Source organism: Simochromis diagramma, unplaced genomic scaffold (genome assembly GCF_900408965.1).
Source record: "Simochromis diagramma unplaced genomic scaffold, fSimDia1.1 OVJJ01000413.1, whole genome shotgun sequence".
In the NCBI taxonomy this organism is placed as follows: domain Eukaryota; kingdom Metazoa; phylum Chordata; class Actinopteri; order Cichliformes; family Cichlidae; genus Simochromis; species Simochromis diagramma.
The window spans coordinates 2645991-2883900 of NW_024386948.1; the positions used below are offsets into that span (position 1 = coordinate 2645991).

The following is a 237910-nucleotide window of genomic DNA, read 5'->3' on the forward strand; positions in this document are numbered from 1 at the left end:
ACTCTTCATTTTATCAGAAACAGTTATCACAGCTTGTACATTTTCTTTTTATAAATATATGTAAGCAATGAGCCAAATTTAGTAATGCCAACATACTGAAGGAACAACATTTGTCTCCTATATATGATACACCTATATATGCACTGTCAAAGATACTTGTCTTTGAGTGAAGATTTAAGGTGATAAGACATATAAATAACTGCAACTTGAATCTGTACTGAGGCTCAGTATTTGACACAGAGTTCATGTTCACTGCTGTAATAGCTAATAATGATTAATATAACTATAATATTGGCCATATTATATTTACATTACCAAAGTGATATGACTTTAGTCTCATGAACAACATTAGCTAATTGTTATTTACTAACTAATCTTAAATGACTGTTCAGTACAGAAATGAAGCCCAAAAATCATGTTTTACTGTCCTGTGGTCTCAGCCTCAGATACTTATCAAATCACACAAAGCTCTTGTAGAAACAAACAAACAAATGAACAAAATATGTTCTCCTTCATTTCTGTCAAGTTGTATGACACGTTTCCAGCGGTTAGTATCATGGTTGCTAGGCAACCTGGGAAGCGCGACGGAGACTAGACCGTCCCATTTCACAAGCCTCTCGCTTCCGCACTTCTCGTACTTATAGTACGCACCGTACGTAGTACGCGTAGTGCGCGTACTTCAAGCGTGCAGACCCTGCCACAGCCTGAGAACCATCACAGACAACGGGGGCGGGGCTTAAGCTCGGACAGATCAAAGGCCTTTGCAACGTCACAACAAAGGTGCTTCGAAGGAGCTTCCAAATAGCATAAATAGAGCCTTGGCGACACTCTGCACCAGTGAACTCCAAAGCTGGTCCGTGTAAAGCGTCTAAAATACTGCTGAAAGTCAACCTTTATTAAATATGTCTCACGTTTATGCTAGAGCTAACGATCACGTTTCCCGTGCAAAGGTTGGCACAACTGAAGAGTTGCGGGCTGTAAAAGAAGCCACAAAAAAGGAGAAAAAACGCGTCAGGTTTGCAACGCTCCCGTCACTCCACGGGAGTGGCAGGGAGCACACAATCCGACCAACGACAGAGAGAGTGCGGGACGAACAAAGGGTAAGTTGGGAGTGGGGTGAGGCTGGCAGTACTTATCGGGTTGGTTTCTTCCGTTGTCAGCAACGGAGCAGCTCAGAACAAACAGCACCTAAAACGGAATGCCTGTTTGTTAATAAATCAAATAGGATGGTGTCTGTAGCTAAAGACTCACCAGCTAAGAATTTAATCCCACCCCCACCTCCTCTTCCTATTAAACCGCAGAAAACACAGCGTGCCCCCATTATTAAAAATCAACACAAGGCTGTTGCACCTTACGCACCACGCACGTTAGAGACGTGGGACATAAACACAAATAAAAATTTACTTCCACCCCCCCCTCCTCTTCCTATTAAACCGCAGAAAACACAGCGTGCCCCCATTATTAAAAATCAACACAAGGTTGTTGCACCTTATGCACCACGCACGTTAGAGACGTGGGACATAAACACAAATAAAAATTTACTTCCACCCCCCCCTCCTCTTCCTATTAAACCGCAGAAAACACAGCGTGCCCCCATTATTAAAATCAACACAAGGTTGTTGCACCTTATGCACCACGCACGTTAGAGACGTGGGACATAAACACAAATAAAATTTACTTCCACCCCCCCCTCCTCTTCCTATTAAACCGCAGAAAACACAGCGTGCCCCCATTATTAAAAATCAACACAAGGTTGTTGCACCTTATGCACCACGCACGTTAGAGACGGTGGGACATAAACACAAATAAAAATTTACTTCCACCCCCCCCTCCTCTTCCTATTAAACCGCAGAAAACACAGCGTGCCCCCATTATTAAAAAACAACACAAGGTTGTGGCACCTTGGGCACCACGCTTAGAGCGGTGGGACATAAATACAAATAAGAATTTAATCCCACCCCTGCCTCCTCTTCCTATTAAACCACAGAAAACACTGTGTGCCCCCATTATTAAAAAACAACACAAGGTTGTTGCACCTTGGGCACCACGCTTATACGAGACATGGAAATATTAACAGCAGTAAAATATAAATAACACCCCCCAACCGGTTGCAGCAGATAGCCGCCCCTCCCTGAGCCTGGATCTGCTGGAGGTTTCTTCCTGTTAAAAGGGAGTTTTTCCTTCCCACTGTCGCCATGTGCTTGCTCATAGGGGATCATTTGATTGTTGGGTTGTTGTTTTTTTTCACAACAACAGTTGTGAAAATATTCACAACTGTTGTTGTGAAAATGTAACTGTTGTTGTGAAAATATTCACAACAACAGTTATATTGCAAAGTCTTCACCATCCATCAGCCATTACAATACAAATAATAAAAATCTTGATATACATAAAAATGTTGATGTTTGATTTTGTTTACTTTAGTTTTGTTTACTACTACGTGTCTGATAGTGATTGTCTGAGTAGATAAAACAGTGGTCCTGTACCACCAACATCATTATGGAGATGTGTGAGAATGACTGGGAGACAGACTGGAGGACTACTGTGAAATCAGAAAAAGCAGAGTGGGGAGGTACTTCCTGTACATTGCTTCTCCAGCTGTGTAAATTACATTTTTTCAGCAGCAACAGCTTTGGGGTTAGGAGAATACCAGGACCAGTCAGTGCACAATTACCAATTCATCAGCTGCATAACAGCAGCTGGAGCCTCACAGCTGGAGCGCACTGTACTGAGTGAAACATTTTCACACTTCGGCGGCTCCGCTCCTTGTGTTTGTCTTTTTGTGCTAGATTCTGAAGCTGCAGGTTTGATCTATCTTCAGACAACATTGACTGAACCAGCAGCAAAAGAAGATCCAAACTAGCTTCACGTTTCGCTTCACATAAACATTAAATAAACACCTTAAATTTCCTCTTACTTTTGCTGTTTTAAACTCCACCACGATAAAAATCACACGTCATGCAGAGCTCTCCATCTCTCTCTCTCAGGAATAGATTCCCATAAAAAAAAGTCTGTTTTCTGCGTTATTCGCTTGCTTATTACCCCACCAGGCTACCGTTGTTTACAGCGCTGTCTGCCACTGGTTTTTGTTTTTTAAATTTCCAACACGTAAGCCTAATTTCTTCACTTCAATACTGAACAAATGTATCTACTGCAGAATATTTTAAGGTTATCTGCTATAAAATCCCAGGCCAGGAAAATCTCCTTCATGTTTTTCTGTTTTATCCTCAGTTACTTTGACACAAATGCATCTGCTGAGATGCTTACACCTTTGATCAAGTCTCACAAGTGTCAGCTTTGTTTTTATAGATGTAAAAACAAGGATATGTACTGATAAGTGATCAGAAATACAATATTTCTGACTGTATGGGGCAAAATTTCCCTGATTCAAATATAATCACCGAAATTCAAAAATTGCGGTTTTAATTTTCGCAAATGGCGCTCAATGACTCATTAACTGACGCTACTTATCAGCCAATCGGTGGCATGTAGTCTGACGACGTCACAGTGTAGTACCTGATCAGAATGCTTGGAATCCCGGGCTGTGAACTACTATGACCTAATGGAGAACCCAGAAAAGCATTCAGGATTTTCAGACAGAGCAGAATCATGGTTCCATCAATTGTTTGATGTTCATTTTATGAAATACTGTGTTAGCTTTATGATCTCACTACCACAAATAACAGAATTCAAGCTATCCACAAACTGTCTCATGACTCCACAGAATATTTTCCCTAAGTACTTGAGGATCATCTATCTGTTTCTTTTTTGGAAAACTTAAGGGGAGGTGTTATGACCCGGCTCGAGGCTGCAACATAAAAAAGGAGACGAATATCAGAGTGTAAGTGAGAAGAGGTTTTAGCTTAAAATGACATCCCAGGTTGGCTCAAATGGCTGTTGCCACAAAGGCAAAGACTAGTGAGCTTCCTGAATAGCCTGCCACAGGTATGCGTTTATTTATACCTTACTAGGTGTGGCCAATTAGCAACAGCTGAACACACTGAGGAGATTAGGGGCGCAGAGGGGCGTAACACCAGCTCACTCAAAAGGGTTCCTCTAGGACCCCTAAATTTATTAAGCCAAAGCCAAAACTTGAGCAGTTTATTACCTGCTCTCCTGACACAAAACTAAATACTCGCATTTCTTAAGTTGGCATCTTTAAGCAAGGATGCCCCTGCATTAGGATTTAAAGTTGCCACACTGAATGCACAAAGACTAACATGTGACCAACATAAAGGGGTACAAAGGTCAAATCCAAAACGATTATTCAACCTGCTACAAACACAAATCAGAGCAGCCACAAATAATCCCATTCACAAGTGATCTGTGGTTCCCCCACACAAACGGTCACATACAAGTGGCCTCATACCAAAACAAGTTGCTGTAATATACAAAAAATTCATTAAAGCAACGCTAAAAAACAATAATACCCTAACTTTACATACCTACATGCCGGCAAAGTTTATGTGCCATTAGCGATGTTAGTAATAACTGGGTTTTAAAACCTTTAAAATATACGCCGCTATATTATACCTGACATTAATCTTACAGAAAATGTGATACTTTTATGGATAATTAAAGTCAGTCATATATCCACAAAACACAACAAGCCTGAAAGTCAGTGAATGCTGCCAAATATCACGACACAAGCAGGATCCACTGCACTGTTAATGTTAGCTATGTTATATTGCTGCCTCTGTTCGGTTGGTGTGAGACCAAACGGACTTTAACGTAGTGTTTGAACGAGCTGACGGTTCACTCATTAAGCTGAAAGAAAGAGGCTTAATCACAGCAGTCACACATGTGTCCACTGTAAATCATCTGGAACTCTCTTGTTGAGCACTCGTAATAACACACAACACTAAATCCTCCTTCTCTTGTGCTGTTTTGTAGCAGTGTGTACACCCTGAGGACTGCACACCTGCCTTCTGTCCTGCACTCTCTTCTCTCTGATTGTGGAATAAAAAGTATGAACATGTATTTATAAGTTACAACTTGTGTTTGACTCCTGCAGCTTTATCACACATTTGATTTCCATGTGTGACAACTGCAAGTGTCCAGAAGTGAGGACAGACTGAGGGACCCACTGCTGCACATCATCTGTGAGGCTTTGCACCCCTGATGATCCACCAGGACAACTCAGCAGTGTGTGAGGAAGAAGAGGAGGAAGAGCCAGCAGCAGCTGACAGATGGAGAGAATAGACAGACTGTTCCCTGTTTGTGAAGGACTGCTAGAAAAGTTTAAAATAAACTAATTGCCTGTCCTGAATCAGTCTCATTAGGTAATGTTCAAAATATTTTATCATCCCAGTGTTTCAGTGTGGGAGAAAGTACTCAGGGCCTTCAAGTTACACACTATGAAAGGCAGAAAACAAGTTTAATATTCAGAAACCTAAAGTACAAACCGGATTCCAAAAAGTTGGGACACTAAACAAATTGTGAATAAAAACTGAATGCAACGACGTGGAGATGGCAAATGTCAATATTTTATTCAGAATAGAACTTAAATCACGAACAAAAGTTGAAACTGAGAAAATTTATCATTTTAAGGGAAAATATGGTGAGACAAAATGTCATGGTGTCAACAAATCCCAAAAAAGTTGGACAAGGCCATTTTCACCACTGTTGTGGCATCTCCCTTCTTCTTACAACACTCAACAGACGTCTGGGGACCGAGGAGACCAGTTTCTCAAGCTTAGAAATAGGAATGCTCTCCCATTCTTGTCTAATACAGGCCTCTAACTTTTCAATCGTCTTGGGCCTTCTTGTCGCACCTTCCTCTTTATGATGCGCCAAATGTTCTCTTATAGGTGAAAGATCTGGACTGCAGACTGGCCATTTCATTACCGGATCCTTCTCCTACGCAGCCATGATGTTGTGATTGATGCAGAATGTGGTCTGGCATTATCTTGTTGAAAAATACAGGGTCTTCCCTGAAAGAGATGACGTCTGGATGGAGCATATGTTGTTCTAGAACCTGAATATATTTTTCTGCATTGATGGTGCCTTTCCAGACATGCAAGCTGCCCATGCCACACGCACTCATGCAACCCCATACCATCAGAGATGCAGGCTTCTGAACTGAGCGTTGATAACAACTTGGGTTGTCCTTGTCCTCTTTGGTCCGGATGACATGGCATCCCACATTTCCAAAAAGAACTTTGAATCGTGACTCGTCTGACCACAGAACAGTCTTCCATTTTGCCACACTCCATTTTAAATGATCCCTGGCCCAGTGAAAACGCCTGAGCTTGTGGATCTTGCTTAGAAATGGCTTCTTCTTAGGAAGAGGGATTCGGAAATATTCGACCGGAGAAAGCCGTGGCTGAATTGTTGAAGGAAGCGCTCGCCCTCGACTATACGCCGACGCTCGATCGGGCGCATAGGAGCCTGCAGCCGAGGCCAAAGGATGGAGATGCCCCGAGACCGATAATCGTCAAGTTCCACTATTTTCAGGAGAAAGTGGATGTTCTTCGAAAGGCCATGGGGGCAGGTCCCATTACCCGTAATGGGAAGCGTTTCTACATCTACCCAGATTACTCGGCCACCGTTAGAAAGAAGAGATCGGCCTTTACCGAGGTGAGAAGATTGCTTCGCCGGTGTACGGGAGTGAAATATGGTCTCCTGTATCCAGCTACATTGAAAATCACGACCCCGGCTGGCGAACAGATGTCTTTCGAAGACCCGATCAAGGCAAGGCACTACGTCGAGACCAATCTGCGCCCACGGGAGACGGAGGGAGAGTGACAGTTAATTCACGGACCACAACAGGTATCACACGCTGCGTGCTACCATTGAGGTAGTCTGCACAGGCTGTGCATTGACTGGTGAACGTCGCCACGCTACGGTTGGATGCCCTTTATGATTGGACAAGGTATAGCTATAAGATGTTGAGGATTTCTGTGGATGTCATGTGGCCTGGGGAATATTTTATTTCAGAATATCTTCGGTATCCTCATTGGTCCTAGTTCCAGCCCGACACCATAACCCCAACAGTGCTTTTATTTTGCTTTTTGATGTATTCTGATTAATTAATCCCCTTTTTCTTATCACCAGTGTCATTATTTTTATTGGGTTTTACCCCTTTCTTGTGGGATTATTTTCCAACCGTGAGTGTTCAGAGCCGTACCGGCCTGTAAGTGGATGGGTGCCGACATGCATGCGGCAATAATGATGCTGAGTCAAGGGTCTTGTTATACTTTGTTCTGTCTTTGCTGAGTTCATGTAAGAGTTTAAGCTAGTGTAAACGTGTTATATGCCTAGGAGAGAGAGGAGTGTTTTCAGGGCAGTCTCAGGTTTGTGGAAGACCAGCCCAGGGGTCCAGGATGGTGAGAGGTTTGTCTATGTTTATCTGTTTGTTTTTGTTAGTTTTGCTTTGGGTTTATCTGTGGTTTATGTTGTGACTCATACAGGTACTGAAACACTGAGATATAACCAACGTGCAGGACCAGTCTATTATAGATTATGGCACTATGACTCTGGATAATGTGAATAATCAACAGAAATCGGTCTCATTCATTAGCTGGAACGTCAAAGGGCTGAATAATTTGGTTAAAAGAAGCAAGGTATTTAGTCATTTGAAATCGCTCAAACCTGACGTGATGTTTCTACAGGAGACACACTTAAATACTAACTCCCAAAAAAGATTAGGCTGTAAGTGGATTGGACAAATATATCATTCACGTTTTAACTACAAAGCCAGGGGAACAGCAATCTTAATTAGGAAGGGGGTTCCATTTGAACACTCTGAAGTGATATCAGATCCTAATGGCAGATATGTTGTTGTAGTGGGCAAGCTGTTTAACACACCACTAATACTGGCTAATATTTATGGACCCAACTGGGACAACGCACAGTTCTTTCTTAATTTTTTTTCGACTCTCCCAGACCTTGTCTCCTATAAACTAATTCTAGGTGGAGACTTTAATTGTGTCCTTTCTCCCCAGCTGGACCGATCAAGCGTAAGGTCGAGCAACACCCTCTCGTCAGCAGCAGTGGCTATCAATTCCCTACTTCGTTCTTACGGCTTATCAGACCCTTGGCGTGCAACAAACCCAACTACGAAGCAATTTTCCTTTTTTTCCCCTGTACATCATAGTTACTCCAGGATTGATTACTTCATTGTCGATAACCAGCTACTTCCCTTAATTTCCAGCACCAAATACCACAGTATAGTGTTGTCAGATCATAGCCCTGTGCAGATGGGTCTGGTTTTTCCAGGTAATGTAGCGCCCCAACGAACGTGGCGGCTAGACCCCCTATTACTTTTATGTGAACGCTTTAAAACGTTTCTCAGCAATCAGATTGACTTCTTTCTAGAAATTAATGACACTCAGGATGTGTCGAGGGGAGTCTTGTGGGAGTCTATGAAAGCCTATATTAGGGGCCAAGTTATTTCTTATGTGGCACACAGAGACAAGGAGCGCTCTAAACAACTTAAAGAACTGGCTGACAAGATTGCGGATATGGATAGGCGTTACGCTCTTTCACCTACGCCAGATCTTTTTAAGGAGAAGTTACTGTTGCAAACTGAATTTGACACGCTTATGACATGGAGAGCCGAAAGAAATATTTTTAAATCCAGGCAGGTATATTATGAGCATGGAGATAAAGCGGGGAGGCTCCTTGCACTTCAGCTCAAACAGCGGTCAGCTGAACGCGTGATTTCGGGAATTGAAATAGGTGCTGATTCGATATCTCACGACCCCCGAGTCATTAATGACCAGTTCAAATATTTCTACTCTACCCTATATCAATCAGAGGTGGGCAGTAATTCATCCGAGATCTACTCGTTTCTTGACTCGCTGGATCTTCCCAAGCTCTCTCCGGACGCTCAGTCGCCTTTGGAACAGCCGTTGTCGATTGAAGAGATAACGAACGCTATTAAATTATCTCAGACTGGAAGGGCGCCAGGTCCGGACGGTTTCCCCATGGAGTTTTACAAGGAATTCTCTTCGAAGCTCACACCTATTTTAGAATCAGTTTATGCTGAATCTTTTGCTACTGGCAATCTGCCGCAGACGCTTACCCAGGCCACGATCTCAGTCTTACTAAAGAAAGATAAAGATCCTGTACAGTGTAGCTCATACAGGCCAATAAGTCTTTTGTGCTGTGACTATAAGATTTTAACCAAAACTCTTGCACTACGGTTGGACCCTGTTATTTCCACCATTATTAATGAGGACCAAACGGGCTTCATTCCCGGACGGCAGTCATTTTTTAATGTGAGACGACTGTTTAATGTGGTATTCTCCCCCCATTCGACAATACAACCGGAAGTTATTCTGAGCCTTGACGCTGAAAAGGCGTTTGATAGAATCGAATGGTCCTACCTTTTCACAGTTCTGGAGAAATTCGGCATGGGACCTACTTTTTGTAGATGGATTAAAGTCCTATATTCAACGCCTATGGCTGCAGTCAGGACAAATGGTCTGATTTCGGAATATTTTTCGCTCTACAGGGGGACGAGGCAGGGCTGTTGCCTGTCACCCTTCCTGTTTGACATTGCGATCGAACCGCTGGCAATTGCTATCAGATCTGATGAGAGGATTAAAGGTATATCCAGGGGTGAGGTAACTCATAAAACTCTGCTTTATGCTGATGATCTCCTTTTGCAGATATCAGACCCAATTGGGAGTATGCCCCACCTTTTCCGCTGGCTGCGGGAGTTCAGCAACATATCGGGGTATAAGGTTAATTTATCAAAATCTTTACTGTTTCCATTGAACAATCTGGCAAAACAGACCACTTATGACGATTTGCCTTTTAAAATTGAAAATGACAAATTCACATATTTGGGACTGGAAATAGCTGGCTCGATTAAGACTATTTTCCAGTATAACTACAGGTCTATTCTGGACAGTACTAAATCTGATCTGGATAGGTGGTCAAAACTTCCACTTTCGCTGGCAGGACGGATAAATGTGGTGAAGATGACTGTAATGCCCAGGTTTCTTTATCTATTCCAAATGATCCCCATCTTTCTCCCCAAATCCTATTTTGCCCAGCTGGATCGCTTTGTCTCTTTGTTCATATGGAACAAAAAACCTGCACGCATAAGGAGAGCAAGCCTGGAGAGAGCTAAAGCTGATGGTGGTTTGGGCTTACCTAATTTCTTATTCTATTATTGGGCTGCTAACATTGTCAAGCTGACATATTGGATAACCATGTTTGCGGATGGGGAGGGTCCAGTCTGGGCAGATATGGAACTGAGAGCTACACTCCCAATCTCCCCGATTTCGATCTTAACTGCCCCTCTCCCACTGAATGTCAAAGCATCTGGACTGAACTCCAATTTGGTGGTTCAAAATTCAATTAAGATCTGGGGTCAATTCAGGAAACATTTTAACTTGACAAATACTTGTGGCTTTTCTCCGATAATGTTTAACCATCTTTTTACACCATCTCAAATAGATCATTCATTTGCAATCTGGCACAGAAACGGTCTGGTTTTCTTTCAAGATCTCTTCACTGAGGATGGCTTTGTCTCATTTAAATATTTGTGTGAAGACCATAACTTACCAAAGTCTCACTACTTCAGATACCTTCAGGCTCGGAGTTTTGCCTCTAAATTTCTCCCAGGGTACCCGTCTCTGCCCTCTAAGGACCTACTGTATCTAGTTCTTAATGTGAGTCAGCCCACTAAAAGAGCAATATCGAAGATTTATGCATTGATTCTTGAAAGCTGCCCTCATACATGGGACAAACCTAAGGCGGCGTGGGAAGGGGAGGTTGGAGAACTCATGTCAGAAGACATCTGGAAGAAAGCCATACAGCGTATACATACGTCTTCTCTCTGTATTAGACATGGCCTGATTCAATTTAAGGTCGTCCACAGGCTCCATTACTCTAATGACAGACTGTCTAAACTGTACCCTGATGTTGCACCGAATTGTCCTAGATGTGATTACTCTCCTGTTTCTTTGGGGCACATGTTTTGGTCATGTCCCTCTCTGTATGGTTTCTGGGCATCAATTTTTCAATCACTGTCAGCTATATCGGGTGAAACACTGCGGCCCGACTCTTTGATAGCTATCTTCGGTGTACCGCGGGAAGAGCTGAGACTCTCTCCCCTCCACAAAAACGCAATAGCCTTTGCCTCGTTGCATGCCCGCCGTCTGATACTGCTGAGCTGGAAGGCGTCGAACCCTCCTTCCTACGTCCATTGGATTAGAGAGGTGATGTTGGGATTAGCTCTGGAGAAAATTAGGTATACCGTGCGCGGCTTGGAGAGTAAATATGACAAAACCTGGTCACGATTCATAACTCATGTCAAGAGTCTGTCTTTTGCCTGATTTATTGTTCTTTACTTGTTGGTAATTTATGCTCTTGCTCTCTTCTCGGCCTGCTGTCCACAGTCTCCTCAATGCCCGTACTTTGACTGTTGGGATTTCTTTATTCCCTTTTTCTTCTTTGTTTCTTCTCTCATGTGCCGGGGTCCGGCTGTTGGTGCTATAATGACTGTCACAGATTGGTTTGAGTGTTTCTCCCCCTTTTTTTTTTTTTTTTTTGTGTTGTGTGTATTGTGCTTCCTGGTTGTGGGGATGCCACCTGGATGGGGGTGGGGGGTAGGGTTCGCAACTTTTGTAAGAAATTCTGGACTGTTTTGTTGGAAAACTATAAATAAAGTTGTAAAAAAAAAAAAAAAAAAAGAAATGGCTTCTTCTTTGCACTGTAGAGTTTCAGCTGGCAACGGCAGATGGCACGGTGGATTGTGTTCACTGACAATGGTTTCTGGAAGTATTCCTGAGCCCATTCTGTGATTTCCTTTACAGTAGCATTCCTGTTTGTGGTGCAGTGTCGTTTAAGGGCCCAGAGATCACGGGCATCCAGTAAGGGTCAAGGTGTAAACCCATACTGGATGCCCGTGCATCCAGTATGGGTTTACGCCCTTGACCCTTCGCACAGAGATTGTTCCAGATTCTCTGAATCTTCGGATGATGTTATGCACAGTTGATGTTGATAACTGCAAAGTCTTTGCAATTTTTCGCTGGGTAACACCTTTCTGATATTGCTCCACTATCTTTCTGCGCAACATTGTGGGAATTGGTGATCCTCTACCATCTTTGCTTCTGAGAGACACTGCCACTCTGAGAGCTCTCTTTTTTATACCCAATCATGTTGCCAATTAACCTAATCAGTGTTTAACTGGTCTTCCAGCTTATTCGTATGCTCAAATTTACTTTTTCCAGCCTCTTATTGCTACTTGTCCCAACTTTTTTTGGGATTTGTTGACCACCGTGTAATTTTAAATCAACATTTTTCCTTTGAAATGATACATTTTCTCGGATTAAACTTTGATCTGTGATTTACGTTCTATCTGAATAAAATATTGACATTTGCCGTCTCCACATCCATTGCATTCAGTTTTTATTCACAATTTGTTTAGTGTCCCAACTTTTTTGCAATCTGGTTTGTATGTATCAGCAGCAGAATGGACCTAAACATAAATGTACTTCTGCCCAGTTTGACCCATTTAGCAGAAGCCAGCCTGTTTAAGGCTCTGATATCTATTCTGTATGACTTAAAGCAGTTATGACATGGTCTGATTTTCTCACCCAATAAAGGAATATTTAATATATCAGTCTACTCTTCATTTTATCAGAAACAGTTATCACAGCTTGTACATTTTCTTTTTATAAATGTATGTAAGCAATGAGCCAAATTTAGTAATGCCAACATACTGAAGGAACAACATTTGTCTCCTATATATGATACACCTATATATGCACTGTCAAAAGATACTTGTCTTTGAGTGAAGATTTAAGGTGATAAGACATATAAATAACTGCAACTTGAATCTGTACTGAGGCTCAGTATTTGACACAGAGTTCATGTTCACTGCTGTAATAGCTAATAATGATTAATATAACTATAATATTGGCCATATTATATTTACATTACCAAAGTGATATGACTTTACTCTCATGAACAACATTAGCTAATTGTTATTTACTAACTAATCTTTACATAACTGTTCAGTACAGAAATGAAGCCCAACAATCATGTTTTTACTGTCCTGTGGTCTCAGCCTCAGATAGTTATCAAATTAATCAAAGCTCATGTAAAAACAAACAAACAAATGGACAAAAGATTTTGTCCTTCATTTCTGTCAAGTTGTATGACACGTTTCCAGCGGTTAGTATCATGGTTGCTAGGCAACCTGGGAAGCGCGACGGAGACTAGACCGTCCCATTTCACAAGCCTCTCGCTTCCGCACTTCTCGTACTTATAGTACGCACCGTACGTAGTACGCGTAGTGCGCGTACTTCAAGCGTGCAGACCCTGCCACAGCCTGAGAACCATCACAGACAACGGGGGCGGGGCTTAAGCTCGGACAGATCAAAGGCCTTTGCAACGTCACAACAAAGGTGCTTCGAAGGAGCTTCCAAATAGCATAAATAGAGCCTTGGCGACACTCTGCACCAGTGAACTCCAAAGTTGGTCCGTGTAAAGCGTCTAAAATACTGCTGAAAGTCAACCTTTATTAAATATGTCTCACGTTTATGCTAGAGCTAACGATCACGTTTCCCGTGCAAAGGTTGGCACAACTGAAGAGTTGCGGGCTGTAAAAGAAGCCACAAAAAAGGAGAAAAAACGCGTCAGGTTTGCAACGCTCCCGTCACTCCACGGGAGTGGCTGGGAGCACACAATCCGACCAACGACAGAGAGAGTGCGGGACGAACAAAGGGTAAGTCGGGAGTGGGGTGAGGCTGGCAGTACTTATCGGGTTGGTTTCTTCCGTTGTCAGCAACGGAGCAGCTCAGAACAAACAGCACCTAAAACGGAATGCCTGTTTGTTAATAAATCAAATAGGATGGTGTCTGTAGCTAAAGACTCACCAGCTAAGAATTTAATCCCACCCCCACCTCCTCTTCCTATTAAACCGCAGAAAACACAGCGTGCCCCCATTATTAAAAAGCAACACAAGGTTGTGGCACCTTGGGCACCACGCTTAGAGCGGTGGAACATAAATACAAATAAGAATTTAATCCCACCCCTGCCTCCTCTTCCTATTAAACCACAGAAAACACTGTGTGCCCCCATTATTAAAAAACAACACAAGGTTGTGGCACCTTGGGCACCACGCTTAGAGCGGTGGGACATAAATACAAATAAGAATTTAATCCCACCCCTGCCTCCTCTTCCTATTAAACCACAGAAAACACTGTGTGCCCCCATTATTAAAAAACAACACAAGGTTGTTGCACCTTGGGCACCACGCTTATACGAGACATGGAAATATTAACAGCAGTAAAATATAAATAACACCCCCCAACCGGTTGCAGCAGATAGCCGCCCCTCCCTGAGCCTGGATCTGCTGGAGGTTTCTTCCTGTTAAAAGGGAGTTTTTCCTTCCCACTGTCGCCATGTGCTTGCTCATAGGGGATCATTTGATTGTTGGGTTGTTGTTTTTTTTTCACAACAACAGTTGTGAAAATATTCACAACTGTTGTTGTGAAAATGTAACTGTTGTTGTGAAAATATTCACAACAACAGTTATATTGCAAAGTCTTCACCATCCATCAGCCATTACAATACAAATAATAAAAATCTTGATATACATAAAAATGTTGATGTTTGATTTTGTTTACTTTAGTTTTGTTTACTACTACGTGTCTGATAGTGATTGTCTGAGTAGATAAAACAGTGGTCCTGTACCACCAACATCATTATGGAGATGTGTGAGAATGACTGGGAGACAGACTGGAGGACTACTGTGAAATCAGAAAAAGCAGAGTGGGGAGGTACTTCCTGTACATTGCTTCTCCAGCTGTGTAAATTACATTTTTTCAGCAGCAACAGCTTTGGGGTTAGGAGAATACCAGGACCAGTCAGTGCACAATTACCAATTCATCAGCTGCATAACAGCAGCTGGAGCCTCACAGCTGGAGCGCACTGTACTGAGTGAAACATTTTCACACTTCGGCGGCTCCGCTCTTTGTGTTTGTCTTTTTTGTGCTAGATTCTGAAGCTGCAGGTTTGATCTATCTTCAGACAACATTGACTGAACCAGCAGCAAAAGAAGATCCAAACTAGCTTCACGTTTCGCTTCACATAAACATTAAATAAACACCTTAAATTTCCTCTTACTTTTGCTGTTTTAACTCCACCACGATAAAAATCACACGTCATGCAGAGCTCTCCATCTCTCTCTCTCAGGAATAGATTCCCATAAAAAAAAGTCTGTTTTCTGCGTTATTCGCTTGCTTATTACCCACCAGGCTACCGTTGTTTACAGCGCTGTCTGCCACTGGTTTTTGTTTTTTAAATTTCCAACACGTAAGCCTAATTTCTTCACTTCAATACTGAACAAATGTATCTACTGCAGAATATTTTTAAGGTTATCTGCTATAAAATCCCAGGCCAGGAAAATCTCCTTCATGTTTTTCTGTTTTATCCTCAGTTACTTTGACACAAAGGCATCTGCTGAGATGCTTACACCTTTGATCAAGTCTCACAAGTGTCAGCTTTGTTTTTATAGATGTAAAAACAAGGATATGTACTGATAAGTGATCAGAAATACAATATTTCTGACTGTATGGGGCAAAATTTCCCTGATTCAAATATAATCACAGAAATTCAAAAATTGCGGTTTTAATTTTCGCAAATGGCGCTCAATGACTCATTAACTGACACTACTTATCAGCCAATCGGTGGCATGTAGTCTGACGACGTCACAGTGTAGTACCTGATCAGAATGCTTGGAATCCCGGGCTGTGAACTACTATGACCTAATGGAGAACCCAGAAAAGCATTCAGGATTTTCAGACAGAGCAGAATCATGGTTCCATCAATTGTTTGATGTTCATTTTATGAAATACTGTGTGTTGCATCTTCAAAAAATAAAAATACAATAATTGAGCCTTACACCAGAGTATCGTTGCACTGGTTTACTGAACCTTTCTTTCAGGGCATGTACAGAACATGAGCATCCATTTTCTACTGCCTCCTACAGGACACACACTTCTTCCACTTCCTTACACATTAATGTAACACAGAACTAATACTGCCTCTCCTGGCATTACCATTGTAACAACACACTCATTCTGTTTCTTTCAGAAGAATAACAGGAACTTAGGATGTAGGTATCTATGAACAATAACTATTATGTATACTCATATATTTATATAACCACTTATTTCTTGCGATACCACATCTCCTCCCCCCTTAAGTCAACAACTCCCTTGACTTACAAAATAACTGTTTATCTAAAGAATGCTTAACAAGCAATCAACATGTAATTAAGGTAACCATACAACCATACAACTGTACATAGGTTTCCATGTTTCTCTTTTTTTTTTTTCTAACTAGGAAGGTACGTCCTTCCTGTGAGATCAGAGCGCATTGTTGCTCTATTTCTGGAAGATCTCACACTACCTAACAAAGTCCTTTAAAGTCTCTGGTGGACGCCTCTCTCTCTGGGAACGTCGCAACACGGGTGTCACTGAGGAGTCTCCGGGAGCTGGAGTCTCCGGAGCATAAGGCAACTCCATTGCCGAAGGTTGTGGCGATGTGTCCAACTCCAATGGCAAGCAGCACTCAGGCACTGATTCTTTGTCAAGCAATGGCTCCACCTCCCTGTCTGGTGTACTGGGAACAGTGTCAGCCACTCTTGCTCTCACCTGATCCACGTGCCGCTTCACAGTTTGACCTGATCCAATGGTAACAATGTAAGACACTGGACCCGATGCTCTCACAATGACTGCGGGAATCCACTTCGGGCCATAGGAGTAGTTTCTGATGAAGACCTTGTCTCCTGGTGTGAAACTTCTCAGTCTTTTCTTGGTGTCATGATTTTCTTTCTGTTTCAATTGTTTGTGCTGCACTTTTGTTTTCACATCAGGCATGAGCAAGTCCAAAACTGATTTGAGTCTCCGTGACATCATCAACTCTGCAGGTGATAAACCAGTAGTGGCATGCGGTGTGATGCGATAACTGAACAGAAATCGGGACAGTCTGGTTTGCAAGGTATCACCTTTGACTTTCTTCATCCCCTCCTTAAAGGTCTGGACCGCCCTCTCAGCCAGCCCATTTGAAGAAGGGTGGAAAGGTGCTGATCTTACATGGTCAATTCCATTCTGCTTCATGAATGACTCAAATTCAGCACTTGTGAAACATGTTCTGTTGTCTGAAACTAACATTTTAGGTAGTCCAAACACACTGAAACTCTGGCGCAGTTTCTCTATAGTTACCTGTGATGTAGAGGATTTCACAGGGTAAATGTCCATCCACTTGGAATGAGCATCCACAATGATTAGAAACATCTCCCCGAGGAAAGGCCCTGCATAGTCCACATGGATTCTGGACCATGGTGACTCCGGCCACTCCCAAGGGTGTAATGGTGCAGTAGGTGGTGACTTGGAGTGTTTCTGACACTCCTCACATGCCTGCACTTCTCTTTCAATGTTCTCATCCATCCCTGGCCACCATACATACGACCTTGCCAAGCCTTTCATCTTCGACATGCCTGTAAGAGTCTGGTGCAGGAGTTTCAATATTTTGTCTCGGCCTTTGGTGGGAATAATTACTCGGGCTCCCCAGAGCACGCAACCATCCCTCACACTCAGTTCCAGCTTTCTCTGTCGATACGGCTTTAAACAGGTGTCGGTCTCAGTTGGCCAGCCTTTTAAGGTGTACTCGTGGACTTGCGACAACAAGACATCCTTAGCTGTCCATCGTTTGATCTGTGCAGTGTCCACTAATGTGTCATCCAGTACATCCATCATCAAAACCTGCTCAGCCATCTCTTGCTCAGGTGCTGAGTCTGGGACCGGCAACCGGCTGAGCGCATCCGCGTTTTCATGATGTTTTCCTGGCTTGTACCTGATGTTGTACTCGTAAGCACTCAATGTCACGGCCCATCTTTGTACTCTTGGTGAGCCCATCTGAGGTATAGGCTTCTTTTCATTGAACAGTGAGATTAGGGGTTTATGATCTGTGTAAATCGTGAAAACTCGGCCATACAAGTATTTGTGAAATTTCTTGATGCCAAATATCACAGCAAGACCTTCTTTGTCAAGCTGAGAATACTTTTTCTCAGCAGGAGAGAGTGTGCGTGACATGAACCCCAAAGGTCTCTCGCTTCCATCCTCCATCTTATGTGACAATACGGCGCCTACGCCATATGGGGATGCATCACATGAGAGAACCAACTCACGGTCAGCAGAATAATGAACTAACACCTCTGCTGAGTTCAACAGGTTCTTAGATTTCTGGAATGTTTCCTCTTGTCTCTTTTTCCATGTCCACCGTACCTTGTGTCTCAAAAGTTCATGTAAGGGTGCCAACAGGGTTGCCAGGTTTGGAAGGAATTTGTTGTAGTAATTTAGCAAACCTAAGTATGCTTTCAGTTCAGTGACATTTGTGGGGGTAGGTGCGTCCATGATTGCTTTAACTTTCTTTTCCACTGGGTGGAGCCCCTGGCCGTCCACTATGTGCCCCAAGTACTCCACTTTCTCTTGCATGAAGGCACACTTGCACCTCTTTAACCTCAACCCAGCTTCCTCCAACCGGGTCAACACCTCATCCAGGTTCTGTAGATGGCTTACTTCATCCACTCCAGTCACTAAGATGTCATCTAAATACACCGCTACATGAGGTATCCCCTTCAAAAGACTTTCCATTGTCCTCTGGAATATTGCTGGAGCAGAGGCCACTCCAAAAGGCAATCTGTTATACGTGAACAGCCCCCGAGATGTGTTTACTGTCACGTACTTTTTCGATTCGTCATCCAAGAGGATTTGCTGGTAAGCGTGGCTCATGTCTAATTTTGAGAACTGCTTACCCCCGGACAGTGTGGCAAACAAGTCCTCCATTCTGGGTATGGGGTACTGCTCCAGTGAAGCCACGGTATTTACAGTAAGCTTGTAATCCCCACACAGTCTTATTGTCCCTGTGGGCTTCAGGAGTGGCACTACTGGTGCCGCCCATTCAGCATATTTCTCTGGCGAGATGATGCCTTCTTTCAACAGTCGGTCTATTTCCTCGTCGACTTTTGCTCGCATAGCAAAGGGGACAGAACGCGGACGGAAGAAGCATGGGGTGGCATCACTTTTCACATGAATAGCAGCTTTCATTCCTTTCAGGGTGCCCAACTCCTCTTTGAACACATTCTCATGTTTACTTAACACTTGCTGAAGTGTTTTTTCTGTTGTTTTGACTTGGTGCAGCTTTCTCTTGTTAGGACTGTTTTTCACTTCACCCCAGTCCAATTTAATTTCCTCGAGCCAAGCTCGACCTAGCAAGCTGGGGCCGTCGCCTTCGACCACCACCAGGGGCAGACGTTTTTTCTGCTGCTTGTATTTGACGCTGACTCGTGTTGCACCAATCACCTTAACAGGATCCCCTGTATAAGTTTCGAGCTTGATTTTGATGGGCTGCAGGCTGGGGGGCTTGCTGTCTTTCCCTGTTTCTCTGAATGTTGCTTCGTTCATGACTATTAGGCAACATCCAGTTGCATATCCACAGTGTAGGGGTCTACTCTTCTTAAGTGTACCGCACTGCCATGCCCTAACTTGAACAGTTTTCTGTTGTGCCCTTGACTGCACTTGACACAGTTCAACATGAAAGAGTCATCTTCAGAGCTATCAGTTTTGTTGTTATCTGCTTTCTCGCCCACATTGTGAGTACTGTAGTGTGAACTCTGCTTTTTTTCTTTCTTTACATATGTCGATCCATACTTTTTCTGGTTCAGTTTAGTCTTGCTTTTACAAGCTCTAGCTATGTGTCCCACTTTACCACAAGCATGACATTTTTCTTGTTTGTACTTATAGTCTGCTGCTGTGTGCTTGGTTCCTTTGCAACGATAACACTCTTTATTTTCTGCTTTAAAGGTACGACTCTCCTGTTGTCCTCTAGTGAGACTGAAACATTTTGCTGATGCCCCTGAGGTCTGCAGGTCCTGTGCATTTTTATTTGCAGTCTCCATGGCTACTGCAATTGACAGAGCCTTGTCAAAAGTGAGATCTATTTCTGACAAGAGACGTCTCTGAATTCGGTCATCCTTAATTCCGCAGACGATCCTATCTCTCAACATCTGTTGTAACGTGTTGCCATAGTTACAATCCTATGCCAGGCGACGCAGCTCCGCTACATATTCCATGACGGTTTCATTCGGCTTGCGGGAGCGAGAGTCGAACTTATACCTTTGCACAATTTCACTGGGCTTTGGATCGAAGTGATTTTTCATCAGAAGCACCAGCTCTTGGAAGGTTTTGTCTTTGGGCTTGGCCGGGCTGAGAAGGTTTCGCATCAAGCTGTACGTCGCTGCTCCGACGACACTTATTAATATCGCTCTTTGTTTCTCTGCATCGTCCATCCCGTTAGCTGCGAAAAACTGCTCGAGTATTTCCGTATACTCATCCCAAGTCTGATTCTTTGGATCGAACGCTACTAGCGTGCCAATTGTAGCCATTTCCACTTCGAGGTCACTGCCTTCTATTTCCAGCCGAAAACTTTTGCATTCTTTGAAAAGCTAGCCAAACCTGTAGCCGACTCCATCACTTTATTTTCTTCTCTTTTCTTTCAGTCCGATCGCCCAAACTCCTTCCCCCTAAACGTCCTCGACGCCAAAAAGATGTTGCATCTTCAAAAAATAAAAATACAATAATTGAGCCTTACACCGGAGTATCGTTGCACTGGTTTACTGAACCTTTCTTTCAGGGCATGTACAGAACATGAGCATCCATTTTCTACTGCCTCCTACAGGACACACACTTCTTCCACTTCCTTACACATTAATGTAACACAGAACTAATACTGCCTCTCCTGGCATTACCATTGTAACAACACACTCATTCTGTTTCTTTCAGAAGAATAACAGGAACTTAGGATGTAGGTATCTATGAATAGTAACTATTATGTATACTCATATATTTATATAACCACTTATTTCTTGCGATACCACACTGTGTTAGCTTTATGATCTCACTACCACAAATAACAGAATTCAAACTATCCACAAACTGTCTCATGACTCCACAGAATATTTTCCCTAAGTACTTGAGGATCATCTATCTGTTTCTTTTTTTGGAAAACTTAAGGGGAGGTGTTATGACCCGGCTCGAGGCTGCAACATAAAAAAGGAGACGAATATCAGAGTGTAAGTGAGAAGAGGTTTTAGCTTAAAATGACATCCCAGGTTGGCTCAAATGGCTGTTGCCACAAAGGCAAAGACTAGTGAGCTTCCTGAATAGCCTGCCACAGGTATGCGTTTATTTATACCCTACTAGGTGTGGCCAATTAGCAACAGCTGAACACACTGAGGAGATTAGGGGCTGCAGAGTGGCGTAACACCAGCTCACTCAAAAGGGTTCCTCTAGGACCCCTAAATTTATTAAGCCAAAGCCAAAACTTGAGCAGTTTATTACCTGCTCTCCTGACACAAAACTAAATACTCGCATTTCTTAAGTTGGCATCTTTAAGCAAGGATGCCCCTGCATTAGGATTTAAAGTTGCCACACTGAATGCACAAAGACTAACATGTGACCAACATAAAGGGGTACAAAGGTCAAATCCAAAACGATTATTCAACCTGCTACAACACAAAATCAGAGCAGCCACGAATAATCCCATTCACAAGTGATCTGTGGTTCCACCACACAAACGGTCACATACAAGTGGCCTCATACCACAACAAGTTGCTGTAATATACAAAATTCATTAAAGCAACGCTAAAAACAATAATACCCTAACTTTACATACCTACATGCCGGCAAAGTTATGTGCCATTAGCGATGTTAGTACTAACTGGGTTTTAAAACCTTTAAAATATACGCCGCTATATATATACCTGACATTAATCTTACAGAAAATGTGATACTTTTATGGATAATTAAAGTCAGTCATATATCCACAAACACAACAAGCTGAAAGTCAGTGAATGCTGCCAAATATCACGACACAAGCAGGATCCACTGCACTGTTAATGTTAGCTATGTTATATTGCTGCCTCTGTTCGGTGGTGTCGAGCCAAACGGACTTTAACGTGTGTTTGAACGAGCTGACGGTTCACTCATTAAGCTGAAAGAAAGAGGCTTTAATCACAGCAGTCACACATGTGTCCACTGTAACATCTGGAACTCTTCTTGTTGAGCACTCGTAATAACACAAACACTAAATCCTCCTTCTCTTGTGCTGTTTTGTAGCAGTGTATACACCCGAGACTGTCACCTGTCTGTCTGTCCTGCACTCTCTTTCTCTCTGATTGTGTAATAAAAGTATGAACATGTATTTATAAGTTACACTTGTGTTTGAATCCTGCAGCTTGTCACACATTTGATTTCCATGTGTGACAACTGCAAGTGTCCAGAGTGAGGACAGACTGAGGGACCCACTGCTGCACATCACCTGTGAGGCTTTGCACCCCTGATGATCCACCAGGACAAACTCAGCAGTGTGTGAGGAAGAGGAGGAGGAAGAGCCAGCAGCAGCTGACAGATGGAGAGAATAGACAGAATGTTCCCTGTTTGTGAAGGACTGCTAGAAAGTTTAAATCACTAACTGTCTGTGCTGAATCAGTCTTATTAGGTAATGTTCAAATAATGTTATCATTTCAGTGTTTTCAGTGTGGGAGAAAGTACTCAGGGCCTTCAAGTTACACACTATGAAAGGCAGCAACAAGTTTAATATTCAGAAATCTAAAGTATGTATCAGCAGCAGAATGGAGCTAAAAATAAATGTTTGTTTCAGTTCTATGAAGCTTTGAGTATTTTGGATTAGTAGCATTGCTGTGTTTGTTGCATCATATTGCTGTAATTGTTTATATGCTTTATATATTCTGAGGTAAGTTGATCTATAGTGTTACATCATATTCTATAAGGATGTAACAGGACGATCTATTCTGCTAAATGGGTCAAACTGGGCAGAAAGTTTGACCCATTTAGCAGTCTGTATTTGTATAGCGCTTTACTTGGTCCTAAGGACCCCAAAGCGCTTTACACTATACACAATCATCCACCCATTCACGCACACATTTACATACTGGTGATGGCAGCTACAGTGTAGCCACAGCCGCCCTGGGGCGCACTGACAGAAGTGAGGCTGCCGGACACTGGCGCCACCGGGCTCTCTGACCACCACCAGTAGGCAACGGGTCTTGCCCAAGGACACAACAACCGAGACTGTCGGAGCCGGGGCTCGAACCAGCGACCTTCCGATTACAAGACGAACGCCCAACTCTTGAGCCACGATCACCCCGTTTAAGGCTCTGATATCTATTCTGTATGACTTAAAGCAGTTATGACATGGTAGGATTTTCTCACCCAATACAGGAACATTTAATATATCAGTCTACTCTTTATTCTGTCAGAAATAGTTATCAGAGCTCGTACACTTTCTTTTTACACATATACGTAAGCATTGAGCCAAATTTAGTAATGCCAACATATTAAAAGAACAATATTTGTCTCTTATGTCTCAGCTATCTTTTACGGTGTGGTCTGCTGGGGCGGCAACATCTCTGCCGGGGACAGGAAGAAACTGAACAGGCTGATTCGAAGGGCCAGCTCTGTTGTAGGATGCCCTCTGGACCCAGTGGAGGTGGTGAGTGACAGGAGAATGTTTAAATGGTTAAGCTTTCATCCCTGTTGGACAACATCTCCCACTCCATGCAGGAGAATCTGACAGCTCCTTCAGTGGCAGGCTGCGGCACCCACGGAGAGGTTTCGCAGGTCTTTCCTCCCCACTGCTATCAGACTCTACAACAAAGACTTTTGCAGCTGATCAAACCCACACATGTGCAATAAGACTGCTATAAGTGCAATTCTTTTTCTGACAAAGTTGTACTTTTGTATTTTCTTACTCAGCCGTATATAGCATTTGTATTCTATTTTGTTCTATTGTATATATTATTCTATTTCATTATTTTGTTATAGTTTTATCTTATCTTATTGTATATAGTATTTTATTTTATTTTATTCCATTCCAGTGTTTTCTAATTTCTGCTACATAACTTTGCACTTTTGCTGTAACGAAACAAATGGGACTAATAAAGGTCATCTTATCTTATGTATAATACATCTATATATACACTGTCAAAGATACTGGTCTTTGAGTGAAGATTTAAGTTGATAGGAAATATAAATAACTTCAACTTGAATCTTTACTGAATCTCAGTATTTGTCAGAGTTCATGTTCACTGCTGTAATAACTAATAATGATATAATTGATTAAATATAATAATAACTTTAATATTGGCCAATAAAAAATATACTACTATATTGGAACATAGTGAAGACCAATTATTTAAGAGAATAAAGAGAGGTTAGTTTATTTTAGAGATAAGCTCCACTTATTAAGAAACTTTTAAAAAGGCAGGAACGCTCTTTAGAGGTTTGTGGGTGGCTCTTAAAAGAGCCGTTGTGGGGAAGTCACTGGGACTTCAAATAGGCTATTCTTTTGGCTGCCAAGACACTGCTCCCTCCGCCGAGAAGTGGGCCATGAACTTCTCCCTCACTGGGACAACCTCTGTGGAGAAAATGTTGGCTGATACACGACCCAGGCCTTGCAACGGCCAGAATTAAACCAGGTCTAAATAAAACAAAAAAAAAGGACTTTATAAGATAGACCTTAGAGTTAAGGCTGGGCGATATGGCCTAAAATCCATATCACGGTATAATTTGAAGCATGTGCGGTAACGATATATATCGCAATATATTCTTTTTTCTGTATAATGTATTTTGCACACTATAAGGCACACTTACAATCCTTTAATTTTCTCAAACATCGACAGTGTGCTTTATGTATGAATTCTGGGTGTGCTTACTGACGTCGAACCGATTTTATGTGGTACACGGCGCGCAGAAATCTGTCAAAAATGTTTTAGTACGACTTTGGTAAACTATGAAGGCGCACCACTTGATGGATTATTGGAGCATTACGGCTGCCGTAGTCAGGAGCCTCGCGGAGTAATCTGGGTCCTAAACTCCGTTAACAGCAGGTCCCAAAGTCAAAGGAACACTGCAGCATCACTGAGAGTTAAAACTGTCTAAATTCTTTCATCTTTAATAAAAATGATCGGCGTTGCTGCTTTACCAGGTGTAACAATTAAATGTAACATCCAGACATCCATGAAATCAGAACTTATTAAATTCAACGGAGTTAGAAGTTAGCAGGAAGTTAGCTCGTTAGTTTCCACCTAAACAGATATACCATGTTCTAACAGATTTCTGTGTGAATGTGTGCGTGAATGGGTGGATGACTGGATGTGTAAAGCGCTTTGGGGTTCTTAGGGACTAGTAAAGCGCTATACAAATACAGGCCATTTACCATTTTTGAAAAATTGAAAACGTACAGCTCTGCTAATGATGTGCTACGTAACCACTAGCAAAACAGCTACGTTAGCATAACATTAGCTCATTGAAGCTGAAGGATGAACGCTAACTTCTTACAACTCGATAAAAGTTAACGTGAGGAGTTCTGGTGGTTAGGGACAAATGCAGTTCCATGGCAGAATGCTATAAACAGACCAAACTTCAGTCAGGAGAACAACTGAGATGATCCATCCACAATATGAGGTTAGTGATTAATATACTGCAACAACATGGGAATAGAGCAGCTGCGAGAGAATTCAGCACTAATGAATCAATGGTAGGGAAGTGGAGGAAGCGCATTTTTTGGCTTTCCCCATATTCCAAAAGTGCTTGTCTCTCTGCTATTACTGTCGCCCGGCATAATTGGCTGATGATGTTGTTTGCAGCCGCTGCAATGCTTTCGACCAAAACCAAAGGGAAGAAATTGAAAAAATAAGAACTGATTATATCACCTTCCCTATCCCTCCTAATGGGAAAGAAGTCCAATTTAAAATCTTGAATAAAATTTACCCGACAAATAGACTCCTTAGTGATAGATTCAAAATAGAAACGGGTAATTGTGTATTTTGTGAAACAGAAGAGGAGGATTTGGACCATCTATTCTTTTTGTGCAATTTTATACAAATATTTTGGTTGGATTTTCATACCTGGCTTTATTCCAGTGGGATTCAAATTACCCCATTTACCTTAAATATGATAATGTTTGGAGTGTTTTTGAAAGAAAAGAAAGCTAATTATGGTGTTAATGTGTTATTAATCTTGTGCAAGTATTTTATACATAAATGTCGCTTTTTTAAGATTAAACCAACACCTGTTGGTTAAATCTTTGACTTTAGTTAAAAAGAAAAAGGCTGCTTTTTTTGTTTCCTTTGTGGAAGATTTTGATTTAGTGAGTTAATAATCTGTTAATTTATGTGACCCCATCTTTATATTTTATTTTCACTATGTATGAAAGTTGCTAATATGTAAGAAATGTCTATTCTCTGAATCTGTAATATATGGTGCATTTTGTTTGTATGTTTATATTACTAATAAAAAAAAAATAAAAAAAAATAAAAAGCTTTCGACCAAAACAGGCGCAGCTTGATGACATCATCAACAAGCGCTATCGCGGTCTTCTTCTTCTTCTTCTTCTTTGTGTTTAACGGCGTTTGGCAAAAAACGTAAAGGAGCATTACCGCCTCCTACTGTTCCGGAGTATGGGTCAGACAGTGACTTTACAAGCTGTATAAAAAACAACAACAACAAAAAAAAAAACCCTACACTCTTTCATAAACACCTATAGCCTTCAGAAACCCCACCAGTTCCCTCACCTGTGCCCTACTACCCTCCAACACACTCATCAGATTAAATTCCCCAATTCCCCGCTCCTTCAACCTATTCTGCAGAACTGTCCTCTCGACATCATAACCCTTGCACCGCAGTATTACATGCTCTACTGTCTCCACCTCCTCCTGGCACACTCCACAAAGCCCTGTCTCATGTTCTCCTATCATCTGTAGTGTTTTATTTAAGGCACAATGTCCCAGTCTAAGCCTGGTAATGACCACCTCATCTCTCCTATTACCCCTATACAACCTACTCACTGCCACCTCCTTCTTAAGATGATACAATTGCCTGCCCGTACTCCCTGAATCCCACCGCTTCTGCCACTCCTGAACAACCTGCCTCCAAACAATACCTTTCGCTTCAGATCCACTGCTTGTAATTTCCATCTCAGTCCTATTTTTAGTCAACGCTCTTTTCGCCAACTTATCCACCTTTTCATTTCCACTGACCCCTACATGAGCTGGCACCCAAAGAAAGTGAATATTGCCACCACAACACCGTATTCTGCTGATAGTCTCCAGAATAGCATACAGCATGCCCTGCCTTGTCTTCGAACAAAATGATTGCGCTATCGCGGTCTCTACCGTTGGCCAAATTTATATCGTTTCTACTGTATATACCGCCCACCCCTAATTCAAACCTCATGCCAAGTTTGGTGCCACTGGTTTACTGTGAGCAACTCCCAGCCTAAAACGCTAAAAACAATAAAACCCTAACCTTACTTACTCTAAAATCTCTACCGTTGGCCAAATTTATATCGTTTCTACCCTATTCCGTTTATACCGCCCACCCCTAATACAGAGTATACAAAAGGGATAAATAGAATGAATTGGAATAAGAATACGAATACAAAGGAACAGGGGTTATGCTAAAAATCCAGTATTATTCCAATATTAATCCTAAATCTAAACATGCAGATATGACCTTCATGTTTGACTCACTCCCAAAAGCAGCACCTTTATAATAGATCTGAGAGTAAAGTATAATTGGTACAAATTGTCTTCTTTAAAAGGCACTTCAGAATTTGAATTTATCTCCTCTGTCTTGTTTCAAAGCTTCCATTCTAAGAAATTCAGAAAAACTTTTTTATTGCAATACAATGTACAGGTCCTGTGGTGATAATACAATATTATAAAGGCAACACATGCAATGAAAATGCATTCCTATATCGTAGCTTTAGAGGTCTCAGTGGCATCATTCATCACTGTATGCTCCAAAGGTAAAACTGTGTGTTGTGAAATATTTATTCACACTATACAGCTTGTAGTCTGCAGAGGTTATGTCTGACCAATAATTCAGACAAAATAATTACAACGATCTGTTAGTTTATACTTAAACCACAAAGGAGCTCATTTCAGTATTCCAGTCAAAGACTCTTGGTTATAGAAAACTTTAGCAATTTTCTTTAGCAGCTGAATTGAATTCAAAACAAATATCACACACAATGGCCTTCGCTCAGTGTTTTACAGTGTTTCAACCACTTTTTTTTAACAGTACACAACATCATTAAATCTCACAGTTTACAAAAAGACTTGTAAAACCTGCTCATTTTCTTGCCAAAGACTTCATAAGAAAATAGATATCTCGAAGCCATAAAACCAGGGCGTATATTAATATAGGGTGTGTCCTTTTAGTTTTATTTTCCTCATAGTTTCCAGAGAAATTTGTTTTAGGATGAACTTTGTTTTTTCTGACAAAGTGTGTTAATCACATTTTTTTTAATGTGAGAACTTTTTTTGGTCAAAATGACTACAATAATAAAACACGTTTGTACAAGCCTCACTGTTCAAATCATACTTAAGTGGTGTGGTCATAGCTTGAATGCCAGGTTATGTAATCGTGTCTGTGTAAACTCTAAATCTCCGGAGCAAAGTCAATGATAACGAATGTTCCAGAAAAATCACCCCGAGGCAGTCTAAGCACCTTCCTCTGCCCTTCCCTCAAACAAATGAACTGATTTAGCATCTGTCCGGGACTTTTGAGACTGAATTAAATGTCTGGAAAGGTCTCTTGTGATTCAAGTTTATTTTCTAATGTCCTCCCAAATGTCCGCACCTGTATCTCTACCAACTTCCATTGCAGTTTCTGTGCACTCCAGCCTCTTCTTCAGTCTGTTCCATGTTAGAGGATTTTCTCTAAGGCAGGAGAAATTATCTCCAAGAAAAGAAACAGACTCGACCATCGCACAGTGGAACAAATTCTCTTTCTAAATAAAAACCAAACAGGACAACCTTAAGTGCATCATGTTTTTACTTTACAAGTTTATAAACATTTTCCCTTTCCAGTTCACAATCAATTCTACTCCCAGGTCAAAAGTATGTATAAGAAAAATATAATAATAATAATAATAATATTTAGAAACCTACCTGGCCAGCTGTCCAGTGATAAATTGCATAAGTACATGGAGGCAGGACCTCACAGCAGAAGCATACTCCTTAATATGTTATACATTATTATATGTATATTATATTTATTTTTCATCTATTGTATTTACAAACAGCAAGAAGTTACAAGCAAAGAAAGACCACACCATGGCACATGCTTAAATGTGGAAAGTTTATTGATCAAATTTATTTATTAAAAAAATAGACATCATTTTTTCACCCCAAAAAATACATGTTCAAAGCAACACGAGGTGGACCAATATCAGACAGTCATAATGAAGCAGTACACTTTAATTTGTAAATTCAAGCTGTTCTTCATATTTTTGGCCACCAGATGTCACCAGAGATGACTGTGTTGAAAAGCTTCGGCATCAATAAGCCAGTATTGAAATATAATGTTTTTTCTGCTACATTTACAAAACAAGTTTTCCCGGCAGCCGAGTTCTAACCTTAGCTAGCTAGGTCTCAATGGGCCATCTTTCAAGATTTATATCTTGTGTGTGTGTGTAAGCCACCGGAGATGAACTGGGGAAAAATATAATTAAAAGCTGTACACATGAACAGGCGGTGGCGGTAAATGCATCGCCGCGGAGGTCGAGTTCCTCATTCACAAACCACAAAAGAAGAAGGACCTATGACGCGCACTCTCCGCCAATATGAAGGCACCCAGGGCAGTTTCTGCCTTTGCTTTTAAAGAATAAGCCTTGTAATTTTTTTTACAAGTGCTAAATCCGTCAGCCTGATTAAAGTAGGTGTGACACCGAAAAAATATCTTGGGTGAGACCGTGTTTTCATTTACAGATTAGCATGCAGGCTACTGGAGCAGGCTAAGATAGGCCCCGCGCTGAGATAAAACATGACACAGTTAACTTTAGCATTAGCCTGCATTCGCTTGTTTTATTCTAGTATGAGATATGCAGAATAATTACTGTTAATCTACGACGCTTTTTGAATTTCAGAAGCATCCTGGTTAGTTAAAGATGGCAAACAGAACTCAGTTCTTGTAGTTAACGGGGAACTTCAGCTTACTTAAAGGTAGCATGCGTTGTTGCTTGCTATAAGTTAGCGCAGAGCAGCTGCACTGACGGCAGATATTTGCATGTGTTTATGTTTTGGATGCTCCATTATGCACAGGAGTACTAAAGCATCCGGGAAGGCCATGTGATTATCAAACGGTTGCAACAGTAACAGTGAGAAATGGGTTTTCGGTTGCAGTTTAAGATCGGTTGTAGGGAATGAATTAATTCAGGGAGTTTGAGGGAATCGCACTGCAAAGAAAGTTTCCTGCCAGACTTGCTTTGTTTTTTTGTTTTGTTTTCTTTTTAAGTCATTTTTTTTTCCTAAAGTGCCAAGTTGTAAACATGCAGATGATTAAAGAGAGTTCACTGAGCGTTGTTTGTCACATTTGCAGTCCTGCAGAATGTCCAAGATCAGGCGGAAGGTAACAGTGGAAAATTCAAAAACCATATCTGACAGCAGCAGCAGCAGCAGCACCACAACCAGCAGCAGCACCAACCCCGCTGCTCCGTCCCGCAGGCCAAGTGTGTTTGAAAGGCTTGGACCCAGCACTGGGAGTAATGCTGCTGATGTATGTATAACCCAGAGGTCAGAGAGGGTTTTCCCCCTCCAGGGGGAAATCTCCAAGTCTCTGTGTCTTTGAATGAATATGGCACAGTGCTCTGTTTCTTCTTTGGCCTGGCTCATCTGTATTTTGTTTTTTTGTTGTTGTTTTTCTTTTTTTTTTAGAGTCACTGTAGAAATTGGCTGAAGACTGGGAATTGCAGTTACGGCAACACTTGTCGCTACACACATGGAACTCAGCCACGAGGCAAAGGATTTAGCTTTAGCCGGTAAGATGGCTGCGGTTATTGAATTTGTATTGAGTGTTGCTTTTAAAATCAAATCGACCTTTGTGCATGTGTTTTTCTAATCTCTGCGTTAATGAAACAGGTCAACCGAGAGGCCCACAGGTGATCTGCGGGAGAGGATGAAAAATAAAAGACAGGATGTTGAAGCAGAAAACCTGAAACGAGACCTAGATGAGCCCTCGTCCCCCACAGTAAGAGTGAGTCCTCTGCTCTTTTGGTCTTTGATAATAACGCATTTCTGAATGAAGAATCTAGTTTAGATTTGAAATCACTTTGGAAATTTTAGTACATTGTGCAAAACGGTTTGTTTGTGTGTGCTACTGTAGCAGAGAGAGTCCTCCAGAGGCCGACACAGAGAGAAGGAGGATATAAAGATAACAAAGGAGCGTACCCCAGGCAGTGAAGAAGAACCCACAGAGTGGGAAACCAATCGTGAAGGTTCGGTGTTTTGTTTTGATGACGTTTAAAGGGAAATTGACACATTTATTTGTAAATACCATTTTGATGTTGTGGATTGAAACGCTCTTCTCCATTACAATTTTACTGTTTTGTTTTGGGTTTTTTCCATTAATTTTCAGACTCTGATATCGGTGATTACGACTATGAGCTATCCCTAGAGATGAAGCGTCAAAAGATTCAGCGTGAACTAATGAAGTTAGAGCAGGAAAACTTGGAGAAGAGAGAAGAAATTGTCATCAAGAAAGACGAAACTCCGACGAAAGCCAGAACCACAGCCTTGCCAAAGGTAAGCGATGAGATGCTTTGATTATTTCAATACGTGACCTCTGGATTTCAAAAGTATTAGCACAGCTCACTTCCTCCGTTGAAGTAGCTGTCTGCAAGGGTGGTTGTCATCTGAATTTTAGCTCGATCTGTCACATTTGTCCTTCAGGCTTCCCCTGAGCAGTTAAGCTCCAAAGATTCACCCTCATCCAGAAAGTCCAGTGGCTCGCCAAAACATAAACGGGGAAACAAAGGGCTGGGCTCGGGGAAGAAAGAAAAGAAGGCATCAATATCCTCACCTGTTTTAGAAACTACCAGGTAGGGAAGAAAAACAAAATATGAGACCTACAGATTTGATGAGGTTCTGATAAATATCTTCCATCATTCTTTAACCAGGTCTTCGAAAGGAAGCCACAGCAAGAAGAAAGGGCCCCGTACCCCCAGTCCCCCTCCACCGGTCCCTCTGGACCTGCCCGTGGTCGGGAAAAAACACAAAGGCAAGCACAAAAATAAGGAGAAGTCTGACGAGAAGCAGAAGGAGGGTAAAGATCGTGGACGAGATGCAGAAAAACACAAAGAGAAGAAGGAAAAACGCAGGTAAAGTGGGGATTTAGTGCATCCTGCAGCGTGTATATGTTTTTAATTCGTTGAGTCATATTCACAGTTATCCTGAGTTATCCTTTTCAACTTCCAGTGCTCGCTCTTTATAATGTCACCTTTTTGTTTGAAGGGACAGATCTGACAGTTCCCACAAGGCCAAGAGGTCTGTGACATCAGAGGAGCGTTCTGGTAGCGTGTCATCTCCCTCCAGGGGTGCGTCGCCCTCAGCCAGGAAGAAATCTACCTCTCCTAAAGCTTCCTCCCATAAGGCTTCTATCTTGGCATCCCCTCCTCACAGGTGAGCACACAGAAACCTTTTTTTCCAGGGCTGTAGACATTGCAGGATCACTCACCTGTACTTCTTTCTTCACAGTTGGGTAAATATTTGATCATGACAGCCAAGAGGAAATAACCTTTTGTCACTGCAGGTCTCCTTCTCCTCCACGCCACCAACGCAGCCCCACTCCTCCCCGTCACCGCTCGCCTTCGTCCCACTCCGGTTCCTCTGCCCAGCGGCACTCTCCCTCTCCTCGACGCCGTCGTTCTTCTTCCCCCATCTACCACAGAAGCGCCACCGCTCAGGCCTCCGCCTCCTCACCTCAGAGCTCCCGGCGCTCTCGTTCGCCTCCTGCTTCTCATGACACCTCGTCACCCCATCGGCGGTCTGACAGGTTGAGCCCCAGCCGGCGCCACTCCAGGGGCCGCGAGAGGAGTCGTGGCGACAGAGAGAGGAGTCCTCCCATCCAGGACCGCAGACATGAGCGCAGAGATGGTATCGTCATCTTCCATTACTGGATTTCTTTTTCTCAGTCTGTTGGCTGGAGCCTTGCTTTAAAATATAGGCTGTCAATTAAAAAAAATGTACATTTATCTGCTATTAAGCTATTTGTCTTTTCTCCACACAGATAGTCACAGCAAACGAGAGAAGGACAGCATCCGTGACGACCGGGACTATGACTCTGAACAGATCTCCCGGGATGCCCGTGACGACCGGGACGCCCGAGATGCTCGTGACCGACGGGACGCTCGTGACCGAGGAAGGGAACCAACTCGAGATTCTCGTGATAGCAGGGATGTGAAGGACTTGAGAGAGAGCAGGGTGGAGACCTGCTCCAGTCGAGACCGCGAACGGGAGCGAGAGAAGGACCGGGAAAAGGAGAGGGAGCGAGAAAAGGAAAGAGACAGAGAGAGGGAGAGGATTGATGCACACAGGAAGGAGGACCTGACTCAGGATGACAGGAGCTACGGGAGAGGGCATGGACGTGACGATGGAGGCAGAGGAGAAGCAAGGACTGAGAGCAGGACGGACAGAGCTGATAGGAATGGCCGAGGTAGAGGACGCGCTAATGACATACCTGAGAAAGGCAAGTAAATAAAAGCAAAGTGATTATTTTCAGTCTTTTTAAAGTATGAATTTGAAATACTGCTGTGAGTTTTGAGAGTGTGTGTGCGGCAACAAAAGACGAGACATTTTGATAATAAGCTGCTGGAACATCTCATATCTAATGAGGGAAATTAACAAAATAATTGAGAGTGAAAAGATGACTGGAGATTTCTGCGTCCCATGATCAATAAAAGATTGAAAGGATCTGCAGAAATCTTTTTTACGCAAAGGAAAAGCAGAAATGCTAGCTAAAATCTTCACTGTATCCCAAATTTGATGGCAATTGTTTTCCCTTTTAGTCTTTTTGGGTGACTGTCTTGAAATATATGTCAACCCATTTTCTCATCATTCCTTCTGTTAGGCTCCAACAGAAACTCTCGGGGTTCCCAACTGGAAAGCAGCCACGACAACTGGGAATCGCGGAGCAGTGCCGTTCGTGAACGGAGTGTGGAGAGGAGCACAGATCGCAGTGCCAATGAAAGAAGCTCTGACAGGGTGTCAGACCGAGATCGCTACGAGTGTGAGAGAAGAGGGGAGCAGACCAGAGACCCCTCGTATGACAGGAGAGGAGGACATGGAGAGCGGGATCGCAGAGACAACCGCGAAAGAGGTGAAGATTAGAAGCCCGCACATGATTTCCTTCGTTAAAGTGAGTGTGTAGTTATTCATGGCTGGTTTCTCTGTTTAACAGACCAAAGGGCAGCTTCTCCAAGCAGACACCAGGGGAGGCTGGAGGAGTCTGAGAGGGACGAGAGGAGGGACGAGCGCAGGACTGAGAGAGCTGAAGACAGGAGAGACGACAGGACTCGCGAACGGGAGAGGGAGCGAGAGAGGGAGCGGGAGAGAGAGAAAGAGAAGGAGAGAGAGCGGGAGAGAGAGAGGGAAAAGGAGCGGGAGAAGGAGAGGGAGGCGGAGAGGGAGCGGGAGCGAGCCAGGGAGAGAGAACGAGAGCGAGAAAGGGAGAGGGAGCGAGAGCGAGAGAGGGAAAGGGAGCGCGAGGAGCGGGAGAGAGAGAGGGAGAGGAAAGAGAGAGAACGGGAGAGAGAACAGCGCGAGCGGGAGAGACTGCGGGAATGGGAGGCCCGAGAGAGGGGAAGGGAGGAGAGGCGGGAGAGGAGAGACGACGCCAGGGATGAACGGCCGGTTCGAGACAGCCGGGACGATCGCAAGTTGAGGCATGTGTCAGTTTTTAATCCGTGTATTTGTGCGACTTTCCACATGAAATAGTCATCCGCACATAATCCAGCAATTATTTACAAAGTAAAGTTTCCTGAATGTTCAGATTTAGTTTTATTTAGCCATTATCGTGCTAATCTCCAAATACTGATCTGCGCTTATTATAATGTCCTCTCCTTCTAGTCGTAAGAGGCCCAGGATGGATAGCAGCCAGAGTCCCCGATCCTCTCCTAAGCGAACGACACTGGACCTCAGTCCAGCAGACAGCGACGACTACAATAGTGCCGAAGATAAAAGTGAGCGCCCGATTGGCCGAGGGCAGGCCAAGCTCCACCCTCAGCCCCTCCTCCCCAGCCCAGTGTGTCTGCCTCCATCTGACAGTAGGGAAATTCTTTTTGAAAGGACACACTTATATTTTAATGGGGGGTTGCACTTTTATACACATCCTTCTGTAAACGTGTGTGCTCTGTGTAAACACTTTGAAGTTTCATTTCTCTTTGTAAAATGTGCTGGTGCTTTGGAGTCATTGGCTGTCAAGTGAAAAGAAAATGAAAGAGCTTTCATGTCAAAGTTCTCCTTTAGGTTAGATTTTCCTTTCACTGCATTTTCAGCCGATACCTCCAAGGAAAAACTTCTGTACTTGACTCCAATGCTTTAAAAGTGCTGAACGTGTTTATGTGACACACAGATGGGGACAAGCATCGTCTGCTGAGCCAGGTGGTACGGCCCCAGGAGCCGCTGTTACGATCGCCGCCGAGAACTGCCGCATCCGATGACAAGCCCACTCACTGGAAGGATGAGGAGCGCAGGGTAGTCGGGGACAAAAGGGAAGCACGCGGTCGCCATGAGGACCTGGAGCCTCGTGGGGAACGAAGCAGAGGGGCAGACAGGCGTGGAGAGCACCTCTCAGACGCGCCTTCTGACTTGCGTACCAGAGGCAGAGATCCTACACCACCTCCGCATCTACCCCTTGCCGCTGCCACTGAAGACAGAGAGACCAGTGGTTCCCAGTTGCATGAGGAGGGGAAAAAGAAGACAAAGTCACAGAGGAAGGGCTTGAAGAAGGGTCGCAAAGACGAAGAGACTGTCGCTGGCAGCGCCCTGGCTGCTGCAGGGGACAGATTCAACCCCGAGCCCCCATCTGGGGCTTCTGCAGACGTGCCTCCACCCTTACATTCTCCCAGGAAAGGGGCAAAGAAGAAAGCTCTAGAGCGAAAGAGGAAGCGATCGCGAGGGGCGGAGTCTGAAGCATCCGAGGAGGAAACTTCAACCTACCTGCCACACAGTAAGAGGAAGAGGGGTCCTCGGACACCGCCGCCCTCAATGAGACCTGATCAGCGAGGCGCTGGAGGGAATGCAGAGCGCTCTCCTCTCTCCAAAATGGACAATTTCAGTGACTGGTCAGATGAGGAGGTGACAGACCGGGGAGGCTCGCTGGAAACACTTGCTCCTTTGGTTTCTGCTGATAGGGCTCCTGCTGAACCTCTCAGGAGAGGTGGAGGCCCCAGGATGGGCCGGGGTAATCCACCACCCATTGCACCTCTGCTCTCCCAGGATCCTCCAATGCTGCTGCAGACTTTGCCTCCGCAGCCTCTGATGTCCCAACCGCTGCTCCGCAAACCCCCACCAGAGCAGACGCGCAGCAGCAGCATGGGGAGCAACCAGAGTCGGACATCGTCTCGACGCCTGCGTTCACCCTCTAACGAGTCAGCCCACAGAGAAGATCCCCAGGGCCCACGATCGCGCCGGGGCATACTTCAAGGCACCAACTCTCGGGACCGGGAAAGAGAGCGGGAGCGAGAGAGGGAACGGGAGAGGGAGCGAGACCGCGAGAGGCCGGCGGCGAATGACCCTCCATGCTCTGAGAGGAAGTCCCGGATTGATCAGCTGAGGAGAGGAGAGCCCAGCCGTAGCACCTCATCAGGTAAAAGCCTCACCTGAATCCTGAACGTGACACAGAATTGCACACATCCTGTACTACCAGGATCACTCTGAATTTGACCTATGTTGATTTATTTATTGATTTATTTTTTAATTTAGACCGGCAGGATTCTCGCAGCCACAGCTCCCGACGCAGCTCTCCTGATTCTGAGAGGCAGGCCAGGTCCAGGTCCCGTGCCGGCTCCTACGACAGTCGAGAAAGGGAAAGGGAGCCGTTTGAACGGGAGAGGGAAAGAGAGAGGGAGAGAGAACGCAAGGACCTCCGACCTCAGCAGCAACAGCAGCAGCCTCTGCTTCTTCAACAGCAACTACAACAACCACCATCAAGAGAATGGGAGCCTGAATGGCCAAGCCGGGGGCGGGAGCCCCTGCTGATGCGTCCTGGTCGCGAACCTCTCCTTAGGGAGCGGGACATCCGGGACAGGGAACGCTTACTCCCCGAAGGACTCATCCAGCAGCATGAACGGGAAAGGGAGAGAGAACGGGAGAGAGACAGTCGAGGTGACCGAGGTGTTGACCGAGAGAGGGAAAGGTTGATGATGATGGATATCACGCCCCACGGGGACCCCAGGGCTCCAGTACGAGGGGACATCAGAGGAGACTTGCGAGGAGACATGATGAGACAAGACAGGATGGATTACGAGCCTATGCTGCCCAGAGAAGCTTTCAGTCCTCCAGAGCCCGAGAAACCAAGCAACAGTCCCCATCTAACTGGAGATCAACGGGAGGTGGAGAAGGCAGACAGCATCGATGGTAAGAAGATAAAAACGTGCATAAATGTTTGTCTTTTCCATTTCTTGTTTTTCCTACAAGGATTTTAAGAAAACTGTGTGTGGTGGTTTTAGGAGACGATGATGGGAAGGAAGACGATGTCCAGTCTATGGCATCTGTTGGCGAGGAGTACGAACCGATCAGCGATGATGAGCTGGATGAAATTCTGGCTGACAGCCAGAAAAAAGAAGATCAGCAAGAAGAAGAGAAAATCACAGGTACAATAAAGACATTCTGTGGATAATACATACACACATGAAAGTGTGTCGTCAGTTTCTCTCCCCTCTTTATTTCTTTATTTTTATTTGATTGTCTTGAATTCTGACAGGCCTGAAGTTCATCAACTCTACAATTAATAACAATTGAGAAAATGCAAAGTATTCAGTTGGAATTTTCTCTGGTGATCTTTAACAAATGAAGCCTCTGCCTTTGTCGTGTGCCGACAGGTCCTCTGGATGTGATAGATGTGGACTGGTCCAGCCTGATGCCCAAACAGAAACAGGAACCGCGGGCAGCGGGGGCAGCCTTGCTCCGCTTCACCCCAGGGGCGGTGCTTCTTAGGGCAGGCATATCCAAGAGACTTGCTGGCCCAGAACTCCTGGAACAAGTCAAAGAAGTGTGCAAGTCTGAGCTGGACGATCCCAAAGGTGAGTTAGGGACATAAAAACTGGATGTATTGAGTCAACAGTCAAATCTCATTAAAGGAAAAAAACTATTTTCTGCAGAATACGTATGTGGTTGGAGGTCAGCCAGAGAAGAAAAGTCGTAGGCTTTTGGATACTGTGGAGGGGATGTTTAAATTCATGTCTGTACCTCTAGACTGAAAATATGAAGTGGCATGCCTGTTTATCATTAAGAGAAGGGGTTCCCGTCACCAAATAAACCAAAACGAAGAGGAAATGGATAACACCACCGGCAACTTAATAAACTGCCATTCCCTTCCTCCTCTCCTCAAGCGTCATCTCCCGAACTGAAGCCGGGGATCCAACACATGACAACGTGATTAAATGTGCATATGTGTTCCAGATATTGTTGCAGTTATTGTCAGCAGATTAGACATGGGACCCTCTCCGTCTCTGGACAGCTGATATAAGCTGGTTAACTGGACAAGAACATTGTGGCAGCTAATGTTAGGTTCGAGTGGCCTAAAATTCACACCTCACAGTTTGGTTACATTTTCACTTTGTATGAGAGTTTATTCACTAACTGTAACAGAGTTACATGCACTTCAAAGACAGTTTCACTCATGCTGGCTAACAGCAGCGCTTGTCTGACTCCTTGACGTGGATCAGGCTCCTTTTACAAAGTTTCACAACCTCTTCCAGAAGAAATAAAGCTGAACGCTTCTTTTTTAAAAATTCCTGTTGATCCATCAAATTAAACCTCTGTTGTCGTCACCTTGGTAGATGCTGACAAGCTCTTTGAGCATGACCTGGGAGCCTTGAATATGGCAGCTCTGAACAGGCGGGTGGAGAGGGCAGGTTTATTGAGGAATCTGGGGCCGTGCTGCAAGGCCCTGTGTGCTCGCAGGGACTTCGCCATCCGCCGGCAACTGTTGAAAAACGAAAAGGTATGTGCTCTCCAGTTACAGACCTAAATTGAGATCAACATATTGTTTATTAATCTTAAATGAATGTGCTTAAATCTCTTAACTCTTAGCTCTTAACTATTTTTTTCTCAGGGTCTATCCAAGCATGACCCCACCACACCTGTGGTGGACAATGAACTCCTGCAGATGAGCATGCGTCTCTTCAGAAGGACCGTGGCTGGCCAGGCATCGGCCCCGGAAAGGTCGGACAGTGGGTCGGCACCAGCAGCTGAAATTACTGAAGCTGGTAGTGGTAGTAGTAGTAAGCTCAGCACAGCACAGCCTGAGGTCTGTGTGTCCTGAGAGTAAAACACATCAGAGGTGAATGCTTCTAGGCCTTTACTTCCTCTCACTCCTAACTCTGTTTCTCGCTGTCTCATTTCGTTACATACGTAGCCTTTTTAGTCACGAGAGGGAAAAAGGCAATGTTATGACTCTTTCAGTTATTTGTTTTTCATGATGTGTTCCATAGACTGATAACTAGCCTATGGAGGGGTGCAACTATCCATGTATGAGAAATCTAAAACGCCTAAAATGACTTCATGTTTTTGTGGATTTACAGTGTTTTAGAGCAGATTTTTAACGATCAGTCTCACCTGCCTGACAAAGATTTGTTTCCCATGTTGTGCATTGGTTAGTACAACTGTGCATTAAAATGGTTAGATGTTGATTATTTTTTAATTTTTTTTTTGTAACTGGTCTTTTGGTTTGTATGAAACGACTGTTCAGCCATGACATAATGGGACACTTAATATTGTTCTGGTTTTTTTTTGTTTGTTTGTTTACACCATAATACATGAATCCGAGTCTATAGCATTGGCTGCAGATTTTATCGACTCACAACAGTGAAACATCCTGCAGGAACTTGAAAGAACATTTCTCACTAAAAAGCACTGCCAAGCTATTCCTTCACTGAATGTAATTAGTTAAAGCTTTTAGTTTGTGGAAACACGCTTTATTTTTTGTGTTTCTTTTAAATGGTTTGGCAGTGTCTTTCTTACAGGAACTGAAGGGAGTGCAGATCACCAGGTCACGAACATGAACGAATGGAATTCCTCTTCTCACGAGCCCACATCATCCATGATGGAGCCAAAGCGCTCCCAGTAGGAAAAGACAGTGTACTGCTTAGGAAATAATGACTGAAAACAAGCCATTAATCTGAACTTTCAATCTGTCATGGAGGCGGCTAAACAAGGTCACGGTAGTCTTGCACAGATGGATAAGATGCACCTTTACAATGTGGTTGTATCAGGAGACAGTTGTTTAACAAAAAACGCAAGATTTGCATTATGTGTGTGCTGGGATAATTTTAAAGGACTGAAAAGATTAGGAAGGGGCAAAGTACTTTTGTCCTAAAGCTTTGGATTCAACACGATCCACCACCCAATCCAGCTCCATGACAGGAAATCTGATTCCTCTTCTCCACCCATTCGGGGTCAGCGCCTGTCCTACACCCAGTTTTCACATTTTGACTTCCACTGAAAATTTCTGCCAAAACGAAATTGGCAATAACACAATACCGAAAATAAATACAAATTTTCCAAAATTGGGACCACTTACTAAGGAAAGGACTACCTCATGAAATCCTGTCCCACTGAGGAAACAATTCACCATCTGCTACATAATGTGTGGCTCACGGTGTGGGTCTGTTTCGAGAACTAACAGGAGTGGCCGAAAAGCAGTATCGGTAATTTTATCGACACAGAGACATCGAACTCAGTTTCCCATTATTTTTCAGTTTGACCATGACTCTGGTTTTACAGAAAACATTTTTACAAACTTTTTTTGTCCTTGTCTCTAATATTCGAGTAATGATATCTGGTTCAATGCTGTAATTTTTTTTTACTGTAAAATAAATATTGACATTTTCACAAATAAGGACAAACGTGATGAAATCTTCAAGCAAACAAATTTTTGAGGTAAGTTCTGGAGTTTAGCATAGAATTACCACCACTTCATGGGTGATAGGTTTATGAGTTTGTCTCCATATGTGTCTACAGAGGAAGTCTTATGACTACTCAGTGTCATACTAAAAAGTAGATAAGCCTTAATATCGGGAAAATATGAAAAAAATTAAAAAACAAAACTGTCTTCGAAAAAACATACACTACTCAGGACTTAATTACCTGAAAAGATTTTTATACTACAGTGTATGATACTATTAAAGTTTATTTGCCTTCTGGTTACGATTGTCCTGTTTACAAGGACAACATTGTAGTTGATGTTCACAGAGGTATGATATGGCTTTTAAAAATATAATCGGCATGAATGAGTAGTAGTGATTTTGTAGAAATTCGTGTAAAAATTTGATTGTGTTAAATTACATATTCTTACTTGTAGACATGACATTTTGTGTGATTACACACATCTTTAAATTATAAGCACAGCAATTCCTTTAGTAGAAAAAAATAATGATTACAACCATTCTTAATTTAATTATGTGGAAAAATGTGTTTAATTTCACATTTCTTTACATGTACAAAATAACACTATGTTTGATATAGTTATATGTTTTTTTTTTAAAGTTATTTAAATATATTTGCCACCATCTGTGATTTTAATAATTAATTTTACCTTTCTAGTATATCTGAGATTCTTAGAAGTAGACATATCAGTAGAATTTGGATGTTAACTAAAGTTTCAATTAGGATGCCTGAAATGTTAGAAGAGTTGTAAGTATCTACAGCAGTTCAACTGCCGATAGTAATTATTAATAACAATCGAACTTTGACTAATAAAAACTGGATTCTAGATGCTAAAATTGCATTTTAGCTTTTTCAACGTGGAGTTCTAAGATGAGCCATAAAATCTTTGTTCATACAGAGGAAAATTCTGATGCCACTCTGCTTGGTGCAATGAAAACAGCAACTGGGTGTAGAGTCACAAACATCAAAAATTATATAAAAGGTATACACTTAAAACAATTATCAACATACAAGGGATATATACAGAAAGAAACATTTGGAGTATGATTACAAACAAATATTAATGGTAAAGCGACTGATACTTGCACGTTTCTACTAAACACTGAAAGGACTTAACGCAGTGTGTCATAGTTATCCACGTACATATTTTCTACACATGTGCTTTCAGTGTTAAATTCACACTTCAATTTTGAAGAACCCGTAATTCAATGCCCAAGCGCACTTAAGCATGCAGACTGGAGCAGCCAGGGATCAACCCTCCAACCTTCTGATTGGGCAATGACCGGTCACCGGCTCTACTTCCTGAGCCACCTCGGGAATACTATATGGTAGCTAATACATATGTGAACAGTAGTGCAAATAGGAGTGAAATAATAATTTACCGGCAAAAGTGATGACAGAAAAGTATTAGAGATAATGTGGTAAGGAACAGTTAGAATATTATAAGAACACCGCGTTGTGCGTTTGTTTTCAAATGTATTGAAAAACATAACATGTATTAAAATTTTCTTAAAATGCTCTCAAAACACGACCGATTGAAATGTAGAAACGTTCTAATAGAAACGTATTGTAATAATAGCTGACAAAGTTACAGGACTCTTACAATGGAGTTTCCAGTGATAAGTAAGGAGCTATTCATATCAATGATTAATACTTTTGCTAATATGATGCGAATCGTAGATATCTTTAATAAGAACTGTTAGTCATTACTCGACAGAAGACAAATGTTACAGCCAACAATTTCCATAAAAGCTACTTCTTTAAAGTTATACGGATTTTTCATGCTAGGAACCATTAGCTCTACGTTTGTTGTTAACGGGCCTCATTCGAAACGGACCGGCTTCCTTTACCCACAACCCTCCACCTTAGCTCAGTCCTTCCGACTTCCGCCTCAGCTAAGAGCCGAGGTGAGTAATTTTTTCAGAAACTATAATTCTACAATCCAGCACCATCCTGAGCTATTAAAGCCACAGAAACTTTCATCCATCGTGTAATAATGTTTATTAGTATTGTATCTGCTGTTATGTGACCATTTTGATGTTGCTGAATGTTTGTAAAGACACTTTAAAGCGACGGAGGAGAAGCACCGGAGCGGTTTCTAGCTGCATGGCTGTCCATGTTCTCCACACACTGCTGGAGTGTTTGTCACTCAGAGCTCAAACATAATACCAGCACTACAGTTAATCTTGTAACGTTTATGTCATTTATTTTCTTATTTAAGCTACATGTTGGCTTGAGTAAGTAACGCTAGCGCGAGCTGTATGCTAGCGTCAGGCTTTTCTTCGGGTGTCGAGCTTAAGTTGTGTTGAAAGCGGACTCAAACTTAAGTATGCGTGTCTTTTTTCCCTTTCTTTCTAGATGGCCCCAACAAAGAAAGGAGAGAAAAAGAAGGGGCGTTCAGCCATCAACGAGGTGGTGACCAGAGAGTACACCATCAATGTCCACAAGCGCATCCATGGAGTGTAAGTACTGCTGGTGTTATGCCAAAAAACGATTTCCGATATATCTGTTTGTATGTTTAAAATATTTGCTTATGGTGGTAGGCTGTATAAAGCTGCATTAAAGAAGGGGGTCATACAATAAATAAAGAAATTACCTTACTCTTTTATGAAGCCAGGCCTTTTGGGCCACTGAAAACAACTTTATAGATCTGTTATGTTGTATTTGTTGCAGTTTCTGCAGTCCTCTTGGTCACATCTGTTGAAAAAGACACTTTTAATCTCAATGAGAGTTTTTACCCAGATCAACAACGGATACCTAAAAATCACTTTGCCAAAAAGCTGATTTGCTTCTATCTTGTGACAGGAATATTGTTCCTGGCTCAAAATGACTTTTATCGTTAATGATATAATGTTTGAAAGGTCAGTAAGTTATTAACAACAGTTTAAATACCGATTGAAGATTAGATTAAAATATATTAAAGCGACTGCAGTGTGGCTTTGTTGTGTGAGACGGCTGTGCACATGAGCACATTTTGTTTGGATGCACTAAAAGCAATCAGTCCTTTAACTTATTTTACATAAATCTGAGCATTTTAGTAATTCATGAAATGTATTATATAAGAGAAGACAGAAGGATCAACGTTAGAAATTCAAATTATATTGGGTCCCCTTGTTTTCCTGAGCACACAATAAAGCAGCGCACATAAAAACTAATAATGCCTCTCTATTAAAAAACAAAATGACATAAAAGCTAGAGACAAAGGTAGTTCAGTGAATAGACAGTGCTTCTGAGTGCTAATCTACAGTGAAAGGGAGAAAATGATCGATGAAAGAATTTCATTTTTGAAAAAAAAACTTCCACAAACCAAAATACCCTTTACCTGTTAATCTTGTCTGAGAAATGACAGATCCTTCAGCCACAAAGAAAAAGGGGACATGAGGATTGGGTGAATTTGAGTATTTTGTGCTGTACAGAAGATAACATCAGGGGAACGGACGGATCTTCAAATTCTGATTTGTTTGATGAAAATCATTAAAAAAATAATAATAATCACACTAACACTTGGACAGTCTGGGTCATTTTTAAATTATTTTACCTAGAATAGGTCTAATAGGAATAAGTCACATACATTTAATTTGTCAGTGACTGTTATCTGTCGCCATGTGCTGCTGTTCACCCAGTGTTGGCATGCTGAGAAATACTAATCAGGCTCTTTTCTGTTGTATTCATATTAAAGTTGTCCCTTTTTCATTTGCAGGAGCTTCAAGAAGCGTGCTCCCCGCGCCATCAAGGAGATCCGCAAGTTCGCAGTGAAGGAAATGGGAACTCCTGATGTCCGCATTGACACTCGTCTCAACAAGGCAGTGTGGAGTAAGGGTGTGAGGTGAGCTGGTGCCCTCTTCAGATTTCAGCAGCTTCACCCTATTTGCTTTTATGGGTGGTTTGCACTGCGTCCGTGTTTATTCTTACCTTAAAGTCATTTTTTACTTTCCTGCGTATTTATATGAAGGGTTAAAGTGTGCAGTACTGGCTGTCAGTAAGCTCCTGTCACCACAGTGACTTTAGGAACTGCTATATGTCAGCGTGTGCTTTAACAAGTTAGGTTTGTACAAAAAAGAACAAGAAGAAAAAGAAAGCTGTAAGAAACATTCAATTAAAATTCTATGCTCAGGTGTGCTGTTGCCATTTTTCAGTCATTCTTTTTTTTTTTTTTTTTTTTTTTTTTTACTGGTTAGTTGAACTAGTGGAGGTGTTGGTCAGCCTTCTGTGTGCACACAACTGAGATTTATTGGACATAGAGCAAAAGTTGTGCTTAGAAATACAAGATTGTCGGGGAACTTGTTGATGGCTCCATTGCTTTCAGCTATTTGTGATTCACTTACGTCTATGTGGGAAAAATCGAATTTACCATATTTCTGTCTGTGCTGAAAGTAGGATATCTGAAGGTTTTCTAGTCTGTTTCTCAGCATATGAACAGAAGAAGAGAGGGGAGGTGTTTTTCACTGTTGTGGTTTGCTGTCATTTAATATCTCGATGCATCGCTTAAGATTACACAGGAATTAAAACTGCATGAAATAAGAGTGGCAACATCCTGTGACTGTAGCAGTTAGTAATGTCCCAGCTAATCATTTAGCTTCCTGGTGTTCTTATGTGTGCGTGTGTGTGTGTCACAGGAACGTCCCGTACAGGATACGCGTACGGCTGTCCAGGAAGCGTAACGAGGACGAGGATTCCCCCAACAAACTGTACACCCTGGTCACATACGTTCCTGTCACCACATGCAAAGGTAAGCATGTTTCTCACTCACTCTCAGGTACCCGTGGAAGTAATGATGACATTTTCTTAATCGTGTCCTCTTTTCCCCACAGGTCTGCAGACAGTCAATGTTGATGAAAACTAAAAGTTGTCTCCAAGTCGAATAAATGGAAATAAAAGGACATCTTGTGTTTCCTCTTGCATTTCTTTCTTTTGTTGTTGTTTTTTTTTGCTCATAACTGAAGGTTTGATTTGAGATTTGTTATGGATTAACGATGATAATTTTAGGCTAGCAAAACAGTCAAAGTTTGTAAAAATTAAATTAATCTTTACCCTGTTAAAATAACTATTTATAATTAGATGTTTTTAACCTCCTAGGACCTGGTGTCCACATAGGTGGACGTCACATTTTGGGTTGTCTAGACCAGAATACTAAATTTTGCTCTACGAGGGCCTGATATCCACTTACGAGGACATTATACATATGTGCATCTCATTTTTGTCACAAACAAAAATCAGGGGAAAAAAAAAAAAAAAAATCTGTCAATTCTTTGTTTTTTTTACACTCATCAGTGTCCCAATATGCCACCAAATCAAAGAGAAATTAAAAATGCATGCCATGAAATAGTTTGGGTTTTAGGAGATTAAGTATAAGTAAGAACTGTCTTTGGGATTTGATGCCCTCTGTTTTCAAGCAAAGCAAAATTACTTTACTATTATTTGGTTTTTTAGATAGTAAAGCTCCTGATTGGTCATTGAACGCTACCACTATGACAATACAGTGCTGATAGTTTATAGGGGGAAAAAACGGCTGGATTTATTGGAGCGTGCTGGGTGGTGTTTATTAAGAATATTGTTATGATATTTAATGGAAAATGAATTAGGTGTTCAATTTCTCTGAATAATGGAGTCCACCTGCTTGATGGAGTGGAATATATTTGATTTAATTCGAATGTAGAGATATCAACAAAGTAAACCAAGTCGTCTCTTGAGGACGGTTCTTTTGACAGCTCCCTTTGGAGTTCACAACAGCAGATTATCTGCCTCCATCTCACCTTATCTTCATGTCCTTCATTACATCCCTGAACCTCTGTGCACTTTCTCTTTTCCTCCTGCGTGGCAGCTCCACATTCAACATCCTTTGTTTGGACAGGCGCACAGAAGGGATCGTGGATATGTGGAACAATCTCAGTCTTGTCTCTCTTTGTCTCCAAACTGCTCAGTCTGAGCTTTGCCTCTGATGTAATCACTAGGGGTGGGTTTTGATTATGGATTAAAACTGATTCTGGCTTGGATAACATAATATCGATTCATTAAAATCCTGAATCGATTTTAAATATAAATTTATTTTGCCCAAAACGCCAGAATTTCTACAACCACCAAACAGCTAAAACAGTAAATGAGAGCACAAAACGCGGACCCGACGCATCCGAATCGGTGAGAATCCGCGGCCTTTCTCACCCGACGGCACATACGCGGACACGGACACGCCGCATAAGAATGACCGTCGGGGCTCACTGATTTCGAAGCGTCGGCGGGCGCTTTGTGTTTACGCCCTTTTTGCGCTAGATTCTGAAGCTGCAGGTTTTATCTCTCTGCAAACAATATTGACTGAACCAGCAGCCAAAGACGATCCAAACTATGCTTCATGTAAACATTATCACGAATTTCCTCTTACTTTTGCTGTTTTGCTTCCACCAGATAAAATCACACTTCATGTAGAGCTCTCCCTCTCTCTAAATCGATAATCAAAACCCACCCCTACTTATTACTTCCAACAAGAAAGCCTCATTTCTGCTGTTCAATACTGAACAAATGTAAACTTTTTAAAATTATGCAAAATTGCAAAATGCTTAGCTGTGTCTTTAATAAACCTCTGTAACTTTACTCTGCTTCACTTCGTTTTTGACTACACAATATTTTTAAGGTCATCTGCTATAAAAACCCAGACCAGGAAAACCGCCTTCATGTTTTTCTGTATTTTATCCTCAGTTACTTTGACACAAAGGAATCTGCTGTGATGCTTACACCTTTGATAAAGTCTCACAAGTGTCAGCTTTCTTTTTATAGATATAAAAATATAGATATGTACTGATAAGGGATCAGAATTATAATATTTCTGACTGTCTGAGGCAAAATTTCCCCGATTCGAATCGATTCGATCCACGATTCGATTCGGGACCTTGTGAATCGGAATTGAATCGATTCTAGAAATCAGTGACGATGCCCAGCCCTAGTAATCACTTCTGATTCTGGTCATTACCAATGTAAACTGTAGCCTCTTCATCTCTGCTACCTCCAGGGACCTGTTCCTCTATATTTGATATAACAGGTGGTTCTGAAACTATGGAGCATGGACAACCTGGGGAAAAATAATGTAATTAACCTAAATATATATATATATATATTAATAAGAGTTTGTTTATGCTCTCGCGTCATTATATAAATTAAAATGTGGTGTTTCCGGTGTGCTCACGTCAGATCATCATGGCAGCGCTGCCATGCTGCCGCTAAGGGGAGCTCCATTATTTTGTCAGCAGTTGGACGTTGAGAGGACTGGACGCATCAGCGGAGACGTTTCTATGGGATCGTCTAACGGGTTCTCTGGAGTTTGTGCAGCTGCGAAGTAGAACTACAACTTATCAAAAAGGTAAAGCTACGAGGCTGATTTCGATTTTGGGCCGAGTGTGTCTGTGCGGTGAGATTTAAACTGGTCTAGCCGAGAAAACAAACGAGCACGATTTAAGTTGTCTGCTTCATGTCTGGGAGGGACAGATGTGGCTAGCTAGCTGACCAGTTAGCTAGCTGCCTGAAAGCACCACTAGTTAGATGAGCTGACACAGAGGCTGAGAGCATTGCCGTTAGTTTTTCTCCGTACACGGTCGCTAGCCCTGAGCTGTGTAGTTATCACTTGTCTTGAATCGTTATGTAGGACAGCTCACCGTTAAGACATATGATTTAACAGGTTAGTTTTAGCGCCAGTCAAGTCCTATCTCCATTACCTGTGTGTGTGTGTGTGTGTGTGTGTGTGTGTGTGTGTGTGTGTGTGCTCAGGTGGGAGCGTCGCTCGCTGTTTCCATGGCCGTCGGCTGATGTGCGAAGCGATGCGGCACTACTGGCTGCTCATCGGGGCTTGCGGCTGGGTGCTGCTAATCCTGATGTTTCTCAGCAAATTCATCAGCTTCAGAGCTGTTGATGGTAGGCCACTGGACCTGTTACGGTGATAGCTACAGGCGGGAAATCCCAGGAGGGGGGATTGTGATCAGTCCCATTTGATTTATGTGTTGTTGTTTTTTTAGATTACGGAGAGAGAGCTGGAAGTCAGAGTGGGACAGTACCAGGCACTAAGGTGGTGGTCAAACCCATTGGGATGTCCAGCCCTGAAAAGCAATCTCCAAAGTCATCAGATCAGGTGACTATTTACTGATTGCTAATTATAACTAATCCCTGCCATTGGCCTTTTCTCTCCTCTACATAACTCTAAGTTGTGTATGTTTCTCAGCCTACGGCAGTACCCGCAGTGGCAGATTGGCAGTCAGTTGCCCAGAAGCGAATCGAGCTGCTCTCGACAGTGTGTAAGAACAGCAGCCTGAGAAATCTGACACACGTCTCCATCAGCAAATTTGTCCTCGACCGGATCTTTGTCTGTGACAAACACAAGATCCTGTTTTGCCAGACGCCTAAAGTGGGTAATACACAGTGGAAGAAGGTCCTCATTGTACTCAATGGTAAGTATGGACAGGACGGAGGTAAAAGCAGTGCTGTTCTTTTTAATTTCATGCCTATTTGTTGAAGTAGTTAATTTAGATGAGTTATTATTATTATTATTGTTGTTGTTTGCAGGGGCTTTCCAGACTGTGGAGGAGATCCCAGAAAACCTTGTTCATGACCATGAGAAAAATGGCCTCCCCCGCTTGTCGTCCCTCACTCAGCAGGAAATAAATCACAGGTGTGCTCATAGTTACATTGATAAATGTGGACTTATCTGGTTGAAGTAGTCAAACATACTTCCTTAAATCAAAAAGCAAAAATGAAGCAGCGCTGCTTCTTCTGAAAGATGCTGGCACATAGATTTCAATAACTTTCTGTCTTGAATGTAAGGAATGCAAGTTCAAGTGTTTGTGGCTTACGCTAACGTTTATCTGCCTCGTACCTCAACAGATTAGACACCTATTTCAAGTTCTTCATTGTGAGGGATCCCTTCGAGCGCCTGATCTCTGCATTCAAGGACAAGTTTGTGAAGAACCCCCGCTTCGAGCCGTGGTACAAGCACGACATAGCTCCGGCCATTATATGGAAATATCGCAAGATTCACCGCAACAACGACCTCGTCGCCTCCGGTCTCCACTTCGAAGACTTTGTTCGCTACCTCGGCGATATGGAAGGCCACCGGCGTATGGACCGGCAGTTTGGCGAGCACATCATCCACTGGGTGACGTACGCAGAGCTGTGTGCGCCGTGCAAAATAAACTACAGCGTGGTCGGCCACCACGAGACGCTGGAACAGGATGCCCCGTACATCCTCAAAGCGGCAGGCATCGACACACTGGTGACCTACCCTGCCATTCCTCCAGGCATCACACGCTATAACAGAACCAAGGTGGAGCACTACTTCTCAGGCATCAGCAAGCGAGACGTCAAGCGCCTCTACGCACGCTATCAGGGCGATTTCCATCTGTTCGGCTACCCAAGCCCAGACTTTCTACTGAACTAAGGCAATTAACACCGACTAAAAGACATGTTTGTTTTTTAAATATATAAACCAGCTTTGATTTGCTGGGAGTGAGTTGGACTGTAATTAACAGAGTCAGTTCTTTCTCATGAATGCAAACTGCTGCCTAATATTAAGACGTTTAACAGCGTGTTTGTGCAGATAGAAAATGTAACCGATGAGCAAACGTAGGTGCAGGATGGGGTGTGAGAAGTCGCCATAATGACACTGAGCAGTGAATAACCACAGATTCTATTAGGTTTTTGTTGGTGATGCTGAGGGGGAGCGTCAGCATTAAGGTCAAATGTATGGTACACATCAAGTGGAGAACACGTTTGTAATATTTATGATTAATTTGTTCTCTGTAATTTTTTTTTATATGTAATGCCAGGGATGCAGGACGGTAAACCCTGTAATGTAGCTGTTATGTATGGATCGCCTGTTTCATTAATGGATGTTGCCATATGCTTCAGACAGCGTCCTTTTCAGTACCTCTTCCTGTAATGCCAGATACAGGCGCAGTAGACCGCGTGTGTCCGGGAGCACAAAGATGTGAATATAAATCAAATGATGAGACAGTCGTGTTCTCGTGGATTTCAGAATTTGCTTTTTTACATTTTGAAAGCTTTTTTGTTTAAATGCTTGGTTTTTCACATATCATAATGTGGAATCAAAATGAAGCCCTGGACTGTGTTGTGCCAACTACTCCAGTTTTTCAGCCTTTACACTACACCTGATGTATATTTAGCTGTTAATGCTTTCGGGTCGTTGAAGGAAACTGGCACTGGATTTTTAAAAAGGCTATTTTTTTCAATTAGAAATGTACTATGTAAATGTCCTTGTCTTTGGAATTCAACATTTCTATTACGTGTTGCTATTTATAATATTATTAACCCTGCCGAGTAGTGGCACAAGAGGTGTCCCAGTTGTAAAAAAACAAACAAACACTGCTGCGTCTCCGCAACCTCTGGGGGACCTTTTGGACAGGTGGTTGTGTTACAAAGACGACATGGCTTGTAATAAACTTGCTGGTCAGTTGTGTGTTTCTGTGTTTCTTTTCTTAAATATTGCTCAGGTGTGCATTTTACTGTTATAATAGCTGATTATTTTGGGGGGGGTCACCACAAGCTGATCCACTCCCTCCATCTCACCAACCCTGTTCATGTCCTCCTTCGCTGCATCCCTGAATCTTCTCTCCTGCTCTGAAGCTGATGTCGCTGCAATAATGTCAAACATCCACAGGGGGGGGGCAGCAGTGTATTTAAAAGTGAGTGCTTGGTGAAAGAAGCCACAAACCTCCTTGAACCCTTTGAACTTAAATGTCAGCACACCAGTCTGTTGAATTGACATTTAAGCAGAGGGCTTTAAGGGCAAAACAAATACTTCATAGCTGTATGCAAGCATCAAAGAGGCTCAGGGCAAGGACAGGAGTTTGCATCGTCAGTGTCAAATATCCAAGCTCATACTGTGCAAGGTGGATTTAAGTTGATTTACACAGAGCATAAGCTTCAGTTAAGTGTATTAACCCCGAGTGCCTCAAAGCTTTGTGGCTCGCGTGTTTGTTATACGTTCGTCTGCCAGGTTATCTCTCCCTCGTGCTGTCCGACTGGTTGGTCCTGTCGTTCCACCATGGAGATAAAGTTTGTTTGAGCAACAGATGAACGCTCCATTGTGCAGCTGTGACAAGTAACAGCAGCTGCTGGGGTTCACGCAGAGATCCAGGGTTGTAAAAGTCCTCAGGAGTGTCGGTGTGTGTATGTGGTTTTTTTTTAAATATGATCTGTTTATTTAGCACTGCTGCAGTTTAAGTGTGGACCATATGAATCACATTCGTTCATATGGACAGCAGAGGTTAACCTAAATCAGTGAAGTGACTGCAGGTTTGCTTACACTCCTTTGACCAATGAGTAGCCTGTTGGTTGATCTTCATTATTTGGCTGTACAGTATATCATTATTTCACCTTAGAAGCCAGTGTTGTGCATGCAGGCTCCAGTCATGGTGAAATTAAGCTGTTTTATTACAGGCTGCTCCCTGGAGTACACTTAGGTGCTGCACACGCACACAGCAGTAGCATCACTCCCGAGATTGCTCACTTGCCACACCCATGATTACCAATATTGACACTGAAGTCTCAGGCGCGCATGTCCATATGGATGCTGTGGTGGGGGCTCTGCTCCCCTGCCTGTCTCTGTTTATACCACCTGTCCTTCTGCTCATGCGGCAGAGCTGCATAAACACCGGGCCTGCAGGCTGATGGCGGTTAGCTGGGGGGGGAGTTCATTTAATATCACCTCGGTGGTCACGCTTGATGCACCGAGAGCCCAGCCCTGTTTGTCTATGTGCAGCCGACCGGCTTCCTGTGTCTGTGCGGCTCTCCGGCAAAGCTGGGAGAGCAGCGAGCAGGAGAGCAGCGGAAGTGTGGGTGACTGACTTTCAAGTTAAAGTGTAGCATTACACCCTTGGAAAGCAGGTCGATATGTGATCATTCATCACGTGTTTACTTCCAGGAACCAGTTTAAGAGGTTTTATAATGAGCATTGCCTTAGCAAACATTACACAGCTGTGTGAAAGTCTTGAGCCAGCTCTCGTTTCCTCATGTTTTGCTAGAAAAATTAAAAACTTGATGCAGTTATCTATTGAAACATGCGCAAGCATACTGGTAAAACTGTTACAACTCCAATTTCTGCAAGTGCAAACGTTTAACTATGCGTTTGATCAATGAAATACCTTATTATAAGACAAAGAAGAGCAACTTTAACACTATTTCTCAGTTTTTTACAGCATGACTCTTTGTGTAAATTGAGACAAGAAATGTGTAAAATTATAGAAATTTGTCACTTAATGAAGTTAGTAGATTGTGAATGGCAATGAGGGAGGTTTTTACATGTAGGAAAAGCAGCAAAAGTCCTAAATGCTCACCCTTTTCAAAAGAAATCCAGTGGGCCAAATTGGGGTCTTTGCCTGGCTGATTCTGGCCCCTGGGCTTTATGTTTGAAATCCCTGCAATAGATGGATCAAGGAGGGCCACATGCATCCAGTGTCAGGTCTTTGTTGAATTTTCTCCCCCATTTTTTAATGAAACAACTTTCAGATACTGATCATCTTCTGCAGATATATAAATATATATATATTTTAACCCTGCCATGTTCTCTGCTGCCATCCACTTTGTCCAGTTTCCTCCAAGTTTTAATAACACACTTCACACTATGCAGAGATATGCCAACTTTTTGGCTGATAGCTCATACTCTGCTATCTATCATTGGTATTTTGTCATGATTCAACAAAAAAAATGTGAATAAATGATGTGTTTTTGTGACAGGCTGTTAGCAACAAAGTGCCCTGAAGATACAATTTAAAATGTGTGTTTTGCCATTTGTCTGTTGTGTGTAGGCACAACGCTGGTTCATTTCCGGAGTTAGGTCAGTGTTAAGTTGCTAACATAACAACAAACATATTCTTCCTCTGAAAATGTTTCAGTACAAGGACTGGGTTGAAAGTGAGTGAGTGAGAAAAGCAGCCAATGTCCAAAGAAACACATTGAAGTTCTCTGAAACCCAGAGAACTGTTGCTTAACACCACTTTAAAAAATTATAAGATCTCTTTGGAAGCACAATGTTCTTAAAATAAGTGATGAGTCAAGACTTTTGCACAGTACTCGATAAAGTAAAAAGGCTTAGCAAGTTAAAAGGGCCATAAAAGAAGGGGTTAATACCCTTTTTTTCTAACTCTAAAATAAAATGAAAGTTTTTAATGAACAAAAATATACAAACAAAATATAACAATAAAAAATAAAATACTAAATAAACGAAAAATACAGATGTCTCAAATTAAAAACAAATGAGTTATGAACCATTATCGTAGATCATGCTATTAATTCTCTCAGTTGAAAAAATGAAACCATGAAACCATAATTACGTGATGACGAGGCTCTGCTCACTCAGCACTTTTTCCTTTGATACTGTGCACTCATGTTTTTACACAGTGTGTTTACACTGTGGTATCACTGTGTCCACCTACACTAAAATCCTCAATATTTCCTCCTCCAGTGGTTAAGGTCTTATGAGAATGCATAAGCCATAAGGTCATGTGAAAGAAGAAAAATATCAATTTGCTTCCTTTCTCACTGTAATGTGTGGTTTCCTGTCTTTATCTAAGCCACTGTGTTTTGAATTATTATAGTTTTGGTTTTTAGCTAACACAGATGCTCTCAGTGGCACCTACAAAGTAAGCTAAGTAAGGGTTAAGGATTATTTGGCTGTTTATTTACACTTTCTGATCATGCACGTTATTTTCTTTCAATCAAAGAGCGTTTTTTTCTTCTGAATTTATTTTTTTCAGAAATATATACTACAGCATAATGTAATATTTGTATGTGCGTTCCAAATTTTATTTTAAATATTTTTCAAAAAAGAAAAAAAAGTAGAATTTTCAAAACGATTTTAAAAGTTGTTTTATTTTTGAAAGCGCTCGCCGGAAGTAAGAGTTACCAGTCACGTTTGACTCCAGTGGCAGTAACTGAGAGAGGCGAGCGAGCAGGAGTCCGCTGCTGCCACCTCAACATGGAGTAACGAGAGCTCAGCGCTTACTGCTAAGGAGCGGATCCCAGAGAGAGGAGACCCCGGCGGCCTCTGCTGTAATTTATCCCCCGAAGTCCCCGCAAATGATTCAGCGGACACTTTTTGCGAAGGCGAAGGAAAGCTCGGCTTTTATTTGAAAGATGGCGAACGACTCTCCAGCTAAAAGTCTAGTAGACATAGACTTGGCTTCATTGCGGGTGAGTGCTGCTGAACCGAGCCGTTTTTTAATAAAATTTATATATATATATTTTTCCTTTTCAGTTTGCTTTCATTTTTATTCAACCAAGTTCAGTGTGACTTGTAGTAGCAGCAAGTTTGAGCCTGCTCTCCTTGTTAGAGATGAAGTATTGAAAATGACCGCTGAGCCATAGCGAGGTGTTGCCAGTGTCTGCTTTTCCTTTGTTCGAGATGCGTTTGGCATGTAGGGGAGACCAGGACGCAACAGCTGGCTCACAGTGCACAATGTTGCTTAGACGATTTTTTTTTTTAAAATGACATTACTTTAAATTGAAACACCTTTCTGCCTTTTTCCCCTCTTTCCAGGATCCAGCTGGGATATTCGAGCTGGTGGAGGTAGTTGGAAATGGCACCTATGGACAAGTATACAAGGTTGGTTGGAGGCGCAGTGCATGGCCTGTCCTGTTTTCACAGTGGAGGCTCGGCACTATGCTCTTTTTTCCTCCCCCCCCCCTTCTTATCAAACCAGGGAACAAAGAAAGTGGCATTAAGCACGCATGGGTTCTAGATGCTATTGCACCACATTGTGGACAGTTAATATGGTAGAAAGTCTTTCTAGTTCATTGGTGTGATTAGAGTCTGGTGTTATTGTTAACTGTTCAGCTGGGAAGTAGGGGTGCGAGTGAGTCAATCTGCTCTGATGCATCACCTGCCTTTCTAAAATGTAGGTGGGGGAGAGGCAAGCGTGGAGAGTGTCACAATCCTCATGGCCTCACTCTAGTCTGCAGCACCTTCATTTTTTCCCCCTTCTTCTAATTAACAAAACCAAATAACATATCCCGTTCAAATCCGGACTTTCTTCCAGTTCAGTGGATGGGAATCCCTCTCTGTGGACCATCTGCTCTGGTGTCGCATTTCCCTGCTGAAAATTAACATTGCTGCTGTTGACAGACATCTCCAAGGAGGGACAGCGAGACTCAGAAGACACAGATGTGTGTTTTTTAGTGGCCCGTGCTGCAGCACAGCACCCTTCATGTGCTGTTGTAGTTGCAGCTGGTTAATCAGATCCATTAGCATTACGCAGACTACCAAAAAAAAATCACTTTCCTCATGCACTAAGCTGAGTATTTCATTCTGACAGCCCACAGTGCTCCACTGACCTGCATTCAATCTCCTAGCACGCTCCACTCCCAGGATCGCCCCCGCCTCAGCTCGCAGAGCAGATCCATCTGTGTGCATGTGAAGCCACACCTGAAAGCACCCCTGTGCAGTGTAAAAGGAAGTGTGATGCATGTGTGCTGTCTTCCCACCAGACTGCTTCGAGCTTGACCTATGAGATGGAGAATTTGTGCGTCTCCCTCTTCTTTTATTATTATTATTTTTTGGGTCCTCTTTAATCTCTTGCTCCATTCAGTGTCCAGTACTAATTCTATTTGCGAGAGCTGCTCTGTAGGGGAATGGAGAGCGTGTACAAGAGAGGGCTGTCAGATTAGCTCGCGGTCGACACACAGACGCAGGGGCCTGCACAAGATAAGCCAAACTGCCTATTAGCGAAAGCATGGCTAATGCTGGAGCTCTACTGCTGCAGCTTCCTGTTGATCAGCTGTCGATCAGCAGCCTGGCTGTCATGTTAAAACGGCACGAGCATGTGGCCTGTGAGCATGTGCAGTGGGACTGAGGCGCTAGAGGAGGAGGAGGGTGTAACTGGTAGAAGAGCAGCTGTCCAATTCCAGACAGAACCTGCTCACCGCTCTCACAAAGCTTAGCTTGTCCCCTCGCTCTTTTTGGGTCTCCCAGTCAGTGAGATCCACAGAAAGGAGGTGTTTGTCTGTAGGGTTTCAAAGTCGGACCTACTGAATAATCACAGCAGCCCCCAAGTGAAAACGGGGTGGAGATTCTTCTCCCTCTGAGGCCTTTGCTGCTTTGTCCAGCACTTGGTCACAGTGTGCAAGCGCCCCCCCCCCCCCCCCTTTTTTTTTTCTTTGTGTTATCTTATGAAAAAAAAAAAAGTGACTAAGCTTCTTTACTCTGATTTTGTGGTGACTTTTAATTCCTTTGAGAGCTTTGCTTTTGTGGTTTTTGTTCCTTTTTAGGCAGATTATTGGGAGTAGAATGTCTGCTCTCCATTAAAAGTTGGTGTCAAGCGTATCCATGCATATTTTGCATTCATATCAGTCTTCTGACAACCTTACAATAAAGTGATCGTGACAGTATCCACTCTAATCACAGAGTCCTGTCTGATATTGATATCTGATATGTCATTTCAGAGCACAGAAAGGAGGAGGAGGAGGGACTAAAATGATTTGTTTTAGTTTTTGCCAGATTTTGTGGTTTTCTAGTCCTCATTTTACCAATTTTACATTTTTTTTGACATTTTTCAGGCTGGTGCTTGTGTTAAACGAGAAATTTGTTTGGAGTAATGTAGAAAGATTTTCATCACTGGAAGGCATAAAATAAGCTATATGAGTGTGATACTGACACAAAGTCTTGTTTTGACCAATAGCATTTAAAATGTATGCATGGCACTTGTGCTGTGTCCTCCTACTTTCAGCTTTACGCTTTATCCTCAAAGATTAATGGAGGACGCTTTTTCTCTAAGACCCAAATTGCCATGTCAAGGTTCGTGTGGCCATGCTGCGATGCAGTGCTCTTTGCCAAGAGGGCATCCGTTGCCATTGGAGAGATGCCAGATTACAGTTGCTTCTGAAAACACAGCACAGCAGTTTTTGACTGAAAGCCATAATGAAAATGACTTTATAGCTAAAAGGAAAAAAAATAGAAACCTCTTTAATATTGCTTTGACCAACAAGCTGATTGGAATGAAAGCCTGGACCTCCAAACAGATTGAATGCACTTAATCTAACTTGATTCATAAATTTTATAAATAATATGGTTGTGTACTTTAGCTGAAAGGCCAGCATATAAATTATAAATATAAATATTAGTCCAACCGGTTTGGTTTTATTTGGAGTTTAGAAGTTACAGAAAAATAAACTGTATAAAAAGATGGACCGTCTGTTACATGCTATCAGCTGCTAGTAAGCTTGGCTAGCGAGAAATAGAAATTGAGGGGGGGGGGTCTCCCTTTTTCTGTGGACATTTTATACAATCAACTGCACAGTGTTGTTGTTTTTTTGTCAGACTATAGCACTACAAACACATACAAAATAAAGAAATTTATATATATTATTTTGCTGTACTGTATGCATGAATAAAGCATGTAAAATGCATGTTTGCTAGTCTGCTGAAACCAAGGCGCTGCTCCGATTTCACTGTATGATGCCCAAGTATGGCGCCAATAAAGGAATCTTCATGTTATCTTATATCAGATAAAAAAAAGCCCCAAAAGGCACCGACTCTACAGATAAACTAACTTAACTTCTTCATACAATTCAAATGGTGAGTTGAAGTTAAATGTCTATGTAGCTTTTGTTTGTTTAAATAAGAAAGCTGCTAATGTGTTGAGTTTCATGATGGGCATTTGTTAAGTAGTTTTTTTCCCCTATGAGGAACTTTGGTCTTTTAGAGACAGCCTCAAGTGGTCATTTAAGGTACTGCAGTTTTGTCACTTGAGTGCTGGATGTTGTAGCTTGTTCAGAAACTTTAAAATGAAGTCCTTGCTTTTGTTTAAATTCCCAACACAAATTAGCTTAAAACTGTGCTATTAGCCAGTTCTGGCATGTCTAAAGAGTGCTGTCGGTCATGACCCATCGTATAAAGTTTGTAGTGAATATCCAGTCATTGTGAAGGCAGTGTAGGTCTGTCGCACCCAATTTATCATTAGTTATGTTAAAGCAATACACACTGCTTTTTGCAGTGCATGACGAGAGTCTCACTGAGCTTCTCTCCCTCTTTATCAGTTGGCCCTGGACCAGCTGGCTTAGCAGACCTGCTTCTGGATATAAGTATTTAAAAAAGGGAGAGATAGTAGAGAAACTCAGAAAAAGACATGATTCTTCATATTGTGCATGGTATGTGGGGAAGATTCTCTCTGCTCTACAGAATGGCCATATATAGTAAGGTCTGAGGCAAGGGGCTCCTGCTGACTTGCCTGATGTGCATCCATGGGATATGCCAAGGCTGTGCCACCAGTATTTTCACACCATGTTTCATGTGGGCAAAATCCATGTTGGATGTGGTGCAGCAACATCACTTGGTGACATCACCGTGATGGTCACGTGGCTGAATACTGGGGGGGGGGAATCAAAGAATTGCAGGGATGATTTCATACTTGCATATGCACTGCATGAAACAGTCATTTCTAGTCCCTCACGTTTCATTTAAGGGTATCATATACCGAGGGCTGATTTTTGTTCAGGAAGCTAATAAAAGACGTTAAGATTTTTGAGCCTCAGTAGTGCTGTCCTTTGTTTTCTCCCCTGACCTCTGGGGCAGCCTCACCCCCTTCCCTCAGAATAAGAATAAGAAGCAGTCCTCAGGGGGCTAGCTATGTGTGAAGGGTTGGAGCTGCTGCTGAGGAAGGAGGAGAACCTCTCATGGAGTCTTTCATTGCCTACCAGCCACAGGGGGAGACTGATGTTTACCTCGGGGCTAACCTGACTGGTTGTTGGTAATTAGTTTAAAGAAATGATGAAGTGAAAGATTGGATTTTGTTACACTTGAGATGATTGAAGCAGCGACTATCAGGTCACCGTAGATGGATCACCCTGAAGTTAAACGGGAGCTCATCTGGCTTCAGGGTAATCTTCATCAACCCCTGTGCTGCTGCCTTTAGGGTAACCAGATTCACTAAGAGAGCAAGGCAGTTTGTCCAGCCTTATCATGACGAGTTCCCAGTGGTAATCCAGTATTAGTCCACCCAGTATCAGCAATATCAGTTTAATCTTTAAGACCTGGAAATTTGAATAAAAATGGTTTATTTGGCAAGATGTTACACAATTCTAAGTCAAATTCCAAGGGTTTGGAAAAGCTATAAAATTTGAATATTATCTATTGAGCAGCTTGTAAATTTTTGTGAAAAATTGAAATTGCTTATGAAGAGAGAAATTATAAGACTGGTTAGCCCTTAAGTCCCGATTGTCATTTCCAGAAAATCCTTGTGATTATAATTTAATATGTAGGAATGCGGGCCTGCGGCTATTCTGCCAGTCACATTGAGTTAATGAATGTAGGACAAGTGATGGCTGGTTTTCTTGCAGGCCTGTGGGTTCGATGCCATAGCTGGGCCTTGTGACAGTGTCTAACTGATAAGTGCCATATAGGGCTCTGTGGTAAAGGTCCCGGGAGCTCGGCTGCTGATTGGCCGTGCAGCTGTTAGGTCAGAATCGGTGGGCGTTGAAGGCCCTGCGTGATGAGTGAAACATTTCAAACCCGTATTAAATTGGTGAATATGAGATCCAACACACTCCTCTACTCTGCATCCTCTCTATCTGACGCTGTGTATCCCTTATTGTCCCCATCTCCCCCACAGTGACCCTCTCTCTAATGGGTGTCACAAGACTTACAGTGTCCCCTGACTCGCCACACTGCCCGAACAAAACTTTCAGTGTCTGTCTGTGTGTATGCGCGTACGTGAGTGTGTGTTGCTGTCTGTGTGCAGCTCATTGAGCCGCCTCATTACTTGAGTGGTGTTGAGATGAGACACAAAGGCGCAGGCAGACGAGACAGCCTCTTGCCTGTCTTCCTCCAGCGCCTTTACATGATAGCTCTTTCTCTTCAAGATCTCTTGTTTTAATGCTCTAAATCTTTCTTTTTTTTTTTTTTTTTCTTTTTCTTTTAACTTCTTAATGGCTCCCAGTCATCCCACATTCAGTTGACGCTTATATAAAACCTTCACTAGGACACTTCACTGTGTGAAAACTGCATATTGGCAGGTGAAGAGAAACAGAGCTGTCATTTGCAGCCTTAGTCTTCGGTGCTTTCACATCTTTAGTGTTGTTGAAACGTACAGGCAATGCGTTTTTAAGCCTTTGCTGCAGCAGTGATCAATACTTGTCCTGTCACATCAACTGGCCTCTTGTTTCAGACCATTACTCAGCTTTCTGTGTTTTTGCTCCTCTTCTCTGCGCATTCCTTTCCACCTTTTCCATCTCCCGGCTTTCCCTCCTCATCCCTTCGCTCGCTCACTCCCCTCTCTGCTTTCTCATCTCTTTCTGTGCCACTTCCATCCGTGCTTCTCTGGGGAGAGCCGGGCTCGGAGGCAGCAGGGCCGAGGCTTTGTGTGTCTCTGTGTGAGAATTGGGTCAGTGTGCTGGTATGCAGCAGCAGAGCCCGGAGAAGCACAGGCAGCTCACAGCCTTACATGTCATGTGCTGCTTCTAACGGCTGATGGATCATTTCTTTTCCCTGGAATTTATCTGCAGGCAGAAGTCTTAATATATATGTGAAAGGTACATGGAGGCTCTGACTTTTGTCTGCCCACCTGCTCACTCTGCTGGTTCAGATGTCACCTTAGAGCTTCTCATGACTTGAGCAAAGACTGAGGTCATCCATCTCCTCGGTCTTAACATGGGTAACCTTTTAAAAGCACTAAACTACCACTGCAAGCAGTTCTCTCTCTTCCCTCACTGTGTGAACTAATAATGTGAAACCAAGTTTGTTTTGCACCCGCATGGCTAATTAGAGAGCATGTCGCTCAATTTCAGCACTAGGTTGTGCAATGGAAGGTGGAGCCATTTTTATCTTTTTGGCAAGTAGCAGAAGTTTGACCTGGTTATAAAGCCAGCCTGTGTGAAACTAATTGCTTTTCTTGATCAGAATAAACAGATTCTAGATATGAATATGCAGGATTTGTAGGAAAGATGCACTATTTTTGGCAGCAGAAGCTTTCTGGCTTCCATTTGTAGTCTAATAACGATCAGCCAGGGCATCAACGAGCAGGCTGTGGCTACATTCAAGTACCAGCGATGTTGTTTGCTGAAATGCATCAGACAACCAATGACTGCTCACAATTTAAAAATGGATCTGCATTCGTAAACAATTACTGGCAGAAGAGGAAATCTGAGAACAGGCAGCTTCTAATGGAAGGCCTGGAAATTGGCTGGTACTCCCAGTGCAAGTGGACAATCCAGGCGGACGCCGTACCGATCTGTTCTGGTGAAGAGGGAGCTGAGCGTAAAAGCGACGCTGTAGAGTTACCATTCAAACTATGATCATGGGCTCCGGGTAGTGACTGAAAGAATGAGGTTGTGGATACATGCACTGGAAATGAGTTTCCTACAAAGTGCGGCTGAGCTTTACCTTAGAGGTAGGATGAGGAGGTGGGTCAAGGACTCGGAGTAGACCTGCTGCTCCTCCACATTGAAAGGAGCCGGTTGAGGTAGTTCGGGCATCTGACTATGACGGTTCCTGGGTGAGGTGTTTGCGGGTATCTCATACCAGGAGGATGCACCGGGGCAAACCATTTCTCAGCCGGCTTTGGACTTGGTGTGCCCTCCTGGATGAGCTGAAAGATGTGGCTGGGGAGAGGGAAGTCTGAGCTTCTACCTGTGTGACCCGAACCTGGATAAGCAGTAGAAATGGATGAATGGCCATTCAAAGCTTTGGATTCAAAAGGAGCCCCCTAACCCCCCTTCAAGGTACTACCAATGGGAATAGGGAATACTGTTAGTATACATAGGTCTGGGTGAGAAAGGCAGTACTGTCCAAAAATTTTGAGTTGACAGAGAGGACCTCAAGAGAGAGGTACAACAGTGAGTGTCTGCCGCCATCTTGACAGAGACCAGAACAAAAGACAAAATAAGTAATGCTTTTACCACCCCATCATATACAAATTAACTTACTCTCATTGGTAGTCACTTGAATTGCTTACTTCAATGTTAATTTTAACTTGAGACCCGCCTACTTTGCATCGCTAATGGTTATTTTCTGTCGTCGCTGGATCTCTCAAGGTCTGGTCAGCAGGCTAGCTGATGGGTTCCCAGGTCGATCCTACTTTAATGCGAAATATGCAGGGAGGCAGAGGTTCAGGTCAGTCTTGTGGAAACCAGTACTCCCCCTTTGTCCGCACTGGCTCTGTAGGCGGACCGCTAACAACACTGCTGAGCATTGCCGCTCATTTCTGTCAAGTGAAAATCCACCCAAAAAAACATGAATCACTGCTTTCCCAACACTGATCTTCAGCTGGATTTATTAGTCTCCAAAACAAACGGAGCCGTACCTGTAATTGTGAAACATCGCAGACACTATGACAGCGGGTGAAGTGTGTGTGTGTTCTTCACATGGCTTGTGAAATAACGGGAAAGCCCATTATGGCAGCTCTAAAGCAGCTTTCCTTATCAGGTTTCTTGTGTTGAGTGAGATTTCTCCACAGCGTTGTTAATGGAAGCCCTTATAGTGGAGCATATTTAGTTTTAGGGTAGATTTTTAAGTTAATGTCTTTGGCTCTGAAGGCAGTAAGTCATTCAGTGGTTTTAGTGCTGAGCTGGAGGGTTGCCAGGAACACATCTGGCCATGGTTAAGAGGAGCTGTGATGGAGGAGTAGAGATGGAGGCCAGGGAGGGCTGAGTGATAGCTGAGTGCCTCAGATAACCCCTCCACAGCCACACCTAGCTGACTACTTCAATGGGCCCTGCAGTGCCTAGCTGCAGGCCTCCTCTGATCAACCCAAGTCTATTCCCATCCCCAGCTTTGTACCATGGGCTCTACTGCATGACTGATTGGAACCGATCAGCTGAATATTGATTTATTCAATAAAATAAAAAACTTGAGCCTCACCGGCTGTCTGATTAGTTAGGAATTACTTAATATATTTATTTACTATAAATTTATAAACAAGACATGTTTAAAGACTAGTTTCAAGCCTATGTAGGAGCTTTGGGATATTAAAAAATAGTGGAAGTTGTCGTGTGGTCAGTGAGTTCTGACGTGAAGACATGAGGCAAACTGTCACAGAGCGCATTAGAGACCAGAAAGCATGTAACAGTTTATGAGGTCTGTTGCTAAAATTGGGTTTAACTTAAGCAGAAGTGTCTCTGTTGCCCTCTTTTTTGGAACCCCGTGACAAATTTTTAAAGGGAGTGATACTTGTATACATATCAGATGATTGTGCATTTGCACAAGTTTGTAAAACTTACTCACTCCCAACTCATCCCATACTCAATGGTTTACCCCTTGAAAGACTGCTGGGAGTAACCTTTTGAAGCGCTTTTCTGTACAGAGTGGTTTCTGTCATATTTCAGGCTTGCTTATAGACCAAAATGACTGGGTATGGATCAGAAGTTGGTGAGGGTGGTCTCTGCCTATGCAGCTACCCTTGGGAATACCCAGAAATGGTTCTAATGGTCTTCAAACCACGTCTTTGATATACGCCGAGGTGTCAAAACTTGTCTTTAAGGGTACAGGCGACGTCATCAGATGTCGTCTTTATGAGGGAAAAGTTAAAAAAAACAAACAAACTTTCATTGCCAAGTAAGTCTAAATAACAGCGGATCAAAGTCGGCGTTAACAGTTAGGACACTCGCTGATGACGTTAATCGCTCACCTCGAAACAAAAAGATGTCCCGCCTGGTAATTATTTTTAATCTTTGTGGGATATCTTTCACTCTTTCACAGTAGAAAAATACTCTTCAGACTTCTGGCAAAATCTCATATGTAGCAAGCCTGCAGGATTTTCTTTGCTCCATCCACTGAAAGTGACAGTACCCCGGCAGACCTTATTTACTGCTGCATTTAGGGACCTATTAACGTCAAATGGACTAACCTGCATGTTGAAAATGGTGCTGAAAGGGTACCCAGTGCTTTAAATCTTGACACGTAAGAATCCTGACGAAGTGTCGCCATGTGATGAGTTGACTCAGAACAGGTTGGAGTTTGAACATGTCTACAAGCTGCACTTGGTATGGCTAAGTGCCTGCTAAGCTCTTGCTAGACCAGTTCTTAGAGCTTATTTTTTGACAGTGCTTGTAAGAATACCCCAGATTAAGAAGAGTAGTTTTAGGATCTGTTGCATAGATTTGGTGACATCCTTTTTTTTCTTTTTCTGAAAGCCTGTTTATTTTCATATGTGCTGATTCATTTCTGTTTACTTGTGCAACATAATGTTTAACCCCAAAGTGTTTTCACAATAAGTGCATGTTGTAAGAGGATAAAGTCAAAACTTGGAACTTGACTGTAAACCAGGCACTCCTCTCATTGCTCATGTGCTAATGATGTGTAACCCAGTTGTGTTGTGGTATCAAAATGCAATAACCTTGTGGCTTAGATAACCCTCCCAGAAGCTGGAAAAAAAACTTGGATTTATACGACTAGGAAGACTTTTAGGTTAACAGAAAGGGAATTGTGGGGGGGGGGTTGGCACCTCTGCTATCTACTCCAAACTACATGACTTTAAATCATCCATGTAAGCAGACATTTTAGCTTGGCTGTCATAGTTTTGTACACATTCATCAAGGCACTGTCAACTGTAAAACTGTACGAATTAACAGCTTTAATTTATTAACAGCCAACGAGGGAGATTAACTGCGTTGTTATTGAGTTGAATGTATCCCGCAATTATGCGGATGGTCTTTGTGGAAAATCCAAATAGCATCAGATTTATTATTATTATTATTATTATTATTTATTTTTTCCTCCCCTGGATGAAAGCGTCACAGCGTTGGATCCAACAAATTTTCTTTGAGAGTGAGCTCTAATGCTAATGGGAGAGGGGCTGCAGAAGAGCCAAAACACAAAGACGGTCTTGATTATTTTTCTCCTTTCTGCTCCTTTTCAATGTTGGTCTTGTTTGTGGTCGGTAGTTAGAAACAAAGTTCGTGACTCACGCAGTGAAATCTTCCCGTAGACATCCAGGGACCCAGTGCATGTTTGGCTCATTTCTCAATTAGCTGACTAATATGTTACTGAAGTCACAGGATGGATAAATTTTTATTGTTTCCATTATAATAAGGCGGTAACTATCACAATAGTACACTGATTAATCTCCCAGTCATTTCTCAATGAACCAATTAGTCATTTGGTCTGAAAATGGAGAAAAATGCCCGTCAGGTTTTCCCAGAAACTCTTTGTTTTTGTTTTTAAGAAGCTTTAAACAAGTATTAACTACTTAAAGATTTAACAGTAATGCAATCTAAGATTCAGTTAATTATGTTTGACTCAAAAATCATAATCATTTAATGTCGACTTTTTCAGTGCACATGAGGCATGAGGATGACTGCGGAGTTCCTCGGCTGCACCTGTAAACTAGCAAAACAGACTGCATGTGCACGAGGAGGTGACGGCTACAATGTCAGCCTCTGTTGTTTTTGCAGAGGCAACCCCTGGGATCAAAGTGGAGAGGATTAAAGTCATTGTAAAGTGTCCCTCTCATCGCCCCCACCTCTCCTGCCCAGTGAAAACAGAGGGCCCCAAAGCCTGCATAGCTTTTATTGTCATAATCCATACAGTTTCAATTGACTATGGAATGCACTGGCTAAGATGACGACGGTGGTGTCGGCAGGGAGGCTGTACATATGTGTGTCTGAAGCAGTTTTCTCTGTAGCCATGCACAAAGACTGTACAGTGAATTGACACGTGTGTCCGGTACATTGCAGCAGTGGTAGGCAGAGAGACAGAGTATCACTGCAGTGGAGAAGGGGAATACCCATGTGGGTCAGCTTCCAAAAATGTCCCATGTTTTATCTCGTCTCAGGGTTGAGGGGAGGGAGGGGGATGTAGGGAGGCCACTATTTTGGTCCCTTTGTTTATGTAAGGAGTGGCAGTAGGGTGTTAGGAGAGCAGAGAAGTCTGGGAATGTCAGGGCTTCATGGCTTGGGAATTGCATGTTTCTGTTTGGTGCTGTGTATATCATAGTTTTACATGGGCTGTGGGATACAAAAGACTTGAAACTGCTTTCTTTGATAGGAACAATCCAACTCTTGATCTCAGTTCCCGCGTGAAATATATGGTAAAAATGGCGGTCAAACATGTAATTTAATTAGATACAGTAATTGAAGTGCTTGTATTGGGGTTGCAACTCAGGAATTTTTTTTATTTTCTATATTTTTTTTTTTTAAATAAGTCATTGTGTTATGTATGAAAATAGCAAAGACTGTATAACGGAGGACATGCAGTGAGTTGTGGACTACTCGTTTAATGGCTTTAAAGTTACAGTGTGTAAAATATCTCCACTAGATGTCAGACTGCAGATTGCAGTTAACTTCGTTACTTTTTGCCCTCCCAATTCAAGCGCATAGTCCTGGCTATGGTATCTGTTAGGGGTGGGGGAAAAAATCAATACTGTGTAGTATCATGATATTTTGTTTGCTAATGATGTATCAATACAGGGACAGCAGAAATTGATATTTTGTTACAAAAAAGGTTTTTGTGTTCTGACTTCAGAGCATGTTGATCCTTTTTCTGAGCAAGAGTCCTGACATTCCTTCACTGTCCAAATGTGTTTAACTTGTTTTTTGGCAGCAATAAACATGACAGTTTACTTATTTTAATTTAAGACATGTTTTATTTTAATTAAGTTTAAAACTTTTTTATTTAATGTAAAATTATATTTTGTTTTAATTTACTTTCAAATTCTTCAGTTGCTGAATGGGCTGCATAGTTTTCACAAATTGCATAGTTCAGAATAGCTATAATTGTACCAGATGGTTGCATTCAGTTAAGTTGGACTAGACTGTAATACAAACCGTTCAGTTTGTCAACAATACAACTGACTGAAATGAGAGAGACTGAGTGCGAGACTTTGATATTAGATAAAATGAATATTGATAAAGTTTACCTTTATGTACAGAATCTGAATATCGCAAAATATTTTTAAAAATTGCAATAATATCGTATCGTGCGTTAAGTATTGCAATAATATCGTATCGTGGGATGTATGGTGATTCCCACCTCTAGTATTTGTAGTGAGTGTAGGCTGTCAGGCTGCTGTTTACCTCGTGTCTGTTTGTTTACTCTGGAGGAACCTGTAAAACTTAACAAAACAAGTCTGATACAAGTCAAACAAGCTCTCTTCTGACAGCGATCCTGAGGTGAGTTGTTGAGGATATCCTGTCAGTAAGACCCGCTGTTGTTTATGCTGTTGGCTGGCGTTAGTGTTTATTAGAGATAAACTGATATTTTTAGGATACTTGAACCTAACATTAGCTAGCATAATGTTAACTTATAACCAGCTGCTGCTGACTTCAGTTCAGGAGATGATGTCTGAGGATGGCATTTTATCCAGAGCCAGTGATATTCTCTTTTCTATTCATTTTTGCTTCTTTGGTGAAGGAGACCTCTTCTTGAATGATAAAACTAAGTTATGATTGTTCATACATTGAGTTTGGAGATGCAAATGTGAATTAAAATTTGCCTCCATGGTACACAAATGCCAAGAAGCTCTCTTCACTTCCACCTTTGGCGCGCTGCTGTCTCTAGCCACATAACTAAATTGAGATTATGTGCAACAATGTCCATCTCGGCCTCTGTATTCAAGATGGCATTACAACACGGTGACTTCCATAAACTGATGCCTGCTCCAATATATTTTTAACACATTGGAGCAGGCAAATGTTTTGTTGATTGATGCATTATGAGAATGCATCAGTTCGTTCAGTTACACACTTATACCATTAGTATGTTTATCTGTTTTTTTTCCTCTATTAAATAACCTAATAAATGGACTGACTTTACCTTTTTAATCTTGTTAAGGCCTCAAACGAGTAGTCTTTGTATCCCTTGCGTTTTGGAAAATGGATGTGACCATATTTGGACAACCAAAGAGCCACCTGTCACCAAATGTGGTTACACCAGTTAATTTATAAACCAGTTCACCACCTGTTTTGAATGAGTATATTGGCTATAACTAAAGCTTTTTTTTTCTTCCTTTTTAAAAAAAAAATTTAAATAGCAATGTACAGCATACTTGATAAGACCACAGTGACCTTTGCCATGTGCTTGAATGCTCATATGCTTTTGTTTGTTGTCTTTGCAGGGACGACATGTCAAGACTGGACAGCTGGCTGCCATCAAGGTCATGGATGTCACAGAGGTAAGCCTTAAATGTCACCCTACATATACTTTTAAATCAAAAAGATAGATTTGGCGCAACATAATAGATTATCATTGGTGTGCTAAAAATGTTCTTGTGGTGAAATGTAATTATACTCGAGTCTGGTTAACATAAAAATCTGCACACATTCCTCTGGAACTTACGTCTGAATATTTAGAGGTTGCAGAGGAGAAAAAGCCCTGCTCTGTAATGAGTTGTCTTCACTAATAAACAGCAGCAGGGAAGGAGTAGAGGCAACAGGATACTGCTTAATTTTAATTAGATTTTTTTTGAGGTAGCTTTGTCATTTAGCAGCAAGCGTGCTGCCCTCAGCTGTGGGAGGTCCCATCTGCAGATGAGAAACAACCACATATGCACACATGCAGAAACGCAAGGCAGAAGGTTTGAGGGGAGCAGCGAAGACCAGCAGGGCTAACCACCCACACTGTGTTGGTTATGATGAAAGCAACATGGGCGTAAAATGCCGGACCCATCCTGGAGCCCAGTTTGAACGTGTCGCGCGCAACAACCTAGTGTTCATCATCTTCCTCAGAGGGGATCACAGCCGACAGCCACGAGCTGAATTTTCACCGGTGTCAGGACACGTTTACTGCTTTGTGGATGCAACATGTTTCTATCCTACCGTCACACAGTCCTCATCAGAAGCTCAACAGGAACTGGTGATGCAGCTCGTGTGCCCTGACATGCCTTTTTGCCACCCCTCACGCGCGCTTACGTCACAATGAGTCAGAGTTACACTCTCGACTGACTTGTTATCGTGTGGGAGAGAATGGACCAGCTGTTTCCTGATGTGTGTGTGAAACACTAGGTGTGCCTTTTCAGACGTCTAGTCACTCACTGAGAACAGGGAGTCACTCGTCACGAGAAGCAGGTGTCCACTTCACCTAAAACCTGCTTGGCTGTATTTTTGTGTTTTGTTTTTCACTGGTGGCCCTTTTTAACGTCTGTCTTCAGTCTGTTTATGTGAGACTTTGGCTGTATTTAGTGCATTACAGTGACTGTTATTAGGTTTAGCCTGCTCTGCTATCTTCCCTTGCTTCTATCATGACATAAATCATTCTGAGATTAAGCCGGGTTTTTATTACCTGCACACAAACGAATGACTGTGCACTCCCATTGCTATTAAAGTGCCAAAGCTCACTAACTGGTGGACCTCACACAGTGATTTTTAAGTCAGTTTGACTGAGTTAATTAGTAGGCTTCAAACGGTGCTCAAATAATGACTCACAGTTTGATCTGTTATGACCGTACGCCTGAAATATTCAATTACGGAGCTTCAGTTAGATCTGTGAGCTATTTTTCTGCTTGTTATGTTTCAGCTGGCCCGTGTCGCGCTTGTCGTCCTGGCTGTTGAGCTCATCTGCAGGCACAGAGGTTCTGTGCAGGGTCACTGTGACCCACATTCTCAAATCCAAACAAGTCCTCTTTTCTGCAGCTATACAGGCCGCGAACTTAAAAAACGGATGCTTTTTCCATTTTGACGTGCTGTTTTCTGTTAAATTAAAAGGATTTCTACTCCTTGAATGTGCAGCGCTTCTTGACATAAGGCTAAGGATGTTTCTGCAATTTGGGATCCAGCAGTTACACTTTAGCAAACGCTGTACTGGATTTTAATTTGTGAAAATGTATTACCAGGCTATCAAAGACAAAGAACATGGCTAACTGTTTTGTCTTGGGGGGGGGGTTTCACCCCTGGAGATTTAAAGATGTTTTAAGACATGAGAGGAAACTCGGCTGGAGTTTCCTCTTTGTTAAATCTTTGAGTTACTCTTTCTAAAGATCTTATCTTCAAGCATAAATTAGGAATACTGGGTGTGGCCTAGTGCCACAGATTAATGGCATCTTATGTGTGTGCGTCGTGCGCTGACGTATTGCTCGCCTTTGCCTCTCTCTCTCCGACACGCATCACCATATGATTGTCTCTCCCACTCAGTCGCCATGTGACTCGTGGCAGAGAGGCTTTCACAGTCGGGAGTGTGATAATCCAGCAGCTGCGTAGCAGAGAGGGGGTACACGGGGAAGGGAGGGTCAGAGGAGGATGGGGTGGTGGAGGGGGATGCGCACAACAGAAAGGCTTACGTCAACTCAAACGAGTCATGCAGCAGCAGCGTGGCTGCCTGTAAAGACAGCCAACTGCCATTTTGCTGTGTGCGATGCACTCACACCATCCAGCGTAGTAACATGCACACACAGCATCACCTTTAAATCGGCTGTAACACATTTTGGTGCAGAATGCTAATAATGGAAATGACAGGATATACAAATATCTGAAGCGTGCACACACTGCATTATGCAGTGGTAATTTTGTGCAACCACCCCCACCTTTGTACTCTTGTCCCCCCACTCCTCTCACTGTACTTTGTAAATAATAGGCCATGTAACCATAAAGCAAACCACTTGCAGGCTGATCTATGCATGTGTTCAATTAGTGCATCACTGTTAATCTGTGTCAAGTTGCTACAGCGTGCAAGTGGGGAGTTTGCACTGCAGCTAGTTCTGACCTTTTTGTGAAGAAGCGATGGCGGGCAGGTTTGCTCCCGCTATCTGCAACTAAAGGTCGTTTGCAGCAGAGATTAAACGCTGCGTGATCACTACATCTGCTAGTTTGATTTAGCTCTTTCGCGTTAATCCCTCAGAGTTCCCTTTAGGTTACGTTTAAATTTTAAAGGCGCCCATTTCCTGTTCCTGCTCTTCCCTTAAGTAATCCTACACCCATTAAGTAGTAATTTATTTATTTTTTCTCCAGGTGAAGGTTCATGGCAGAGCTTTCTTTCCAGCTCTGTGGATAATAGCCGCTGGTTGTTGTTGTAGGTTTATCTGATGTGTCTAACGTACAATGCAAATCATTCATGCAACAGTAATCCATAAACAAAGGACTCATTCCTCGCTCGTGCTGCATGAAAAGGCCGGGCTGCAGCGATGTTGCACCAGGAGCTGTCACGCGTCTCGACACTTGCTGTGACACAAAGTGTGGAAGTGAATTGATTTATTTGTGAAATGAAACGTTACTTGAGGTCAGGTTATGATTAAAAGGAGCCTACATGCCACATCATAAAGATTTTTTGGGGCAAGGCCAAACGCCCTCTTTTAATGTGCACCTGTGTTTGTTTGCTTGTCTAGGATGAAGAAGAGGAAATTAAACTGGAGATCAATATGCTGAAGAAGTATTCCCACCACAGAAACATAGCCACCTACTATGGTGCTTTCATTAAGAAGAGCCCTCCGGGACACGATGACCAGCTATGGGTAAGCCCCTCAAATCCAGTGAAGACATTTAAAAAAATGTAAAGACTGTAGCGCTGATGCTCACTTCTTTTACTAGCTTTCCTTTTTTATTAACTTTCCAGAACTAGGCGTATTTTAATTTTAATATTTATTTTTTTTCATTGACTTTGTTTGTTTTGCAGTTGGTGATGGAGTTCTGTGGTGCTGGTTCCATCACAGACCTAGTGAAGAACACAAAGGGGAACCAGCTGAAGGAAGACTGGATTGCCTACATCTCCAGAGAGATCCTCAGAGTGAGCACATCCCCCCCCCTCTCTTTTTTCCCTCTCTTCTCCTCATTTCTCTTCTCTACCTTTTTTCACTAATATTGCATCTCCTCTACCCTCCTCAGGGTCTCGCCCACTTGCACGCCCACCACGTCATCCACCGTGACATCAAAGGCCAGAACGTCTTATTGACGGAGAATGCTGAAGTTAAACTAGGTGAGTGACTGAGTTTTCATGTCTTTGATACCTTTTGATCCAATAAATGTCAGTGTCAACTTTAACTTAGAGATTCTCACTTGTTCTTGCCATGAAACACAAGACTCTAAAACATCTATAAAGTGCCCACCTCCACAGTTTCGGACGAACTGTAGTTTCTCAGGTGGCCACTTGAGGCAGGCAAAAGAATCAATTTTTATAAACGGGCATGTTAAAATACCAAACTTTATAGTAGTTATAAACATGTGTACTGAACGGTGCCAAAGACAATTTTAACCAGTGGTGTAGATTTTAATATAGCTCAATATCATGAATTCCAGTAAGATTTAAATGTATCTATAGTTAATGGTTCCCATTCAGTGGTGCTTAAAACAGTTTAAGTTGTCAAGTTTACGCATTTTGTTTTAAGTCTAGATTTTGCCAGCTACGGTGAATTACAGATGCAGCTTGCTAACCAAGCTAGCCAGTAATGGCTACATCTACCATTGAAAAGATTATGCTTGTGTGTAAGAAGGCTGAAAGCTATTTTCCAGCGGCCCGTTTCTTTCTTGAAATCGAGTCTTTGAAGATGATCGTACAGCGTTTAACTGACTGTCTCTGCTTCTTATCTCTCCAGTGGATTTTGGCGTGAGTGCTCAGCTGGATCGGACAGTTGGAAGGAGAAACACCTTCATTGGGACACCTTACTGGATGGCCCCAGAAGTCATCGCTTGTGACGAGAACCCAGATGCAACATATGATTACCGAGTAAGATTCCCCAGCGTGTCGAGCGTTCAAAACCTGACTTCCTGTAACCGTGGAGGCGCATTATTCTTGTGAATAGCTTTCTTATTGGGCGTTTTCTTCTCTCGCAGAGTGATCTGTGGTCCTGCGGTATCACGGCTATTGAAATGGCTGAAGGAGCGCCCCGTGAGTGCCTGTTTCTCTTATCATTTGTTTTTTCTTGATCTTTTAATCCTCTTGAATCTTTAACTTTTTTGCACCGCTTCTTTCAGCTCTTTGCGACATGCACCCCATGCGTGCACTCTTCCTCATTCCAAGAAATCCTCCTCCTCGGCTGAAATCTAAAAAATGGTGAGCACCACCCGGAAAGGACGTTTTTACTGTTTACATATATGTCCTATATAATCGCCTCGCTACCCTGCAAAATCCTGACACATTTACTCTGAGATATTTTATGCACAGATTTCCTTCTGTCCTTTTTATGTGCATTTTGTTTTATGTCAGACCTTAGCCCAGGCAGCTACAGAGACTTAAATCTAAGAGCTCAGCTTTCCCTTAGTGCTCTGCTGCTGACTCGAACATCTGTGGTACACCTGCTCTGGCAGGCTCAGGCTCTCCTGGCACTCGCACAAACACACTGGATCGCTGCTCTGGACTGCACTGCAGAAACATCTCAGAGCTCGAACGCTCTAATGAACTGGCTCTCGTTTTACATTTGTCTTCAAACAGAAATCGCTGTTTTATTTTATACTCCACCCCTGTTTCATAAAATATCGGTTTGATTTGCTGCTGCTGTCGCAAGTGAATCTGACGGTGCTCGGCAGCAGGTGCAGTTGTGATAATAATTTCACTCCAACGTGTCCCGTTTTTCAGTTTTCGTGGAGTATATGTAATGAAAGGTTCGACGCTGCTCGTCTGTGTGCATAAACCTCAGTTTTTGTTGCGCTGGCGAGTGTCTGGTGAAGGGGAGGGAGCGCTGTTAGGAGTCGTGGGGCGTTTGCAAAAATGTCTGTTTCACTTTCTCGTTGCATGGCTGAAATACTTCTGTTTCTGATTCGCTCTCTCAGCCTTGTGTTGTTTGTCTCCCCCAACTCGCTCACAGGTCCAAAAAGTTCTTCAGTTTCATCGAGAGCTGCCTCGTGAAGAATTACACGCAGCGCCCACCAACAGAGCAGCTGCTGAAGCACCCCTTCATCCGAGACCAGCCCAACGAGCGGCAGGTCCGCATACAGCTCAAAGACCACATCGACCGGACGAAGAAAAAGAGGGGCGAGAAAGGTGCGTGTGCTTCTCGTTTATCATGAAAGGCTGGAAAAGTGTAGGATGCGTAAGCTGTGAGTGACTGGTTTTTGTCCTTGTGCAGATGAGACGGAATATGAGTACAGTGGCAGTGAGGAGGAGGAAGAGGATCCTCCTGAGCAAGAAGGAGAGCCCAGGTATGTTCTACACCTGTAGCATTTCCCTGAAAGGAAACGAGTGCACCTGCTCAGGTGGAGGTGTTTCACAAAGCTCCAACCTTTTGTCTCTTTCTTACACCGATACAGCTCAATTGTCAACGTGCCAGGTGAATCTACTCTACGGCGTGACTTCATCCGCCTGCAGCAGGAGAACAAGGAGAGGTCGGAGGCGCTCCGTCACCAGCAGCTCCTCCAGGAGCAGCAACTCCGGGAGCAAGAGGAGTACAAGCGCCAACTACTGGCAGAGAGGCAGAAACGTATCGAGCAACAGAAGGAGCAGAGAAGGCGGTTAGAGGAGGTAGGGTTTTGTTTGGACTCGTTGTGTCGTTTGTTGTGCTGTTTTTCGGGCAGTTTTTACCCTGTTTTTAATTTATTTGCCCCCCACAAATACCCCCACAGCAACAGCGACGCGAACGGGAGATGAGGAGGCAACAGGAGCGCGAGCAGCGTCGTCGCGAGCAAGAAGAAAAGAGGCGTATGGAGGAGATGGATCGTAGACGTAAAGAGGAGGAGGAACGCCGGCAGGACGAGAAGAGAAGGAACGATCGTGAGCAGGTCTGTTTCTGAAATTACTTTTACTGCAATTAAAGCCAGCGAAACACAAAGTGAACTGGTGTGTTGGTTCTGTAAAATGAAGACATGAAGCTCAGGGGTTACTTGATGTATTTATCGTAGCGCAGCAAAGCCAAAACATCCCTCTATCTGTTTTAAGATGGATTTTTAGGGTTGTGCTTGGTGCTTATTTAAAGAGACATGCGCAGCCTTGATGGGTTTTCTTTCCTGCTGACAGGAGTACATCAGGCGCCAGCTGGAAGAGGAGCAGAGACACCTCGAGATGCTCCAGGAGCAGCTGCTCCGTGAACAGGCCATGCTGCTGGTCAGTCGCACACAAACACTCAGCCTTCTTATTATAGCACGATGTCCTTTCACCTCCATAACCTCCAAGATATGAAAATGACTTATAAATCTATTTATATCTCCAGGATTACAGCTTTTGATTTAATGCGTTTTACTGACTTTTTTTTTTTTTAAATGCATGAAATTCTCAGGAATTAGGCATTGAGTTGCTTGGATATTATATGTACTGAAGTTTGACCAGGACAGTAAGGCGGAGCCAAAGGTGAATAGGGTCCGGGTTTTTGTTTTCCTCTCCTTTCTTCCTTTCATTTAAAGGTGCTGTTGAGTCATTGTAGCCCACTTACACCAGGAATCAACCCTGATCCCTTTCATATTTAGTGATGGTGATGTCTTGGACTGTAATGTTTGCAGATGCGATGATGTAGTGAGAGTAGGGACCAGGTGGAGGTATGCATTGGAGATGGGTGAAACTTAGGCAGATGATCCACTGTGTGTGACCTGGAAAGAGAGCAGCTGAAGGAAGTTCAGTTATTCTAGCCCATTATGATAAAAAAGGTTAAAAAACAAACAAAAACAGGAAAAATATTTTAGATTTTAACTTTTACAATATTTGTATATGATTGTTTATCATTTATCAATAACAAATGTGACTTTTTAACTTTATAAGGATATTTTGTTTTAAATTGGAAGACATTCTAAGCTTTTTGCAAGTCTGTCCTCTGCACATTGTGAATGGGTGATGTAAAAACTGTAAGGAATGGCCGTGGATCAGTGATATAGCTAAATATGTCAAAGCGTATGAGTGTCTCCAGGTAGGGAGTGGGGTTTTGCTCTTTTGCCCCACCCACCCCGCCCTTCTCCACCCTTGAAACACACAGATGCATGATGGACGGACATGTGGATGTCATCAGGAAATGCTCCACAGCGCGGCTTTATTTTTAAATAGGTGTTTGAGTCGTTTACACTGCAGAGAAATGTGAAGAAATTGTTCTTTCACGTGTTTAATAGTAATTATGATTCGGAGAGACAAGTTTGTTTTGTGTGCACAGCACAAGTCAAACATGACTAAGAGTCAAAAGAAAGATTAAAGAGACGACGATCACCATCATAGTCTGCCTCTGTAAAGACTTGTTGGGCCAAACATGGCCGCTGCCTCTTCTCTCCACCCTGAACCAACCCTACGCTCTGCGACAGGAGTTCAAGTGGCGGGAGCTCGAGGAGCAGCGCAAAGCCGAGCGTCTCCACAAGCGCCTGCAGCAGGAGCAGGCGTACCTGCTGTCCCTGCAGCACGACTCCAAGCAGCAACCTGGCGACAAAACAAAACTCCCATCAGACCATAGTAAGCCGCCACAGGCTGCCACTCTGCCCCCTGACAGAGCCCTCGCCACACTCCCACAAGCTCAGGTCCTCAACTCTGCCGTCTCTGTAGCGAGGGGCGCCTGTGAATCCTCCAGAGCCCCTCAGACGATCCCTGCAGACAGCAGTAAATCCCAGGCAACAGGGCAGGAGAGGACTGATGAGAGTTTGAGCCGGGTCTCAAACTCCCCCAGCTCCCTTCAGACTGAAACCCCCTCTGACTCTAACCCTCCTCAGACAGAAAGCTCGGAGCCCGACAGCGAGCCTGTCAGTCAACCTCCTCAGCCTATCAGAGAGGTGAACCTCCTCCTCGGCTCTGCCTGTTCTTTCCACCTTCCTCTTCTTGCTTGCTTTCACACAGCCTCAGTGGTTATGATGATAAAGGATTGTTTTCCTCCCCACGTACTTGCCTGTTGTGGGTGTTCTGGTCCAAAGCAATAACTAACATGTTACAGTGCCGGCGCTCTCAGACAGTCATCCTTTTGAAGGAAAGAAGTAGGGGGTCCAGGGAGAACCACGGGCTCACAACCGACCTTTTTGTGTCCTGAATAAAACAACCTGCTCTCCTCCGCTGTCTCTTTGCTCTTCCTCTCACTTGCACTGTTGCTCGTCATCCATCAGGACATTGTCATCTTAATTTAAATTTCGAGCTGGCTGAACGAGAGAGAAATATATTTAAGGTCTAGGAGAGTTAGAATAAAGAAGCTTTCAGGGATTCCTCTTTGTCTTTTGACATCCAGTCTGATAAATTCTTCAGTGTGGCTGTGTCGACTCTGTGTGTGGACTGGGCCACTGCATGTGGATGACTGAGGCCCAAACTAACACGCAGGGGCACCGAAGCAGTGTCTCCGGCCTGCGTCATTAACTGCGATCTTTTCCCCCCACTGCATACTTAAATCCTGGGATGTTTGAAAGAGTCCCTCTCCTCCTACGTCTGCACATGTATCTGTCTGTATGGCTGCCCACAGTTGGCTTCAAGCATGTTTAATATCGTTGTCACCAGCTGTATGTTGCTGATCGTTGTTGGTTAAATGTAAAAGTTTCCCAAGAGACCACAAGATCAATTTTTCCCTGATACTCATCCCTTTTCCCCCCCCACCCTCTACAATTCCTTCATCTCAGGCCGACGAGCGCTACCGTAAGAACATTCAGGGCTCCCCTCAGGCCGCCCCTCCTCCCAAGCAGCCCCCTCTGCCTCCCCGCTCCTCTGAACCGTTCTCCAACGGCGGCTCTTCGTCCGACGCATCTGCCATGCACCGACCCATGGAGCCTCAGGTAACTCCTTCCTCCGCTGCTCCCTAGCCCTTTCCTCCTCCTCCTTCATTCTGTCGCTGCACTGGATTTGTGTCAGTTTTCTCAGACATTTAGCCCACTTCGAATAAAGAAAAAAATAAAATAAAAAATAGGAGAAGGCGAGGCTGGGCAGAATGTGTGTGTTTGAGTGAACTGTGGCTTTAGACTGTTCACCTTTTTTGATTTCCCTGGGTATTATTTTTGTCCTACTGTTGAGACTCACAATAAGTCATAAGCACTTCAGTCAGCAGTCTGAGTAGTTTTAAAAAAACATGACAGGCTCCTGATATAATGAATGAGTTCATCAATCACTGCCTCCGCCAGTGCTAAAAAGCCAATAATTTTATTTCTCGCCTTTGTTTTATGTTTTTCTTTCAAATGAGCAAATAGAGCTATAAATTTACCCTCCTCAAATCCTTTTTGCACGCTCAGCGCAGCCTTTTTGCTGAATATACTGAACATATTCATGATTTCTCTTGGGCCGCTCTGTGGCGTCATCTTTTTCCTACAAGAATGCCCATACAGAGATGGGTGTAGTGGTATTTGTGGGAAAATATGTACCTTTTACAGACTAAGCTCTCAATCACAGAACAATTCAAGAACAGATCAACAGAGAAATGGGACAGTTTTGCCACTTAACCTCCTGAACTCTTTGATATTTCCACTTGAGAAGAGTGGGGGGGAAAAAACTGAACTCCAATTTATCATAACGGCTGCAAAACTGCATGACCAACCTTGGACTCTGTGGCTAAGACACTTGGGAGTGAGACACTTAGCCTCATCACCTTTTCAGTGAGGGTTTAAAAAACTCCAGCACACGCTGACAGTTCAATTTCTGTCGAATCAACACTAAATTAGAGGAGAATAACAGCCGTATAGCAGCCGTAACCTCTTCAGTAAATCTGCTGCACTTTGCAATCTTTGGGGGGGAGACATGGCACCAGATTTGTGGGTTTTTTGTTTGTAAGATGAGCTAAGCAGAATTCAGCTTAACTTTGCTTAAACTCATGTTTGTGTGTCTGAGGAGTAAAAATCTGTTACATTTGTTTTTTTATTTTTAATAAATTTGAAAGAAGCTTTTCTTCACTTTGAGGATTTTTGTGAAGAAAAGTGTTTTGTTTTTTCATTTTTCTCTTCCTCAGTAAAGACTCTTTGCAGTCTTTGCACATAAAAAAATCTAATTGTGGGTTCACAACATGAATATAAAACAAGTACTGATGACAGTGGCTTATTGCAAAAGCAATTAGATGCCCTGCTCGCAGCAGACTTCTGCAAAATGCACTACTTGTGTATGTTACTCAGCAGAAAAGCTGGGATAGGCTGATTGCAACATAATCTGCCTTTGAACCTTTTTTAAAGCTCAGAAATTGTAATGTGTAATTTGGAATGACACTTTTGAAACAGAGGCTTCATATTTATCACACCGACACAGGCTCCTCTTTCTTCAAATGGTTGATTCCTGTAAAAAAACAAAACGCAGACTGTAAGAGTGAAAAAGTCATTGTTTCGTGTTGTGCTGTCTGCCGTGTGCATGTGTACATTATGTAAAAAGCCACACGCATCTTCCCTCATGTCTCACTGTGTTGTCTGCTTGTTTCACCCCCTCCCCCCTGCTCTTCCTCTTCCTGACTCCCAAAAAGGTCCAGTGGTCTCACCTGGCTGCTCTAAAGAGCAGCAACAGCGCTGCCCCCTCTCCTCCTCCTCCGCCCGTGGTTGCCCGCTCTCAGTCCTTCAGCGAGTCCGGCGGTGTGGCCTCTAGCTTTGCACAACTCCACCTGCGCTCCCAGGACCCCCACCATCACCACCACCACCACCCATCGCCTGCACGCACAGATCCCCAACCCCAACCTCCCCTCCACCACCCTCAGGCTAGGCTTGAACATCAGGCCAGCAGCGAGGAGGTCCCTCCCAAGGTAAGGTGCCGGGGGACGGCTGCCTTTCCCCCCCTCCTCCCACACCCAGCCTTCAAATCTCTCCTCCATCGCTCACTTCCTCTCATCCACTTTTACGTAGCATGCTGTTCAGCCTCCTCCTGGCTGTGTGCGTCTGCCTTGCTGCGTCTAGTCTCACTTGTTAACACTTAAAACTGCTGTGAGGGCGTATTCAAATGAATCAGAGCAACTTTGAATTTCTGGGCCGACAGATTACCCCGTCGCTCATATTCAAAATCATGAATGAGAAATAAAACCGCACATTCCTCTAATCTAAATCGCTCTCAGTGTGTTGTGGGGGTGTTCTCTGTTCTCTGCTCCGCTGTGTTCAGCTACGCCCTAAGATTATCTCTGTTTCAGTGGTCAAACTGGGACAGTTTTTAAATTCTTGGCTGATTTCCACTTCAGCTTCAAATCCCAATGTATGCTCACTGAATTAGCATGAGCCTGAACCAGAGGATAAGCTCCCTTGTTTGATGACACTGTTTTCCTGTTAGGTGATTGTTTTTAGGAACATATTGATTTGTGATGATCATCAAATACTTGTCTCCCAGGTACCAGTGAGGACAACATCCAGGTCTCCTGTACTGTCACGTAGAGAGTCCCCTCTGCCTTCACAGCCCAGCAATCAGGGCGGACAGAGGAACGCAGGCAGGTGGGTAAAGAGACCTCAGGCGTGTCTCACTTTTGGATTATGTGGATGTGGTCTAAGAGAGCTGCTCACATGGATGCTGTTAAAAGTTGTAAAAGCCAAAACAGTAACCCCCTCCCCTACATAGGGGTGCCTCCCAGAATAGAGAGTTTCAGAAAATAAAAAGAAATGGTAGAAAAGACAGATTATTAAGACATAATATTATGACTGCTTATAATATTGCAGATTAATATTTATAAGTTGTTTATGTTTGAATATAAAATGCAAAAAAATGTGCTTTGATTTTGCGGTGATGTAAACTCCCACTAATCCAAGTTTGGCTTGAATTAGTACGATCAAAATCACAAAAATATATGTAGCGTATCCTGAAAAGCGCAGGGAGGGTAGGGACTAAATGTTAACATATCACACGATAAACTGACAGAGTTGGGTTTGTTTCCATGTGCTTGTTCTTCCTCGTCACAGTAACGTGGAGCAGCGTCCGCTGTGGGATCGAGTGGAGAAGCTGCAGTCCCGGCCAGGCAGCGGCAGCTCGTCCGGCTCCTCCAACTCCAGCTCCCAGGCCAGTCCTGGGGACCGTTTCAGGCCACGCTGTGAGTCCCCTGGTACTGTACTCGGCTACATATCACTAACCCTACCGACTGCTTATTAGCGGATTAGGATTATTACCATAATTATACAAATCTGGCTCAAATGCCATCCTCTGAGCTGGTGCTCAAATAAGTTTGTTTTTTTTTTTGTTTTTTTGCCAATTAAAGCGCCTTTGCACATCCAGCTCTCTTCGGTCTCCCCTCACTAACGCCATTTCCTTTCATTTCCACAAAGCTTCCTCCAAATCTGAAGGATCGCCTCTCCAGCGGCCTGAAAACGTTTCCAAGAAACAGGATGAAAAGAACGTCGCCAGGCCCACTCGACCAGCTGTAAGTCCACTGTTACTCGAGTGCTGTTAAACTTAAATGAATAGGTGAAAACAGTTTTTCCCACTTTGCTCTATTTTCCACTGCTCCAATTATCCAACCACCTGGTGTGGGAACCTTACGTGAATCCAATGCTTCCTGATTGTTTGGGTGGGGTGCCTTGCTTAGGGTGATGTGGTAAGCCTATTAACTGAGATTACATAATCTCACCTCTGCTATGCCTGCACCACTGCTCATGCATTGCTCATGGCATTACACGATAAAGATTTCAGATAAAAGGCATTTGCTCCTTTTGTGGAGATTGGTTCACTATTTTATTTCTGCCTTTACCGTCCCCTGGCACCTTTCCATACGCCTCCACTTTTTTTTTTTGCGCTTGCTCTCAAGAAAAATGCACAAGACAAAAGGAGGGTTAACCCTGCGCCGCAGCTTCCTGCTCCTAGATTTGAATGAAACCACATTTGAATGCAAACACGCCCCTCCTGTGTTCCCTTGTACTTGTCAGAATGGCTCGCGATCACCTGTTTGTGGATAAACTGTGGCTTGGAAGCACGGAAGTATCCCCCCCTTCTTTTTCTTGCTCTTTTTAGAAGCTTATGCGACTATATTATGACAAAGGGGCGAGGGAAAATGAAGAGGACAAACATGTTAAGGAGGATGAGGTGAAACACTAATTTAGGCCACAGAAAGAGGCTCTTCAGTAATCTGACATTCCCCTATACAACATGCTGCTTACTTCACTGTTTCCTAGAGGTCAGACTAAATGAAGGTTGTTTAAAAGATGGAAAAAGACGGTACAGGTTTGTACCCACAAGTGAAAGAGACGAAGTAGAAACATAAACAGTTCCTTGAACCAAGGAGGGATTCAGATTTCAGACTTTCTACAGTGCGATTTCCTGTTGTGCCTTTTTATTTAAAGTGGACCTAGTCTGCTCATTTCAGACTCAATATTTGTAGTCTTGAAGTCTGCCAGTGTAGCTTTGTACTTTTTAGCTGTTCTCCCTTTTAAAGCCAGCTTTCTTCTGATTGGCTGCTCCTCCCTAAGCAGGATGTTTGAACAGTAGGTGGGTGGAGCTTCTGTGTGCCTTAGATGAAGATAATGGGTGGGGGGGAGGGTATCTGTGCACCCTATGACATCATTCAGCCAAAAGGCACAATGGGTCCACTTTGTGTGCTCAGTCTATCATATTGATGCGTTGTCTGGGCAACCTCTGTTATGGAGGGAGTTTTTAAACTTGGAGTGTTTGTCCTCTTTGGTGCAGTTTCTTTTTGTGCTGAAAAATCTAAGCCAACTAAAAATTCATTAGTATGAACCAAACAGGACCACCCAGAAATGGGACCGCCTTAGTGGTCTTAGCGCCGTTGCTTCAGGCCGAATGCAACTTGCACCAAAGCGGAGAAATGGACCTGAACTCGCAGGTTGACCTGTCAGCACGTCTAAAACCTTCGCTGCTGCTTTCAGGACCTGACAGCGCTCGCCAAGGAGCTGCGCGCAGTCGACGATGTGCGACCTCCTCACAAGGTCACAGACTACTCCTCCTCCAGTGACGAGTCGGGCACGACCGACGAGGAGGACGAGGAAGAGGTGGACCAGGAGGCAGGAGAAGAGTCCACCTCAGGGGCCGAGGACTCCAAAGCCGGGTAATACACCTGATGCCTCTTTTATTAATCAGTGCTGCATGGCTTATCTGCATGACTGCTGGTTTAACTCTGGTCTGGTTATGGGACATCAGATATCCCCATGGCTTCCGCAGGAGAGTGAGTAACGGCGAGACGGAGTCTGCTAAAACCATGCTGGTCGAAGACTCGGAAAGCGAACAGGCAACCACACCCTCCAAGGATGGCACACTGGTCATCAGACAGGTAAGAAGGATGGGCCGGTGGTGCCTGATTTTGGTGGTAACAAATCAAGTTTGATTGGTGGTGCTGATTAGGAATGTAGTTTAGAATTTTCTCTGTCCAGCGTCAGTGTTGTTTTAACTACTCATTCTCCACAATTTCTTCGTTGTTCCTGCATATGATCATGCCATTTCATAGGCTTTCACATTTGAAGATGAATAATCTTAATATGTCAGGTTGCTACACCAAGCAGCAGGCTAGCAGCCAGACACACAGCTCCACCTTCTTTCCCACCTGCTTGCTTGAGCCCAAGTGTGCCTGTTCTTGCTTCCAGAGCACAGCTGACATAAAGCGGTTGGTCACTCTCTCATCTTCCTCCCCTTCCTCGGCTGGCCACGGCCAACCCCAGCCCCCTGGTCGCGGCCCGCTAGAGAAAAACGGCTTTCCGGGCCGCATACACCACCTACCAGACCTTATCCAGCAGAGCCATCATTCCACTTCCTCTTCCACAACCATCCCTTCCTTCTCCTCCTCCTCCTCCTCTTCCACCACCACTACCTCTTCCTCCTTACCCTCATCATCTAGCCATGCCAGTCCTGCAGTATCCCCACAGATCTCTTTGGACGAGCTCACTGCCATAGAGGTATGTCGCCATCACACAACTAAGGGCAAACAGCTGAGGAGTGGGCAGTAGAAAAAATGTGCAGACTTTTTGTATAGCTTAAAAAAATGGTATCAGGTTTATTGTGACGGCTATAAAATGCAAACCTCCATCTCGGTCTGTACACGTCAGCTGTCCATTCCTGGGTTGCCTGCCCTGCATCCTCTCCTCCTCCATGTCCTGCTGGCTTCACACTTCCTCTTCTCTGCTCACTCTTTGCTCGGCTGGTTTGAATCTTCTGAGCTGCTGCAACCTCCTTTCCCCTCCCGCACCTCACTGCATTACACTGTGCTAACACTGGCGCCTCCTTGTGGCGCAACGTGCTCATAACATGCAGGAAACTAAAGCCCGAGCTTCTTGGGATTTGTATGAATATTTCTAAGATAAATGTCCCTTTTATAGAGCAGCACTACCTTGCAAACAACATGCGTCTTGGGTGGTGGAGTATCCTTGTGTGTCTGTGCTTCATTAAGAGCAGCTTTTTTTCTTCTCCTCTCTAACAGTTCACAGCAGCCTGTGTTTGGATCACTTAATGTTTCCTTCAACACATTTTTTTTTTTTCTTCTTGTTGCACATGTTGTTTGTCCTCTGACATATTTTGTGCCTTCACTAACCTCAAAACAATTAACATAACTGCACTTAATCTTTTTCGTTTGCTTTTTTTTCCCGGGGTGGGTGGTGGGGGGACTTTGTTCCCAGTTGTGCTGTAAAAATGTGGTTTTGAAGGCATTTAAGCTGGATGTTGTTTAACGAGACCCCAGAGGTAGAGCTATAACTCATAAGCTCAAACCTGAGGGGCCTCTGCTGCCGTTTAAATAAACAGTCGTTCTTAGGAATTACAAATCACTGTAACAAATCAAGTTTGATTCATGTTTCAGCTCGGTGCATTTTAAGTTATTTTATTGGGAATGTTTTGAGCTCTAGGTTTTCTAAATATCCGATATCTCCACCAGTCGCAGTCGGAGAGCAACTCCATGTCCAAACACAAGTCTTCCTCCTCGTTCACTCCCTTCATCGACCCGCGTCTGCTGCAGATATCTCCATCCAGCGGGAGCTCCCTCAACAACATGGGTAAGTCTGGATATACAGCCCACTGCAAAAATGCATCTTCAACACGAATTCCTCTCTGCTATCTGCAAAGTTAATGTGCGCTGCCTCTGCTTTCCCTTTCCAGCTGGATTTGGGCAAGACGGGCGCCTGTCAGATCAGCTGCGGTCCGACCCATCCCGTAAAGGCTCAGTGGTTAATGTCAACCCGGTCAACACTCGTCCACCGAGCGACACCCCGGAGATTCGCAAGTACAAGAAGAGGTTCAACTCTGAGATCCTGTGTGCGGCACTCTGGGGTGAGTCAACTTCAAAAATATGGAGTTACTGTGATGCCCCACAGATGGATGAAAACCTATCAGCAGTGACGTATGTTTGTGCCTGTTGCTCTTCCAGGAGTAAATCTGCTGGTGGGAACAGAGAGCGGTCTGATGCTGCTGGACCGAAGCGGTCAGGGTAAGGTCTACCCTCTGATCAACCGTCGACGCATCCAGCAGATGGACGTCCTAGAGGGACTCAACGTCCTGGTGACCATATCAGGTAGAGCACACGTGCCAACCAGAAAGTCTCGATTCAGATTCATTTTTAATCAGTAAAGTTTTGGATAGATGGATTTTGTTTTTGTTTCCTCCCTCCTGCAGGCAAAAAGAACAAGCTGCGAGTGTATTACCTGTCATGGCTTCGAAACAAGATTTTGCACAATGACCCTGAGGTGGAGAAGAAGCAGGGGTGGGTCAATGTGGGCGACCTGGAGGGCTGTGTCCACTACAAAGTTGGTACGTTTCCTAAAGCTCAGATGTAAAGGAAAAAGGAAATGGTGACTTGAAGGGAGAGGGGGCATAAAAGGGCTTAAAGCTGAACAGCTTAGAGCTCAGAGGTTGCTCTGAGGCCCAGTATAAGATAAATGAGGCTTATTTTGAATTTTGAATCATGCAAAGCTGCTCTAGCAGAGTCCAAGAATTAAAAAAAAAAAAAAAAAAAATCCACATAGATCACCATAGGAGCCATCACCCATGATTAACTCGCCACCTACTTGTTATTCCAGTGAAGTACGAGAGAATTAAATTCTTGGTGCTGGCTTTGAAGAACTCTGTGGAGGTCTACGCGTGGGCGCCCAAACCTTATCACAAGTTCATGGCCTTTAAGGTAAGCATGTTCTCTAACAGGAGTCATTCTACCTGCAGGTGGCTGACTGCTTTCAGGCTGACTTTCTTCTGACTTTTTTCTTTAGTCTTTTGGTGACCTGGTGCACAAACCTCTGCTGGTTGACTTGACGGTGGAGGAAGGTCAGAGGTTAAAGGTCATCTACGGTTCCTGTTCAGGCTTCCACGCTGTGGATGTGGACTCTGGTGCCGTCTACGACATCTACCTGCCCACACATGTATGTGCGAACTGATGCAGACTGATTAAGTCTTGTGTTTTGCATTTTCTATATTTGAATTTAGTTTTATTTCTACAATGCCAAATCATAACAGTCGCCTCAACTTTATATTATAAGGTAAAGACCTACAATAATGGAGAGAGAACTCCACAATTAAACGACCCCCTATGAGCAAGCCCTTAGTGACCGTGCAAAGGACAAACTCCAGCAGAGCCAGGCTCAGTGAGGGGCGGCTATCTGCTGCGACTGGCGGTGAAGGGACTTTTTAAAATCTCTTACCTTTTTCCTCCATTTCATCCTCAGATCCAAACCAATATTCAGTGCCACGCCATCATCATCTTGCCCAACACTGATGGGATTGAGCTGCTGGTGTGTTACGAGGACGAGGGCGTCTACGTCAACACCTACGGACGCATCACCAAAGATGTGGTGCTGCAGTGGGGAGAAATGCCAACTTCAGTGGGTAAGTGAAAAGCAGATATTTCTCATCATGATGCCAGAGGTCAGAAAAATCTGAATCGCACTCTGGTATGCACAAAAACAACCGCACCGAGACCCTTTGCAGGAGGTGGTCTCAGTGTGGTTCCAAACAAACTGTATTTATGGTGTGAACGTGATACGAGCCCACTCAGAACATGTTACAAGGGCTAAAAAAATATCCCATAGCAACTTATGCTTTGTATTCTCAGTGCAGGTAGCTACTATAGATGCGCAAAGGTCTATACGGGCTAGCAACTAACCAAGAAATGAGTGTAAACTCTGTTTTCTCCCACAGCACCTTCTTCCTGTATTTACTTTTCTTGCTCCCACCCCAGATACGTCTGGCCAGTGAGCGGACAGAACATTCTCATGTGGCTTGCAGTGAAACATTTTGGTTTGCTTGGATTTTTCTGTGTGAAAACAAACCAAACCACAGGGAAAAGCTACAAGTTTACAAACTTATCAGCGGATTTGGACCAGAGTTAAAAAATATCTGGAGGTGTGAAAATGCCCTTAGTGAAGAGGGCTGAAAAGTCCTGTGTTCAGAGACTTCTGATTATTTTACTGGGAGAAGTGATCTCCCAACTCTAAAAGCAATGGTGCAAATGATGCTGGCAACTTCAGTGTGCAGCAGAGTGAAGGTTCAACCTTCAGAATAAAACAATCAGATGTGAAAAGCCCAGCAGCAGCTTCACTTGATGCATTCGATTACACTCCAACAGCAGTCGAGGTTTCACTTGATTTTAGACACTTTAGTTTAATAGCTTCTTTTTTTATCAATATGTAAAAGTATTACATTTATCATTAGAAGTATTCACAAGTAAAATGACACGTTGTTTGAATTTTTACAGCTTTTTTAAACAGCTACTTACCCTCCTTTCCCCCTTCCTGTGCTTGTGCAGCCTACATTAGGTCAAACCAGATCATGGGCTGGGGTGAGAAGGCTATAGAGATCCGCTCAGTGGAGACGGGCCACCTTGACGGAGTCTTCATGCACAAGAGAGCCCAGAGACTCAAGTTCCTTTGTGAGAGGAATGACAAGGTGAAAACATCCTTCCTTTCTTCATCCCTCCCGTTTCTCTCTATACAGTGGAGATAAATGTGAGCACACCCCTAATAATATGTCAGGTTTTTGTTGTTGAAAACACAATACTGCAATAAATCATTTCAAAACTTTTCCACCTTTAATGTCACCAATAACCTGTAAAATCCAACTGAAAAACAAATCAGTTTTGCTGGTTACATAAGTGCACATCCTTTAACTGATACTGCTGAAGAACCTTTAATCACAGCATTCAGTCTTGGTAATATTTGCCCTCTCTCCCATGCAAAAGTGCTCGACACTCAAGGCGCTTAATATTGTGAGGTAATAGCCCTGCAATAATGCAGAGAAACCCCAACAATCAGGTGATCTCCTATGAGCAAACACTTGGTGACAGTGGGAGGGAAAAACACTCTTAACAGTTGCAGTCTCAGGGAGGGGGGCCATCTGCCATGACCAGTTGGAGATGAGGGGAGGGAAACGGTGAGGGAATATCTTGTTCATCGCCCTCTTCAGGTCACCTCATAGATTTCTTTAACATTTTATTTTAACATCTACTCTACTATTACTATTCTACGGTTGGTAGCCTGGCACGACCACCAAACACCATTTCACTCAGTGTATTCTTTCAATTTCAGGTCTTCTTTGCCTCTGTGCGTCCCGGAGGTGCCAGCCAAGTATATTTCATGACCCTGGGACGCACATCCCTCATGAGCTGGTAGAGACGTGCCGTCAGCCGATATGACAACCGTTACCTAAGCAGCGACCAACAGATGACTATTGCGACTACGACCGACGAAGACGTTTTAAAGCCCAAGCTGGAGAAGCATTTTCTGAGGCGGCGGCTTCCATTTCTCATGTCCTCGGGCAGCCAAACAACGGATTAGACTGTAATCATGAACAGAAGCTAGGGGTGGATATGTATTTAGAGGCGCCTGCAGGTTTTTCTTCCCCCCCGCCAACCCCGGCCTTGTTGCCTGACCTTCGAGCCGATCCCCATTCTCCTCCTCTCCCTCTGAGGAAGCGGGATCTGTTGCCTGTTGACGGTATATCTTTATGTCATAGTAAAACTTTGCATCTTGTAAGTGTATGACAAAATGTGTTTGTCCAGGGGGAGGGGGCAGAACGCTAAACACAGCCGTCACCGTATCAGAGAAGACTGTGTGTTTGTGTGTGTGTGTCGCCACAGCTTGAATGTGTAGCTGTGTTTAATCCCGGTCCTGTCAGGTCAGGTGTGTGACTACAACACTACGACTACACTTAGTTCCACAGATTGAACGGTGCTTGACATGTAAATCTTCTTCGTCTTCACTTTGTTTTCTCTTCCTTAACCTCCTGAAAGTGAAGATTTTTTTTTAAGGGACCTCCTCGACGCATCCATTAAATACAGGGTACTGGATATGTTGGAGTTGGTGCATACTAACGTCGGACTCGCGCAGGTTTTTCAAGAACAGCTTTATCACGCCTCCTCTTGTGCTGTAGCTCATGTTGGACAAAAGTAGCCCTTTTTATGACGGCATGTTGCTTTGGTGTTATTAACTAAGGTAGTCCCAGTTTTTGTTTTTTAAACACACTGTATATTTTATATGTGACTTGCTGCGCATAAATAAGGAATGCAGAAATACACACAAATGAGTTTTAAAGGAAGAATCCACTATTTATCATCAAGAGCCTGACCTTTTTTTTTTGTTTTGTTTTTTTCTTCAGGGGCTTTTATTTTGTAATGAAATCCTGGCTTTTCCTTTTAATCTGTGTCTCCTTTGCAGAACCTGTCGTTCTACTGGAAATATAGAAACACACACCGACAAAATAGACCCAGAAATGTGAGGTTTTAATACAAATAGTTGTTTTGTGTTTTTAAGGTGGATTTTTCCTTTAAGATCAGTTGTAAGTAGGGCTAGCATAAACTGTGAATTAGCAGGTTGCCATTAAGGTAGCATGGAGGCCAGTGGGCAGAATGAGGGCAGCATGTATAGATCTCACTTAGAGGAAAGGAGGGAGGGTCAGCTGATTGTCCTCCACCTGCACTGTTGTGACATTTTCACATCTACAATCATCTGCGTTCTGAAGGAGACTTCAACTTAATGTTGCCTTAGAGGAGTTTCCAGCAATTTAAACAAAAAAAAAACTTAAAAAAAAAACTAAAATCCACTACTTCAAAAGTGAAGACGTTTAGATTTTAGGGTAGGAACACTTTAGTCTGAAGCAGCCGTGTGACTCAATGTTGGACCTCATTTATTTTTATGTTCCTTCTGTTTTTTTCTTGACGCCTTCAGGCATGCCACATCCAATCTGGATTGAAGAGACGCGCTACTTTAACCGAGCTCCCATAAAATAATTTTTATTTCGTGCTCTTTCTTCCCATCTCACCGTCGGAAACCCGAACGACAAGGCGAGACTCGTTTGTCACTTCACATGAGACAGTCTCATCCCGCCGCTGAGTGTAGAGCCCATCCTGCAGCTGTGCTTCTGTGTGAATGACAGAGCTTCATAATAGGACTCTTTAAAGGGCGGTGCCTTCGCTGTCTTTAGGGGGAGACCCGCTGTGAGGTGCAGAAGTCGCTTTCAGTCTTGTCGTTTGTGTAGAAAGAAAGAAGGCAAAAACATAAATGAATGAATCACATGTTCTGATAGTGTGAAAAACAGCTCCAGACAGCCAAAACCATGTGGCATACTTTTGTGTTTTTAAACTCTGGCTTAGTTTTTATTAGTGTTGTTTCCAATCATGTGTAACCCTTCAGATAAATATGCGACTGCAGTGGTTTTATTTTAAATGCACACCTTTTATGTTCAAAATGTTTACAGAAGCAGTTGTTTTGTTAAACCGATGTGCATCGATATGAATATTTATGGTTTCTCCCGCTCCACTGCTCCTCTTTTGTATTTTGTATTATCCCTTTTTTTTGTACTTTCATTTAGATGTTTGTGTACAGGATTAATCAACTTTTGCTCACTTTATGAATAACCCAAGCCCAGAGTGTCAATTTCACTGATTTCCTTTACATCCTCCTTAGTGCACTGTGTGCGTGAGTGTGTGCGCTCCTGGCTGTGTGGCAGCACGGATCTAATGTTTTCTACCTGCCAGGTGACACGTCCCCCCCCGGATGTCTCTCTACATGCCTCTAATTTATGTCCTCTCTGTGTGTACTATGGGAATTACTGTATTTTCTTGAAGGTTTTTTTTTTTCTTTCATTGAATAAAATCAAAAGGAATTTACAGTGCTGCGTCATTCTTTGTAACATAATCTGTAAATATTATTTACTGCTGCATCAACAAATTGAAAATAAAGTAAAAAGGAGACAAGTTTAAGAAATGCTGCTGCTCTTTTTGGGCCTGCGCTTGTTTAAGGTGGGACTAAATGGGGGGGGGAATTAGAAATGACACTACATTTCAAGCTACAGAGGCGGCTTGCCTGGCTTATCTGCATCAGTTGATTTTTAAAGTGGTGCACGTGTGACTGTCAGAAGCCACATAACTGAATGATATATGAAGCTTCATATGCAATAACTTTTTTTTTTTTTTTTGTGGGACGTCATCAGACTCTCATGTTGTTGTGGATGAATTTTGACGGCCTCTCACTGAGGTTTTAAGGTCCTGCTACAGCTGTTCAGTCAGGTTGAGGTCTGGACTTTGGACCACTGCAATAGCTTGATTCTCTTGTTTTTCTGCCGTTCTGTTGTAGCATTACTGCTGTGCTTGGGGATCATTGTCCTGTTGCATGGCTACATTTTGGACATGCTCTTAGCTGTCAGATAAATGCCCACAGTTTGGTACACAGAGAAGTTCATAGTCAACTCGGTGACTGCAAGGTGCCCCGGTCGTGTGGCTGTAAAACAAGCCCAAATGATCACCCCTCCACCACCGTGCCTGAGGAACTTATGCTGTTTTGTTTTGTTTTAATAGCCAAATATCTCCACTTTGGTTTCTCCTCACAACCCTTCCAAAAACCCTCTCTTTTTAAATGATGTATGCTTAGAACAGTCAAGCAAATATACACTAAAACAAATTATGCTAAAGTTGATTTTCAGCTTTTTCCTTACACATAGAGGTTTCTTCAGCTTCTGTGAATCATCTGATGATATGTATTGTGGATAGTGAGATATTCAAAATCATTACAATTTTACATTGACAAACATTCTGAAACGGTTCCAGAATTTGAAAAATGTTTTGTATAATGAACATCTGCCCATTTTTACTTGTGAGAAACTGCCTCTCTAAGAAGCTCTTTTTACACCTCATGGTGCTTCTCTTCAGTACCACTTACTATTCCAGCTTTTTGTTGCCTCATTCTAACTTTTTACAGATGTTGTGCTGCCACCAAATGCAAAATATTTCTCATTTCAAACATTTGATGTTTTCTATGTTCCATTGTGAATAAAATACGGACTCGTGGGGTTTCCAAATAGGTGCATTTTCTTTTTATCCACATTTCACACAGCCTGATAGCTTTTTGGAACTGGGGTTCCAGATTTACTCGAGTACTTTACTAAAGTACTCGCACCTTATTATTTTCTACTTAAAACGCTGCATTTTGCACTTCGCAGAATTTAAAAAAAAAAAAGTACATGTTATCAAGCAGATTTTAAACGCATATTAATGTTTAAAGGGAGGAAAATAGGACTTGCTAATAATACACGTTCACCGCAAGATGGCGCCGGTGCACACCTCACCACCCATCGATGATCGCGCCGCACACAGGTACCACAAGCGCAATAATTTTAGTAAAGCGAGCCTCAACACTTTTGGTACAGTTTCCTGTTTAGCCTAAAATTATCATAATTATTGTTTTTATTAATTGTATGATTTTATTTTACGTTAAGAGAGGTTAAAATCTTCAAACGCGGCTGGTTTTCAGTTTGAAATGTATGCTATGTTGAGGGTCTTGAGGTAAGTTAGTTGCTAACAAACCGTAGGGTTTGTTGTTATATCTTATACCAGACAAACATAAGACAGAAGAAAAGTACACAAGTGTTGGTATAAGAAATTCTGCTTGTCTTTCTTCCCCTTGAACAGGCGGTTGGTTGGGTTGCTTTTATTTTGAAAGAGCGGCAGAGCGGAAGGCGCGTCGTTGTTCTCTTCAGCCTGACGCAGTTTGGCTGGGTCACGCTGCAGTCCGGCCGGATGTTTTGCGTCGCCAGTATGTGATGAAGATGGGCGCGTTTTAACGCCAAGCTTGTCGTGCGGCTCCAGCGGCGGCTCTGACCAGGTGAGAACCCGCCAACAGCGTCCTCAGGGCGGACTCGTTAGCCGGAGCAGCCGCAGGTTGGTGTGGGTGAGAGCTGCAGGGAGGTCGTGACGGTGTTGGTTTGCGGTGACCGTGCACGCCCCATGCGCGCTCCCAAACATCCATAATATAGTTTGTTGACTGTATCCTCTTCAACAGGCAGACAACGGGATGGGTGCTGCTGTGGGGTTTCGCGCCTTTTAGGCTGAAAATGGAGCTGATGCGTGTTTTTGAAATGAGCATTAAGGCAGTTTTGGGGTGAAGAAGGCCTGAGTGAAGCACAAGTCTGCTCTCTGGGGAATTCAGGAGGGAGAAGAGGCGCTCTTGTCTCTCCCTCCCACCTGTCTCCGCAAACTGACAGCTGTGCTGAACACTGGTTATAGTGGTTCAGCGAAGGGGTCGGACCAGTAGCAGTCCAGGCTTTGAGCCTTTGGATGGGGGTGGGGGGCGTGGTATAGGCACGAGCCCAACAGCTGTCTGTCCACACCCCGTGGGGCTTTTATTTAGTGAGCCCACTTTGCTTTCTTCTGACCAGCACCCCTGTTTCCAAACTCAAAGTGTGTCCCTGTCACGTTTAAAGGCTATTCTGTATCAAATAACATCCTCTTGCATGCGTGCTACACATGTCACAGTTTAAGAGGAAAGGTAATTAGCTGCTTTTTGGAAAATACTGCAGCTTCAGCAGTGATGTTTGGCCCTCTGACTCCACATAGACTTCCTCTGTTCACTTTTCTGTGGTATTCATTTGAATCACACACACACACAGAGGTGATGACTTTTGCCATGATATCCTGAACTTACTCTGTACTGCTGGTGGTGCTGGCAGTGCTGAGTGGATGTGCAGAGGTCAGAAAGAGGTTACAAGGAGCAAAAGGTCTCCTTCTGTTGCCTGAACCTCGGTTGGATAGGAAAAGTGGACCACAGTGATGCACTGCACCTTCTTTCTCCCCATTTGTCATTTTTCCAAACGGAATAGAAGATTAATCGCTAACTTTTTATTGTTTTTAAGTGACAGTGAATTGAACATCGCTGGATTTCTGCTTGTTTTGAGAACTTTGTTTATTGCACCTCAGTCAAATGTGTGATGTGTCTCATCAAATTTGACATGCAAAGCCAGAGGCATTTTACTTTTTCATGACTAAAGTGGTTATTAAAATAGTCCCTGACTCGTCGCCTGATAGTTTGCAAGTCTTATCAATAAGGAAGTAAGACTAGAGCAGGTTGGACCAAACCCGGCAAGAATTAATTTCAGGCACAGGAAGAAGCCTCCCGCTGCAGCTCAGCTCTGTTGTGCTGGGTTCTCAGCGTTCGTCCTGCTGCTGCTGCAGTTGTTGGGAGCAGTGCACACCTGTTTGTAAGGACAGATGGCCCCCACAGAGAGCTCCTCCTGTCTCTGTTAGAGCATTTGGGAGCTGTGCAGTCGGTCAGCTGTTGTATGCATCTCTCCTCAGCACCCTCGTCTGACTCTGAGAGCTGACTAGGAGCATATTCTTATTTAATCAGGCATTTGTTTTCTTGTTGAGCCCACTAAAGCTGGGGGAACACTTATTTTAGTTGGCAAATTGGCTGAGCACACACACCGACACCACACCGCTTTCTGTTGCCTCTAAATACATGCTGCTACTTGTTGCTGCCAAGATAAATGCAGCTGGATATTTCAGCCTTATCTCTCTAAATTAATTTTTCCGTTGGCAGATGCGTTGTCCTCTGGATCGTACTCAGTTTCCACGGGTGTGGCTGCTGCAGCTTGGCTGCTCATTAGCCAGAGTGCTGTGTTGGCCCCTACGAAGAATCCAAAGTGAACACTGCAAATAATTCAATTAAACCTGCAATGATTACGTATTAATTTTATACCAGCGTACCAATTATAGTCAATTATACAACTACTTTGATTGTAAAGTGCAGTTGATTTTGTTATTTTTGATGCAAAAGTGTGAAATATTTGCTGTTTTGGAGCACAGATCTTGAATAAAACCAGGCAGGCTTTATGTAAGTTCCCATTAAGCTAGCAAAACAATTCTTAACCACTGCGACCTATAAAGGTGTCCTGTCAGGAGGCAACATGTGAGTAGCACATCCTTTAAGTCCTGGAAGTTGTTTTTGCAGCACACCCAAGTGACGGATTTCTCATGAATGCTAGAATTCCTGCTTTCCCATAAACGATCCTGGTTCACTGTTCTGACTCTTCCTATCTTATTCAAAAACCAGTGCTGCAGTAGCTTTTCAGATGGCAGGGATCACCCACGTCCCTCAGGTTTCCTGGGTCAGTCTTTCCTTGCATATTGGGAACACCCCACTACACCTGCTGCTAAACTGAATTTGGATAATGAATGTTCACCTGCTCCCTAATTTATCCCCCCAAGTGCTGTTTTAACATTTTTTTTTTTTTTTTTTTTTTAAACATTGGCCCTCTTCTTAATCACTAATATGAGTCGAGTCATTAGTGTCACATAAATTTTGTGCTGCAGAATATCAGTATTTTTTTTCTTTCGGTCACATAAATCACAACCGTATTTTCATTTCATATTTAACATTTGTCTCGTGGAGTAATTTATTTAATCATTTATGCTCGGTCTTGGCCGTTGTAAGTCGTTTTAAGAAAAATACTTAAAAGTTTCTATGAAACCCAAACCACTGGCTGTCTCTATTAGGTTGACATGACTAGTGGACATGCCCCGGCCTTGTCACCTCCCACAGTATTACATATCGACAGTGTTATTTCTTTATTTATTTTGCTGTCAGTACTCTGTGTTGGTGACCAGAGGGGACAAAAAAAAAAAAAAGATCAATAGTGACACTGAGACGTTTGATTTGTTTTTTTCCCCTGGCTTGCTTTGGTGCCATGCAGCACTCATGTTACAGCAGTACCTGATTATGTGCAGTTAGACAATGTCAGAGTCCCTGAGGAGCAACAAAAACATGCAGTTGCTATAGAGTCTGCAGAAAATGGAGACAAAAGCTTCGGATTTGGAGGTGAAGGAGCAACTGTGTGTGTCCACCTTACTTTTATTTCATCATTTTAATACACAGGGATCAGCTGTGGGATTTGAGTTGCGCTACTTGGCTCGGATGAAGAGTCATTTGTTTCAATTTTTAAAAAAAAGTGTCCTAGATAAACAGCTCACATATTAAGCTGCACCATGTTCATCTTTGGCATATTTGGCATATTAATTTACACTGTTGTTATAAGCATCTGCTACTTTCACCTCTGTCCAGTCTGTGTGTCACTTTGGTCAGCTGGGTATCCATATTCAAGTAGTCTGCATGGTACTAGACTACAGTGTATTGTTCTCTGCTCTTCATTCTGCCTGTTTGATAGAGGTGGGACTCATCAGACACTGATACAATATTATTGGGATTTTTTGCGATATTGATAAGCTTTATTGCGATTTATCACTTTTTCTCAACTGCAAATTTTGTCCTCAAAGTTAAACTTTGTCAATATTTCCTTTTTTAAAAATTTAAAACAATTAAAGGTAGCCATTGATTTGGTTTAAAAAAAAAAAAAAAAATTAATTCGTTAATTTAAGATTTGTAGATACATGGAGGTTTCTGTCTTATTTACTACTACTAGTGTGTATTAAGTAGCAGCTTTTTCAAGTTAAGTGTATCCAGCGTTGGATGGTTTTTCGGTTGAGATGAGTTTGTTTGGCTAACGTTATTTCGGGATGGGCGTGTACGAGATAAGCTTTTTTTGTTGTTCAGTATTTAAATGTAGGGTCTTTACCTTACAATATAAAGTGGCTTGAAGCAACTGTTGATTGAATTGTTGAATTTGATGCTATATAACTGAAATACATTTATACCAGTGTACAAGAAAACGTAGGCAAGTTCTTGTGTCATTTTGGGTATTGAAGTATGTTGCTTTTCTTTAACAAATGGGATCCTCTACACGTGCTACATAATCATATAAAAGACAAAAAGGCAAAGATTTGTGCTTCTGAGTCATCGGCCTTAAGTGTGCCACAACAATGCTGAGCAGGTCCCCTCCTCATACTCACTGGGACATAAAACTTTTTGATGTCTCTCGCCCCCCACACACTTGTCTTTTTTTCTCTTTCAGCGCAGCCACACTCTTCTCTTTCCTCTTGCACTCTCTTAAAGGCCACAGCAGTCTTTCAGCCAGCCTTCAGCTTTTCTTTCAGTTGAAACCCCTCCTGTCACCACCACCGCCACCCTCCCCACAGCTCGAGACAAAGAGAGGAGAGTGACTGTGGCGCTCTGTAGCCAGGTGTTCTCCATTGCTGCCCGGGGCCGTAATAGCACCAGGCCTCACACTGCAGCTGCCCTCCCCAGCCTCCCATTGTGTAGCTCCATTGTTCAGCCTCCCACCCCTCGTTGATTCATCGGCCACACAGGGGAAGCCCTTTCAGGCCGTGGAGTGTGTGAGTTAGCGTGCGTGTGTGTGTGTGCCGGTGCACGTCGAGTACGCGTGCCTTGGGGAAACTGGGTGTTGCAGACATCTGCCCACAGCCACTCCCCTCCTCCCCCGCCTCTTGCCTCTGCACCTCATTGTAGGGCTGCTGCTCCTCCGATTGGTTAGAAGCAGCCACTCTAAACGAGGGAATGGCTGACATTGTTGGGTCCATCTGTTCTGCCACTCATTGTCCAACTTGCCTGCTTCTGCAGAGGGGGGAAAAAGACACACACACAGCTCTGGAAGACAGTCGGACAGTGAGGACAGAGGCGTGAGGCTGGAGCTGGATGCTCTAGAAGAAAGAAGAAATCGATCTTGGATGTTGTTGCTGTTCGAACTTTGGGATTGGTTCTTTCTCAGTTTCACCTGCAGCGTTTTTTAATCGGCTTTTCAAGGATTTAAAGATGTTGAAATGAGCTAATCACATTTCCTCTCTTCATTGTTTGTTGCACTTTATTGGTCTGGTGAGTGTGATGGAGTTCCCTCCTCTATTATAACCTGACTTTTATACTGAAATTTATCTTCTGCTTGCTATAAAATAGAAATATTGACTTTTGCATGACAGGTTGCTCCTCTCGAGCCTCACTAGGCTTCCGCTGCGCTGCAGGATCATCAAAAAAACTGATGCTGGCATACAGGGAGTAACCTAGACTCCTTTAAGTTTTCAGAAAGGTTCGAGTCATTTATAATTCACAAGGGCAAATTCAGATTAAAGAGGAAAAGATGGAGCCCACTTTCTTTGTTGCTTGTGAAATGTCGCTGAAAATGGATGCAACTTGCAGAACCCATTAGTGACTTTTAACCACAAGAGTATTTTTAAAAAGATTCTTGGTGTGCAGGATAAGAATTTATAGTGCTGTAGCACCTGCCTAAACTTTGCTCACGTCTGCCGTCACTGCAGTTGTTCAGATTTGTGTGATATGTGTTGATATGAAACTTGATGCAGGAGGGATGGGCTTCCTGTGATGCTGGTTAAAAATATATATTAGTGTCACATTAGTGGATAAAACAAAAGTTTTCAGAAAGTTTTCTATAAGGTGCTGCCCTTAGAGAGAGAAAGAGAGAGAGTGTGTGTGTGTGTGTGTGTGTGTGTGTGTGTGTGTGTGTGTGTCTGTTTTGTGCAATGGGTGGGGGATACCCATTGCAGATACCGCGCTCAGCAGACATCTGTTGCCTTGTTGCTGGTGGGTAAAGTCTAGTGCGCCACCTAGATGCACTAATGCATGCACACACTTTTTACAGTAACTTTTGCACTGTGCTGCAGACACAGGGGTCTACCCCCCCACCCCCCGTAGTCCTGTGCCCCCTCCCAGACCGCCTTTCAAAATGGAACACCCCCCCCCAATCCGCTGCACGCACTTGCACAAAGCGCTGCAAGGACTGTGTTACATATTCATTACTGGTTCCATCAAAGCCAGCAGTGGTGTGTGTGTGTGTGTGTGTGTGTGTGTGTGTGTGTGTGTGTGTGTGTGTGTGTGTAAGCTGATGTTTGAAAGATGCACCCGCTCACCCTGGAGGTTTGGAGATGCCACGATGTCTTTGGGCCGTTAAAGCTGGACCCGATTTCACATGCATTCGTCTGCAGAGCTCTGCCACACAAGAAGACTTTTAAAACCCTTAGCTATGAAAAGACTTACAGGCTTTCATCGTGACTGTTCAGGTTTTTGATGTTAAGCAGCTCAAACTACGGGATTATGATTAGATTTATCCAGATTGTGAAAAAGATCAAATGAGGGTAAAGAGGTTGTGAAAGCAAAGAAACTTAACAGAACTAAAAGAGCCAGAGTCTGCCACATTTTTACAGTCACCCCCAGTGTTTTATGTAAATATGTGCTTACTTTAAGTTATCTCAGCAGTTTATATCTTTGGGCCTTGGACTGATTTTTCATACAAAATGTTTTAAATATGTAATCTTGGACTGTGACAAAGCAGTTTATTTCAGACCTTATTCGCCATGGTTTTCTCTCAACCTGTAGGCAAATTGCTCAATTGATTAATCATAGATATAATCACAGTAACTACTAATAAAGATTATTAGCAGATCCAAACCAACATGTCAGTCAATTGATATTAACAGGCAGTTTTGACTGGCCTCAGATGTATCAGCATTCAATTACATGTTCTACTTAATTTTATTTATATGGTGTCAAACCTCAACAACAGTTGCCTTAAGGCGCTACAGTTATAAAGAGAAAACACCAGCAGTCAAATGACTGCCTATGAGCAAGCACTCGGCGACAGTGGGAAGGAAGAACTCCCTTTTAACAGGAAGAAACCTCCATCAAAACCAGGCTCAAGTAGGAAGACAAGAAAGTGTTATCCACTATGCACTGATATATATATTTTTTTCCTGAAATATAATTTTGAAATAGTTGAGAAATTCTGTCATCACATAGTTTGTCCAACAGAGCGGCGCTGTCTCTACCTCAGATCTGTCTGCAGCGCATGTAGCAGAATATCATGACCACTGAGTAAATCTCCTGAGTTACTGGCTTTTCTGCAAAATTAATATCCAATAATGCCATAATTTTTCCTTTTTACGTGTAATTACTGCATCTATGTATATTAAAAAATATCAGCAGATAGATCTGTATTGACCTGATATCGGTCAGCAAACCCATCACAAGCTAGTGTACTGGTAGTGTGCCGGTCCCAAGCCCGGATAGGTGCAAGGGCATCCGCTGTAAAATCAAACACGTGGATCCACCCATTCGGTGTGATGACAGCTTGGTAAATAAGGGAGCAGCTGAAACTACCGGGTGGAGCTTTATTTATTAGCTGTCGCACTATATGCAGTGTGGGAGCCCATCAGCTGACCTGCTGGCTTATCCTCTGGGGAGCCAGTGATTCAGGGCTACTGGTGTAGGTGGTGGATATCTGTGTTCTGATCACTGGTCGTTGTTTCCAAATGGCCACAAGAACTACCAGATGTGATTGTTTAGTAGAACTTGGATTACAGTCGAGCAGTAACCAGAAAGCTTTCAGTACGGAGAACATTGTCTGATACCTGAAAACTGTATGAAATAGGATGGTATTTATCTGTTGTGTCATATCAATTTTACACTGAGGCAAACACTACTTTGCACAATAATATGACGAAGACCAGGAGACCTTTTAAAGCTGTTCAGTTGTTTATTAGAACCAAGAATTATTTGTTTGTCTGATCCAGAAGGGTGAAAGAAATTAAACTGCAACAACAAAACGAACAAATGTAAAATATCAGCTATCCACTAAACTGTTATTATCTGTATGGGCTGAGGATTTCCTAACCTCTACAGATATCTGTAGATAGACTATTAAATATATTGATTGCTCTTGATTACCCTCTTTAAGGCTATGAATTATTTGTCAGCTTTTGATTCATATGGAGATATAATAGTGGTAAATAATGAAAAAAAGAGACTTCAACAGTAAAAACTTAGGTGGACTGCTAAAGCCCAAGCCCGATAAATCTATTCCAAATGCCTTTATCGACTCCAAACTGTCCGCTGTGAGATCTTTTTAGAGTACTCATATTTTTCTTGTAGCGACACAGTCAAATGTTGAATATTTTCTAATATTGTTGTTATTCTGCTGCTGTCATTCACAGTTTCGCTTTAGCTGGATCTGTTAGTGTTGGCGTGGCTGACCAGACTGTCTGAAGTTATGCAGTGCTGATGTGATGCTCGCGCTTTAGATTAGCTGATTGTTAAGCCTGAGAGAAGATCATCAGTCTAGCTGATGAGCTGCAAACTCAGTCCCACTCTCTCCACAGCATTATGAGTCACCTTGGGTCGTTAGTGTGTTTGTGTGTGCATCACAGGGCACCATCAACACCCACAGCAGCTAATGCCAAGGTCCCAGTCCTAATCAGTGCTGCGGGTCTATTGTTGTCTTGGTGGGTTACCAGTGAGGCACACTTAAGCCCCTCTGCCCCCTCCTGCTGCAGACCTTTTTGTAACATGTGTGAATTAAGGCGGGTCGCCGGCTGAACGCTGCAGCCTCTGTCTTGGCATTTGGATGGGAGAATGCTTTCAACAGCTGTAGCTTAGCAACAGTAGCTCAGCCACGTTGCTAGGCAGCCCTTTTTCATAAAATGCACACTCACTCCACCCCTTGTCTAACCGATCCTCCCCGTTCTACCAACAGCTTTAAGTCACTTCCCCATTTTCATCATTTGCTCTGCCCCGCTTGTCGTCAGGATTGTGTTCTGGCTTGGAAAAATTTTCAATTTTGTAGGTGCGAAGATTTTAAACTTCAAAGTAGAGTCCAGTCAGAATACATCAAGCTGCATATTTAGGGTCAAATCTAATAAAATAAATAAATAAAAAGCCAACTTTGTCCCAAATAAGACTTTAAAAAGTTCATTTTTCACTTCTAAAAGCATTTTTGCCATTGTGGAATTTCCCCACAGATTTCACCTCAGGATTAGTCGAAACTTTTCCTTTATTACAAACCTCTAAACCTTTATTAAACCTTTATTACAGATCAGACTAGTCTAACCTCAGACCTGATGCTCGAATACAACGCCCCGATTGACTTCATAGCCTTCAATGTTTTAACGAGTGACCCCAGTGGGAAGAAGCATATGGGCCTTAATTACCAGGTAGAATGAGGAGGGAGAATAGTCCAACCGCCCTAGTTCACCCTCTGCCCCCCCAATAGATTAATGTGCTGTGGCGTGGTGCTATTAAAAAACACACACACACTGGGCCAGACATGAAAAAACGCGGGAGTCCATTAATTAGGGATAGAGGCCCCATCAGCTCTTTGTGTCTGCCAGCCTGTGCCTGACCGCGCAGCCAGTCAGATTGTTTTTTTTCTTTTTTTGTTTTTGGGCAGAACAGATGGATCCAACACTGTTAGCCGCAAATTCTAGGTGTAAAATCAGATTTCCATAAAATGACAGTCAGTGTGGACTTTAGATTATCATTATCACACAGCCTGGATGCAAATTCTCTTTTTTGCAAATGATTTCTCCCTGGAATTTCAGAGGAACTGCTGTAGTAGCAAATGCTACACTTTTCAGCCAGGGTTTTCACCCATGTATACGTTTAAGTAGGGATTTACCCAATTTCCCTGTTGGCCCTGTGCCATCGCGTCGAGTTATTAGACGTTAGTATTATTATTATTATTTTATTTACTTTGTCTTCATTTTTTTAATTCCCTTAGTTTCAGTCAGCTTCCAAAGTGGGTTTGCTTATGTTAGTTTATCTTAGCTACATGGAGTCGTCTGACAATCATGCAGACTATAAAATAAAAAATATGAACCAACGCCAGTCAAATGTAGTCAAATCCTGGAGCCAGGATTTGACTACATTGGGCACGGTTTGACAGCTAAATCCATCTTTTATCTACAGTTTACTCACTCGCTCCACCTTTCTTCCTTTAGGCACCAATGAGTCAAGTTTTGTGAGTGGGCAGCAGTCAGCCCAGTGTGCTGGATGTCTGTGACAGACCCATGGGTCAGAAGGACCATGTGGAGGCAGGTTCAGGCCATATCCTCGACCTGGGGCTGGATTTGGAGTATCTACACGTAGCGGGGGGTGACCGGCAGGCTGGCGGCGCTGACGGGCCCCCTGCTATGGAGGAGCAGGGGGAGAGCACCGCTGGCTCCCCTCCACTGACCGTCCTAGAGGAAAACAGTGGGTTCGACGCAGAGGGCGAGTCAGCGTTGACCTCCAGCTCCACCCTCGCTCCAGGTACCGACTCGGACGGAGGAGACGGAGGGTCGACTCACAGTAAGAACACCCACCAGCCCCTCTGCCGGACCCAGTGTGTGGACTTAGGCACCGAAGGCCCTCCCGAGCCCCCATCTGAACTTCTAGCAGAGCTTGAATGTGACGCCCATGCCCACTCCACACTCGGCTCCCCATCCGAGCACCTGCCTGAACCTCCACCCAGTCTGTCTGCTTCAGAGCCTGGCTATGAGGCTGGTGGGAAAGAGTACCAGGCTAAGCTCGAGTTTGCCCTCAAACTCGGCTACTCCGAGGAGACGGTGCGACTGGTGCTGTCTAAGCTCGGCCCTGACACCCTAATCAATGACATACTGGGAGAGCTGGTCAAGCTGGGCACCAAGTCAGACAGTGAGCAGCCGGCTGGATTATTAGCCTCTACCTCATCCTCTTCATCTTCCTCATCCTCCTGTGGATGTTCTGATTTGCTGGAAGGCCAGAGGCCAGACTCACCCTGTCATTCAGACTCTTTGTGTGACCAGGACAACCTGCGGCCAGTCGTGATAGATGGCAGCAATGTAGCCATGAGGTGAGCTCTATTATTATATATGTGTCTATGTTTGTCAGTGGAAACTGCTGTAAAGAAACACATTAAAATCATAAATGTTTATTTACGCTGTCTTTTACCTTTTCACCGTTTTCACAGCCATGGCAACAAGGAAGTGTTTTCCTGTCAGGGCATCCAGCTGGCTGTAGATTGGTTCCTCGAGCGCGGCCATCAAGACATCACAGTTTTTGTGCCTGCGTGGCGGAAAGAGCAGTCCCGACCCGATGCCCCTATAACAGGTCAGTAGAAGACGCGGTTTAACTAACATCCATTTTCTTAACTGCTTATCCACCTTAAGGTCGTGGGGTGACAGGCCCCGAACACATCAGCAGGAACTCACAGGGCTAAAGATCCAAAATAGGTAATAATGGTTTTCTAGCACTGCATTTCCCCCCAGCCTTACTATAATCCTTTCCTTCACAGATCAGGACATCTTACGTCGCCTAGAGAAGGAAAAAATCCTGGTGTTCACGCCTTCACGGCGTGTCCAAGGTCGACGCGTGGTCTGCTATGACGACCGCTTCATTGTCAAGCTGGCCTATGAGTCAGACGGCATTATCGTCTCCAACGACAACTACAGAGACCTGGCTAACGAGAAGCCCGAGTGGAAGAAGTTCATAGATGAGCGGCTTCTCATGTATTCCTTTGTCAATGATAAGTGAGTAGGGGAGGATGTTATGAGGACATTCATAACTCTTATCTTTGAATCAGAGTGATGTTTAAATAAATAAAGTTTATTTGCAAAGCTGTAAAGAAGGCATTTTTCACTTTGCTATATGTGGGGAATCAATTATATTCTGTGTGCCTCCTTTAAAGCTTCCACACTTGAAGCTGGTGAAGCAGTTTTAAAGAATGTGGATGGACACCATCGTATTTCCTCTAATAGCGAATTAATGCTCTCATCCTTTCTAATCTCGCAGATTCATGCCGCCAGATGACCCTCTTGGTCGTCACGGCCCGAGCTTAGACAACTTCCTGAGAAAAAGGCCCGTCATGCCTGAGCAGAAGAAGCAGCCTTGTCCATACGGTGAGAAGAAAGTCACGAAATACACGTCGAAATAACGCACATGAAACATTTTGTGCTTTTTAAGAACAACGTAATAATTTATATTGGATTAGAATCTCTCTCACATGTGTGGTGACATTGGACCTCATTTGCAAATGCGTTAGTGGAGACTTTCTTATCCTGCAGAAAGTTATCGTCAGATTTATGACGTGTGCACCAGCCCATTTGTTTCTCACCTCTGTGCGTATGCTGCTAAATCAGACTCATTCTAAATCAGTTGGCATACTGCCACACCCCCATTTCTCTATATTTCTCTGGATCTGTATATTTACCAGGAGGTGAAGTGGACAGAGCGGTGATGATGTCGTGCAGTTAGTTAGTAAATGAGCTCCCCTTTCTCTGCCCACTCTGTGTGTTTACTTGTTTACTGAAGCGCACGTTGTGTCTCTTTGCTTCAGGAAAGAAGTGTACTTACGGTCACAAATGTAAGTACTACCACCCGGAGCGAGGCGCCCAACCACAGCGTGCCGTGGCTGATGAGCTGCGTGCCAGCGCCAAGACTTGCGTCGTCTCAAAGAACCAGGGCGACGCCGGGCTGGTGAAGAGCCACAGCGTGCCAGCTGGCAGCATCGACGCCAAGAAAGGCGCCCCGAAAAGGCAGTCGGACCCCAGCATCCGAGCTCTGTCATATAGCGACGCCGAAGAAAAGCTGCTGGCCAAAGGGAGGCTGGAGGTGCAGAAGAATACTGTGTGTGGCAGCAGCAGTAGCAGCTCCACTAGCGGTAGCTGCGGTGGGAGTGTAAGCATGTCCCCGGCCCCAGGAGGCCCACCATCCACTCTTGGCCTCCCACAAGAGCAGCAAGCGAGACAAGTGATGCCTCATGGTCACTTACCAGCCCCCAGCCATGACCTTTACCCTCACTGTGAGTCTCCAGACTTAAGCTACTATTCAGTAACACGTGCTTACACTGGCCTGAGTCTCTCCTCCAGACGGAGCCCAGACTGTCGCTTCCCCAATGACACAGACCTGCGGCTGGGCTCAGCTGGCTCCGAGTGCAGCAGCGAAAGCAGCGTCAGTTGCGGCAGCAGCTGCGACTTGTACAGCGAGAGGCAGTGTCCCGGATGCCCCCCGGACCCCTTACTGGAAGACGCTGTCCATTTTCCTAATCCCCACAGCCGACTGTACTCCCATCATGCCACATCTAGCCATGAACTTTGTGGCCTGCATCCTGCCGAATACACAAACATTCAGCACAGCCACACGCCGAGCACAGGACTACACCCTTACCACCTGAGCGCCGCACGCGGGCAGAGCTGCGCTCATGATCCGCCTCCACTAGAGGCTCCCCCAAAGCGGCCCCTCTACCCCCTGCCCCCTCATCTCCAGCACCAACCGCTGACCGCACGGTCCAGCTGCCCAGGCGACTACCACTCTCTGCCGCAGTCCAACCCCGCACCCCCTGGCTCACCCCTTGGCCGCTGCCTGGCCCCAACGCGAGCAGAAAGTGTGTCCGACTCACACCTGTACGAACACCTCTCCACATCACACCATCGCCACCGACCAAAAGCCCTGCCCAGCTGGGACAAGTACTACAGGCAGCCACCGCTGCCGCCGTCCAGATACGAGCCGCCTACCTACCAAAGCCTGCCAGACACACGCCAGTCGTCCTGGCACACTCCTCCATGGACACAAGACGGCTACGGCCAGCATCACTCCTCTCACCCAGCTCTCCACCCATCCCCAACTCATTACCTCAGCCACCCACCGCCCCCAGCCCACTCTCCTTGCCCGCCTCATCCATCCAGCACCCCTCTCCCGCCGTACCCACCTCACAGCTCTCACCTTACCGTGCCGTCTCATGCCCCTCCCTCCTACATGTCACAGCACCCAGAATCCCCTTCGCACAGTCGCTACGGCGATGCGAGGGAGAAAGTGTACATAAACCTGTGCAACATCTTCCCCTCAGAGCTGGTAAGCCGGGTTATGGCCAGAAGCCCCCACATCACAGACCCCCAGCAGCTGGCAGCTGCCATCCTTGCAGAAAAAGCCCAAACAGGCTACTGAGGAGGGAAGGTAAAGACGAGCTAAGTAACTGCTTCGCATAGCAACACTGGTAAATGGACTGGTACTTGCAGCGCGCCTTTCTACTCAATTTAAGCACTCAAAGTGCTTTCTCACTCCCTCAGACTTCTGATTGGTAGACGACCTGCTCTACCACCTGAAACACAGCCGCCCTCACACTGCCGGGATTACGCTTTCAGATTGTCTGTGAGGAGAGCTGTTTCATTTCTTATATTAATAATTGAACAATGCAAAAGTCTCCAGGACATAAAAAGCTGAAGATAATCCAAATCCAGGTCTGGTCACTGTGCAGCAACAACTTTTACCAGGTGTGGAAAGAGAGCGAGACACTGGACGAAGTCTGTGATTTTGACTTAACCTGCGACAAATGGAGATTTGTTCTAGACCCCACCCCCCAGCTGTTGTTTTTATTTGTACTGTAGCTTTGCATACAGGACGTTTATAAAAGGGCACCTTTGGTTTTACACCCAAACCATAATCTGGTGAGTTGGTTTCACAAAAATACATCGAAAATGTGATTGAATTTAAGAGTTATTTATACATAAACACACATTATGTGTATTGTACACGGAGTCAAACGGAGCCACCACACAGACCAGGTCTTGTCCTGTGTCAACGGTCATCGGGTACTCAGTTATCACTCAGTGGTTTCAAACTTCTGTTTGTCCAAGGTCTGTTCCATAAATGTGTGTGTGTGTGCGTGTGTGTGTGGGGTGTTTGTGGATTTTTTTTCCCATGTTGGTAAACACGGGAAGATGGTCATCTTATTTGAGATGACGTCAGTTTTTTGGTCAGAGTTGTAGCTGCAGAGATGGGTGACCCTGTCGTGTGTACCTTAGTTTTAGTAAGGGACATCTCTCTCGCTCTTTCTCTCTGGCCCTTTCTTTTGGGTCAACTCTGGTATCTGCTACAGACAGAACATCCGGCCACCGGTAAATAAACCATGTACATATTGTGAATATATTTATCAGATCCCTCTGCTGTGCTTTTGGCTAACAGCGTGTACTGTCGTCTGTAGCAGATCCCAGCTGAATCCATGCTTGACAGAGAAAACCTTGTTTGATACAAATTGTATCATTAACTAAGTCGCTGATGTTATATACAGTACATGGACTCGATGATCCGTATCTATCAAACACTCTTGATGTATTGCTGTATGATGAAAGTGCAGTGACAAAACTTTTGTTCCAATCAAAATGTTCCAACTTTTAATCTTGTGGAAATAGCTTTGAGACAATTATTTCAAATATATTTTAATCAAAAGGAGTTGGGTGCCTACTATGTTTAGGCGTCGCAGCTTCATTACCTTTTGGGTTTAAAGCTGGCTTATTGTTTTGTTTTGTTGTTTTTTTTATACAGGAGCTCTGGGTAACAAATACTTGCTGGGTACTCATCGGAAAATAAGAAAAGGTTTAGGTTTCAGCGTGAGGTTTGGGCCAGTTCATGTTAGGATTTTTTAGCCTCTTCTTTAAGTCAGGATATAATGTTAAATTATGCTTTAAATAACATAAAATTGGGGCAAGGACAATTTATTGTCTCTATTAAAAGGGACCTTTTATGCGGATTTCCAGTAATGTATTTTTATTCTGGGAGTCTACTAGAGTAGCTTTGCATGATTTGTAGTTCTTAAAAAACAACAATAAAATAAAATAAAAAAAACTATCCATACAGTTCATTCTGGATCTTAGACATTTTTGCTCCCAGCTCTTTGAGGCTCCTCCTCCCTAAAAGGCTACTTTGTTCTGATTGGCTAGCTCTCATCAGACTTTGGGAAACAGAACCCAGTGCTTGACCATATTAGGACATCTTCCAGAGTTGATGTCAGCTCAGCAGAAAAGTAAAAAAATTTTTTATTTTTTTTTTTAAAAATCAATCATCGGGAGCAGCCCGAGGCCTGGAGTTTATGCTAGCAGACAAGTGTATACAGTGACCTCAGTAAAAACTTTGATCATGTTTAATTGCAGTCAACATTGTAGCAGTGTTTATGTATGGCAGAATATAAGGAAAAGCATAAAAAGGTCGCCTTTTTTCCCCTGAGTTGAGTGCACAGACCCCAGCCTTGTTTTAAAGGGGACTTTTATATTTAGGTCTATATAAAAATCCTATGGCGGCCATTTTGAATGTATCCAAAGTTCTACTGAAGCTCTACTCAGTGTCTGCCATAGCAAACAGGTGTGGTCTTCATGTAACAATAATTCATCACCTCACTAGTGAATTATTTGAAATAACGACAATATAAAACAAATTTAGCAAAGGTTAGCGAGCTAAGCTGCTAGCTGCTTTCTAGTAGTCAAATGTTGAAAACTTCTGTCTGATATTTTAATACAAAATATTAAAACTCCTTTAGCCTCAGTGCATTACTGCCTGGTAGCTCAACAAATGAAGACAATATTTCAATTTTAGCATTTGGAGGTTAAATTACACCTGCCTTGGCAACTCGAGCACTTCCTTAGCTAATGCTAACACTTTTTTCTATGCGTTCAAGATGCTACCTACCTGTGGGACTATTGAGGAAGACATACTTCTAATAGTAGGATGCAGCATTAAGTAAAATGTTCACCGACTTTATATTTTTTATTTTCCTTTCAATGTTAATGTTGCTGGAGTTCTTCAGAACACAAGTTTGGTTGTTTTCTGTCGACTGGAGGCCCTAAACTGTAAAGTTCAAAATGGCCTCCGAGGAAATAAAAGTTTAGCACTTGAGCTCATCGTACCATTAATCACAAGCCAGCTACATATAGCCCACTGGTTTCTTTCCTGTCCAACACATGCTGTTGATGAGAGAGAACCTCTGTGTGTATTGAAGAAGCGCCTTCTCTCTGGCCTCCTGGCACTGTGTGTCAGCGTGGCACCTGAGGGTGGGCCCAAAGTAATGCCTCTTCGTGGCATTGTGCTTATGACACATCCAATAATCTGAACTATGTTCAGCAAACTTTTATGCATGTTTTTGATTTGTTTAGTTCCTGCATGTGTTCTTGTTTAATTTATGTACATATCCGTTTTCCTGAGAGGCATGTCTTGCCGTTGTGATGTAATGCTAGTTGTTGTTTAAGTGTTGTTTTTAGGTTTAACTGTACACATAACAAGCTTTTTTTCTTTTTGGTGTGTGAATTTTTCACTTATTGTCCGGTCTTGATTTCTACAACACTGGATATTTACTTGTTGGGATGAAGAAGCCTGTGATGGATGACGTCCCATTTTTCTCCAACTGTTGTTTCCTTTGGAAGTGCACTCAGCCATATATAGCAATATGCTGACTTGCGGATATCATAACTCTTACTGGATAAAAACCTATTTCACATAGTATTCTACTGGCACAATGTAAATACTAAGTACTTCAATATTATAACACTTTCTGCTGTAACTGTGATTATTCATTAAAGAGAGTACTGCTATAAAAGATGGTGAGTCACAGAGGGTCGTTTTAAGTGTTTTATAGCACCACTGTTGGGTCGTTACTCAGAAAAAGTATTGTATTACACAGTAGTCTGAACTTTTTTTTTTTAAAGTAACGAGTACATTACTTTCTCTAGGGAGTAATTAAGTAATTATAGTACTTTGTATTTCAAATCATGTTAATGAATGTCACATAATTACCATTGCAACTAAAAATAATTGATCTGATCCAAGTGTGCCACTGTATATAATCACAAGTATGCAAAGTGACCAAAACACATGCTGAAAATTTAAAACTTTTATTTGTGAACCAATGAAATAGACCAAAATCCATTTGTGCCTTCTATCTTACGGAGTACTAACATGAACATAAGGATGAGGAAGGATGAGGAGGAGGGGGGGACTCCAAAACAAAAGCAAAGCAAAACATGACAGCTGGTGCCAGAGCAGGCGTCATCACAGACACCGGCTTCATTGAAGGGGACAGATGCACCAATAACTGCTGCTGTGAAGAAAAACAGTCAAACTGAAGCCTTGTAGCATCGATGTGGAGGGGGGGGGGGGGAGATATGTCAGCAAGAGTTTTCCCCTCCAGTGAAGCTGGCCAATACACGATGCGTGCTGCTGCTTTACGGTCTTTGAACACATTACAAGAAGAAAAAAAAAAAATGGGCTGGAAGCGCAGGATCATTTCTTTCACCTGCTATGGCAAACACAATAGTAACAACGGACACTGAAGTTAAACACAAGACAGGCTTATGTCATACAAATGTGTTACCGTCAAAACCCCCCCTCCCGAAAAACTACCTACACCAGCTGTCAAGTATAGCAATAACATACTATAAACATATTCATCATATTGTTAATATAAAAAAACAAAAAAAAACAAAATAAAATTAATGTTTACTCATTTCAAAAAATGCACCCTGGAACATGTTTCCCACACCACAAAAGGTGGACTCCATTTGTTGTCTTATGTTGGATATGAATTGAAAGATTTCAGGGAATTTTTGACCTACCCTCTACTTGATTTCCATGAGTCATGATAGCGAGGTCTGTTTGCATTAAGAGCTTCCAGTAAATCATCTCAGTCCCATTATTCTGCTGCACATCCTGAAACTGTCTCCTTGAAGTCAACATTTTGGGCTTCTTTAACTCACGAGAGCCTTTTAAAACCTCTGGAGTTCAGAGTGGTTCTGTGGACCGAGCCCACCATCGCTCGCCGCTTCTAAGAAGACCCTGAATGCTTCAATGGACCCTGGCAGACTGACCTACGCTCTGCACAGAGCACACCTTTATCAGCAGCATTTGTTCACTCATCTTCCTCATTTTTTGGGAGTTTTTTTTTTGGGGGGGGAAACAAAAAGCAATAAAAAAAACAAAAAAACAAAACAAAAACCAAACAAACATCTGAGCAAGGCCAGGAGAAACTGCTGTGTAAAACTAGCTTGATATGTAAAAATAACACTTTTCTAACCAGATTTCACAGGAATCCTCAATATTTTCAAGCAATCGTAACCAAAATACAGCCAGAAAGTAACTGACAACACGTAGCCTGCCCGGGAGCAATGCCGCAAAATGTAACAGTAACCAAGTAAAATTATTTTTGTTCATTTTTTTCTAATTTTATTTTGGGAGGGAGGGAGCATCCTAAGTGTTTGACTGTCAGTCACCAATGTTATTATTACTGAGGTAGAGATTTGTCCCAAACTGAGACCGATGTTTTCATAAGCTCCCCAGCCAGAGAGGTGCCAGGCCTCAGCTTCCATAGCTGAACGAACACACACACACACACACACACACACACACACACACACACACACACACACACACACACACACAGGACAGACGGAGAAAAGGCTCTGATGTAGTGCGGTTCCTCTGCCTGTCCTTATTTTCGGTCCCTGGGATCCTCTGTGAGCTGGCAGGCAGAGAAAACCATCTATGGTGACTGGGAATGAAACACTGGGACGCAACACCTACACTACCAATTAGCTTATCTTCACAATACTTTTAAGCTTGAGGGCGAGAGCTCAAAGTGGCACACGTTGATATCCTATGACTTCTGTAAATTTAAAGAAAAACATTTTGTTTTTCCCTTTGTTACCTTTGCTACATTCGTTCGTCAAAACCTGCCATGTGACAAGTTGGGTGGCTCTTTCCCCTACGAGGGTCAGTTCAATTTTATTCACAGAAATATCTTATATCAAAAATTGCAATTATTGATTTTAGCCTGTAATGACACTATTAAAATACTGCAGTGTTATCTTTTTTTGTATAAATCTATAAATGTCATGTTTAAACTATAGTTTGACTTTAGTAAGTAGAGTTAAATTCTCTCTAACGACTTAGAGATGGTGAGAGTGTTAGAACATCTACCAGGTGATATGCTTTGACATGCTAATATAGAAGTGCTTTGACACAGAATGAAAACAATGACCTAATTTGTCCCTAAACTCCAGTCCTTATTTGGAAACCTGAGGTTAAACCCGGCCTCAACAGACAACTAAAAAGATGGGCATCATCAATAAAACGAGTCAAACAAAAGCAGAAGGAAGAAACGTAAAAACAAGAAGAGGACAGAAAATCTTTTAACTGGAAACATAGAATCATACTAAAGCTTTGCATACAAAGTTTTCAAGCGAAAGAAGAAAAAACAACAACAAAATCACTCTATGGCCACGTTTACCCAAAATTTAAAAAAAAAAAAAAAAAAAAATTCCGACTGCTTCCATTTTTGGTTTTTACAGTTTCACTTCCCCCATTCGAGTAAGAGGTACAGATGATCTCTCCAACACGATAATTTGCTTGTTCAGAGTGGCGTGTATGCAGCTCCACATCAGGGAGAAATCCAAACTCAGATAAGGAAGTGGAGCAGGACTTTGGCAAAATTGGATAAGAAGATTTCTTGAGACAGCCTGGGTGTTGGGGGGGTGTTGAGGGAGACTCGATAGGCTTACGAGGACGGAAGCGTCAGTTGTCCATGAAGAAAAAAAATCCAAAATTAAAAAAAAAAAAAAAAAAATCAATCAAGCAGCCGTTAAGGAGAGCGGGGTAACCCTGAGGTGCTGTTCTCACATACACTCGAACTCGTCGATGCGCTGCTTCGTGTTGCCCTGTCGGATCTGCCGCAGAGTTTTGTATTTGTCTCGGCCTGCTTTCACGTTCTCGGCGTGCAGCACGTCGTTCTGGGTCTTCTTGGTGTCGTCTCTGGCTTCGGCCAACTCTGAACTCAATGTCTATGAGAAGAGAAGAGAGGATAACAGGTTGAGGAGGGCGAAAGAACAGGAGGAGAAGACGCGACCAAAAAAATAATAATTAAAGCCAAGAGGAGAGAAAACTGTCTGATGATCAGGGCGGCACAGACGTTGCAGACAAGACAAACGAAACAGGACGTGTGCGGAAGAGAAAACGGGATCACGCTCCATTTCAAAACTAAACATCTGATTGACGCAAAGCCACTTATCTTTAGCTTTTGGTTCTCTGTGTGCGATCTTTAGTCTTCACTGACAACTAAATCAAAAGTGTGTTTGTCTCTGCTGTATTGAAAACAACACACAAGCAGGGATCAGCAATGGTTGGACCAAAGTCTGTTCCTTCAGCAGTCGTCTTTGGAGGAAGCCGATACAAAGTGCAGGCCTGGGTGTGAGGTTCCTGCCTTTCTTTATGTAAAACTATTCTAACTCTTCTTGCATTAGCTTCAGTATTAGTCCTGGCCTATGCAGTAGCCAGGCTTCATAGCAGTCTTTGGAATTTACTTAACAATATAAAAACTATGATTAGGTTGGACATTATCCATCTGATTACTTCATTTCTAGAAAGTCTGTTTTAAAGCCAGGCTGCAGTATAAGCCAGCACATCTCCTGTGACAAGCAGGAGTTTAAAGAAGAACGGACACAGACGTATGCCTCATCTTACCCTTATCTGCCATTTCTTGGCCCGTGTTTCTTCTTTGCAACAAAACTGCTGTTATAAATAACAATGAGATGATATTATTTTTTGTTTGTGTATCGCAAACTTCCTTTAGTTACATGAAACTAAAGCTTATTTTGTGTATATATATAAGTTTGCTCTAAAATTAATCTGGCAATTTTTGGCTTTAGACTTCATTTCAGCGCAAGATGCACACCACAGTGGTGGAATTTCTTTATATAGGACTAGTTTTGATAAAGAGTAATATCAGGCTTCTTATGGAGGCTAAATCTGAACAACGGGTTGTCATTTTAACCCTGCCCTAAAGGTTTTCACTTCTTGCTCCTACCTGCAGCTGCTGCTTAACCCTCTCATTCTTCTGTGCTTCAGTGACGCGAGCCTCTTCGCTGCGGAGGTCAACATGGCTGACGCCCTCATTGGAGAGCTCGGCGCTGGCCTCTGCGTGGTTCTCATCGTGTTCATCGTGCTCGTTCTCAGCATGACCACCCGGAGGCGCTGGCACCACCGTCATGGCGGTCTTCAGCTCCTCCTTGGTTTTCTCCAGGTCCTGCTGGGCTGACAGAGCCTGCAGGTGGAGGCACGAGGAAGGAGAGATTAGGACAGACAGCTCACGGAGTCACGCTAGACAGGTGAGAGCAAAGGATGCCACACAGAACAGCTGTGGTTAAAGATCTAGGCCATCAGACCAAAAATAATCACAGTGGCATTAAGCCTAATCTGCATCCATCATGACCTGACCCATCTATGCAAAACTGCATGATCATTTGTAAAAGAAACTCATTACAGGAAGGAGTTGGGGAAAGATTTAGATTATTTAGATTAATTAAAAACACGCTTTTTAAAATGTGTAAATATTAACAAATGTTTAGTGAAGCCAATCAAAATGTAGACACCATCTGATTATGAGTGATGTGGAAGACAAGCGATGGGTATGCTGTATGGATCCATGTAACACAGGATTCCCGATCACTCTAATCCTCCATCACAGTGGGTGTAGTAGTCCATACCATTTGATTTACAAATATTATGATGAGAAATATTAAAAATTAACCAATTTAATTGTTTCAGTGTCCACTGCTGGACAAAATTCAGTCACATCATGCACAAGTTGGAAAGTTTTCCACATGTTTATCTCATCTGGTGCATGAAGTCATCAATGAAGTCTGCGTTACCTTGTGCTGCCACTCTGTGGCCTCATCCTCTTTCTTCCTCTTGGCGTCTTCTAGGAGAGAGATCTTTGCTGTGAATTCAGCCAGTTCAGAAGCCTGCAATGAAAGCAGTCCCTGCTGTTACTCATACAGAAGAATCTATGACTTCAAACAATCCGAAATAATCAGACACCAGAGCCTTGTAAGTGCAGGAGCATAAAGCATATACACATATGACAGTCTGGCACTGCTCCCAGCATCAGTCAAACAACACACACCAGTTGCTCTTGAGTCTTCTGCTGGTCTGCAGCCTGTCTGGCCAGCTCCGCCTTGGCCTCCTCGGCTGCTTGCCTGTCTCGCTCCAGCCGCTCAGCCTCCTCCCTCGCTTTCTTTCTTTCTTGCTCGAGCTCCATGGCGCGGCGAGTCTGTTCCTCGAGCTCTGTGGAAGAGCAGACGCGAACATGTCATAAATAAGCTCCGATTTATGTTGTAAACATTCAGAGTCCAACCTCAGAATGAACTCTGGTGATGGCAACTGAAGACTTTAATGTAAAACAGAAGCCGCAAGAACGCAACTTATTGTGTTTTGAAAGTTTCCTCTTATTTCAACTATTGAAAAATGGGTTTCTAAATAAGTTTGTATTTTTAATTTGAAAGAAAAGAAAAATGAAAGCACAAAAGCTTTGCTCAATCTTTATATATTCTGGTCACACAAACATAATGAAATATGTAATTGGTCTTGATCTAAAGCCCTAGAGAGATTCTCCAGTTTGACATACAGGAGGGAAGGAGGAAGTAAGAGCTACAGTAAGAAAACGGATGAGAGAATGAAAAAGAAAACGGGATACCTCTCTGAGCTTTCATCGTCTGCTCTTCAATCTGTTTCAGCCTCTCCATGAGCTCTTCTTTCTCACGCTCTATCCTTTCTTTCTCTTTCTCTGCATGCTCTCGCTTCTTCTTTTCATTCTCCAGCTGGGCCCTGAGAAGGTTGCAGATTACATGTTTCAGATCACTTTGTGTGTATATTTTAACTATGAAACATCTATTTTAATACTGTATATATACATAGATGAAGTACTCTCACCATGATCTGAATAAAGTTAAATGAAGCTTCAGAATGAATACATGAACATGCCTCATTTTTGTGTAGCAGAGGAGACACTGCCCTCTAATGGAAATGCTCTGCTGTAGCAGTGACTCGTCATCAGTGTAAGCCTTGGTCTGATACAATTTTGTGCATTTGTTTTAATGGGAAAGTGATAATCAAATGTCATCAAGTCCTAGCACACTCACCATGCATAGCTTTGTATAATGACATGGAACAAAAAAAATAAAATAAAAAAAAATGTATGTGTATGTGGCCAAGTCATCCCTCTGCAGTACCTCTCCATCTGTTTGTGGTGCTTCTCCTCCCGGGCTTGAGCTTTCATCTGCTGCACCTCGATGGTGTCGGGCTTTCTTCTCCTCATGTACAACTCGTGGTTACCCATACACAATGCCAAAATGCGCTTGTTGATGCGCAGACGTGGGGCATAAAACACAAAGTCCTAAAGGCATGGATAAAAGAGAACAAAACAGAAGCGTGTGAAGCATTTATATAAAGCTGAAGGATGAATATTTGTGGACTGAGTGCGACACTCACAGGTGCTTTCTTGTCGATGGGTTTGATGACAAACTTCTTGTCATTGAAAGAGATGTTTCGAATCTCACTCCAGGGGAATCCAATCTTTGGTGTCAATCTGGATGAAATAGCAAAAAACTGGTTAATTGTGCAGACTTTTAACAGCCTGTTAAAAGTAACCCAATACCACGTGGTATAAAATTCAGCCAGCAGATGGTGCCCAGTATAAACAGACCAGCTTACAGGAAATGATGACACTGAAGCGTCTTTCAGGTCTGTGTGAGAATAGCGGCAGTATCAGGTGTCACGCTCACTGGCTGACACTAATTCGAGTAGTAGTAGATGCTTTGTGAACAAGAGGTAATAATAAAGAAAAAAAGAAAACAAACAGAGAAAGTGAAGGACAGTGAGGAAGCTGCAGCCAACAGAGAGAAAAAACTATGCTGTTATCTCGCAATCATCTTTTTTTTTTTTTCCCCTTCACCTGTCACCTGGACGAGAGAAGAAGGAAGGCAGCTGTCCTCAGGTAACATAAACAAAGGTGATGCAGAGAGTGAGAGGAAATGCTACAGGAGTAGTGATTAAATCTGTCCTTCACAAAGAGGGGAAATAAATCTGACCAGAAGGGAACAGCAAAGACTACTACAATGGAGAGACAGAGACTTTCTCCACCTCTCACTTATTGAAAATATCTTTGCTTCCTCAAAGCTTTTTGGACATTGTGCATGTCCTATTACCATTTATGTCACACAGCTAGATACACTTGTGATGTATTTTCCCCCATAAAATACATCACAACTCTAACAACATCAGATCTAAACAACCACTTGTTTAGAGGGGTCTGTCTGATTAAATCAAATTGATTTGAGTTTAACAGTATGTGCTCCGTGGGCCCATGAACCAAAATCCACTGAGTATATGAACCCTTTGTCAGTGAGTTTGGATTATTAAAGTTGTTGAAAATCTCTTAAATATATTAAATGCCACACTCAAGATTCAAACATTATAAATATTATAATAATAAATATAAATATTTTTATTTTTTTTAAAAGCACCCCACTAAATGTTTCCAGAGTGGGTTGCACAGTTGTTCCTGTCAGCTAAGCTTCTAGAAAATCTGACGTTTTTTTTCCATTTCATATTTAATTCAATACGAGTTTTGATCTTGTGATGAGGCTGTGTAACACAGCAGGTATACCAGGCGCATCGAAACACATCTATCAGTTGTTATGATTGTGACACACTGTGTAGTAACGCCTCCAACTGCTCACTGTTCAAGGCTGTTGCTGTTTAGCAACCAACTGCAAACCGCAGCTCTGAGGCTCTTTGTCTGTGTGAGGAGATTCATGCAAAAACTTCCACTTGGTAACGTCAAAATGCTGGCCTCATACTGAGATTAAAAAACCCATCAGCACTACAAGGCTAATAGCTGTAGAATTAGTCAGAAAATTAGTTTTTCCAAGGATTATGTATATTCCTTACTTGTCCTCGTGTTCGTAGATGTTGAGTCCAAGAGCATCCACGCCCAGCCATAGCTGTGTGCCCTTCTTGTTTTTAATCTCAAAGTAGTTGACTCCATACATCTCCAAGTCTTGGGCGATTTTAAGATACTCCATCATTGAGTCCTCTCTAGAGTAGAGAAAAAGAGGCATTATATTATATTATATTATGTTTAGAAATTTAACACAATCACATGTTCAAAACAATAGCATTCAGTTAGCGTACATTTTCTTCTAGAAGAAGAAAAAAAGCACACATTCGAATTTAAGTTAAGTGGGTTTAAATCTTTGGTACTTTATGGCAAATCCAAACATGTCTACAAAGGGTTTCATCATGATAAAGGTCTGACACACACCTGAGCATTCCTCTGTGTTCTTCGTGCCAGGTCTGTATCCTGTCCTCCCATTGCTCCTTAGTCAGCTTGTGCTGCTCCAGGACTCTATACACACACACACACACACACACACAATGACGTTCATCTGAAGGAATGTCAAACAGCACAGAATTGCTTCCCCAAAGAGGAAATCATAAATACTCCAGCAGGCAAAGATATAGATTTTGAAAAATGAAAGTCAAAATCCAGTTACTCTGGCTGACACCAGAATCATTCATATATATATATATATATATATATATATATATATATATATATATATATATATATATATATATATATATATATATTTTTTTTTTTTTTTTTAACAAAACACACCCAGCACGCCCCTGCGGGCGGTTTATCCTTCAAGCTCGGGTCCTCTACCAGAGGCCTGGGAGCTTGAGGGTCCTGCGCAGTATCTTAGCTGTTCCCAGGACTGCGCTCTTCTGGACAGAGATCTCCGATGTTATTCCCGGGATCTGCTGAAGCCACTCGCCTAGCTTGGGAGTCACCGCACCTAGTGCTCCGATTACCACGGGGACCACCATTACCTTCACCCTCCACATCCTCTCGAGCTCTTCTCTGAGCCCTTGGTATTTCTCCAGCTTCTCGTGTTCCTTCTTCCTGATATTGCTGTCATTCGGAACCGCTACATCGATCACTACGGCCGTCTTCTTCTGTTTGTCTACCACCACTATGTCCGGTTGGTTAGCCACCACCATTTTGTCCGTCTGTATCTGGAAGTCCCACAGGATCTTAGCTCGGTCATTCTCCACCACCCTTGGGGGCATCTCCCATTTTGACCTCGGGACTTCCAGGTTATACTCGGCACAGATGTTCCTGTACACTATGCCGGCCACTTGGTTGTGGCGTTCCATGTATGCCTTGCCTGCTAGCATCTTGCACCCTGCTGTTATGTGCTGGATTGTCTCTGGGGCATCTTTACACAGCCTGCACCTGGGGTCTTGCCTGGTGTGATAGACCCCAGCCTCTATGGATCTTGTACTCAGAGCTTGTTCTTGTGCTGCCATGATTAGTGCCTCTGTGCTGTCTTTCAGTCCAGCTTTGTCCAGCCACTGGTAGGATTTCTGGATATCAGCCACCTCCTCTATCTGCCGGTGGTACATACCGTGCAGGGGCCTGTCCTTCCATGATGGTTCCTCGTCTCCCTCCTCTTTCTTGGGTTTCTGCTGCCTGAGGTATTCACTGAGCACTAGGTCAGTTGGGGCCATCTTCCCAATGTATTCTTGGATGTTCCTTGTCTCATCCTGGACTGTGGTGCTGACACTCACCAGTCCCCGGCCCCCTTCCTTCCGCTTAGCGTACAGCCTCAGGGTGCTGGACTTGGGGTGAAACCCTCCATGCATGGTAAGGAGCTTTCTTGTCTTTATGTCAGTGGCTTCTATCTCCTCCTTTGGCCAGCCTATTACCCCAGCAGGGTACCTGATCACGGGCAGGGCGTACGTGTTGATGGCCCGGATCTTGTTCTTACCATTCAGCTGACTCCTCAGGACTTGCCTGACCCTCTGCAGGTACTTGGTGGTTGCAGCCTTTCTAGCGGCCTCTTCATGGTTCCCATTTGCCTGTGGGATCCCCAGGTACTTGTAACTGTCCTCTATGTCTGCAATGTTGCCTTCTGGTAGTTCAATCCCCTCAGTTCTGACTACCTTCCCTCTCTTTGTTACCATCCGACTACACTTCTCCAGTCCGAACGACATTCCAATGTCATTGCTGTATAGCCTGGTAGTGTGGATCAGTGAATCGATGTCTCGTTCACTCTTGGCATACAGCTTGATGTCATCCATGTACAGGAGGTGGCTGACAACTGCTCCGTTCCGTAGTCTGTATCCGTAGCCAGTCTTGTTAATGATCTCACTGAGGGGGTTCAGGCCTATGCAGAACAGCAGTGGGGACAGAGCATCTCCTTGGTAGATCCCGCACTTGATGGTGACTTGTGCTATGGGCTTGGAGTTGGCCTCTAGTGTTGTACGCCACATCCCCATTGAGTTCCTGATGAAGGCTCTTAGGGTCCCATTGATCTTGTACAATTCTAGGCATTCCAGTATCCAGCTGTGGGGCATTGAGTCATAGGCCTTCTTGTAATCAATCCAGGCAGTGCACAGGTTGGTCAGTCTGGTCTTGCAGTCTCGGCTGACTGTTCTGTCTACCAGTAGCTGGTGTTTTGCGCCTCTGGTATTCTTGCCAATTCCTTTCTGTGTCCCACTCATGTATTGACCCATGTGCCTGTTCATCTTAGCCGATATGATGCCTGACAGGAGCTTCCATGTAGTACTGAGATTATTTTTATTTATATATATATATATATATATATATATATATATATATATATATATATATATATATATATATATATATATATATATATATATATATATATATATGACTTAATAGTTACTATATACAGTAATTGACTTCTATTCACTTTACATCAAATTAAAACTTTGGGTGTCAGATAATTATTTATTGAAAGCTAGACATTTTAAATGAGAATAAGAAAGAAAAGTATGTCTTTGTGCTCCCTTTTCCCTGTTAATGCCCTATCGGCCCCCCTGGCTAAACTTTGCTAGATCCGCCCCTGCACAGTTACCAGCGTCAGCTACGTAGAAAAAGATCCTCGAGTAGAAAGTAATATTAAATAAATTCTAACAACAGCTTATCAAGCTTAAACGTGCTGCTGTTGTTTATCCGCTGGTTTCCTCTTTCTGGTGCAAAGTGGGCCAAAAACAAACAAGAGAGACGGACTCGCGACAGAAAAGCCAATCAGCTGATCATTAAGCAGTTTCATGATTGAAGTAGCAGCAAGAAGAGGCAGTCGCTTGTTAAGCTTAACGCAGGAATGCTTTACAAACATTCAGAGATGGACTTACACACTTGCTTTACTTCTCTCGGGGATAACTTTGTCGGAGATGAAATGCCGGGTTGCTAGCGAAGCTCCAAATGCTATCCAGACCACCGACAGGTCCTGCATGCCACAGCCGCTCTATCACGTGATCCATACTGCTCCGACGTGCTAACGTTCTGAGGCGAGTTACGGCGTGTTGCAAGTTTTGTGAGGTGCTTTCGTGATATTTAATGGATCGGATTACATTTTTTATTTTTCTCCGATATCCGATCCAGTAATTTAGGTCAGTATCGGACCGATACGTAATATCGGATCGGTCCATCTCTAGTAAAAAATGCTAAACTTTATGTGAAATGCCTACCTCTGAGGGAGCAGTCTGTCATGAGTAAGGTACCCAGCCTTGTGCACCTCTTTGTTATAGTCTCCATACTTGGCCTGGACAGCGTATGAACCCAGCAACACAGCCGTTTCTGGGGGACAGTAGTTCTCATCATTCAGGATGGCCTCTTTCACCTGGCAGAAAAATGTGTGCGTGACTTTAAATTTACTCAAGACTGTAAGATTTAGTTAGCACTTATGCTGAGAACAGAGCAAGCTAGATAATAGTAACATAAAAATGTGATATTTTGAGGTTTTGAAAATAACTGAAAAACTAATTATTTGCTAAAAGTGTTGGTGTCCTGAGTGTGTGGAGTTACCTGCAAGAAGAAGAGTCTCTGGGTGATCTCCTGGATTAGTTCCTCTGAGACATCTTCAGGGAAGAACTTGGCTCTGAACTTAAACTGCAGAGGACTCTCTTTCTTTACATCTTGCTGGGTCACCTGGATTCAAAAAATAATAATAGCGCCATTATGTACTGGAATTTTTCAATACTATTTTTCTGTAGCCTCTGCCTTTTGTCTGTCTTGCTCACATGCTTGTTGAGCGTGAGGATATTTTTTTTGTAATGCACACTTGGAAATGTAGAGACACACTGTAATAGCAGGGGTGCTAGGACTGGGGATTGTTTTGGGGTGAGTGAAAGAAGAAGCCTGTTGAAAGACCACATCTGAGGCTTCAGTACCACAGTACTGCTTCTAGGCAAATACCAGACAAACAATAGACACAGACACTGGAGGAAACATGAAAGTGAGAGCTAAAGAGAAAGACCCCGACAAACAATTTAAGAAAATCAGTTGAAGTCCACATGCTTAGATTAATAATAATATTAATAATGGAATTTTGTTTTTAAGCTTCTCCATCAATCCATCTTCTTCCCCTTATCTGGGGCCAGGTCCCGGGGGCAGCAGCCTAAGCAGAGAAGCCCAGACCCCCACCTCCCGTCCACCTCCTCTAGCCATTCTGTGGGAACACCAAAGGGTTCCCAGGCCAGCTGAGAAATATAATCTCTCCATTGTGTTCTGGTTCTGCTGTGGGGTCTCCTCCCGGTGGGACATGCCCAGAACACCTCACCCAGGAGGCATTCTAGTCAGATGCCCGAGCCACCTCAACTGGCTCCTTTCGATTAGGAGGAGCAGCGGCTCTACTCTGATCCCCTCGCGGATAGCCGAAATCCTCACCCTATCCCTAACGGAGAGGCCAGCCATTCTTCGGAGAAAGATCATTTCCGACACTTGTATCTGCGATCTTGTTCTTTCGGTCACTACCCAAAGCTCGTGATGATAGGTGAGGGTAGGGACATAGACCAAGCTTCTACTTTCCCACAAAACAAAGTGATATTTACCTTTTTATTGAGTTTCAGCCATGTGATGTAGCCTTTACTGTCCACATACTGTAGTCCAAAGAACCACACCTCTCGCAGGCCCACAGTCTTTACCACCTAAAAGCAAAAAAAAAGAAAAATGGATTTTCACAGTTGATCCTTCCTTTAGATAGCGTTTTTTCTTTGATGTCTGAGAAGTACAAATCTGTGATCTGTGGTAAGTGGCAGAGACATTTAAGAGAGAAGGGAGCAGACTGTTAGAACGTAAAGAAATCATATTTATCTTCTGCCTGTTTAACAAACTGTTATAGGGAGCGTTTTTGATTTCAGTTCTTATTATTCTGGCACTGACTAAACTCTTTCTGAAGGCACCAAAAATTCCTGTGCTGGGAGGCGGGGACTGACAGCATAAGAATACAGGAAACAAAGTGTCAACTTCTCAAGCACCCACACTCCTACGTGCCAGGTTTCTGTCCTCAAAATACTTTTTTTGCTCACCTGGTCAAACAGCTGTTTTCCTGTGGTATTTGGCTGGATTGCAAACTCCAACTCTGCATCCATGGTGGTCACACGGACATTGATCTAGGGGGGGGGGGGGGGGGGGGGGGGGGGGGAAGAAAAAAAGGGGAGGAAGTTCACTTTGCTTGCAAATATTACACAAGTGAAGACATGAAAATAAGTTGCAATTATTCATGTGTGCGTGTTATTCCCTTTTTTCTGCTCCTGTTTTAGGCAGTTAAATACCACTTAAACCTATAAGTTTGAACAAATACTTTAACTGCAAGAACAGGTCAAGAAATCCCTAAAGAACAATTTTTTTAAGCGTGTTACGGACAGATGAGATTCAGAGGAACTCGCGAAGCACTAGGGAGGTGGGAAAAAAAGCATATCTATCTATATTTATCCAATCAACCAGTCTTCTGAAAGACTGCTTCTTCAAACTGTTGTACAAAAAGTGTGCAACATTCAAAGAATTTATGCACTTTATGCGCACACTTCATCTCATGTGCCTGACTATGCCACTAGTCTAAACTAGTCAGCAAAGCAATCGAATGATAACTTGATCCACTTGCGTTCATGATTTAAATCCTACTGAAAACTTGTGCTACCATCTTAAGTGAGAGATTCACACGAAGGGAAAACTGTACACTACTTTAAACAGATGGAAGTTGAATACTGGTTGTGATAAAGTGAGGTGGCTCACAAAACACTGAGGCAATACTGGCAAAAAGTATTTTTTTTATACAACCTTTACTTTTCACACAATAGTTATGGTTCTCTTAGAATACAGGATGTGGTGCACTGCATGTATGCACCAGTACTACTGACAGCTCATGTCAAGTGCTGCTGTCCAACTTTTCCTCAGTTGAGCAAAAATATTCCAGGAAATTGCAGAATTTCTAAAGAGGACAATAGAAGAACATTTTCCCCCATATGTGGGCAATGTGTCAGATCCTTTCAATCCTACCCTCTCAGCACTCTGCCAGTGAGTGAAGCCACACTTTTTCAAGGCAAAGACCTCTGTTGGGGTGGAGCAGAGGATAAAACTCAGTCATTGGCTGTTCCTCTTTAAGCAGCACTGGCAGTAGGCCTAGAAGCAGCTGATGGCACAGAACAGAGCAGGGTTGACCTCCGTGGCATCTGACATCCTTCCTCCCACACCTACTCATACATTGAGCCGTGCATTGCCTCAGTGGTAGTTAACAGGACGAGAAGAGAGACGGAGGAAAACACAGAGTAAAGAGGAAGACTAGAAGCAAGCTGAGAGGCGGGGTGCAAAAAGCAAAGTTTAGCAAGAGCGTGAAGGGAGGAGAGAAAAGAAGAAAAAAAAGAAAGAAAGAAAAAAAGAGCGTGGCTATGAAGCGCAACAGGAAGTTTGAGAGATGATCTGGGGTATACTCCTTTCGACATTAAATTACAGCGTTGTTGCTGTAGATGAGAAGAAGAAGAAGAAGAAGAAACTGAGGGAATGAACCATCCTTTTCCTCTCAGTACTTATATATAAAACCTCAGGAATGCTTACTTTGCATTCCTTTTTCTCCCCTCTTGTTTTTGACACACTCTCCTGCCTTCATCTTTTTCACTCAATATCCCTGCAATGAATAATCCATGAAACCAGCACATAACTGGACCCCCACATGGAACTCAGCCCATAATGTATCTTGCTGGATCACCACATTAATTACCCAATAAATACTGCAGGACATGCCCACAATATAGATATCTTGCATGATGTTTTGTTGTTTGCGTTTTGTTGCACTAAAACACAAATTTAGTCTGCTTTGCACTGAAATTTTACTTGGTTGTTGCTAAAGATGCATTCAAGGAGGATTTTGCATATGTATGCAGAATCCTCTGGCTTCTACTGCCACAATTAGGCGATAACGTATCTAAAAGCTGCTTGACAACCACAAGTAAACAACAAAAACTAAAGGAGCATGTGCTACTGACTTCCAGGGGTCAGACCAGTAAAACATGCAAATCACAGTGAGATTGCTTATTGCTGTACAAACAGGTAAAATTTCAAATCCAGCCTTCAAAAATTCTTGTGTGGAGTGAAAAGTCTTTACCACTACTATCCGAGACTACAGATGAAACATGAAGAGAAGCTCTGAATGGGACTTGACTATGTTTAGTGACTGAATTAAGATTATAAGTTCACAAATCACATCCATCCTTTTCTTCTTTTGTGGTTGTGGCTTGAAATTTATGGAACATGAAATGTCTGTGCTGCAGTTCATTGAGTTTTCTATCGACACCGGCGGAAGTGTTTTCAGTCCAAAACACAAAATCCATCACAAGAGGGAAGAGAAAAAACAAAACAAACAAAAAACAAATAGACTCCAACAAGCTGAGAACACAGTTCAGTTCAATTTAATTTATATAGCACTAAATCACAACAACAGTCACCTCGACTTCCTTGAAGCGACTGTTGCCGAGCCTCTCAGCTGGCTTGGGAAGCTAGACTACACTGATGACCATTTACATATTATGGCACAGGAGGGTAACAATAAGACAAGGAAGGAAGACACCAGAAACACATGTTTACCAGAATAAAGCAAAAAAAATGACCCAAAACATGAATTAAGAGGGGGGATAACACAGGAAATACTGAAGGGATGAGCAGAATTCTAAAATTCCAATTAGTAGCTAGAACAAAACAACAACCAGGCAAAAATAAGAAACGTGAAATCTACACAGAGCACTTAAAAATAAGAATATCAAACTAAAAGATCAGTATTTTAATAGGAGAATATGGAGGGATTCAGGGATGCTTTATGAATGGGGTCACTATGGGAACTTGACACCAATGGCTATGATCCAATAACATAAGCTACTTATGACACCACAACCCTGTCAACATTTCAATGTAGACACTAAGGATAATATTACATGAAACAGGGGCTACTGATATCCAGCTCTTTACCTTGCTTGGCTTTGCTTAAATGCAGATACTTCAAACAATAGTCGGTGTTGGGAAGGTTACTTTTAAAATGTATTCCACTACAGATTACATGCCGCAAAATGTATTTTGTAACGAGGAAAACACAAACACAGTGTACAATCGAGTCTTAATAGCTTACTTACAACTGGGCTACACTGCCCGTGAGGCTACATTCTTTAAGGCTACGCCTGTAACACTTTGCCTATTGCATTCATATTAAATAATTTTTTGAACAATAATTCAACAAAAAAAAAAAAACCCAACTTCTTCACGTCATTATGTGGGCTGCAAGTAGAGGTGACATGGGCTGTGAGATTGAGACACAGGCATTAGAGCCTCTTAATGCGTGTTTTGTTTGGGTTGCCACTGGCATGGAATTACCAAAACTAGAGGGGACAGCCTAACATATGAAACAGGAAAAGACCGCTGTGTAATCCATTTATTGGGTACCACATTTTTAAACGGTAACTGTAACGGAATAGTTACTCATATTTTGTATTTTAAATACGTAACGCCGGTACATGTATTCCATTACTCCCCAACACTGACAATAGTAACAGACTGAAGATAACTCAATTTTAAAACAAACTAATGTGGACATACTGAGGTTAAGAGTTTTAAAAGATGAAAAAGAAACAAGAACACTCACTGATTTTTTTTGATGTACTGTTTTACTTCTGTGTGCCTGTCGATCTGATCTCCCTTATAAAATAACCTTTGTATAACAATAACCTCTTCCTGTTACTGAACATCAATTGCATTTGGATAACTGTAACTAACTAGTTAAGTAACATTTGGATCTACTCTTGCAGGTGCACAGATCTAGCCACAAACAAGGTAACCACAGCAACATAATCTATTCATGGTTCACTGAATATAGACTTTGTGTTGATTTCACTGCCTTGGTGACTTTATAAGAAAAGTTATACAGAATGTAGTGCTAAGTTTGAGTTTCCAAAGGACTGGAATAGACTGCGAGTTCTCCTCTGTTTGTGTGGGGCCCGCCATCAGCCACGATAGAGCCAACCTTTGTGCTACACGTGTGTGTGTGTGTGTGTGTGTGTGTGTGTGTGTGTGTGTGTGTGTGTGTGTGTGTGTGTGTGTGTGTGTGTGTGAAAACATAGCAAACCCACAGGGCGGAAAGAGGTGGAATCCTTTATGGACCAGACGGTTAGTTAATCCTGTCTCTCATACAGAGTGGGGGGGAGGAGAAGAGGGACAGCAACATGCCAAAGCAATGACACAGCTAATCAGACACTGACAACTGACATGCCTTGAAGGAGTGACTTTTGCAAGCCTGTCCTTAAACAACACTATTTGGTGACACAAGATACGCTGACTGGGCAACCTGTCCTTAAAAGGACAGTGTTAGGCATTTGAGGAAAGACCTGGAATGGGAATAAATTCCAAAAAAGGACATTCACAACAATCAACACAACAATCCAGGTACTCAATTCCATCACACTGCCATAAGAGGATGCCTTGCAAGCATGTGAACTGACAGGCCTTGAAAGTTCCTAAAAGCACAACATAAACACTAAAATTAGTATGACACTGGATATCCTCTTGATGAGTCAAGTTCCAGTTGGAGCCCGACATATCTCAGAAGCAGTTCCAACATCTAGCGGAAAGATTTTAGAAGCTTCCAGTAAATGTTATACTGGAAGTACTAATACTCTCATCATTCCTTCTTTTCACTTCTCTTTCTTACTACTGACCTAAAAATATTAACTACTAGTTTTACTTGTGTTAAGAGGAGCCAATAATGAAATAAATGATAAACTGGTACACTGACACTAGCTTTAACCTCAGTGCACAGCGTCCTTCTGCACAGATGGACAGAGAAAGATCTGCCTGAGGTTGGACAGCAAAATCTTGTGGAACAATGTTGGCTAAAGATTTTCTTATTCAGGAAGAAAGGGGGAAAACAAAACAAAAAAAGTGGCTTAAGTGGTCTAGAAAATTGAAAAATGTATATAATTGGAAGTAAAGTGTGGTTATCACTGTTGTGATTTCCCCATTAAAACCCCCCCCCAAAAAGATCCAAAAATCAATCTATAATCCAATCATGAAAACTGACTACCTTTCCAGATATCAGAACAGGCAAATATACAAGTCAAGCAATCAGCTGGGAGTAACCAGCTGACCTAATCAGTTGTGTCAAAAAAGTCACAATGCTTATTGTCCACACTGAGACCAAGATTATTTGACAGAATAATTCAGCTTTTGGGAAAATTGTACAAATATTTAACTTGACTCATATTTATTGAAAGTTGCCTGAACATGACAACCTCACAACCTGGCGGGGAATCAATTTGGAAAGGTGTGCACTCAAAGACAAGCAGGAGCATGATCTGTGAAACAGACCGCATCACAATAATCATTTTACTTTGATTAATATGATTTAGTCATAACTGAAAGTGTAACAATTTTATCAATTGCACTGCGCTGCTTTTGCTCTCATCTATAAAAACTAATGAGCACACATGACCAGACTGGCTGCTCAATACAGAGCAGAGAGGGTCAAATTACAACACACATACAGAGAGTGATTTAACTGCTGAGGACATGCTATTAATAAGCACACCTGAGTGCTGCTATAATATAATACAGACACCAATATTTACCATTGTATCTTGTTAAGTTTACAAGTTGTGAAGAATCCAAGAGCTCCATCATTAGTGTTTTGTTTAAAGGGAGATGCCATTTTGGGATGTTTCTAAATCCTCCTCTCAATTTCAATTGCAAAGACAAGTTCTCACTCAAATGGGCCCCTTGTTAAATGTGCAGCTGTTTAGTAACTGTAAGCTGTTTAGAGGAGCTTTGCTGAGAGGCCTTAAGACACACACATCAATCAGTAGAGCCGCTAATCTGGCCTGCTGGGCTCCGAGCAACTGTCTGTCCCTCTGATTAACCTCCCCTGCAGAGTAAGGCAGTTCTCAACGGAGGAGTGGAAGGAGGCGTGAGAGCAGATAAGGAATCAAAACTACCTGCAAACAACAACATTATTGCTTTGGGGGAAGAGAAGGTGAATGTTGTGTTGGAAGTATTGTTTATTTATTCGTTGTACGAAAGAGTGAGAAACTTGAGAAAATACAATAGAGGGAAAATAAAAGCTGGACCTTACCCTACTTATTATTGACCTAGCACAGTTTCAGAAATAACTGCCATCTGTGCCTGAAAACACATTAGTAAAAATGAAAGACTCCTTTGCTGGTTCTGCTCATCTTAATTTGATTGTAATACTGGGATTTCGAATTGAAATAGGGTCAGCATCAATTTCAAAAGTCTTAATTAAGCCAACCAATTAAAGTCCAAAAGTTTCAAAGTGCTGTTATCACAGTTTTTCCAGCACCAACTCCAGGGTTTACAATACTCCAGTGTATGTGGCAGTATCACAAGCCTAGCCGCCAGTCAGGCATACACTAAGCCCTTGCGGGGCTGGTGTTAGTGTTATTGGTGTCTTCATGAAAAGTGGTTCAGTAGTTTGTGAAATACATTCCAGGCAATTTAACACAAGACTCTATTAGGACTGACTTATTTTTTCCAGCTGGCCTCAAACTGGCTACACCATGAACTACAGCTTTTGGTACTTATATATATATATATATATATATATCCTCTTGTCATAACCCCCCTTGCTTTCCAACCTCTTAAAATTCCTAAAGACTATCTCTTGAGGACCACAAATTCCTGCTTCCCACATTTACAAATTATTCCCCATCCTTCTGACTGCTTCCTCTCCTGACAGCCCCTTAGCAGTGTGATTATATTTTTCTCTTAAATCTCTGCTCCTCACTGTGACAGAGCCAGGATGTTGACGTAGACTGGGCCCCCCCAAAGTATATAGCAGGCCACCTCTTCAGCAAACAGGAAAACAGCTACAAGCTAGGAAACCAGTAAGGGCCCTCTTCCTTTCCCCTCATGACTACCCTGCCCCCAGTACAAAGAGTACACCAGGCAGAGAGAGTAGGATATAGGTGTCAGTGGAACTATGAGTGGGCGATATATCGAATATATATATATCGATATATACTCGATGTATCGCAAGTTTTTCCACATACGATGGTTAAAATGGCTTTATCGTAACCATTGAGTATAAACTACCACCGTAATATTCCCCAAACCGGAATATTTTTTTTTTATCATCTTCTGGCATACAAGCATGCTTGTTTATATACTACCAGATAGGGAAAAAATAAATAAAATGATGACAGCGGGAGTTTCAGACGAACGACGGAATGAGACTCACTTTCGTTTGGATTTCACAAGGAGGATGTTGAACAAAATGCGGTAATATGCAAAACATGTTGTAAAACTACTGCAGCAAAAAAGGTAGCAGTACCATGAATTAGGGCTGTGCGATATATCGTCATATGAGATTTTGGTCATAAGACATCTATCGTCCCGATAGAAAATTCTGTGAATCTCAGGCAGCTCGACTTGCGTGAAGTGTTTCCAGCTGGGCGTCGTGTACATGGAGTCGAATGTTTTAACCGATGCATGAAACTATACATTTTTAGACATAAGTTGTAACGCCCGCCGTTTTCTTTGTGAGTATTTATTACACGGCGTGCTGCGGGGAAAAGCCTGTTCTAACGTTTGAGTCTAAGGTTTATTTTTTAGCACCTGACGGCTCTTTTTGCTTCTCATCCGTAAATACTCTGCATACTCTTTCACGTGATTTAGTTTATTTTGAAAGGTCTCAACAGGATCTTGAGCTTTATTCTGAAAGGTTTATGTGGAAAATAAACAAGCGGACACGCAATGGTTTTATCGTCGTTGTTGCTAACGACAACGCATAAAAACAGGCTCTTGTCCGTCCATAGTGTGGTTATATTAAATATAAGAGAAAGAGAGAACTTTAAGAAATTAATATAGCCACTAAAACGGTGAAAAAAATATTGCCGTAAATTTTATTTTACGACACCACGAAACGAAACGACAGACGTTTTCATATCGTCATCCAATATATATCGTTATATCGAACAGCCCTACCATGAATTTATTCCACCAGCTGAAAAGTCATCCACTGCAAAATTAAGACTGTTTTAAACTCGGCATGTCAACGTCCCCTCACACGCCAAAGAAAACGTTAAATAAACCAGCTGTGATACCCGTGACTGTTCTTAGTCAGTCATTTTTTTAGTCACCGTCTAGACTTGTGTTTCTGTCATTTGAGTTTATTGCATTTTTTATTTTACAATTTTTATATGTTATGATATTTCAATTCATTCTAAATTTTTCTATTTAAAGTAGAAAAAAAGTTGAATGAATGATTTGAATACCAGTGCAATTTTGGGAACTATATAGTGAATAATAACATTTGTTTTTGGAGGTTATTTAAACATACCGTGATATATATCATGTATTGTGATATGACCAGAAAATATTGTGATATTAGATGTTCCTCATAACGCCCAATTAGGGCTGAGTATAAGGATACTTAACCCGATTCATGATCAGTTAATCACCATCTATTTAAAAATAGCTATATTAACTGATCAATGATTCTTCAATTACCATAAACCTCACTTGCAGCCTTGGTGCATTTTCTTAAAAACATTGTGTCAACTTTATCGCTAAAAGTCACTTAATGGGGCGTCCACATGGGTGACTGTAAAAGCCTTACTGTGAACAAAAACATTTGTTTCCGTTTTAAAATAAACTTTGAAAATCTGCAGAGTCCTGTGACTGAAAATGTACTCTCTTCCAAGTCAGCCAACGCTGTCACTGACCCCTGCAAATATTTTTAAGCTTGCGTATGAATACTGACATTCAGATTTAGGAGACTGTTCCAAAAGGTTTTTATGTCATACACTAGTCCCAGAGGAGGTCATGTCTGGTGGACCCTGCTTTTGTTTCCTCTGTTTATTATGTCAGCGCTTCCCTGCGACAAGCTGCACTTTCTCTGTCAGATATTGTCTTTGACACAAACGTCACTCTCAGCAAAGTTGGCATGCTGTCCCAGAAGCCGTTTTTGGGATTTTGCCCTGGTGACTCAGGGGACGAGAGGGTTAAGTGAAGGATGACATCAGTGCCTGGCTGTCCTTCTTTTGTATCTTCCTAACTCATCCAAGGACACACACAAACACCCACTGCCTAAAGAGGCAGACAAGAGATGTGTTTCACTTGTGGGACGGCCTGGAACTCGTTGCCATTTCCTTGGAAAGTTTCTGATGCAATCTTCAGCAACTGGATTTTGATTTTTGTCCAAGCAAGACACAAAATGCAAATTTAGTCGAATTAGGCAACTAAAAATACAAATTACACAGTACACCTGCCATAAATCCCTTACTGTGCAGGGAAGACCACAGGGTTGGGCACTGATTGGATGCCAAAATGCTGGCTAAATAAATACACTGATAAAAATGATTAAAAACGCCACGGAAAGACAGAAGTGAAACTGAAAGTCAACTTTTCTCTGACAGTTACTACACGAATAGTTTGTCAACACTTAGAATAAGGGTGACGGCTGTCTCATGACTTTGTCCAGTGTTGAGTAAACCTGCATCATTGGTGGGTAGACTACCTAAAAGTGGCATAACTCAGCATCGTTTAATATCCCCAGACTACTTCCTGCTCTTGCCAAGTCTGTTCATGATGGAAAAGCAGCAACGGTGAGAAGCAGACAGCCATGAAGGGACTGCATCAAATTGGTTTTGTTTTGGCGTTGTTCACATCCTAGGAGTCTGGCATTCTCGCCACCCTTTAAGCAACAATGGCAGCAGTGTTGCAGTTGTGAGGCCTGTGGGCCAGGCAGTTCACTTCACACTCTGGCTGTTGTTTACTTGAAAGAGGCGTATGAGGAGTGGGAGCAGCCGTGGGGATGAAACTGCCACTTTCCAGATTGTTCAAAATGAGGATTTCGGTAGCAGAGCATGCCGACTGTTATGACAACTCACAAGCAGCTCTAAAGAGTCGGTTTACATGAGCAGAACTAGCAGGGAAGAAAAACAAGCCACTTTCACGTGCCTGATTCATATCATACTTCCTGAACCAGCCACATTATGTCCATCAAACAATCAGATTTAAGTGGCAAAAAAAATAAGCAGATTTTCTGGCTTCTTCCCCTAACGCTGCATTACTGTAATAATCTATAGACAAAAGCAGCTTGAAGTTTACTGTCAGTTCCTTACCGGCTTAGGCATCTTTGCTTCCTCTCCTCATTAAACCCAACAGCTGAGAGGAAAAACCCGTCACTGGACGGCAGAAAGACCTTTACCACAGGATCTGAAAAAAAGGAAGAAAACATTTTGTAACATAAGTCCCCAGTGTTCATGGGTGAAACCAGAGACATTATTATAAAGAGCTATTGATTCCAGTCACAGAAGACCAAATCTAGAACAAGGAAGCATGTAGACCTATTTGCACTGACGCATGATGTTATCATCCCAGTCTAGCTGTAGGAATTTGCGCTTATTGATTTTTTTCGGTTAACCATATACATAAAGTAAAGTACGTAAGTAGCCTGGGTTTTGCCCAGTGATCTCACAGGATGAGCCAGAGACCTATGCAGCACTAGAGGGTTAAACAGGCCTTTGTGGGTGGTGGCCAGACTGTATATAATGTCACATAAAGTCAACACAAGCGTCTTAAGCATTTTCCTTTTATTTTTTGGCCATTTGATAACAATGGCAACAATGGTTAAAAATATTTTCATCACATTCCTGGTGATTTCCCTTTGTTTAAAAAAAAGGCCCAAGTCTCTTTAAGCAGCACCAAAATTATTATGGATGAAAAACCCTAAAATAAAAGTTATGGCCTTCTCACTATTCATTTATACAATAGTTTCAGCTTGATTGGAGGGGTTGCAAAAATGGCTTCAGTGTAACCAGGCTGATTTCTACAAAAAGTCAAAACTTCTAAGCAACTGCTGTCTGAGCACAGTATTTATTTTTATTGTTTTTGGTATTCTGTAACTCAACAATCTGACAAGAAACACTACCATTTAATTTCAGCAAACATCTGTTACATTTAGCCAGCAATATTTTCTAAATGTGACAAATTAATATAATGAGAACAAGATTATTCTGTCAAGCTCTAAATTTAGTCCTGTGGATGACAAAACTGTACATTAGAAAAAACAGAAATAACAACCAAAGGAAAGCACTGAAAAACACTGAAAGGAATAGTATTGCTAAATCTGTTAATGACAACAAGCCACAAAACCCCCAAAACAGCCATAGGCACAGTGATGCGGTTTCCATTCAATCACAACATGCAAAACCACTTTTCTTAAGTGTACATATGTTAACTATTGCAGAAGTGCAGTGAGAACACTACTTTAAACAATTCTGCAGGAGAGAAGGCTGTAAGACAATAGAGACATTATGCTGCGACACATAAAATAAAAAAGTTTTACATGACAAAGACCATGCACTCTCATGTCAAAAGAACTGATAGGACAAAGAAATATGCCAATCAACAGTTTTCTTGCTGACATCCAATAGTGATCATTTTCAGATGGTGAACTACAGAGGACCCCATCCATTCATAACCAGATTGCTTTATTTTTTTCTACTACGGACTGCAGAAAACAAAGCAGGGGAGGCACAATGTGAAGCAATGTGTCACAGCACTAGGTATACTTTACTAGAAACACAAGTCTGAAATAGTATGGTAATGACCCATGATGAACTTAAATAGGATAGTGAAAACATCCAACTCAAGAGTTTCTCTCGTGTGAATCACACGTAGGAGTTTCATTGTGGTTTAATGGTATGAAGCTAAACTTCGTAAAGTTTAATAATACACCCCAGCCTGACTGAATGGAGAACTGTGCATCACGACTGACATAAGCTTGCTAAACGCCATTTAATACAAACTGAGAGCAGCCAGGTGTCTGGCATGGGTTTAAAAATACTTTTAGCAGCCATTACATTTTAGTCTCAGCTATTTTGTAGTGCCAGTTCAGGATACAAATCGACTAGCACCACTACTCTTCTCAGTTTTGGAAATTAAAAAAATTATTAGGAACAATGATAGTTTCCATATACAACTGTAATGTAAAAATAAGAATTTGTAAAACCCACTGAACGTCGGAGCTGTAGCGTTTGTAGTCCTCATAAAGTGAAACCCACTTGTAGCTTGTGAGCAATTAGCTTTACCCGCCGAGAGTTGTTGGCTTCCGTTACGTTGAACTATAACCAAAATTTAACGCCTAAAATATTGGCTACACAAGCGTTGCACAACGGAAAAAAATAAGTCAGAGGCTTCAAATCCCAATTTTAAAAATTTATCTTAAATGAACACTAACGTTAGTCACTAGATCCCCCCCAAAAAAATGGTCTTCATGAAGCCCAAAGTTTGCGCGTTGAAAGGCTGACATTATCAAGCTAGTGGGTGTAGTCCGTATAACGGGACGAGCCTAGCCGACGGTTGCCTCGCTCGCGCTCGTGAAGTTTTAACGCCTTAAAAAATGTTAGCCCTCATTTATTCGCCACACTTGCCACTAAAACGAATAAATATAAAACAAATGTCTTAACAAATTCCGACTTAAGACTACGTAAAGCAGAGTGGGGTGCGTTTACACACAGTTTAAGGGGCACAACTTGACAGAAGTCGGCCCTTCTGTGACACATGAATCGGTCGAACACGAGGAAATCCGCTGCATCAAAGTTGAAGAGAAGCTCCTCTCTTTTTGGGGAGAGGCAACTCACCGGGGGACGATGTCTGTCTTTAATTTTATAGAAGAGCCTCGTATCTTCAACTGTAGCAAAATATTCACGATGAAAAATGCCTTTTTACTCCGGGTGCTTGTCTCTCAGTGCGTCTGCCGTTATAAATTCCCGCAGACATGGAAAAACCCTTCAAGTCTAAACCATAAGGCGATTTGGGGGGGAGTCGCTGTAGAGCCAGCCAGAATAAAGTAACACAACTTCCGGTCTTAACTATAAAAATAAAACTACATAGTTAACTGGGCAATATTATCATAAGGCGGTTTACATCTGTTTACAGTTCATGAACATACTCTTAGATTTGATATCTTCCGTACCTTTGCATATAAAACAGCCAACATTTTTCACATTGCAATGATCCTGAATATTTAATACTTGTTTTAAACTTAAGTTTGATTGTTTTCTTTATTATTTTTACTCTATTGTTTGATTAGGTTTTTTTTTTTAAAGCATGAGTCTGTACATTTTTTTTTCTAGATTTTCTAATGTGCTTTCCCTTTTTTGTTTCTGTAGTTTCCTGTCATGTAGCTAAAATTAGCTGACAAAAACAAGGGGAAAACCACAACAAAATTAATGAGGAAAACATGACTAAACACAGAAGCAGTAATTAATAGTTAATAGCGGGACTAAATCAACCCCCCACAGTCATTTTCCCTAATGTATCCATACAAGTGTTTCCAGAAAATTTAAATATGTAAGAGAATTAGGTAGCCTGCGGACCGCTTTCAGCCCTTCAGCTCGAACTTTATTTTGAAGAAAAAACACAAATATCCGCCCATGTCTGCAGTTTTCCTCGCAAACCTGACACAGCTAACTGTAGAGATGTACAATATGGCTGTCAGTGGCCGAGGATCAGATGGAAGAAATGTATGGGGCATGCACCGTGCGATGAGATGCATTAGCGATGATTTATGCCAGTGTAAGCCTGCTCCTGTAGGTTGGTCCGATGGGAATCCAAATGGCACTTACACATAGGCTTTTGTCCTGTTTTATCTAAATGGCCTGCTCGTCTTCTGCAGTTTGAAACCTCCTAGATCAGTGGTAGAGCTCCCCACTCTGGAAGTATGCATCAGTACATTCGTTTCAAAGTTTTGTATGTACTGCAGAGATAGTCCCAAACACACCCAGTCTGCAGTCACTGTCTGAGCTGTTCGCAGAACTGACTCAAACATCAAGGACGTGTCCTTTTAATCTTGACTAAAACAGCTATGAACTGATTTTTAGTCCATACAAGTGGATATGGACGGATATCTAAGACTTCCAAACAATTGTGATGTCAAGCCCAGCTGATAACCTTTATCACTTAAAACTGTTTCCATCTATCTGTCCTGACACCTATCTTTGTAAAAAGATGACCAAAAAAGTATAAAATGCATCTTGATCATTAATTATCACTGAAAAGTTTGGGCTCCGAATTGTTCTTATGTTGCGTAGGAAAATGAAGTTTTTGATTTTAAACAATCACACATTGACGACAAATGCTGTAAGTCACAGCTAAACTGGGATCAATAACCAAATATAATTAATAATTTTTAATAGAATAGCTGCTAAGTAGCTACATGGTAGTGCTACTGCAAATTATGTTAACAATCTGATACCAAGTAAATAGAGGGCCAGTATTGCCGAAACCATTAGTTTTTAATTATAAAGACAGTTTTTATAGAGAGCAATGTGTCCAGATTTATGAGATGAATCACCATCAATTTGCAAATTCTGAACACATTTTAATGACCACTAAATCATTGTGATTTTTACTTTCCACAATCCACCAACTTATATCTAGTCTTCCACATCCTGATCAGTCCCAGTGGAAATCTTAACTTCAGCTCAGCCTTCCGTCTTTCTGTCAGTCTCACTGCTTCCAAACCACACAGCATACATCATAGCAGGTCTCACCATCTTCTAAAACCTTCCCTTTCACTCTTGCTGCTATCCTTCTGTCACAAATCAACCCTGACACTCATCTCCACCCATTGCTTCCACTCTCTTCTTTACCTCTCTTGTGCAGTGTCTGTTGCTTTGGACGATACAATATTCAATGTAGACATTATAATCTATGGAATGAACAGTATGTTAAAAATTGTGTATAATTATTTTGTATTTTTTGAGTAGTGAGAAGTTTTAGGCACAAGTGTGTTTTAATTTTTATCCCAATCTTTCATATTTTCTCCACAGAACAGAAAAAATACAGTGTGTCAAAAATATACAACATTTGTAGTGTTCTTTGTATTTTTGTATATTCTGAACACTTATTTAAAATATAATTTTTTTAATGTGACGTGGGTCTTCTGCACTCAATTATTCCGCCACTAGATGCCATTGTGTCCCTGTTGTTGGTGATCTACGGGGTAGGACACTTGAGCAAATCCTGCAAAATCAGCTGGTAGAGTAAATGAATGGAAATATTTCATATGCATGTAGTCCCACACCAGGAGGTGCATCCTTCAAGGCCGACTCACAAAGACTAAAAAATAGACACATCTGCTAAAAGTGAGTAATACTTTGGACAACACAATAAAAATCTCAGTTCGCGCAGTCACCTTGGAATTTATTACTGGAATAATGTCAACAAACATATTCCAGTGGACAGGGGTGTGTAGAGTTTAATCTGCTGCAAGATGAAGAAGGAAAAATGAGAGGAAGAGGAGGTAGCACTGGGACTTGGCTGGGTCCTGTTAATTGGCTTGGAGTGGGCGGAGCTGCTGGTTTGCAAACTTGCAGGTAGGACGTAACTTTCATCACAGGCATGCCCGATATCGTCAGCTTACTGCGTATTTTATTCTACAAGTGTCAGTATTGCTGTATATCGGCGAGTTTCCTTTCCGGACGCTCGGAGGCAGCTCATCTGTCGGTAGGACAAATTCAGTTATTCTGCGAAAGTTTGGCATCCCTTCTTCCAAAAAGTGCGCGGTCCTCAGATTTGATTTCTTGGATCCTCTTAGTCACCACCTTAGACTGACGATTCGGCTCACACTGAGTGACTCATTTATGCACTTGTGTGAGTAAAACATGAATAAAATGTAAGTAGGTAAAACGAAAAATATAAGTAATTGCAAAGTGCTGTGCAAAAGTCTTGAACCACTTCTCAATTGCTTCAGTTTTGTTTCCAATGAGCCAGAATTACTTTTTAAAAAGTGCTCTTGAGCAATAGTTCAAGACTTTCTGATGGTCTTTCAAAGTTTTTCTTTGGACATTGGTTACTTTTTCACTCATTTTCAATCCAGTCCTTGTACCTGACCATTGTCAGAGGAATGTTTTTTTTTTTTTCTTGTAGTTTGTTTGTTAAGCCATGAATCATTCAAGCATAAAAAAGCCACCTAACTTAAGGCGTGGACCAGTGTTTTGAGGAAACGGGAGAAGTGGAAGGCAAAAGAAGCAGAAAGGTATCTGAAAGTCATGTCCTTAAGAAATAGGAAGATATACAGCAAAGAACTGACACAGGACCTGACAGATGCATATGGTCCTTCAACACATCCATCTACTGTTCCCTGAAGCCAAATGTTGTCAGTGGAAGAATGGCTGTCAAAAAAAAGGGCTAAGGTTTGATAAATTACAAAAGAAGTCTCATGAAAATCAGGGGCAACAGGTCTTATGGAGTGTTGAATCCAAACGTGGTTCAAATCAGATTGTAGATTGCATCTACAGCCATCTGTAAAACACGGTGGAGGCTGTATCATGTCTGGGGTTTAGTTTCATCCAGTGATGTTGGGGACCTTGTCAAAACTGAGAGATCCTCAACATCACAAAACACAGAAAAGTACTACCAGTAAGTAATGTCAGATTTTGATCCACCATGCTATATCATCTGTTGTCTGACTGACAACAGCTTCATTCTTCTGCATCGACTGCCAGTGCAGTAAAAGCATTTCTGGATAGAAAAACACAAAATGAACTCCCCATAGGCCGGACCTCATCATTATTGAAGCAGTGTGGGATAATCTTGACAGAGAACACAATAAAAGGCAGAAACATCCAAAGAAGAGCTTTGAATGTTCTCCAAGAAGCCTGGAGAACGATTCCTGAGTACTTAAAGAAATGATTAGAAAGCTTGCCTATTTTTCTTGAAAAATATTTGGAGAACCCTAAAAAGAATTCATTTTGGGACTCCATTCATGTGTGTTGTGATCTGATTTATTTCGCTATTATCTCCTACTTTTTTTCTTTGCATTCAGGTGTACAGTTTGTTAAACCCTGGCAAAGTGCAGTCTGCCTGGCTTCCCTCCTTTTGGGCCAAAGACCAATATTAACCATGGCGGGAAAGTGAAATTGAAAGTGTGTTTTCTTGGCAAAACACATGAGCTTAAAACTGCCGATGCCTTTATTTCCACAAGCTCTGGACATCCCCACCCCTCACACCCCACCCCAGGTCATGTCTGTGAACCTGGTTGTTAAAACTGTCACATTGTATTGCATGTGGAACTCGCCTTGTCTTTATTTAGCTTGGCTTATTACCACGTCACAAGATCTCAGTCCATATGACTAAGAGCATGCTGTTCTATTGTCAAAGCAATGAAAGGAGCCTCTGTCAGGGGGGACTGGTAATTGGAGAGGGAATTGACCAAATTTGCTTTGATTGTTCTACCAGAAGTCATCAGAGCTGTGCGTGTGTGTGGTGAAGAGAGGAGAGGAGTCTGTGTTGCTGTAATATAGATCTCACCTGCCAGAAAACAGCCTGAAATTCTGACATTGACACTGTTTGATCTCACTTGATATCATAACTGAAACTAACCACTTCAGCTGAAGCAATATTTGCTTATAAAGTGCTGACTTGTGCTTTTAACTTGAATCGGTCAGCAGATCCTGACATGGATCACTGGATGTGTTGGTGTAAGGAAGACAGTTGTTAGGCTGGGCTTCCCACACAATCATGTGATCAGTTTTAGACAATAACAACAGCATGCCGTGCCGAAAAGCCCCCGAAATCGAGTCTGTCATAAATAAACCGGGCGACCTAAGTTGAACACAAAATGCAAAAATAAACTGCTCACTGTACAGCACAGCTTAATGACAAGATAAAATTAGCAGTGGTAATGTCATTAACACCACTGAAGGCAGAAGTGTGTGTTTGCTACACAGAGGGATGGATGGTTTAAAATTGTGTTACGCAATTTCAAAACTGCCTTGTGGCCTGGGTGTCTCTTCCTTCCTCCCCCTCCCTCTCTGCTGACCAAATTAAATGGATAGTGCATCAGCCGGTTTCTGTTCTCACCATTTCTCCTTGGTTGTTTCACCTAAACTGCTGCCGAAGTATGCTCACGGTTTATTATTATTGCTGTTTTCCTTTTTAAAAAGAATTTTTATTTAAGCTGCAGATCTACTTGTTCTTTTCTTTTTGGTAACGTTCAGCATCTGTGCCCTTTTTTAGGAGCAGTCACGTACATGTGAGGAGGACAGTCTGCTGAGGTTTGGGTGTCCAGGATAAGGATGGGGCAGGGGACGTCTGTTCCAGAAGACGTAGAGCAAGCCGTGGAGGTGCTGTCGACAATCAGCGGTAAGGAGAGCCTCGCGTTATTGGACGCGCCGTCGCACCACATTACTGCTTATCACGTCTCACGTCATCTCATCTGTGGTTCTGTTGAAAGCAAAACGTACATTAACACATCTTTATAGTCTTCTCCAGGTATCCAAGTTAGCTTTTTCAGTCCTTTACATATGATATTTTGTACAGAAGTCAATCTGTGCTTATTTATATTGTTCACAAATATGCACGTAGTGCTTGAAGCCAGTTGCTTGAGAGGTTAGTCGCAGCATTTATGAATTCTAAACAGCAGGTGTTGGAGTTAGTCAGCTGGGGCCAGTTTCACAAAAGCAATTTGCCAGCATCTGCAATTGATGCCAGTGTCCTGTCTCACAAATCATTGTCATTCGCAAATTACAGATACCGAGTTCACATGTTCACACAGTTGAGCATTTCACTGGAGCAGTCAAATTGCTAATTATTTATTAATACAAATCGCAGCTTATGTGTGAAGCAAATCTCGTGGTTTATTAAAAAAATAAATGATTTATGAGCTTTTAGAAAAAGTAGGAGAACTGCAATTCTGCCCAGATATACTATATTTAATGAGTTTACACCCAATCACAGAGCAGACAGTTTGGCAGGATTTGCAGCAGATGAGCAGAAATACTAGAATCTATTGACATAATTTGCTCATATGATATTTTAAGACAAGATAACTGCGAAGAAGACTTTATTTAGTATGCCTAATGCAAGATTTTGTTTTGGTGAAAGGAGCTCTGTTTTTGAATACTTGTGCTCACGATTCACAGTGCAAAGTGATATTCATTTATCACGTACACTGGGTGTTGGTGCAGTGTCTCAGTTCATCTATAGACAAATGAGGTGTGAATGACAAAAACAAAGCAAAAAGAAGAACAAAAAATACTATACTAGGAGACATCAGTTTCCGTGCCACCATAGTGTAGTTAATGGTCTCAGCATTGCTCCTCTTATAAAGATCGTCTAGCTTTGCTACTGGTTATTAACCCTGTAATGCCAAATGTATCATCTTTGATACATAGTTTGTTTAGACCTCTACATCAGCAGTGTGATGAGTTTTATTCATCGCTTTTTTTAGTCCTAACTGACCTACATGTTTATGTTTATATGTTTTAATTTATTTTAAGATCAACTGTGAGCACAAATTGCACAGAAATGCTGGATGTAGCACAAATGATACAAATTCAAACTCATATATGCAGTTAGATTTTATTTGTGATCAGACTATTCAATAAACACTCTGGTTTCACAAGAAAAATAAATAAATCATATATTTTTGGCAAATATTTCACAGTTCAGGCTTTACAGGGTTAGGTCCTCTAAATTTTATATATTTTTTTTAATTTCAATTTTTTTTTTTTTACATTTATTTAAATTATTTTTTTCAATTTAAATTGTCATCTTCAAATGACTTCAGCTATCGACTTGGTAATGGTCTTTAATACAAGCCCTGTACCTCATGCTGGACATAATGTTGTCTAATGTGTTGAGCCTGCAGCCTTTCTTTGCGCATTTAACTCTGCTTTTGCTTTAGCTTAAATGGTGCGCTCCTCTTATTTGGAAATGTAACAGTTACACAATAAGGGCATGAAAGATTGTAACATTGCTAAATATTACACCAAGTAATTGTCCCAAAGTTTCCAGGAGCACTTAAGTCGGACAATCTGCTTTACCAGGAATAAGGCGGGATAATTCAGTTTGTTGTCAGTGTGATTACGTCTGCAGACGGTTTCAGTTGGAGGGAATAGGTTTTTGATCTTTTGGATTGCTACTTGATTCATTAATAAATCTAATTGTGCAGAATGCCACATAATGAAAAGTGCATGACCACCTTTTGCTTGCGCGCTTTGTACTTTTTAAATTGGGAAATGCTTGTGCGATTGTGTGATGACGATTTAAGTGAAATAAAGGTAATGCGATACTCTAAAGGTGGTGGAGATCTTTGCAGATGGCACCAGTGTAATTTTAGTTTCCTTCCCTATCACCGGTACCACAGTGCCCCAGTCAGAAGCTCCCTTTGTGTGAGCTGCATGCTTATTAGAGCTTTTTGACTCCTCATGATCTATAAATGAATAATAACTTTTAAAAAAGCAGTTGAGGAATTTGGTTAAGAAAATGAAACTATGTGAGAGTTAAGTCCTTGTGTTGGATAGAAGTGGTGAAAAACACTGTGGTATGCTCATAAACCACTTGCTGCTACTTGCACGTAAATGTGCAGTAAATAAATAGTTTGAGTTTACTTTTATCTCCAAACGGCCAACCCAGAGTCAGTCTCAGCCTGTGATATATGACACCCGTGCACGTATTGCCGAGCCAGTTGCAATTAGCTGGAGAGGGATTTATGTCTTAGCTCACCCTCCACCCCTCTTTTCCTGCGATAAACGCAGCCCAGACATGGAGTGAGATAAATAATCACACACTCTGCAGTCTAATCGAGGAGAGGAAGAGGAAGGCAGCTTAAAAGACGCCTCACGAAAAAAAAGAAAAAGAAAGGAAGCTCACAGAGATGGTACGAACTGCTCTCTGAAGGAAAGATGTCTCTATTTGAGATGGTTCAGGAGAGCCAAGAGGTGTTCAATAAACTGCTCCACAGTCTGTCTGTATCCATCAGCGTGTTGACCCGACAAACACACCACAGTCTGAGCCATCAGCCGACCTGGAGGAGAGGTTAGTGTTAGAGTGTGTGTGCTGATTTAAAGTGTGTATTTGATTCTCCTTTTATTAATTGGAGTTTTCTCACTCTCACGCTAACTGGACGTGCTGTGTATGTATGATGTTCAGTGGTTCAGTCTCTGCTACTTAAATCAGTGCGACAGGATGATAGGACAGGATTTCCTACCGCTAACGGGGAGATTCCCTCTTCTGTTTTTCCCTCCTTATTCAAGCATAATAAAAGAACCTGCCTGTTTAGTTTCCTGCTGAGGTTACAGTAAGTCCACAGTTGTCTGAGGGACTCGAAATTTGACCAAATGAGCTACAAAGGGAAACAAACATGACACGCTTTACAAATGATGCATGGTGTAGCTCGGTCCATAACTTTTTCTGTGCTGTTTACAATAAGTCAGGGTTATTGGGAACCTGGTTTAATTTAAATATCAATTTATCCCAGAAAAAACAATTTTGGTTTTGCTTTAGTTAGAGGCTAAAAGATAAATGACTTGACACCAGGTTTTTTCTTGTTAAAAGGGAGTTTTTCCTTTCTACTTGCTTACAAGGGATCGACTGATTGTTGGGGTTTCTTTCTATTTTTGTAGGGTCTTTATAGTCTGAAGCTTATTGAGGTAACTGTAGCTATGATTTGGTGCTGTTTAAGTAAAATGTAATCAATGCTACAGAAAATATATGAATATCTGACTGGAAAGTCCTCATTTAACATATGTAGTTGAAATTGTAAATTTGTTCTGCAGATATAATTCTTGATAAATTGCTAAAATCTCCTCTTTTTTTCTTGTGACCATGACACTGTGACTTTATCTCTGCTGGGTTTGCATTCAGCATTTGTTGTATATTTTCTCAATGCATTATACCAAAAAACTTTTCTTTTTTAAAAAAAAAAAAAACCCCATCACTATCTCCTATCTCAGTCAGATACACCCTCATCTGTCTGTCAGTAAAACAGTAAACCAAAGCGCTAGTCACTTAGTTTTCTTTTAACCCTGGCAGACCAGCTGCCACTTTAATGTGTGCTCTTGAACGCAACGCTCTTTGGTGTTTTGACCTTGGTAACTGATTAGCTGATAAGGCTGTGAGTCGCTAATCGACCTTAGGTCGTAACACACCGGCGGTAGAAATGTGTGTAGTTTAAAAGGAGAAGCCAAAGTCAAGGGAACAGAGTAGAGCTGCTACATTCATCATGGCTACTAGTCTTTGCTGTGGCCGCCAAACAGTGGAAAGAAAAAGGAATCATAAGTCCACACAGACAGGTGAGTGCTGCCTGAGTGGGAAAAATTAGCTTCTTTAAAGTTTGGAACATTTTCTTGGGTCACAACTTGGTTAAGAGGTCATTTCAGGGTCACAGTTAAGGAAAAACCAGACTAGAAACAGTAATGTTTCTCAGAGAATTAGTTTTGTTGTCATGCAGATTAATTTAGAGGTTTATCTTTTAACCCCTTCACTCTTCATGTGTTATGAAGATGTGCGACTTGGAAATGCTGTGGATCCATTTCTGCTGTAGGGATACTGGGAGTTAGTCTCTGCCTCAGAGTTTATAGTGCAGGCCAAAGTAGCATATTCTTTGATAATAATCCATGTGGTAAAATCCAAGCTGAACAATGCTGACGACATAAAAATGAGTGTTTGTGAAGTTGTGATAATGCAGTTTTTAACACACATGATGCACTCGAGTGAATCAAGTCGCTTCTGTGCTGAAGGAGCCAGGCTGACCAATCAAGCTCTGGCTGGACTGTGACGGTGACTTCTATTTAAATTTTGTTTAGCATTCATGAGGTTGTGTTTTTTCTCTTAGTTTTTAGTCTCAGTTTTATCCCAAAGAGTGTGAATCTGTAGATTTGTCATGTTGACTTTTTCTAACACTGAACGGTGAGAGCAAATAGTCAGAATAGTTTTTTATTCTCTGTACTCAGATATTCAATCATGAATGTTTCAACCTTGATTCTTTTGTTTTTCAGCCGTCCTGTTGTAAATTTGCAGCTGTGCTTGGGATCACTGTCCTGTTGCATCATCCAGTTAGAGCCAAACTTTAGGTGTTGGATAGATGGCCCCTAAAATATTTTGGTATGCAGAGGAGTGCTTCTCGACTCAGTGACTGCAAAACAAGCCCATATCATAACCCACCACCGTGCTTGACAGCCGGTATGATGTCTTTGAGCTAAAATGTCATTTGGTTTTCACCAACATGACGCTGTGCATTACGGTGAAACATTTCTACTTTCATCTCATCAGTCCAAAGGACATTGTTCCAGAAATCTTGTGGTTTGTTCAGATGTAACTTTGCAAACCTAAAACGTGCTGCCACATTTCAGAAAGAAGAGATTTTCTCCTGGAAATTCTTCCAAACAAGCCATACTTCAGTCTTATATTTTGATTTTTGCCGCCACGACCTTTAACATTTAAGATATTGACTGAGGCCTGTGAAGTCTGTAGCTCTTGGGTTTTTGTTTTTTTTTGCAGTTTTTCTGAGCATTGCACGGTCTGGCCTTTGGGGTGAATTTGCCAGGACATCCACTCCTGGGAAGACTCACCCACTTTTTTCCAATTGTGATTAATCTTTCTAACTGCAGACTTCACATTGTTTGGAAATGGCGTTTTAACTCTATCCAGACTGATGGGCAGCAACAGTTGCTTCTTTAAGATTATTGCTGATGTCTTTCCTCCTTAGTGTTGTGTTAACACACACCTGAAAGCTTCAGACCAGCAGAAGTCCAAAGCTTGCTTTTAATCAGTGAATCAAGTGTATTTGTCTAGCAGCACTTGGCTAATACTTGCCCTCTATTCCTATGAAAGCAGTAAATGTGTATTTAAGTTTCACACAGTGAAATGGCCTGTATTTATATAGCGCTTTACTAGTTCCTAAGGACCCCAAAGCGCTTTACATATCCAGTCATCCACCCATTCACACACACATTCTCACACTGGTGATGGCAAGCTACATTGTAGCCACAGCCACCCTGGGGCGCACTGACAGAGGCGAGGCTGCCGGACACTGGCGCCACCGGGCCCTCTGACCAGTGCTTCTGCATTTCAACACAGTGCAATATGTCATGCTGTTTTTCATCTGAGGTTGTATTTACCTAATTTTAAGCCCTTTTATGGATCTGATTATATTCATTATTTCCACATAATTAAACCATAGAAATTAAAGAGGGTGTGCTTTCTTTTTACCACGACTGTTTGTACAGAGACTTTCTCAGTAGAAGGGAGGGGCCGAGGAAACAAGACCAGTGTAATCACTCAAGAAATGTTGACCAGTGTGCATATGAAAGAAATAGGGAGGGTCTAGAAATACTGCAGAGGATTAGGGAAGTGATATTCTGCTCCGTACCTGTGGAGATGAAGACGTTAAGCGAGGAAGAGGAGAATGGACAGAGAGTCAGGATGAAAGAATGCGCAGGAGAGAGGTTTGTCTGTATTTCACTGGAGGAGATGGAGAGCTACTACAGATACAGCCGCTGCTGTCAACGGCTGCACAGTGAGTTTCGCAGAGGTGTTTCTGTAAGATTTAAGGTGTTCTGCTTCATGTCACTGAGCTCATCTAAGACAGGAACCTGGAGTTGTAATGTCACAGATGACAACTTTGAGCTACAGTTGGATTTTGAAGTCTGTTTTGGACATCAGAAATTCACTTACTGCAGCACACAGGTATAGGCCATTGCTTTTGCAGTGCAGGTAAATTGCAAGAAATGTAAAATAAGAAGCAACAGAAATGTGCCCCCTTTTTTTTTTTGCAAATGATGCATTTTCTCTTAAATGCTAAATCGTCTCTTATGGAATAAGTTCCTGCCATTTTTAATGCCTTACGTTAGCATTAAATAGCCTAACCAGCCATCAGGGTTTAGAATGGCTTTTGTAAAGGTTTCAAGGATTTCTTAAAATATTCACAAGAGCACGATGTTTAGTTTCTGCAGTGCTCTCAGGCTGCTCTGGAGAAAATCAGAACACATGACAAAATGAAACTAACCTTGCGCTCACAAAGTTAGTGGGTTCATTATAGGTTGACTTGGCTAAATCTTGGCTTCCCCCTCTTCACAATTTATTTTATAATAATAATAATGATAGAAGATTTTCTCTCCAGTCTTGATGGTCAAGCTTATAATTCACCCATAGCTGACCGGTTCATCTTTAGTCATTCGTCATACTTATAATCTGAAGATTGTTTTTATGGAAACTGTGTGAAGAAGGGGAATGAAGATGCACAAGAAAACATGGCAACACTGTCAAATGGCTCTTGAGACTCCTTGTTAGAGGAAGTACATGTGGCAGAAAGCATTACAGTATCTGCTAGATCCTTATTTACACAAGGTGGTTCAGTAAGTTGGCATCAGTACTCGAAAGTCTACGAGGTTGACAGAGAAAGGAGAGGTGTGTCTGTGTGTGTGTCTCCATCCAGCATGTATGCATGTGGGAAGCGTGCAGCTTTTGATATTTTTTTGTGTGTGTCTGTGTGTGTTTTAGATCTTTGCCTTTCAGTGATATTTCAAGTCTATTTTGGGCCATTTTGATATGTATATTTTTAGTACAAGCTATTCTCGAAACACTTTATCACAAAGCTAGTGCTGTGTTTTGTTTTTTTCCTTCTTGATCCTGTTCTCCACCTTATTGTAGCTTTATCAAGTCATATTTCTATCCCCTGTCAAGATGGAGTCTTGTGGCCATTCGTCCAATGTCAGGATTGCTAAAGTTCTCTAAGATACAAAATCACAGCAGATATTCAAAGGTAGTAAGTGCTTGAAGCGCATTTGCCACAATTGATAATCAGCTGTTTTCTTTATTACTTTATGTGGGAATTTCTTGAATCATTTCTTGTAATTTCTTGAATCCTCATGACAGAGATCAGTCTTCCCCTTAAGTACCAAGCCTTCCTCTTTCATGGGTAGTCTCATGATTGTGCAGCCCATTTCCCATTCCTCCCTCCCCCCCAATAACTGATAAACAACTGAGATCATCTGTCATCATTGGGTGCTGTTTTTGTTTCGATTCATACTCCTTCAAGTTCTCATTTGTAATAACATTTCTTACATTTTTCCAAAGTTTTTAAAGAGACTCCAGGTGGCATATTTCTGGACTACAAATAATCCAAAATTTAAAAAATTACAGTCTTTAAATATGATTGGCCAGAAGCTGATTTTGTAGTTTGAAAAACCACAAATAAAATCTCATTTAACCATTCAGTTCAGTTCAGTTTAATCCAGTTTAATTTATATAATATTAAATCACAGCAGTAGTCACTTCACTTTATATTGTAACATAAAGAACCCATAATAATAGAGACAGACCTCAACAATCAGACGACCTCTTATGAGCAAGCACTTGGTGACAGTGGGAAGGAAAAACTCCCTTTTAACAGGAAGAAACTTCCAGCAGAAGAGGGGAGGCCATGTGCTGCGACCGGTTGGGGGCAAGGGGAGAGAGACAGGACAAAAGACACTGTAAAAGTGAGCCAGAGATTGATAATGAAAAGAAGTGAGTAAAGAAGAAAAACTCTGTGCATCATGGGAATCCCCTAACAGCCAAGGCCTATTGCAGAGTAACTAAGGGAGGGTTCAGGTTCACCGGACCAGCCCTGACCATAAGCTTTGTCAAGTTTTAAGCCTAATCTTAAAAGTAGAGAGGGTGTCTGTCTCTTGAAAGTGGGAGCTGGTTCCACAGAAGAGGGGCCTGAAAGCTGAAGGCTTTGCCTCCCATTTTACTTTTAAATACTCTGGGAACAACAAGTAAACCAGCAGTGCGAGAGCGAAGAGCACTAATGGGGTGATGTGGTACTATGAGCTCTTCAAGATAAGATGGAGCAATTCAAGACCATGTATGTAAGAAGAAGGATTTTTAATTAGATTCTTCATTTAACAGGAAGCCAATGAAAATAATTTAATATGAGAGAAATGTAACCCCTGTCAGTGTATTGAACCAAACAGTCCAGTTGGAAAATGTAAAAACTTCCTGTTATGCGGCAATACTGAGGTATAATGGGAACGATGTGAGTCTTCAATTATTGAAGTCTTCAAAGCAATAAAAGACAGCAGCAGTTTAAATGCGGTCTGTTTGATCAGCTGTAATGTTTTATTGATGTCTGAGTAAAATATTTTAAACTTGTTACGTAGAGAATGTAGTTGGCTTGCTTCACTCAGTCACTGGTTGTAATGCTGATCTGCAGACATCTCAGAGATGATGATAAACAATGCATCTGGATCTCTGAAACAGTGGGATGATACCATGTTTATGTCCTCTGTGATAGGTTGACTGATATATCAGTTGGATGCCATAAAATACAGTCATATGAACAGTTAATTGATTTAATGAACCTGGCAGCAATACGGCATAAACGATCTAATATATATAAACAGTGTAATGAGATAAGATAAGCCCCTCTTGATTGAAAGAGTGGAAATCCAGGTGTTGCAGCGACTGGCCCACGTAGGCGGTTATGCTACACTTAACGGAAAAAAGTAGCTTTAGCTTGCTGATGTTATTACTTTGTTCATAAACAAAAAAAAAAAATGTTGTGATGACTTTTAGGGGAATTTTAAAATCTGCGTAACGTTTTCTGTGGAGCTAGTTTCAAATTGCTTTATCTAGAACTGCTCGAGTGATATCGAAATTTGCTTGAAAACGTGATGGTATGGCCTGCACTGCCATTGAAAGGCCTTAGAAAGAATAGCTTCAGAGATAGGGGCTGAACTGTAACACAGATTCCTAATTATGGGGTGTACTCAGGGCCAGGTAACTACATAAATTAGATGAATGGCTTTGAAAATAGAGCTTGAAAATGGAGGGAAAAGTGTATTTTCATTGTGATATTCAAAAAAATGGCATCCTCTAACAACTTCAGTTTGACTTTTCTAGAAAGATTTTAGTGTCTGATACAGCCTAAATGAGGCTGTAGTGAATTAGTTTTGCCTTAAATATTTAGATCACGTCAGCCTTTATCAGTGATATGCGCAGCTGTTTTTAACAAAGTTCCTTAAATCTCTTGATTCTCGCTGATGAATACTGATCATCACAGAACTCACAGGTCAAACTAAGGGCTTGATATGCGTGCATTTGTTTCCTGTAGAGAAATGCACTCGTAGCATGGTGATAAATTTTGCTTTGTGCAGGGATAAGTGCGACATCTATCACCATCTACAGATAAAATTGATCCTTTTGGCCTTCAGCCTTTAACCGAGCCACACGGCCTGCTTTCTGTCAAGTTTCGGTTGATGTTGAGTAAATACTGTCCACCATATGGAGAAGAGGTGACAGAAAACAGCAATGTGGAAAGTGAAGGAAGGGAGAGGAGTCCAGTGGACATGTGAATGTCTTTGTTTTTCAAACTGAATTTGTTAGTTTTGTTTTCTGTGCTTTTACACTGCGGACGTTTATAATTCGGAGATCGCTTCTTAAATAAACAGCCCAGTATTTATCAAACTATAGAGATGTTCGCACCTTTTTATTTCCTTACTCTGCCTCCGCTGCTTTTTTGGGCCTATGAGTCATTTCACAATTGCCGTCTTCCTGTTTATGCTGTAGCCGGCCTATAGTGTTTGATCTCGAAGCGGAAGGATTCAATACTGTTCTCTTTGTAGGCACGGATGCTGGGGAGGAAAGTCTCAACAAAATAATCAAGCTGTAAGTTATTCTAGCTGTAGTCTGCACTGCTTCCCTAATGCACACACATACAGGTACAACTAGTCTTCCTCTTCAACCGTATGCACACACTGATGTCTGCTCTGCATCCCATGTGCACACATGCACATTTCCACAATTCAAATTCGACCCATTTTCTGCTTTATGGCCGCCATATTTTGCAGGCTGCTTTTCTTTCTAAGCCGTAATTTCAAAGAGGAAGTCCTGGAAATAACCTGATTTAAATTTGATTTGGCTGCTGCTTCTTTTTGATGATATGACATTTTCAAAAAGAGAAGCATGTGATGAAGTTCATCATGTGCTGATTTCAGAAGTTGGGAGTGTTTAGTCGGGCGATTGAGGTTATCAGCGGTTTTGGCAAGTTAACAAATTACATTACCAGGATCAAATACACAAAGACCAGCATTTTAAATAAAATGACCTTATTAGACGTCTAATATAATAATATTTTCTTTATATCGATATTGATTAATAGATTGATAGAGCTGTGCATAGAAACACACCTTCTAGCACAGAACAGATGTGATACATATGTGCAGTACTCACAGCTTTCCTGTAAGTTCTTTAAGTAGTCTTAAGAAATAGTTCTGCAGGCTTCTTGAAGGACATTCAAAGCTCTTCTGTGGATGTTTGTGCCTTTTGTTCTGTTCTCTGTCAATATGATCTCACAGGGCTTCAATAATGTTGAGGTCTGGACTCTGGGGAGGCCAATCCATGACTGATAGTGTTTCACTGTGTGTTTTTCTATCCAAGTTTGCTTTTACTGCATTGGCACTGAGTTTATGATCACTGTCGTGCTGGAAGATGTATTCCCACAGTAACAGCTGTTACAGGAGCCACCATTCACATATCAGTGAAAAAAACCGAAATGAAAAGTAATCAATATACATTTAGGAAATCTGAAGGCAGCTCACAATGATGGTGATAACTTTGCTGCGGACTTCATGTAAATTGTAAATGTTAAGGCGTGGAGGTGTAAACTGATGACGAGTGGGTGAAACTGCATGCATGATAAAGTGGTAGAGACAGGAAGTGAGCTATTAAAAATCCTCTGCCTTTTCCTGTGCAACAGCCAACGTGCTCTATCTTCTAAATCTGACATGATGTAAATGTACACGTACGCCCACAGGGCTCCATCCTGACACAGCTTCCTTCATGTATGCCAGCTCTTGAAGGACCTTCGGCCATTATTACACGAACATGTTTTAAAAAAGGCTCCAGCCTTTCATTTATTGATAATCTCATCTCAGACGAGACTGAGATTCATGTTTAATTTAATATTATTGTCAACCTTACACAACCATCATTTATGTCTATTTTGTGGAACTTTCACCACTCTCTCTATGATTTCTACCTGCTAAAATATTTTAATATTCGGCCTAAAAAACTTGTATAATTATACGTCTGGCCTGGTGTAGTGGTTGCGTGCGCTAGGAAAGTGAACACATGGCGTCCCCATTCCATTCATATGACATTATGACACTTTTTATGTAACGTGAAAATGTTTTACTCGTATAATCACCAACAATCTGATGTGGCACAGCCCTAGTGTGGACTTTAGCCTTTGTAACTTTGCCACCTTTTACATGCACAGAAGACTTTATAATAGTCTAAAGCAGGAATGTTGAACTCATTCAGAAGGTTAACTACATATTTAAAATACCTGACATACCCTAATGTGAGAAATATAATTACAGTTTCAGCAGAAGGTCTCAGTCTTTCTATGTGATGGCAACAGCATGAACACATAAGTTAGTAAAATGAAAGAAAACTTTCTCCTGTCATTAGAAAACTGTACTCTTAATTCACAAAAGTTGTCCTTCTGTATATTTTAATTTCAGGCCAATTACAAAAAGAACAACTTTTCTGCCATTTAATCTATTGCTTAATTACTTTAGTGTGGTATGAACGACTATTGTGGAGGTCTTTACCGGTAGGAAAAGCTCTAAAAAATGCAAAATCTATGCCCTCCTTCACATTTTCCAAAGCTAACCAGGGTCAGACTGGAGTCTTTGCCGGGCCGATTTTGGACCCCGAGCCTTATGTTTGACAGCCTTGCTCTAAAGGAAATGAGATAAATGTACAGTCACTTTCTGGCAGAGCAGCACATATTTCACTTTGAAAGAAGATACTGTTTTAAGGCGACTTAGGAGTTAATGAGTGTTTTTATCACAAATTTGAATTGATTACATTTGTTTCTCAGATTTTTTTGTATATAGAAATGAAGAGTAACGTAGCAGCAGTAGTAAAATAAGGCCTTAAAGGGCTGCTAAAGCATGTTGAAACCCACTAAATCTGAGACTGTTCAGCGGACGACCTTTCTGAAAACTGTACATGCTTGCCGTCGTCTGGTTGTGCTGTTGTGTTTGCCTCAGCAAGGCTGCCTTTAGAGTCGAAATTTTCAGTTTGTGTGTGAGAGTGAAGCAGGGGGTCCCCCTGCTGACCCCAGTGGCATTATGTGTGTCTTTTGTGCCTGTACGATGGTGCGAGAGAAGCGCAAGAAAACAGAGGCTTCCATTTCAAAGCGTGTTTGTTTTATTTGCTTACATTTGTGTACATACTCTGCTCTTGTTTTAAAGGAACCGGGTGCCAAAATCTCAAATTACATTTAAGCTAATTTATGTCTGTTTGGTTACACGAAGAGGCTGAATCAGGAAGACGGACTCCTAAAAGCTGATTAGCATTGGCCAAGAGATCCTTTGTTTACAGTGAATTTAGATCATATTACATACTGCCTGATATTCAAGACAAATATTACTGAAGCTAAATTGTACATTTAGTACAATTAAAAAGTTAAAGTATAGTAATTTGATAATGATAATGATAATAATAATAATAATAATAATAATAATAATAGACTTCCATGTTCTCTTCCATGTTCTCAGCCAGGGGGCGGGCTGGATGCTCCAGAAGCTCCGCCCCCTGGCTGGCACAGACAGAGAGGGTGTGTGTGAGTGTGTGTGTGTGGGGGCTGTGCTGAGCAGTGACAGCTCAGTCAGCGGCTGGAGCAGAATGGACTCCCGTAACTTCCACCGAGATGTTCTCTGACAGAATATGCGGCTGTGCGTGAGCGTGTTTTAACTCTGTGTGTGTGTGTTAGAGGCGGGGAGGTGGACACACACACATGCACTCCCTAAACAAACAATGGCATTGAACAGAGTGTCTCAACTCTGCCACGAAATCACCAGGCTATGGCTGCAACTGAAGATGATGACAGGTAGAGTGTGTGTGTATAAATGTGTGTGATTGTCTGGTTTTGGGCAAAGATAAGATTGTGGGAATTCTGCAGGTGTGTTTCTCTTTGTATGCATTTAGTTCTTGCTCTGTTGACTCAGTGCAGTTGTTACCTGTGCACTCTGTTATCAGAGGTAAACCTGGTGAGAAAGGAGAGTCCACTGTCCACTTAAGATCTTAGACAACAAAAAACAGACTAATGAGGGTAATAACTAACTGAGTTAGCCAATCAGACTTGATCATCATCTAGTGAAGACTGTAGCAGCACTGAAACTGAGCCAAAGCACGTGCAAGATTGCTGAAATATGTCTAGAGTAACGTGGTGTAGACCTAAAGTGTAGTAGATCCTATCCTCTGCACACAGAGGATTTCAACATGTTGCTGCTATGGTAAATGGCAACACATTGTCTTAAAAAATGTTGCTGTTTTTCCTGAAAAGGTCATATTGATAAAACTAATGCAGAGATCAGCAGGGAAGTGAACTTTCAGAAAACAAAGAATATTGTAATAAAGGCTGTTGTTGTGGTAGAATAGAAACCTTTTTGACACATAAACCCATCAAAGTTAAGGCTGTGTGAGAGATCACTCATGTCATGAGGAGCTCTGCTGGTGAGGGTAACCCAATTTATGAATGAAGGAGATGAGTGAGCATGGTCTGACATTGATTTTTGTCTCACTGCACAAAGATGCTCTTCCTGCTAAAGGCACTATGGTCCATCAGACGGTTACATAATCAAATCTGAAGTGGACAGTGCATTTTGTCCCGAGGTCCTGTTTGTGCGTTGAAGTGAGGTGTGTGTGTGTTTATACAAGGTCTGTTTACCCACAGTTACAGTACTCAGTGGGGCACGCTGACGGCATGTTAATCACTTTCGTCCCATTAACTAACACAGTGCGTTTCCTCTTGTCAGTTGGAAGCAGCGTTGGGACAAAACGCTTTTGAGACTTTGAATGTCAACATCTCCTCCCCCTTATTTCCACCCTCTGTGCGTGTTTGCGCGCACGTCATTTGACTCCATCTATTTGGCCTTTTTTTTGGTTTGCTCTGTTGTGGAAAAATGGAAAACTAAAAAAAGGCCGCAGAGTTTATATGAATCCATAGAGATTTTGGTCGAGCCTTTCATGGCCCCTCAGGTGTGTGTGCAAAAGTAGTGTTTGTTTTGTGAGCCTGTTTCGTGTTGCTGTGCAGAGAGTGAGCGTGTTTGATCTGCTGGCAGATGGGCTGAAGTTATCTCACGAGCTTAGCCCGTTCATGCACGGGCAAACACACCACAGAGGTATCAACCTTTCCTTTCTTACTTTTGCCAAGTCGAGATTAGAAATCGGCAAGTCGTGACTGTGTCCCCACAAGGCCACTGATATACGTGTGTACGTCAGTGCCTTATGATCTCAGAAACAGGAAGCATTAACATCGAGTTAAAATCCAGTGTTTGCGCTGGATTTAGCAGCAGTAGCTGCTTTTTTATAAAGTTGATTTGTTTGATCCTAGAGTGGCGCGCACACACACACACACACACACACACACACACACACACACACACACACACACACTAAGCAAAACATATTCAGTACAGTCAAAAAGGTAAATTAATCGTTCATGATCTCAGTGAGCAGGAGTTTGGGTTAATAATAAAATGCAACATATTAAGTGTATTGAATACAAGTGACACATTTGTCAGGCTAATACAGTTTCAGTCAGCCTTAGGGACCTCTTGCTGTTTAATATTGCTTAGAAGATGCACTCCGAAATCTCAAAGTGTGTGTGTGTGTGTGTGTGTGTGTGTGCGCGCGTATGTGGTCTCATTTTAATGTGACTTTTTGGTGAATTGACAGGCTTCTGTGTGTCTTTGAATGCAACTTTCTATCTAAGCTTGCAAGCATTAGCTCATAACTTAGCACTCATTTCCATATCATTCAAATATGATTGCTTCTGACTCCAATAAAACGCCATGGTGATGGCCCGAATGCCAGACTTCAGCCTTCAACCGTAAAATGGAAGTCCATTTACGGGTTGTACGGAAGCCCCAAACGCAATTTCATTGTTCTCTGACAATGACAATAAATACTTAAATAAATAAATAAATATCATTAACAAACTGTTGATGTTCTTGTGGCTGTGACCATCTGTTTTATACAGTCTATGACTTTTTGGTAAACATTTCCCATTCATGTAAAAAAAACCTGCGACTTTGCATTTGTTATAGTTATGTTACAAGTGCTAGAAGGTACAGGTAGATAGTGCATTTTAATGCGATAACAAAAAAAAAACTGACACAAAGGCTCAGTCTGGATCCTGGACTTCCCGTGCTGTTTTGGTAGAGCCATTACTGCCTGGCAAATGGCCATCTCTTTTACATACTACACTGCAGAGCTTGTAGCCTCTTCTGACACTGCTGAAAAATACATTCTGTCATACATGTAGTGCAAACTCAAACTGTCCTGGGTCAGGAAGAAGCAGAACTAAATTTCTGCCTCTTCAGCAGGCTCTACTAAGCTTTAAAAAGCATTCTAACTTCCTCTGAAGTATCGCTGACCTTTTAATCGTGACCCACTCGGCTTCAGATCAGATTTCTTTGCTAGCCAATATCACGGCACTGGATTACTCTCCAAAGTTGACTTTCCTCTGCGAATATCAGAGTTGAAGGGCTTTCGTCAAAAGTGGAGCATTAGACACCTATAATCACATGTAAATTATACTAAAGCAGTCTGCAGAGTCATACAACCTTGACTACATGGAGAAACTACACCAGAGAGGGAAAAATATCTGGAATCTGTGATGACTTAATGATGCTAAATCCATCTTGAAGTGAATCTGGCCCAGTGTTAGTGACTTTTAAGACTATTCTAAGAAATAAGGCTTACTTCCAGGGCGTGATGTCATTATATTAAAAAAAAAAAAAAGTGGTGGTGTTAGCTTTTCTCTGCAACTGGAGGGTCCTTTTCAGGCAAGTAAAAACACAGGGCTATTGGATTCCTTCCTTACTGGCTGCCTCCTTCTTTTTCTCTCCTAGTATGTAATTTCCCCCCCTTTTTTTTTCTTCCTCCCCACTGTCTTTCACTTCTCATGTTCTTTGTTCTGTGTAGTGTAATGACTGGTAGCTATAGCCAGAGGCAACTAAAAAAGGGCTGCTGCTATATCTGCTGGTTTTGCACTCAGCTTGTGCTATTACTGTATGTTTTCTTTTTTCCTCTCTAGTGGTGGGGAGAGGGGGAGAGGAAGGGAGGAGGACCTGGATTTTAAACCCACAAAATTGCGAGTACATGCTTTGTAGTTTAGTGAGGTGTACCACAGATTTACCAACGGCTCCCAGCCCGTTTGGGGAGTTTCTAGATTCTGAAATTCCCACGACGGAGCTCAAGTCTGTAGCCAAGATCAGGTAATGTTTGTCACCTGGTGGGGTTCAGGAGGGTCACATCAATTACTGAGCCACCTAGATGGCTCAATTATTTACAAATTACCTTATGGAATGGCGGGTCTGGCTCATGCTGACGCACTCAGACACTCGAGTCATTTCACACTGTTGCACTTGCTGCAAAAATAAAGGAAAGACATGGTCTGGTTGTTTTAACAGCGTGTGAGCGTAAATAGACTAAAATTACCTTTAACTAATAGGTGAATTCCTTTTCTTGTACTTGAAGGTGGTGCATGAACCCATTTGAAGCCTCAGCATTTTTTTGTTTTGTATTTTTTGGAGCCAGACGTGACCATATGTGGATGAGAAGGTGGTGTGCTAATGTTAGCAGCTGGAACTAGAATACTTCCATGCTTGATTGGAAAGGAGCATCAGTGGGCCACATGGGTGCAGTTCAGTCACACACATGCTAATTAGTGCTAAGTTAACAGACCGATAAAAATAAGTTTCACTTGTCAAAGCTGATGTACATGTCCTCGATGCACCGTGCAAAAGTTGACGCTTTGCACGGTGCTTGGAGCTTCCTATTTTGGGCGCTTGCACTGAACAGCAGAAGCACATTTGCTGAATAAAGAACGATTCTGCACAAACTTGTCTTGACGTCAGCAGGCAATAAAGGGCTGCATTCACTTGTGTAACACAAATCAATATTATTATTGTTTCTTTAAAACGCTTAATGCTGCCTGAAAGGGTACGTGTGTGTGTGTATTCATTTGCAGATTTTTGCGAGTGGCTTGAACGCACTTTGCTTCGGCGCAGAGTGGGAACCATGCCTGAGAGGGATTGTGTGTCCGTGTGTGTGTGTTGTGATGGCAGCGCAGACTGTAGACAGAGGGACAGTAGTGTGTTGTTTTGCTGAGATGATGATGCCACCATCTATTCAGTAGATTGGGGCTCGCTGCCAGTGACCGAGTAAAGCCTAAAGCTATTGTTCTGGATTTCTAACGCAGTGGACTGGACTCAGAGGACATCGCTTTCGTCTTCTTGGCCTTTTTAAGTTGAAGATTTAATCTTAATCTTTCGCCAAGAAAAAGCTTGTAAAATGTACATTTGGTGATTTAAGGTGGCTGCAAGCGATTGGTTTGGAGAGTAGGTAAAAAAATAAATCCAGAAATTGATATATTATGTTTTCACCACCAGTGAAACTATTTTTTCTTTACACGTCTAAATATAAATAACTTGTACACAAATCCAGTCGTGATAACCCTTTTACAGCCAAATGAAACAGTTGCAAACCTGAAACATGATATATCGGACCACCTATGTCTGTAGGGTCTCCTTGGCAGGGCGTGGAGGTCCTGGAAAACACACTTGGATAGGCATGTTGTTCAGCATTGGCAAATGTAAATAATAAGTAATAATTCACCTGGACTCTATTCAGTGAAACCTAGGTGCTCCAGCTGACTGAACACTTACAGCTGTAGCTTCAGACATCAAATAAGAACATGTTTTTCGACCTGCTAATCTTTCTTGAGCCCCGGTAGTTGAAGCTGTGGGTGTGGGGATGGGCACCAAATTCACATGCATTCCAGACCACTGTTGGCCCTGTGACCCAGTTGTTTGGCACGGTGTGTGCATGCCAGCCCTTATCCTGTGTGTGTGTGTGTGTGTGTGTGTGTGTGTGTGTGTGTGTGTGTGTGTGTGTGTGTGTGTGTGTGTGGTAGAAGCACCACAGCAGTGACAGATGGAGCGTTGGTAAACCCGGACTATAATGCCAGATAATAAAGCTTTGATTCCCTCACATGCACACATACACATACACAGCTGCAGAATGCTTGTGTTGCTTCTCAGCATGTAACTCACACAAATGTGCACACAACTGGCCATCTCTCTGAGCTGGTATTTAACACCAATGCAACAACTTTTAGCCCTGCATGCCACGCCCTCACCGGATTCCCCTACCTAGTGCCTTCGAGTCTACATTCCAAGTCGGTCCTTTTCCATTTGGTGCATACCATAGCAGCAGATGCAGAGCTTAAGGTCTCAGTGACGCGCCTGAGTGCTGGTGGACATGTGTCTCAGTGAAATTCATCCTGTCTGCTTCAGGTTTTCCATCAATTTGATCCTTTTACAATCTAAATGATTAATTTTGTGTTAAGAATCTAAATCAAGTATCACTGGTCCATGGTTGAGTTCTTTCTCTTGTTGCGACCATAAACACGTAATCTAAAATGTACTAAAAGTTATAAACTGCATGCTAGAAGAGGGTTAAAATGGGGTTAACAACATCTATAGATTGCAGCATCAACAACCAATCATTTACCAGTTTATCTGTAATGATGAGGGCAGCACAGAATTGGCGCAGGCTGAGATTTGAGCCCTAACAAAACACAGGCACAACATTAGGGGGAACAAAAGGTTTAAATGTTGCATTTTAAGCGGGACCTATGGCCATCAGTGGACCGTAATAATACTTCTCCATTTGCTTATGTCTTGTTGTGTCTATCTAAGGTTCTCTCTGTATGTTGTGCACCTCTGTGTCCAACCACATCCTGGCTGTTTTTGTTTGCGCGGTCCTCAGCGAGGGTCATGTCTATGCACTTGTGTGTATAGTCACGTGTGTTTGACTGCACTCCAGTCAGCTATCTGGCTTCCTGCGGCTTTGAGCTTTGACCAGCCATCGATGCTGGCAGCCGTCAACAAGCAGAGAACAGCTGGCTGCCGTCTTTGAACCGACAATGTGTGTTTAGCGATGAAAACCTGTAGGAGCATGACTGCAGAACAAAGGAACAGGATGTGTGTGTCCATCTGGGTGATGGTAATACAATGTATTGGCGACAACAGTCTGGCTTTTATAGGACTTAATTGGGCTGCTGCCTTTCATTCTCCTCAGAGTTGGGGTGACATGTTATTAATCCTGAGAATCATTTCTCATATGACAGACAAATAAACGTTTATCTTAATATGACATTGCGAACTTCCCCACACAGTAAATACAGTAAGCATAAAAGGAAGCTAAAGTTCAAACTCATGTGACAGTCTTCTTACTCGCATGTACTCTCTTCCTTTTTTAAAATATAATCCAATATATTTAGACTTTGCTGCCAACTGTGTCTGCTTTTTTTGCTTTTGATTTGCACATCTGCAATAACCGCAATAACTCTGTAGCAACAGCAACATTAATTCTTATAACAACAACAGTTTCACGGTTTTCATTGTGAGGTAAATGCTCTACAATAATACAGAGAACTCCAACAATCATCACCTACGGGCATGCATCTAGTGACTGGGCGAAGAAACCAAAACCCCTTTTGGTTGGGGCTCAATAACCTCAGTTTTATCTGAATTTAGGAGCAGGAGTTCAGGGGTCATGTAGGTCTTTATGTCTTTAAGGCAGTCCTGCAGTTTAATTAATCGTTGCGTGTCATCTGGCTTCGTTGAAAGATAAAATTGGGTGTCATCTGCATAGCACTGAAAATGCATGATGCCTTGTAATAATATTGCCTAAGCGAAGCATGTATAATGCAGATAGAACTGGTCCCAGGACAGAAACCTGTGGAACTGACAGAGCTGCCATCAAGGAGAACAAAACTATATGAACAAATGTAAAAGAAAGTTAATAGCTGTGATTTGAAAACATAAGCTGCGGCATGTGCAGCAGGTCAGTACTTTGCAGAATGTTTGACGTTTGAATAATATTCACGTCAGTGTTCTCCTCCCAACACTGGACTGTTTACAACCTTTCACATCACGAGACTCCACATCATCTGTAGTGTGACGGTGATGAGAACATGCTCAACATCGCATAATGTTGGATGCTGTGTGTTTTATGGTTTTAAACTGTGGCGCTCCTCCTGACCCTCTGCCACAGAGAGATCACATCCACGGTATCGGCTAGCACCAGGCCAACACATTAAATATGTAGGCATGTGTAAAGAAACCCTGTCCTCCATATCATCTTATTGAGACGAGAGCACCTCTACAGTTTTTGTTTTTTCCCAACTGCTTCCTTTTCCCTCTTTTCACCCCTTTAAATCCAGGTCTTTTCCTCCCTCATATATATACAACCAAGAATACAGCTGGAGACATTTAGGAGTGTGAAATGATCCGATTTAGTAGACCGCAGCTGCAGCTGCATATTAATCCTGAAATGATGCGTTCATGCAGCACATATGTCTTCATCCGAGTTGTACTTAACATTAACTTAAAAGTTATTTTAACTGCTGAATAGAGCCCTTTAGAAATACAATACACTTGATAAAAGTTAATAATGGTGTAATATTTTCCTAATGCATAAGATTGCTGGGATACATATTATTTGTCCTTCAGATAAGCCCCTGAGAAAAGGATGAATGAATTTGGGAAGGGGTGTCAGAGGCCTGGGGGGAAGGGTATAAGGAGGGAGGGGGGCATTCTTTCGAGGCCCCCCATAATCACTATTTGTGTTTGGCTGCCTTGTCCCACTTCCAGTGTGTGTGTGTTGTTTGGTGGGTAAAAGGGTTTCGCTCGCAGCCTCGCCACTATAGTTTGATTTCATTCATTCCACTGAGGACAAAGCGAGCCGTTTGAGAGTTTCAGCAGCAGTGAAAAGCTGCCCGACGCCTGAATGTCTGATATATCTGCACCATTCACCCATATAGTTCACAAACCATGAGCACTGTGCAGGTTATTTCAGCTAAATGAAATTTTTCTCTACAAATGTTCTTACATTTTCATAAAAATATGATGTTCAATTGGGGGAGGAAAGAAATGTCTTACAAAGTAGATTTTTGCATGCGGCAGGAAACTATTTCAAGCATTTAAAAATGCATCTTCTTAGTTGGATGATCACTTACTGATGCTTTCACAGCTACTTTACTGACTTGTATTTAACACTAACAGCTGCAAGTACTCATCCTAAGGCATGGCTAATGTAGGAAATGACCGACTAAAGGAGCTTTAACTCCATCTGGTTGAAATGGCAAATCCATCCATGAACTGGACACACTGTGACATGAAGTATTGCAAATCGCATGATCGCATCGCTTGAGATTTAGTCTGAGAGTTGGTTTTATTTTGAAATAAAACCAACTCTCTTGCTGTAAGGTCAAAGATGCGGACACTTGCACGCTTAAAGTATATTCAGAGTCAGAGAGCGCTGCACATGTCTTGCTGTTAGTCAGAGCTTGGGCCTTAGCCAGAGTTTACTGCCTGACACATTGAACTGACAGCTGGCCCAGTGATCCCACAACACTCAAACACACACTCTGACATATGACAACACACTTGCTCACACACAGTCTGCCTCCTATACTGTATATCATATACAAATAAAACATTTCCTTTTGGATCCCCACCTCATTATATCCTTTGTCCTTCCAGAAAACAAATTGTTCTTCATTCAGCACTCATTGCTTTGCTCAAAGGCACCATGAACTCAGATTTTAAAGCACGCCCCCTTCCTCTTTGTCTCTGCTGTAGTAGAAGCTAATTATATATAGTTTCTGGGGGTTTTTTGTGTTAAATTACAGAGTGGTTGATTTTTGCTGGAAGCTCTGTGGTGTGTTTGAGTCTAATAAGTGGACCTGGATTAGTGCCAAGTCAACCATCTCTCTTTTTCCACTCTTAGACCGTTTACTTTTATCTTCCTCGGTCTTCCTCTGTCCTTTTTTAAAGCCATTTCTTCTTCTGTCTTGACCCAGTCTCTGCTCCGATTCTCCTCTTCTTTTGTTGTTTTTTCTGCAATAATCACTGCTTTTTTTTGGATAATCTCCTAAAATCTGTAAAGCTTTACCTCTGACTTTACCAAAGTGTGAGTGAGTTATTGCTGTACACCCCCAGGACACCATGTTCCTTCCTGACCAGAGCTACTTATACTTAGTGTTTTACTTCTTTAATAATTTTTAAAGCAAGTTCCAAGAGCATCTCAAACATCCTGTGAACAGCTGCTCATACTGTAACATATGTTGACTTCACAAAAAACATGAGACGTACAATCTGTAGTATGAGTCACTGTCTAGCCAATCGTATGCTGACACAATGTATGTAGCATTACTGAAGCTTTAAGCTCTTAATCCCAGGGGGTTGCTGCATCATATGGAGCTGCTGCATCATATGGAGCTGCTGCATAGACCGACGGTGCCACAGATTAAAGAAGGAAATGACCAACAAACATCAGCATGCGCACAGTTTTTACAGGTAGTCTGAGGATATTTGTGACGAAGAATGCCAATTATGTGATCACCTGCAGTGCTTTAGTCTGGTATGAGTGGATTGCTTTGTTCTCCGGTGTGGTCATTCTGTCTTATTTTCCCACAGACTAAAGGTTTCATGCTGTTACAGACTGTTTTTAGTTGTTTGGCTCAAGTGACTCACAAGTCCTGGTTTATGACCGCCTGATAATATCGCCGATGGCCTCAGCTGCACTTTGTGTTTACCGTAAAATGACGCATTCACACTTTGGTAATTAACAATAGACTCGCTGAACATGTCGTTGTGCGTTAACATCTTTAATAACTACAGGATTAGATTTAGAGATTTAAAGAGGGAGCAAGTAAGGCACATCTCAGAGAAATGAAGTCTAAGAAGAGAGAGTGTTAGTTTGTATAAGTCTGCGTCCAGTTCACATGTCTGACACATGTCTGATTGGCTGACAGTGTTACAGTTAGATTAGCTAGCCCTTAATAGCTTTTTGGACTGTCTATTGACATTTCTAATGTGATATCAGACGCACATTGCTTAAGAGTTGTGTGCCATATTGGATGTGATAGAACCACTGGTTGCCTTGGGAGGCTGGCGAGTGGTTCCTGCAGTTTGCCGGCTCTTGCTGGGTGAAATCAGTTGCAGAGAAGGTGCTTAACCAAAAACCTTCTAGTAATTGCTTTGATAGCTAGCACATTGTTATGGTGGCCTGTAGTTTGTCAGTTTTTTTTTGTTTTTCATGTTTCATGCTGCAAACAACTTGCTAACTACTAGATAAGTAGTAGTAAAACTTGAAGTTGAAGTTGTGCTTCCAGTGTTTCGAAAGGTCAGCTTTTACCATCAGGGAGGGCAGCAGGCCAGTGTTTGTAGACAAGCCTGTCACTTCCAACTATGACCGCAGCAGCATGCTAGCAACCACAGCGATTACAAGGAGGTTTTTGCCATTTGGTTTGGAAATGCACATTTTTCCCTACTGACTGATGACAATTAGGCAGTCACCGACTGGTCTCCAGGTTTGTGTGACAGGCATTATTCACATTATCCTACATTGCCATCATGATTGTCACATGTCCAAAATGTTAATGCCGCATTTTTAGCAGTCACATGTGTCAAAAACCTCCAAAAATGGGCATTGCACATAAGCTCCATTCATTCTAATAGAACCGGGGGTTTCTGAAGCCAACTATATAGAAGTCTATGAGAGCATGACCTCACTTCTCACTAGTGGTCTGCTACACTGCAAATTTTGGTGTAACCAAGTAAATGCAGTGCTAGTATCGCTGTTCCCAATACAGATGTTGATACTTTTAACCTATAAAGGCTGCTTAGTCAAAATATTTTGCTATGAATTATGAATGAAAAATATGCTCACTATGTCATGGTCATGGTAAATTATGGTCACCTTTGGTGTTAAATAGAAAATAAAACAGTGTGTGTTGTTGTGAGTTGGAGACATCCAAAATGTTAACCTCACGGCGGCCTATTTCCATCTTTTATATGCAGTTTGTTATCAGAGAGAAAAGTGGAGCTTTTAAACCTCATCCATCAGGACACTTTCACCACAAAGCTTATCCTAGATGAGATTAAAACAGCGACTCTTCTAAAGATCCTATAATCAGTCTGGTGTTGCAATTTTTGGGTCGATGGTCCCTTTATAAAAATGTGAACAGTTTGTTTGGGTTGCACTTGGATGGTAATTAATGCATCTCACTGCCAGTCCACACCATACTGCTAGTAAACCTTGCCACACTTTGCTCACACCAGCCGCGGTGCCAGCATTTGTCTGCACACACTAAGAGACACACACACACGTAGCGATGCTCCATCATACACACTTACATGACATTATAAATTCTCAGTTTTCATTCACAGATGCACACATGATCGGACACAGTTAACAATCCAATCCCTGTTTTTGGCATACATGGCTCACACATGGCAACCAAATCAGAGGGGGGAGAGTGCTTTTTCTCTATCTCTCTGTCTCTACATGTCTCAAAGGGCTAAATGAGATTACTGTAATCCAGCCTGACCACAGGACAGAGGAAATCCAAATGGTGTTTACTTCATCTCCAGTCTACATTAATTTTACCCTTTTTCACTCTTTCTCCTTTTTGGATTTTCTCATTTTACTCCCTCCTTTTTTCACGTGCCCTGCCCTCTTTATTTCGCCCTACTTCCCATGCTCCTCCCCTTTTACACCTTCCACATATTTATATATAAACACACTTAAAAATAAAAAAAAGTTCAGCTGTTGGTTATATTGGCAAAAGAGTTGACAGTGGATTTTGGTTTGGAGACTTTGTTTTCTAACATGCTGTTTTCTGTTTCTTTGTTTAGATGACATCGTGCAAAAGGATGATACTCCTATGTATGCAGCACAAATCGGCTCTGAACTCCAGAAACAGTTTGCCATCCTGCCAGGTTGGTTTGATATTATACACATGCACAAAGTCGCAGTTAATTATTTCAAGACATACATAACTTTCTCCTCCTTTTGATATGTAAAGAACATGCGAGTAGACCCGGCTCTTTGAATCAGCTTATACATGTCAGTGACTTAGTGGTGAAACTCATGATGAACAAGTGACCCCAGAGAGATCTCGGTGTCTTTCCAAATGTGCAGCATGGATTAGATTAAACTGGACAATTGAGTTGCTAACAAACACATTCATGTGTGTGAACAGGGGAATTTATGTCGGGGCAGAGCTAATGGGGGTTATAAACATAGCGCAATTGGCCTAACTCTTTAGAATCTAATTATATCTTTGTGTCTGTGTAGCTCAGTGAAACGCAGTCCTCTCTCTACTTGCGCTCTTCTATGTAACAAAACTGTTGGTGCAATTAAAAAAATATATAAATGTCTCTGGCAGCAAAAACACTTCCAGGACATGAAGGCGGATATGTCCAGCAGAGTCCAAAAATAGTTCCGCTCATACTTACATGACAGCCAAAGCGACACTTTGTGAAAGGCTTTTAACCTTTTGATAATTTATTTGCTTCTGTTTGTGTAGTTACCAATATTTTAACTCATAAAATAAAAAAAAATAAAAGTTTAAATAATTTTGATTTCATTGAAGCGTAATACCTTAAGGGTTTTGCTTTGCGCTGCAGATATATTTGGACCTTTCTGTGTCTGCAAAGCTATAAACTATATGTGGGACCAATTTACTATCCTTCACACTCAGGGAAAATGTTGATGCAGCACTAACAAAATTATTGTGACCGTGTGCAATGAACTATATTATTGTCTTTGAAATTGGGACAACAATTGGGCTTCGAAGATGGGAACAAGGTCTGTGTCTACTTGCAGTCAGTTTCCATGTTGAAAGGAACTTTGTTCCATCAAGACGATGCTATCTGGTGGAGTCAGGTAGAATGGAGTCTGTGACAATATGGCATTAACTATGATTGATTTGCAGAAATTGCAAGTCTGTGGCTACAGAAATTCAGAAATTCTTCCACAAATAGTGACATAGTTCCTGCAAAATAGTTGTTTAACTATAAAATGACTCAGGCGCTCTGCAACCTTGCTCTTATACCAGAATACAACCAGCTGAGTTGAGTCCTCTGTTGCAAAGACACGTGACACTAGCAGTATGTTGACTTTTTTTTGTTTATAAATTAGATGACAGTTATGTGCAAACCTTGATCTGTCTGTCTGAGAGTGATTGCAGTGTTTCTAAATCAGACTGCAATTGCTTGGCGACAAGTTGCCTTGTGTAATCAAGCTCAACTTTGTAAACAGTTGTGTGCAACTCAAAGTAAAGAAATTCAATGCAATTTTGTCTTGTTATTTTTTTCCCTGGTTGCAAGGAGGTTGTCGTCATATTTTTACTCTAGTATGGAGGTGGTTTTCAGGTGTTTACTTAAAAAACCCCAAAAACAAACAAAGCAGGCATGGCAAGAAAGAACTGCTAAGAGAAGGGGAAAAAAAAAGGGGGGGGGAAGAAAAATATTCTCATTCATTACAAATCAGACTCATGAAAAACACAAAAATAGCCAGGAGCTGGGAGAGAGAGAGAGAGAGCAACGGCCCACAAAAACGCATGCATCACATGGTACCTGCCCCAAACAAAGGAAAAACAAAAATCCCAACATGACCAAAAAAACTCATTTGAGACAACATGATGGAGTAGTGTACAAATCCACATGAAAATGCAGTGAAACTCTAGGGGCAGATTCAACCAGAATAAAGAAAAAGAGTTCTGATCCCAGCTGGTCCTGGACCCCTCTGTGGGACCCCAATGTGGGAGAAACTTGTCAGTTACTGATGATAGGTTGGCCCAGATAGAAGCCATGCAGGCAATCATAACCAACCACTCACACAAAATGCACACAAAGCAACATCAAACAAACATGTCAGCACAGAAACCTACTCTTAGAGCTCTGTATTGGGTTACCATGACGATACTGCCTGACCAGTGACGGCATGTGAATAATTCATCGCCCCAATGTTCTGCTTTGAAACTTGACCTGCCAACCAAAGAGCCAAAGAGAAGTGTAAGTGTGTGTGTGTGTGTGTGTGTGTGTGTGTGTGTGTGTGTGTGTGTGAGGTCCTGTTTATTTTTATAAATGTGATTTTTGCTCTGTCTCTCCTCAGCCAGAGGCGTGGTAAACAATCACATTAAGGCTCCTCTTAATGCCTTTCTTTCATTCTGAATTAGATCCAAAATGAATTTGCATGACTTTCCAATTATGGAAACAGGACCGTATGTAATTTATGATTTTTACCCTGCTGCACTTTATCAAGCAAGAAGTGGGTTTATTTGTGTCTGAGTGTATTTATATAAAGGAGGAAAAGTAGGGCAAAAATGAACCGCTACAACATAACTTTCAAGTTTTCAATCCAGCTGTCCAGCTGTCCAATCCAGGTGGACACCGTGCCTGACATTTCTGTGATTCCTGTCTGTCTCCAGGGGGGCGAGGGATGAATGGAAGCCCCGTCATCGTCTTCCCAGAATTCCCAACTTTCAGCGAGCTAGAAGAGGAGGAGCTCCAAAATGTCCTCAGCTACCTCACGAGTGTCCCCAGGTGAGTGTCTCTCACCCCTCCCCTCACACATGTGCTGTGCCAACAGAGCTTGAGGTGTAATACCAGGCGGAGCCAACAGATGCCAGCACAACACCAAAGGCCTGACTCGAGGAGAAGTGACACAAAAGACACAAAGGTTTAGAGAAGAATGGAAGACTAAAGAATAAGTCACTGATAACTGGCAAATCAAAAATTGAAACTGTACTCTTTGATGTGCATATACGAACAGAATTTTTGTTACAATGTTAAAACATTGCTCATATGAACTCATATAGTAGAACTTAGGCCTGATGAAAGGTTTTGTATTTATAGTTTTTGTATATTTCTGCAGTGGAGGTTTGTTTTCCTAACTAGAATTTTTTTTTTATTTATCTGTTCTCATTACTCCTCTGTCCTCCTTCTTTATGCTCCCTCTGCCCCTCCACCCTCTCACCTCCCCTCCCTTCCTTTCACCTTTCCTTTAGTGCTGAGCGCAGCACTCTCATCAAGCACAGACATGCTCTCACACACATAATTAAAGGAGAAAGGAAGATGCAGCTGTATATCTATCTCTGTGTGTGTGTGTGTGTGTGTGTGTGTGTGTGTGTGTGTGCGCGCATATGTTTGTGTGTGTGTCATGGCGGCCATTCAGTGGATCATCACCTTTCATATAACAGACACACACTCATACCCCTCCCTCTCTGCCCACCAGCTATTTTGTACCCTGCTGCCAATCGGCTGAGCTCCCGGGTATCCGATTGGCTCTGAGCGGCAGAGCTCGGCTTTAATTGGCTGAGGGTGGGACGCGGGTGGTGGAGGAGCAGAGAGAGAGGCAAAAGGAGGAGGGAGATGCTCTGTGAGGATGTGAACGGTCACCTCGCTCCATCCGCGAGCTGCAAGCAGATGATTGTGGATGCACCGACTGGACATTGACATCAGCCGAATAGGGGAGAACTGAGGAAGACTGGACTATATTTGGATGATGACATTGGATTATTGAGGATTTTTGTTAGATTTCTTTTTCTTTGGGCTCTGGAATATCAAAGATTTTCTTCGCCCGGCTTTTTCATTTATGTGGATTGAATCTATTTAGCAGTAGCGATGGACTGAGGATTTGCCGCTTGCGGCGTCCACCGGGTAGTGTAACGCATTGCTTTTCTTAACATCTCTGTGTGTGATGATGAAAATTGGCTAATAATGACATCCAGATGGACCGACTCAGCAGTATTTGTATGGTTGGCCTCACAGTCGGGGTGTGTGTTTGTGTGTGTGTGTGTGTGTATGTGTGTGTCAGACTTAAATATTCATCCTTCCTGCTTGTGTGTTTAGGTGTCAGGATACACGTCAGCTTATCCAGCGGGGGACCTTTGCAGGAAAAAGCCATGTACACACACAAACTAGCTTAATGAGGCTGCTACATATGGCACTGCCTGTGGAATGAATGGCAAGATTTTTCACATGCACACATGCTAATGCAGAGCCAAGGTTGCCATGGTAATCACAAGGGTCGCTCTCTAATCGCCACTGAAGGCAAATGATGAAGAGGCAGTAGGTAGCAAGGTTTGAACAAGGGATACTTGACTTCCTTTGGCCAGGAGCCACTTGTGGAAAATGACCTGAGGCTAGTGGGGAGTAAAAATAAAAATTTATACCCTTTTTTTTTTTCCAACTAAGTGAAGGACTGACAAAAGGCCCATTCAGCAGCTGCAACTGCATCTTAACTGTAAATTTGACATTTTAAAAAGGTTATATTGCACTAAACAAAGAAACTGCAACCTCTTCAGTTTTTTTTCCTTAGGATAATACAAAAGCTTTGATTAGCTATGTCTACAGTGACCTACAGTGGGCCTGATTTGTCTGTAAGTTTCCTAAACCTCCTAGATAATAAACATAACCTATGCCATAATCTGTCAGCCAACAGTGAAACTGCCTAACGTATTCTTAATGCAAGCTGATTTGGAATTATTTTTTATAAAATAACTCAATTATTGCTTTAGCTGGAGCTCAAGGGCCCTCTCAATAATGTACAAGCCACCGCTGTGGAGGGCAAATTCTAGTTAAGGCCCCTTTTTTGGGGATATTCTGGTACCAAATTCAGTAGTTTGCCTTGTTATCGAGGCCTTGACTTAAACATACACACCCTCTTTTTCTTTCCTGCACACACAGGAAAAGCAAAGGTGTTTTTCTGTGGGGATTAACAGTGTGTGTATGTGTGTGTTTCTCTCCTGTAGTGTGGAAGCATCAGGAGTGGGTTTCATCCTGGTCATCGACAGACGGCTGGACCGATGGGCTGCTGTCAGGGCCACCCTGCTCCGCATCGCAGTAAGAACCTACTTGTTTGGTTATTTATTTCATTTTTGTGTGTGTGTTTCTATGTGTGTGCGTGTCGGAGGAAGATGGGAGAAACTGTCCTAGGACTTTACTGAACCAATTTGTCTGCGTGCATCATTTGCTGACAAAATCCCTCTGATGACTCCAAATAGCTGTTTTGGAGTGTGTGCATTACTCTGCATGTGCTAATGCTTGTTTTAGTCCAGATCTGTGGGTGTAGTTGCTGGTGTCAGCTGTCCGTGTGTATAATTTTCAGCTTAGCAGCATTTAGAATAATAGATGTTTTGGAGTTTTTAGTATTTGTGAAATTGCGCATGCAGTAAGTGGTTGTTTTACCTCATTAACTTCATATGCACTGGGAGCTTGGACATTTTCCTTTTTCTGCATGTTGAAATGTGGCAGGATGAGGTTAAAAATAGCTTATTATGTTAGAGTGGGTGGTGGAATCTCTGAAAGTGCACTCATAGCCTTTGTGTACGCTGAGACTTACTCAAAAAGCAGAAATAGAAGGTCCACGCAGTGCTGGCCATGAGTCTCATTCTGTAATTGTTTTTTAACCATCAGTGTATGCTCCATTAGCCTACTAGCCTACTTACTTCTTGGTAACTTTCACAACTCTATAAGATGATAAACTGAAGAGAGAGTGTGACATTAAAGAGGAAGGCAAGAGAGGGGGGACTAGTAGTATAAGAGAGGGGTTATATATCTTGTTATTATAATAATACTTAATATGCATGTAAATTAGGCAGACTTGGTAATAATAATCAATAGTCATGAAACTGAAGTGTCCATACTTATTGTCATTTCTGACAATTAAAATTAAATGCCATTAATACCATTATATTATAAACTATTTGTATTAAATTCAAATGAAACTCAATTCAATTCAATTTTATTTTTTCAGCATCAAATTATAACAAGTCACCTCAAGGCGCTTTAAATAGTAAGGAAAAGGAATAATACAGAGAAAAGCCCAACAATCAGAGGATCCACTTTGAGCTAGCGAGTGGCGACAGTGGGAAGGAAAAACTCCCTTTTAACGGGAAGGAATCTCCAGCAGAACCAGGGAGCAGGGAGGGAGGCCGGCCAAAATAAGTAAATAAATCGCTCCTCGGTAAAATCTAGCATGTTGTGCCTGATTTTATCCTCCCATCTTTTTGTCCTATCTACTGAGCTGAGGTCTGTGAGGTGACATGCCACAGCAATAAAAATCTTAGATTTTAAGACATTTGAAGATGCCAAGGTGGGAATTTAAGTATGTGTCTTTTTGCAGATCGACTGGTAGCAGTCAGCAAGATGTTGGCCAATAGCGGTGTTCTCTATTTGGCTTTTCTTTGAGACAGAGCTATTGCTTGGGCACCGACTTTAATTTTTCGTACTATACCATCTTTCACTTTGGTTTTCCCTTACTTACATTTTTTTGTAAGCTGTCATCTGTAATCAGTACTCTATCTGTAAATCGTAATAACGTCGGCCAAAACAAGGATAAAGCTTTGCCAACCCCTTCACATCTGTTGTCAGGATGCTCTTCCTGTATTGTACCTTTTACCATGTCAAATGTATGCAAATTTATGCAAATGTATGCTAATTGGGCACTGGTTATCATCAGGCTTAACGGTTTTTCCATGGTATCTCTTGAAAACTATCCCCACTGTGGAAATAAGTCATTATGAGGCTGCTGGCTTTGGTAACTGAACGCAAAGTCAAGTTAACCTACACACAGAAAATATCCAGTGCTAATAATGGTAATAATGAACCATTATTCCAGTCCATTGGCTCGTTCAGTGTCCTGAAACAGGATGTTGATGAGCTGTAGAATTCCATGAACCAACAATCAATCTGCTTTATCAGGTGTAAAGCTACTTCAAGGTGCAAGCAAAACCACAGAGATGTTTTTTGAAGGAAAAGTGTGAATGTAATCATTGAGTATGGACTAAGCGCTGAAATCATATTATCTAAAAATAATAGTTTAATGTTTTTATCAGTAACGTCTTACTGGCAAGATATTAACATTTTAAAAATATCCAGAAGACTGGCGCCTGCTCTAGGAGAGCTGGGCAGAGCCGTTGAAGGCCTTAACCCATCAGCAGGACTGATATCTGCTCTTTTATGTGAGGAGGAACAGAATGAGCGCTGCCAGAGCTATAAAATTATCTCCAGCAGGACACTGGTGTGAATGTCTCTGACCAAACAGTTAGAAACAGAATTCATGAGGGCGGCCTGAGGACCTGAGATCCTTTAGTGGGCCCTGTGCTCAGTGCCCAGCACCACATAGTGCCGTAGAATACCACAACTGACAGGTCCACACTGGCACCCTGTGCTTTTCATATGTGACAGCAGGTCCACCCTGTCCACTTGTGACAGACATGAAAGGGTCTGGAGAAGCCATGGAGAAAACCTGTAACATCGTTCATTATGTCTTTGAATTCAGCTCTTCTAACACATTAAACAGTCCATGCGGGTGTAGATATTCAGCATGTGTTTTTTCCCATTGAGATCTGATGTATTTTCAAACTGTTCCTTAAATTTTTTGTGCAGTGTGTAATTCTTTTGCCATTTTAGTCTTTATTTTAGGCCCATAAATAATTTTTGGCAAATGATACTCAGGTCTTAGTAAATTGTACATGTATCCTTTATGTATGCACATATAGGTATTCTGGAAGTGACAGTCATTTAACCTAACACCACCATCTGCTTAGCTTCACTTCATGTATGAGCTGCAAACAGTGGTTCAGTGTATCGTAAACCGTGAAGCCAAACCCACCTTACTGACTAAATAATGTTATAAAACCACTTCTAAATTACCTAATGCATGTATTTCTGTATAGTGTTCTATATTCAGTTTTCATATCAGACAACATATGTGCTCAGACTGATATATTTGTGGCCAACCTTTATCAGTTAATAATATCAGCTCAGTGAGACATAGCTTTATGTGTGCAGTCCTTCCTGGAGCCTTGAGATGACCTCCTGTAAAATTCCATTTTATTTATAACAAAACATTTTCAGTACCACCACCACACTTCCAAAGCTACACAGTGTATAATCTTTATATATTTTCATTTTGGGTCTTTTTGTTCCCAGTCTTCTCTGTCTTTAAATTAAACAAAAGATAAAAAAAAAGAAAGAAGAGAAATCAAGCCAAGATGACAAATGTGGCCTCCTATAATTTAGAGTGGTGGTAGAGTTTATCAGCGTGGTAGCAGAAGCTTCTCTGCTGGATATCCCTTCCTTCCTTTACCTCTCCCTCTCATTACCCCGTCTCTCTCCCCTTTGAATCATCCATCACTCCATTCCTCTGTTTAGTTCTCACCCCCCTCGGAGTTGCCTTCCTCACTTTAAAAAGGATTTTTTTAAACTCAGAAAGCTGAAATGTGTATTTTTATTTTCAGTGCGGTGAAATGCTTTTTTTAAAAAAATATATATTCATGGCCTGCTCCCAAAAAGAATGATGTAATGGTTTGATGTAGTGGATATTTTGTGTGAATAAGATTCCAACTGGCAGTTTCAGCTGTTATGTGAATGCCTTTTCATGTTTCATGTAGGGAGGGAGGTAAAATATAAAAGGGTATGTCAAGTCCACACTGGAAGCAGGCAGCATTATAACCTAACCTGAAGGCATGAAGGCCAGGTGGTGAGACCAACTGTCTGACATGATCTCCTCCTCACTCGCCTGTGGTTGGATGTCCTTGCTGGACACGCCTGTTTTGTCCACTAGCCAGTGGCAGTCGGCCTCATTGGAGAATGAAAGTTGTTCATCGTCCCGTGAGATGCTCTATTCGTGAAGGCTGCTCAAGGTCACGTGCTGCCATTTGCTGGTTCGCCAGGGGGAACGAGGGACGGAAAAAATTAAAGGAGTGGGCAAGTGTTAGTAGTATTACTGCAAAGCAAAGGCACAGATGCTCTCAGGCTGCTTTGTTGGTGCTTTCACCATCTAGACACAGTGCTGGGTTGTAAAATTAAGGTAGTGAGCTCATTGGATAGTTTGATTTTGATATTTATCAGTGCGGAAATAATTGGTTACTGTGAAGAGACACTCAGGTGTTGGGTTTAAAGATTTAAAGAAACACTCCACTGCCCTAGAGAGAATATTATTGCTCGTGTCTGAAGTGTTACTTTCCTTTTCCCCCCCACTTTGTGTAGTGAACATGGAGGACCATCTTACCATATATGCAAATGCCAGAATTTATCTAGTATTCTGGTTAAATTATGGGACACCTTCATGTCTGCTGCAGCTCGTCTTTGTGATTAGGGGTAATAAATACACAGGCATCCATGCATACGGAAACATTGCTGCAGGCGGAGGATGCAGATGGCTCAGTCAGCCGGTGCCAGTGAGAGGCTCAGGTTTGTTGCAACAGATCGTTTTTAACATCAGCTAAAAAGGCGTTCCAGTAAATTTCAGCACTCTCCCTGTCAGGATCTCAGCTGAGCGTCTTTGTCGCAACTGGGACATTGTTCACGTCTAAAAGTGAGAGCAGTAATGCAGGCGGAGGAGGGGGTGTTTGAGCACGTGGTGGATGGAGGTGGTTTAATATGGTGGCGGGCCAACTCCCGGGAGAGCAGTGTGGATGTGATTAGAGGACATGACTGAAGTGGTTTTTCCCGTTCCACCCATCCTTCTTCCCTTCCATCATCCCGCTCAAAAGAAAATTATATTCTAATTCTTATCATTTATTAATGCGCGCGGAAAATGTCTGTGCGTGCGCGTGCATGCATCGCTTTAATGTTTATGCGGGGTATCGGTGTTCATCTGTCACGGGGAGTGCACCGAGCAGCACGTGTATTGTCATGTTAATGCAGAGCTACAAATTAAAACAGGACCTCTCAGGGTTTATTGAATTTAATGACCTCCAATTACACATGCGCTGCTCACTGATGTCTGGATGGTGTGTTATTGATGAGGGGGAAAAAAAGGAAAAACTAAAAAAATACACAATGCATCATTTTTTTCTGTAGTTAACATGCACTGTCATCTGTCATTAATCCCAATAGGAAGCACTGTATGTAAAAGATATGCAGGCAGTATGGGTGGAAAGATGCTGCGTGGAGTGAGTGAATTTTCCAACCTGGCTGTCTCTCATCAACATCACAGCAAGATCTGTCTTTCTGTGTGTGTGTGTGTGTGTGTGTGTGTGTGTGTGTGTGTGTGTGTGTGTGTGTGTGTGTGTGTGTGTGTGTGTGTGTAAAAGCCAAAAATAAATGACTGGAAGAGTAGAATGAGGCTGCGGCACAGGGAACACTCTTAGACGACTCCTCGTCTACTCTCTGTCTTTCCCGCTAAGGCTCTCCACGCGTTTCCATGACAACCCAATGCAGGCATTTCATGACAATGATGTATGCACGCTGGATGTGTGTGAGCGCCTCTGTACCAGTGCAGTCCTTTTCCTTGTAGACTAAATTGAAGCCATGCTTTACGGATGACTTATTTATCATAGGGCTCGTACTCTTTGCTGCGTGTTACCAGTGATTCCAATGAATAAGGCAGCCGTGGCGCTATTTTGTACAGACTGTCGTCACACACTCACTTTTGTCAGTGAATAAATCAACTAAAAATATTCCCAAATAACACAGGGCGCTGTATTTAGATATTATATGTGCATGGCTCAGTGGGTTAAGCCTCAGCTGAAGTTTGATCAGCAGAAAAGACATGAATTTACCAAGAAAAGCAGTGTCAATTAAACCAGTTCTAAACCAAAAAACAACAGGAAAAAAGCTTTAATCTTTAAGCATCATCATCTTTCAGATTTTCTTTTGTCAGCAGACACAATTTATGGTTATGCTAAAAATGTCATGAGCTTGTCACAGAGCTCTAAGCTTGCCTCTGGTGGTGTGCGTGTGTGTGCGTGTGTGTGCGTGTGTGTGCGTGTGTGTGCGTGTGTGTGTGTGTGTGTGTGTGTGTATGTGTGTGTGTGTGACCACATGTCATCCTGCATTGATTTACGATGTCTAACAGGGCGGAGCAATTCACTCGGGGATTTAGAGGAAGCCACAACCGATATAGCCTTTCAGCTGAGTGGCCTCCAGAGCCGCTGCCTGTCTGAAGGCAGTTCTGTGTTTTTAACTTGCTAGTGTGGAGGTGGACAGACCAAATGCTACAGCTACTCCCCAAAGTCACAGGACTAATAACATTACACTGCAGTCACAGCTTTCCAGGTGAAAGCTGCTGCAGGGGAACTGCAGTGAAGAAACGCAGCAGATTTATTAGATGTTAAACGCTCTTAAATCTCTTTACTGCTGGTTTGGGATTGCAGCAGTGGGACAGTGGGCACAGATGTGAGGTTTGTTTAATGCCTCACTCAGGAGCTGCACCGTTAAACCAGGGCTCTGCCTTTATTACTGTCAGGATCAAGAGACTATACAGTTGGACTGGCACAACTGTGAACCTCATATCTTACAAATTTACGGTGTGTTAAAGCCAACTTTGCTTTAGGCTATGAGCACAGCATTGCTTCTGAGGTAGTTATATAGGGAGGGCTGTTACAGGGACTTCAGTTTAACCGAGAGCCTTTTTCTGTTCTGTTCGGTCAAAGCCTCTGTGCCAAAATGTGCAGCACTTCATCTAGCAGGCACTCATCAGATGAAAACACTTGACATGAAATGCATTTTATCTTGTGCATCTTGCTCTTCTTCATGGCTTCATGTCACAGATTCGATTTTAACCCTGTTGACACCAGCTTGAACCGCTGATACAAAGCAGGATGGATCCATGCTTTCATGTCATTTATGCCAAATTCTGACCCTACAGCAGATATGGAGAGTCATCAGACCAGGCAACGTTTTTTCAGTCTTCTATTATAACATTTTGTTAAGCTTGTGAATTGAAAGCTCAGTTTCAAGTTTTCATTGTGGTCTTCTGCTGTTGTAGCCCGTATCTTTCAAGCTTTGGCATTCAGAGATGCTCTTCTGCACACCTCAGTTATTGAAATTTCTTGGGATAATTTGTGGGTGGAAGTAAGCGTAAGGTATTGATCACTGTCTAATCCGACTCCCTGTCCTCCTTTCTTTGTAAGGGTTCATTTCCCAGGAACTTACACTTGGTTCTGGTGTTGCGTCCCACTACTTTGTTCCAGCGGACTCTGTCGGACTTCCTGTTCAAGTTCAACAGGGATGAGTTCAAGATGAAGGTATGACTAATACACCGCAGCACTTTGTCTTTATGTAATGGCTCCCTTGTGAGTCACTGAGAGCACAATTATTATTTTAGCTAGTGTAGAGCTGTCGTCACTGTTGTAACTTATGTTTATGTTTGTATTCATCTCAAAATAAATGTGTGATAGTATTTCATTTAATCAGTTTGGGTGTGTGTGTGTGTGTCAGGTGGTGATGCTGAGTTCTGTGACTGAGCTCCATGCGTATATCGATCCAGGACAACTAACCAAAGAGTTGGGAGGCACACAGGAATACCACCATGACAGCTGGATCTCACACCGCACTGTATGTACACACACATGACTATTTTGTCCCCGATTTCTTTAAATATATATATATATTTATGTATGTTCTGACTTATTTTTTCTCTGCCACATACATATGCATACGTGTATGCCCGCCACAGGCCATTGAGGCCTTCGCCCTCATGGTGAAGACCACGGCTCAGACCTTGCAAGCGTTTGGCACTGAGCTTGCAGAGACCGAGTTACCCAACGATGCTGAGGCCACCACCATCCTGCTGCAGACGCACACACTGAAAAAGGATACGATGAAGGTTGGAGATGCTTTTCTGTTTTTGTGGCAAACTTCTTTTTCTCTTTTTGTTGCTTTTAGAAAGTTTTTAAAATGGTTTGAATTTCCAGGAGGACCTGAGGGTGGCGCAGTCACAAGGAGGACGGCTGCTGGATTGCATCAACGAGCCTCTCAAGGCAGACCCCGAATACAACATGACGCATGATGAACAGGAAAACTTGGCCACTGTGCAGAGGTGGATGACTAAACTGAAGAGATGCATAAATAAAAATGAAGTTGCCCCTGCATGCATGAATAAATGTCCTCTTTTGTCTCCCATCGCTTCTCATTTGCCTCCTTACCCCTTTCAGACTCCTAGGTCAGCTGGATGAGACGGAGATGGCATTTGACGACTTCTGGGAGCGCCACCGTACCAAGCTGGAGCAGTGTTTGCACCTCCGCCATTTTGAGCAGCACTTCCGTGAAGTGAGTCAAGAGTCATCCTCTCATCTCCAATCCAAATCTCGGAAAATGACGTGCTTATAAATCCCTGTGCTCCTCAGGTGCGCGCCCAACTCGATGTGACGTCCGAGCGATTGTCGGGCTTCTCCGAGGTCAGCGTAAGCCCCGCCCATGCAGAGCACGTCCTCAGAGAGCTCAGCGGCCACGAGGATAAAGCCAGAGTAAGTACACACAATTGCACACGCAGTCTTGCTCATGTGGTTCAAAAAGACATGCTCAGCATTTTCTGTCCTCTGTTCGTGCAGAATCTCTATAGATCTTCAAAATGCTGAATACCAGTATATACTATTGTGTCCCGCTCTGCTGCTGAGGCAGAATTCTGTATATTCTGACTTATAATAAAGATATATTCCAATAATTGCAATTGTTTTGGTGTGTTTTGAAAGGACATCTTAGACCTCGCCTTGTCCTTGGTCAGTGAAGGTGACAGGCTGATAGAAAACTCCCACTACGCCGAGGACTCCATCAGGCCAAAGTGCACCGAACTGAGAGGAGTGTGTGAGGAGATCAGCTCCACTCTGAGGAGCAAAAAGAGCCTCCTGCTAAGAGCCATGGAGCTCCACCACGCTCTGGAGGAGGTAAGAGTGTGAGGAAGGCTTCATTAATCGTCCACAACAAATGCGCTGTATCCTTAGAAGCACTCATTGGTACTTTCCCCCCCTCAAAGGCGTCGCACTGGTGTGAGGAAGGCATCTTCCTGTTGGCTAACCAGCCAGTAGACCGCTGTCAGTCTCAGGACGGGGCAGAAGCAGCTCTACAAGAACTGGAGCGATACTTGGATACAGCATCCCTGCACACCCTCACTGACCGCAGCGCCATCTGCTGCCAGTACGAGGCGGTGCTCAACTCTCAGCTCAGGGTCCGTGAGAAGATTTTCAGTTTAAATTTTTAATGTGTGATACCTTTATCATATTTCACATTGAGCTGCAATATTTTCCATCCTCCTTTAGGACCAGATAGAGAGAGTTTTCCAGAAGCAAAGCTCCGTCCAGGAGATGTTCGAGAAGAGACGCGTCAGCCTGAAGAAACTCGCCGCTAAACAGACGAGACCAGTCCAGCCAGTAGCTCCAAGGCCTGAAGTCAAGTCACCGCATTCTTCTCCCCGTAAGTAGCCACCTGTAATTGGTTTAAAGAAGAACAAGTGCCAGGAACTGATGTCAAACGAGGTATCTTTTACTCGTTTAGTGGTGGTTTGATTAGGATGAGAAGGACGAATCTAAACGTAATGATGTTTTTTTCTAATCAGATCTAGAGAGAAAAGACAGGAGATACTCTGCTGATAATGCCCTCTCCAAAAAGGTAAATTCTTATCATTTCTGCGAATGTTGTGTGATACAATAAAGGTTTTAAGTGGGTGATAAATACTAAACATGCATGACTGTGTGTGATTTATTTATTTTTTAAGGTGGAGTCTCCTGTACACAACGGTGGCACAAGACATGCTTCTCTTTCAGAAGAAGAAGAAAACTTGGCAGTGCTTCGCCGGTAAGGGGTCAAAGTCCTTTCCCCAGAGCCCTAGATAGGAAAGCAATTATTTGGCAATCATGCTGCTTGTTCTTTGTAGTCCACATTGTATTTTGTGTTGTGTGTCTGTACATTTCAGTCACGTGATGAACGAGCTGCTGGAGACGGAGAGAGCTTATGTCGAGGAGCTGCTGTGTGTGCTGGAGGTGAGCGGTGTCGGTAATCATACCGTGACCTGACATTAATTGGTGAAAAGGCTGAAGCTCTTACTAAATGTGTGATGTTAAAATCCAGGGTTACGCGGCAGAGATGGACAACCCTGCCATGGCTCACCTCATCCCCAGCAACCTGCACAGCAAGAAGGACATCCTGTTTGGGAACATGCCAGAAATCTACCAGTTTCACAAGAGGTACGCTTTTAAGCTAATTGATTATATATGTGGGTGCTTTACAAATGTTGTTCATAGTTTGAGTATTTATACCTCTCTTTCCTGTCTCAAGGACATTTCTGAAGGAACTGGAAGCATACACTGACTGCCCAGAGCTGGTGGGCCGCTGCTTTTTAGAGCGGGTGAGCACTTTTATTTTCTTATACATCGTCGTTTTGACAGGAATCGCATCAACAGCAATGTTTCCGTCAACAGCGGTTGAGCTCGTACTGACTTGCTAATGATTGTTTTCGCTGCAGATGAAGGACCTGCAGATCTACGAGGCTTACTGCCAAAATAAACCTCGCTCCGAGAGCTTGTGGAGACAGTGCTCCGACTGTGCCTTCTTCCAGGTCAGCCCTCACGGCTGTAGCACCGCCTTCCTTTTCACTTTTAAGCAATATAAAACTTAAATCTTAACCGGCTCATGTTTTATACACCAGGAGTGCCAGAAGAAGCTGGAACATAAACTTGGATTGGACTCCTACCTCCTTAAACCCGTCCAGAGAATCACCAAGTACCAGCTACTGCTTAAGGTCAGCTCTGTTCATGTATTATGTACACCTGTTATGTAAGAGGGGGAATGACTCACTGTTTTGTTTTTTCAATGTTTGCAGGAGATGTTGAAGTACAGCAAGGGCTGTGATGGTTGTGACGACCTACAGGAAGCGCTGTCCTCCATTCTTGGGATTCTCAAAGCCGTTAATGACTCCATGCATCTCATTGCCATCACAGGATATGAGGTTAGAAGAAGTACACTGCGTTTGCAAACTTTGCTGGAGGTGGTCAAATCATTTTAAACTGCCTTGAATGGGATATCTAGCGTGCGTTCTTTTAAAATACAGAGCAGGTTAATTATTCTTTAACAAGAGCTGCTGGGGTTTACAGGGCCTGGGCATGAGTACACCCCAGACTCTCCCCTAAGTGCTCTCTGCCAACTCTCTTCCCACTTTTCTTATCTGCTTTTTCCATTTTCCCCTCCAGGCTAAAACCTTTCTTTGTTTTTTAAGTACATATAATCAAATATCTAAAAACATTAAAGGCTCCAGAGCTGAAACACAGCTACCTGTGCAAAGGTGCAAAGCCAGAGTCAAAAACAGTCGCAATAGCTCCATCATGTGGCCAGTTTCAAAACTGCAATGCTGCAGAACTTTAACCAGGGGTGCGAAACATAAGGTCCAGGAACCAGAATTTGCCCAGTAAAGGTTTTAGAAAATGTGAAGGAAGGTGTAAATGTTTTTAATTGATTTAACTGTATGTATACTGTACTTGTCTCACTGACGAGTAATAGGTAAACAATTAAATGACAAAAAAGTAAATTAACAAAAATGTTCTGCTTTATAATTACAGGACAGTTTTGGCAATAAGCTACCAGAATTTTTTATTTATCGGCTTTCAGAGAGGTCGTGCAATGCAAAAACACGCATCTGTCTTTTCACCCTGTTAGGGTAACCTGTCAGAGCTGGGTCGTCTGCTGATGCAGGGCTCCTTCAGCGTGTGGACCGAGCATAAGAAAGGTCATGCCAAAGTGAAGGACCTGGCCAGGTTTAAGCCCATGCAGAGGCACCTGTTCCTGCACCAGAAGGCTCTGCTCTTCTGCAAGAGGAGAGAGGAGAACGGGGAGGGCTACGAGAAAGCTCCGTCTTACAGCTTCAAACACTCCCTCAGTGTGAGCCTGCTTGCTCCATTTTTAAAAGGAAGGTCGATGCCGTGCCGTAGCAGTAAAGATTTAGTGTTTAAGTTTTCTATATTCTTTCAGATGAGTGCGGTGGGCATCACAGAGAATGCCAAGGGAGACAACAAGAAGTTTGAGATCTGGTGCAACTCGAGAGAAGAAGTTTTTATAGTGCAGGTAAGGGCGTTCGACCTGATTGCTTTTATTAATCATACCTTTAGAGATGAGGAATGATTGTCCGCACTTGTTCTAATCTAGGCCCCGACGCCGGAGATTAAAACGGCATGGGTGAACGAGATCCGCAAAGTTTTGACTCAGCAACTCAAAGCCTGCAGAGGTATTGTGAAAACTTCTTTCTTAACTTTTCCAGAAGTTCTTATTTTTTTTAAACCTATTTTATTCCTTTTTAATACTTTTGTTGTTGTTGTTGTTGTTGTTGTATGTTTTAGATGCCAGCCAGCAGAAGAGCTCAGACTCTATGTCCCCAAGTCCCACCAGCAACAACTCTACTTCCATCTCTCTCAGGTTGGTGGCTTATATGTAACGTAAGGACTCATTAGACAGATTAGAGATAATAAGGAAAAAAATCACACATACGTCTATTTTTTTTCCTTTTTTCTTTTTGCAGCCCTTTCCGTAGCAGCGGTCAGAAGAACCAGAAGAAGCAAGAGGAGAAGAAGACTGAGCCAGCCCCGACCTCTGACAGCAACTCGTCATCCTCGCCGAAACACAAAGGTAGATGTTTGAGTTAAACAGCATCTTCGAAGACAATAACACTTTTATCTAAGTCCCTACTCTAAGCTGTGCTCTAAACTCCCACTAAACCAGGTTCTTTTTGTCTTCATCTATCATCTTTCTCTCTCCTCTCCACTCCCCTGTTTGGGGCTTCTTCTCTCTTTTCATGGCTGCCCTTGTCCTGCACTCATTTCAAATCATTGCTTCCAGAAGAGCCGGTGACCAGTCCGACCACTGACAGGTCCTCAGTGGCCAAAAAGCGTTTTACTTTGCAGGGCTTCAGCAATCTCAAGAGTCCCAAAGGTAACATTAGCGAATGCAAACATTTTTTTAAAGGAAGGATAATGCTAAGAACAGCTCAGCGTGGCCCGTCACAGTATGTCGTTTGTCAGTGATGAAAAGTTCAGGTGATTATCAGCAAGATACACCCTTAGCTATATAAACTAAGAATACTAATATATTAAATAAAGGCTTCAGAATCCAGTTCTGAATGTGAGCCTCTGTCTGAGCTTTTACCCGGTGCCCAATAATTAATCGGCCTCCTCCAGTCTAACCTGCTTCACGGCTTAATGGAGCACACATGATCCCCGATGGTTATGTTGGAGACAGTCTGCCTCCTGGTGGTGAAAGTTTAACACTGCCATTGTGGCTGAATCAAAATGAATATTAAGGTTTTTAAATTATATTGGAAAAAAATACAACTAGTCACTGGAGTAGAGGTGAAAGTGAAGTAGAAGCTCCTCTTCGTGAAAGCAGTATTAGTCAAAACTTTAAAGGTGACAGCTTCATTTTTTTTTTTTTTTTTAAATTCTTGGGCTCTCAGTTCAGTTATTTAGCCTATAGCGGGCCTTTTTGCACATGCTCACTTTGGCCTATCTGCTACAAGACTTTTTTTTTTTTTTTTTTTTTTTTAAATAGCTCTACTGAGTTTAAGACGACCTTCTTCTGATTGGCTGCTTTTCTAAAGCAGGAGTTTGGACAGCAGCTGAGTTGTGCTTGTGTGCTCACGGGGTTTAGCTTCATGCTTATCTTTACCTTTGACCAAATTTAATATGAGTATCCACCACTGTAATGGTGTGTGTGTGTGTGTTTGGCTATTGATTAGCTAAGACTGTTCACATCATGTACAAACTTCTAACGTTAGTGTTAATTTCTTGCTTCCTTCTCGCTTCTGTCCTCCCTCACTTTTCTTCTCTTCTTCCTCCTTCACGTCTTTCCTTCCTGTGTGGCCAGGCTCGACTCTGAGCCCTGAGCACAGCTCCAAACGCCACCTGGTAAAGAGCGATCCCACACCGTTTGGGTTCAAAGGTATATTTCCGCCCCATTATGAGGGAGCATTTCATTTTAGAGGCCATCTCACTTGACCACGATGTACTCCTGCTTCGATTGTCTCCATAATGTAGATTTGACACGTTTCGTTACAAACGGGGTGTAACGTTGTAGCAACCCATCGGTCCATCAATATAGAGGCTGTTCTTCATCCTCTTGCTGATCATAGCGACTATCTGCATGTCTTCAAATGAGTAATAGAAGCAGCTAAAATGGCAGTAATATATTTGTATTGTGTTGCTTTGTCTGCTAAAACTGCCCAATTGGAATCTGGTGCATTTACGATTTAGACCAATGAAATGTTTCCAAAGGCTGGTTTGAGTTTCACCCATGCAGATAGTCGCACAGCAGAGACCAACTTTGTAACCTTCATCCACAGGTCATCATCATCATCATCACTGTTACATGTCTGGTATCTTGTGCATTTCAGTGATGCTTGATCAGCTGACCCGTTGTCACCAACACCACAGGCTGGTTGTCACTGATTTTTTTCATTTTGCTGGCCGTTTCTTCCCCTTCAGAGCCGGCTCCCCACGTCACTCTGAGCAGAGTCAGATGGATGAGCACCTCTAGTCTGTTACAGAGCAAGCGGCGAGGTACAGAGCTGCTCTGAGCATCAGCAGCCACAGTGGGGTGTTTGCTGTTGTTTGTGGGTGCTCGTGATTGATTTGAACTGAGGTAAAGTGTCGCAGCGTGTATCTGCCGTAGGAGTCCTTTAGCCTTTTACTGAGTCTTACTGTCTTTTTGCACATTGGAGCGAGATCTAAAGATTCAACCTGACTAAATCTGAAGTCTCAGTTCTAGGCTAAATCTTTTTGCACAGTGCCTACTCGACCTCAAATCAATCATTGCCTCTTCTTCTGCTGTCGGGTGTTTTTTGCTTGTTTGGGGTTGTTGTGGTGCTGTACACAGTACGCCACTTCAGCAACTATTTTTCGGCACTGGGAGTCAGAGCAGCCTTGTAACAAATGCAGGTGACTGAAATCTGTTTTCTGATCACAGGTCCTCTTTTTCTTTCTGTCTGATGATCTTCTCTGTGACTTTTGGAGGAGTGTGTGTGGTTTTTGTATCTAAACAGATAAATTTTTCATAATCTGATTGATCACATTTTTGGGGGGGGGGGGGTTACCCTCCACACAGGAGATTTGTGTGGCTTTCGCAAATATTTGATCCATTCATGTCATTTTTCTGTACTTCACTATTGAGCTCAAACATCTAATCTCACTTGATTTAACATGGAGCTTTGTGATAAAGATCGACCTCACTTCTCTCCTTTTGCCCCCTTTTTTTTTTTGTCTGTGTGTTGAACTTTTCTCTCTCTGATTTTCCCATCATCCAACCTACAGGCTGGAACAAGGCGTCTCTCTCAGCGGACGCCTCAGAAGAGAACGATGGGTACTCCAGCGGCGAGGACCCCATGAACTCTGACCCCGAGGACGAAGTAGGAAAGAAGCTGGTGAGCCTGAGAATGAAGAATTATTATAGATTTGTATTTTTATTTCTTTTTTAGCTTAAAATGTTAAAGTGTGGTTGTAAAAGTTGGTAAAGTTGTTAACATTTGATCCTTTTAGGCTCCAGGAAAGTATACTGTGGTAGCAGACTGCGAGAAAGCGGGACCTCAGGAGCTGTCTGTTAAGAGTGGAGACATGGTCCAGCTGATCAGAGAAGGAGAGGAGGGACAATGGTAAAAAAAAACAAAAGCAAACAACACTTAATTTAAATGGATTTAATGGGACCCAGATGCATTTGAGCTGATAGGGAGGAAAGAGTAACTCAAATAACCACTTGTTACCAGCAAGGTGTGCAGAAGAGCATCTCTGAATGCACATGTCACACCTTGAAGCAGAGGTCCACAGTGGGTGTCTTCTGGAGCAAATGTGTGACACTATAGACCCAAGATTGAGGAATGTTTCCAGGACCGTGTCGAATCTGTGCCACAAAGAAAGAGTAAAAGTTGGTCATTTGTGACTGCACACACTTCTCAGTATAGCCGCCAAATTTAAGGGCTCCAAATGCGAACACTGGACTAGAATAAAGAAAAGCTGACGGTATACACATCTAATTCTGCGAGGGAATATAATCTGAACTTTCAGTCTTAAAGGAACAAGGTCACTCTGCTTTCATGATGTGACACATAACATAAATATGATAGTGAGTGGTACTTTAATCAGGCTTTTCTTCTATGACTGATCACTCAAAATGCTTTTTACTACAAACCTCGTTCTCCCCAGTGTCTCTCTCACGCACACACACACACACACACTAAGCACGTTGTCTAACATTCACACAAACACTCGCACTCGGGAGAATTTAGTGCTCATACATGTAAATGGAGAGTAACTGTCATAGGTCTTCTATTTCGATCTTTGTTTATTAGCCACAATGTTAAAACTATTCACCAAACGACTGTGCTGTATGGTACCAGGATCCTTTGGGTCCTGTTCAGGGTGAGGTGCAGTCAGTGCATTCCAGAATTGCTCAATCAATGGTATCTAAATCTTGTCACAGCAGTTTTTAAATTATTTTTTATTTCATTTTACTGTGGTAGGGAGCTGTATCCAGATGAGGGAGGCTGCTTTGCCCTGGGCGTGGGGATTGGAGGGGTTTGGTTGGTCGGTAGCAATGCTTACATATATGATTGATTGATTGATTGATTGATTGATTGGTATACCTTTATTAGTCCCACAAGGGGAAATTTCATGCTATGTGTCATCAGCAACCATATAAATACCAGGATCCAAGATTTTCTAACTAAACATTGCTTTATAACAAGATCATCAGTGCTATATATTACACTTACAGTAGTTTTAATGTTGTGGCTTATTAATGTAAAATGTCCTGTAATTTTATCTCAAAATATATATATTTATTTAACTCCTTCACAGGTTTGTAAAGAACCTTCGCACCAGTAAGGAGGGCTGGGTGGCAGCAGCAAACCTCCTCAGCCTCATCTCAGAGTCCAAGTCATCTCAATCACTCAGCAGCTCAGGTCGGTTACAACGAACAGGAAGTACACACATTCATATCTTTCCCTTAACGCTGCAGTATGGGTACCTGTTGCCTAGCAATGCGGCACAATGACGCTATTACTCTCCCCCTGCAATGTCTGGCTCTAACAGAGCATTGCTGTTTGTGTGTTTGTCCTGCAGATGGCAGCGTCTCTGGGAACCTCAGCACTTCTTCCAGCTGCAGTGAGACCTACACCAGCTTCTCCGACATCAAACCCTGACCTGAGTCAGGTCTTCCCAGCTTTTTTTTTTTTTTTTTTGTTAAATCACTGCACCTAAAATCATTTTGTACAGGTGGAAAATGCTTAAAAAACAAAGAAGAAAAAAAGCTGGAGTTTGGTCTGACAGGAGGACAGTCACCCATGTCACAGTTTCTAAATCCATCTGAAAACCAAAACTTTCTCTGCAGATCAGCCAGCGCTGGCTAAGTGCTAACTGCCCCCCTTTTTCCAGAGTATTTAGAAGAACTGCACTGTCATTTAAAATTGTTTTTATATTCAAAGGTGTCAGCATGTTGGTAGAATTTAAGTATAGATTTTTTTTTTTTTGCCGTTCCTTCGAGCGAGAGGGAAATATCAGGGATATCTGTCATTCCTCGGCACACAAGTCATGTGATGTATCACCTCCTGCGAGGCCTTCTTTAAAGCTAAATGTCCGCAGTCTAATAACTGACTGAACAGGCAGTCCAGGCCTAGTGATTATGTAGCATTAATGTGGAGAGGTTAGAAAGGACATCTGCACTAAACACGCGCCGTCTGCAGAGGGGACAGAACTGCTGGTTAGTCGAGCCCCTTCAAGTCGATGACGACATCGCAGCACGGCGACAGATTCTTGTGCAGGAGGATGTTATGTAGACACACACCATCAGACCCCCGATAACGCTGGCTTTGGTGTCAGTCACTGATCGCACACTGTGAAAAGTAGCAGGCGGCCGCAAGAGGAAAAATGCTTTCAGTACATCTGGGAGGAAAAGTGAGCAGGTTGATTGCGTGCAGGCGTTTTGTGTTGTTGAAGCTACTAAAGAACGCTGTATTCCTCACACATGGATAATGAGCTTCCCTTAAAAGCTGTTTTTATGATATTAAGAACCGCACACAGTCACTAGGTGAATGTCAACAACAGTACAACCTGGTGGTCAAGTGTCTTGCATTTCATTCTAAATGAATCTTTTTCCTCCTATGAGGGATTGAGCAACCCGCCAGTGCACTGCTCTCGATTTTTACCTCTCAGGAAGACGTTTCTGTAGGCAGACAGGTGTGACTGCATACCTGTCTTTGTGTCTGTGTGGGTGCGCGCGCACACTCACCTGATTGTTTGTGTTGACAACAGACAGCAGTTCGATCAGAGTTTTTCAGACACATGTGCAGCCTCTGCTCAAAGAGCTGTCGCGGCCCAAATCTCAGTCTTCTGAATGTGTGTCTGTTTTTTGTGTCACCGTGCTCACCTATCTTTGGTCTGCACCGCAGCAACAAAAGCAGGCTTTGTCCCCCTCCTCCTCCCCCCCTCCTCTCTGTCCAACCAGCCCCATTCAAGCATGTGACAGTAGCTGCTTCTCCGCAAGCTGGGTTAATAATACCACGGCCCGGACCTGCTCGACATGTTTGCACCTCCGGCCTGAGAGCAATACTTTGTGTACTTGACACCAAAATGTAGCTGAGTAAACGTCACAGTTAAGTAACTAGTTTAGAAAATGTGATACGTCCACTGTTCTGATGTAGATTGATGCCAACCGCCTTTGACGACCAGCTGTTCTGCACGCAACTTCTGAAACTTGTGCTATTCTGAACACTGAATGACACCTTGCTTTTTAAATGTTTTTTAAATATATATCCCAGGATTTTTACTGTATCCACGAGGTACACTGTAAAACAATCGCTCCTTTTTCCACCTGCGTTGTTGAATGTGTGACACTGTTTCAAACAGGAAACCAGCTTGTCCACCTGCTCGACAAAGCCATGATTAACAGTTTTTTTTCTTAGATTTTTTTTCTTAATTGGACTAAAATCAGTGCTTGTGATTGGCTTCTCAAGAACTTGCTGAGAAGCACTTTTTTTCTTTTAAGATCCTCCCACTGAACGTAAAGGAAGAGGAAACAAACCAGTTTACAGGCCTTTCGATGTCAAACTGTGAGCTAAACTGTGGCTTGCATAGCTGTGCGTCCACGTGCTGAGAAATAAATGTTACACTTGTACAGATGTGTCCTCTTATACCTCACACTGTTCCCCCTAAAGAGCATGTATATTGTTAAGAGGAGTCTCTCTATCTCTCTGTATATCATCACTCTGTGTGGCATGTACTTCATAAGCCCCATGCTGTAAACCTCCTGGAGAACTATTTTTTACCTGTTGTACATTGTGAGAGTTTATATTCTGCCCTCTTGAGAAAGCTGACATGGGCACTAAAGTCGTCAGTTTTTTGGTTTTTTTGGTCACCCAAATAAAATCTTACCGTGTAATTTGTACTTTTTCGACTCAGAGGCTGGAGACATGAGAAAGGATTCTATTTTTTAAGTTTGTTTTTATGCAGCACATTGCAGCACCCACTGTCTTTATTTTCCTATTGCACATCTACTGAATATGCTGTTGATATAACAGCATATTACGATTTAAAACTTGTTACAAGACATATCCATGTACATTTGTAAATATGTAATTCTGACTTGTATGTAAATTGAAAAGCAGCTTTAATAAAGTCTGAAATGGTTTCCTCTATTGAATTTAGCCTTTTTCTCTATTATTATGAATTTTAAAAATATCTTTAATGGTTAGCTGTTTATTTTTGAAGTCAGCTAAAAACAAAAAAAGGAAGAGAGAGAAATTGACAGTGGAATTAATTATTAATTGTGATCCGGAAGTGTAATTTCAACCACATGGTTCCTTTCCTCCAATGGGCTTTTATTCCAGTTTAGACTATCATGATTCAGTCTAGGGTTCGTTCCAATAAGTACTGCTGCCGACCTTGAGGTCTATTTTCCGCTTAATTTCCGTCTTGCACGTAAACCCTACGTCACCAAAGTAGTTTTCAGATGTATTTCCTGGTAACTGTATTAAATATGTTCTTTTGTGAATATACACGATGCAGTAATACTTCAGTCAAGGCCGTAAGTAGCGCTTGAAGTCGGAGGATGTGAACGAGAATCAGCCGCGGCTGGAAAGATACAGATTTGTCAAGCTAGCAAGCGTGAGGCACACAGGAAGTGACGCTAGTTGCACTACAAATTACATGTTTTTATGAAGCCCCGATGCAATAGAGGAGTTCTTGGTTGAATTCATAAATACAGCCTTATTTAAATTTCTCCATCGATGGCGTCCACTTTACTTTACAGCACAATCGTGCTTCTCCTCCACCCTCCAAAGAAACAAGGGGCCGCCGATTATTTTACTATGACAGCGCAATCGGGAAGTCCTTAATCTCTCCGTTCTTGCTAACTTGGCAGCACACTGGAACGCGACCAGATGGAATTCAGCACTGCCTTCTTAACAGATTCCACACATTTTAAATTGTTTCGTACACATTTTTAGCCGACTTTTGTGTCGACAAACAGCCCTGGCGTGAGCACAGGCGTCTATCTGGGAGCTTCGGCTGCGCTGTGAACCGGGACAGAAGCGGTCAAGACATTTACAGATCCCCCCCCCCACCAAACATCTTCCCACTGTAAGTATTATTTCTAGGCTCTACTGTCGAAGAGCAATAGCTTTCAGATAACCTAATATGACTGCCCTTTGTAACTTAAGTCGGTGTTGAAACGTCGGTTATGTTGATGCATGAGAGAGCCCCAACGTCCTTTTCTGCAGTTGTTCATGAAATGATGCAGACAACTGTGGGTAGCTTTGGAAATCTGTCAAACAAAAAAGAGGGGAGTTTGGCCGGAGGCGAGAGGGGTGTAGCCTTGTTAAATCACATTGTCTGGGACTGTTAATGCGGCCTTATGTGCTGTTTACTGCTGTCAGCGTTATAAGCTCTTATTCCTCTAAAGAGGGTAATTAGCGAGGTCTTTAATTCCTCGGGAGTTCATATACAGTGTGTGTATTTTGTTTTTGTCCCCCCCCTCCTCCCTCCTTTATTACTTTAAACGACTAGGACCAGGTCAACCCGAATGATCACAATCCAACTTCCGGGTTTGGATTTCAAAGTAAAATGCTAGTCATAAAGTCTCCATTGAGTCACTGCTTTATGCAGCTATAAACCTTATCAAGATCACAGTTTTGGCAAATTTTATTTGATTTTTTTCATTTTATCATATGGCTTTTAAACAAAGACACTTAAATAGTGCCAATAGTTCCAATTCACAACAACAACAACAACCATAAGGTGCTTTATATTTTAGGGAAAAGATCCTACAAATGGGAAAGATCAGACAACCCCTTGATGGACAAACACTTGGTGACAGTGGGAAGAAAAAAAACTCCTGTTTAACAGGACGAAACCTTTGGCAGAACCCGGGTGAGGGAGGGGGCTGTGATCAGCTGGGAGTGATAGGAAAGAGAAGAGAACAGGACAAAAGGGTAACTATAGGGAAAGAGAGCCTGAATTTCATAATTATTCATGTTTAACAGGTAGTTATTTTGCAAAGTGAATAAATGATTGACAAGTTAAATGTCTGTTGAAATAATAGTTGCACTGATACTATCGCATGGACATTAGTAACCTACGAGCAATTAAATGACGTTCCCCAGTGGCATTGGCCAATGTTTATGTGCTGTATCAGATCAGGTCTGTGCCAGATAAACGTTCAAAGACAGTGTGATAAGGAGCTCAGAAACTTTAAATCTAGTAAGATAAACTGGAACAGAGATTATTTTGTTTTCCTGACACTGAATGAAGAATAAATAACAACAAAAAATGAAACAAAACAATATTAGCGAAATTTATAGATTATTTTTAAAATATTGCATTCTCCTAATAATTTGGTTCATCCTTAATTGCTAGTTCCAGCCCTACATTTATCTTTGATGCTATACAACACTTTTTGACGTAGATTCTTTCACAAAGGTGTCTTCCATACAGTCTCGTTTCATGACTCACTCTTGTGCTTTTAATTTGAAAGCGGACTACAATATATGCTTTACCATTATGAGTAAATCCACTGGCCTTGATATCTCAAGGTAAAAGCTTCTCATATAAGCTATTTCACACTTGATTGCAGTATTAACCTGTAATGACTCTGCATTTAAGTACAGCAATCTTCATAATGTCCTGAATAAAAAAACTTGCACATTATAGTTGTGATTTCTCAGACTGTTACCTTTGACTACCAGCAGTCCATGTGAGTCATAAAGACTCCATCTAGCCTGGCTGTCATGTCCTCTGTGTCTTGCTTCTCAGTAGATCCACCAATCAAATGCTCAGGCTTGTTTTTAGGTTAGTGTCTGCCACCCGTAAGGAAGTAAATGTGATTGAAAAGGAAAGTTTGCCTTGCTGACAAAAAAAGTCCCCACTTTAAGTATTGCAGTAGCTTTTCACAGCCATTCTTGATAACACCGGCTTCCTCCAGCTGGACATGCAGAAAGTGCTAACCACTGAGAAAACAAAGACCTAAGTCAGTCTTAAATGTTACAGATGTGCCCTGTATGCTTCACTGAAGTGCATCAAGTGCAGTTGGGGATCAGAGTTTAAACTAATATCAGGTTGGTCCTACCTAACAATCTCTTTGTAAGTGAGATTTTGCTCGATGATGTCTGGTCTTTCACGTCGCCTTTCCTTGTGAATATAATTGAAGCAAACAACTCTTTGTAGTCGGAGGTGGGCATAGATTAGATCGTGGCTCAAACAGTTGGCAGTTTGTCTTGTAACCGGAAGGTTGCCGGTTCGAGCCCTGTCTCGGTCAGGATGCTGACTGAGAAATTTGACCAGCTTTGTCAAATTAACTTAAAAAGGCCTGAAACTGTGCTGCTATAAACTACAACTGTGTGTCTTCACTCTGATCTTACGACTGATAGACGTGTTCCAGCTTGGTCAGACGTGAACCGTCCAGTCAATGCTTTGTCAGATTTATTGCAGTTGATGTTAATCACTTAGCTAATGCCAGCAGCAATAATTCATGCTGAACGAGCGGGTTATTGTCCTTGCTGCTCCTCCTTCAGCGCTTGCATTCCTGTTGCATGTGTTAGTTGTACACCATGAATGACTCACATTCCAGGCAAAAATAATAGGATGTCACCTTTCTCCTTCATTGAAAAGGCTGTGGTAGATTCTTCGCATTGTTAGAAAACTTCTAGGCTTAATTAAATGAATTTGCCAAGAATTCCTGAGCACAAAGTTAATTTATTTGAACAAATTATCAAGTGTGCGACGAGCTGCCCCACTGCTTCCCCCTGGTCTTACCACAAGCCACGAAATGTCCAGCTTGTATTCCCTCTTCTGCCGCCTGAGTGGCCTGTAGGTGTGACAGGTCGCTACGTCACCGTCTCTCCAGCTCCTGTCGTGGATCACTATCTTGCTGCGCTGGAATGTCACAGATTAGTCATCAGAGCCGCCCACTGCCATGCAGTTTGTTACAGTGAGTGTTACTATAATCCAGCGCTGCAAAAGGCAGCTGTTTGATGAGGGCAGTGCCAAGAGAGTTATGACTAATATGACTGTTAGTCATTTTTTAAATGTATTGCCATATGACACAAATTACTTAAAAGTGATTACTAATAGTTTCTCTGTTTGGTCTTGTTTAGTGTTTAAAAGAGAGCAAGTTCCTGCCTGGGGATCTGCCTGAAGCACTGATTCGTAAGTGGGCAGCAGTTCTGATATATTTTCTGGGGTTAGCCCATTAAAGGCTTGACAATTAAGAGTAACTCTACTAATTAATTTGAAACAAATCAGCTAGAGTCCTTAAAAATCTGATCAATATTTTTGCTTTTCTGTCTTTTGCTGTTTTATGTAAACTAGAGTTTATTATTTGATTTCTGATATATACCTTATTAAAGGACCTTTGCAGTACTCTAACCGAGAGGAAATAACAGCGTTAATGGTAGTTTGTGTATCAGTGATATTAACAATTCACAACAACAGTTGCCTCATAGTGTTTAAAATTTCAAGGTAAAGGTCTAACAATAAAAGGATGTGGTTAAAACGCCAAAATGACCAAATAATGATATCTGTAGTGGTCTTAAAGATCCAATATCAGTCAGGCTCTACTTTTATATCAGTTAGACAATTTGTAAGTGGTAGCATTATAGTGAAAGTACAGTTGACCCTAGTATTGAACCTTGAGGGAATCCATACTTTGATAGTGAGAGACATTTTTCATAAGAGCTGCAGTTCAATGATCAAACATTCAGTGGTCTACAAAAGGATTGCATAGTTCAGGAAAACTGCAACTACACAACAAATAAATCTTTGATCAGTCAGATATGCATGTAGTGCATTAGGAAGCGAGTTGAATCAAATGTACTGAGTGACTCCTCAGCACAGCGGTGTTAGGATGACAGTAAAGGCCCATATGTCTGCAGCAGAGGTCATGCTTTCAGATAACCCAAGAGAAATCTGCTTATGGCGAGAATGTGCCGTCGCTCGGTGCTGTGTCTACACTCGGCTGAATATCGTGTCAGCGAGGCAGCACGAGAAGGCAATCGGCCTGTTTCTGTCAGGTCCTAACATAATTAGATTATCAGTATACTTTGATATGTCACAAGACGAGCCATACCCCTGATGACAGTCTTTATTGTATTATACCATACTATACCGATTTGATTCGGTTCGTACCTTAGGAACATAACGCAGGGATCTGATAAGTTTTAGAGCATGTGATATAAGTTTGGACTGAAGCTGAACAAATAGTTTTCATGTAGCAAACGGACAGGCAAATATATCAAAGACTACAGACTGAACTCTAAAGATTATGTTTTTCTTATAGTGAACTGACTATTCAGCCAAAGAATCTACACAATGAACAGCCAATGAACAGCCTTGGATTTGTATTTTTCATTCATTGGTTTACTAAAATAAGAGCCTTCCAGTAAATTATAGATTTAATATAAAATGTATATAATATAAAAAATAACTGTTTAGTTAAGCGATTTATCCTTGCAGTTACAAGACTGTATAAAAGAATTGCTAAAGAGAAATTAAAGGATACATTGTTTTCACGGAGTAGCAGTAGAAACATTAAAATATCTCCTTATTTACTTCCTAAAATATTGATGATTCTGATGCTGTTTTATGCAGGATTTATGGTCCTGCGTTGGTGTCCTAATGCGATGAAGAGAGAGGAATTGTGGGAGTCTGTGCAAATTATTTACATTTATATAAAACCTCTAATACTTTTAAAGGAATTCACTCGCTGTTTGAACCACACTGCTTACATAGGCAAGTTTAAATGGGGGTGCCAGTCCTTTAGAACAAGAATGCAAGCATGTCTGTGTAGGTTCTCAGCCAATCAGGTCGTGGCACTCTTAAGCGCTACTAATGAAGGCAGCTGAATGTCTTTTTGGTTTATGGAGACGTTTGACTTCTCATCCAAGAAGCTTCTTCAGCTCTAAAACCGATGGGGAGTCCCAGATGTTTAATACCTAGTGGCATTGGGGAGGTGGTCCTCAGAGTCATTGACCCATCCTGTAAAGTTATTAAGAGTCACATGAGACAAGATGTGAATCAAGGCATGGCTCATTTACCATCAGATCAAAAAGAAGTCCAGTTTCCTTAACTCCTTAAGACTGTTTTAAGGGGACATACTGCTGCGCTGCAATGACAGATGCAAGCATTATTAACCCTGTTGCACATGTTTGTACCTGACTGTTGAAATAATGCCTCATAATCTTTTTGAAATTATACTCCCTGTTCTGGGTAACCTTTACTTATATTCTGTACATCTGTATTTGGATTAAAGCTCATTTAGATTGCTTGCGATTAGTTGAAAAATTCATATTTGGGGCAACAAGGAACATCTCAGGTAAGCTTATACCTAAGCTGAGCAGCTCGCAGTGTGCGCTCGAGCCCAGCAGGCACAAGATTAATTCCATTACATAACATTTAGTCAGTCTTAAGAAGGGTGCAAGTGAAAATGAAGACTTCAGAGTAATCAGCTGCTTAAGCTTTCCAGGACTCAAAAGACATGTTATTAAATGATTAAAAGGGGCCCTTTAAGTATTCTTTAATAATCAGAAACACTTAGTTAGAGCTGCAGGAACAAGGCCGGACTGGGAGCACTGCTCGACTGGTTATTACCTGACGCACTAGCCTACAGTGTGATTAGATTAGAAAAGCAGGAAGGCGTCGTTTGCAAGCATGGCTCCCCTCTTTTCATGAGCAATTCCTCATTGCCAGTTTATCCTTCGACAAATATTGACCTGACTAAAGTTTTGCCGTCATGATGTCATCGAAAGATAAAGCGAAACTCAAGTAGCCTTGTTATGTTTGTCACCTGTTCCTGGATGGACTTTAAAACAGCTCCCTTTTCACCCACTGCACACCTTGGTATTCAAATGACATAAGCCAGCAGAAGAACATTTTTCACGGAGGGGTTGGTATTATTTTCCATGTCACTGCGGTCTCCCCTCTCTGTGATTCAACTGCTTCAGAATAAAGAATCTAAATCAGTCACACAGAACATTTTGAAGAACTGATTATGAAGAACACAAACATAGCTGAGCGGGGGCTGTGTCAGCTGAGATTTCCTTTTGTAAGGTGAAAACCTTGTGATTCCAATCCAGGCTGTTTTCTTGTTTTGTTTTTTGTTTGTTTGTTTGTTTGTTTGTTTTTACAGGCGTCCAATCCCCCGTGCAATTTCCCCTTTCCTGAATAATGTGAAAGATGACATTTTACCTTCAATGTTTCTTTCAACTCCTACCTTTTATCAGTCTGAGGAAAGCACTCACTGTTCTGCTCAAACACCTCTGGAATGCATCAGCTTACTTTTCTTATTGCGACCACGCACCAGGATCTGCAGCAGCTGTAAACTGTCGGCACTTTTTATGACAACTCTGTGAAATGTAAGTTGGCCGTAAGTGGCCAGCATGGTGGATGCATTGTCATGTAATTAGACGTGTTTTTATAGGGGAAGGATTGAAGTAATAACTCTGTCGGCACACCTACACGGATTTGTTTTACGATCATCAGGGGAAATCAGCCTTTATTGTCACAGCTCTTTATTCTCCTGGTCTTGTGATTTGAAGTGGCCCACACATCTGCCAGGCTAAGTGGCGTTTGAAGAAACTGATAGTGTGTGTGTGTGTGTGTGTGTGTGTGTGTGTGTGTGTGTGTGTGTGTGTTAACTTGGTTAAGGGAACTTCCTGTTCTATTTGATAATGAACAAGTCAAAGAGGTTTTTGTAGCTCTGTGGAGAGGTTTGTTTTTTCCCTTGGAGGGTAGAAAACAGATGACCTAAGTCAGAAACTTTTTTAATAAACAGTCTCAACAAGTCAAATAAATATCCATAGCTGTATGTCTCACATAAGGCTCTGTCATATCAGGCATCAATGCTTTAAAGTTTTAGGCTCCTTTAAGCTTCCAGTATGTGACACTCGACAGTCTCCAGAGATGAGTTACTGTTCTAATGTGCTTTAGACGGGCTCATTTGAACTTATACTCATCTCAAGCTTCATACTTTTATTCCAACTTATTATAAAGGAGTAGATTCACTTACTCTCAGTTCTAAATAAGCTTTATTTTGCATTGTCGAAGCCTTGATGTAGCCTCTCAGTTCATTCCAAAAGATGTTGTCTGCCTTTAAGACAACTTTCTTCTGATTGGTTATCCCTATCAAACAGGAGGTTTGATGAATAGGTAGGCGTGGCTTCTGTGCTCACAGAAGCATCATATGGATTTATGAAAACGGCCCTTGAACGCAGTGCTCAGAGCTGTCTGAAACCTGAGCTTTAGGCTCAGGGGGATTACTTGTGCACAGACTGACCTCATTGCTTTAAACTTTGTTCATGTTTAAAAAAGACTTTCATCATTATAACTGTAGAGATACAAGATAGGATAAAAAAGGACAAATTAAAATAAAAGCTCAGTAGGTCCAGCTGAAGCAATATTCTCCTCCAGAAAACACTGTACAGGTGTTTTTCCAAGGACTTCCATGGACACGGTCACTTTACCTGTTCACTGTTAATGCTTTACAATGTATAGTGTAGAAGGAGGCTTTAACATTCAGACAATTTGGCTGCTAGCATCAGTTCTAGATGAATGTCTTGTGAGCCAGTGGCCGAGGAGACGGGGAAGGGAGGAGCAGAAGTGTTTTGTGAAGAGGAGAAGAAAGAGAGGATGAAATGAGTGAAGGATGGAGCAGATGGAGGGAGGAATGACGGTGGGAGTTAGGGTTAATGCCCTTTTACATTCCCAGATGAGGATTAGCAGTCACAAGTTCTGTGGCTGTTCCTGACCTGGCCTGGATTTTGAAGGCCACTGCTGCCTCCTGGATCCCTTAATATGCTCACAGAGCATTGTGGACAGCCTCTCTAACTTTCCCGATATACTCAGCAACAAGTATATTTATGTGTTGTTTTCCTGGTATTTTAGCTTAAAAACCATCAGTTGACGGCTATATTTGTAAACCTGTGACTGAAGGAGCAAATGCTGAAAGTCCTTTTAAGGTGCTTGGCATTATGTACAATGTCAGCTTAGTGTGCAGTGTGGCTGCAACAGATTGCTAGTAGCATTGTTGGTAGCATGATTGACATTCTGGCAGTAATAGGGCAAAACACAGCTTGCTACTTTGATGCACATAAACTAGAATTGTCGGTTTCATACAGGCTCGAGCTGTCAAGATGAGAGTAACTAATGTAACTGAAGGGACGTGAACGAACTACTATGCTCCATACCAGCTCCATACTGTATTTTGTTGGTGTTTACTAGGGAAGCCTCGCATGATTCACCTTGTCCTGCATCATAGCTCATCCTCTGACCAAAAGGAGCAGATTTAGCTCCCTTCCGCCTTCATTTGAATCAACTTTTTCCTCTTCCTCATAGACTGAATGTTTGAACAGCAGGTTGCTCACATTGCCCTGTTTTTAGTGGTTAAAAAACATAAAAGGTTTGATTCTAAAGCTTAATCCTGAATGCTCAGGTATTTATTTGATTTATTTTCTTTCAAGACAGGATAGCAGTTCATGTCAACAAATAGCTGATCCGAGGCACGTTGTATTTTTAGCTAAATTTTAGCTAAATGCAGTCCTCATAATATAAGAATGAGGACTGCAACAATCAGAAGATCTGAGTGAGAAGCACTAGGTGATGGTGGGGAGGACGAGACCTTTGGCAGAAGCAAGCTGAGGGAGGGGCTGGTATCTGCCACAGTCAGTTGATTGGACAAAGCAGTGCAACAGTAGCATGTAAATGCAACAGCAGTGAAAAGTTTTGAATGGGGAACAACTGCAGCAGCACGAGTAAGGAATGGGTTGAGTTCATGTGGTCCAGCTCCAACTATAAGATCAGTCAAAAAGGAACTGGCTGTGTCATAATATGTTTGGACTCCCCTACTTTTGAATCTTAAGATTATTTAAACTGTTATTAAATTACAGAAACTACTGACTTGACTATATATACCTACCTCGATAGTTTTTTCAACTGCACTTTGGGACACATTCAAAGTTTTAGCAGTTTTCCAGATTTACTGATCTTCAGTTCTTAAAGTATTGATGGACTCTTGTTTCTCTTTATTCAGCTGATTGGTTCTTGCCATAATATGATTTCTAACAGGCTGTCAGATGTGTAGCAACCTGACTTCTAGACATGTATATGGTGTTGGAATGTTTTTCAACGGTAGAAGAAGACTACTCAGGTTGTTACTTCCCTATCAGCAGCATTTTTGTTATCTTTTCATATCAAACAGATGGAGCAAGAACAATGTTACACAGTGAGTCAACACAGTGTCATCAGCCCATTTAAAGATCTGTATGCGACTTGTAGGTGCAGTACAGGGTGATGACGGTTTCCACAGACACACGGCTGCAGTTCGCAGGAATACATTTATTCGTGACGTTTCAGTGCCCTTCATGTGGCAAATTATTTGCGTTGTACCTCTCCTACGCACCTGCCTTGAAAAATGTTTTTGCTTGGTTGGGATGCACAACTTGGAGCTGGAATCACAATCGGTGCAGCCTCTGAATGCTTCTTGGAATATTTATATTGGAAAAATGATTGAAAATAGTGGTTTATTCATATTTAATCAAATATAAATATTTAATAAAAGTGAGCACAGTATATTGTTTGCCCACAAGAGGGCACTTACAACTTTATAGTCATCTCTGTAATGCACTACATTAAAAGTGGCATTTTTGTCAGTAAGCAGCACTGTAAACTGACGTTTGTGGGAAGCACTGAAACGTTGGCAGTTTTACAAGTCTGGTAAAAATAGATCGTAGCTTTTATAATTACAGGCTATTATATTGTAGCTTGAATTGATTCATCAGTCAATAAACAATACATTTAACACTGATTGCTGTGTTTCACAGGTCCCAAAGGCGTGTGCACACGTGTCCATCATGCCGCTGTTTGGTAAATCACACAAGAGTCCCGCCGACATCGTCAAGACGTTGAAGGAAAACCTGGCCATCCTGGTCAAACAGGACAAGAAGACAGACAAGGTAGGGGAATCTATTTGATTGTGTCTGTGTGCGTCTGTGTGTGTGTGTGAATGGGTGTCAAGAGGCCCCAAGGGTGGGAGCGCGAAACAGCCTGCGCCTGTCATCTTCTGACGCTTCACTGTCAAGACTCTCTCACACATGCACACAGGGGATCAAAGAATCAGAGTCACAAGCCAAATTCAAGCTCACGCTCTCTTTTACTAATGATAGTTTCTACATGTTATTCCTCTAAATGATGCCCTCTTTGCCTCCATCCTTCCTCACCTGTAGTTTTCTGTTCTACAGGCCTCTGAGGAGGTGTCTAAGTGTTTGGTGTCCATGAAAGAGATCCTGTATGGAAGCAATGACAAGGAGCCCCACACCGAGACTGTGGCCCAGTTGGCCCAGGAGCTGTACAACAGCGGCCTGCTGATCGCGCTGGTAGAAAACCTGCAGGTCATAGACTTTGAGGTAAGCAGAAGAAAGTATCACAGATGTGCTGCAGAAGCACACTTGTGATAAAGCTGACACAGAAACGCGATAGAAAATAAACATCCATGAGCAGAGGGAACTTAACAGCTCTTCTAGACTTTTTAAGAAATGCTGCATATTGTTGCTGTAGTTTTGCAAGATGTAGTGAAAATAATGAAATTTGATGGTGTATTTAAAAACCTTGTACAGTTTTCTTACCATTACAGGCCTCCTCTGACTCCAACTCATAAATTCAAGTTACTTTAGGTTGTAGCACAGCTTTTAAAACAACTTTTTTTCCTACTGTACACAATTAATTAATTTTTAACGTGCTAAATGTTACAGATGCTGTTATGTGGTTAGTTCAGTTTTACGTGCGTTTCCAGGGGAAGAAGGACGTGTGTCAGATCTTCAACAACATCCTCAGGAGGCAGATTGGGACGAGGAGCCCCACTGTTGAATATTTCTGCTCCCACCAGGAGGTCCTCTTCATACTGCTGAAAGGGTGAGATAAACACACAGTGCACGTGCTGTCCTCAGCCTAATGGCGTCTTAACACAATAAATATGGCTTCTATGACGAGGAGGGGGTGATGCGTTACTCTCTCTCTCTTGCTGTGTTTGAAGATACGAGATGCCCCAGGTGGCGCTAAATTGTGGGATCATGCTGAGGGAGTGCATCCGCCACGAGCCGCTCGCCAAGATAGTTCTCCATTCGGAGCATTTCCACAATTTTTTCAACTACGTGGAGATGTCCACCTTCGACATTGCTTCTGACGCATTCGCCACCTTTAAGGTAACTCTCTTTCTTCTTCTTTTGGCTGTCAGGTCAGGTGCTAGACTAGAGCCAGACTGGACTTTGACAACAGTGTTTGGATTTGGATTTAGTAAACCAACATCCCGCACAAGTGTCATTTGAATTTGATATTTTTGTTCCCCACATAGGCCTAGAAAAGGCAAATTTGTTTTCATGTTTTGTTGAGGAAAAGTCTTAACTTATGCTGATTTTTGCAGACGTGTGACCGTTGACCATGTGACGCTAACATGTCAGCTATTTTGAAGTGTGATGATCGTAATTACCGTAAAACTGGAAAGTAAACACCTCCAGGAACCTCTGGCAACATTTGGGGAATACATTTTTTTTTCTTCCGAGCAACTGATGGTTGTATTGGATCCAATACGGGAGACAAATGTTGGGCAGCGTGCGATTGTACAGTGTATACATACATGTATGTATGTAAAAAGTGTTCGGTAACATTTGAATCCGTCAGCTAAGATGCATTTTTCTGTCTTTGTCCACAGGACCTCTTGACGAGACACAAAGTGCTTGTGGCCGAATTCCTCGAGCAGAACTACGAAGCTGTGAGTGCTTCGACTTACAAGCACATTTGCACATCTGCAGCTCCCGAAAAGAGATTAGTCTGGGATGGTTGTTAGCCACCACACATATTAATGCACATTAGCCTTGCTATTTTGAATTTTTAGCAATCGTTAACCTAAACCACACACAGAGGTCAGTCACTGAGCTCTGTTTGCAAACACTGTCCACTGCTCTGAATGACTCTGCATGAGGAAACCTTGCATGGATGCACAGCGAGATCAGGTATCAGTCACCGCAGTGCTCACTGGCCCAGTCACGTCACACACAGGCATTCACGAAGCCTTGTGATAGAGTATTGAATGAGCTGACAGTGAAGGCAGATTAAAAAACAAAAAACGTAAATTTATAGGAAAACAGCACAGCCTCTCTAAATGTCATAACGTCTTTCGATACAAAGCTCCGCTCTGTGTCCTCAACATTTCTAGGCAGAGGAGCCCCTCTCACGAGCAGGGTCCCCCCAGGGCTCTCAGCCTGTAGAAACCCACACAAAACCACCTTTTCACCCAGCATGTGTGCCGACGGCCTGTCAGGAGATGTCACTGCCGGCTCAGTAGAGTCAATGATTTTGGTGCGACCGTGGCTCAGGGGGTTGGGAAGCGCATCTGTAACCAGAAGGTCGCCGGTTCGATCCCCGGGCTCTCTGTCCTGGTCGTTGTGTCCTTGGGCACCGCCTACTGGTTTTGGCCAGAGGGGCCGATGGCGCGATATGGCAGCCTCGCTTCTGTCAGTCTGCCCCAGGGCAGCTGTGGCTACAACTGTAGCTGCCTCCACCAGTGTGTGAATGTGAGAGTGAATGAATAGTGGCATTGTAAAGCGCTTTGGGTGCCTTGAAAAGCGCTATATAAATCCAATCCGTTATTATTATTATTATTTTAGTGGTAAACCTATGACTGCACAAAGAGTTTCTTGTTCTGTGACATAAGTTTGGTGACATACTCGTCAAAGTCTTATAATGCTGTTTGTACAGGCACTTTAAGTTTTAAACTAAACATCATCTATTCATACTTCAATTTAATCCCACAGTTCAAAGCCAAATATTGTAAAACAAACCCAGTAACTGATAATTGATCCATGTGACTGTGAGAAGAGGGAGCGCTGTAATAACAATGTGTTGATCTACTCAAGTCAAGTGTCTAGGGTTTGGGGTTTCTTCTAATTCATCCACTTCCTCTTAGTTACATATGTTACATTTTTGCAGGTCCAGGCAGTTCTTGTCCTTTTGGATGCAGTGCAGTATTTTCATTTGCTTTAATCGATCTCATTAGATGCCTTCTGGGCTAAAAGAAAATATACTAACAAGCCGAATTACCCATGTGCAAACACAGAGTTAAACAACTTCTCCATCATATATGCATTTGTCTCAACCTAAAACACACAGGCAGATATTTCTTTAAAATAACTACATTCAGATAAGTGTTGATACTTGTCTCCAAGTTTTCCCAAGCTACAGAGTGTGCATAAACATATTCATCTAAACTACACAAGTCCTTTTCCTGTTGGAACTCTTACTTAAATATTCTGTAACTTATACAGAGGCTATTGTTACATTTCAGATTTCCTTTTTTCTTACCTCACGATATCAGATATGTCTCCATAAATTATAAAGTCCTGTATAATCTAATATTTGATTCAAAAGCACCTTCATCATATTGATTGCTGATTACTTAAACATCACCGGGAAAGTACGTGTTTGACCCTATGCAGCCATACATTCAAAAGCCAAGCGATAGCACTGTCTTCATCTAGGTTCAGATGTTTTAACAGCCATCTGGTGCTAATTTATGCAAACAACCAGGTTTCTTTTTTAAATTTTAATTTATTTATTGAGTTTTATTTACCTTTGCAAAGAGGTCAAACAACCATACAGACAGCAGGAAGGAAAGAGCAATTGTAAGTCTAGAATATTTATTGAGACTAGTTGTGCCATGCTCCCAGAATACATTCGGAACATTGTGTGCAAAAGATAACTCGTCCATCAACTTGTGGTATATCGGAAAGATTACGCATAGGAAGAGAATGTGGAGCTTTTCATTTAGTAAGGTCAGCTTGACACAGAAGTAGCAGAATGTAAAAAAATCAAAAATCCAACATCTATTGATATTATTATTATTATTATTATTATTATTATTATTATTATTATTATTAAGTCCACAAAGAGCACAACAACCATTTTCCATCACACCAGCAGCTCCTTTAGGATCTCCAGCTAACCCAACAAGTGTGTCTTTGGACGGGTTCAGACCTACAACCTTCTTGATTCACTGTGCTGCCAAACTGTTTTGGCAATTTTGAATAATTGCTGCAACAAAATAATTGCACTGCGTGGCTTTTCAGGTTGGTAAGCACTCTCTCTAGTTTATCGCCTAAGCACTTTGCAACTTTTAAAACTAGAAGCTGCATCCACAGACACTTTTTCATTAATGGTCACACACACAGGCAATCCTACATGGATATCAGGGTTCACTTGGGTTCAGTGTCTCGCTAAAGGAAACTTAGAAGTGGAAGAGCTGGGGATCAACGAACGGCCTTTGGAAGAGTAGCCACTATAAACAAGGGCAGATTTGAACCCAGGTCTTTGCATTAGCCTTATGGCATATCGGTTGCCTGCTAAACCCAGTTAGCTAAACCAGCACTCTGCACTAATGTTTTCAAAGGAAATGAGCCAGGTTAAACTTAGGAAGCAAATGGAAAGGTGTCCTAAACACAGGAGAGTGGGCATGTTAAACCAGTGATCATCCCCAACAGGTCATGGCAGATGGCCGCCCCTCCCTGAGCCTGGTTCTGTTGGAGGTTTCTTCCTGTTTAAAGGGTTTTTTTTTTCTTCCCACTGTTGCCAAGTGCTTGCTCATGTGTAGTCTCTCTCGATTATTGTAGCGTCTTTACCTTACATTATAAAGTGCCTTGAGGCGACTGCTGTTGTAATTTGGCGCTGTATAAACTTTGCGTTCATATTTCCATTTGGAGGAAAAGCCCTCTATTTACAACATTCATCAGATATTGTTTGGAAAAAGTATTGTCCATATAGATATTTCCCAAAAGCTTAAAATTTGATCTCAGATTGTTGCTGCGTTTTGTTTTTTCACTGCAGGTGTTTGCAGACTATGAGAAGCTGCTGCACTCTGAGAACTACGTCACCAAGCGACAGTCTCTAAAGGTTTGTCTCCGACCTGTATTGATTTAAATTCCTACTTAGACTTCATGGGATTTTTGGGGGGTTTTTTTTTGGGGGGGGTCTGCACAGCTGGCCTCTCTAATAATAATTTGTCACTTTGATCCCCCCTTCAGCTTCTGGGAGAGCTGTTATTGGACAGACATAACTTCACGGTCATGACGCGGTACATCAGCAGGACAGAGAACCTGAAGCTGATGATGAATCTGCTCCGAGACAAGAGTGCCAACATCCAGTTTGAGGCCTTCCACGTCTTCAAGGTAAACAAACAAACAAACAAAAAAAACAGCAGATGCATTTAATGAGAAATTTGGAAAGAGAGAAGATATTTCTCCCATATTGGCTCCTCTTCGTTGGCTTCCTGTTAAATTCAGAATTGGATTTAAAATCTTTCTCACATAAAATCTTGAATAATAAGGCTGATATTATCTTAAAGACCTCATAGTACCATATTAGCCTAATGGAAAACTTTGCTTTCATGTCGATGTTTTACTTGTGATTGCTACGATGTTTAAAAGCAGAGCCTTCAGCTTTAAGGGTCCTTTTCTGTAGAGCTAGCTCCCAGTTTGTTTTCGGGAGACCTCCCTCTACTTTTTAGATTAGGCTTAAAACTTTCTTTTTTGACAAATCTTGTTAGAGCTGGATCAGTTGACCCTGAATCCTCCCTTTGCTATGCTACAATAGGCCTAGACTGCTGGGAGCTTCCCATGATCCACTGAGCATTTCTTATTCACTCACCTTGTTTCACTTTCTTTATACACCACTAATATATTTAGTCTTTAGTAATTAAACTCTCTGTTCTCACCGGACATGGCAGATGACCACGCCTCCCTGAGCCTGGTTCTGCTGAAGGTTTCTTCCTTTTAGAAAGGAGTTCTTCCTTCCCACTGTCGCCAAGTGCTTGCTCATAGGGGGTCGTCGGATTGTTGGAGTTTCTTTCTAATATTGTAGGGTATTTACCTTACAATAAAAAGCACATTGAGGTGACTGGTGTTGTCAATCTGCACTGTATAAATAAAACAAAACTGAATTGAATTTTCCTCCCGTTTTGTCCTTTTTTTGTTTCCCCAAGGTGTTTGTAGCAAACCCCAACAAGACTCAGCCCATCATCGACATCCTGCTCAAGAACCAGACCAAACTCATCGACTTCTTGAGCAACTTCCAGAAGGACCGCACGGACGACGAGCAGTTCAACGACGAGAAGACCTACCTAATCAAACAGATCAGGGATCTGAAGAAACCGGCTTCCTAGAGAAGCATTGCTGCCTGCCCTCTACTTCAACTTTTTATTAATAGGAAGACATAGAAAAAAAACACATTAACAATAATGGTTACTCTATTTGAAAAAAAAAATCTTTGAGACGTCATTTGTTTTTGTTTTTTTTTCCCTCTTTGTCAGTTCATTAAAAACTTGTGCAAGAGTAGTTCTTAATCACTGATCTTTTTTTGTATTTTTTTTTTTATCTCATCTGTAGCATGTAGTGCCACAACTCATGGTGTTGGAGGCAGCTGATTTGCCTTGTTGGGGGAGAACCAGGGGTTTAAAAAAAAAGCTTCAGCCAAAATCCTCCGGGTGGATGAGCATTTTCTTTAATCTTATTAGTCTCTGCTTGCAAATGAATTTTGTAAATTTTTAAAAGCAGTGGCTGCAAACCAGAAAAATGAACAACTTTTTGTTTTCTTGGGAGATGTGTGGTGAGGATGTTGGTGTGTCTGGTTAGGACCAGGTGAAGTATATTTACAGTGTGAATATCTTAATCAATGCATTCTTGGTCATCGGTAAAAGCAATTTTTTTTTTTTTTTAGCCAAATGACAATGGTAAAGCTCAGTAGCCCACAACAGTGTATTGGGGTATTCTAGCTTAAAAAATTATAGATAATAGTTAAGGGAGGAGGCGGTAAGAGCGAAAAAAAACAACAACTTTGTATTTCAAAAATTATAGTAGCAGACTGGGTAGGAAAAACTCATGAAGTTACTAATTTACAAGTAATTCTGAAATTTAAGGGGAAAAACTAAAGTAATCTGATATAATTAAGAACATTAAACATGTGATTTTATTGAGACGTGAATTTACGAGGAAAAATGTGTCATATTAGGTCACATTTGAGATTAGTGGATTCTAAATTTCTATGATCTTTATTTTTCTCCCCTATGTTTACATCTATTATGGCCCTGATCAGATTTTCATTTGTGCGAGCTAAAAGTCACTGATTGTTTCTTCACTTTAAAGCTGAGGGGATTGGATTGCATACAGTCCAAAAGGCCAACGTCGCTTCAGTGTGTCACACCAACATGGAACAAGTCTCGTTGCCGGTCTAAAGGCCGAGCCCATCCGTGCTGTTCTAAATTACTCACAGGTCTTGAAAACAAACTGATTTCAGTCACTGTTGACTAAAAACAAAAATCTTAAAAACAAGAAAAAAGAAAATGACAATTTTGATCACTGGTTCTCTTTGCTGGTGGCTAATAGCACTTTGTATGATTTTAAATAATAATAATAATAATGGTGATTCAATTTGTTTGAAGCTGATCGCTGTTTTCACACTGCTTGATGTTGTTTTTTTAATATATAGTGTCATTTCTCATGTACAGTTTCTGGTTTGAGTGCCATTGTGAGGGAGAACATGAGGAGGAGGCACTTTGCTGTGTGGATGCTGTAGAGCTGTAAAGATAGCTGTTTTATTTTGGTTTCACTCCCTTTTCTGTCTGTACTGTAACGGATGTTTGACTCTGGTTTGGATCTGACGTTGTTATCAGAGGACGAGAAGATTCAGAGGTGCCTTTTTTTTGTTTGTTTTGGTGTGTTTTCTTTTCTCTGTACTCGTTTTCTTTCCTGTATTTGCAGTATCTTTTTAGGGGGAGCTTAATTATTATGTTGATGAAAATATGCTCTGATAGAACATATTTGTTGTGATTAAGCAGTGAACCTCTTAACTCACTATATCAGAGTTCCTTTTGCCGTTTGACACCTTTTAAACTTTTTTTTTTTTTTTTTTTTTGCTCATCACTTGCCATTGCCATAGTAAACTCGCCGGCAAACAGAACGAGGCCAAAGCCGACCAACGGCAGGATTCAGCGGTGAAACATAACTGTGAAATCAAATAAATGAATAAAAATCCACTTTTAGTTTAAAGCAGCTTCAATTTCTTTCTGTAACTTTAAATCAACTATGAACTTGAAAAAAAAAAATGCAGAGACTAAACTTGAGAACAATGTGATTTTATTTCCCAGTAGATATCTGACAAGCATTCACAGAAATTTTAAAAACAAAGTGAAATGGAGTCATGATAAGTCTCCTAATTAGAGCCCAGACTTTCCTTAAAGGAAGAAGTAAACACGTTAAAAGCTGTTTTGCTTTTTTTTTTCCTTAAAGAAAAAGAAAAAGGAAAACAGTTTGTTTTTTTTGGGATGACAAAAACCAATACCAGCCATGTTCACATGCCATAGGTTGTGACGGTATATTGCGATATCACACGAGATGCAAATGTAAGCCAACCAGCTTAACATCAGACTTGAACCAGTTGTTTTACAACTATGAGCAGATTTAACCATTCTTCACGATGTCCTCTAAAAGCAGCCACCTTGTTTTTTTCTGCACTTTGATGCTGTTGTACAACATTCACAACAAATAAAAAAAAAAAAAAGAATAGATGAGAATGCATGCTTTGCGTGTGTGTGTGTAAGAAAGTGTGTGTTATTTTCCAGGTATTTTTCAGATTATGCAGTAATCACAGTTACTGCCTTTTCTGTGATTCGGACTCAAGTTACAAAAACACTTAAACCTCTGTTTACGATACCTGAACGAAAAAAAAGAAAGAATACAAACAAGTGTGTTCATGTAGAAAATCAAAGTTGGCAAAGTCGAGTAAATTCCTTCACGCTCCAAAACCAAACCTTTGACCGTCCTCTCTGCTCTGCAGGAACACTTTTTAAACTTTCATTCAAGCATTATCCATATCCTCAACACGCTTCACTTCAGTGCATTTGGCTTGCGTTTAAAAACAATAACATCCTCACAGTGTGAAACACATCTTTCAAACACTCTCACAGCAGCTGCCTTCAAAATAAAAGCAGTAATTTATTTCAAACCATTCTGTACCGTGAGGACAATCCTGGACAACCAGGAGCTGCATGTGTTGTTAATCTCACACTTTTTCATTATTTAGATTTTTATAATTAGCTTTCCCCCCTCCATTTGTTTCAAAAACAAACAGATCTGCATATCACAGTTTAAATAACTATTTTAAATAAATTATTTCTTTGTGGTATCTTATAAACGCTTAAAAAAAATTGTCCATAGTTTCTGTACCTATTTTTTTAATCTTTGATGGATCTATTAATCCGCTTTTAGTGGTGTCCCTTTGAGGTCATTGCATTGATTTCAGTTTGTTTCCAACTCTCCACTCATGTAATGACCGGACTTGGAAAAGATACATATGTGTAAAATCATATGTGCCACAGATTTGATGCTCATGAAGGAAACAACATTTAGCTCTATTTATTACAGCTGTGAACGATCAAATCTGTGGCACGCAAGCTTAAAACCTGCCTCTGTGGGGGGGTGTTTTTTAGGTACGTGGATTTATCGACGGCTCACAGCAGGTGATTCGCAGGACATGCTGGTGCACAGCTTCTTGTTGCTGGGGCTCTCACTCTCAGTCTGTCTGCTGTGCTTTCCGACACAACCGTCTGCAATAAATGGCACTGTGGTTAAAACGCGAAACAGCAAAGGAAAATTGGCTGATTCATAACTCCTTTCTGTAATTTATCTGTGAAGATGGTTAAAAAAAAAAAAAGGCATAGGGTGCCACTTACTGGCAAGATGAAAAGGTGGCGCTGAGGACACTGAAGGGCTTCTTTGCCACTGTGAGGACAGATAAATGTCAGATTCTTTAAGGACATGTTAGCCTTATCTTCAAAAAGCAAGACATCCAGAAGTTGCTGAGTCAGAGATCCCCTTATGCACCAGAATAAATTAACATACATCTCCCTTTTCAACATATTTTCCGAGTCTACGTTTGCTATGTTTGCTGAAGTAATGACCCGTTTCTGCAGCCTGGACTTTACTGTAGCTGCAGAAATGTCTACATTGATGGAGGTTTGATATACTCCAAACATCAAACATAAACAGTATGAAATAAAAGGGAACAAAAACAAAACAAGAAAAACATTGTGGACTCACTATGAACTTGCTGATGTTCTTTAGTGTGCCGAATCGCAGGTAGGAAATATCTCCCTTATCTTTGTCCCGGTCCTGGTCAGAGGTGTATATGTGTGTGATACCGGCTCCTCTGATCAGAGGGACACACTCATCACATGGACACTTGGTTACAAAAAGCATGGTTGGCTCATCCGGTTTGATGTCTCGTGTCCTGAAAGGAGGAGGAACACATCAAGCGATGATGAACACTGATTTTCTGCATTCATGTTTCCCCTCCCGCCATTTCTGACAAGTTCTGACCTGAAGGTGAGGGCGTTCTGCTCTGCGTGGATAATGTATCTGTATTTACGTCTCTGGCGATCCTCCTGTTTGGCGTCCATCTGAGGGTACTCGGCGTACTGCGAACCTGCGGGGTAAGCGTTGTACCCACAGCCCACCAGGTAGAGACACCCTGTTCCATTACAGCCAGCCTGAGATGAGGGGACAGATCAAAATACTATGTTAACAACATCAGTGTGGGTGTTAAATCTATCGGTAGCACTGCTTTAAATGATGAAATAAAATGTTCTTAATTCCATCTGCATTATACCACGGGCTGAAAAGCAGCCCCAAATCACAACACGGCCTCGACTGTGTTTTACAGATGAGTGTGGACACTCACTGTTGTACCCGTCTCCTGACCTCTTCCACACTGAGCTCTCTCTCTCTTTGTCAAAAAACACTCACCATCTCAAACTGTCCAGAGAGAGCAGCCGCTACTGAGGAACGCGTTAAGATTTATTTGAACATTTTGGGCTCATCATCATGACATTTGTCACAACTGCATCCACCCACACTGAAAACCTCAATGCATTAATACAATCATCCATAAATGGATTTATATAATCCAATTTTGTGCAGACAAAAAAAAAGAAAAAAAACTCCTTCTGTACGAGCCTGATGTTATTAGGTTTTGTCAGTTTGTCACCTTGTAATCTGGTGTCAAATCCTACCCGAACCAGCACACAGAAATGCCAACAGTCTACTCTTGTGATGAATTAATGAGTTAAATCAAATCAAAAGGAGAATAGTTGAGCTCACCGACTGTCCTTTGGCCCAGATCACAGTGCCCACACCCACTTTAGGATCCTCTGAAATGACAGTTATGCATGTATAAGAAGCTGGAAACAAATAGCAAACTATTGACAGGGTCATTGTTAGAAATGATCATAACCTTTACGACATCACTCGGGAAAAAGTCCTGCAGCCAAACAGCAGTTGTTATGATGCTTGTCAGGCAATATGCAATAGAATGTAGAAGAATGTAGTGTGTGTTATGAATAACCAAACACACCTGTCCTGTAGGCCAGTAGCCTGGCCTGGATCATGCAGTGACGAGCCACTTCTTGGGGCACATCTTCATGACAAGGGGGCAGTGGCACTGACGACTCTTCTCTGGCTCACAGGAGGGACACGATCAAATGAGCGTCAAGTACAAGCGCGTGGCGATGTCTGTGCTGACAACAGATAAATTTGAGAGTTTCTAACCTGTAGAAGCCGTAGTGTTGCTGTGGCACCCCGGCAGCCACTGCAGCTAAAACTTCCACAAGCTCCCTCATGTTGTTTCTCAGGCTGGAGAAGTAAGGCTCCACACAAAAATTCTCCAGGCCCATGTGCTTCAAAATCTCCTGATGCAGCTGGGACTTACGAACCAGGAACTGTCTGGAGAAATCCTTCAGGCATCTCATTCGTTCTCTGGAACGACACAGAATATTTCTTATAAACGGGCTGAAAATCCAGCTGTGGTCATCCAGCAGTTTCGCAACTTGAGTTTGATTCACTCAATAAATATTTCTCCTTCTCAGTCTGGTTAAATTAAAGATGAAAGACGTTCTCTAATTATTTCTGCAGAATAATCTTTGCTTTGTGCCTCATCTACAGGTTTTCTTGCCCTTTGATGGCTGAAGTCTGACCAGAGGTTAAACTAGGATGCAACGGAGTTCCAGCACCTTTAAATATTAAGTAAAAAATAAAAATATATAGTGGGCGGTTTTATACATAATAACATCAAGCGAGTTTATTCTTAATATCTACCTGCCAAACCCCACACTTTAATTCTGACCAAACCTACGTCAGGAATTTAAGTGTTAGGAAAGCAATAACCGTCCTACGACTGTTGTATTCAGAACCACACAGCTGAAATAATTTGGTTCTATACATTTACTCTCGATGCTCTCATGAATCACATACAGATTTCAGGTTTCTCTCTGCCACGTCATTCCCATATTTAAGTTAAATCTGCAGTCACTACAGTTACAAAGCAAACAATTATTTTGACTTCATTTGTTTTGATGCACTTTAGCACACTACACTGTAATATAAATAATGATGTGCACATTTATTTTATATTGTTTGACACTGATTTATGAAAACTGGACTTTTTTTTCCCTCCGTTTTCTTGAGTTAACCATCTGGTGTTCTCATCAGCTGAGATTTCTGCTTCAGGTTCAGTTTGTTTGGGGTTTTTTTGGTGCGTGTCGAGAACCTCCTTGGGTTTCCCTCTAAAATATACCAGGCAACTGAGTATAACTTATTAGAAAGAGAATTCAGCACATAGCTCAAAAGTGCTGCTGTGCAGAAGCAGATACAGTAAGTATAGTAAGGTACCTGTTGAAAAGCTCCTCCGTGTTCTGCTTTGGGTTGTCATCAGTGATCCTCTCTGTGAAGTCACAATTTCTGGACGTCTCGGTGACAAACTGTGCTAGGCCGGGTGCCAGCGGCTGCAGCAGCATGCAGATGTGAGGACGGCTGTTGGACTTGAGCTTCTCTACTGCTACAGCGTCTAGTAAAGCTTCCTCTGAGATGAAGTGAGCTGGACCGCAGTAGCTGGGATTGTTCATAGAGGTGGACTTCAGAATGCTGATCTCCGGGTCCCCGGGCCAGAAGGAGATCTGACTGACTCCAGCTGGAGGAGGAGAGCAAACAGCATTTATCCATCTTAGTTAACTTTGCCTGGGAATGAGAGAACAGAGCTCCAAAGTTCAGCAAACTGCTGATGTAGTTTAATGCCGATAATGCAGTTTACAACAGTACGGCAACACCTGTGGGACATATTCAGTCATACGCTCACAGTAAATAAATATATCATTATGGTGTCAAAGTCTGTCCTGAGTTTCTAAGTGTGTTCACTTCTCAATGTGTCATTCCTCCAATCTGATCATAAAGAGGCTGCTCGCCAAGTCTTATAAAACAGGTCCACTTCAAAGTAAATGAAAGTAAATGAAAGGAGGTGCAGTACCAGAAAGGCTGCAGTTATTCTGACTACAGTTAGGGTGGTGCCTCAAAGTGACAGCAATGTGGTGGACTCCAAAACACACAGAGGCTGGAATGTGTAAGGGTGAGACAACAGAAGGGCAGGTACTTTGGTTCATGCAATCACAATCAGTCATAATCAGTGGGGCATACATGTCACATTGCATTTTTGATGAATTTGTGTCATAACTATGTTTATAAAGCAGGCCATTGGTCCAAGATATGTAGTTCTGCCTGATCAAGAACATCTCGTTATTTGAGAGTGTGACACAGAAACACATTCACGCTGCGTGTTGTTTTTAGGCTCCCTTAATGCCGTCTACTCATTCCCGCATCATGCCTCCTTCTCCACTCACCGTTAATGATCATCTTCAGGCAAGTAGCGCAGGGTCTCCTCGAGAAGTACAGTTGACAGTCAGCCAGGCGGGCACCATGTTGGATGATGGCTGCCTGTCCAGCGTGGAGCTCAGCTCCTGAACAATGAAGTCCCACCACTTTGCTTTCCCGCACCACCACCAGACCCATCCCATGGAGCTGAAGGACAGTACAGATACAGTTATTAATTTTACACACAAGTGCTAGTAAAGATGGACATGAATCGCTCCACAGAACTTGATGATTTTTTCCCTAGATTGCATACATCACTGTGTTTTTATATTCAAACTAACCTGATTACCACCATCCTCCTCTGTTTGCTCCTGAGGGAATAACTCCATCCATAAACTCAGCAAGGTGAAGAGGTTTACCTTTGACAACCTGGGGCCATGACCTGAAGCAGAGACAAAGCTGAATTAAGCCATCTTGTGCACAATGCTTCCCTGAAAAGCTGCAGTAACACATGCTTGGATGAGAATATATACCATGAAGATTACTAATGTTTGCATGGTTTAAAGGCCCCACCGAAGCTAACTTGGCCTGTTGACTGAGACTTAGAAAAATATAACATTTATTTCAGATACACGCAGGTGAAGACCTATGTCTATTGATCTGAGGATGGGGATTTTGCCATATAATGTGAATAGGATAAGATGATCGGCCAAGTCTAAGATAAATATATGCAGCATTGTGTAATGTGTAAATAAAGGCTGTCAGCCGTGGCCATTTAAAGTGCCTCTCTGGTAAACTGTATCTCATGAAGCTGCGGTTTTGTGGCATGACAGAAGGGAAAAATATGAAGCTAAACTACTGGAAGAACTCTTCCTCCAGTTGGCTCACCTTGTATTTTGCTGTCAGTCTGGGTGCTGCTGTCTCTTGTTTCTCGACACGGTGTGGACTGGCCCGGATCGGCTCGGTTCCATATTTGGCTTTCTTCCATTCAATCAATCTGTCAGCTACAGAAAACGATATAATACGTCGACCCGACGTTCAGCAAGAGAAGAGTCGGATGAAGCTTTCTTTTGGTATCCTTTTTACTGTTAAGTTGGATAGTCACACGAATACTATTTTCAACCGACGCTTTCAAAATAAAAGCATAAAAAAGACACCGATTTGGTAAATAAAGTTGCACCAATAAAGAAATTCACGTACAAATATGAACTTACACTTCAGAATATTTTTTTTTAATAACGACTAATTAAAGTCACGTTGAAATCCGATTAGTAACGGTAACTCTCAGCAACCGGCGACTTCTTAAGTTACAGTGTTACAGTGCTAACATTACTAGCACTAACTCGCGTATTACGGTACAATGATTCTTAATAAAACACTGTACAGCCGATAAATACTTGGACGAACGTAACTTCATGTATTTCTACCGCAAGCAGAAACTGCCTCCCTCTTATTTAAAGGAGAAGGAGCCGTTCTTCTGTGACTTCGCTAGTGGACGGTATCTTGACAGTTCCGGATTCCTTCCGGAAATATTTTCTGACGCTGTCACATGGGCGGGGCCAATTGGTTGGCTGTCAGCACGCAACAAAGTACACATCATTTCAACTGCTAAACTTAAGCAGTTAAGCCCATACACTTTTCCGAGCCCATACACTCACCTGCAAGCACATTGCTCTCATTCTCCACAGAGAGCAGTGGTGCATACCTGTGACATCACTAACCCTTACCTTACGTTGTCTTAAAGACACACCACACAATTGTGACTGTTACAAAGCGTTTTTGAACTAAAAATCAAGAATGTGGGATACTGTTTGTCATTTTTATTGATAAATACATTTCATTTTTATACATTTTATTAATGAAAAATCTACTAAAATTTCACCAAAATGTACCACTTTTTATAAAAAATTTCCTTAAGTGATATATTCTTTTTAAAATCTCACATTCCCATCTATAATTTTGATTTATAGATGTTATATCATTCTATTTGCATGTATATTTTTCACGTTATCATTTTGCCATAAAACATAATTGTTTGCATCAAAGAGCCAATAAAGAGCTAGACAATAAAAAAAATACAAAAATATACAAGAACAAAAATAGTTATGACAAGTGAACAAATCAGATTTAAGAAATATTTATTTCATCACAGAAATATAATCCCCATAGCTAAATTAAAAAAGTAAAATAATACAGTATGTCTCAAGTATGTAACAGCAACAGAATAATAATGCATACCCCAAACACTGCAATGCTGTAAGCTGAATATAAGCATGGACCTAATGGTTTTATAAACTTCTCCTAAACGATGAAAGTATAACAGAGTGTGTGTGTGTGTGTGTGTGTGTGAGAGAGTGAATACAATATGCAAATCAGTTTTACTCTTCCAGTTTAAATTACTTCATAAAAAAAAAAAAAAAAAATGAAGGAACAGCTCATAAAAAACAAAACAAGCAGAAACTGTAAACCTAGACCTCATTTCCCGAAAACAATGATTTCCACAGAAGCTCTCAAAGGATCCTAAATTACTTTCCAGCCTGAACTGAAGCTGTGCTTAATAATAAATAGCAGTTCTGCTTTAGTTGGAGCGAACAGAAACTCCTCCTCAAGCATCTGAGTACATCAAGAAATAGAAACCTATCAAGGAAATAGAAACTGATCTCACATTGGCTTTACTGGGAGACGGCATGGTTGACATGTTGTCCTAAAGGCTATGACGCACAGGGAGTTTTTGGTCATCAGACGACAAAGTGAAAGAATGAAAAAAAGTGCTTCAAAGCATTCCTCTTGCTTTAATATGCAATGTATCCTGTAGCTTTGTTTAGTGCAATTTCTGCTCCATATATAGAAAAACCTACAGAAACTAAGATGAATTCCTCTTAAGTACTTTTGTAGATTTATTTTTAATTTGCCCGAACACAGAAACCAACCTGTAATGATGAAAATGCTAATAATGCGGAAACCTGAGCAAGTTTCCACAGTACAACATGCCTTAGATACAACACATTTTACTTGCAATGGAAGAAAAAAGGAGCTAATGTCGTAATTTTACCAAAGACGGTTATTTTGCAACTTTCTCAGTCTATATATTCCATAGATTTTTGAATAAGTATAACCTCTTAGTATTACGGAATATAAACAAATGACTGTAGTGCTGCAGAGGGAATGTGAGGCAGAACGAACACAACTAGTATAACAGGTTTTAACTTCCCAAAATGTACAAAGGACATTTACCAAGCAAGCAACTCATAACAAACCACAGTAGGCTCTGCATCAGCTGTGTATGTCATGTATATGTATATGTATGAGTTTGTCTTTATCAATCAGTTGCTTTGAGTTAAATACAAAGAGCTGCTGAATACCAAATTAGAGCCTGACTTATCTAAGATATCTAAGGCCGATACAGATATTTGGTGATTCAAAAATCTTACAGTCTGATATATTGGTCAATTTTTTTTTTTTTTTTTTCATTTCAGAGAAACTCAACAAATCAATTTCCCTAAATTGCTACGTTATTTACTCTGCTCAGATCAGCTTTAGGTGCTCCAACAGGTAATGCCAAACTTACCCTGTGTCAGCTGGTGGACAAACTATGCAATGTCATCAATCATAACATGGTAGAAGGGTCTTTCTCCCATCTCCTCGTTACTTTCTTAAGTTTTCCTGTATGAACGCAAACACTAACAGACTGGCAATTAACCAATGCAATCAATTCACCAATAAATTGGGCTCTACTGCTAAGTGTGTGAAACATGTTTACATTACAGTGTTCATCTCTTTAGATTAGGTCAGTAGTTTATTCCTTCCAGATCTTTGGTCCCTCACATGAACTTTTCCAGAAAGTAAATGAACAAAGCAAACGCTGCTGAGAAAAAATAAAAAAAAATTCAAGTATACGTAACATATGTAAAGAACTTCCACAGAAAAGGCGCCATGGGTTTGGCCAAAGTGCTCATTTTAGATCCACAGATAACGCAGCTTAAAATCCAGTTTAAGCATCTTGTGAATAATGTTGTTTAAGTGCTTCTTTAATTTCAAGAAAGGGCCTCCTCTTTTGTCGTGGATGGGATCAACAGGAATGTGAAAACTGTGGTGTTGCATTCTGCTGCTGCACACGCAGCGTGACTAAATCCACTTGGTCATTAGTTGGTTTTTTCTTTCTTTTTTAGGTTGCAGGAGCCTAAAAGCACCACTCAGTTCTTGAAGGCTCCACAGCGGCTAGCTTTGCTGATAAACTCCTTCAGCATTGCTCCGTCTACCTGCCAGAAGGCTTCGGTCTGAGTTACCTGAGTCAGGTGGTTTATGCAAAACCTGAAACAAAACTCTTCCAGGTCCTGGAAAATCAAACAATAGAAAAATAATAAGGAGATTAGATTGCAAAAGAAAGAACAAACATTCCGATGCTTATTTTACAGGGTGTTAAACCTTGTAATCCCTGACAGTTTTCCTTTGCTGCTATACCATAGTGCAGACTCGGGCAGACTGCCATCACTCTCAGACAGACTGGTGAAGGTTTGCAAATACCAGCTGTCTAATATTTAAGCACAGACTGATTGTCAACATGTTGCAATCACCGTGTGAGTGCGCTGATCAGTGTAATAGAGGACCCGACTCGACTGCTTGCATTCTTCTACACAGCAAGGTTGCTGAGCGGCTGCTGTGAAATTACTGCCCTGCAGCAACAACGTCATGAATTCTGGAGGAATTTCTGTTCAGGTGTCTGAGGTTCTGACTCTGAATGTGTGCAGTTAATATAAATTTCTGTTTATATATATGTGTGCACGGCCTTCATTTTGGCCAGTTTATTACAGTTAATCACTATATTATCACAAACAGATTGCATGTAATTGCAGCCTTGACCCAAGCTCAAACTGATAGCAGACTGACTGTCGTATTGCAGTTTTATTGCACCCAAGTCATTTTTGAAGATGGACACTGACTGTGAGTCGTCGCAGACCTGATCCACGTCTTTAAAGCAATTATTTTAAAGGCAACAAGATCACAAGCTCATGGCACACAAACATTTTGGTCGTCCGGTCCAAAATGTGAATTTATCTACCACCTCAGCTTATCCACCTGACAAACCTGTTTATAACTGTACCTCTGCGTCGTATCGTATGGCAGCAGACAGCAGGGTGAAGGCGTTTTCCACAGTGATTCCTCTCTTGATGATCTGCTGACACAGGCGTTTCAGGCGGTTTTCACAATAAGAGGTGGCCAGGTCCAACAGGCCTGCAGCACAACACACAAACACATACACAGTGTCAAAAAACAAACAAACATCCTTCTACACACTCTAAGAACATATTTAACAGTTGCATTCATACTAACCAATGGCATCCTCAGGCGAAAGGTCAACAGTGTCTGTGTAAAGAAACTGCAGGAAGGACCTGTAGACGGGATACGAGAACTGGCCAATCTCTATCACTTCCTGCTGATCCTCCGTCCACTGGGAGCGAAACATTGAACGGAAATGCTCGCACCTAGCCGCGATAAAAATACTTTATTTACAATGTATACAAATGGTCAAATAGTCAAAACCTGACATGTTAAGGGCTGCCAACAAAAATCACAGGCTGCCTTAACTGCCCTGAAACAAAGCACAGCTACCAAATGCATCAAGGCTATCTTTCACTTATAGCTATGTGGATAATAAACACACCTGATCTTCAGCACAGCTTTGTGAACGTGGATGTATTTGCCATCAACACTGAACTTGAGGTCAGCCGTTTCTGGACTGTCGAACTCTTTCCTCAGAGCCTCTGCAACCGTCAGGAAGTCATCTTGCTCTAGAAGAAAACCCCCCCAGTAGAAACAGTTCTAGTACTTAGACAGCTTTCATTTTTGTTTGTTTTTTACACAAATAATCCACAATTTGTTGTCTCTTCTCTCACCCATAGACATGAGGCGCCACATAACGGATGGCGTAGCGAAGCAGGCAAAGACGTCGTCTGTGTTGGTGAGGTGCGTGAGGTGTGGCAGGACAATGGATTGGCCCCGGCACTGACCCCACATAAAAACCTGGAGGAGGAGTGAAATGATAATGCTCCTGGATTTTTTTTGTCTTTTTTTTAGAATAAAGAATTCCAGAAACCAAAGAAATACAAGACTGTGCATCACTTTGAAAGATGAATGCTATACCTGCCCACTTTGGGTCTTGGCTGCCGATGTGTGCGTCGAATGGCATGCTGCCACCTCGACGACCCTGCCAAATTAGAGACGTGTTAACACAGGGAAGCTTTTCCTTCTTAATTATTGTACTGAAACATGTCAAAAGTCTGAAAGCTGTTTTGCTGTGGCATGATTTGCCCCAAAATATCTACAATTAGGGAAAGAGCATTGTTTTGTTTACTGCAGACGACTACTTAAGACCAGGAGCGGAGGCAGAGGTACAGAGGGAGGAAATGAGGACAGGAAACTAAATATTAACAGGAAACGTCCGACACCCTTCCCTCTCCTTCCTACCTCTCTTTGTCAGCCATGATGTGCACAGGGCTGAGGTGGTTGCTCTTGGTGCCAGTTCCCAGTTGACCATAGGTATTTGCTCCCCAGGAATATAGCAGCCCTTTATCGGTTAGGGCCAGGCAGTGTCCATAGCCCGATACAATCTGGAAGGTAGGGATGGATTTAAATGCGGCTGATAAAAAAAATTACCCAATCAGATGTAAGCACAAATCATGAGTCATCCTCAAGGCAATTATTGATATTAAAAACTCATTCATGTGGTTGTTGGATGTCTCACCTGTTGAATGCACATCCCTTGGAGTGCAGCGACACGGCAAGGTGTCAGCTGATTTCCATTGTTGCCAATTCCCAACTGCCCATTTCCATTGTAGCCCCAGCCGTAAACCTAAAGAGAAATAAAAGCCACCCTGTTTACCACATCAAGTTCAGATTTCTCAATGAGATCACTAAGAATTTAGTTAACATCACCTCTCCATTGTCGACAAGAGCCATAGAGGAGGTTTGCCCACATGTGATGCCCGATGCATTCTTGCCCTGCAGGCATCCGGTGACCTTCCTGGGGTAGGGTTGGTTGGCTGTGGAGCCTGAACCAATCTGGCCACAGTTATTATATCCCCATGCAAAGACCTAGAGAGGATTGACAATGTTGTAGTGTGAGAAAAGACACCTTTCTCAGAATGATGTTATTGATGCTGTACTCTGAGTTGTTCTGTTTGAGTAACATCTCAAACAGAACAACTTGAATGTACATGAACAAACTGGGAAAAGGATGCAATACTTAACGTACACTTAGTAATATTTTAAATGGCAACAGCCTTTCCAGCTTACCACACAAACAACCCCATTAGCTTTAATACCGCTGGGTTAAAGACAAGCTTCTTAGTGTGACACCTAAAGGCCTCAAGGTGGCAGGTCAAGGTATATATGGGTGACCCCCTTAGGGCTAAACCTTTTATTTAGAGTGGTACATAAAAATAAGAATATTCTAATTTCAGTCATATTTGATGATATTTTATTAATTTAATTAAATTATGTGTGCCACATATTCCTTTTCATTACCTACTATTGCCATCCCTGCTCTTTTCTTTTGTTGTTTAAGAGTGAATGGAAACTGTTTACGATCCAGCACCATCGCACCAAATCCCAACAGCAGTCACCTCAATATGCTTTATATTGTAAGGTTACGACTGTACAATAATAGAGAGAAAACCTAATCACTCAGCTGATCCCCACTAGTAAGCACTTGGTGACAGTGGGAAGGAAAAACTTCCTTTTAACAGGAAGAAAGCTCCAGAAGAACCAGGTTCAGGGAGAGGCATCTGCCAGGACCAGCTGGGGGTGAGGGGAAAAGAAGAGAACAGAGCAAGACAGGAAAAGACACGCTAAACACATTTAACGGTAATTTAAAAAAAATATATAAAAAAGGACTTGCCTCTCCATCCAGAGTGAGAGCCATAGAGTGATGTGAACCACACGACACCTCTTTCACTTTTTTGTTCTGCAGGTTAGCGGTGATCAACACCGGGGAGAGTCCCGGGTTGGTCGACCCATTCCCCAGCTGACTGTAACCATTGTGACCCCATGCAAACAGATGTCCATCTGCAACACATAAAAACAAATTTAAGCTGTCAATGTTATACAGGTTTTGGTTATACAGTGTCTGAGTTTCTATTTATGTTATTAGCACATTTTTTAGTTCAGGTAAACCCTTTCATGCATGAATTATGACAACCTGAATCAGGATTTTTATTCATCTTTAGGTATGAAAAAAAGATTTTTGAACTTGTTTATTTTTTTTAAACATTTACTTATTTATTTATTTATTTTTTACATGTACAGGACCTGGAAAAACTAGTCCATTCATCATTCAGCATTCATCTTTAGTAGGCTTGATTACCGTAACAGCATCTTTACAGGTCTACCTAAAAAAAATCAGTCAGACAACTACAGCTCATTCAGAACTCTGCTGCTCGAGTCCTCACTAAGACCAACAAAGTGGACCACATCAGTCCAGCTCTGAGGTCTTTACACTGGCTGCCTGTCCGTCAGAGGATAGACTTTAAAGTTCTGATGCTGGTCTATAAAGCTCTGAATGGTTTAGGACCAAAATACATCAGTGACCTGCTGACCCAGTATGAACCTTTCAGATCCCTTAGGTCATCTGGATCCGGTTTTTTATCAGTTCCCAGAGTCAGAACCAGACACGGAGAAGCTGCATTCAGCTTATATGCTCCATATATCTGGAACAAACTCCCAGAAAGCCTCAGATCAGCTGAAACACTCAGTTTATTTAAATCCAGGTTGAAGACTCACCTGTTCTCAGCTGCATTTGAATAAAGCACCAAATCCACACTTTTAAGCTTAAATTTCAAAACTTACATTTTAACTACTGATTTTATCTACTGTTCCTTTTTCCCCCCATTGTAAATCATGCTTTTTATTTGTTTTTGTTTTTTTAATGTCTCTGTAAAGCACTTTGAATCAACTTGCCGTTGAATTGTGCTATATAAATAAACTTGCTTTGCCTTTTCAAAGGGTTGATGTGTATACATCGATGTGTATACATTGTATGTCCATCAGTTGATGTGCATACAACTGATGTGTATGGACTGACACATCAGTGTCCAATGTAGTGGTTTATGTGCAAGTATACCATCAACACTGACACAAATACAAGAAAACAGCCTTTGAATAGCTGTCCACTGTAGTGACCACTATGCATGAAAGGGTTAAGCTCATATTAGTGACATTTCCACTGTTCAATAGAAAAAAGTCAACCTTTCTGTAGAAATTGACCAATATTGAGCACATGACTATACAGTGAAGTGTTTATGCAGCAGGATGAAAACATTATGCAACTTGTGGCCAGTATGCAATTCACTGATATGAACTGCTGAAACCTGCCTGTCAAGACATTTAATACCAAAGTTTTTGAGTGGAAATTCGTTTTGGCATATATATATATATATATATAAAAACAGCCTACCGTCAGTAGCCAATAGGACATGAGGTCCGCTGCCATAGCTCACACTGGCTACCTTCTTCCCTCGCAGGAAGTCCAGTTTCTTTGGCATAACAGTGCTCAGACTGTCTCCTGTACCAAGGCAGCTACTGCAGTTTAACCCCAACACAAACACCTGGAAACAGTAACACACATTTCAAAATAAAGAGACACAGTGCAGATACACATTGAAAGTGCTGTGTTGTAGGTTATCAACAAACACAAAGCAAATAGATGCTCATTGTGTGACTTATGTGTTTTGATTGAGATCAGCTGTGCTCTGGTATGGTGGCATTCAAACAGGAAAGTGAAAACAATGCAGGATCTCCTGCGGCATATTTTTTCTTTCCCCACAAAACACACGCTTATGAAATAAACCTTCACATAAAAAGCGCACTGGAGGCATTTCACACAGCAAACCCCATCGGCTTCATATGTTTTCCTGTCGTTTAAACTGTCACGTAACTACAGAGCAAACGACACACTTCATGTAAAGTCAGAATTAGATTCAGGCACAAATATAAGGAAGACAAAACAAGTACAATCATTCGAGTGCTACTTAAAGAGCTCATATCATAAACAGAAACTATCAAATGCGCACTCCTCACCTCATTTCCATGGGTGATATAGATTGCTTCATTGGCAGTGGTGCCAAAGACACAGGCCTGTCGCACTGTAGCTAGTTCCTGAGCACTCAGCAGGTAGAACAGGGGCCATTTACTGACATCCATCACCGCTCCTGCAAAATTCAGTCTTCCTAGCTGGGAAGGAGGAGGAGTCAGGGATGATCGGGGAGAGGAGGAGGGCACAGGAGGGGGATGACGAGGGGAAGGGAGGACCCGAGGAGGAGGCGATGGTGGTGGTGGTGGTGGTGGCGTGGAGCCAGAAGAACCATCCCTGCTGTCGCTTTAGACAAGACAAGAAATATATTAAAGATAAATAGACAAAGTTTGTTTTTTAAACAGTTACATTACTATAAAGAGGGGTAACATTTATTATTCTTCTCTTGAAATGACAGGCAAGTTCAGAACTACATCAAATAATACCTGTATGTCTTGGGAAATGCATCTCAATCTCATGTAAATGAGGCATAGCATGAGGCCAAAGCAATAACACATAATGTTACTGTTAAGCTCTCAACTCCTGAGAAAAGCCAGCGAGCTGATATTGGATATAGCTGATAAGCAGGGACGTTTTAAATTGCTACATTTTTTTCCACCTTAGCCAGCATAATAATAATATTAGCAATAATGGTAATAATAACAATAATTTAAAAAAGAAAAAAAACAAGCATACTCTAATTTACTGCTCCCCTTTTTTCAACCCTACGTAGAAAAACTTTTGATTTCACTCCTTAAAGGCACCACAGCAGCAAAGCTAACTGCGATTAAAAGCTTGTGATGAACGGAGAAGCTAGTAGCTTAGTTAAGCGCTTTCTTGTGCTCTTCCTACCTAAAGCATCGCTCCATAACAACGAGTCGACTGAGAAAAGACAGACAGCGACAGCGTTACGGCAACAACTTTAAGAATAAAAACGACCACTTCTACAGCGTGTAAACTCGTGTTAATAAATACATTTACCTGAAAAAAAATCGCTCGTCCGGTGTTTACAGTAGCACAACCGCCGAGCCGCGTCGAGAGTGGTCAGTTGTTCTTCTTTGCGCATGATACGCGCGGTTGATTAAGCGGGCGCGTAGGAGCACCACTGCCCCATCCGGTCCTCAGTTAAATAACACCTAGATGTAGACGTGCACTTACCAGCCACAGATGGGGATAACGCTCACGGCCCGAACCAAAGCCGCAATTCTCCTGTAATGAAATCGATCTTCAACGAATTTATTTTTTTTTCAGTGTTATTATATTTATCTACAAATACTTAAAGGTAGGTATACTAGAACAAGGCAAGTTTCTGCAGGTGACAAAGAAATAATTATAACTTAAGCAGTAATTTTAGGTCATGTATGAGTAGTTTTAAGCATCACTCGACTTACAGGAAAGACGAAATAATTATATTCTAAGTATATTTAACTAGTGCCTAAATTCTGGGTATTTTGCAGGAAAGGAGACATAAATTATACTGTAAGTAATTTTAAGAACCACATAAGTAATTTTAAGTTTGGTGTAATTTGTGGGAAAACAAACAATATAAGTGAACTGGACTTTTTGGGAGGCAGGCTGTATTATGGAGTGGCTATACTTGGTCTAACTTCCAGGTACTTCCAACTTCTGTACACTCTTTTAAAAGTTATGTTTGAGCTGTGATTGTGCAAGAAAAAAGTTAGACTAGGCTCCATCACTGTGAGGTCACATAGCCCTACACATTTTGATAGTACTTATTTTTTTTTTGTTACTTGGTAAGGGAGAACTGTCCTTATCTCATTTATATTGTTTAAAAAAAGGACAGTTGAATAATCAGCATTACTTAGCACTTAGTTCCTCCTACGCCGAGCGGCGCATCAGCATAACTCAAATTAAATAAAGTTTTCAAAAAAATAAAGCCGTGAAAAGGCAAGATTAATCCATTCCAAAATATGGCTCACACTCAAGTATTTTACATTTTGTTTTTCTACAAAATTACTATGAAAAGTGGAACTACTTAAAATTATCTAACTACTTAAATATACTTACAATCAGTGTTGGTCAAGTTACTTGAAAAAAGTAATCAGTAACTAATTACTGATTACTTCCCCCAAAAAGTAATCCCGTTACTTTACTGACTACTTATTTTCAAAAGTAATTAATTACTTAGTTACTTAGTTACTTTTAAAAAACATGATTTACAACCTGAATAGGTGATAAAGCGATAGATCTTTCAGCCCAATTCTACTTTTTCTGCATAATCCATCATACAAAATGTAATCAAATGGAAAAGTCTCCTTTTTTTAACTTGTTTTATTAGTTTTAATCTTTTAACTTTATGCATCAAGCAAAAATTTAATTATATGCAACATTCTCTGACTTGAAGAAATTAGTTTAACATTTAAACCTATTTTCTGCACATTCCAGCACATAAAATAAAATATTTTTTGTGTTTACACTCAGTCTTTCAAATAGATGCACGTAAAACACAGCAGAACATAAATAAAGTCAAAGACTAGCGGTCCTGTTGCTCTATTTTCACCTGTAAAGCAGGAGTGGCGTAGGCGGAGGTTTACCCTGGTGCAGGTGTGTCGCAGCAGCGGTCAGTGGAAGAATCCGCGAGTTTCTCTGTGAATTTCCCATTATGTCTTTGCGCAAGCGGAGCTTGTTTAGGGGTTTTTTTTCGCTGTAAAAAGAAGTTTTCTTCCCACGAACAATAGACACTAATGTTTTTGTCACTTTTTACGGAATCAAACTCAAAGTAAGGTCAGTACTTCCACGCTTTAAACACTGCACGCTCATACTCTCTCCCGCACTTGATATATTATCCATTGTTGATCTGCACACAGCTGTTGTCATGAAAGTTGCTCTTGCTTACCTCACTGTCATGAGACATTCTCGCAAAAAAATCACGGTTTTAGTAACGCAGTAACGCAGTGTTCCTACAGGAAAGTAACGGTAATCTAATTACCATTTTTGCGATAGTAATCCCTTACTTTACTCGTTACTTTAAAAAAGTAACGCGTTACAAGTAACACGTACTGCCCATCTCTGCTTACAATATAATTATTTCTTTGCTTCCTGGGTCATGACACGTGACCCTTTTATTCTAGTGTACTTACCATGAAGTCTTTGTCGACAAATATAATTACTTTGTAACTTCAAATAAAATAACTGAAATTCCTTTAAATTACTGAGGAATTATGCAATAGTTGTGGGCCGTATTATTACGTTACCCAGATGGGCAACAGCTCTCGTGGTTCTGTAATGGTCTGAGGTCCGAAACATACCTTTTACAGTCCACACTGTGTGATACTCCTGTCAGCTATTCACACAGGCTCACCAAAACTGGACAAGTGGAAAAATGTTGCCTCGTCTGATGAGTCTTGATCTCTTGACAATAAAGCTGACTTTGACTGATACTCACAAGTTAAAATTTCTTATTTAAATCCCCATATGTGGGGGAAAAACTGCATATAAACAAAACATTATTATTAAATTTCTGTGAACCCCCCCTCCTCCAAAAACAACCAGAAAACGTGTCCTGTCTCAACCACCTTGTAGTTCCTGTTTATGAACAGTAGGTGGAGTACTGGCACACACTGTAGCGTTGGGCTCTTAAGGTTTAATGCGCTGCAACAAGCGGGGTGCTTTCCAAGTGAACAGCAGAACATCGAGGCTTTAATACGGGCTCAGTTCAGTCTGATTGAGTATAAAAACGCATTTGTGGTTTGAAAACAACAGACTAAACTAAAATAATATTCACTGAATGATTTTGAAATTTAGATTTTCAGTGCAATAATAATGCCTCCAGTGGACCACCAACAGGTAGTTGGCCAGAAGGAATATAATTTATTTTTATTTTTTCAAATACTACAAAAAAAAAGGGGGCGGGGGGCGGGGGAGTTTTATATCAAAAGGGAATGTGAAGCCTTACAGATGATATTGTCCAATTAGGGTTCCCCTTTTCATACAGTTGTGGTCTATTCTGTTACTTAGTGGTTGGTTATATGATATTCCCTGGATGGATGCAGGCCATGTTGTGTTTTTCTCTCTGAGCTAACAGATCAATACATCAGCAGGCTCAATGCTAACCCAATTCTCAATAGCATGGTGCCCATGACACGCTCCAGGGGCAGTCTAAAAATCCACTATTCAAAGGAAGTGTCACTTTTTATACAGTAATAGGTCTTTGCTTTAGCCAACACATGATGTATTTCGCTACTTGTGTACTTCCGTCGCTCTTATCTGCCACCTACAGCTGTAGAAAGCTTCTTTCATAAATATACCCAAACATTGTCTGTGTTGATTGTCAGACATCCAGGTCATGGAAAGTCCATTTGGGCTTTCATCAAATAGGCAAAGATACACAATAAAGAAGAGAGAAACAGAAGGACAAGTGGAACAACATTGTTATCCCAGCAGGTTTATCATAGAAACTCAGGTGAATCTTCTCCAAGCATGACTTCCCAGTGCACTTCAGACCCAGCCAGCCACTTAGACAAAAACTGGTTCATCCCAAAGACAAAGCAAACAATGTTGTGTACCTTTACAGTGCAGCAAGGACTGCTCACAACTCTGCACTGGAGAAACCAAACAGCCATACATATGCTCGACCTCATAAACACATGGCACAACATAGAACAGCCACTTCAACAGGACGAGCTGTACGTCTGCATCTGAAGGCCAAAGGCCACTCTTTCGAGGATGCCAGAGGAGTTGAAGTAGCCATGTATGTCCACTGTGAACAACCATTTTTGAACAGAGGGGGTGGATTACAACACCAACTGTCTGCCACCTACAATTTAGTTTTGAGATCCCTTCACAGGTGCCTTAACGCCCACTCATATCTTGCGTCAGGTGATCTCATCAGGTCACATGATAGGTTGAGGCAAGGTCTCACAATGGTTTCATCCAAACCCACACCCTTTTTCACACCTTGGTTCATGTAATGAGGCACATGATCAATAGTGGGTCAACGACCCTCTTAAAATACAGCTCCCACTAGGGCCTAAATACCTGGGACTCTCCACCATTAGGTCTTAGAACTGAAGAAGCTTCTCAGATGAGAGGTTGAAATGTCTTCAAGAAACTTAAAGTCCAGTCGCTTAGAATACCCCAACATTATTAATGTTTCCCCAATTAAGCATAGTGATATACCTGATACATAGAGCATAAAAACCTATAAGTTTCAATCAAATATAAAAGGAAAAAAGTCTTTTCAGAGGCATTACTGCAGTGTCATTGCTGTCAGATCCAAGTGAGTAAAGATCTACAGCAAAGTCGGAATCTTAAGTGTCAGCTTTTTTCTGATTTAAACGATCTCTTTCACTGTTGTAATTAAGTCACCTGTCTTCTGGTTCCTTTTCTTATTGTGAATCCTTACCGGCTGTGCGCGTCCCACTCTCTACATGTCTGTCTTTTGCTTTCATACTTCCTCTTTTTGTCCCTTTACTCCTCCTAACTCTACTCTCTTTCTCTTCTTCCTTCCCCACTCCTTTTACTTTCCCTTCTCCATTGTTCTCGGTGTTCTGCATTCATTGCATCCTGTGCACAGATTTCTTAAATCCAAACACACACACACACACACACAGTCACGCATGCTCTGTAGCTGTTGTCACTTTCAGCTGAAGCAGCTCTCTGTGCGCAGGGATGATATTTTGCCCTTTGATGACAGCAATCCCATGCTACAGCACTGAAGCCTTCAAAATAAAACATAGTGGGAACAGAGAGTGAAAATAACATTTGCCAGACCTCACCCATGCTTCAGTAATAAGTATGTATGTGTATCTTAAATAGGTGCAGCCATATAGCTACAAGTCTAGAGACAAACAAGCAGGAGACAGGGCTGTTTGTGAGGACCATTATACTGGACTCATTTGCCAATACTGCATTGCAGCAGAGAATGAGATTTGTTCCAGAAACTTCAGTGTTTGGGTGTAATTGCTTATCTGTGCCAGCACAGAATTTCTCTCTTCTCAGCATGTGCCTGACAATTAAAATAAAAATGCAGATGTCTTCTTGCTCAAATGTACACCAAGCTGCTTGACTGTTATAGTGCAGTGAAAGGACTAACTCCCATGTGTAGTGTTACGTAAAGCAGTTTCACCCCGGTTCTATTTTATTCCTCGGGCATCCAGAGACGGCACCGGACTCAGTAGTCATTTCACAAAACCTTTCTTTATCTTCAGTTACGCATGCACCTTCTAGAAGGGGAGATGTGCAAGGCCGGTGTCCCTCTGCAGATCTTCACTTCTTTGTCTGTTTCCACCAGTTTTATAGAAGTGACCCCATCAAAACCCCACATGGTGTGTTGTAAACCCTGTGTTTGTGTATGTATGTGCGAGCACGTGAGTACCTGTGTGTGCGCGTACCTGTGTGTATGTGTGTGCACGTGAGTGAGTGTGTGTCTCTGTATATGTGACTTCCTGTGGGTCATAAAAGTCCATCTCCCCTCACCCAAGCTACACCAAATTCCTCTACAAAACATACACAACATATTACAAGCACTGAGACCCCCACTCTGCATCCACTGGGCCATTGACCTCTTGTTGTCTTACTTTTACAGCTAAGCATGTGGAGAGTCTCCTGCAAACCTACTTCTAAGTTATGACAAGTTCAGGCCTATAGCTAAACCAAACTAAAACACACAGACATTTACCAATCTACAGCTGGACCCCCTCATCTAAGCAAATTTAAGCGCACTATATTCTAATTATGTTTTCTTTTACTCACAGTAGTAATAGCTTAAATCCAGCACAGCATTAATTCAAGCAAGTACCAAAGTCAAGCCTGGGCAGCCCCGACAGATCGGGTGATCTCAGTGCCAGCCAACATCAGTTGATGGTGCAACTGCACAATGTTGCGGTCCTGGATTTTGCTGAGTATTGTTTGGGATTTTTATTTCATATTTTCTCTTTTGTTTTCGATTTGTTCCTTGGTTCTTGTATTTTTATTTTTAGTTCTGGTTAGTTCCCTTATTGGTTCCCTTTACCTTCCTCCCACTGTCTCATGCATCTGTTAGTATGGAGTCTTGTCTCCGTCATGTTTCTTGTTTTACTTTGAGAGTTGTTCTAGTTTTGCTTCCCCCCTTCCTTTGTAACTGTAATTGTCCCCCCATTCTGTCTCCACCAGTGATTGTTTTTATCTGTGCTCCGCTCCCAGTTGTTTCTTGTTGAGCAATCAAGTCTAGTCCTTTGCCTTCATTTTCTCGAGTTGTCCATTGTCGCTGCCCTGATCTAGTTAACTTTTTCACAGTGAGTGCAATATTCTGCCTCCAGTCTCCTATCGTGACACACATTCAGTGTGAAAATCTCATATAGGGCATGGTGTTCAAACTGTTTTATACTACCCAGAGTTCTTGGGCATCTGCAAGCTGCTTTGCAACCCACCTTCCATCAACCAAGCTTCTCCTGTTCTGCTTGGGGAACTGTGTGAAGAAAGAAGAGGAGGAGAAGTGGCTGGAGTTTGGAGGCACTGAGTTGAAGCCAGGCAGGAGGAGCAGATGATTCATGAATGTAGTGAAGGAGGACATGCAGAGGACTGGTGGGACAGAGGAAAATGGGGTTAAGGTGGTTAGATGGAGGAAGATGATCCATTGTGGTGACTCCAGTGAGCCTTCTTCTGGTAAAATATCTAAAAACAACAACCAGGATTTTTTTGGGCTCCACAGAAAACTACCAAAATGCTGAAACCCAGGACTGAACCAGCGACCTTCAGATCTTCAGTCAGACGCGCTCCCAGCTGAGTTATTTCAGTGTGTTTAGCACCAATATGTCAAATAGCCAAACTGCAAAATATAAATGACTGCAGATGGCATTCTTCTTTTCACGCTAAATATTAAATTATTTATATTTGATACACTCATTGTGGGGAAATGACCGGTAGTATTTTTCTGATGATATGTAGATGTGAAAGGTAGATAATGATCATGTGCAGCTAGGGCAACATGTCCCACTGCAGTACTTTCAATGAAGTCTACATTTGCAAACTTTCAGGGGGCGATCGTGGCTCAACAGTTGGGAGTTTGCCTTGTAATCGGAAGTTTGCCGGTTCGAGCCCCGGCTCGGACAGTCTCAGTCGTTGTGTCCTTGGGCAAGACACTTCACCTACCGCCTACTGGTGTTGGCCAGAAGGGCCGATGGCGCGATATGGCAGCCTCACTTCTGTCAGTCTGCCCCAGGGCAGCTGTGGCTACAACTGTAGCTTGCCTCTACCAGTGTGTGAATGGGTGGATGACTGGGTTTGTAAAGTGCTTTGGGGTCCCTAGGGGGGACTAGTAAAAGCGCTATACAAATACAGGCCATTTACCATTTCAATATAAAATAGAAAGAGCAAACGTATAGTTGTTATATTCTTTTGATTATATGTTATGATGAAGCAGGTTCTTGTTAACAACAGTTGTAAAACAATTCACAGGAAAAATGAGAAAAATCCAAAATCAGAACACAAAAATACTTATTCTTATAATACATAATGTGGTTTTTTATTAATAATGGGCATTTTAATGTATATTAAGTTGGAGAAGATTGTCAGTCATCCAACCTTTAATCAAGTATAAACACCTCTGTAAGATCTGTAACTGAGAAACATCTTGGGGCTTAAAAAACATAACTAATAATAAATATCCTTAAAAGTGCTTAAAATTCAAAATGCGCTGGAGAAAGAGTAAAAGCCCCAAAACAGAATCTTGCAGAACACCCATACTCAGAAGCAGCCACAGAAAACGATGGAGAAATATTTATTCTCACTTTGCTGAGGATTTTTGCTTTGTTTTTTTTTTTCTACAAAGAAAGCAAAGAAGTTTTCAGTCATTTGAAAAAAAAAGCTGAGACAGTAGCTGGAGCAGGAGTAGTATTGATGAATAGTGCTAAATAATACTTGTATGCTGTAATAATAATACTGTAATAACCAATCTGGACAGCTTAATGGTGTAGGATTAAAAAGTCAGTGAACTCCTTTAAGAACAAACTAATGGTCCAAATGGACAATATCTATTATTAATAAAAACAGCCCAAGTTGAGTTGGGGATGTAAAAAAATCAGGGTTTGATCCATGAGGCTCACAGATTCAACTCATTGAGGGGAAAGAAGGCAAAACAAGCAGAGAGTCTGGATGAACTTTCTTGGGGTAGCATAGCCTCGTAAATCCAAGCTCTGCGTGTCCAGGCAGGGACATTGAAGAAAAAAATCCATTCCAGGGAAATCAACTGAGCATTGCTAATCATAAACACGCTTCCATGCTTCCAGAACAGTCTGAGCTTCATCTCAATGTCCGCTCTCTTTTCCCTCACCTCCTGTGCAGTCTGTCTGAAGCCAGGTGGGGTCAGCTGAGGCCACCACCCGGCAGCAGAAAATGTGAACGACTGACCTATGGGGATAAGGTATCTCCATTCATCATACAGGATCCAATAGATAAAACCTTTCCAATGAGAATGTTTTAAAGAGATTTAAAAGACACTGATGTGGACTGATCTCAGACTATCTCCAGTGATCAATTGTGGATGTCCCAAAACAAATCTGGATAGCGTCGGTTACCAAAACAACAGACCACAATCTATAGTAAGGTTTTAAAGGGCAAAGACTGCAATATTTGACAACTTTAGACTGTTCAGTACGTTTGAAGCAGTGGTGCAGACGGGTCAGCAATGGAGGATTTATTTTACTCATGACTTCATACATATGCTAGACTTCATATCTTCATCTACAATGCTTCTATTTCTTTTCTAAAGTATGACTTCTTCTTAAGTTACCAATCTAACACCTTCTCTCCTGTCAGCTCCAAAAGGCGGATTTAATTGCGTCGCAAACATCAAAAGCATTGCATAAAAGTCCCCCACCCCTCAGTAAAAGTGCTGTTTAAGGCTTTTAAATTGACCCATTCAAAGGCAAATGAGCCACAAAGCTATCCAGAGAATGGATAGTGTGTTTTAAAAGCCTCCCAAGAAAACTCTAAACACTAATGTGTGCACTGACTCTTATAGTTTTTTTTTTTCCATTTTAAATGATTTCTCTCAGCAAAATGTAGACATAGTCAGTGTTTTATGAATTACATGGACATTTTAGTCACTGACACAGCAGGATAACGAAGCGTTATAACGATCAGTTTCCCTGGCCTGTGTGAGTTTGACAGGCGAATGCGGATTCAGCACTCTGGACAGCGCCAGCTCTCTCTGAATACAAAATCACTGCACCATTTTTAGCCGGTATTCTACAGGTCCACATATCTGGAGGTTCTGGAGAACTGAACGAGCGAACCACACAAGAGCAATCGTAGTCTACGTTTCCTATAGACTGCAGGTTATATATGAGCTAAACGCCGGCCCACTGGTTTTAAACGACTCAATCAACAGGTGTGTGCATCTGGCAGCAGTGAAGGCGATATTAAACAGTTGGATATGTGAGTTTAGAGCAGCCATTACTGGGTACAAATAAACAGCAGACAGACAAAGGCAGGCGGTGGTTTCCACCAATCAGTGACCTCGTGTCACCCCTGCCTCCAAAATGTTGCTGATTGCGGTTCTGTGTTTGAGGCAATCGGAGACTGACGGTGTGGAAACCACGTGTCTACACTTACTGGATGCTGCGTCTGCCAGTACGCCCGCATCAAACTGCACGAGGAAACCGGAGGTGACTTTTCCCTTCAGAAGAAAAGTCGAAGGAAAAACACCAAAATACTTGAATTATAAAGAGGATTGATTTGTTATTTCTTAGTTATTTTATTTGTG

General features: G+C 42.1%; 10 protein-coding genes and 1 pseudogene across 36 annotated transcripts; 7 read left to right on the plus strand and 4 right to left on the minus strand.

Annotated features, from left to right (window-relative positions):
* Positions 1-16269: 16269 nt before the first annotated feature.
* Positions 16270-20589, minus strand: LOC120737534 (annotated as a pseudogene).
* Positions 20590-29633: 9044 nt separating this feature from the next.
* zc3h13 (zinc finger CCCH-type containing 13) lies at positions 29634-39890 on the plus strand. Of its 4 annotated transcripts, none has more exons than XM_040038352.1 (20): positions 29634-29803; positions 30438-30614; positions 30773-30876; positions 30977-31091; positions 31221-31332; positions 31473-31639; positions 31787-31935; positions 32014-32214; positions 32348-32515; positions 32646-32989; positions 33123-33581; positions 33963-34211; positions 34293-34776; positions 34961-35157; positions 35466-36701; positions 36818-37471; positions 37564-37707; positions 37936-38136; positions 38896-39059; positions 39171-39890. In XM_040038352.1, exons 2-20 carry the CDS (start codon positions 30447-30449, stop codon positions 39378-39380), a joined length of 5526 nt encoding a protein of 1841 aa, XP_039894286.1. In that variant the 5' UTR covers positions 29634-29803; positions 30438-30446; the 3' UTR covers positions 39381-39890. The 4 variants fall into 4 exon arrangements, with proteins under 4 accessions (XP_039894286.1, XP_039894288.1, XP_039894289.1 ...); XM_040038354.1 differs by having other exon boundaries at positions 32354-32515; XM_040038355.1 differs by having other exon boundaries at positions 30977-31085.
* A 2889-nt stretch (positions 39891-42779) lies between these two features.
* rpl31 (ribosomal protein L31) lies at positions 42780-45903 on the plus strand. The gene is made up of 5 exons (XM_040038384.1): positions 42780-42909; positions 43361-43464; positions 44703-44828; positions 45619-45731; positions 45814-45903. The coding sequence occupies exons 1-5, from the start codon at positions 42784-42786 to the stop codon at positions 45843-45845; spliced, it is 501 nt and encodes a 166-aa protein (XP_039894318.1). The 5' UTR covers positions 42780-42783; the 3' UTR covers positions 45846-45903.
* Positions 45904-48195: 2292 nt separating this feature from the next.
* On the plus strand, positions 48196-51452 carry chst10 (carbohydrate sulfotransferase 10). Its single transcript, XM_040038386.1, has 6 exons — positions 48196-48350; positions 48755-48898; positions 49000-49112; positions 49203-49428; positions 49544-49649; positions 49862-51452. Exons 2-6 carry the CDS (start codon positions 48793-48795, stop codon positions 50412-50414), a joined length of 1104 nt encoding a protein of 367 aa, XP_039894320.1. The 5' UTR covers positions 48196-48350; positions 48755-48792; the 3' UTR covers positions 50415-51452.
* A 3440-nt stretch (positions 51453-54892) lies between these two features.
* LOC120737491 (mitogen-activated protein kinase kinase kinase kinase 4-like) lies at positions 54893-91671 on the plus strand. Of its 6 annotated transcripts, none has more exons than XM_040038230.1 (32): positions 54893-55186; positions 55533-55598; positions 69034-69090; positions 72232-72357; positions 72519-72629; positions 72728-72818; positions 73435-73565; positions 73673-73727; positions 73814-73892; positions 74644-74819; positions 74905-74977; positions 75086-75296; positions 75398-75553; positions 75789-75875; positions 77051-77509; positions 78335-78487; positions 80146-80418; positions 80991-81091; positions 81554-81693; positions 81914-82008; positions 83468-83646; positions 83739-83868; positions 84179-84487; positions 85459-85576; positions 85680-85850; positions 85948-86091; positions 86193-86327; positions 86597-86697; positions 86783-86932; positions 87236-87395; positions 88315-88454; positions 89093-91671. In XM_040038230.1, the coding sequence occupies exons 1-32, from the start codon at positions 55130-55132 to the stop codon at positions 89174-89176; spliced, it is 4518 nt and encodes a 1505-aa protein (XP_039894164.1). In that variant the 5' UTR covers positions 54893-55129; the 3' UTR covers positions 89177-91671. The 6 variants fall into 6 exon arrangements, with proteins under 6 accessions (XP_039894164.1, XP_039894166.1, XP_039894167.1 ...); XM_040038232.1 differs by having other exon boundaries at positions 83760-83868; XM_040038233.1 differs by having other exon boundaries at positions 81554-81681; positions 83760-83868.
* Positions 91672-93530: 1859 nt separating this feature from the next.
* LOC120737492 (probable ribonuclease ZC3H12C) lies at positions 93531-109293 on the plus strand. Of its 3 annotated transcripts, none has more exons than XM_040038238.1 (6): positions 93531-93717; positions 103468-104339; positions 104457-104596; positions 104781-105015; positions 105278-105384; positions 105822-109293. In XM_040038238.1, the coding sequence occupies exons 2-6, from the start codon at positions 103537-103539 to the stop codon at positions 107426-107428; spliced, it is 2892 nt and encodes a 963-aa protein (XP_039894172.1). In that variant the 5' UTR covers positions 93531-93717; positions 103468-103536; the 3' UTR covers positions 107429-109293. The 3 variants fall into 3 exon arrangements, with proteins under 3 accessions (XP_039894172.1, XP_039894170.1, XP_039894171.1); XM_040038236.1 differs by having other exon boundaries at positions 93531-93661; XM_040038237.1 differs by lacking the exon at positions 93531-93717 and adding an exon at positions 93750-98560.
* A 1832-nt stretch (positions 109294-111125) lies between these two features.
* LOC120737493 (radixin-like) lies at positions 111126-137281 on the minus strand. Of its 5 annotated transcripts, none has more exons than XR_005696748.1 (16): positions 137093-137281; positions 134570-134663; positions 124484-124567; positions 124007-124102; positions 122982-123104; positions 122645-122796; positions 119400-119483; positions 119027-119173; positions 117566-117662; positions 117307-117470; positions 116772-116902; positions 116202-116362; positions 115948-116040; positions 115104-115340; positions 112654-114081; positions 111126-112613 (listed from the first exon to the last, which is right to left on the minus strand). XR_005696748.1 is itself a non-coding variant. In XM_040038240.1 (16 exons), the coding sequence occupies exons 2-15, from the start codon at positions 134579-134581 to the stop codon at positions 113917-113919; spliced, it is 1746 nt and encodes a 581-aa protein (XP_039894174.1). In that variant the 5' UTR covers positions 134582-134663; positions 137093-137281; the 3' UTR covers positions 111126-113839; positions 113870-113916. The 5 variants fall into 5 exon arrangements, 3 of the variants coding, with proteins under 3 accessions (XP_039894174.1, XP_039894173.1, XP_039894175.1); XR_005696747.1 differs by having other exon boundaries at positions 112646-114081; XM_040038240.1 differs by having other exon boundaries at positions 111126-113839; positions 113870-114081.
* A 2557-nt stretch (positions 137282-139838) lies between these two features.
* On the plus strand, positions 139839-192562 carry mcf2la (mcf.2 cell line derived transforming sequence-like a). Of its 9 annotated transcripts, XM_040038451.1 has the most exons (34): positions 140072-140130; positions 140385-140493; positions 142476-142601; positions 168017-168100; positions 170596-170710; positions 172921-173011; positions 180034-180147; positions 180341-180457; positions 180579-180728; positions 180817-180941; positions 181057-181171; positions 181249-181368; positions 181594-181785; positions 181875-182066; positions 182158-182311; positions 182454-182506; positions 182613-182692; positions 182811-182877; positions 182966-183081; positions 183173-183242; positions 183360-183452; positions 183543-183635; positions 183717-183842; positions 184547-184768; positions 184859-184951; positions 185033-185111; positions 185224-185299; positions 185403-185509; positions 185720-185812; positions 186743-186817; positions 188185-188294; positions 188410-188522; positions 189724-189827; positions 189988-192562. In XM_040038451.1, exons 3-34 carry the CDS (start codon positions 142535-142537, stop codon positions 190065-190067), a joined length of 3486 nt encoding a protein of 1161 aa, XP_039894385.1. In that variant the 5' UTR covers positions 140072-140130; positions 140385-140493; positions 142476-142534; the 3' UTR covers positions 190068-192562. The 9 variants fall into 9 exon arrangements, with proteins under 9 accessions (XP_039894384.1, XP_039894385.1, XP_039894382.1 ...); XM_040038450.1 differs by lacking the exons at positions 140072-140130; positions 140385-140493 and adding an exon at positions 139839-139961; XM_040038448.1 differs by lacking the exons at positions 140072-140130; positions 140385-140493; positions 142476-142601 and adding an exon at positions 144010-145277.
* A 225-nt stretch (positions 192563-192787) lies between these two features.
* Positions 192788-211493, plus strand: cab39l (calcium binding protein 39-like). Of its 3 annotated transcripts, none has more exons than XM_040038461.1 (10): positions 192788-193500; positions 196512-196563; positions 203229-203360; positions 203646-203810; positions 204197-204315; positions 204437-204605; positions 205112-205171; positions 208279-208344; positions 208476-208619; positions 209432-211493. In XM_040038461.1, exons 3-10 carry the CDS (start codon positions 203259-203261, stop codon positions 209609-209611), a joined length of 1005 nt encoding a protein of 334 aa, XP_039894395.1. In that variant the 5' UTR covers positions 192788-193500; positions 196512-196563; positions 203229-203258; the 3' UTR covers positions 209612-211493. The 3 variants fall into 3 exon arrangements, with proteins under 3 accessions (XP_039894395.1, XP_039894394.1, XP_039894396.1); XM_040038462.1 differs by lacking the exon at positions 192788-193500 and adding an exon at positions 194746-196345; XM_040038460.1 differs by lacking the exon at positions 196512-196563 and having other exon boundaries at positions 192789-193500.
* Positions 211494-211563: 70 nt separating this feature from the next.
* Positions 211564-218914, minus strand: cdadc1 (cytidine and dCMP deaminase domain containing 1). Of its 2 annotated transcripts, none has more exons than XM_040038459.1 (12): positions 218354-218914; positions 218028-218143; positions 217481-217581; positions 217169-217346; positions 216168-216465; positions 215049-215255; positions 214855-214955; positions 214602-214651; positions 213822-213991; positions 213543-213732; positions 213176-213224; positions 211564-213049 (listed from the first exon to the last, which is right to left on the minus strand). In XM_040038459.1, the coding sequence occupies exons 2-12, from the start codon at positions 218125-218127 to the stop codon at positions 212943-212945; spliced, it is 1551 nt and encodes a 516-aa protein (XP_039894393.1). In that variant the 5' UTR covers positions 218128-218143; positions 218354-218914; the 3' UTR covers positions 211564-212942. The 2 variants fall into 2 exon arrangements, with proteins under 2 accessions (XP_039894393.1, XP_039894392.1); XM_040038458.1 differs by having other exon boundaries at positions 218028-218224; positions 218354-218913.
* Positions 218915-219260: 346 nt separating this feature from the next.
* rcbtb1 (regulator of chromosome condensation (RCC1) and BTB (POZ) domain containing protein 1) lies at positions 219261-228301 on the minus strand. 2 transcript variants are annotated; one of them, XM_040038456.1, is made up of 13 exons: positions 228187-228301; positions 227214-227511; positions 226591-226741; positions 225037-225203; positions 224073-224231; positions 223882-223989; positions 223605-223747; positions 223281-223344; positions 223034-223160; positions 222802-222928; positions 222471-222622; positions 222241-222371; positions 219261-221473 (listed from the first exon to the last, which is right to left on the minus strand). In XM_040038456.1, exons 2-13 carry the CDS (start codon positions 227334-227336, stop codon positions 221333-221335), a joined length of 1593 nt encoding a protein of 530 aa, XP_039894390.1. In that variant the 5' UTR covers positions 227337-227511; positions 228187-228301; the 3' UTR covers positions 219261-221332. The 2 variants fall into 2 exon arrangements, with proteins under 2 accessions (XP_039894390.1, XP_039894389.1); XM_040038455.1 differs by lacking the exon at positions 228187-228301 and adding an exon at positions 228058-228166.
* Between the last annotated feature and the right edge of the window lie 9609 nt (positions 228302-237910).

What these genes read in the sequence shown, in the direction of transcription:
- rpl31 (XM_040038384.1), top strand. Translation starts at nt 42,784, where the DNA reads ATGCTAGGAACCATTAGCTCTACGTTTGTTGTTAACGGGCCTCATTCG. An exon ending in CACAAGCGCATCCATGGAGT is followed by an intron (nt 43,465 to 44,702) that starts GTAAGTACTGCT and finishes TTTCATTTGCAG; the next exon opens with GAGCTTCAAGAAGCGTGCTC. An exon ending in TCCTGTCACCACATGCAAAG is followed by an intron (nt 45,732 to 45,813) that starts GTAAGCATGTTT and finishes TTTTCCCCACAG; the next exon opens with GTCTGCAGACAGTCAATGTT.
- chst10 (XM_040038386.1), top strand. Translation starts at nt 48,793, where the DNA reads ATGTGCGAAGCGATGCGGCACTACTGGCTGCTCATCGGGGCTTGCGGC. An exon ending in CAGCTTCAGAGCTGTTGATG is followed by an intron (nt 48,899 to 48,999) that starts GTAGGCCACTGG and finishes TTGTTTTTTTAG; the next exon opens with ATTACGGAGAGAGAGCTGGA. An exon ending in CAGCAGGAAATAAATCACAG is followed by an intron (nt 49,650 to 49,861) that starts GTGTGCTCATAG and finishes GTACCTCAACAG; the next exon opens with ATTAGACACCTATTTCAAGT.
- cab39l (XM_040038461.1), top strand. Translation starts at nt 203,259, where the DNA reads ATGCCGCTGTTTGGTAAATCACACAAGAGTCCCGCCGACATCGTCAAG. An exon ending in TGCAGGTCATAGACTTTGAG is followed by an intron (nt 203,811 to 204,196) that starts GTAAGCAGAAGA and finishes GTGCGTTTCCAG; the next exon opens with GGGAAGAAGGACGTGTGTCA. An exon ending in AGGCCTTCCACGTCTTCAAG is followed by an intron (nt 208,620 to 209,431) that starts GTAAACAAACAA and finishes TGTTTCCCCAAG; the next exon opens with GTGTTTGTAGCAAACCCCAA.
- rcbtb1 (XM_040038455.1), bottom strand. An exon ending in ATATCACCCATGGAAATGAG is followed by an intron (nt 226,742 to 227,213) that starts GTGAGGAGTGCG and finishes TACTGTTTCCAG; the next exon opens with GTGTTTGTGTTGGGGTTAAA. An exon ending in CTCTCACTCTGGATGGAGAG is followed by an intron (nt 224,232 to 225,036) that starts GCAAGTCCTTTT and finishes AATCCTCTCTAG; the next exon opens with GTCTTTGCATGGGGATATAA.
- LOC120737492 (XM_040038238.1), top strand. Translation starts at nt 103,537, where the DNA reads ATGGGTCAGAAGGACCATGTGGAGGCAGGTTCAGGCCATATCCTCGAC. An exon ending in GGCAGCAATGTAGCCATGAG is followed by an intron (nt 104,340 to 104,456) that starts GTGAGCTCTATT and finishes CCGTTTTCACAG; the next exon opens with CCATGGCAACAAGGAAGTGT. An exon ending in TATTCCTTTGTCAATGATAA is followed by an intron (nt 105,016 to 105,277) that starts GTGAGTAGGGGA and finishes CTAATCTCGCAG; the next exon opens with ATTCATGCCGCCAGATGACC.
- LOC120737493 (XM_040038240.1), bottom strand. An exon ending in GAACACAGAGGAATGCTCAG is followed by an intron (nt 119,174 to 119,399) that starts GTGTGTGTCAGA and finishes TCTCTACTCTAG; the next exon opens with AGAGGACTCAATGATGGAGT. An exon ending in CACCACAAACAGATGGAGAG is followed by an intron (nt 116,903 to 117,306) that starts GTACTGCAGAGG and finishes CAACCTTCTCAG; the next exon opens with GGCCCAGCTGGAGAATGAAA.
- zc3h13 (XM_040038352.1), top strand. Translation starts at nt 30,447, where the DNA reads ATGTCCAAGATCAGGCGGAAGGTAACAGTGGAAAATTCAAAAACCATA. An exon ending in GTGGGAAACCAATCGTGAAG is followed by an intron (nt 31,333 to 31,472) that starts GTTCGGTGTTTT and finishes ATTAATTTTCAG; the next exon opens with ACTCTGATATCGGTGATTAC. An exon ending in TAATGACATACCTGAGAAAG is followed by an intron (nt 33,582 to 33,962) that starts GCAAGTAAATAA and finishes TCCTTCTGTTAG; the next exon opens with GCTCCAACAGAAACTCTCGG.
- cdadc1 (XM_040038459.1), bottom strand. Translation starts at nt 218,127, where the DNA reads ATGGAAGAAAGCCAAATATGGAACCGAGCCGATCCGGGCCAGTCCACA. An exon ending in CAACACTACGGCTTCTACAG is followed by an intron (nt 214,956 to 215,048) that starts GTTAGAAACTCT and finishes CCTGTGAGCCAG; the next exon opens with AGAAGAGTCGTCAGTGCCAC. An exon ending in CAGAACGCCCTCACCTTCAG is followed by an intron (nt 213,733 to 213,821) that starts GTCAGAACTTGT and finishes TCCTCCTTTCAG; the next exon opens with GACACGAGACATCAAACCGG.
- LOC120737491 (XM_040038230.1), top strand. Translation starts at nt 55,130, where the DNA reads ATGGCGAACGACTCTCCAGCTAAAAGTCTAGTAGACATAGACTTGGCT. An exon ending in GAGCAAGAAGGAGAGCCCAG is followed by an intron (nt 74,978 to 75,085) that starts GTATGTTCTACA and finishes ACACCGATACAG; the next exon opens with CTCAATTGTCAACGTGCCAG. An exon ending in ACGAGCTCACTGCCATAGAG is followed by an intron (nt 84,488 to 85,458) that starts GTATGTCGCCAT and finishes TATCTCCACCAG; the next exon opens with TCGCAGTCGGAGAGCAACTC.
- mcf2la (XM_040038446.1), top strand. Translation starts at nt 148,620, where the DNA reads ATGAAGACGTTAAGCGAGGAAGAGGAGAATGGACAGAGAGTCAGGATG. An exon ending in TACCTCACGAGTGTCCCCAG is followed by an intron (nt 170,711 to 172,920) that starts GTGAGTGTCTCT and finishes TCTCTCCTGTAG; the next exon opens with TGTGGAAGCATCAGGAGTGG. An exon ending in TCTACTTCCATCTCTCTCAG is followed by an intron (nt 185,300 to 185,402) that starts GTTGGTGGCTTA and finishes TTCTTTTTGCAG; the next exon opens with CCCTTTCCGTAGCAGCGGTC.